Source organism: Zootoca vivipara, chromosome 1 (assembly GCF_965207765.1).
Source record: "Zootoca vivipara chromosome 1, rZooViv2.hap1.1, whole genome shotgun sequence".
Taxonomy (NCBI): domain Eukaryota; kingdom Metazoa; phylum Chordata; class Lepidosauria; order Squamata; family Lacertidae; genus Zootoca; species Zootoca vivipara.
This window is the reverse complement of record NC_142582.1, coordinates 52,989,265-53,274,902: the sequence shown is the minus strand read 5'-3', so window position 1 is coordinate 53,274,902 and position 285,638 is coordinate 52,989,265. Positions and strand designations below refer to the sequence as shown.

The 285,638-nt window shown below is 46.1% G+C and overlaps 10 protein-coding genes, 1 long non-coding RNA gene and 1 pseudogene across 32 annotated transcripts; 5 read left to right on the top strand and 7 right to left on the bottom strand.

Moving 5' to 3' along the window:
- Nucleotides 1-29,036: 29,036 nt before the first annotated feature.
- Nucleotides 29,037-40,680, bottom strand: RTN4RL2 (reticulon 4 receptor like 2). Its single transcript, XM_035126319.3, has 3 exons — nucleotides 39,978-40,680; nucleotides 31,840-32,315; nucleotides 29,037-30,806 (listed from the first exon to the last, which is right to left on the bottom strand). Exons 1-3 carry the CDS (start codon nucleotides 40,006-40,008, stop codon nucleotides 30,003-30,005), a joined length of 1,311 nt encoding a protein of 436 aa, XP_034982210.3. The 5' UTR covers nucleotides 40,009-40,680; the 3' UTR covers nucleotides 29,037-30,002.
- Nucleotides 40,681-52,844: 12,164 nt separating this feature from the next.
- SLC43A3 (solute carrier family 43 member 3) lies at nucleotides 52,845-98,333 on the top strand. 10 transcript variants are annotated; one of them, XM_035124994.3, is made up of 14 exons: nucleotides 54,034-54,119; nucleotides 55,645-55,712; nucleotides 78,877-79,101; nucleotides 80,463-80,592; nucleotides 84,037-84,083; nucleotides 85,809-85,885; nucleotides 86,450-86,542; nucleotides 88,647-88,786; nucleotides 90,701-90,855; nucleotides 92,452-92,634; nucleotides 94,438-94,557; nucleotides 94,672-94,858; nucleotides 96,713-96,836; nucleotides 97,510-98,333. In XM_035124994.3, exons 3-14 carry the CDS (start codon nucleotides 78,918-78,920, stop codon nucleotides 97,660-97,662), a joined length of 1,593 nt encoding a protein of 530 aa, XP_034980885.3. In that variant the 5' UTR covers nucleotides 54,034-54,119; nucleotides 55,645-55,712; nucleotides 78,877-78,917; the 3' UTR covers nucleotides 97,663-98,333. The 10 variants fall into 10 exon arrangements, with proteins under 10 accessions (XP_060133402.2, XP_034980876.3, XP_034980885.3 ...); XM_035124976.3 differs by lacking the exon at nucleotides 54,034-54,119 and adding an exon at nucleotides 54,385-54,578; XM_060277419.2 differs by lacking the exons at nucleotides 54,034-54,119; nucleotides 55,645-55,712 and adding an exon at nucleotides 52,845-52,958.
- Nucleotides 98,334-101,123: 2,790 nt separating this feature from the next.
- Nucleotides 101,124-131,290, bottom strand: P2RX3 (purinergic receptor P2X 3). 2 transcript variants are annotated; one of them, XM_035125009.3, is made up of 12 exons: nucleotides 130,976-131,290; nucleotides 120,208-120,343; nucleotides 112,877-112,948; nucleotides 112,150-112,213; nucleotides 111,344-111,437; nucleotides 110,324-110,401; nucleotides 108,915-109,056; nucleotides 107,308-107,444; nucleotides 105,637-105,730; nucleotides 103,986-104,051; nucleotides 103,372-103,449; nucleotides 101,124-102,395 (listed from the first exon to the last, which is right to left on the bottom strand). In XM_035125009.3, exons 1-12 carry the CDS (start codon nucleotides 131,092-131,094, stop codon nucleotides 102,270-102,272), a joined length of 1,206 nt encoding a protein of 401 aa, XP_034980900.1. In that variant the 5' UTR covers nucleotides 131,095-131,290; the 3' UTR covers nucleotides 101,124-102,269. The 2 variants fall into 2 exon arrangements, with proteins under 2 accessions (XP_034980900.1, XP_088520298.1); XM_088664172.1 differs by lacking the exons at nucleotides 120,208-120,343; nucleotides 130,976-131,290 and adding an exon at nucleotides 114,709-114,863.
- A 794-nt stretch (nucleotides 131,291-132,084) lies between these two features.
- On the top strand, nucleotides 132,085-132,288 carry LOC118075623 (U2 spliceosomal RNA; annotated as a pseudogene).
- Nucleotides 132,289-134,458: 2,170 nt separating this feature from the next.
- On the top strand, nucleotides 134,459-150,355 carry SSRP1 (structure specific recognition protein 1). 4 transcript variants are annotated; one of them, XM_035125055.3, is made up of 17 exons: nucleotides 134,459-135,567; nucleotides 135,999-136,290; nucleotides 137,679-137,864; nucleotides 138,302-138,407; nucleotides 138,586-138,776; nucleotides 138,861-139,091; nucleotides 140,658-140,761; nucleotides 141,504-141,632; nucleotides 141,903-142,124; nucleotides 142,622-142,694; nucleotides 143,279-143,420; nucleotides 144,794-144,839; nucleotides 146,337-146,457; nucleotides 147,349-147,519; nucleotides 148,443-148,534; nucleotides 148,672-148,852; nucleotides 149,837-150,355. In XM_035125055.3, the coding sequence occupies exons 2-17, from the start codon at nucleotides 136,237-136,239 to the stop codon at nucleotides 149,903-149,905; spliced, it is 2,118 nt and encodes a 705-aa protein (XP_034980946.1). In that variant the 5' UTR covers nucleotides 134,459-135,567; nucleotides 135,999-136,236; the 3' UTR covers nucleotides 149,906-150,355. The 4 variants fall into 4 exon arrangements, with proteins under 4 accessions (XP_034980946.1, XP_060133417.1, XP_060133419.1 ...); XM_060277434.2 differs by having other exon boundaries at nucleotides 135,542-135,632; XM_060277436.2 differs by having other exon boundaries at nucleotides 135,555-135,623.
- Nucleotides 143,478-146,434, bottom strand: LOC148687567 (uncharacterized). Its single transcript, XR_015948539.1, has 2 exons — nucleotides 146,305-146,434; nucleotides 143,478-144,897 (listed from the first exon to the last, which is right to left on the bottom strand). It is a non-coding gene; the product is annotated as an uncharacterized LOC148687567 (long non-coding RNA).
- Nucleotides 150,356-161,714: 11,359 nt separating the features above from the next.
- On the top strand, nucleotides 161,715-193,895 carry CNOT12 (CCR4-NOT transcription complex subunit 12). Of its 9 annotated transcripts, none has more exons than XM_088664055.1 (12): nucleotides 161,715-161,864; nucleotides 169,050-169,191; nucleotides 170,337-171,102; nucleotides 171,925-171,994; nucleotides 173,202-174,647; nucleotides 176,361-178,150; nucleotides 183,932-184,340; nucleotides 187,626-187,767; nucleotides 188,358-188,491; nucleotides 189,415-189,566; nucleotides 191,607-191,682; nucleotides 193,404-193,895. In XM_088664055.1, exons 1-11 carry the CDS (start codon nucleotides 161,838-161,840, stop codon nucleotides 191,665-191,667), a joined length of 5,139 nt encoding a protein of 1,712 aa, XP_088520181.1. In that variant the 5' UTR covers nucleotides 161,715-161,837; the 3' UTR covers nucleotides 191,668-191,682; nucleotides 193,404-193,895. The 9 variants fall into 9 exon arrangements, with proteins under 9 accessions (XP_088520181.1, XP_034980985.2, XP_088520188.1 ...); XM_035125094.3 differs by having other exon boundaries at nucleotides 171,922-171,994; XM_088664062.1 differs by having other exon boundaries at nucleotides 161,716-161,864; nucleotides 183,935-184,340.
- An 11,412-nt stretch (nucleotides 193,896-205,307) lies between these two features.
- Nucleotides 205,308-209,866, top strand: APLNR (apelin receptor). The gene has a single exon (XM_035125130.3). The coding sequence runs from the start codon at nucleotides 206,353-206,355 to the stop codon at nucleotides 207,469-207,471; it is 1,119 nt and encodes a 372-aa protein (XP_034981021.1). The 5' UTR covers nucleotides 205,308-206,352; the 3' UTR covers nucleotides 207,472-209,866.
- Nucleotides 209,867-241,039: 31,173 nt separating this feature from the next.
- Nucleotides 241,040-249,983, bottom strand: LRRC55 (leucine rich repeat containing 55). Its single transcript, XM_035126449.3, has 2 exons — nucleotides 249,200-249,983; nucleotides 241,040-243,834 (listed from the first exon to the last, which is right to left on the bottom strand). The coding sequence occupies exons 1-2, from the start codon at nucleotides 249,867-249,869 to the stop codon at nucleotides 243,599-243,601; spliced, it is 906 nt and encodes a 301-aa protein (XP_034982340.1). The 5' UTR covers nucleotides 249,870-249,983; the 3' UTR covers nucleotides 241,040-243,598.
- Nucleotides 249,984-266,984: 17,001 nt separating this feature from the next.
- On the bottom strand, nucleotides 266,985-267,931 carry LOC118089945 (olfactory receptor 5G9-like). The gene has a single exon (XM_035125143.3). The coding sequence runs from the start codon at nucleotides 267,924-267,926 to the stop codon at nucleotides 266,985-266,987; it is 942 nt and encodes a 313-aa protein (XP_034981034.2). The 5' UTR covers nucleotides 267,927-267,931.
- Nucleotides 267,932-271,895: 3,964 nt separating this feature from the next.
- LOC118089952 (olfactory receptor 5AR1-like) lies at nucleotides 271,896-272,828 on the bottom strand. Its single transcript, XM_035125156.3, has one exon. It carries the CDS (start codon nucleotides 272,826-272,828, stop codon nucleotides 271,896-271,898), a length of 933 nt encoding a protein of 310 aa, XP_034981047.2.
- An 8,775-nt stretch (nucleotides 272,829-281,603) lies between these two features.
- Nucleotides 281,604-282,536, bottom strand: LOC118090618 (olfactory receptor 5G3-like). Its single transcript, XM_035126564.3, has one exon. The coding sequence runs from the start codon at nucleotides 282,534-282,536 to the stop codon at nucleotides 281,604-281,606; it is 933 nt and encodes a 310-aa protein (XP_034982455.2).
- Nucleotides 282,537-285,638: the final 3,102 nt, after the last annotated feature.

The window sequence follows — 285,638 nt, the reverse complement described above, 5'->3', positions numbered from 1 at the left end:
CTTTTAAAGCCACCCAAGGCACTGGCAGTCACTGCTTGAGAGCCAGTGTGGTGTAGTGGTTAGACCAGGGTTCAAATCCACACTGGACCACAAAGATCACTGGGTGACCTTGAGCCAGTTTTGGCCTCTCAGCCCTAACCTACCTCACAGGGGTGTTGTAGGGGAGGCGTGGGAGAACCTTGTACACCACCTTGAGCTCCTTGGAGGGAAAGGCTATATATCAGGCATGGCCAGACTTGGCCCTCAGCTGTTTTGGGGCTACAACTCCCATCATCCCTAGCTAACAGGACCAGAGGTCAGGGATGATGGGAATTGTAGTCCCAAAACATCTGGAGGGCTGAGTTTGCCTATGCCTGGTCTATCTGTTTTCTCCACACCAGCGAGTGAGAACCACCAGCAGATAAGGAATAAGACTTAAGGAAGGGCACTGAGGATGTTGAGCCAGGCACTGCTATGAGAGAGCGGGTGTTATCGCTAGCAAAAAGAGGCCCTGTTGGGGCATTAAGAAATGGCAGGCCTCGGCAAGATGGCAGAGGAGGGACCGTCAGCCCCAGATGCTCCAGGATACTGTGGCTGAAGCAGGAACGAAGCATCATTTTAATTCTTCATGTGCGCAGCGCACCAAATTGCTTAACGGCGCTTAAGCCATGCCTTGGCAGCGTTTGGTGCGTTTGACAGTGCAGTGGAAAGTTACGTCCAGCAGGTGGCACTGCGGAACTATGTCACTCTCCTCAGGAGCCAGCAAGCAAGGGACGCAGCGCCCAGTCAAGAGGTGAGATAGAGGATGGGTGAGTGGGGGCGGGGTGGGGTGGGGGTACAGTGACCCCGCCCCACGTAAAAGGGGAAAAAAACTGTCGCAGCCAACATAGCTCACATCCAGCTCTCATTCATTTATTAAAGCATTTTCTCCTTCAAGAGATGGAATGCATAATTTAGCGACAGCAACGTGTGCAGAAATGAAGTATTAGTAATTTAACATTTCAAATGTTAAATGGGATGCAGAAACATGGAATGCCGCAGGTACCCCCCCCCCCCACTTAGCATTTAGCCCTTCGCTATCTAGGTGCTCTCTGTATGGAGAGGCACACTAGTCACCGCGACACCTGGGGTGAAAAAATGCTTATCAGTTTGTCGAAAGTCCGCATTATTTTCGCAAGAAGTGGCCCTCAGTTACAAGGACCAAGCAAGGAAGTCCTGACTTCGTCTGTAACCAGGAGTTTTTCATGTGCTTCTACAACTTCGTGGCTACAAGAAACAAGATGATCAATCAATCAATCAATCAATCAATCAATACTCTTTCCCAAAGACTATATTCCCATTTGCCTATCTGCTCTCCCTCCTATGAAACATGAGTTAACACCCAGTGGTGTTATTATTAGCCCGCTTTGGCCCGCTGAGCTGTCGAGGGGACCAGCCCCACAGCCTGATCTGCTGTCCCAGGTCTGTCACCTGCCCCACACGTCTGGTTTACCTAGTGGAGGCTGGCATGCTAGCCCCAACCACTACTGTAACACAGTCCGAAGCTGAAGCAAAAGGACCATGGGCCCATCCACCTCCCTGGACTCCAACTCCCACCAGCCCTGGCTAACATGGCCAACGGACAGAGATGATGGGAGCTGGAGTCCTGCCGCATCCGCAGAGCCAAAGCTTCCCCATCCCTGGTCTAGCAACCCCTAGGCAGGAGTCTCTTCGGAAATGCCGGGGACTGAACCTTCTGCGTGCAAAGCAGATGCTCTCCCCACGGAGCTACGACTTTTCTCAGCTGTGCTGCGACCCTTGTGGGTTGTAAGGAACTACATCGATCAGAAACTGGGCCCCCAATAGCCACGATTCCTACTGTGGAACAAGGCTATGGGTGTCAACTTCTAGCAGGGCTCCTGCGCTTTGGGCAGCACCCTGCAAGCAGAAACAAAGCCGATGAATGCCAGGCTTAGCTTGCTACATTTCTTTACGCCAGGCTGCTGTTAAAAGGATGGGATCAGGGAGAAAGAAAGAAAGAAAGAAATCCAAATTATCGAGGGCTGGCAAAAGAGTGGATTCCCCCTCCACTTACAATGCGTTATATGGCGATGCTAATGCATTCAAATGCGCGCGCGCGCGCGCGCACACACACACACACACGTAGATGATAGACAGATGATAGAGATTAGATAGATAGATAAGATAGATAGATAGATAGATAGATAGATAGATAGATAGATAGATAGATAGATAGATGTAGGTAGGTATTAGTGGTTTTAAAGAAATTTAACAGGGGATGAGGGAGGGAGTTGTTAGCGGTTAATTAATCTGGAATAAAAGAGTGTAACCATCTTTCCACCACGTACAAAATACTTCATCTTGGGGACTTGGGATTCATTAGTCCGAATAACTACCGTACCATCTGCTCGTTTTCTGTTCACAATGGATTAGAAGAATGCCTGGGCGTATTGTGTGGGGCGAAGATCCACTCCATAAGGATCTCTATCGGGGGTACAATGCAATGGATACAGTGGGGTGGCGCTGAGTGTGCCCTTAAAGAGAATAGCCTTTAGGCAAGGCTAGCAGCGCAGTGTACAAACAACTCTGCAGGCGTTTCCGGGGGTGTCAGGTCAGCCCTGCCGGCTCCTCTCTCTGCCCACCCCCACCTCCGAGCCATTCCCTTGTATAGGAAGGGAAGGTAGAGAGGAAGCATTTTGGACTTTCTTCCTGCGTTTAATTCAAGGTTCAAAGATACTTCATGCAAACTGAGGCCAGTCGATCTAGATTATATATATATCCCTCCCGCACCCGAAACTGCCTTTTCAGTGTTTCCCAACAGGCAGGTGTTCAACAGGTGCGGCTTTCTGGCCAACCACTCCCAGCTTTACTTCTTGAACTTCTGCCTGCCGATTAGCTCTTAACGGCACAGGAGCCGTGAGAAACGCAGGTGAGGGGAGTATCTGATGACCATTCATCACTCTCCTCTCCCCCCCCACCCCCCGCCACAAATATGCTTCGAGATAATAATAATAATCCCGGGGCGCGGGGGAAGGCAGCAGCGATGAGCAAACCGAGGGGCAGAGAACGGGAAAACAACGTGTTTTTTGCTGCTTAACAGGGAACAGATGGCGCGAAAGGGCTGCATCTCCTCCTGCGGGGGCCGGGATTAGGGGGGGGGGCGATGGATGGATGGAAGTGGGGGCCCAGCAGAGACAAGCACCAGGAAGGATTAAACCCATCATCTCCCGATGGGGAGCAAGCAGGAAGGACGGCTTCTCTCTCAGGCCCCGCCCCTGCCCCTCCTCTCGCCCCGCCCCTTTCATTCATGGAGGGCGCGGGCCAGGAGGAGCAGGAAGGGAGCCAGAGAATCCCTTGGAGCTCAGCTTGAGCTGGGAGCTTCGGCTTTCTCTATCTTCTTATTACAGTACATGGCCACGAGGAGGTCCCAAAAAGGCTGGAGAGTGTGTGTACGAAGCGCTCATCACTTCAGTCCCTCTTTCCATCCAGGGGAGGGGCGAGAAGCCCTCGGGGCTCGCGTCTCCGGGGCGCGTGCAGAGTACATTTCGATCCGCGGCACTAAACCGCCGCCCATACGGGAACACGGGCTTCCCGAGCGAGAGGACGTCGGTTCCAGGAAGGCAAGGCAAGGCGGGCCGCTCCCTTCTTTGCTTTAAAACAGCAAGAGCAGCAGCGAGTCCTGCCCTGAGCAGAACAGAACAGCACATGCCGATCCTGGCTGGCCCGGCGCCTTCTTCCTCGCCAGGAAGACCACCTTCGTCGCCCGCCGCGTGGTGCCAGGATCGCCACGCACAGCAAACCCCACCCCCACCCCACCTCTCCTCTCTGGGTATAGGCGCCAACTTGAATAAAATAGGGGGGGGGCAGGTAAGCCTCGCCTGCATAATCGATCACATGACATGCACACTATTTGAATGGCAGTGCCCATCAACTTGAGAGGGCCCAAACAAAGGGACACTGGCTCCTAGAATTTGCCTCCTATGCCTCTGGGTGTCTCGCTTTCTTGGCACAGAGCAGGCTCCCTCAAACTCGGCCCTCCAGATGTTTTTGGCCTACAATTCCCATGATCCCTAGCTAGCAGGACCAGTGGTCAGGGATGATGGGAATTGTAGTCTCAAAAACATCTGGAGGGCAGAGTTTGAGGAAGCCTGGCACAGAGCATCCAGTGGCCAGGTCTTAGAAAGCCTTGAAAGCAAAGGCTGCAGCGTTGGAGGCCCATGAATAGTCCCATTGCTAAGACACCCCCCCCCCCATGGAACATGGCCATGCTGATGATGGGGTGTGCATTGTTTCTTTTAAAAATCCAAGTTGTTCCACCCCGTCCTTTCTCCAAAGAATGCAAGAATGGCACACAGTGTTTTCCCCTCCCTTCTTCTCTCCTTTGAACCTCACAGCAAGCCTGCAAGGTAGGCCCAGGCTGAGAGACAGTGACTGGTCCAAGGTCACCCTGTGGGGATTTTCACCCTCATTGCCCCACTTTTGTTCTGACCGTCTCTAACCACTATTATGCATTACAGGAGGAGCTTCTGATACAGAATCGCTTGAGATGTCAACCAGCCCCACACCCTTACTGGAAAACAGCTTTTTTTTATATAATAATAAAACACCAAAATTAGTTTTAAAAAGGAAATCTATTTTTGTTGTTATTACACTGGTGAAATGCCCTTCATGATGACATGACAGGTGCTGTGTGTGGAGAGAGAGATGGTAGTTTGAATTCAGTAGGACTTGAGTTGGCATGGCTAGAATAATTGTGCTGTAAACTAAATGCTGTAAGCTAAACTGCATCCCCTCTTGGTCACAATGCAGTGTGACAGGTATGATGGGACTGGGCTTTCATATTGCTTTAGAAACACTTGTAACTAATTCTCAAACAAATATCTGCATGAGAACTTTGAAATTTTGAGGAGCAAAATAACCTTCTCATCGACCTCCTCCTAAACCTCATTTCCAGTTCCAAAGAAAACAACGAACATTCATTTTGAAGTAAAGGAACACATTTCAGTGTATCACACCTACTGGAGACAAAAGTAATAGTGCGGTATGAAAATTGTTCTTCAGACAATCTGTCTGAAATGAGGGGTAAGGAGCTCCAGGCCATTAAAATTTCAAAATACATTAGGTTTGCAAAAAATAAAACAGAAAGGAGACCATAAGTAGCAGAATAAAAAGGTGGCTGTGAACAGACAAATGCTTCGGTTTCCAATACTGTGACAAAATGTTAATTGCATTTTCCAAAATGTCCTATGAGCAAGAAAATCACAGGGGATGTTGCCTAGAGACAGAATATTTAAAAAACGATCGTTCTGGAAATCTGGGTGCCCTGACATTGCTCTCCTGAATGACTCCAACCAAGGATCACTTTTCTCCTCCCTGCACCTCTGTTTTCCTATCTGCATAATTGGGATAATGGGTACAATCCCAAATCATTAAAAGTAATGATGCCATGGCCTTCAAATCCAAGGAAATGAGGGCTAAACCATTTCACTTCTCTACTGTGAATTGTTTAATACATATGGATGCATGGAGCTAGTTTTAAAAAAAGAAAAGAAAACCCTACAAGTTAATCTCCGTTACACATTTTAAAAGATGGCATTCCATCTTTTAACACAGTTCCCTAGAGATAATAGGCAAATCAAAACGGTGAATACAGTATGGGCCGATAGATAGCACCTTGCTTATCAGAGCAAAAGGTTATGACCCTTTAAGAAATGAAGCAATACCAAAGCAAAGCCATTTCTCTATCCTGCCTTTCTTCCTGCAAAATAATACACAATGCAATCCTAAGCTGTACAAACCTCCAGCTGGTGGGCCAGAACTGATCCTTTTTGTCCAGGCCTCCCTCCCTCCCTGCTCCTCCCTGTGCATAAAGCAGCCTCCCATTAGAGGCAATGGAAGTTCAAACCGAATTGCCACATCAAGGAGCCTTTTCAAGGAGAGGGTAAAATGTAAAGGGACCCCTGACCATTAGGTCCAGTCGTGACCGACTCTGGGGCTGCGGCGTTCATCTCGCGTTATTGGCCAAGGGAACCGGCGTACAGCTTCCAAGTCATGTGGCCAGCATGACAAAGCTGCTTCTGGCGAACCAGAGCAGCACACGGAAACACTGTTTACCTTACCGCTGGAGCGGTACCTATTTATCTACTTGCACTTTTGACGTGCTTTCGAACTGCTAGGTTGGCAGGAGCTGGGACTGAGGAATGGGAGTTCACCCCATCGCGGGGATTCGAACCGCCAACCTTCTGATCGGCAAGCCCTAGGCTCTTTAGCTTAACCCATAAGGCCACCCACGTCCCTAAGGAGAGGGTAGTTTGCTGCATACATGTCTACTCAGAAGTAAGCCCTTATTAAGTTAAATGGTGCTTACTTCCAGAAATGTGTGCACAGGACTGCAGCATTATTAGACTTTGCACAGACTTTTCTCACAATGAGGAAGGTTGCTACTTGCATTTTTTTTTTCAAATATGAAACCTTGGGCATGGCGAACTGACATGTCCTCCACCATAAAGCCTCTGTCCATGTGAGGAAGGCTGTGGCAAGACTTAACCGAGTTGATGCTTAAGCTTCCATATGGCACCTGAATTGCGTCACACCACATATGGTTAACTGCTCTGTGGTCACTTTTGTCAAGTTTGGTCCCTTAAGAAAATCTATTTGAAGGAATAGAAGGAGAAAGTGACCCGTCCCAAGTTCAGCCAGTGAATCCAGAATCCAGCCAGGCTATGATGAAACCATTTCTCTCAGGCCCCGTGACTTTCTGGATCCTACTCTGCTACTGGTAAGCATTAATTATAATGTTTATTATAATTATATGTAAGGGAAAGGGTTAATCCTTGGCACTGGAGCATTCGGGAGTGGGAGGGAAGGAGCTGGTTGCCACTTACTCATGACTGCAAATTCCAGGGAACGTGTTTCATGTTCTGGGGATCACAAATAGAAAGGAGAAAACGTGTTAATTAAGGCAGAATACAGATGAGGGGGGAAGGGAGAGAGGAAAAAAGTAAAGGTGAGGTGGAAGAAGGGGGGGGGTACAGAGCAGGGGAGGCCCAAGGATGTTTGCATCGCTGCTTTGGGGAAAATATTTATCCCTACCCAAAGGTGCAGATGCGGGAAGCGTTAACCCAAGAGATGTTGGCTCCTGAAGCATAAAATCCAAAGCGTGTCTGCTCTCTAGGTTACAGCGGGGACGGGCGCCCCAAGGCCAGAAGGCAGCGAGGGGCCAGAAGCCGGTGGAGTCAGAAGCCATGGCAGGCGGAACCGATTCATTTCGGTTTTGTTCCCAACCTCCACTCCTGCTGACGTCCACCAGGGCAACACTGAGAGGGAGGGATGTGACAACCAGGGCCGCCGCATGACCTGGCTGTCTCTAGCGTCACCTACCGTTGGCCTCCCTGCCTTCCGCCCTACCAGCCACCACCGGGAGAAGTTGTCATCCTGTCTCCCGCGCCCCATTCACACAGCACAGCAGCCCGACGGGAAGGACAGCGGCCTCCCGCCCCGCGCCCAAACTAGGCTGAATCCCAACGAGTTTCTCTTTTGGTGGTGGTGGTGGGGAGTCCAGTGCTGCTGTTTTCCCTTCCTCCGCCCGCGAATTTCTCAGCCAACTGCCTCCTGGTCCTGCTCCCCAGGTGCTACTCCTGCTCTCTCTCGCCCCTTCTCCTCCCCGCCGCAGGTAAAGAGCTGAATGGCATGGTGGGGATGCGAGGCCAAAATAGTAGGAACAGTAGCTGCCCCTTCCTAAATGGCCCTGGGAAGCAAGCCAGAGAGAGGGCTCCCTTTGACCGCTCCCGATCTACTGTGCTAGCCGCCCTCTCCCCGCCTCTCCCTTGCCCTGCCCGCCCTGGCGCAGCGCTGCGCTGAGAGGCAGGTGCGCGGGCGAGGACGCCGAGAGGACACCGGCCAGGCCGCTGGCGGAGCAGATCTGGGCAGGATGATAAAAGCGGGAGCGTCTCTGGGGACGGGGGGACGGGGGTTGATTCCGGAGGTCACAAACTGCGAGGGAGGGGAAGGAGCGCAAGGGTTAAACACAGCTTGACGCACGTGACCACGGGCTTGTGAATGAGTGAACTCCTTAACTTTCCCCCCCCTAACCTCCCCTTTTGCACCCACGCCCAATCTGAATGAGATAATGGGCGCCGTTCCTTTTTCTGTGCTGTCAAGAGGCACAATCATGCGCTAATCTGAATGGTTCTATCTGGATTAATTAATCCGGAGTGGTCTCTCGTCCTCACTAGTCACAATCAATTGTGTTTGTTCTCTGGGGGAGATAGAGAAGAGCCCAGCAGCGCCCCAAATGCTGGGGAATGTTTGGTGGTGGTGGGGAAAACGGAGGTGGCGAGAGAGGCAGAGCCGGAAAGCGGGAGACGCGGATATGGCAAACAAAAGAGCTGCCTCTTAATTTGGAGAGTCACGTGGCGGGGAGATGGGCGCGGTGGGCGAGCACTGTCGGAGGAAGGCCCTTTCCTGGAGAGAACTTTTTTTGGGCAAGGATCAACCAGGGACGAGGGCGAGGAGGGAGGGAGGATGGGAAGATGACCATTCTCTCGGGTTTCGGAAGGTCTGACGGGGCAGGAGGCATTAAACATGAATGGCGGTAACTGGAGTGCCCCCCCCATCGACTTGCCCCCACCCCCGCAGCTCTCATTGTCTGCCTGCTGATAACTGAGCCGCTATCGCGTTGCATCGGTTGCAAGGCAAAGAATGGGCACTGCCAGTCACGGGAGGGAGATCGGAGAGCTTCCAGCCGACAGTGCCCAGCCAGTGCCCAATCAAAGCGCCAGACCAAGACGGCACAAAACAAGTGCTCTCTCAATGCCCGGCTAGGGTTGCAGTATCAAACTTCAGCTGATCGGGCTGGAGGCTGGGAGCTGCTTTCCAGGGAGAGGGAAGTAAAAGAAACGTGGGAACCGAGCTGCACAACACAGCGCCTCTGCGCTTTGGAGATAGCCAAGGAGCGTGTGTGCGTGTTTGCAGCACAGAGGGCGTGTCCCGGCGCTACAGCTCTCCCCACCGCGCACCCCCACGAGAATCCTGGGAAGTGTAGTTGAATGCTGAGAATTCTGTTTGGAATTGCCAGACCCCGTCCACAGGGCTGCCGTTCCCAAGGCTCCCTGGGGGAATGAGTGGATACCTAGGCTCCTAGCCAGTATGTATATTAGATATGCCCATTGAGTTGAAAGGAAGCAATATTCCAGCACTTTGTGCGGAGGCAGGGACATCTTTCCAGATCACACAGACCAGAGCAGGGCGTGTAAGGCGATCATGCATCCTGATAGGGCAACCGCCTATCAGTCCAAGGCCAGTTTAAGAACGAAGAACCTTAAGAAGGGAGAGTGATGCAGTGGGGGGCCTTGAAATTCTCCATCGGCAGTTAGCATCTGCACAGGTCACCTGGTCACAGCCTTCTTCACAAGAATCATAGAGTTGGAAGGGACCTTGAGGATCATTCTGCAATGCAGAAATATGCAGCTGTCCCATATGGGGGTTGAACCTGTAAGCTTGGCATTATCAGCACCACACTCTAACCAACTGAGCTATCCAGGCTGAGGTGTGTTCCTATTTCAATTATAGTAATGATTTCTAAATGTGTCACTATTTTCAGGTGATATTCAATCTCATACTGTACTGGCAAATTCAGGTTGTGCTTGATTTGGGGCTGGACTTTTTGTAATAAGGAAAGTGCCCTGGAAAGTTTGGGGGTAACTGTTGCTTGACACAACCTACCATAGTCAAATCTCCCTGCAAACAAATCAGGATGAATGCTCAATAAGCAGGTCATGTGGAAGGGACCTGTCTCACATTCACCTTTTTATGCCTGGTACAGCTGTAGAGCTTTGCCAGTCCACACATGAAGATCAGACAAATGGCCCCCCCGAAACTGGAATGCAACAGCTTGTCAGCAGCTCGTTTGGATTCCCTGCAATTGCTATGATTTAGTGAGCAAATCTAGCAACCAGTGAAAACAGCAAGTGTGGAAGCAGCCACTGCTTTTAGAGGCAAAAGCACACCGTCGCGTGCTATTAGCACTACAAATGTGTGTAACAGCATCTTCTGCACGCCTCTGTAGCTATGCGATGTGATGGTTGGTGTGTGTGTTGGTTTCTAAGTGCAAGGTGCATGTGTAGCGTGCAAGAGAGACTGAGAGCAGATGTACAGGGCATGTGTGAAAAGTTCTCTTGGATCCCAGGGACATACCCGGTGCTGCCTTGGCTCTTGCTGACTGGCTGGAAATTGGGTCACTGCAATGCTGTGATGTCACACTTCAGTGCTCTGTTAGAATTACAGTGAAAGGGGCCCTTGGGAGGGGAGCTGGAGCCACTGCTAAACAATACAAGGAGAATCACTTTAAATCTACCGTAGCCGGTGAAGTGCCCCCACTGCTTGTCCAGGGAGACATTCTTTGTGGAAAGCCTATAAGTACCGGTATTTGGTCTCCCCTGTTCTGAAGCCAGATGATGATGCCTCCTGTTGGGCTGGAGAGGAATCCCCGCACAATTTGATTGGCAGCTTTGTAGCGCCATGGCAGTCATAATCATGGAAACTTTCACACCTGTACAGCGCAGCTTCTGGAAATCCCTCTTCAGCTCTGCACAGGCCTTGAAACCTGACAAACGTTTCCTTTTTGCAAATCAAAGCTAGTTATGAAACCTGGACTCATCTGTTCTGTACTGGAAGGAGCAGGGATACCCCCCCACACACACACTTCCAATGAAGTAGAAACATAGCTGCCAAGTTTTCCCTTTTCTCGCGAGGAAGCCTATTCAGCATAAGGGAAAATCCCTTTTAAAAAGGGATAACTTGGCAGCTATGAGTAGAAAAAGGAAGGTGTGAATAAAGGAATAATGGTCTCTTTAAATTCATTCTCAGATTAATATTTCTGTATTTAAACAACTATGGATGAAAACACCCTTTAAAAGAAAATAATTTGTGGCTCCTGGGACTATATCAACAAAGAGAGTCAAGCAGCAGCTCTGGGAGATATATCCAATTAAGCCATACTCAGGGTAGATCCACTGAGATAGGTGTACTCAGAGATGGCTGATGCCATTGGGACTGGTAGGGTGGAAGGCAGGGAGGCCACCAGTAGGTGGAGCTAATGACTGGTGGAGCCAACTAATTCTGGTTTTGTCCCCATCCTCCTTCCTGCTGAGTTCTACAAGAACAACACTGAGGCTAAGGAGGAGGAAGCTGACAGCCAAGATCTCTCCATGGACTGGTTATTGAGCAGGCAGGTAGGCTGATGAGGACTGGGTGAGGATAGGCTGAGCGTGGTGGGGCTGTGCCCCATTCACCCTAATGGCCCAGCATCCACTGATGAGTGTCATTAAGTACATTGACACTGATTTCAATAGGTCTACTCTGAGTATGGTTTAATTGGGTATCACCTTTAGTATTCCAAAATAACAATAAGCATTTATGCCACGGGGGCGAGGGGGAGACTTAATAAATATTATTCTGTCTGCTATTTATGTACACTCGGCTGGGAATAAACCCACTACTTCAAACATGGATAATATTGTTTCAGTGAGGCAAGAATGTTGTCGGCATGCCTGTTTCTTGCCCTGCTTTGGCCAAGTCCAGCTGTGGACTTGAAAAGTTTGACACCTTCAAACATTCCAAGGAAAAGGATTCCCTTTTCCTAGTGGTGGGAGAAAAAAACTATGAATCAGTGTGGGTTGGGGAGCAGAGATGTGCTGGCCAAGTTCCTAATTCCCTGGTTTGGAATAGGAATTTGTCCAGCTTGTAATGCTCAACTAGAAATCGAGAGTCACTTCCTCCAGATCTTCTCTGGATCAGAATGTAAAATGAGTTTCTGCACATGGGCAGTCGGAGTTTAGGCTGACGAGGCTGCTTTGTAAACACATGCACGTAAGTTCTTTAATTTTATCCCCTTACTCTCAGTGAAACTCATTGATCACCATGAAACTATGCGAATAACAAAGCCAGCTGCTTCATAGCTTATGTGCAGAAATTCTTTAATACCTGCCCCTTACTCTCAATGAAACGCTCATTGATTGCTGTGAACTACGTGACCAAATTAGCCAGCCAAGCAGTCTTCTGCTTAGGGAGTGCCTCTTGATTGGAGTCCGTTCTCTCTGTTGTTTCTTGCAAATGTTTCACTTGCTTGCTGTCCCCCATCTAGATCTAACACCCTATCTTGCTACTGAATGAGTCTGCTTTTTGGCAAGGGAGAGGGGTGGTTACATTTGCAAGTGGCTCTCAACCATGGCTGATGATGCAGGGAACTGCAATTCCCCAGGGGATGAATATGATAAGGTCTGTGTCCCTGGAACCATCAGAATGCATGTGACAAACAACATTAGGAGCCAGAAACAGATATTGGTCTCCACCACCCCCTCCATACCCCACACCCCCAAGAAAGCTTGTAACAACAGACAATTCAAAATGGAACTGTGGAGAATTTGTCCAGCACAAGTTCGGAGGCAATTGGTAACTATAATTTTACTATTAAGTAGGTGTTTACAGGGCATTTTGCTACCTGAGACAGAACAACAAGAACACCCTGTTTCCATTTCATGGTCAGAATCCAGTCAGATGTTATTCTGGTGATGTTCCATCACACCCAAAGGCAGCAGCGTAGCTTAGGGGTGTGTGGCAGGGCTCACCCTGGCCTGCAGTAGTAGATGTCTAACAGTAGAGGTGGCCCCTGAGTCTGTGTGTCTGAATGGACCTGGGTGGAAGTGGGAAGAAGGGATCTGCAAAGCCCCAGGCAAACCTGCTCCATACCTTTAAGAATGTAAAGGCTGCCATATTTCAGAAACCATCAGGTCTTTAAAAAACAACGACAGCAAGAAATACATTTGAAATTATCTCAGAAAGTGTTGTGTATGAATCATTTGGGTGAGGAAAATGTCTGAGTGCTGGATGACTTGAATACAAAATCACACTTCCAAACGGCATCTCCAGTTGTTAAATAAGTCGTGTATCCCCTACTCCAGAAGCAGCCTGCATTTAAATGAGAAAGAGATTCTGAAAAGCCCAGTGTCTCCCACCTTATAATGGTCAGTTTCAGATGACTTAAAACAGCCATCCTCAACGTGGTGCCCTTCAGATGTTATTGAACTATAACTCCCACCGCCGCTGACCATGCCGGCTGGCACTGATGGAGTTGCTGTCTTACAGTATCTGGAAAGTACCAGCTTAGGGCAAGCTGCCTTGGAAGAAGCATAGCGCAGCTCAGGGCACTAAGACAGATTAGCAGGTTTCTAGCACACATTCCTTCTATCCAGTAGTTCATGTTTTACCCTCCACAAGACAGGAAATGCCCAGCACATCTTTGCTGATACCTACCCATATACAGTATGCATTTCCCATGCTTTTGTCTAGTTTTTCTCTTTCATCAAATCGTATGGCAGTGGATTTCAAATATCCATTGTCCACTGAAAACAGATCAGTTCAGAGAGAGGCACATTTAAGACCATTGATTTCAAAGATGTCTCAGGGACAACAAACTACACATGACATGGGAAATTGGGTTCTGTAATGTCACTTCATTTGCTTAAAAGCATCTGTGAAGAAGGGGTTTGGATTTGGATTGTGGTTACAGTGCTGGGGGGAAAGGAGGGGGAAAGACCACTTCCTCCTGCTCTGTTTCCCTGATCAAATAAGACACCCCCCCAGATGCTGTTATTAGCCATGGAGTCAAATAAGCACAGGCGTTACTATTCCCTTCTGTGTTGAATAGCAGCTGGGGAGATTTGATAAAATCACAGAAACATTGTAGGGGGGAATGTTCAACCTTCCTTCCATAGCACAGCAGCCTGGACCCAAATGCCTCCCACCCCACCTCCCCTATATGGCTGCTTTTAAGCAAACGAAAAAATGTCAGAAGAGCCGGTCCATGGACCTCTCACTTCATGGTGGTCACCTAATTCACCACAGTCACCTAATTCAGCGTAGACTTAGAGACTTTAGTTTGGTCCTTAAGCACTACATGCCATTTTGTGCTGGATGGCAATGTCTGCATTCCAAATCATTTAGGTTTCAAAATTTAGTGTAGGTGTAGGAGAAGTTTAGCACCCTTCTCTTTTTCCACCCACTGATTTATCCTGTGGTGCCCAGATGCAAAAGAGGACACAGATTCCACATGCAGATGGAGGGATTTCAGCAGGACTTGGCCAAGATAATGTGCCATTTTCACCCGCAAGAGAGGTTGCACACATGTTTTCTGCCTTGGGAATGGAAGTAATTTTGCTGCCCCAAATAGATGTGTTTGACTTACTTCCCAGCGCCTCATGTTCTTTTAATATCCATCATGCGGATGTCTCTGGGAAGGTCAAATTTACAGCTGGCTGTCACGTCAAGGCTCAGAGGAAGCATGGAGTCCAGTTCCATACCATTTCCATGCCCTCTTTTCATAGGCTGCTCTCTCACTTCTTGATTGATTTATTTCCTGAAAGCTCCCTTGAATGGCTTCCTGGCATTCCCTGCATCTGCCTGCCAGCCTACGCTCCTCTCAGCTCCAACCTGCTCGCTCATCCTGGCCGCCTTCCCCAGAAGACCGCAAACTCCTTTTGCTGCTCCTGCCAGAGTGACCCCGAGAACCGAGGCACGGGGGGGGGGGGGAGAGATTCCCGGAATCAATGCTTACCCCTGCGGGTCGTGTGGCTCTCTCAGAGCCTGCATTATTCCTGTGCAGCTGTAGCAGGAAGGGAATGCAGCGGCCCGCAGGCTTTTCACAAACGCAGGACTTCCAGCTGCGATTTGGCCGGAGTGTTCCTGCCACCGGGATCATTGAGATTTATTTGTGTTTATAGAGCCCTGTTGAGCCCAGCAGAGTTGACAGTAGTTGCAAGCTTCTGCCCTAAGTACTATATAAACTCTGTCAGCAGCTGAATCATGCCTGGGTTGATCTGCTGGCTTCTTAGAGCACGGTGGCTGACAGGAAGGGGAAAGAAAGGCAACAGCCTACTCAAATGAATGCAGCAGGACAGGCCTTCGGGCACCTTGACCTGTGGTTCAGCTAGTGGGCTCTCCCCTCCCCTCTCGTCTCTCTTACAGAGAAGGACCTATCCAATATTTAGTGGCACAGTTCTGTCTCTTTTCCACATCGTGAGAGCTTGAAGGAGCCAGGTGCCATTGCCTTGCCTTCGGATTCCATCTCTCTGTGTGTCAGAAGAGGGGAAAAGTTCTCGTACCAAGAGCAGGGATGGGGGTCATCTTGAAGGGTTTGCAGAAAGAAAATTTTGCAGGGGGGCAGGAGGGTGCAGAGAAAGAAGGGGAGCTGTTGCAGAGGGCAGGAAGGGAGGGAAAGCAATTTTGCAGCAGCTGGCTTACACTCTGGGCTGCAGAAGTACTTCAGGTCAGGGGTAGAGGCGGGCATGAATGGTGCCAGCTGCAGAAACATGGCATGGCTTTCGGTGGTGGGGGAGGACCTAGCATATGGTTCAGCAGAGGGTCTCTGAGCCAAAATGACCTAGGGAGGGTTCCTGCCTGATATTAATAGGGCAGCCTCTTACACATTGCTGCAAAAGAGGAAAAGCCCTACCAAAACAAGGACAAGAGAGAACAGGTTTCTGTCCTGTCTGCTGCTTCACATAAATGCATATTTAGTAATAATGGGCATAATTTAAATAGAAGCAGAAGAATCCCCACCATAGAATGGAAGACTGTGACTTGCTCAGTCTACTGTCATCCAGGTGAGGTTGGTGGGCAACCACACACACACACACACACACTGCTCATCCTCTCTTCCTCTGGTCAAATCATATTGAACCAGGCAGCCCTTCCAATAGAGAGCTGTCCTCTGTAAAAACAGGACACCTGGCCACTCTAGCAACACCTGCTCAGAGCTGATGCAGAGAGCTTGGCTTCCTAATAAGTGCATTTATCAAAAACTGGGCTGGAATCCCTGGATTACAAAGGATCATCCTATGAAAACATAGATCTGTATGACTGATGATTTGACAAAGGCAATAGCCTGCATCATGCCTAAAAGATGAGGGCCTCCTTTTGTGAGGTCAGCCCAGGCAAACAGCATCCCCATTCTTACAAGGTGGGACTCTGCCTCTGCCTCCGTCACCTTCTCTTCTGGGCTAACCGGATTCCTTGGCGCTGCTGTCTGATGTCCTGGGTTCTTGAAATATCTTTCCCTTTCCATGTTAGCATCTTAATAGCCTTATGTCTTTAAGATACAAAACCATTTAAGGCCTTTATCTTCTGCTTTCCTGCCGCCTAATCCTCCTGATCCCCTTCTGAACAGCTGTTTCTTCCATCAAATTGGAATGCAACTAACCTTAGATTGAGTGACCACCCAATGAGTTGTGGCAAGGGGACCAAATTCCCTGCTGACCCTTGAACCAGGGCAGGATGGGTGTGAGCTGCTGAGCAATGACCAGCTGTGGTTCAGTCCCCACCAACTGAGATAGCAGCATCCTCCTCTGTCCTTGAAGAGGTGGTGGGAGAGAATGAGGAAGACTCTCCTCCCTCAGAGTGGTGCCAAATGCATGCGGGAGGGGAAGGAAACAGCCCCAGGAGCGCACAATCGGTCAGTGTCAGAGACAAAACAAGAACCCAATGGCCATTTCAAGAGAGGCAATTCATTTCTTCCTAAAACCAGATGTGTGGAGAACAAGGATGAACAACTATGGGACTGTTTCAGAGAACAGCTTAAGGAGCTGTATCCTCAGTCGCCCATCAGCCATGAATGCATCGTGCGTTTATTTCCTAGATGAGAAAAGCTGCAACTGCTTCCCTCATGCAAGGGGCCACACGAGATGAAATGCCATTGATGCCCTCGAAGCACTTATGCGAATGGCTTTTAAAAGTAAAGAGCAGGCAGGTGATGGAGCAAAGACACAAGGATTGTCACTTGCAGCTGGGTCCAGCTCAGTCTCCTTCTTTGTTGCCGCTACAGGGATGCTCTCCCCAGGGAGACTCACCTGGCACCTTCACTACTTATCTCTAGGCAAAAACATTCCCTTTCTCCCAGGCCGTTGGGTAAATAAACATTCAGGGGCCTTTTAAACTGTGTGTGTTGGAGTTACTGCTTGTATTTTTGTGTTTTTATATTTTAAACTGCCCTGTGATTCTCAGATGAAGGGTGGTATAGAAATAATAATGCTAATAATGCTAAATACTAATACTAATACTAATAATAATAATAATAATGCAGGAGGATTTAAGCTCACCACCACCATCACCACAAGTGCATTTCCATTCTGGCTCCCCCTGCCCTATGCAGACTATTTGCATTGGAAAAGTAAAAGGAATATGGTGAGGGCAGAAGAGAGAAAAGCCATATGTGGGGAGAAGCCTTCTGGGGAGCTGGCCTCTGATCTGGAAGCCAGGCCCCCAGTTCCCTGATGTGTGGCACGATCAGAAGTATGAAAATCATGCACCAAGTCTGCACACTCCTTGAAGCCAGCGTTTAGATTTAAAAGCAACAACAGCAGCGAAACTCCAGCCTAAGGGGTGGTGTGAAATATGCAGGTCCAAGGCCAGAATTCCAGCTATTCCACTGAAAGGCAATGCTCAAAGCAAGGATCGCTGCAGCAGCCACATTAGCTGTCTGACAAAGAGAGACAAAGCAAACCTGAACTGAAAAAAACAGATCAAAATTTTGTTGCGTGAGGCTGAGAATTACTTCCTTAAACCCAGTTGGGAGCTGTGGAAAGGCATCGGGTTACGGATTCAGCCATGTGGGCTCAACTTGAAATAGAAACTGATGGCACATTCATTAATAACCATCAGAAAGCATCATGGAGATGTACAACCAGAGAGTCGGGGGGGGGGTTTCTTTTACAATATATATTTTGTCCATCGGTACTTGCCCTCTGGAAAACTGCAGGCATGCCAGAGTCCTGTTGCTTTTATGTGATGGATATCCATAGAAGGCAGGCAAACAGGTCGATGGCAGAGATGCCACAGTGAGGTGGGGAAAGGAGAGGAGCCAGGCCTTCTGGCCTCTCCTCCCTCCCTCCCCCATTCAGACAGGAGAGGGTCAGCATCACTTGGTACCTGCTGAGGTTTCCCTCCTGAGCAGAGGTCCCTCCGCTGAGCTCCTGATTTTGCTCCTTCTCCTCATCTGCCTGTTATATGCCCTCTCTGAGCATAGAAGCAGCTGCCAGAGGGAGGAAATGGAGGAGTAGCATCCTCTCTCTTCAAGCATTTGTGCAGATTTGGCCGCATTGGGGGGAGGGCAAGCAAGAGAGCAGTGGGGCAAGCGGCAAAAAAGAGGCGGACTTGATGAGAGGTGGAGGCCCATTGAGGGGCATCTCACCCAAGGGACCCTTCCTCCCCAAAGCTGGAGCGGGTGCTGACCACATGCAGTTGTTCTTGCTGAACAATTGTTATTTATAACTAAACAGGCCAAAGTGCAAATCCCTCTGCTTAAAACAAAGGTTAAAGGTGTATTGTTTGGCCCGTAATGATCCTATTGCTCTTATTTTACTGAGATAGAAATATGTACGGTAACTACATACACACTCTTAAAATAGGATGCTTTTTTGCAGGGGCAATTAAATGTCAAACCTAGCAAAGAGACAGGTCTCTAAATTTGGCTGAAATCTTGCCTTCTCCCGCCAGTCTCCAAATACCAGTCCTATGTCTGGAAGAGGACAGCAGATTGAAACCACCCTTTTTTCACCTTTGATGCAAGAACCACATATACGTAATTGCTAATTCAACAGCATGTTCCCCGCCAAAGGGTGTATTTATGGTGATTTATGTCGGTAGTATGTTGTAAAGCAGTTTCCCCCTCTCGAAGCTGTGAGAGAGAAGACAAATTAGATCCATTAATTTTGCTTTGTTTCTGCTGACCCCCTTGCAAGACTGAAAGGGCCAGCCCCAGGCTTTATGCTGCCTAAAGCAAAGGCCAAAATAGTGTTTTCCCCATTCTTTTATTATTTATTGTTTACATACCGCAACTTGCCAAGGTGGTTTCTAAGCCATTTACAAGTATAAAACAAAAAATATGCTCAGAAGCCAACTGGACTGATTGGGCAACCGAATCTTCCTTGAACACTGGCAGGGTCTGCCATCACAGCTGAGACAAGCAGGCTGATTTAAGAGCTGCAGGTCAGGCTGTGTGTCATGCACAACTCTGCTTTCTCAACACCACCTTGCCACTGCTCCCTGCCTCTCTGGATGTGCCGCCTGAGGCAGCTGCCTCCCTCTGGCTAAGAATCTGGCTGGCTCTAAACCAGACCAGAAGAACTTCAGTCACAGTTGAACCCAAACACCACAACACCAAAGGTTCAGTGGTTCAACTCCTTTCTGACACAGCCTTCTGGTAACTGGGAAGTTGAGTTGCCAGCTTCCCCTCCACCCCAAAGATATCTTTACACAGCTACACAAAAAGAAGAAATTTGGTAGATCAGCTCTTTGCCCCCAGCATGCAGATAAGCACGACAGCAAAAATTTTCACATGCTGGTCAGAAAGCAGTTTAAGGCACAAGTGCTTTGCTAGGAAAAGAGTTTGCGACCCAATCAGCAAGACAGGATGAAGAGGGGTCTTTCACATGCATTTCAATTTTGATTATTTTCAGTAGCCTTGACTGTTACTTCAGCACGTCAGCCTTTGAAATGCATCCTTGACTTTTCAACTCAGGGATGATTTGCTTTGTTTGACAAAGCACAGCAGTGCTCTTCCAGAGAATGCCATTCCATGCTAAAATGAGGAATTTGCTTTGTTTTATCGAGTGAGTGACATATGTACAGAACACGTTAACCGCAAGCGGGCCATACATCTGGCCTCTGTAATTGGCATCCCTGAGTTTCCGCCGAGACCGTCACTTTGCTAGAGTCACAAAGCCACTAAATACCCGATAAAGCCTTCTCTGAGCTGAGCCTTGCACCTTACATGGAGAGCCCATTTTCTATATAGATTAACCCAGATCTGAAGTACTGATACAAAGGCATTAGCTATCTACTTTGTAGGCTCCAGCAGTGAGCACAGGTTCAAGTTAAGTCCCGCTCCATGAGTGCGCCAAGAAGCTCTGCACTTAAGCCCAGTTTAACTTTCTGCTTGCAAAGCACCATATTGATGTGGAGAATAAGAGAAAAGACTTTCTCTTCTAGCTTACTGTTTCCCAAGCCCAGAAAAGGAAAACAGAATGGCTAGATCAATGTATTTTCTCAAATTATGGGACACCATTAGCACTGAAGCAGTTTGCAATCCAGGTTGTTTCTGTGTGGGCTGATCCTAGGCATCTTTACCCAGCAGGAAGTTCCACCAAGTTCTGTTGTGCTTACTCTTTAGGGCAGTGATGGGCAACCTTTTGAGCTTGGTGTGTCAAAATTCGCCCCCAAACCGAGCATAACTCAGGTGGTGTGTCACTTTGAGAACCCCCCCCCATAATTTCATGATATTTATAGTTTAAATAACAAAAATGTATAATTGTAATATATAACTGTATTTAATAAACCAAAAACTAATTATTTAACCTAACCAAACCAAAAAACCCTTATTTATCACAAAGTGCCCAGAGTTGTTGAGCTTCTTTGGGAGAGCTGCTGACCAAAGTTTTGGAGGTTTTATTGGGGGGTGCAAAAGTTGCTTTGCTTTTTTTGGGGGTGCCCCAAAGCTGCTTCGCTTTTTTGGGGGGAATGAGAACAGAAATAAACGACGAATAATACCTTCGCTGGAACTAGCACGCAGCACTGACATAGTCTGCCAAAGCGCCCAAAAAACCAGCACAGAAAGGGTAAAAAACCCAATCTCTGGCTACCAGCAACAACAACAACAAAAAAGGATCCGGGTTTTAAGGGTTCTAACAGCAGAGACAAGCTGTAGTGGAGACAAGCTGTAGGAGGAGCGGGAGAACAAATGGGGGGGGGGGCGACAACAACAACAGCACGAATGGGCCAGTGGGGCACGTGCCAGCAGTGAGGGCTCTGTGTGTCATGTCTGACATGCATGTCATAGGTTTGCCATCACTGCTTTAGGGCATTGTTTCCGAGTCTTAAAGTTCTGGACAATCAGTAGGAATGGGAAACCTCAGGTCTGGGGCCAAATACAGTAACCCAGGCCTCCCCATCCAGCTGTCAGGGCATGCATGCCCCAGGCCACACATCCCCCTGACTGCTTTGCTGCCTCCTTGACTTCTTTTGCCTGGCTGGAGCATGTCCCTGAACAGTGAAAATTATAACAAAAGGAGAGCCCTGACAGATCTGACTAATGGCCAATCTAGTCCAACATGCTGTTGTCACAGTGGCCAACCAGTTGCCTAGCGGAAGGCTGTAGGCATGATCTGAGAGCAACAGAACTCTCCCCTCCCGAGGCTTCCAGCAACTGGTTTTCAGGAGCCTCCAACAAAGGTGGCAGAAGATAGCCATTCTGGCTTGCAGCCAATGACAGGCTGCTCTAGTCCTCATTTAAAGCCATCCAAGTTGGTGGCCATCACTGCCTCTTGTTCCTGGTTTTTATGTGCCTGGAACATAACAATCAAGTGAGTTTCTCCACCCACTTTTGCCTCTGCTCCTGCCCTCCACTGGCATGTGGCCCCTGGAAAGTTTCTCACAAAGCAATGTGGCCCTGAAAAGGGTTCCCCATCACCGTCGATTCCTAATGCTAACCATAAATGGGACCCCTTGGCAAAGGGGCTGGATAAGCCACTTGCATCGATCCAGCTCCGTTAAGCTTGGAAAGGAAAACAATATCTTGATGGCTAGAACACCTGGCTGCATTTAATTTCTTTCAATGCTAGGGCTTGCTCAAGCAAGCTCTCCCCATGGCACTTCTCCATCTGTAACGCAGAGTTCCTTTGTATGCAGCTCTTGATTGATTCATGAAATTTAGGGAGCTGCACAGAAACAAGTCACTCCAGGGATGTTGACATTGGAAATTCCTCACCGCATGGCCGAGAAGGGCAGAGTTAAGGGGATGAATGCATAGGACAGCACAGTTACCACTGGCTGATTCAACATGCCCTTGTGGGAAAAAGGACAGAGCCGCCTCATTCCTCATTTAACAATGGGAAGAAAGAGGTGGTGTTTGGAGACGCAATCTACATTTCATCAGGGCTTCATTTAGAAGAGGAGAAATGTCAATAGTTTTCACTCCTTCATTTATTTACATACCGCTTGGGGAGAAAAGGAAGGTCACTTTGCCCTCTGTAAAGCCTGATATCTGCCATTAGTAAATAGTGGATTAAAAAAGGAGAGAGAGAGAGAGAGAGAGACTAGTTAATTCACTTGTTAAGCTGGCTGCGCAGAGAGGGCAGCCTCATATTCCACTGCTTTCCTATTTTTTTTCTTCCAACAACTGAAAGCGGAACAATGTGGAATGGACAGATCGCTCCTTAATTATCTTCTCCATATGCTTCCCTTCAAAGTGTTTGGAATTGGTCTCCCTTACGGAAGGGACATAAGCACAGGCAGTGCTGGGGATGCTGTGCAGGCGCCCAAAAGAAAATTCTACAGCAAGGTAATAATACCATACAAGCTGCAGTTTCTGACTCACTTGTTCACAACAAGACAATCTGAATAATGGCTTCGTCTGCATCGTTTATTCCTTTTCCCAGTTAGGAACAACATAGAAAGCTGCCTGAAGCCATAAAAGGTCACTGGCCCACCCATCTCAGTTTTGTCCCTGCTCTCTAGGGCAGGGGTCTCTCCCCGCTGGGGATTTAACACAAGACCTTCTGCTTCCTAAGCAAATTCTCTGCCACTGAGCTACAGCCCTTCATTAGGCCCTGCCCAGGGGCAGATCTACTATGAAATGAATGAAGTCTAAGCTTCAGGGCCCCTAATTCTAGAGGGCCCGCAGAATCTACTTGCTTAGAAACATTGGCTCTAGCAGACCCATTCTGAGTTGCATGACTAATAGATCACACAATCCCAAAGTTTGAGAGTCAGTAGCACAGATGTTGTAAACCCCATTGAAGAAGATCACATTGGTTACCCAGACCTTGTTGCTGATTGTAAAGGGGCCACCATGACTATTCGAGCTTCAGGGGCCCCAGAATTTAGGTCTGCCACTGGCCCTGTCCAGGGCAGAACACTCCAACTGTAGACTCCACACCCAGTGGACAGACTGCACACACAGAACTCTGGCCACAGGATCCAGTCCTTTGACTGTGGCAGCTGAGCTGTGGCTAAGCAGGGCAGTGGTACACAAATAATACTTCTGTTTATGAGTCTATGAGCGCTCATAGGAACAGCAGGTCGACAAGGTGTGGGATTAACACCAGATGCAGGAGTGCCTGTCAGGAGGAGTTGCTGCCAGGTATTTTAAGAGCAAATACAGAACATGAAGGGACACGGGTGGCGCTGTGGGTTAAACCACAGAGCCTAGGGCTTGCCTATCAGAAGGTCAGCGGTTCGAATCCCCGCGACGGGGTGAGCTCCTGTTGCTCAGTCCCAGCTCCTGCCAACCTAGCAGTTTGAAAGCACGTCAAAGTGCAAGTAGATAAATAGGTACAGCCGGAAGGTAAACGGTGTTTACATGTGCTGCTCTGGTTCGCCAGAAGCGGCTTTGTCATGCTGGCCACATGACCTGGAAGCTGTACGCCGGCTCCCTCAGCCAATAATGCGAGATGAGCGCGCAACTCCAGAGTCGGTCACGACTGGACCTAATGGTCAGGGGTGCCTTTACCTTTACCTTACAGAACACGAGCTGCAGCAAGCCCAGTTTCAAATCTCAACCCCTGCATCAAGCCATACCCTTTCACCAAAAATTTGGGAAGCATCCTGAGTAGCAAGGCTCTTGCAAAGGTGGCTGAGGTAAGGTACACAAAGCATTTAGCTTCCCATTCCCCAAACTGCCCTGCTGTAATAGTTCAGCACACAGGAGAAAGTGAGGGCAGAGGTCTATTTTGCCCAATGGCAGGGATGGGGAACCTCTGGCCCTTCAGAAGTTATCAGGCTCTGCCTCCCTTCAACCCCAGCCAGTATGGCCAATAGCTAGGAATTGGGGGTGTCAGGGCCCAGCGCCATATGGAGGGCTACAGCTTCCCCACCACTGCCCTATATGGGGTACGGCACTCCTCATAGCAACCAAGCAGCACCGGTTTTAGGGTAGTGTGGGTGGTTTTCCCATACAGGGTGCCAAGGTGAGTAGCTGCAAAACAACAACATATTAATAGGAGTACCTACTAAGAAGATCCATAAACTAGGCAAATGTACCAAAGGAAATTATTGAGAAAATAAGGGGGAAAAAAATTTGGGGGGGAGATTTTGCCTTTGCACCCTGTTACCAAAGTCCACCTTTGCAACTGAGCAAGGCATAGATTTTGTGGCTCATCCCAGCACAACAGATTTTTGCCATTAGTCCTAAGGATTGCCAATGCCCAGCTCGGGGGCAAATTGGACTTAAAGGTTAGCAACCGGAACAAATGGGTCACCCAGACATCAGTGGCTGTGATTACTAATGAGAGCGAGTTCGGCGCATCTCGCCAGTGTTGGTGGCAGTTCTCGGGGAGAGCCAAGCCCCCATAAGCCTTTTGGAACGACGCGTCTTCCAGTTTCCACAGCGGCTCCGTACACAAGCAGCAAGAGAGATGCTAGGTTTTCCAGGGGGCTGTTGCTGTGGCAAAGATGAGGCGGGCTGCCGACTGCCGCGACAATAGCAGGTTACCCCCATCATCTTCTGTCTGGACAGGAAGCCCTGCCTGCACAATCTCGTGGATGTTTGCCTGTGTTTAAGAGGGAGGGTGGGCAGGAGGCACGAGAAGGTGTGTAATTTGTAAAGATTCCATGCTGCGATGTAGCTATGCGTATGTGTGTTTGTATCTTCCCGAGCCTTCATTCTCACATCCCTCCCCCCCGCTGCTCTGAAATAGCATCTGGGATAAGGGGTCATGAATATTTCACAAGGATAATTACCTGACCTGGAAAGACTGAGCCCGCTGGAGTCTTGCTGGCAGATTTAATGGCACTTTCCTCCCGTTTCACGGCTCAGCATGGCCCTCGCTGCAGCTCTGGCCTTTGCCTGCACCCCTGCCAATTAACCCTAACTTCGTACTCACTCACTCCCTTGCCCACCCTTCCACAGGAACACCAGAGAGCTGGTTCTGTTGCTCAGTCACCCCAATGTGTGTGCGCGCACAGGCACACCATCTTCAAATCTCCTCACCTTCCTGCTCCTAAAACCCTTTTCAATGGAACTGCCTATTTAACCTGCCTCAGACAACACACCAACACACACACACACACACACACACGCACACCCCACACCTGTATTCTCACATTTAACTTTGGCTACGAGCAGCCTTCTACCTGCTAAAAATAACCCATTCTTCCAGCTCTAACATCCTCTCGCTCCCTTATGTGAAGTTAAATTAAGAAAGCTGCTGCCCTCAGAGTGGGATAATATACACACTCTTCTTGCTGCTTCAACCCCAGCCCCGCCCTTTTTTCCACATATTAAAAAAGAGGCTCTCTAGCCCCATCTCTCTCTATCACAATTTGCAGGCACCCCAGGGCAATATTAAGCACTATAAAACCAAGCATTCTGATGCCAGCCACCTGATCCACACTCTCCCTGAACACATACCCCAGGGCTCTATTGAATTTTTATTTTAGGAAGGTTGGGATCGCTCCTATCTTTACAAAACATACTTGTAGCCTATTTTGAAAACTAAAAATAAAAAGGGGGGGGACCCCAAATGGTTGCAGAGACTTGGAGAGTTTTAAGATGCAGATAGTTCTCTTGCTGGCAAACTTAACAGGGGAATGGGGACAAGAAAAAAGAAAATGCTATTTTTTAAAAGCATATCATGTTGCCAAAGGAGGAGACTCTCAGCAAATAAGCGAAAGAATTAAGCAGAACATGTCCTTTAAAAAAAAACCTTTAAAAAAGAAACACTGAATATTTTCAATTTAACACGGCATCGTAAAAGATGATTTTTGATCCCCTTCCAATTATCAATAACAAGCCTCTCTGTTTAGAATATTAACCCTGTACAAGTATTTGTATCCAAAACATATACAATAACTGTGTACAGTGGTACCTTGGGTTATGAACTTAATTCGTTCCAGAGGTCCGTTCATAACCTGAAACCGTTCTTAACCTAAGGTGCACTTTCGCTAATGGGACCTCCCGCTGCCGCTGCACGATTTCCGTTCTCATCCTGGGGCAAAGTTCTCAACCCGAGGTACTACTTCTGGGTTAGCGGAGTTTGTAACCTGAAGTGTTTGTAACCCAAGGTACCACTGTATAACAGGAATAAGAGCTTAGGAAAAGGGAGGCAAGTACTACTGGCATTCTGAACATCTGATGCCCATTCCAGGACTGGAAGGGCTCTCCCTTCAATCTGAGAGTAGGCCATCTTTCTTCAGGGTGGGCCAGAACAAATTATTAGGATGTTCTGAAAACGAAAGGATTCTTTCCCACCAAAAGCTATGACCCTTTCATACACCCATGGGAAAAACCTTGTGATGACGAACCTGTAGCTCTCTAGATGTTGTTGGACTACAACAATCCTCATTCCTACCCATTGGCAGTCTGGCAGGAGTTGAAGACCCCCAACATCAGGAGGACCAGGTTCTCCAGCCCTGCCTTTAGAGGACCCTCCCTCTTGACATTGCTTCCTCTGTCTATGGTAAGGTTACCAGATTTTTGTTTCAATGAATCCAGGGACACTTTTCAACTTCAATGGATTTTGTATGGGGACTGATTTGTAAATCCGGGGACGTCTGGTCACCTTACTCTATGGTCCACATTGCTTCTAGAAGCAACTTTCAGTGGAGGTAGCAGGGTGTGTTGCTCTTGCTGCTAAACAGGCTAAGGGTCCATTCAAACCCTCAAAGACTATAACACATTTATTACAGCCTAAGAACGTGGGTGGCGCTGTGGGTTAAACCACAGAGCCTAGGGCTTGCTGATCAGAAGGTCAGCGGTTCGAATCCCCGCGACGGGGTGAGCTCCCGTTGCTCGGTCCCAGCTCCTGCCAACCTAGCAGTTCGAAAGCACCTCAAAGTGCAAGTAGATAAATAGGTGCCGCTACAGAGGGAAGGTAAACAACGTTTCCGTGTGGTGCTCTGGCTTGCCAGACGCGGCTTTGTCATGCTGGCCACATGACCTGGAAGCTATACGCCGGCTCCCTCGGCCAATAATGTGAGATGAGCGCTGCAACCTCAGAGTCGGTCACAACTGGACCTAATGGTCAGGGGTCCCTTTACCTAAGAACATAAGAGCCCACCCACTGAATCAAGTCAGTGGCCCATCTAGTTCAGTATCCTGTTCTCACAGTGGTCAACCAGATGTCTGTGGGAAACCCAAAAGCAGGACCTGAGCACAAGAGCACTTTCCTCTCCTGCAGCTTCCGGAAACTGCTATTCAGAGGCATACTGCCTTTGACAGTAGTTGAGGCAGAGCATAGCCATCAGGGTTAGTAGCCATTGATAGATTTATCCTCCATGGATTTGTCTAATCATCTTTTAAAGCCATCCAAGTTGGTGGCAATCACTGCCTCTTGTGGAAGCATAAACCTTTAAGGAGCATTATCCATTGCCAAAATAAACGTGTTTGGGGTTTATGCTACAATACTCTTGTTTTTGCTGCCGGTAATTTCTTCCGAATTGCTATGTCCCAGCCAGATTGTATACCGGTATTACCCATAGCTCTTTTGGACACTAACCTCTTGGGCTATGTATGCAACAACACTTCCTGGACCACACTATATGGTTGCTATGGGGCCAGCCAGGCTACAAGAGCAACAGGAGATGGCTTCAGGTCTTCCTTCCCATCAGCATATCTGACAGCCTCTATCTCTAGGATTTGTGAGAATCCACTGCTGGAATTTCTCCAATTAGGCCTTCAAGTAACATTCAGCTGATGGAAGAGGGCGTATTATAAAGTGTAGCCAAAGCTTTAGAGTTAGGGTGTTTTAATTGTTGTCCAATTTTGCTTTGTAAACCACTTTGCTAACTTTCTGCTGAAAGGCAGCATATCCTATATAATAATCTCCAAGATGTCCCTGCGTCCAGTTGTCCCGTGTGTCCCTGGGGTACTGCGCATGGGCCCCAGGGACACAGGGATTGGACAGCAGAGACGACGTACACACACGTGCACACGCTCTCCCCCCCACCCCTCTGCCAACTGCCGCTCCCGGCCGGACAAGCGCCTCAGTGTGCTTGCGCTAAAGAGCGAGGAGGAGGAGGAGGCTGCTTTAGCCCCCTTCCCCCCCCTACGACCAGCAGACCAAGGGGCTCAGTACCTTGGATGCCGGTCTGGTGGGACATGACGGCAAGCAGCCGCCAGGAACTGCCGCCTCTCGGGCCGGGGGCAAAGGCAGGAAGCGGCGCCGGGGAAAGAGAGCCGCAACTCAGCGCCTCGCTTGCCTTCGCCCCGGCGGAGGCTCCTTCGGGCCAGGCAGCGGCGCCAGGACTCGGGCTGGAGACACCGGGGAAGCGGCAGAGACGTCTGCTTCCTGTCGGTGGCTGCGGGAGAGGAACGGAGGAGGAGAAGGCAGCGCTTTCTCCTCCTCCGTTCCTGTCCCCCTGCCGCCGACAGCAAGGACAGGTCCCAGGGTTCGGAGAAGCGCTGCGCAAGCGCTTCTCTGAACCCCAGGATGTTCTAGCGCCCGTTATTAAACGGGCTGAAAACCACTAGTAAACAAATATTGTAAATAAGCTATGCAGCAGGCTAAGACAGAAGTAGAGGCCATTTCAACCCAACTAAGCCTAGAAAGGCCGGTGGACTAATGTATCTGAAAGGAGCCCTTGTCCCAAAGCTCTGGGGCCTGTTTTAAGCAGGTACACCTTTATAAAGTAAACATGTGATTATGAGAACACTTATATAAGAAAAGGCACACATTGGGAAACTGGACTCAGTTGTGTTTCTTTGTCAAGTGTAGCACTCTGCAGCAAACGCACGTTACACGGCAGCAGACATAGGCCACAACTTCAATATGAGTGAAGACCAGTTGCAATAACGGAATTTCTGAAGAAACCAAATGACTGGCTTAAGGGGTCCTCCAGGAAGTATCCATTCAAGAATGTGTAGTGAGAAATGAGCAACCTTTGACAGAAGAATGAGCTAATCATTTCCAGGTAACTTCCAGTCAGCCAACCATTACGGACTTCTTACACCTCATAATGGTTCTCTCCGTGTATCCCATTACAAACTTCCTTGAGTGACCAAGTCCACCAAGCCATACTAAAATAGTTTAATAGTTCTCCAACCAACCAATTTTTTGGCCTTTCCTTCAGGGGAAAATAGGGGCAGGGGAAGACATGGAGGCACCAGGGGTGGGGAGGGGAGAGGAGAGGACATAGCCACACAAAAAATGAAGACCAGCAGTTATGAGCAAGGGCCAATTCACATGATCGTGTTTATCATGAGATAACTGCAACTGTTGCCTAAGACTTGGTAGTATGGAAGAGCTAACACAGCCACTTTCATCATCATGTAGACACTATCCCTGCCAATGAAGATTAGCTTACCCAGTGAAACATTGCACTTGGTAATTATTACCTGAACTGATTATGTGAGTTGGTTTGGTCCCCTGGTGTTTAAACAAAAAACTCCAAAACATATACCAAATAATGGGGGAGGAGTCAAGAGTGTCAAGGGCCCAACATTCCTGTAGCCTTCTGCGGCTCAGGAGGAGAATGGTATTTCTTTCCTTTCTTTTTCTGAGTTGAGCAGGCACTTATGTGCATGGTAGGAAGGATACTGAAGAAAGAGCAGAAACTCTGAAGATCAGATCCTCATTCATTCCGTACTTCCTCGTCATGCACAGAAGAGATCCCTGCTCTTTCCAGGACATGGAAAACACAGAAGGCCTCGTAACAGCCCTGGATAGCAGTAGCATTAAGGGAACATCTTTAGCGGAATTATGCAACACCCCAGAAATAAAAAGGGGGTGCTCTTGCCATATGTTCACAAAATATGTCAGATACCACCCAGAAAGTGGCTCCAGTGTCAAGTCTCACAAATGGCCAGGAAAGCAGCAGCAGCAACAGATCTAGTCTCCCTTTGTCCCTGTAGCAGGAGGAAGCTTAATCCCTTTGGCCTCAGCTAAGCGCTGGGTGGGGACCCATCCTGGCTTGGATCTCCCAGAGAGTCAGTTCTCAAAAGGCAGCTTAGCATCCAGCAGAGCAGCCACCCTCCATTGTCAAAACCAGGAAGGTCCCCAAAGCATCAACAGCCAGGGAAAAGGAAGCAACAGGACGCCAATCCTGATCCCTCCAGAGTCCAGAGAAGAACAGCCAGGTCCCGGGCACCCCTTTTTCAGCTGCCCTCCTTCTTCATTGCCATAGCCCCCCCAGTAGCCGTCCTCCGTGGGTGGGTCATACTTGGGGCTGCGGATGTCATTTGCCGGCACGTCCCTGTAGAAGGAGGAAGGGTCGGCGGGAGGCGACCCCCCGAGGCCATAGAGGTGATTGGAGGAGCCATTGGAGTGAGGGCGGGGGCGGGGGCGGGGGTGGGGGTGAGCAGCTCCATTCTCCCACTCGGGCCTGCAGCCCCAGTCAAAGCCCACAGGGTGGTGGTTGCCCGGCGGGCACCCCCGGAAGGCCGTTTCGTTGAGGCGGCGCATGTCGCGCCCCACACGATCGGCCGGAGAAGTGCATATGACGTCCGAGACTGAGACGCGCGTGCGCTGGAACCAGGCCCAGAGGGATCGGGCCCGGCAGTCGCAGGCCCATGGGTTGTTGTTGAGGCGCAGGAACTCCAGGGACGGCAAGTCCGAGAGGGTTTCCCCGGAGAGGGTGGTCAGGCTGTTGTTGAACAAGTACAGGATGGTGAGCTTGCCCAGATCGCGAAAGGCCCAAGTCGGAACGGCATGCAGGCGGTTCCTGTGGAGCAACAGGCGGTCTAATCCAGACAGACCCCGGAAGACGTTCTCAGAAAGCTGCCAGATCTTGTTGCCGTGCAGGAAAAGGTGGCTCAGGTTTGCCAGATCCACAAAAAGGTCATCCTGGGGGATGGAGGGAGAAAGGACAAGCAATGAAGACACTGCTGGCAAAAGGAACAGCTCCAAAAGCCTCTTCCTATAAGAGATTCTAGGCCAGGCATCCCCAAACCTTGGCCCTCCAGATGTTTTGGACTACAATTCCCATCATCCCTGACCACTGGTCCTGTTAGCTAGGGATCATGGGAGTTGTAGGCCAAAACATCTGGAGGGCCACAGTTTGGGGATGCCTGTTCTAGGCCGATTGTCAAGACTGTAGACATTCATTGCTGCCTCCCCACCTTTCCAGATCTCTCCCACTCAGCTACGCAGGATTTACTGCTGGACGCAAAGCCAGAGTTTTATGAGGAAGTTGACTCCTGCGCTTTGGCTGAGGAAATGATACAGGCTGGCTCCCAAGTCCCCCACCCACAAACTTTGCCCTCCCCTGCTAAGGATGTGGCTTGAAGCACTGAGGCATGATCTGCAAATGCAGTTTTGCTGCTGCAGGCCAGGCTGCAGCTCCCCTACTCTTAAGCCACAGCGCACTTGAGGCCGGATAGGCATGTGGTTTTTAAGTGAGTCGCTGGCAGGGCACAGAGAACCTGCCTTCAGGGGAGGACCAGCCATGTGGGGGTGGAAGGCTGAGCGCCACACCAGTTCCTTGCCGGTCTTCAGAGAGAGATGGTGGAGGGGGCTCCATTTGGCCTCTCAGAAGGCACATCTTAAACCATCTATCTGGAAACATGTCAACACCTCGCCTCATCGACCCACCTCCCTGTTCTGCCCAGTGAGACGCTCTCCCCTCCATCTGCTTGTTGGAAACTCAGAGGAAATTCCCCATCTGTCCTCAGGCTCCACTGCCAGTCCTTTTTCTTCCTCCCCACTCCCATCATCTTTCCTTGAGAATATGCCCCACAAGGTCAAAAGGAACTTAAGCCCAGAGGACCGCCAGAGGAGAAAGGGGTCCATACCTCCATGGCCCACCTGGGAACAAGCTCCCCCTTGAGGCCAGTGGCCCAAGTTCCATGCTAACCCACAACCAAGTGCTCTGGCTCACCTGCAGGCAAAGCAGGTTGTTCTCCTGAAGGTAGAGGTATTGGAGGCTGAAGAGGTTACGGAAGATGGTGGTCGGCAAGCTGCTCAGCTGGCAGCGGTACAGGTGCAGAGACTGCAGCCGTTCCAGCCCGCGGAAAGTGTCTGCATCCAGGGTGCGCAAATTGCGGTTGTCCCCCAGGTCCAGCCACTCCAGAGCTTGGAGGTGGCGGAAGGTGCCCGGCTGGATGGAGGAGATGTTGTTGGAGTAGAGCCAAAGGGTGACGAGGCTGGGTCCAAACATGCCAGGCCGCAGGGTCCCAATCAGGTTGTTCTGCAGGAAGAGGCGCTGAGCATTGCTGGGCAGGACCCGTGGCACCGAGGAGAAGTTGTTGGCCTGGCAGCTGACCGTGGGCGGAGAAAAGTAGCAGGTGCAAAGCATGGGGCACATGGCGGCCACCAGAGGAAAGGCCAACAGGAGCAGGAAGGTGGGAGCCAAGCCTGGAAGCAGAGAAGGACAGGCAATGAGACGCTTCCTTCAGCAACCATCAACACCCCCTCCCTGCCCTTATGTGGAATATCCTAGGAGTGGTCCCGCCTTCCCTGTCCACCCACCGCATTGCTATTTCAAGACAGCTATTTATTTAAAGCTGGGCTGGGGAAGCTGTGGCCGTCTAGATTTTGTTGGAGTGTTAACTCCCATTATCCCGGACTACTGGACATGCTAGCTGGGGCTACTGGGAGTTGGAGTCCAATGACACCTGGAAGGCAATAAGTTTCCCACTCATGATTTAAAACAGGGTTTCTCAAACTTGGGTCTCCAGCTGTTTTTGGACTACAATCCCCATCACCCCTGACCACTGGTCCCTGCTAGCTAGGGAAGATGGGAGTTGTAGTCCAAAAACAGCAGAAGACCTAAGTTTGGGAAACCCCGATTTAAAATCTTTATGCCCCAGCTTTTCTCTTGAGAGCTTAAGGGGGCTATTCCCATTATTATTCTCCTCCTCATCATCATCTTCATCATCATCATCCCACCCTTGCTCTAACCCAGGCATCCCCAAACTTCGGCCCTCCAGATGTTTTGGACTACAATTCCCATCATCCCTGACCACTGGTCCAGTTAGCTAGGGATCATGGGAGTTGTAGGCGAAAACATCTGGAGGGTTGCAGTTTGGGGATGCCTGCTCTAACCACTACACCACACTAGCTCTCTTTAGTACTCTTCCCACAATACACACATACTACCCAGATACTTCAAAGGTTCTGTTGTCAGGCTTCCCGTTAAAAACACGATTTTGAAAGATCAAAACAGAATGTCAACATTGTGTTCTTGACGGGTCACTTACATTTTCCAGCTCTTTATCTTTGATTTACTGGCTATTACTTTGATTTAAAAGAAAAGAGGAGAAAGAAAGCCAAAATCATCCCACTTTTCAAGAGCTGCGATGCAGAGAGAGAGATCCCAAACCATGAGACTCACAAGTTACCAGAGCTGGCAACCCTGCGAGGCGTAATCCCACATGAGGAGGCATGCTCCCCTAGGCAAGAGAGCCCAAGTTGTCACCATCTGCACGCAATTTCTCACGTGAGCACCCCTCCTCCCCGTGCAAGTGTGCATGGTCCCCAACCTCTGCATGCATGCGTGTGGGCAGTGTGACGTGGCAAACGAGTAACACAAGCTGCCGAAGCCGTTTCGGTAGTTCACACCACCTCCACACAGGCCCTACGCTGCCTTCCCACTCTCCCCAGCCTCCATGCTGCTCATGACAAGCTCCGCACAAACACAAGAGTCCTTCAAGGAACCTCGCCAACACCCAGAATGCTTTGACACAGCTCCATCTTTGCCAGCATCAACAACATTGTAAATCAACCCCCCCCCCCCGGGGCAGGAATATGACAGTCCCCATGTCCCTTCAATAAGAGACACCTGAAATCACACACTCCTCCGCTAGCTTAACTTTATAGTTTTGATACATTCACTGTTTTGGGACTTGCATGAAGCATACTGGGAAAAGCCTCCTTTTGGCTACACCAGTCATAGATGGGAGATAGGGGTAGTGTATACACCAGGCATCCCCAAACTGCGGCCCTCCATATGTTTTGGCCTACAACTCCCATGATCCCTAGCTAACAGGACCAGCACAGTTTAAGCCCATTTCACCACCTCAAAGAATTCTGGGCACTGTAGTTTCTTCCTCATGGAGTTACCCTTTACAAATCCCAGCATTCAGAATTCTTTAAGGGAGGGTTTAACTCTACAGGTCAGGAGATTCACAAGTGTGGCACCGGAGAAGGTCAGTACCCCCTGCCCCACCCATCCTTTCGCTGTAAGATTACAAGCAGAATTCTTGCACTGACCCAGTTAAACAGAGCAGGCACACGGGGTGGGGGTGGGGAGGCTGAATGGCCACTGGGACAAGAGGGAATTGCAAGACAGCTGCTAACAGATGCCAAGGTGAGATTTTGCTGCCCCCGCACCCCAATTCACCACAGAATCCAATTCTTCTCCCTCTTCCCAGTTTTTAAAGAATTCTGTTTGCGCTCAGTTTTGGACTACATATTACTGCAAGCTGGTAGCATAGAAACATACATTTTCAACAACAACAAAAGTCCTAACTTACATAACATATGGAAAGGAAAGGAGTGTCTTCCCCCCCCCTTTTTTTACTGATGGGTGGTTTTTATCACAACAGGCACAACTTGGGCAGGACTGGGATTCAGGTTGTGAATCAAATTACAGAACTGTCGCTTTATAGCTCCAAAAGCATGGCTTTGAGTCAGCAGCAAGCATGCATGCTCCACAACCAGAGAGACACGTTAAGGCGGAGTTCTGTTTGCAGGACCTGTTTTTCACCCCTGGAGTAGGAGGGAAGGAAATCTGCCCTGACCTTCCTGCTAAAACAGCTCCCAAGTTCCTCCCTAAACCCCGGGGTGGGGTGGAAGGAAGCCGATGTTCCTCCGTGGCATCAGCAGTGGCCATTTCCTCCAATAATGGCAGGCCAGTTTTCCCTCAAGGGAGAACAGGGAAAAAGCCTTTATCTTGAGCAGAGGGGTGGGGGCAGAGAAGAGAGGGAGCTGTAGCTGCTACTAATGTTGACTGCTGCCTCTTGTCTCTGGACTCCTCTCTCTCTCTCTCTCTCTCTCTCTCTCTCTCTCTCTCTCTCTCTCTCTCTGGTGTGGTGGAACCGGCTGTAACCCAAGGAGTCTCATCCATAATTCAGGCCTGTGGCTTTTCGCTGGAGCTTGGGCAGAGAAAAAGCAGAGGGGAAAGGGATTGGAAGCTCCGCCATCTCTCCCCATTAAAGCCCTCTGGCCTCTCTGCCTCGTCGTAGGGGGAAGGGAGACTTGCAGGCAAGTTCTGGATACTGCTGACCTCCCTGTGCTCCACCCCAGCCAACTCTCACACCCCCACCCTTGAATCTCATGGGGGTTTTCACAGCAAATTCCTTCTCAGTTCCACCCCCCCCCCACAGTTCCCCAATATTTTCAGGAATTACCCACCCACAGTTACCTTCCCGGTCCCCTCTCCAACCTAATCTCTCCACAAAATCATCATCGTACAGGTGAAACTCGGAAAATTAGAATATCGTCAAAAACTGCATTTATTTCAGTAATGCCACTTAAAAGGTGAAACCAGTATATGAGATAGATGCATGACATGCAAAGCAAGATATGTCAAGCCTTTATTTATTGTAATTGTAATTATTTGTCATTAGTCAGGTCAATTATAAATGGAATGTAATTAATGAAATGTAATAGTGTTATTTTTGTATTATTGTAACTATTTGTTTTATTACTGTGGAATTTCCAAAAGAAAGCATTTGTAAAAATTAAAAACAATAACTTGCATTACTGAAATAAATGCACTTTTTGACGACATTCTAATTTTCCGAGTTTCACCTGTATGGGGGGAAATGCTTTGCTTAGATTCCTCCCCCCCCCCAGCAAATGCAAGAGGTGCTCATTCATAATTTTCAAGGTGAAAAGCTGAACGACTCAGACGAGACCGAGCACATTTGTATGAGACAAAAAAAAAAAGCTATTTTACTACCCTTGTTGCTAAACTGCAGCGAGAGGAGATGCTTCTGTTCTTGGCTACAGCACTAAGAATGTGTGCCCTGTAATCCCCATCCAAGCCGACACCAGCGGCAGCACCCCCACCCCCGCTCTTAAAGACATTTCTCCCTCCTAAACTGCTTCTCCTGAGATTTAAAACCCTTGATCCTTCCTTCTGAAGAAAACTTCCACCAAATGTTCATTAACCTTGTGAGAGGATTCCAGTCCGTACTACGAATAGCACAAGCTCCTCAATGCACTCTAGCTTTTAAACACACTGCCATGGATGGATTTTACCACCCCCTTGGGAAGGCGCAGGAAGGAACAACTTGCCCCAGGATGGAAAGGAACAGAGTGGGTCACATGCAGCAGGATTCCGAGGCAGAGGTGAGGAAGCTGGAAGCAGACCCTGCCATCTCCCCCAACCTGGTGCCTTGTGAGGGCCTTTCCTTCATTTATACGGGGGGGGGGGGGCACACAGAGGAAGGAAGGAGGTGGGATATCCTGCCAGACAGACTCAGTTCCCAGGCTAGTTGAAAGGAAGAAGAGTTGTGGTGGGAAGCTGGGACGGGCTAGGTCGCTTTCCCCCAACTGGGCAACACAACCCTGTAGTGGCCTGCAAAATGGGTGGCTTTGGGTCAGCCCTTTTCCTCCGGCCTAACTTGCCTCACAGGGTTGTTGTGGGAAGAAGAGAGGAGAGCGGGAAAGGCAGGATTAAAATGGTAACAAATAATACAAACCGGAAATAAATCAGATCTGTGCCTACTAGCCAGGAAGGCCTTGGGAGGGGGAGGATTAATACAGAAGTTTTCTACCACCGCATCAAAACTGAAAGCATGGGATCCACAGCTAGATTGGCTCCATTTTTAACTCAGGAGGTAGGAGTGAAATCAATGGCAGTAGATGTGCTCTTAATCCCAGGAGGAAGGGAATGAAATGAGACAGGATTTCCAGTTCTTACAGAAAGTCTGGCTACTTAAGGGACACCATTTCCTCCCTATCTTGAGCTCCACCTCTTGATCCTTGCAGCTCATGAGGAACCTGCTCTCTCCCAAGCAGGGAGGAACTACAGAAGCACACATCAGACCACCTTTCCTCAAGGCTGAACATCTCTTCTAAAAATCAGGGCATGGTATTGGCTGGGATCCTCCCAGGGGGAGAGCCTCTTCTCACAGCCTTGCCCTCCCTCTCCTCTAGATGCTGTACAGCTACCCTGGCTTAGAGAGAGAGAAAGAAAAAGAGAGAGGGAGAGGGAGGGAGGGGGAGTGCAGGCCTATCTGCTCTTTTAGCTGCCAGCTGTTGGTTTTGTCTTCCTCTGCCTGAAGAAAGTAATGCTGATCTCCAAAGTTTTAATACTGGAAAAGTCAACTATGTTTAAAGCTTCTCAAATCTTTTTTTAAATAGACAAATAGCATCCTGATGAATACTCAAATAGTGGGTGCAAAGGGCTTCTCCTGAAAAAGGTGGCTATATTCAATGGGCCTTGTTCTGTGTCAGCCTTTTGAGCCCATCACCCCGTCGCATTCCCCCACCAGCCTCTGTTCTGAACCTTGGAGATCTTTTAAATGTGTTGGCGCCAGGTCAGGGTCCAGCATGCCGTGATAGCGGCAGTGCTGGGGCTCCATTAATCAAGTGTTGATTCCCCTCTTAACGCACCAGAACTCTCTCCTACTATGGAGCATTACTGCTCTTTTGGAAAGAGCCTTTGCTTACCCATTACAGGAAGGATTGGCAGCTGGAAGGTGCTGGGACAGAACTAGACCCGAGAGGGGTACCATCTGACTTGCTGGTTGCCAACCTATTTGCAGTTAGAGTGACAACAGGCCACTCTGGGAAAGAAAAGTCAAGGATTTGGCCCTCCAGTGTGATTCCATTCACAGAGGGAATGCTTCTCCTTCCCTCCATCCCCACGGGGGTTTAATGGCTGGTCAGGGATTCACATATCTGTTTACTGGCCTGCTTTCAAGGTGGGAGGCAAACAGTGGGCAGGCTCAGCCTACCTAGCTATTGTTGTCTTGGGGAGGGTTCCCCCTCCCCCAGCTTTGAACTTTCTATTTATGTTTGCAGTGTAGATTACAAGAAAAGGGAAACCTGGAGAAAATTAACTTTGAAATTAAAATAATAAACTGAATCAGAAGGTATGTGTTTACAAAAGATCTGTGCATACTATCCAGTCAGATGGAAATAAATAAATGATAATAATAATAATAATAATAATAATAATAATAATAATAATGCACTCCAGAATACCACAGGTTCCCTCTCACCACCTGCATATTGCATAGTTTGCCTCTAGACCTGGGTGCTTAATGCTGAACAATTGTCCATCTGGAGCCACAAGTTGACATGATCTATGGGGGAGCTCACTGAGTCCAGATTTTCACCCCTGGTCACATATATCCTTGTTTGCAGCTGTCCGTATGGCTGGTCCAGGTACGCATGTTCCAATGTTTATAGATCCTGTGTCAGAATCAGCAGAGCTGCATAGGACAAGCAAGATTTGTCCAGGGAAGCGCTACTCGATATGTGATGGGAGACCAAGGCAGGCAACACTCAAGCCCTGCTCCTAAATCTGGGGAACCATGGTGGGTGCCGAGATCAGAAATGACAACTCAGTTGTGCGTAGGCTGGGGGGGTTAAGACAAGTGTCCCTGGGAGGGGCCAGAGGTAGCAGGTCTGACGTGGCTGGTGACGCGGATGAAGCTGAAAACAACCCAGCTCCTCTTTCGTCCATAATTTAACACCCCCAAAATAAGCAGCTGCCTGTTGTTGCGTAACCCATTGGGGGCCAGGCTATAAATGGCAACAAGCAGAGTAGAGCAGAAAGCCACCGGCATCCCTCCAGCCAGCCAGCCAGGCAGGGCCATTGCCTCGTCTGAACTCTGGCCCGGTCTGCTGAACCCGGGACCCACACAGGCTATGCATCTGCCTTGCAGGACAACGCCAGGGAGATCGGCAGCACCTGCCATTCCTTGGCTCCTGCCTCATTCGCTGGCAGCGCACATCCTCCGTCCTTTATGAATTCAGCACCGGTCGGCCCTCCAGAGATGGAGAAGCCCATTGCAGTCTCTCTCTCTCTCTCTCTCTCACTCACTCACTCACTCACACACACACACACACACACACACACTGGCCCTGTCCATCACCTTTAGAGTCAATCTCCTCTCAATGCCAAGAAGAGGTGGTGCGCATCCTTCCAACTTCGGGACACTTCACCTCGCTGGAGAAGAGAACTGGCTTTACTGAGCTGGAGGGGGAAAGGTGTCCAGCCTCCTCTGTGCCTACAGAACCCCACCTCTTGGCTTCCGGAGCCACTTTGGAACGGATACCCCTCTAGAAGTTGCACAATCCTGTCCAGGTGACATGGGGGGCGGGGCTGCTAATGAGGCTTTCTGAGCAATTTTGAGGCAGGCAAATTAGACCACTCCTGTAATCTTCCTTGGGGCTATCCATCCGAGATGGGTTTTTTCTCAAACCATCAGAAGAGTAGCACTCTCTTTCTCTCACACACAAACATACACAGTGTCCTTCGCCAGCACATCTTCGCTAGTGTGTGGTGCTTGTGTGCCTCCACATTATTAAGGCACCGGATGGGGGGGGGGAAGAGCAGTTATTTCAGAACAATCAAAGCACGGAATAGCTGGACAGCCCCAGAAGACGCCCATTATCTCCAGTCCACGTGAGCATAATAGCGCCTTTGGAAATGGTGCCACCTCAAGGTCGCCTTGGGGCTGGAGTGGGCAAACAACCGAGTGCCTGTGTGTGTGTGTGTGTGCCTGCATGTATATTCCCACGAGATATTTCCCGTGTTCTCAAAAGGGACATCTCAAGGGGACGGAAAATAAAGCTTCGTTTTTTTTCTTTCCTTTCTGAACTCAAAGGAACAACCCCCATACGGACTCCTGACCGATCCTGCCCCATTCTCCCATCGCTTTGACAGCCAGTTTACACGCGAGGTCCCGTTCTCTCCCCCCCATCTCCCCGCCCCCTAATAAAAAAACCCAACAAGTTCTTGCTCCTCACCCACCCTCACGATCAAAACATTCGTGTCCCGCATTCCAGACCTCCCGAAAACGGATGAGGGGGTTGGGGTGGGTGCTCACTTACCATACAGGGTGGGTCCTAGACGGAGCAGCATGGTGCCAGGCAGGCTCGGTGGAGGGACGGTAGAAAACGGCAAAAAATAAGAAAGACAGACAAAACCTCAGGAGAAGAAAAGGAATGAAGAGACGAGGAGGAGGAGGAGAAAGAGAAAGAGGAGGAGGAGGAGGAGAAAGCAGTGGCGGCGGCGGCGGAGGGTGGGGGGGGGCGGGGAGGGTCGCGATCGCCTCGGAAGTCCTCGCTGGAGAGCAAACGCGCTCGGCGTCCCGCTACTCCCTACAGAAGCTCCTGTGCGACGGGGCGCAAGGCGAGGGGTCGCGGCAGCCCGGGCGCGTCTGGGCGCAGCCTGCGGGGGATCATGGCCCGCCTGGGGCCAGCCAGCCAAGCGGCCGGCCAGCCAGCCACCTTCCTTTGGCCCGGCGGCGGCAGCGCTACCCTCCGCTCCGCCGGCGAGAGCTGCCGGACAGAGGCTTCATCCCGGACGAGCCGCCTGGCACCATCTGCTCCGCTCGGCTCGGTGCGCGCGCGTCGCACCGGCGCAGCCAACCACTCTGCTAAAGGGAGCGCAGGCGGCCGGGCGGCGGCGCCTTATTCCCAGGGCCGGCTGGGGCTCCGCCCCCCCGCGGCCGCGCTTTAACCCTTTCGGAGCGGGATGGACGGACGGACGGACAGAGGGTCTTCCTCCCCTTCGTACTCCCCGATCTTCTCTACCCACTGCCGCCCGGCCCGCCTTGCCCGGCAGCCCCTCACTCGGCCCCGCCCACCTGCTTCCCGCCCACGCACCTCGCCCCACCCTGCAGGCGTCATCGCGTCTGGACTCCGCGGGGGGTCGCATGCCCTGCCCTTTCCCTGGAAAGGGGCGGTGGGTTGGGACGGGGTGCCCGCGGGAAGTCAACAATAGACGCCACGCTCCTAGATTAATTAGCAACAACACGCATTAATTAATACGAATTAAACGTTCTTGCTTCAAGCCCCACGGGGGACACCCCACCCAGCTGCCCCACCCCGTGCACACTTACTTGGGAGTAAGCTCCCATTGAAGCCGGTGCTTTCTGGGGTGAATGAATGGTTGGGGAAAGAAAAAGTTAAGGAGATCTGAGCATGCGCCCCCACCAGTACACCTGTTCCGACGCGCACCTTCCCGATGGCTCCAAACGCGGATTGCGCCTCCTGCACAGAGAAGCGGAGGTTGCAGGAGATGAACTGTGTAGCCAGCACTTTCTGAGAAGCGGCTGGAGGCCAGGGCGTAAGCCTCGCCCGCAACACGCTAGGTGATCACAGAAAGAGGGTGCCTCTGAGCACGTGCAGAGTTTCCCTTCTACCTAGCCTAGGAACTGCAACTGGATTTGGCTGAAGGTGGGGGCTTGAGGGATTAGAGGGCACGGCTGTCCAGGAAGCGCGACCTCCTCAGCTTCCCCTATTTGAACAGAGCAACCGTGGGGGGAAAGTTTCTGATCTTCGGATCGGTGTGTTTGGCTCGTGCTTGTCTCACGGCAAAAAGCGGGACTGTTCTTTAGGGTTGGGAAATCTGCTTTTCGTTTCCATTCGAGGTATTTCTCAGCAGCCTGACAGAGCGAGCGAGCGGGGTGGGGTTGGGGTTGGGGAATCGGAGTACCAGCGCCTACTTCCCCCAAATCAAAATAGTTGGGCAAGTGACCTTGGCCAACTCGTTCTCCCCAAAACACGCGCGCGCTTAGTGGGAGAGGTTCTCGGGCAGAATAAAACACAGCTCCATGGAACTGGAGCAGGCAGAGTGGAAGTCTGCGGTGGCTTTGCATTGGAGACTGGCTTCACTGAAAAACGGCCGACATATAAGGCTGAAACAAGTTTAAGGACGCGGTTTGTTAAGTGTAAACGTCGGGGCTCTGGATACAGACGTGGGGACGTTGCGGCCTTTCCAATGTTGCTGGACTCCAGCTCCCATCATCCCTGACCACTGGCCATACTGACTAGGGCTGATGGGAGTGGGAACCTCATCCCTAATAATGGCTCATCCAGAAAATTTTCCCTATTGGAAGAGCATGGAAACAGGAAACGCGAACCAAGAGAAAGTCTGCGCGGAGAGCAGGTGCCGGCACCTTTTACTCTACGGTGCTCAACGGCGCTTGCTCCCACAGTCTGTGCAATTGGAATTTCTCTACCGCCTTTCAATAGACGTCCACAGGACTGTTTACTTAAGGGGGGGGGCAGGTTACAGTGCAAAACGAAGCGTCCCCTACTAGAAGATACCTTCTCGACAAGATTTGCCTTTCGCATATAGAAAAAGCTCACCTGGATAGTTAAACAGGCATCCCTAAACTCGTCCCTCCAGATGTTTTAGGACTACAATTTCCATCATCCCTGACCACTGGTCCTGTTAGCTAGGGATGATGGGAGTTGTAGTCCGAAAACATATGGAGGGCCGAGTTTGGGGATGCCTAGTTAAACAGCAGGACGCTCGTCCTTACGATGGGCGGGATGAGAGCACAGGCAGAACTTCTAGGTCGCAGACATTGAAAGACGCACTTAGAAAAGGTCCCAAGGGTCATCTAGTCCAACCCCCTGCAATGCAGGAATCTTCTGCGGGATGGGTTAGGGTCGGAGTCAGTCAACGGTGATGGACACAGGAAGCTGCGGTGCCTTTGCAGTGGAGACTGGCGACCCATTAGGGCGGATAGGATGGGGAACTGCCCCCCAACCTCAGTCTGCTCTCAGCCAGCCCCCGACTTGCCTACCGCCTCCAGTCCAGGAGATAGAGCTGCCTTTTAGCAAGGGAGGCAGAGCGGAGCAAAACCAGAGTGACTTGGCTCCCATGTGCTCTGGCTCCATCTACTGGTGACCTCCCTGGCACCCGCCCTACCAGTTTCAAAAGTCACCAGCCACTATTGCCTTTGGGGTGGGACTTTGGGGGCAGAACAGAAGTCCAGGACTTCCAAGCGCAGCAGGGTCGGAAAGGTTAAACCCGGTCCCAGGGGCGGAGGAGAGCGCAAGACCACTCAGCCCAGAGCCTCATGGTACCGAACTACAACGCGGCGCAGAGCTAGATCCAGTTGTCTAGTCATGCCAGAACGTGACAAAACCTGGAGAGTCGTCGTATGATGATGCAGCGCCTACCAGGAGGGGGAAGACAGTGTTGTGCAATGGTTAGAGCACCGGGATGCGGGCCAGCCATGAATTTCCACCCAGTGATGCTGAGCCGTCAGTCCCCTCAAGGGGTTGTTGTGCTGTAGAACGGGGAGAAAGGAAACTAGGAAAGCGGACGATGGGACGGGACTTTCGCTTGCGAGAGGGACCGGACTCCCCCGGGGCAGGTTTCCGTGTGTGTGTCCCCCATCATCGCCCCCTGTGGCGGAGTGCGGGTGAGAGAGGAGGACCTGAAAGACGCCAGCCAAGAAAACTGAGTCTCTCTGGGCCAAAACCGAAGGGGAGACTCGGTAAGGAGCGGGAGGAAGGTGGTGGAGGAGAAGAAGGAGAAAGGAGCCCGCGCAACTGACAACCTGGAAGAGGCGCCAGCTGGCCGAAGCTCTGCCAAAGACTCCCTTGCCAAGAATCGCTGCTCTCCCAGGAAAGGAAGCAGCCGCCGCCTCCCTTATTTATCTCGCTCCTGCTCGCTTTCGGGCCAGTTCGATTCCCACGTGAAATGGGGGCAGGGCAAGAGAAATGAGGGCGGGGCAAGAGGATTCTCCTTTCGCAGGACTTTCACCACCAGGCATAAATAAAATAAAATAACCGATTCGTATGTCAAAGGCTCTTGAATAATTTTTTTGGGGGGGGCAGGTAAAGCCCGCCCCGCATAATCGATCATAAGACGCTGTGCACGCACACCATTTGAATGGCAATGCCCATCAACTTTGGGTCGGGGCATCCCCCTCAAATATTTTATGGGGGGGCGGGGCGGCGAAGGGACCTTAGCTCCTAGGAGTTGGCTTCTATGCAAAGGCCTATGGATCGAAGGCGGAGAGCCGGTGTAGGAGCGGAGACTGCGGAGCGGTCAGAGCTGCGATCCTGGCGCGCTTTATACCCGAGTCAACGCGCGGGGGGTCGGGTGTAAGGGTGTGCGAGCTGAAGGTCAAACCCTTTTGGGTTCAGAGCCAAAACCACTCTCGCCTAGATGGTCCTTTATTAGCTTCAAGCAGATCGGAGCATCCTCCTTCTTTCCCGCCAAGCACGCAAGATTGGTATAGGGAAGCGCTAGGACAGGCATCCCCAAACTTCGGCCCTCCAGATGTTTTGGACTGCAATTCCAATCTTCCCCGACCACTGGTCCTGTTAGCGAGGGATCATGGGAGTTGTAGGCCAAAACATTTGGAGGGCCGCAGTTTGGGGATGCCTGCGCTAGGAGAAGATGGATTAGAGGCCGATTTAGTCGTGCTTGGAGCAGGCTCGGTGAAATCCATGGGTCTAAGCTAGTTACCTCCTGTTTATTTCCATGGCTCGGTTCTGATCAGGACAGAGCCTGCAATCCTGACCCACCCCCTTACTTGGGAGCAAGGCCATGGAATTCCAAAGGAATTACTTCCCAGTAGACATGGTGGAGCTTCCGCTATAAATCTGGAGCCAACCCAATCTAGGTGAAATTCCTGAAACTACGGTACTGTGGCGTTGTTGTTGTTGAAGAGGACGTCCCTATTTTCATCAGAGAAATGTTAGAGGGTATGAGTTAGGCCGCAAAAAGGCAGGTTGCGCCAGTGCCATACAAGGTAGCAGGTTTTAAATGCCTAGAGCTCACAGCCCATCCCTAATCACATGGATCGTAAGTAAATGCTTTAGGATCGCCATCTAATAGCCACGCAACCGATCCAATGCATGTTTGAAATCTGGAATAATTCTCATAAGACCCATGGGACTTACTTCCAGGTAATAATATGCGTAAGACTGAAGACTGGAAGTTTGTTTTACGCTCACGCAGGTGGAATCAGGTACTCCGACGGATCCGTCTACAAGTCCTTGGCATGGCTAGCTAATGCAGTGGCATATAAACTGAAAGGGGTTTAAAAATGGAAATGTTGCCGTTTCTGAAGACGAAGGATTTGTGGGTTTGGTCCATTTTGGTTACCAGAAACCTGGGCGAAAGCAAAACAAACAAACTAAAAACACCCTCCAGTCAAATTGTGTCATAGACTTGGAAGTTCTGGCAAAAGCTGAACATTTTAGGATTTACAAAAATGCTAGCTTGTGACCAAAAATCAACCCACGTCGAACAGCTTTAGTTATTATAACTTGGAACATGCCAATTTTAATGGTTTTTTTTTTAATCGAGTGACAGAACGTACACGCAGGATCTTCTTAATCTGCATTAAGTAACGGGAGAAAGAGCTCTCGGTGTAAATGACCTCATCGCGCGATGCAGAGGAGTGGGCCGCAATTGTCATTTCGAAGGAGATGCGCCTCTGATTGGCATGGCTTGGGAGGAGGGGGCAAGTCGGAGGTCCAGAGGGAAAGTGTGTGTGTTGGGGGGGGTGAAGAGATAAGATTCTACCACCCAATGTTGATGAAGAGCTCTGTAGAGCGTAGGGAGGGCTGGGGAGGGGCTCTTCAATACAATCTGGCACCGAGTTTGTTTGCCTCGTTGCCTCCGGAGTGAAATATCACAAGATGGAGAGACAGACGGTGAGGGTGCAGGTGGGCGGTGGCGGGCGGTAGCTCAGGCTGACTCAGGGGGGCCGTCATCCGCTTGGCTGGCCATATGCGGCTCGCTTAGGGAGGGAGGATGGCTCCCACAATGCACTGGGGCCAACCAAGCATGGGCACCTGGCATCAGGAGCGTGGCTTTCCCTCCGCCTTTCCTTTCCTCCTTTCCTCTGTAGAGTCTTTTAAATCCAGAGCCCCTCTTTCCTGCCTTGAGTCCCTCAAGCTAGCAGAGCATAAAGCCATCCCATACCCCTTTCCCTTCCCACAGGTAAGGCTCTTCTCCTGGTCTGCTCAAGGCAGGTGATGTTAGTCTCACCTGACCATCCCAAATTCGTTGATGCTACTTCTAAGGACGGTGCTCGCCCTCAAGACACTCTGGCACCCACAATCCACAGAAACGGGTTTTCTACTACCCAGCATTCCTTGCCCAACCATGGTGACCTGTCAGGTGTCTCCTGGAAGTTCAGAAAGTGATCCACATTCCTATCCCCTGTCGTTTGTCTCTAGCGTTTGACAAACAGGGACATGCTGCTGTTTAACCGTTGGTGTGTGTATGTTTCAGCACTAATAAGCACCGGTAGTTGATCATCAATTATGTGGCTAATTCTTTTTCTACCATCTAGGCAGGTCACCATCACCGCATCTTGTGGCCATTAGTTCCATAAATTAATCCATTTGCTTGCCAGGAACTTGTTGTCAATCAGTGATCTTTCAGAGAAAAATACCCCCCCCCCCGCCGCCGTAAAGACGCAATCCTGACCCCAATTACCTGGACGTAAGCCCCTCTGAATTCAATAGGCCTTACTTCTGAGTAGACATGGTTAGGATAACCCTATTAGTCCTACTCCTTTCTTTAAAGAAGCAAAACAACATTCCCGAGACTTTTTCCTAGAGGGAAGATGCTTCATTTATCAATACCCCACCTCCGCCTGAGCTATTTTCCAGCTCTCCACCATCTCCAAGGTGGGGGCGATCAGAACTGCTTTCAGTATTCTAAATGTGGGAACACGAGATTTATATAATGACCATGTGGTATCTGCTGTTTTTGTTTTGGGCCCTTTCCCAACCATTCTGACATCACATTTGCCTTTTTAAAACAAAAACACAAAAATCCCCACAGCACAATGGACTGGCTTTTTCAGTGCTTCTTCCATGACCCTGTGATCTCTTACAGGTGAATGCAGTCATTTCAAATCCCGCTGGAATATATATGTGAAGTTGGAACTGTTCCCCTCTCCCCAATAGCCAATGTATGTTACTTTGCACTTATTATTTATGTTGACTCTCCTCTGCCATCTGTTGCTCAGTTACCCAGTTTGAAGAGACCCTTTTGGTGCTCTTCACAGTCTGTTTGATGTTATCATCCATACTAATTTGATGCCATCTGCAAACTTGGTTATCTTACTATCCAACCCCTGAGATGAGATCATTCAAAAATGAATTTAAATAGCACCATTCATCTCTATGCAGATTCTGAAAGGACGTGGCTGGAATGGACTTGCCCACTAACAGGAAATGATGGGAATGTCTGTTCCGTTCTGATTCTTCAAGCTTGCACAAAACATGCTTCTAAACCACACTATCTCATCTGGAAGCCCTGCCCCTCACCAGAATGGGAGCATAGGAAGCTGCCTTGTACTAAATCAGACCACTGACCCATCTAGCTCAGCATTGGCTACACTGACTTTCAGTGGGTCTTCTGGGGTTCAGAAGGGAGATACCCCCAAATCCTACCTGAAGATGCCTAGGATGGAACCTGGGACCTTCTGCATTTGAAGCAGATGCTCTACCACTGGGCTATGGCCCTTCTACCGCTAATCAATGATGCAGAAAATGTACTCTTTATATGTTTCCAGGATTTCTCTTACATTTGATGGTTAAAACCTGACAGTGAAGACATCGGGGGTCCACCTGAAACTACATCTTTCCTCTGTCCACGGAATCCAACATAGTCTTTCAATTTGCCTCTGAATTGCTGCACTTTCCCATTTTTAAAAATTCTGATTCGTGTGCATGCAGCAAGTGCAATACAGTAACTCTAAGCATGTTTACTCAAGAAAGGCTAACTCATTTCAATGGGACTTCTGTCCATGTAATGTATCTGCATATTCTATTTAAATAATTTTATTAATTGCCCACCATCTGAAGAAATGGTGGTGGTGTACAATATTACAATACGCCATAAAAAGAAATAAAAGCTACAGACAAATGAATAGCAAGTAGGCTTTCTGATACTGCAGGTATTTCTTTTTACATACAGCACATAGAGTACTTTGCACCAAACAGGTGCTTCTTTTTTTGGGCACCCACTATGCATCCAATGAGCCATTGATTCATCCCCAGCATTTTTTCCACCATCATTGTTGGATCTGCAAGAAGTTCCTCTGCCGTGCACCAGATCTCAGTTGAAGAACTAAGATGTAAAACTTGCTAGTAACACCTCTCAAACTTACCTGTTTTTAGACCTTTCAAGCCCCAAATACATGCTTGCACCCTTCTGCACTATGCCTCATTACGCACAATGCAGAAGACAGACTGGGTAAAGGGCATGTCAAATTGCAGTGATACATATACATGGGCCTAAGGCCCCCTCTGCTGGCTGCTGGTAAAATTTCAAAACTTGGCAACAACTTCCAGAGGGGTTAGCCAAGTCTACTGGAGAAAAGTCAACATAGTATCTTGTTTCATGTTAAAGGCAAACAGATTTATGATGGCATAACATTTATTTGGTCCCTAAATCCTTTTTCCATAATAAATCTTTCAGTCTTTAAGGTACCATAAGACTCTTCTTGTTTTCAATACTTGGTGTTCATTCTGGGGCTGCTTCATGCATAACTTATTTTTCAATATGAAAAAAACACCCATGCACCATGGAAAATATGTGCACATATACATACCAACTTGAATGAGCACAGTAGCAGTTTTGCTTCATTTGCAGGATTTTGCAAGCTGTAAGGATGCCTCACACATTGAATTGATGTAGGAAATAGGATGTTCCAGCAGTACTTCTCTACTATCATGTAGGGAGAACACATGTATGCCTTTTCATTGCAACCATAGTCATGGATTCCTCCTGCTATGTGCTCATGAAGTGAAATAAACATGCATGAACTCTTCACACTTAATAGTGGATATATGTATCTTCTAAATGAAAGGGAGATGTGTGAAGCAGCCACAGTCACTCCCAAATATATGTTATTATTGCAAAACAGGCACATGTGCAGTTTTCACCCATGATGGTGCATGGGTCTGCAGAGCATATGCTATTGTTGTATGTCTGGCTCACAACAGCAAGACCAATGAGCTTTGCTACCTTAAGGTGAAGCACAGGACTGCCCCCACATCAACTCATGGCATGCACAGAAGCCTATTGGTTCAGGACTGGTAGCTGAATCTTATTTCAGCACTAGCAACAGGACAGTGTCCTCTACCACCCATGAGAGAAGCAGGCTACCTAACGGGGTGCAGATTAGAGTGCATGGGCTGGTCTGACTCCCTGTCTGCCTGCTGGCCTGACTCCCTGTCTGCCTGCTTCAGGGTTCAGTGGCTTTTCTGCAGTGATGTATTGGGAGAATGTGGCTTGGTGAGACAGACTGCCCAGCTCAGCAGTGGAAGCAGCTGTGGCTTTCAGTCAGAATGTGTCAGGTTTTCAGCACCAGAGCCAGCAAGGAGAGGTTTTTTTGCCCATCCATGTTGCTACTGATAACTTACTGAGTTTCTCTGAGAACCAAAGTGGATAAGATGAGGGCATCTGTTTATAGATGTGTCTGTTCTGACCACACACACATATAAAGGGAGAGTGAATTCTGATTTTAACTTCAAGAAGCATGTGGGCGAGGGAAACTGGATCCTCCCAGGCAGTGCCTCTCCTATTGCTTCAGACACTTTCCTCTTAGGCTGTGTTGTACACATTATTGTTTACTCCGACTGCACTGCGCTCCCACTGTGTTGCTTGAAGTTGAGCACACATGATGTTAGCCACAATGCATCTGAATCCAGCAGCTTCTTAAGAAATACTCCTGTTTGATGCACTTCCCCTTAAACCAGCAGCTTCCATTTGATGAGGGGGGAAAAAGAAAGCTGAGGTGAAGCAGAGGGGTGTGTATTGCATATATCAGTGTTTCCCAACCTTGTGCCTCCAGATGTTTTGGGACTACAACTCCCATCATCCCTAGCTAGCAAGACCAGTGGTCAGGAATGATGGGAATTGTAGTCCGAAAACAGCTGGAGGCACAAGGTTGAGAAACACTGGCATATATGCAGCAATGCAGCATGGGGAACGAAATCAGCCAATGTTATCCAGGATGAAGAAACCCCACCCACCCCTCTCCAGTGTACACAGCAATGTAAGAAAGTCAGTTGCAGTGAGGAGGGAAGCTAACCTCAAAGCTTTTCAAGGCACCAATGTGTACATAGCCATGAGTTGGGCTTCTCCTTCTGGTATTGGAGCTAGAGGGGGGGTGCTTAAGGAAAGATCACAGCTCTCAACTATATAAAAAAAATTAAAATAAGAAAAAAATGAATACTGCAGCAGCGATCACCTGTCCAGGTGAGCCCCAGCATGCTGGCTTAGCTGCTAGCATGAGGCAGGTTTGCCACTGCCACCATAACCTGCCATGGACTATGGCCCTGAAATCTAACCCTCACTGCAACACTAGGTCTGGAAACATGGATTGTAAACATGGCTGCCCCAGTCACATCGCATTCAGTCCTCAAAGTGGAGTAGTAAAATCCAAACCATACTGACATCAGTATACATCAGGGGTCAGCAAACATTTTCAGTAGGGGGCCGGTCCACTGTCCCTCAGACCTTGGGGGGGGCGGGACTATAGTTTGGGGAAAAATATGAACGAATTCCTATGCCCCACAAAAAACCCAGAGATGCATTTTAAATAAAAGGACACATTCTACTCATGTAAAAACATGCTGATTCCTGGATTGTCCACGGGCTGGATTTAGAAGGCGATTGGGCCGCATCCGGCCCCCGGGCCTTAGTTTGGGGACCCCTGGTATACATTCTAGTTCAGCTGGATTAATCCTTTTTATAAGCCTTGCCCCAACATAACACCAAATGTTCTTTGTGTTAAAGGGAGTAGGACAACCCTACTTCTGGATCAGCTGAGAATTTATCCTTTTGTTACCTGTCCCTCTCCCAGTATTCAAATAGTTCTGGAGGTTATTTACTTATTTATTGATTACAGGTTTTTTGCTTTCGTTTTAAAACCCACTGGATTCATTTACATGCATTACGCACACTACTACTTCAACAGATGTAAAATTGTATATTTCATGCAGGTTTCCTAACTATAAAAAACCTTGCAGCCTCCACAATTGACTAGTCAAATGGTTTGGCCTTCTCTCCCATCTGCAATAAGGTGTGGCCCTCTTTTTGGTGAATTATTTAAAGGACACAGGTCTCATATTATATACAATAGCAAGGTCATTAGCTGCACTGAGGTAGGTAGAAATGCAGATGTAACCCACTCTCCAACACATTATCACAGTTCAGTGTGAAACTGAACACAGGATGGGGTTACACAGGTTAAGAATCAGGAATGTGAATATGAGAGGTGAAGATGTGAATATAGGAGCAGGCATAAGGTTTATCCCCCACTTGATGGTATCCCCTTTTATACACACAGAGCCAGACCTACTATTAGGCAGAATGAGACAGCTGCCTCAGGTGGAAGATGTCAAGAGGTAGGTGCCCTCCCACCTCCATTCCTGGGTTTCCTAAGCAAGTTAGTCCTGTACCTCCTAAGCTGTGTATGGTGGAAGATGTTGTCCCACCACCAGTGTTGAAAGAAGATTCAGCTGGCAATCCAGTCAGGTTTTTGTATGTGGAATGGGTGCAGCACCATTTTGTTCTTTGCCTTAGGCAGCAAAATGTTTTTGCCTAGCCCCACTTATATAAGTGAATGCTTGCTAGGCAAAGTGCTGTATTCGATACTACTGTGGTGAGAGCAAAACAAACCCTTCACCTTGACATTGGGTGACCTGGCTCTCACTGAGAAGGGTTCCATTAAGGGTTGCGGTGCACTTTCCCAGGGATCTCCGAAATATACTATATCCAATAGGGATAATGCTTTCGTGTTCATGTCTGGACGTGGTTTTCCAATAGGCTTCAGCTTGTCCAATATGGGAACAGGATACTGGACTTGACAGCCTTTGGTCTGATGCAGCTTGTCTCATCCTATCTATCTATCTATCTATCTATCTATCTATCTATCTATCTATCTATCATCTATCTATCTATCATCTATCTATCATTCATTCATATATATTTTTAGCCACCAATAACAATAGTTCTCTGGCCAGTTAACTTTTAGATTACCAGCCACACACTCTGCCCATCATAGCCACTAGCATTTTCTTAGCAACTCAAAAGATAGGTACTCATCTTTGCTGCTCAACAAAAAACTGCCCGCTCAAGAGGCTGGTTACACATTACACACACCATGCCAATAAACAGACATTGCACATTTTGGAGCCTCCCGAAAGAAAGACAGAGAAAATGTAGGCACGTTACAGGCAAACCTACAACAAATCAGGGGCCACTGGTCACTTTTATCTGGCTCTCTTTGGTTTCTCTCTCCTTATCTGCTTTCCTGTTTATTTTTCTGTACAATTACTTTCAACGTGGGAGAACTTCACAGAGTTCTCAGCAGTAACCAGTTTATCTAAAAGCAGATGAATCACAAGGATAGCTCAGTCAGTAGAGCATGAGGCTCTTAATCTCAGGGTCATGGGTTCAAGCCCCAAACTGGGCAAAAGAATCCTGCATTGCAGGGGGTTGGACTAGATGACCCTCACGATCCCTTCCAATTCTACAATTCCATGAGTCTATGAATCGTGGTCCAAGTTTTCCCAGACTGTTTATGAAAAGGATTCAATTAACATGAAAAATGCAGTGTGCCGCCGGGTTAGCAAGTTGTAACAGTATTTCAATGCCATATCGACAACCCTAATTTGAGAGCACCCTGAGGATAAACTGGATCTGAAACATGTTGGGCTCACTAAACTTTTTGCTCCCATCTCCCTTTGCACAGCTGGATGCTTTCCCCCCTCCTTTCCTAGCAGTTGGTGGCCTGCCAGATTGCCTTTCAAGTGAATTAAAGGGAGACTTTCTTTGGGAACAGTTATATGTACTGCAGTTATTGCATCATTGTTTTTTGTGTTGTGAGTCACTTTGGCACATGCATGTAGGAAACTGTCACACACAGTTCTCAAAACAGCAAATCCTCACTTGCTTTTCCTGGGGTGGGGTGACAGAAGTATGATCTCTAGATAATACTGGGTCTTCTACACATGCAGCAGAACATGGTAGTACATCAAACGTGGAGGTGGTAAAATGCTCTGTACGACTTCTGACAACAGGTATGGGGCTCTACTTTTGAATACTTCTCCCTGCCCTCCAGTTTGAACAAAATCCCTGAAAACAAGAAACTAGCACACCAGAAAAGCAGGACCACAGGCAGCTGCCCCAGGTGGTGGATTTGGCAGGGAAGCAAAGTGTTATTTATTATTGTATTTTTACTAAGGATGGGGAAATGGCCTCCTTTCTTTTTTTGCCTTATGTGCCCAAAATTCCTTAGGGGAGAGTTAGAGCAGGCATCCCCAAACTTCGGCTCTCCAGATGTTTTGGACTACAATTCCCATCATCCCTGACCACTGGTCCTGTTAGCCAGGGATCATGGGGAGTTATAGGCCAAAACATCTGGAGGGCCACAGTTTGGGGATGCTTGAGTTAGAGCGTTTGCTTTACGGGCTGAAGGCTTCAGGCTCAATCTCCACCATCTCCAGGTAGGGCTGAGACAGATCCTGGTCTGAAATCCTGGAAAGCAGCTGCCAGTCAGTGTAGGCAATACTGAGCCAGATGGACCCAATGGTAGGACGCAGTAAAAAAGCAGCTTCTTATGTCTGCCTCAGAGAGCAAAATGTATTGGATCAGGGTTTCCCAAATTTGGGTCTCCAGCTGTTTTTTGGACTACAATTCCCATCATCCCTGACCACTGGTTCTGCTAGCTAGGGATGATGTAGTCCAAAAACAGCTGGGAAACCTTGTACAGTATTGGATCGACGGCGTCTCGAAGGGTGGTTCAAAACCAGCACGTTGTTGTTGTTGTTGTTGTTTAAAGCGATCGTCTGAAGTGGCCCAGTTCATTTTGTCACCCAGCCCAGCACGCCGCCGCCACTCGTGTCTTCTCCTCCCTGGGGTAAATCCCCAATAGGGCTGCAGCAGTCTATATACAATATATGGTTCCAGGAAGGCTAACAACAGTGCGGCTGTTTTGGCGCGCAGAAGGTCGCGAGACCAACAATCCCTTTCATTTCGTGCGGCCCAGGGGGGCGGGGGCGGGGGCTGGTCCAATACGAGGCTCCTTAAGAGACGGCGGAGGGGGCGAGCGGGAGAGGCGTGTCTCCGCGCTGACGTCAGAGCACCCCGCGCTGCCTATGGAGGACACCCATGGCGCGCGGCCAGGGCTGCACGACCCACCGCTATGACAACAGTCGGCCGGCCGGATTGACGCGGGCAGGGTGAGTCTCTCCGCCGGAGCAAATGCACATGAAATCCTTTCATGTGGGACTGGGGCGGGCCTGTCGCCGAGAGCGCTTGGGAGAGCCTCGTGCCAGCTGCCTCCCCGAGAGCGAGCAAGCAAGCAAGCGTGGGAGGCGGTGGGGGGAGGGAGTGGGCAGAGAGAGGCGGCCACCCAATCGGCGAGGGGCCCCGTGGGGGGCAGAGCGGGGGCGGGGCCGGTGACTGACACCTCCGGGCGCGTGGGGAGGGAAGGGGAAAGTGCTTGCAGCTGAGGGAGGTTGCCGGCGCGTGTATGTGCAGGTGGGAGCCTGGGAGGAATAGTGGTCTCTTCCAAGGAGAGGGGACACGGGTAGTGGTCGCTTCCAGACCAGCCTGCCCTTTGGCCATTCGGAGCTAGTCGACGTCCCCCTCTTCGCACTGGACTGAGTGGAACAGGGGCCCTGAGCCTTAGGAAGGAGGTATGTCTGGAGCGCCAGGTGCCCCCTAAAAGCGCCCATTTGTTAGAAGGATCTTGAAAGTTGGTTGCTCTCGGCTCATTGATATTTGAGCATGCCTACCTTGAATGCATCCCCGGCGACTTCTGAATAAGTGAGCCACGTGTCGGGCTGCTACTGCTGCCGTGAAAATGTGGGGAGGGAAGGAGCCTGGGCGCCTAACTTCATAGGAAGACATCAGGAAGTTTGACTTGTACAGGTGTGTGTGAGCAATTGGGAGTAGGTTGCCCTGAAAAGTCATCAAAGAATAGAAGGGAGGTGTTTCTTGCTTTTTGTATCAGACTCGTGGTCTTGGGTCATCTAGTCCAACCCCCTGCAATGCAGGAATCTTTTGCCCAAAGTGGGGCTCGAACCCATGGCCCTGAGGTTGCCTGAGTTTATATGGATACAGGTAGTGACTATTCAGAGATGAGAGGTGGGCTACCTGAATAAATTCTGAGCAGATGGGTCGTTGTGAGGAAGGGTTTGTATTTATTTAGGTTTCTTAATTGTCCTGTCTCCAGGGTAGTTGTCATTACTGAAAACAGATAAATGAAATCAATAGGCCAAGATCTTGACCCAACATAACATTCTACAGAAAATTAAAATAGCCCCCATATCTGTCTCTGAAAGGAAAACCAAACATGCACTACTTACAGCACATCTGGAAATTGTTATGTGTTGTGGTTTTGGGATGCTGAAAGTTAACAGCCTTAACTAGCATAAGTAGATGTGGAACTCGTGGCAGGTCTGGCTCTCTAGAGAAAAGCTGGCAGTACTAGCATGTATCCTTTGGAGCAGGTGAGTACCTGGTGGTGTTCTAGACCCCTGGGACAAGGAGGAATAGTTTTTGTTGTGAAATATTGAGGAAGGAGGATTCTGGGTAAAGAAAGGCCTTGCTCAGAAGGGGTCTCTGGAATCCCAAGAGAAGCTCTTTAGTGGGAGACAAGTGATTTGTTTTGCTTGCTTCTTTTCAGAGTTGAAGATGGCTTTAGAGTATGCCATTGAGTAGGGCATATGCACTCATCCCATTGTTATGTCTGACAAACAGGTTTTGCAGCATTTCGTATTGTTTCAACAACTGTTTGACCAGAGGCAACAGTGGGACAAAAACAATATGTGAGTACAGTGGGACTTACTCCCTTGTAAGTGTGTGCAGCATTGGAGCCTTATTCCACTTTTCAAAACCAAAAAACACTGCCTCCAGCATTTATCCAAGGAGGTCCTGTCCACTGTTTGTGGTCCTGAAATGGCAGGCAAGGAGATAATGAAAAGAATCAGTCTTTGTCTGATATCTGCAAACTTCTCTCTTGCCTCTTTTTCTTGCTCATAAGCAAGAACACATGATTTTGTGCCCTACTGAGGTCTGCTGAATCATATATTTCACAAAGTCCTCATTTTATCTTCCACTTGCTCAATTATTACCTAAAAGTTTATACAGGCCCTGCAGATTGTGCTGCTCAGGAAATGGACGGTGTCGTCTGTCTCTATGCCTCAGGTGGTCAGAAACGGCACAGAACCGTGTATTTTTATCCATGTAACCAAATATCCAAGCACCTCCCTTTTGTATCAGCAGGAGAACAATTTGCACCAATTACTACTTTCTAATCTATTTGCTGGGATGAAAATGGAATTAAATGGGAGTATGGTCTATGAGGTTTAGAGCTGTTGTCAATTCCCCTAGACTTGTGTTTCCTTTAGGTCAGGCATCCCCAAACTGCCACCCTCCAGATGTTTTGGTCTACAACTCCCATGATCCCTAGCTAACAGGACCAGTGGTCGGGGAAGATGGGAATTGTAGTCCAAAACATCTGGAGGGCCGAAGTTTGGGGATGCCTGCTTTAGGTCCTCTCCACTGCTTGTGGACATTTCTTACGCTTCTGAGCATGAGCTAACTTCCCTCTTTGAAAAGAAAAGGAGAAAGCTCTCTAATGGGATGGCCCAAGACCTTGAGGAAACCGCAGGTATAGTTAAATTAGGCAGTGTTTGTTTTTCCTTAGAACATATTTTTAAAAACATGTTTCCCGCCTACTTGTACATTTTTTTGCTTTAGAAAGCCAGAATGCTGTGAAATGTTCCTGGTCCTTCCCTTCACTCCCTCCTTTGCAGAAACAAGGTGCAACTGGATGTGCAGGCGTGCATACACAAGAGTGTAGTGCATATTATTTAGGTGTGTAGCAGGCTGTGTAAATGTGTGTTTGAATGCTGGTGGTACTAAGTGTAGAGAGGGATAGTTGTGCATGGAAAAGCTCTTCTCCCAAATGAGTGGTCAGCAAGCGGAACCTGCAACAAAATGTTGCAATATGGTGTGCTGGATGCCAGCCAGCTAACCTTTTCTAGGTTACTCTGTTCTATCCTCCCTCTCTTTAACAGTAAGTCAGCATGTTGTGCTTATTGGCCATGCTCAGTCCTCACTGAACACTCCGTGTGTGTGTGTGTGTGTGTGTGTGTGTGTGTGTGTGTGTGTGTGTGACTCCTCATCCCTGTAGGGCTTTCCCTCTAAATATTTTTCTTCTACTGTACTGCTATAAACCTTGGGTTTTCCCCAAACCTGTTTGGGTGTGAATGTTGCCATTTTGACTATAAAATCAGTTTGCTGTTAGTTTATAGGATACACAGTAAAGACCCGTGAGTACAAAACAGTCACATTGATACTACTGAATGGCAACATATTTCCCCCCATTCTATAAACAGAATGTAAGTGTGGTGAGACAGGGTTGCCATATTAAAGTAAAAGCCAGGATACCCCAAACGCCTTTCTTTAAGGAAACCCCCCAAATTGTTGTCTCTTCCCCCCATGCCAATTCCACCTTTGAAAGCCCTAGGTGAGATGCAAAAGAGGAGAGGGTTTTTGTTGAAAAGGGGGATTTCAGCAAGGGGTGAGAAAAGCTCTTCTGGGAGATAATTAAAGCTGTAGGCCTCCTTCTCTTTTCAATCTGATAGCCATGACAATATGTTGTGAAATCAGAGTTCCTGTGGAAAGTTTTGTTCTTGTTGACCCAGGAGATATGGGAGTCTGAAGCTTGGAAAATGTCCTTACCCCCACTCTGCTGTTTGGAAAGTCAACATAGCAGCTGAAATTAGCAACAAGGATAAAATAAACGAGGCCTGGAGCTAGTCAAGAAGCAAATCCCTTGTGGATTTGACGTTGGACTGCAAGAAGATCAAACCTATCCATTCTTAAGGAAATCAGCCCTGAGTGCTCACTGGAAGGACAGATCCTGAAGCTGAGGCTCCAATACTTTGGCCACCTCATGAGAAGAGAAGAATCCTTGGAAAAGACCCTGATGTTGGGAAGGATTGAAGGCACAAGGAGAAGGGGAGGACAGAGGACGAGGTGGTTGGACAGTGTTCTCGAAGCTACCAACATGAGTCTGACCAAACTGCGAGAGGCAGTGGAAGACAGGAGTGCCTGGCGTGCTCTGGTCCATGGGGTCACAAAGAGTCGGACACGACTAAACCACTAAATAGCAGCAGCAGCAACAACCACCACAACAACAAATCACTGAAGATAAGAGCCATAATAAACTTTTAAGGAGGGTTTTTTGTTTGTTTGTTTGTTTGTTTTTACTGTGTAGGTCTGATCCCACATCTCAGAATCACTGAAGGGCAGCAGTAAGGGTATTGCCACCTCTGATTAATTTTGGGTGGATAGGATATCCCAATATTGTCACAGAAAAGGGACTTCCAAGAGTATCACACAACTACTAAAATGTAATTGGAATGAACAGTGCAATCCTATACATGTCTCCCTGGAAGCAAGTGCCACTGAGTTCAGTGACATTTGCTTCCATGTAAGTGGGTGCAGAATTGCCGTCTTTGTTAGATACTTTATAGTTTGAATTGACCTTAAGTCAATCTAGCCCTGTCTTTAGACTCCAATCCTAAGTGCACTTACTAGGAATTTAGGTTGTAATATACTTGCATACCTGGGAGTATGCCTGGGTTTACTTCTAGGTAGGCATGCATAGGATTGTACTGCAAGTCTCATGGAGCTCAACAGAATACACTTCCAAATAGGCCTGCATAGGATCCCTCTCTGCAGATAGTTTTGATTGTATTGCTGCCTCTTTGAGGAGAATTGATATTCTGCAGAGGGAAAGGGTAGGGCTACTTCAGGCATCCCCAAACTGTGGCCCTCCAGATGTTTTGGCTCTGAAAAATCAGTAAAAGAGACAGTAAATTTCTAAAATGCTGGGGCTCCATTATGCTTGGAAGTTAGGTTTTCCACCTGGAGACATTGCCCTCTAAACACAGAAATGTGGTGGTTAGGGTTGCCAACTTCTTTTTGGACCTGGGCTCCTCTGGACAGATTTCTAAAGGGCATATGTGCTGCTGCCCAAAAGGGCCTGTTTCTTGTAGCTACCAGCTCTGCCACTGAGAGTTGTGGCCAGGTTTTGCCCGCCCATGAGGCCAGATGAGGTGACCACCTCAGAGGGCAGTATCCCTGGAGGCAGCAGATCCTGATGTCAATCTTTCTTGCCCCCTTGTTCCTCATGTACTGGTATATCTTCACCAGGCACCCCCAAACTGCAGCCCTCCACATGTTTTGGCCTACAACTCCCATGATCCCTAGCTAAGAGGACCAATGGTCAGGGATGATGGGAATTGTAGTCCAAAACATCTGGAGGGCCGAAGTTTGGGGATGCCTGGGCTACTTGCTCAGCTGGTTTAAGGCAACAGATCCCTAACCATAATTTTGTCTCCTTAAGGAATTGCTATGTAAATAGAGGTTAGAGATTTCTAACTTTATTTGCAGCACTCTTGCCAAGCTGCAATTCCTAGGACTATTTTTCAGCAGCCAGACTCGCCTCACCTGGGCAGTTAAAAGGGTATCAAACATACAAGGAGCTACCATCCCTGTTTGCTCTGTTTGCCGATATTGTCTACTACCCTTCCCCAACACCTCTCTTTACACCTCACCCACCTGTCTTCCCACAGCCCACTTCAAGCCCCTCACCTCCTGCCCCACACCCTTTTAAAGGAGAGGGGAGGTGCTTCACAGTGTGGCTTGCTAAGTTTTCCAGATTTGAGTTAAATGCTTTGCTGAATCAGAGCCTTTGGTTGTTGCTTAGCAGCATACCTACTGACCAGCAAGGGCATTTTGTTCAATGCATTTCTACCCATGACCTTTGTGTCCCTCTATTCTGTTTTATGTAGTTAATTATTCACAAATTGAAAGTGAATTCTTCCCAAATTCAAATCAATTAATGATCTGTTTTTATGTTACGCTGCATACATCTTAATGGTTCTGTTCCTTTTATTAGAATGCTTCAAGGCACCAATTTTTCATTTTATTTTAGTCTTAACATGATCAGCAACTATTTTTGACAATTATGTTCTTCTGCCTCAAACACATGACAAGCAGAAAGTCTGCAGGTGATTTTTTAAAACAAACAAACAAACAAACAAACAAGGAGATACAAGTGATGAGAAAAAACTTTATCTACTTATTTGCAACATACCTGTTTACTGGTAACTGTACAAATATAGGGTCAGTAAAGAAAAGAAAATGGAGACCTGGGAAGCCAGTGACATGGGCAGATGCATAAGAGGGCTTGTACTTCATGAGAAGGAGGAGCAAGACTGATTTTGGAGAGAGAGAGAGAGAGAGATTCAGTCTCTGTAGCACAGAAGGGAGCTCTGTATGCAACGAGAGGACTATGAAGTGTTTCCGAGAGGGGGAGGTGAGCATTGTAGCACCATGAATAGGCTGTTTATAATCCAAGGAAACCAGTCCCCGGGGTCATATGCTGGACAGTTTTGGTCTGTTCCAGCAGTGTCATGCTTGGCATTTAATGAGCTGGTCTTTTATATCCAAAAGAGATGTGAATTTGGACTGGTGAAGAGGTTGATGGTAGAGAGTTTGCCTTCAGCCCTGCTATCCACAAACTGTACTTCATTTTCCCTAAAGCAGGGGTTCCCAAAAATTTTTTCTTGAGGACCCCTCATCGAGCCGCTATTGTGACAAGGACCCCCATTAATTTCTAATCCTAAAATTAAAAAGTGAGAGCCAAATTAAGAGTCTTTTTATATTTTATATTTATACGTTTTTTTACAGTTACAACAGAGTACTCCATCAGTATACAGTTAGTTTTAATTTTCAGTTCTTAATGAGATGAATTAAATCTGTCCTTTGAGTCCATTATTTCTGAAATATTAGGTTCCAAACTTGAAACTTTCACTCTGAAATCCGACCGCATGTCGAGCCGATTCCAATATTTGTTTTTCATGAAACACATGGAAGAAAATGCTTGCTCACACCGATATGTGGTTGCAAATGGAAGGATCTTTTTCATTGCCTTATCTCCAAGTTTCTTGTAGTCCTTGCGGCATACAGCAGAACTACTGCCTCTATCTAATTCTAGTTTTGCGCTAGACTCTGCTCATGCAGGAAGCGGCCAAAACAAAAAATCTGTTATCATACGAAATATAGTTAATATTTTTTTTATTCTAATAGGATCTTGAGGACCCCTCTGGCATAGCTCGCGGACCCCTGGGGGTCCCCGGAAAACCTGTTGGGAACCACTGCCCTAAAGAGACCATAAATTGTACTCTTCCAGGGTTTGTTTGTTCTGCTTACAGGTCCAAGATTCTTTTTTGGGGTAAACCTGGGTTGTCTTTTCTCTCTAAATGCAATTTACTATTGTTCTTGTATAAATGATTATCCCCTCATAAACAAGCAAGCAAGTGCTTTGTTATGCATAGTATAGGAACATCTGAAGGCTTCTATTAGGGTTGCCAACATTCATACCAGCCCTGTTCCTGACCATTAAACTGCAGTCTGATGAGCAGAAATTTAACAACTTTTCCTGGCAAGGAGGCAAAAGTAATGAGGAAAGCTCCACTTGTTAACACAGCGCCCCCACACCAGGCTGCCCCTATCAACAAGGGAACAGGAGCATTAAAAAGTTGGCAACCCAGCATTTCAACATGTCTTACTTGCAATGTAAGTTATGTAATGATATGTATGTCCCTACTACTATTTGATTTATGCAATACGAACAAAATGGAGAAGTGGGAGAAAATGCTGAAATTATGGTTTGGTTTGTGGGACACAGCCCAAAAGAAGCATCCCCTCCCCCAAAGATGACTGAGGAACTGATTCTGCTTCCATTGGGATTGCTGAAATGCAATGCACCTGAGTCTGCATTCCTGAATGACTGTCTCAGGTGCATAAGTTAGTGGCCTTAGGGCTTTGTGTGTGTGCATGCGAACAGTTTAAAATAGAAACAATCAATCTGTATAATGAGGAGCCTCTACTGTAGCTTTCCCAGATAATTCCAGATAACTTGCCGCAAAAGTATTCTTGTTTTACAGCCTCACTGACTGTTCATGGTTTAAATGACAGAGTACTGTCATCAGCATGTTGCTCTTTATGTCAGACTTATCTGCTGCTGCCCCTATACCTTGCACACAGATTCTCTTTTACTTTGTGATTAGATTCCTTTCAGTCTTCCTTCCCAGCTGTGCAGCCTTATTACCTCTTCTCTCCTAGGCTTTTTCTGCAAGCAAAACAATCTGGGTGATTATGATGAATGCATTTCAAACACCTTCCTTGTCTCCCTCCCTCCGCCACCTCTCAAAACTAATGGGTGAATCTGGTTAGTTTTTCTTCCCTGCTTTATGTTGTTGTTGTTGTTTAGTCGTTTAGTCGTGTCCGACTCTTCGTGACCCCATGGACCATAGCACGCCAGGCACTCCTGTCCTGCACCGCCTCCCGCAGCCTGGTCAAACCCATGTTCGTAGCTTCGAGAACACTGTCCAACCACCTTGTCCTCTGACGTCCCCTTCTCCTAGTGCCCTCAATCTTTCCCAACATCAGGGTCTTTTCCAAGGATTCTTCTCTTCTCATGAGGTGGCCAAAGTATTGGAGCCTCAGCTTCACGATCTGTCCTTCCAGGGAGCACTCAGGGCTGATTTCCTTAAGAATGGATAGGTTTGATCTTCTTGCAGTCCATGGGACTCTCAAGAGTCTCCTCCAGCACCATAATTCAAAAGCATCAATTCTTCGGCGATCAGCCTTCTTTATGGTCCAGCTCTCACTTCCATACATCACTACTGGGAAAACCATAGCTTTAACTATACGGACCTTTGTCGGCAAGGTGATGTCTCTGCTTTTTAAGATGCTGTCTAGGTTTGTCATTGCTTTCCTCCCAAGAAGCAGGCGTCTTTTAATTTCGTGACTGCTGTCACCATCTGCAGTGATCAAGGAGCCCAAGAAGGTAAAATCTCTCACTGCCTCCATTTCTTCCCCTTCTATTTGCCAGGAGGTGATGGGACCAGTGGCCATGATCTTGGTTTTTTTGATGTTGAGCTTCAGACCATATTTTGCGCTCTCCTCTTTCACCCTCATTAAAAGGTTCTTTAATTCCTCCTCGCTTTCTGCCATCAAGGTTGTGTCATCTGCATATCTGAGGTTGTTGATATTTCTTCCGGCAATCCCTGCTTTATAGCTACAGCCTTTTTGCAACTCCAAGACAAAACAGACATCTGTCATATGTATTGGTTAAAATGGTTTGTACACTAGGATGTTTTCCTGTTCCTTTAGCCCAATTAAAATGGATGTGAGCAGTGATAAAACGCGGTTGTGCTGCTATGTGCAGCTTCCATGCATTTTAAAGGGCCTTGCACAACAGAGCCTCTCTATCAGTTGTGACATAATATGTTGGGAGACAGGGGATCTGTGTTTCTCCAGATTTTGTTGGACTCCAGTTTCCACCAGCTCCAGCCGACATGTTCAGGGATGATGTGTGCTGTAGTCCGGGAAAATCTGGATAGCCTCAGGTTTCCCATCCGTGCTCTAGAGATAGTCTCATGAGAAATTAGTGCAAGAAATCCCTTGGTTAACAGCAGGCAGATCCATCAGGTTCCAAACATCTTAGGAAAAATCAATCATTAATGATTCTGTGATACAGTGGAACCTCAGTTTATGAACACCTCGGTTTATGAATTTTCGGTTTACGAACTCCGCGGACCCATCTGGAACGGATTAATTCACTTTCCATTACTTTCAATAGGAAAGTTTGCTTCAGTTTATGAACGCTCCGTGGACCCGTCTGGAACGGATTAATCTACTTTCCATAACTTTCAATGGGAAAGTTTGTTTCAGTTTATGAACACTTCAGTTTAAGTACTCCGCGGACCGTCTGGAACAGATTAATCCACTTTCCATTACTTTCAATGGGAAAGTTCGCGTTCGCTTCAGTTTATGAACGCTTCAGTTTATGAACAGACTTCTGGAACCAATTGTGTTCATAAACCGAGGTACCATTGTATGACATATGTAATTGCATTGGCGCTCTCCAAGAGACCATTTTCTTAAGAATTTCTTTTCTGTGCACATTGCCTGTTGATAATCCGCATATTTTGTTTAGCTATCTGTTAACCTGAAAATATATGCACCACAACCGAGATGTTACCCATTCTACAATTTAAACACAGAGTATATACACTTCATGAGAGTTTAGTTAGGGTTGTCATATGTCCAGATTTTCCTGGACATACCGGGAATACTGAAGTTGAAAGCAGTGACTGGGCAGAAATCGGTGAAATGTCCTGGAAATGTCCATGGTAACCCATGGCGACAGTGACGTTTTTGCTGATTTTACTTAATAATATTTAAAAAACGAAAAAACATCAACAACCCCACATCTTTGGTGTCTGGATTTTCACCTTTTGAAATGTGGCAACCCTGGTTTAGTCATCTAAGTACAGGAAGGGTGTGCAGTGGAATAAAGAGCTCACCTCTGAAAAATCAGTAAAAGAGACAGTAAATTTCTAAAATGCTGGGGCTCCGTTATGCTTGGAAGTTATGTTTTCCGCCTGAAGACATTGCCCTCTAAACACAGAAATGTGGTGGTTAGGGTTGCCAACTTCTTTTTGGACCTGGGCTCCTCTGGACAGATTTCTAAAGGGCATATGTGCTGCTGCCCAAAAGGGCCTGTTTCTTGTACCTACCAGCTCTGCCACTGAGAGTTGTGGCCAGGTTTCGCCCATCCATGAGGCCAGATGAGGTGACCACCTCAGGGGGCAGTATCCCTGGGGGCAGCAGATCCTGATGTCAATCTTTCTTGCCCCCTTGTTCCTCATGTACCGGTGTATATCTTCACCAGGCACCCCCAAACTGCAGCCCTCCAGTTGCTTTGGCCTACAACTCCCATGATCCCTAGCTAACAGGACCAGTGGTCAGGGAAGATGGGAATTGTAGTCCAAAACATCTGGAGGGCCGAAGTTTGGGGATGCCTGATCTTCACTCACCCCATCTTCCCTGGCAGGGAGGGGGGGAGACACAGGTTAGCCTCAGGCTGGTCCTGGTCGTGTCAGGCCAGGAAAAGGCTTTGGGAGACAAATCAAACACACAAGGCAGTTTATGTAGGAAAAAGGGCTACCTGAGGTATCCTTGTCCAGGACATTGAGGACTGTAAAAGAACTAGCACCTTGGATTGTGCCCGGAAACTAACCTGTGGTCCAGACCAGTGGAGTTCTTCTAGCACTGCACAAACTCTGCAGTCCATTCCTGACCACTAACCAAGAAGCTGTGATTCCGGACCAGCTGCTGTTTCCCATTTTCAAGGGCAGAACCAAACAGTCTGGCTGTAAGGCTGACCATGGATTTCATACACCCAACTGTTACAGATGTGCACAGTTACTTGTGACCCACTGAGCTAAATGTAGCATACCACCTGTTTTTCGTGACTACTAGGTGTTTGACAAGTTCTCTGTATTGTATTTCTGCCCCCCCCCCGCCCCGTGAGTTTCATACTCCCCCTAGTACTTAGATAACACTAAGTTATCTGCTAACATGGCAATATAAGGTCACCTTTCTGGGAAGTGCACCTTTTTTGTCCTTCATAGTGGGTTCTGGCAGGATTTACACTACCAAATTATATAAAGACAATATACTTGAGGAAAATGTATTTAATAAAAAAAACCTAATTCAAAACTTCAAATAATATCTACATATGGCCAGTACTATTTTTCTAGAAAGAGGTGCCAGAACTCGCCACGAACACATCCCTTGTTCTCTTAGAATGTGCACCTCAGAGGTGCTGGAACTGAGTTCCAACTGAAAAAAAGCCCTGCATATGGTTGGTATAAGTGCATAGAATATAGACCCAAAAAACCCCCACACAATATTGTCATCATTGTAGTATGATCTGCATGCCTAGATTAATTTGATGCATAGCAATAGAAAAGAGAAACTCCTGAGTGCAATATTAAAATGGACTGAAAAATGTACTTGCAATATAGCAGTAGACATTATTCCATCCATGCCGCCACCATTTTTATGCTTCACCTTGATCACGGAGGTCTTCTGATGGGGGCATTGGGGGCCAACCCCAGTTCAGCTGGCCTTCACCACGAACTGAGACTATAGTGTGTTGGATCCTGACCTGCAGAACTCCTTGCCAGTAGGGGTTCAACAGGAGTCATCTCTGCTCACGTTTAGACATCTTCTGAAAAACAGGCTTTTTGAAACTGAGATTTTTATTTTGCCAACCAGCTGGTATGCCCGGTGTTTTTCTTGTTTTTATTATAGTATTCTATTTTTAGTTTGTATGCTGCCTTGCAATATTTTATATGAAAGTGTGCTTATATATATTTAAACAAAATAAATAAAAAGTGTATTCTTTTGTCGGTGTATTTTAATATTGTGCAAGGAGGCACTGTGTTCAGTTGACGAAGGGACTCAGGCCAGTCCTTACCTCTCAGCTTAACCTACCTCAGAGGATTAAATTAGAATGAGGGATGGGGAAGATCTTGTATGCCGCTCTGAATTCTCTGGAGGAAAAGTGGGGTATTATTTAATAAATAATATGCCTGCTCTTTGTCCATGGAGTTTTCCTGGCAGGGATACTGGAGTGGCTTGCCGGTTCCTGCTGCAGGTGGATCACGTTTAGTCAAAACTCTCCACCAAAACCTGTCCATCTTGGGTGGCCCTGCACATCATAGCTCATAGCTTCTCTGAGCTATTCAAGCCCCTTCGCAATGACAAGGCAGTGATCCATGAAGGAGTTTTGAATTATGGTGCTGGAGGAGACTCTTGAGAGTCCCATGGACTGCAAGAAGATTAAACCTATCCATTCTGAAGGAAATCAGCCCTGAGTGCTCGCTGGAAGGACAGATCCTGAAGCTGAGGCTCCAATACTTTGGCCACCTCATGAGAAGAGAAGACTCCCTGGAAAAGACCCTGATGTTGGGAAAGATTGAGGGCGCTAGGAGAAGGGGACGACAGAAGATGAGATGGTTGGACAGTGTCCTCGAGTGTTCATGAGTTTGACCAAACTGCGGAAGGCAGTGGAAGACAGGAGTGCCTGGTGTGCTCTGGTCCATGGGGTCACGAAGAGTCAGACACAACTAAACAACAACATGCCTGCTCTATTTTCTCTGGTCAAACAGGTTTTGTCAGGTTTTTTGTCTGGAGATGCTAATAGGATGTGGAGGGAGTGTGGGATTGTGTACCCCATGCATGGACAGTTCATTATGCCATAGGGGGAGTGTGTTTTCCATTGACACTTTAATCTCAGATATATGCGTTGTCTGACCCTAAACTGTGGTAAATTAAACCACCCTGGACCAAAGTGCAGGCATCACTCTGCCATGCCAGCTGCACTGCACAGTTGTAAAAAATCCTGATGTGATGGAAAGGTTAACAGAAAAATTACTGAGGGAATCATAATGATTTTTAGAAAGTATGACCTACAAATGCTGGCATAGTTGGTGTCAATAATGACACACAGTCAATGCAGTGGGGAAGGGAAATCCAGGCATATGGAAAGAGTGACAGTTCTGGGCCAAAGTTAATCTTTAGTGCTGGAAAGCAACTCCTTTGGCATAATTAAGTGGACTTTTCACAAGCCCTTGCAATAATGTACCTCCATTAAGGGTCCATTAAGGAAGTTAAATAAACAAGTGTAAGGTGCAAAGTCTTCTTAGGAATTAAAAGGTCTTTCTAACAGTAAGCAGTGGCAGAAGGTGCTTGTCGCTGCTTCTTGCAGCTTGGAGTGGGAGCAGTGCTAATGGCTTGGAAGACATGGACATGCCCCCCCCCCAGCATCCATGAGATTTGCTTAATGGCACACATGCGGGAGTTCAGCTAAGACAGGGGTGTCCAAAAATTTTCAAAGAGGGCCAGATTTGATGAAGTGAACATGTGTGAGGACCAACCAAAGTTGTTGACCTCTTTTAAGGATTGAAGTTGAGCTTTTTTTAGGATTGAAGTTGTTGAGCTTTTTAAAGGATTTTACCCCAGGAAATAAACTGCTACAGGGGCTGGATTAAACTGACCGGCGGGCCAGATTAAGCTCCCAAAATGGACTTTGGACATGCCTGAGCTAAGACATCCAGATGTTGGATCGTGCAGCACAACGGCAGACACAAAGAAACGTAGGTACATCTCCAGCTTTGTAGAGAGGCTAGTGGTCTTTTGAGTGAAGTGTGTAGAGGTGCATGTAAGTTTCCCCCAGGTTTAGGTCAATTGGCATGTTGCAACTGTAATTCTTACTGTGCAATGCAAAATGCAAAAATTAAGTCTAAACATACTGTTGCTTGGTAAACTGATGCACATGTACCATTCTGTGTAGGGCTCTTAACGCAGAAGGGATTGCACCACCTGTGTAGTACGGTAATCAGGAAAATGCAAATATCCTGGAATTGTTGGTATGGAGATATGGGTGGAAAAGTAGAGTGGGCAACTTGCTGCGTAATTATTTAGTGGAAGATATATGCATTAAATTCTCAGTTGCAGATATGAAGCAACCTAACCCCTTGACTTTTTGTTATCTAGTTTGTGATGCTTGCAGTCTGGGTTATATTGCGAGCCCATGCGCTAAACCCTGTCCCTGGAGCCTACTCCCCAGGAATGAGACATGACAACAATGTATGGGTTTAAATCAGGCCACAACTTTATCGAATTTCAGGTGTAGGAACCTTGGCTTAGGCCTTGGAAGGTATCCCTCTCATACCTGACAGGGGCTGAGGATGCGCAGGGCAGTCAGGTGTTGTGGGAGGGGACTGTAAAGCGTGAACTTACACAGCGTGCCCTCCCACTTCGCTGACGCTGGGCGTTTGATCTTATGCTGCCGCCCCAGGGCCAGTGACTCCCACAATCAACCCTTTAATGGGCCCTGCTAATGCTGCCACATGGGGGTCCATGAAAATGCTACCCCCCCCTCTCAAAGATGTGACAAATTGCTACAGGGAAGGCGAAACCAGCCAATGCAGGGAAATTCCTCCCCTGTTCCGAACACAGCAACCATCTTATGACCATAGCAGCGCCCGCTGACCTAGGAAGCAAGAGGTTAGCCTGCAAAAGAAGACAGTGTTATATTTTAGGGAGGGGTGGGTGGGTGAATCTGGAAAGAAAACAAAGTGAGCCTGGGCCCGAAGAGCACCAGCCTTTTTCCAGCCCTCGCCCCACCCCCAGCCCACAGCCCATTGGCCCGCTGAGATGGGGACAGGCCGATGGCAACCCTGTAGCCAAGGTGGGTGGCACCCTGGTCCCGGGAACCCTGGCGCGGTGTCGTAAACCCTGCCCACTTCTTGGAGGGGGTGAGCGGTAATTGTGTTCTGTCAGGGCAAAAGAGAATATCTGGGGAATTTTCATGACTGGGTTGCAGCAAAGTGGCCTTGATGGTAGATGTCACTCCTTTGAGGTAGGTCTGTGTGACAATGAAGAGCAGATCATGGGAAATAAATGGTGAGCTGGATCTACGCTCACAGGCACAAAAGATTATAAACTGGCCCATCACTATATAGTGTAGGCATGGTGAACCTTTGGTCTGCCAGGAGTTGCTGAAGTACACCCCTGTCCATTGGCCATGCTTGGGAGTTGTAGTTTAGCAATGTCCAGAGGGCCAAAGGTTACTCACATTTGCCCTACAGAGTGAAGGGTTGCACTGTTCCCCTCCTCAACGCATCCCTATGTAGTCTCCGTTAGGATAGTTCACAGTAAAGCACTGTAAATTGTGTACTGTACACAAATTCAGTGTTTTTTAAATTCATTACCTTGGTAGATTGACTTAAAACTTTATTTGGTCATCATTATGTTTCCTTTGGAAACTCCTCTTTAAGAGAGTTAGGATGCCCATCACACACCATGTCAACACAGTCCTACTTCCTGAAGTCCCAGTGCTGTGAACAGTCGAGATAGTATGTACGTAGTTTCTGTGGGAAAGGCAGAGTTTGCAGATCTTCATCTCCGAGATACCTGGACCACTTTGGAATCCAAAATAGCTTGGATCTAAGGCAGACTGCTGTGTAGCTTCCTGGCTCCGAAGCTCTGGAACAGTGTTAGAATCTTGGGAAGTCTCCTAAGGTGTTCTTAAAATATATATTTTGTAACCTTGTCCTACTTCTTCATTAACTGAAAACAACAGACAGAAAAGAGGCAGGAAGTAGGGAAGGGATATGCGTATAATTCTGTGACTTGCAGTTCTAGCTTCCAGTCAAGGTATGACTTTTACCAGGTCTCTCATTTCACTTCCAATTGCACTGCTTTTGGGAGGAACTCGGCCACCTACCTGTAAATCCTTACCAGTTTTTTTGCTTTCTGTGACTTTAGGGCAAATTGAGCAGTAAAGAATCTAAGACTTTGCCTAAGACCAAGTCTTTGAGGCTTTACAAAGACTTGTTTTGTTCATTCCTTCTGTTTTGATTTTACGTTATATTTGAAAATCAATTAAAAATGCAAACAATATACTGATTTTTATTCAAAATTCCCTAACCTCTGTGTCTATTCTTCTGCAAATGTTTCAGGGAATGTAGCTTAAGGGCACATTATATGACATGTTTATACAAAGTACCCACAAAACCACAGGGCAGGGCATCAAACCTTTTAAAATGATTTCAAACTTGTCATCTAATGCAGGTGAATTCATGTAGTACTGACTAGCAGATGTACAAGGGCACAGCTATAATTCTTTTGTCTATGGGAAAATATATGTAGCTGTGCCCTTGTGCATCTGCTATGTGGAGAGCTGAGCCCTCCAACCCATTTGAGCTTGACATCTCATTTTAATTTAAACAATCCCAAGAGAAATAGCAGTAAGCTAAAGGGGCGCATCCAGTAATAATTCATTGGTGACCTCTAAGGCAAATGCTATTGAGATCATAGCCTTGTAAATGAAACTGGAGGAATTTCTGCAAGAGGTTCTCTTCTGCCTGTGGGATCTTTTGTGGGCCACAGTGTCAGGCCAAGGCATTTTGCAGCCTGAGGCAGAGTGGCAAACAGCACCCCTCTCCCCAGGTCAAGGTGCCTAGTATTCAAGGTTGGTTGAGTTATTTTGGCACCTGCAGCAGAAAATCCCACAAGTACGTCTCCCTGCCCCACTCCCCGGCACTAAAAAAATAACCATAATAAATTAAGCACTGTAACTAATTTGTTGCCCATTTATGATTCTCTGTCAAGTGCCCTGCCCATCATTACATAACGGGTTGCTAGCGTAGTCAAGTGGCTGAGATAAGGAGCAGAGGGATTGCAGACGTCTGGGTCTGGGTAGATACTGTAGGAACGGAGAATTTGTCTACTCCACATATTGTAGACCTAAGGGAAAGGTGCGGAGAAGCAGCAAAGCCAGGGGAAAGTTTTGGCAGTTGTTAGATTTGGAGGGGGGGTTAGCTCTGGTGAGCAGAAGGCATTCTGAACCTGCTTAGAGCACCTCCACATACATGCCAACTGCCCCTCTTTCTATTCTAGCCCCTGGTAAGTGCCTATTTTTGTTGTGTTGGGGAATTGCCTTATTTGAACTTTGTTAGGGGGAGTTCCTAGAGATGCCATCCTTTTGAGTTTCAGCTGCCTACTCCAGGTCTGCAGAAACAGGGGAGGAGGGGGACGCATCTTGCCTCTACATGCAGCCATATAAATTAGGGTGGTGAATCCTTTTTTAAAAATCTGTTGAGGGTCCACATTCAGTGTGTGTGTGTGGGGAGGCTCTGCAAACCAATGGTGGGTGGGTTAGTATTCAAATATGTGTGAAGCTGGAGTTGAAGGTAGTGGGGCTGCCCCTTTTCTTTCTTTCTGCCACTCCTTTCTGTTTTCCCCCTTTCCCCTCATTTTCCTCCTCCTTGCCACCTGCATGGTGCTTATGCCAAGAGCCACAAGTTGCCCTCCACTGATGTCAAAGCATGCATGTGTGCACCGAGGTCCTGTGCCGTTTTACATACGCACACTGCAGCTGCTTAAGGTACATTTTTGAACTGTTGATACCATATTGCAGGACATTTTAACCAAACAATCCAACACCCTGCTAATTTTTGAATCAGAGAAGCTTTTGTAGAGTTGGTTGTATGTCGCTTTGGGTTGTCCTAGCCAAGATAAAACAACTAATAAATTTAATAATAATAATAATGATGATGATAATGATGATAATAATAATAATAATTAATAATAATACCTGTAATAATAAACAAAAGCAGTAGATCTGGAGTAAAGCTTTCAGCAATGTGTAATTTCATCTGTCAAATGTTGGCCCTAGCAACTCTTAGAGTTCTACAGTTGTGCCATATAATCGTCAACCATTGCAGAATCAAGCTCCTGTTCATATTAAGCCCCAGAGTTCAGGGTTTTTCAATTTTCTGAGATAGAGGTCAGCCTTTGGGGGCACAAGATATTGAACCATAAGCTTCAAGGAAGGTGTTACATTTGTAAGCTAGAGGTTTTGGCACCCCTTTCACACAGTTTGAGCACCGAATGCTGGGTCACACTTAAGAAGACCTGCACTACAGAAAAGTCTTCTGGGGTCATTTTATGTGTGATGAAATAATCTTCTTTTGCAGAGATAAATTCCAGCATAGATCAAAATGTGCATTTCATCACTTGTGAAGTGCACCACATGTATTTACGATAATTTATTTCTGGGTGAGGAAGTTGCCGTGTACCTCAGCTTCCCATGAAGTGTCCTGGTATCTCACAGGAAAAAGCCAATGCTGTGTGAAATGTCTGGGTAGAAACTGAGTAAGGGAGAGATCTGGGGCAGCAGCTTATGTATGAATGTGACTGTACTGGCGAATATGTGTCAGTGTACCCATCACAAGTTTGTCTGACTGAGAGGTGACGTTGATGTCTTCCACCAGAGGATCTCCTCTTTCAACATTTGTTTCCTTCCTCTAAGGAAGGAGGGAGGAGACATAAGGGAGGAGAAAAAGACTCTGGGCATTCTCTTAAGTTACATAAGGTCCCAGTCCAGTGTCTGCTTCCTGTTGTTCATTATTCTGCTGACTGGACCTGCCTTCATTGGCAAAGCTCTCACTCTCTGGAGACAGCTGTGTGCCTTTCGGGTCTTGTCTGAGAGTGGCTTGTGGAAAACCCTGTCACTTCTGAGACATGAGGCACATATGTTGGTCAGCAGCATCTTTTGCCCCTCTTCACTCTCTGTCCAGCCCATGAGAGCTTAGCCAGGAGTAAGATGTTTGTGGGGGAAATATGAGGAAGTTTCTAAAATAGCTGAATGATTCTAAGGGGAACCAGATGCTGTGAGGCATGAAGGAACAGAGATACGTATTTGGGAGATTGAGAATGACTCAGGAAAGTGAGGGAAGGTGATCAAAGAGTAAAAAGAGTCCTTGCTGGATAGACTTGAGTGGGTAATAAAGATAACTGAGGGATGCAAAGAGATATCGAGGTGTGTGGTGGCATGGTAGCAGAAGAAATGAGATGAAGCAAGCATCTGGAGGAAACAATTTAGCAGGAGTGGGAGAAAGGCAGCAAGTCCAAATAAAAACATTGCTTCCCGCTCCTATCCTCAAAGAGTCTGTAGTGTGTCCACCCTTTAAAAAGCCAGCCTTGGACCCAATGGAATGCAACAGCCATTGGCCAGCTGCTAACACTGCATTTTTCTATATGATGGCGAGGGCAGTGGTGGAGCCGCTACAGCTGCTTCTGGAGAAGACAAATGATCTAGATTAATTTCAGTCTGGTTTCACATCTGAGTTTGGGACTGAACCAGCCTTTGTTGCCTTGATGGATGACCTTTAACAAGAAAAAGGTAGGGGAGTGCAACCCCGCTTCTTTTGCTGCATCTCTCAGCAAGTGATTCTCCTGGCCTGGTTCTGTAGGCTGGTTATTGGGGGCACTGTTCTACAGTGGTTCTGTTCTTACTTGCAGGGTCATGTCCAGGAAGTAGCATGATGGGGAGACTGCTTCTCAGGCCCATGGCAGTATACAGTCCTGGAGGGCACTCTGTTCTCCCCAGTGCTGTCCAACATCTATATGAAGCCATTGGGAATGGTCGTTTTGGGAGCAAGGTCTCACCAGTATGCTGGGGATGCCAAGTTCTCCATTATATCTGACTCAGGAAAGGCTGTGAAAGAGTGGTGGACTGAATGAGTCTGAACCCTGGGAAGACAGAGGCCTTGTGGGAGAACAGTTCTCACATCCAGGCAAAATGCTAGCTTCCTGTCATGGGTGGGGTTCAGGGCTGTCTTAAGCAAATCCAGTGCCGTGGCACAAAGGTCCCTCCGGCGCCCCCTCCCTCTCCCCAAGCTGCTCTCTCGCCCTGGCTCAGTGTCCCCAGCGCCACCAGCCCAGGCTTCCCACCGCCCCTCACCTGCTGCGTAGTGTCCTGCTGCCAGGTCACACCGCCGACCTCTCTCCACCCCAGCCAGGGCGTGGGCAGCTCCCGCCACCTCCCTGGCCCAGAGGCCGCGAAGCCCAGTGGCCGCCATCCGCACCGGAGGAAACAAGCGTGAGCGGTGAATTCCGGGTCCCGCGGTGCGCCGCTTGTTCCCCAGCTTCCGCCTGTGCTCTCTCACTGTGCTCCCAGCAGCCCGAGGAGCAGGAGGCAGTTTCCATGCCACTGCCTGTGCCCTGGGGAGTGGTGGTGGTGGGGCGGCGGGCACTAGTGACGTGGAGGAGGCCCCTTGGGAGCTGCTCCTGCCACTGCCACTCCCGCAGGCGACAGCAGCTCGGCAGGCAGTGGCTGAGGGGATTCCCACGGCTGAAGGAGAGGAGGCGGCAGTGGAGCCATAGGGCTTGGTGGCTCGTTGCACCCCACCAATGCCTTGGCGTCCCTGAGAGGCCGGTGCCCTGGCGCAACGAGCCACTAGCCCCTATGGGAAGGACGCCTCTGGTGGGGTTGCACCCCCTCTAAACGAACAGGTCCATACTTTGGGGGTACTCTTTGAGTCAGCATTCTCACTTGAGGCTCAGGTCGCCTCTGTGGCTAGGAGTGCCTTTTATCAACTTTGCCTGCTACTTTGTGTATATCTGAAGAAGTGTGCATGCATACGAAAGCTCATACCAATGACAAACTTAGTTGGTCTCTAAGGCTACTGGAAGGAATTTTTTTACTTTGTTTCGACTACGTCAGACCAACATGGCTACCTACCTGTAACTTTGCCTGTTACATCAGTTATGGTCATGCCTGGATAGGGATAACCTGATCTCTCTGGTTTATGCACTGGTAGCCTCATTATTATTGTAACATGCTGTATGTGGGGCTGCCTTAGTGTCTGGTTTGGAAGCTTCAGCTGGTGCAGAATGCTGCAGTCAACAGTAGTTTGGTGGCAGGAACAGACTATTGCCAACACATGGCGCTGGTGTTAAAAAGACATGCCCTGGCTTCCTGTCTGCAACTGGGTCATATTACACAGGGTGTAATAGCTGAATAACTTATGTCCAAGGTACCTTAAGGCCCACCTTACCCTGCATACCCAAGTTGGTTATTGAGGTGATTGTGCATGGGGAGCACTATTAGTGGTTCCCTGTGGGCCGGAAGCATGACATGCCAATGAAGAGCCATGCCTTCAGTGTTGTGGGCCCAACTCTATGGCACTCTGCTGAGTGCCCCTGCTGAGTTTGGACTCCTGATCAAAACTCTTTAATTTTTGTTCATTGGAGGTTTAATTATGTTTTTAATGTTGTACATTCTATATTTTATTGTAAGCCACTTTGAGACCCATGTGGTGAAAAGTGGGACATAGTTTTAACAATAAATAAATGAATAAATATTGCCCTACTTTGGCTTTTGGAGTCTAACTACTGAGTGGTGTTAGAAGAAAACAAGACAAAGAAAGGGCAGGCATGTGTAAGATGTTTTGATTTGGGTTGATGAACTGACAGGTGAAAGGAAGTGATGCTTACTAGCTCTCTACTAGTCTGTTTACTCCATGTTTCCAGTAGATTAATTCATCCTTGGGTTTTTACCTAGCTTTTGACAACATCCTCCTGACTTGAGACATCCTATAGTGAGATCAGTATCCCAAAGGGAGTCTGTCTGTTGCTCTGGGACTCCTGTTCTCCTTCGCATCCTACTCAGCATGGTCCCGATGTTTATAGTAGAAAGAAGCCTGAGTCTCTATTTGAGCAGAGACTACCTGGATCAAACTAGGTCTAGCCCTGCAGAGCTGGGTCCCAGTTCTCTTCTAAGTGTGTGATGTAGTTTATTTACCAGCCATTGAAGCTCAGCTTGGGTAGTTAATTTAGGTGGAACATGTTGATAGGGCTTGGATTGAACGGGCCCCAGAAATGTGGAACATTATTTTTAACATTTACCACCACCCACAGCTGAGAGGGAACAGGCTTTTATTAAAAGAATGTGTGATTAATGATTCACAGACAAAGCTGCAGCTATGAAGGTTATACAATGCAACATGCCCCACATCCACACACACACACACACACACACACACACACACACACACCACATATGCAACCCACCACAATAACCAAAGACCAAACCTATCTCTCTGCTTATTATACAGCACTGAAGAAATACCATGGTGATGAGCTTGCCAGCAAAAGAAAGGAGGGTGGTAGAAATATAGATAAGTGAGGGGATAACTGGTGGCACAGGCACATGTCAAGCAGGAGGATAGGTGATTGACAGAAAGTTGGGTGTCTTAAGTTAAACAGATGGCAGGATGTGAATCTGTGAATGTTGGAGGGAGTTTGAGAGGGTGCATTCCTGTTTAGCAATGATCATATGTGCAATCAATTATCACGTGTAACTGCACAAGCTCAACTTTCATGCCTTCTTACCCTTGTCACACTTTTCCATCTCTCTGTAATCTCTCCTGCTGCCAATAGTCTAAATGTAACCTGTAAGCTTCTCAGGGCAGGGGTCTCTCTCTGTTAAGTGAAGAATACGCTGATGGCACTATAAAAATGCATCATTATTCTTTTGTTAACAATTACTTGTCTTTGCTTGCGTGAACTGTACAGGGTGCGGATTCAAAACTCAAAAGCGTATTCCATATCGGATACCATTAGAAAAGTTTGGCTGTGTTGTCCAATGATGAATTCATTCTGTTGTATTAAGGACTTGTGTGTGTGTAGGGGAAAGTGTGAAGCTTGGGTGTACATCATCGCAGAGAGTGATTGTATACATGTTTATTTTGCTTCATGTATAAGTACTGTGAAGCTGTGTGTGGACAGGCAGTGAAATGTGTCTGTGCAATAGTCACATGTGATGTCAACGCATAGATTTTATGCTTTTTTCCGATATGCAGGTTCTTACAGTGTAAGGGAAATGCATGAAGCGGCTTTTAGGGTGTGTGCCTGCTGCTGCTCTACCATGAAATTTAACAAGGATATAATGCAGCATTTGTTTATAATTGGAACCATGGTGTGGAGGGAAGCTTACCCCCCCCCCCCGTGATCCTGATCTGATAAGAGCAGTGCCAGATTTAGGGTGATGCAGGTGGTTTTCTCCGCATGGGGTGCCAAGTCGAGGGATCTGCAAACATTATGGGTACAGTAACCAAAAGAAATTATTGTGAAAAGAAGGCATTTTTGGGCGGGGAATCTTGTCCTCACCAGGTTGCCATATTACCAATGTCTGCCCTTGATCAGAGGCCCTTGGTGCCAACTTCTTGCCATTTTAAATATGCAAGGGGGAAGAGTGTGATTATGGTGAGGCAAAGGATCAAAACCCTACCCTCTTGACACCTTGGTGCCAACTTCACTCAGCCCCCATGTGCTGGCAGGGCTAAGTACATGTCAAACGTCCCATCTAGTTTGGCTCTGAAAAACAACGGGGTTGCCTAAGGCAAAGAAGTACTTTCTTGGCGGGGAGAGATTTGATCAAGGACTTCCCACCTCACCCTGTTAATCACTCACCAGCTTTCCTTTCTTGTAGAAAAGTTTGTGAGAGACACATTTTGGTGGAATCTGTGGTAAAAAAAAAAAGCAGATTCCACCCCACACCTCCCAGATTCAGCTTTGTTGACCTTTTCTATGAAAGCCAAACTATCATTTCTTTTTTTGTTTAAATGAAATGTAACATTTATTAAAACTTTGTTGTTAACTAGTATACTTCAAGCCAATGTAGCAGCAGCCCAGTCTTGTTGCAATAGCACAGAGGGCTTTCCCTACCACCACAAACCAGAGACCTGGAGAAATTCCGCAGCAAAGTCACAAGAGGGCTTGTATAGCATGGTTTGAGTGTTGGATGTGGGAAGTTGGGTATAAACCCTACCCCCTAGAAGGTCACTGGGTGGCACTGGGCAGGCCCCTGTCGGCATGAATTGTCCCACTGCAAGGTAAAGGAGAACAAAGTCACGTGACGCAGAACACTATAATGTCATGGAGACACTATAATGTCTTCAGAGATTTTACCCAACTCCATTGCAATGTAGTTACAATGAAGAGAGGCAATGAGTTCAAAGGAACTGGGTGCACTCAACAACATGCACCAGTCCCAAGTCACCAGATTCGTCCAATATCAGTGCATGAAATCCTGCAAGTTTAGCTATCTTTATCCTCTGACTTGCTAGGCGAGTTTGGTCTCATTTCTGTGTTCCTGAGGTGCTCCTGAGGCTTTCTCACAACAGATCAATAGAGAATGGCAGTGCCAAGTTGTTCTGCATCTGCCCATAAGCTGGTTGCCCTTGAAAGCTTCATAACTGAACTTCCCAACTGGTTTTTTTTTTTTTGTAAGCAGCCTGAGCTTTAAATTCTCTTTATTATTGCAAGCACTCTATTTAAAAATAGGGTGCTTTGCCAAAACCCAAGTATCGCTGTAGCTATTCACAAACTTATTCTGTGTCCATTTTACACATTCTTATATTGTCTCTCTTTCTCTTCTTATGATTGTTTCCCTGTGTTGTAGATCTAGAGAGCTTGCTTGGTCCTTCCTCATGGTCTTATGATATTACCAGTGATCTGCTTCCTCATTTCCCCCTTTGCCTCTCTACCAGGTCCAGCATCTTCAGCCAGCCTCCACTTATAAACTCATGCATGCTGTTATACATTTCACCACAGAAGCTTGCTACTGAGCAACTTGGATGCTCCCTGCTTAGTTTTCCACATATTTCATGGACTACATTTTCTCTTTGGTTGCAGGATCAGAAAAGGAATTTCCTCAGGATCAACAGGGAAGTGCCATGGAGCATCGGGGCTCAGGCATGGCCAAACGTCTGGCCACACTACTCTCAGGTCTAGTGGAATGCATGTGCTTTGCCGGTGTCATTTTTGGATGGGCATCCCTAGTGTACGTCCTCAAGGATATGCACTACTTTGAGGATCTGTGTATGTCTGCAGCTGCCAATCAAACAAGCAATGCCACAGGTATGATCAGATGGTGGTGGGGGGGTCTGCTTCTAAAGGGAAGTTCAGTAGCCCTGGGTTTATGCACGTATTGGGCTAGTTGGGAGTCACAAACAGCTGTATGGGCAGGACTGCACAGCTTGTAATCCCACCAAGCCAAATGCAGGCTGTCATTCATGTATTTTGAACTGCCAGGTGCTTGATAACCCTGCTTTTGCAGGAAGCAGAAACCAAGGAGTTTTACCAAGCCTGCGGCAGATAACCATGCGTAGCTGGTGGGCTACATTCAGCTTGGTGAGTCACATGTTGTGGGGACTGCACAGAGAGTGGGTGTGAGAGTGTATGAATTATGGCAGAGGTGAGATGCTCCAGAAGTTGTTGGACTCCTCACTCCCATCAGTCCCTGACACCATGGCCAATGGAGAGGGGTGATGGGAGCTGGAGCCCACAAAAGGTCACAGGTTCCCTGCCCCTGAACTCATGAATGTGTTGAGACATTCATGCTGGTTCAGAAGTACCATTGGAGACTGGCTGGTGCAGTCCATACATCATCCCAAGTGATGCCCCTGTGAGTACAGCGCTCATTTTGTAGGTTTTCTCACTGCGATGCGAGCACCTCATTGCAGGGATACAAACTTCCCCACAGTGCTCCTCTCATGCAGGCCTTGTGGCTTGGAATGACAGGTTTGGTTCGTCTGAAAAAGGGAATTCAGTCTTAACAAACTGAATGGCAGCTGGAGCCCATTCTGCCTTAACAGATGTGCTCCTTAGCAAGCAGTCCACACCACAGACTGGTACACTTGCTTGCAAATAATTCCTGTGTTACATTTTGTGAATGGGCAGACTGCAAAAAGTTCAAGGAACAGAACAAGGAACATTTTGGGATGTGGAGGGAAAGTTGCTGTTTCCCTGTCCTGAACTGAAGGCTGGAAGGGGAGCACTGATATAGGTTCAGTCTCTAATGCAACACCAAATACTCCCCAGGACATGCCAGGCTTTCAGTGCCAGGGTTCAACCACAGTAATAAAGTGAGTATTTTTTTAGTACCCGCAGGGTGCCCTTTCCAAACATTTAAGTAACTGCAACCATTGCCAGCATTTATGAAATCTGAGGTTAAGCGCTGTCAAATGAGAAGCTGTGGAACTTTCATCAGGAGGGTTTGAACCTGGCAACTCTCCTTTTGGAAACTGAATACTGGCTATGAACACTAGGGGTTTGCTTTGCATGTGGGACAAGGTGTGTTAGGCTGGGAGACATAAAGTAGATGAAAATGTAAAGTATGTTGAGCCTGAGCTCTGCACACAGTAAATATGTGCTTGGGGGTTTATACACAGGACTGAATTGCATTAGGTACCATACCTGAATTCTCTGTCCCCTTGTAGGCTGCAGTGCTCAGGATGAGCAGTTTTCCCTCATCTTCACCATTGGCTCCTTCATGAACAACTTCATGACCTTCCCAACAGGCTACATCTTTGACCACTTTGGTACCACAGCAGCACGTCTGCTTGCCATGTAAGTGTTGGGGCACAACCTGTTCTCATTTTCCCTGCTTGGAGCTTTCTGCCTTTTCTGTGGAACTGAAGCAGGATTGCTAGCGCCTGCCATGAAAGAGCTCCCCTGCCTTTAATAGTCATGTAGTGGGGAGAAACTGGGCAACAGTGAACTCTTCCACCACCACAGCACTAAGAAGTGAAGTGGAACCTGCTGAATTCCACCCTGCAATGCAACACTTAAAATCCTTTATAGATTAAGAGTGAGTAATCCTAGACTGAAGTAAGCTCACTCTCTGAAACCTGATTAAGGGGCTGAAGTGATCTGGAGGGTGGGTCCTAGGGTGACTACTCCCAATCCTGGGGGGGGGGGGTTGGTATTCATCACCAAAGAGGAGCAAAGCAGACACAAATCTGCACAAAACCCCCCAAACATTTATTTATCATTTATAATGTGATGCCTACCTGTAGTTTGAAGTGGTTCAGGCCACTCTTACTGTCTGTTCTTCCAGTCCCTTTTTTAGGTGGGATGGGTGGAGTCCCAAACACTTGTCACATGCTGGGCAGAAAGGAACTGTGATGGTTAGAAATTCACTTCTATGCACATTTCTATCTCTCCCCCTCCGTCCCTTCCCTCCTGCCTGATTCTTTCCTTATCTTCCACCCATGCTCTTGTCCATGCTGTCAGACAGCTAGAATGATGAAATGCCTGTTATCTTTAACAGCCCAGACTGCCTCCACATGAGTACTGAGAAGTTTCTCTTGACTTTAGTACTAATCTTCACATAACTATAATAAACAGCTTGCTGCTCCTGTCAAGGGGGAGGTTCTACCCAAGGAAGGTAGGTCAGAAACTGCTGCTAGTTTTGCACGAGGCCTCTGCAGACTGCTGCATACAAAACATCAGCCTCCCTCTTATGTAATAAATGAACAGGATATGTAACCGAGTACACATGCATGCACATTTTTAGTTTGCATTGACATATTCAGTTTGTGAAAGACAGTTCCTTCATCTCCCCAAATTAAAAAGTTTGACTAAGGACTGAAGCAGTGAAGGGGAGAGCAGGCTGACTGGGGATTGATAGGGACTCACAGGATGAGCAGGAGTATTAGAAAAGTAACTATCAGCTGTCCATAGCTTGGAGGGCCTATTCATAAGACTCCTTGAGACTGTGGCAGCTGCAGTTTTTCATTTGGCAGCTCTGACTTCTATTTGGGCTGTGTACAGAACTAGTTGAATAGCAAGGCTGCAGGCATGTGCTGGACACAGATTGGCTAGGCTGTGGGCAACAGGTATAACGAGATCCTGGACTTTTTAAAAAAGATGTAAATTTGATACTTTTTGACATTTTTTTACCTGGCTGCATTTGGATTTGTAGCAGTCTTCACACTGAAACCACTGAGCCTTCTACTGCTCAGGGCTTCAAAATAGGGTTGCCAGACTCAATAGAGGACAGGACTTCTGTGCCTTTAATTGCCCTGCTCTCTTTTGAGTCTGGAAACCTTAAAGAGAAACCAGCAGACCCTTTGTTTAATTTCCAAGCAAAGGGTCTGCTGGTTTCTCTTTAAGGTTTCCAGACTCAAAAGAGAGCAGGGCAATTAAAGGCACAGAAGTGGAGTCTGACAACCCTACTTCAAAACCAATCTTATTTCTCCACCTTGGGGGTGGGGAATAGAAGCGATGTGCTTCTGGAGTAAATATTACCTGAAATGAAATCTGAAATGCCCGTATTCTTCACTTGTGTGGGGAACCTTGTGCATCCATGAACTGCACACAGCTCACCCTTCAGAAACATAGGCCTGAGCTGACATTTCAGGGAAGATGATGGGTTGTTCTAAATTCCCTATCAGTTGATAGTGACAGGGGAACAGGGAGACAATGACATTTCCTCCCCTCTTTCATCATAAAATAACTGGGTGTGGTGCAGTTATCAATGGAAATGACTGGCAGGTGATTTGGGGCAGACAAAATAGAACAGTTCTTTACACGACACATAATTCATACATGAAACTCACTGCAAAACATGCTGATTATATACAGCACTTCTGCCCATGTACATTTTAGCTGTGAATCGAACCAATCTGTGTGTTCCTTGGTGATCGTGCCAAATTGTAGGGAGGGCAGTTTCTGGGATGTGAGGTTAGTGAGCCTACAGCAATGAGGTGTCAATGTTCAATCAAGCTTTGTTATCTGTTACAGATTTTATTTATGATCAGCTGCAAACAGGGAGCCCTTTGCAGTGCCTGTTCTTTGAGTTGGATACCAAAGTGAAGCAATCTTTATGCCAGCCTATGAGGCAGGAAGTCCAAGGGTTCCTATGACCACACACAGGAAGCCGGTATTTGCTGTGGCTGCAGTTTGTGAGGTTCCTTAATTGGCTGGGCATATTAATGGAGTGGGCAAAGTCATACGGCTCATGTGAGTGAACTGATCAACCATGTGGGCAGGAGAGTAGTGCTGAGGCGGCTCTTTGGGGCCCTTGCCCTCTTTCCTCGCAGGGCACGTGGCCAACTAAGCAAAGCTGTGGAAATGTTTCCCTAACCTGGTGTTATCTGCTTGGTGTTATCTAGTACAAAAATAATGTTAACGGGTGCAGCTTTCCAAAAACATCAGAAGACTCCCTGAGGAATCAGCAGGGGAGGATAAGGTTAAAATTGTTTCTCCACAGCTGCTTAAGTTCCAATAATTATCACCCACCCAGTGCCATTTGCCTTTTTAAAAAAAGGAAGAAAAGAACCTATATATTAGAGACAGAAGACAAACATAAACTTTCATGTAGTTTGTCGATAAGTATCTGAACTAAAACTAAACTAGAGTTAATGCTCATCCACATTCTCATGTGGGCGGGTATAAGTAATACATTATTACTACTACTACTACTACTACTACTACTACTACTATTCCTCTCATAACCCTAAACAAAAATGGAGGACAATTTTTAATGATCCAACCAGAGACAGATCTTGGGGTCTCAAATTTTAGTGGTACCCTGTATGACGCCAAAATTCAGTGCCTCTTGCACTCCATTGTAAATCCTATGTAGTTCTGGTGTCCTCGGCAGCACCCCTAAAACTCCACACCCAGTACAACAGAACCAGTCACACACCCCTAAATCTGACCCTGGTCCAACTCCCTCCATGCTGTCCCTTTGCCTGAGTCTCTCCTCTTTTCTAATTTCAGTTTTTATTCTGTTTCTCAGCATGGTTTCTTTCATCTTTTCCCCACCGGTCTATTTCTATTTTCAAATGATCTCTCAATTCCAAGCTCCATCTTACTGATTCCTCTTTCTTCCTCCAATGCCCATGGTTCCCACAGCTGCCTGCCTGTCTACCAAAAGGATGGGAAGCTGATGGATGCTCACTGTGTCTGATGGGGGATGAAGGGAGGAAGTAGTTCACCTTGCTGCCCCACGTGTCCACAGCCCAGTGCCCATTTGGTAGCTCAGGGCATCTCTTTGTCTTCCAGATCTGCCTACACCACTGGTACTCTCCTCATTGCATTTTCCTCAGCAGGTGAGTGTTCCTGGATGAAGAGCTGGGCTCACCTATCTAGATTATCTAGGGGTACAAATTCTGGACACAATAACTCCAGTGTTAGGCTTGAAACTGTGGGGAACTGTTTCTGTTGTCCTTCAGAACAATCAAAGGTGTGATATTATGTTATGTTGCAAGCTGGGTCAGCTTGATGCATAGTTGTATATGTGAAAACACCCATCCAGTGCATCTGGTGGCGTAGAAATGATTTTAACATATACCTAATTAAATACATTTTGTGCGGCTTTGTGTGGAGGAGTATAAGATGACTGGGTGGGTCTTCCTGTTGGGAAGGTGTGTGTGTGTGTGTGTGTGTGTGTGTGTGTGTGTGTGTGTGTGTGTGTGTGTAGTGTGGACATGAGTTTTAGAAGTGTGCCTTAGCAAACCTGTAATCAAGGGATGGCTGTAAATGTGGAAGAGAAGGGGTGCATGTGTTAAGTACATGTGTGTGATGTGATGTACAAGCGTTTCAATGTCTATATCAATGGCTGCAGGGAGAGAAAAACCAGGCTACTATAGCTCTCCAATTGAGAACTGATTTACTTCGATCCAGACCAACACGGCTACCTACCTGTCTCCAATTGAGAGACGTTCAGTCTCTCTGTGTTGCTAGATAGCTGTCAGTCCCAATTTTTTGTTGCTGCTTGTGTAGGTCTCCCAAAATTATGCTGGATCCTCCAACTATTTCTAAAGATTGGAAAGGGAAATCATACGAGGTGGGATCTTAACTACAATCTATATTTGTAGTGAGTTCCTGTTTTGCCTCTTTCCACACACCCCTGGCATTTTGTGCTAGTTTTTATCAAATGCTAAAGACCAAAAAGCAAGTGAACTGGACTCATCCTTCCCATTGCTACATTCTGAGCCCCCTGAGCTGGCATAGAAATTGAGAATGGCACAGTGTGCTGCCCTGTATTAATATGTTGACTGGAGAATTGTAGGAAGAGATGGCTTGAGGAGTACGAGTTCCTTTTATTGCACTGGAATGTCTCATTTTTCAGTACTGAGCTGCTTCTGTGTGCACACACCAGCAAGACTGTAAGAAGAAAAATAAATTTAGGATCAAAAGTAGAGGAGAATGCAGCACTAGGACTTCTGTTTCATTTGTCAGGGTGACTAATAGTCTCTCCTTACTCTGGCAAATTAACAAGGTGATAACAAGGCTTTCAGGCATTTTGGGGCCAGATAAACAAAGACGGAAAAAGAGGAAACCAATAAAGCAGGGGCTGGCTACTTCTTTCCTTTCCTTTGATGGGGTTCCTACTTCATGCTAGATAATACTTAATTGCAAGTTTCTTTGTATTTCTGATTTAACAGCTAAAGGCTGATTGGGGATGCGAACCTAGGTCTCCACAGCCAAAGTTTAACATGCTAATCATTACAACTTTGCTGATTCACTTTTCTATTATTGCCAGCTGATCCTAATAATTTGGGCATTGTGCTATGTACTGCTACACTCGTGTGTGTGTGTGTGTGTGTGTGTGTGTGTGTGTGTGTGTGTAATATATCCAGATGCTTGGGGGTTTTTTTTTACTCTTCTTGGGGGATGTTGCTATAGGGATTGTTATGATAAGTTCCTGCAGTTCAAAATTTGCCATGGCACCACTTCTTAGAGTGATGTGATGCCCAGCTGTGTCTTGTTTTATGAGCATGGTAGGCCTATGTTGCTGATATGCCCTTCCATCATTTTTTCTCCCGGTACAGCCACTGCGCTGATGCTGTTCCCAGCAGTGACGTTTCTCTCTGTCGGTGGGATCCTCTTTATCCTCACCAACATGCAGGTTTGATGCTCTTCCATCACACATCCTAATGGGGAGGGAGCTGGGAGAGGAAACTCTTTACAGGAGAACCTTTGGGGCACCATGTCCCTGCATCTAGGCTACATCTCTGTGCAACATTAAAAATGAACTGGGGAAGGAAGCCATTGTGACCTTTTCTTCCAAGTTCAAAAACATTTACAGTTTGGTTTGGTTTTGGAAAATGCCAAAGGTGAATATAGGAATGGAAGAAGCTGGCTTGATATTGTTGGGAAAATAGGTTGCATTCACCTTTTGACCTATTAGTAGCTCATTTCTCCACAACCTTTCTTACTTGGGGGAGGCCAGATGAAAAAGAGGACAGAGCTTCTGCACCTTTAATACCGGTAGTTGTGTGGAAGGTGGAATCTCAGCAGCTATAGCTTACATGACAAGTCCATCTTCTTCCATCTTTTCCATACCATCTAGCTGCCATAGAAGTATTCTAAAATATTAAAGTTCATTGGCAACTGGACCCTTTGGCTGTGACCTGCTGACCCCTTCCAGGAAAGTAGTCAATTTGCTTTGAGATCTTATTTGTCTCTCCAGATTGGGAATCTGTTTGGAAAACACCGCTCAACCATTATTACCCTCTACAATGGGGCCTTTGACTCTTCCTCTGCAGTTTTTCTTGTCATCAAGGTGAGTGACTGCTTTCTAAAGAATTAAAAATTACCACACTTAGGAAAAATAAGCACCAGAACCCTTCGCCCCATCCTGTGTTGTGGGATTTCCTCCTAAGAAATGATGTGTGTTATGACAGTGTGTCTTCTTCCTCTAAGATGTTGAGTCAGCAGCCTAGTCATAGAACCCTCAGAAATTTCACAGGAAAGGGAAGTTTGGACTCAAGCATCGCCACCTTTTTGTCCCACCTAACATAAAAGCATTGATTGAGCCACTGGCTAGCTCTTTAATGGTCTGAACTGGCAACTGGTTTGGACACTGAAATAAACAAACAGTCCAGGATGGGAGGTGATGAGGGGGAGGGGGAAGGGAGGAGGAAAGATAGTGGTTTAAGTGGGTGGAGGGGGGAGAATGAGGAAAAATAGGAAAACAGGAAAACATGTGGATGGAGAAAGATTTTGAGATTCCAAATGCTGCCCAACTCCAGTAGATACATTTTCAACCTCTCTGGTCAGAAAAATTCTACAACTCTCTGAAATCATGTGATATTTTTCTCTTATCGAACATCTGAGAGTCTGCATGGATAGAATTGGCAAGTGCTAAGTATCTTATTCCTATAATCTTTGGGGGCTTCTAACTTGATTAACTCTCAACATTTAATAGCAAGAACATATGCAACACATTTGTCTCCTCAGATTAATTTTCCACTTACATAATGATAAAAACACTTCCTTTAGAAGCTGTTGTATTACGCTTGTACAGCAGATAAGCTAACCCATGCCTTTTCAAGAGCATTAGAGTAGCAAACTGCTGGTCATTTTGGTGCAGGACAGTGGAGAATTAAGTAGGCTGCTTGTAGTGACCCTGAGACATTTCGAGACCATTAATCCGATAAGTAGCTAAATTGTATGTGAAGGGTCATCCTTGCGCTTTGAGCTAATTCCTAGTCAGGTCATAGCTGAAGGCCAAGGCCAAATAATAAGATATAGCACAGTCACCTGTCTTGTTATCTCACCACTCTTTGCCTTCCCTGTGAAAACCAGCACGGGGCAGCTGTGACCTGGACTCAGTACACACCATACATTGAAAGCAGAATCAAAGCAGATCCCCCCCCCTCCTAAAGAATACTGGGGAATGTAGTTTAACCCTCAAAGAGCTATAATTCCCAGCATCTTTAACAAACTACGGTTCTCAGGATTCTTGGGGGGGGGATCCACTTCGAGTGTGCTTTAAATATATGGTATGTAGAGAGAGCACATGAGCCACCACACAGAAAGCAGCAGGCAGCACTCTTGATGACACAAACCAAAATCCAGCCACACGAGGACGGAGAACATGGGGATGTAGTGAAAGCAGAGGAAGAGTGCAGCACCCTAAGTGTGATTTCAGCAAAGAGGAAGCAGGGCTATGGTTAGCGTGGAAGACATCAGCTCACAAGGGTTCTATTTCCAGCTGTGGTTCCGCATTGTATATGCATGTGACCATGTTGCTTCTCGCATCCATGTTTCTGAGAACATGGTGGTGGCAAGATTTACTGACGGTGGATTATGGTACTTAGGCACGGTGTCTGGAAGCTCTGTGCTATCTGTTGTTAAAGGAAGGAAGACTTTTCAAGAAGTACATTTTTGTTGTTGTGTTTTTCCCCTATTAAACACTACACATTAAATGCAGACACATTTCGATAGCACATATAATTTGACTCTATTGTGATGACATGCAGAAGCTGCTTAGCTGGTCCTGGGGAATTCTATAGAAAAAGATCAAATCAAATTGAGTGACCAGATGAATCTGTTATGCAAATGAAAGAATGAGCCTGAGAGCTACTGACTGGTCCAAGGCATTTTGGTGTCTCAGGTGGAGATTCATCATAATTAAAAATAGAACACAGTCCACCAGTAGGTTTTCCTGTACAATACAAATGAATGGGAATTGCAGAAGAGATGCAGTAGTGCTGCTTATATTGAATTGTACCCTGTGGGTTGGATCTGTCTCCCACTCTTAAAAGACAGGCAGATAACCCGCTACATGAGCCCAAAGCCAAGCAATCAATCAATCTGTGCACCACACAGATTACAGTCAATGCAGAGCTTGGCTAACTCAGGTTTGTGCTATTTGCCTACAGCTGCTGTATGAACAAGGCCTCTCGCTGAGAATCATGTTCCTCTTCATGTCTGCTTGCAGTGCCTGGCACTTGATCCGTACTTTCTTTCTGATGCCCCGCAGCCATATTCCGTATCCACTGCCCCCAGGATATACATATGGGTAAGCTGCACTTTCCTGCACTTCAGTCTGATACACTGCTCTCTCCCCTGTGTGCCCTCACTAAGATCCTGAGCCCCTTTCTATCACCTTCCATTCCTTCCTTCCTTCCTTCCTTCCTTCCTTCCTTCCTTCCTTCCTTCCTTCCTTCCTTCCTTCCTTCCTTCCTTCCTTCCTTCCTTTTTCAAGCTAGCAAAGTTCTGCCTAGAACCCTGGTGGTGGTAGAAGAAAGAAGCTATCCCCAATGGGTTCCATCAACTGTTATTTTTAAAAGACCATTCTGCTTTCTGAATGCTTCTTCAAGCAGGCACAGTGCTCTGGGATTCGTATAGGGGTTGCCAACTCTTCAGGGACCACTGTAACTGCTTGATTGGCAGGTGATGTTTATATCCATGATGAGAAAAGCTTCATCTGCAGGCTTTCTTCACACCATGCTGCTATTAAAGATAAAAGAGCAGCTTAACAACTTCTTCTGCCCAGTCAATAAAGCTAGGATTCACACCCTCCACAGTTTTTACTGTGGCTGTCTCCCAACATCACCATCCCAAGCTCCATTGGGGGGGGGGGACACCAGTTTGGAGAGCAGCTCAGGTGCCATTTGGTAGCATCTTCAGAAAAGCCCTAATAAAGCAGCAGCTGCATGGCCTTCACTGAAGGGATGCAGGAAATATAGTCCAAAGTGAACCCATTGTTTCAGGATGCCTGCAGTTGAGGCAGTTATCCCTAAGAGCCAAGACCTCTGCATGCTTAATTGGAAATTTACATTGACATAAGGGCCAAACTGGGACGCGGGTGGCGCTGTGGGTTAAACCACAGAGCCTGGGGCTTGCTGATCAGAAGGTCGGTGGTTCAAATCCCCGCGACGGGGTGAGCTCCCGTTGCTCGGTCCCTGCTCCTGCCAACCTAGCAGTTCGAAAGCATGCTAAAGTGCGAGTAGATAAATAGGTACCGCTGCAGCAGGAAGGTAAACGGCGTTTCCGTGTGCTGCTCTGGTTTGCCAGAAGTGGCTTAGTCATGCAGGCCACATGACCCAGAAGCTGTACACTGGCTCCCTTGGCCAGTAAAGTGCCGCAACCCCAGAGTCGGTCATGACTAGACCTAATGGTCAGGGGTCCCTTTACCTTTAAGGGCCAAACTACAAAGCAAGCAAATGCATGTCGACTACAGCCCTTTTTGAAACAGTAACGCCTGAGGGGGGTGATCCAGAGTAGAGAAGCAGCTGATGGGAAGATGCTCAGCCTTTTCCCCACCTGCCATTTTCCTGCCCCAAATTACCCCCTGCAGCAAATTCCCTTCCCTGCAGGGTTCTAAACACATATTTCCTACCTCCCTAGCATTTATATGCTCCTGATTGTTCTCCCTGAAAGCAGCATTGCTGCTTCAAAAAGGTTCACTGGGCTATAGTTATACCTGTTTGCATGCAATGTATTGTTTAGCCTTAAATCTCAGAGTTCTATGGAACTCACTGCCAAGTAAGTTTGTAGAGGACCCCCAGCCTAAACTGGATAGCAGTGAACTGGTTTAGAATGAAACTTCCCATTTCTCACCACTATCAAGTAAGAAAACTGAAAGAATGAAGAGGAGTAAGAGAGAGAGGATTGTTGTTGGCTCAAACATGTTGTGAAAGTATTTGCAGCAATAGAACTAATCGGAGGTTGATTCTAAGTTTCCTGTACTCCTTTTCCATTTATAGTTTATGCATTTAATGCCAATTTCTATTTACTTGGCTTTATGATCAATGCCATTGTGATTTTGTACCTTTCTGTCATGATGCATCATCTGAAAGAACAAATAAATCGTACTTGTACCGCCCTGTCTTTCTCTCTATGCACATGTGGAACTTGAGTTTTCATTCTTTGTATGGGAAATGTGGGAAATAAGTCCCCAGGGTACCAGTCATATTAATTGTGTCTGCAGAGTGAGCTGCCACAAGAGGTCCCGTTCATATCGCACCTATGAGGAGCAACGTAGCCCCAAAGTTCTGGATGAGAATGATGCAGAGGACTCGGATAATCTGCATGCTGGACCAGCACTCGAAGAAAATTCCACCAACAAAGGGTTGGTTGGCATAGGTAGGGACTGAGACCGGTTCAAGGGTTGGTGGTTAGAGATTCTAGCTGGGCCTTAATATTGGATGGGAATGTTACATTTGGGAAAATATATTTAAAAATAGAGTAAATCTGCTGCAGAGTAAGCGCAATTTATGGAGGTTTGAGGGTGCCAGATATACCTTGCACTTGTCATTTGTTCCAAAAAGAGGTTCTGTGTGTGTTTATGTTTCTGTAGTCAGGCTCATATACCTCATTTCCTACCCTCAAAATGTCCTGTGTTTAGCAGAGCCAGCTTTCTCGCCTAAACAGACACCAGTACAGTGAGCAAGGGGGGATTCAATACCAGGGACCTCAAGAGTCAAGTCAGTTCCTTTAACCCTTCTTAGTCCTACCCAGTGCCGGATTTACATATGAGCTAAACAAGCTATAGCTTAGGGCCCCACCCTCTTGGCCCCCCCCAAAAAAAAATTAAAGGAAAATAACTGGATGTATTTTCCAAAATATAAGATAAAAAACAAATAAAACCTACATACAGCAACAGTGTTTTGTGTTGTGTAGGCTCCTATAATGTAAGTAAAGCACCCCGCCTGCTATATAAAGGGCCCCATTACCTTCAGTAGTTTAGGGCCTCATCAAACCTGATCCTACCCGCCCCCCACGCTACTAGTAATTCACAGGCAGTCATCCATGCTCATCATTCCTGCTAGAGAATATGACCTCATGTCTTCTGAAGCATCACAGCCAGCTATTCCCTTTTGGGTGGGCAGGCAAGCAGGAAGAGTTAACTCATTTGTTTGCTCTTAGTGGTTTTCCCCAAGGCATGTGAATTAATGACCGGAAGAGTTCAGCAATACTCAATCATGTTTAACCATAGCATCACTACGGACAAAATGTAAGTCCTATACTAGAAACGGCTTCGCATGCCCATTTTTCACCCCTGGGTTGAAGTCTGTGCGAGATATTCTCTAGGCCTCTGCATGGGGAACTAATTGCTTAGAAGCCCTCATAAAAACCAATGGATGTGCATTTGATTTGTGCCTCGAAAGGGCTCTCACATTGGTATGACTGTCAGCAGTGAAATAGTAGCAAGGTACTGTGCGACATAAAGATCATTTCAGATGTTACACACTTATCTTCCAAGTCCAGGACTGCAGAATCTGGGACTGGCAGCCGTGTGACACCGGAAGTTGAGTTGACGTAACTTCCGGTGTCGCTTTGCCCTTCTATGGGCACCAAAAATGGCCGTCGCCGGCTTCAAAAGTTGCTTCTACGCATGACCGGAAGTGCGTTGACGCAACTTCCGGTGTCACTCCGCCCATCTATGGGCACCAGAAATGGCCGCCGCCGACACCAGAAGTCGCATCTACGCACTTCCGGACATGCGTAGATGCGACTTTTGAAGCGGGCGGTGGCCATTTTTGGTGCCCATAGAAGGGCAAATCAGAAAGAAAAAAAATGGCCGTCGGCAGGAGAAAATAACGGCGAAAAACGGGAGACGAAGTGATACGGGGGACCACCGGGAAAAGGTAAGTAAAAACGGGGGTTTCCCGGGGAAAACGGGGTACTTGGCAGCTATGGTTATACATGCCTCCTGTTCCCTCTTTTTGATTTATTTAGGAGATGCTGAGACTGCAGCAAACCTCAAGGCTCCAGCTGTTGTTTCCTTCCGGAGCTGTGTCTTCTCCAAACTCTTTTTTTGGCATCTGGTGTGGCTGTCGGTGATGCAGCTGCGACACTATCTCTTCATTGGCACCCTCAACTCCATGCTGACACAGCTGGCTGATGGAGACCCCACCCTTGGTATGGAGAGTATTGGGAAAGGGGCAGGGAACCACCGGGTGGGGATTAAGAGGTTCTCTTGTTTGCAGAACAATCTCCCTGGTGAGGTTTTGCTGTCACCCTCAGTATAAACATTCAGGAGGAAATTTAAAACATTTCTGTCCGCCCACACATTCAATAGCTGAAAAATACCATTCTTGGAAAACTTTTATTTTAATTTTTGACATGTTATTATGTTTTTATATGTGTTGGAAGCTGCCCAGAGTGCCTGGGGCAACCCAGCCAGATGGACGGGGTATAAATAATAAAATTATTGCTCTTGTTGAAATTATTAGCTGTGAGGCTATGTGTCTATGTTTTAAAGTGTTTTTATGACTTTCTTTTCAACTATAATATATTGACGCCCTGTTTCTTGCCACCCTGGGCTCCTTTGGGAAATTTTAGCCCCTCCACCAAATTTAGGATATGTAAGAAACAAACAAAAATATGTGTGTGGAGATGGATAAGAGTTATGAGGTGAGATCCAACTAAACCATAGCCGTACTAGATCCAGTGAAATCAGTGAACCTAAGTCTATTGTTTGCAGTGTGTCTATTCTCATTATGGCTAACATTGGATCTTGCCCTTTGTCTTGGGGCAGGTAGGCTAGAAGAGTGTAGAAGGGAAAAACACACTATGAGAGATGTTTTGTAACTAGGATTAATAAATTGAATTATTGTGCACCTAATGAAGGATTCCATCGAAATTTGTTGAGCTTTTCTCTGTTTCATTAAAGCTCCATATATAGCCAACTTAAGTTATGTCAGACCCTCCAAGTATCCATATTTTCCAGGGACATGACTTAGAGAAGACGTCCTTGTTTCTGATTTGATCCCAGAATGTCCCACTTTTCCTTAGGATGTCCCTATTTTCATTGGAGAAATGTTGGAGGGTATGGAGTTACCTGACCCCCCGAGCCATCTGAAGGCAATCCTTATAGAGAAGCTTTTTTTAAAAAAAATGTTTAATGTTTTATTATTCTTTTAAATATGTTGGAAGCTGCCCAGAGTGGCTGGGGCAACCCAGTAAGATGTGTGGGGTATAAATAGTAAAATTATCTTTATGGAATGGGATGTCCCTATTTTCATCGGAGAAATGTTGAAGGGTATGTTTAGAGTAGAGCTCTTGAAATGAATGAACCTAAATTAGTACTACTCATTCATTGCAATGAGTCTATGCTAAATATGACTTAATGGTGGATACAGCCCACACAATTTCAGTACAATTTTGAGGCATGCCTCCCTTTTCGGTCTCTTGTGTTTGGTGCTGCTGACTCCCTCTTTTCTCTCACCATGAGATGAAGGTCATCTTGTCTCAGCAGTGCTCTTGGCCTCAGGAAAAGCTGCTGAAATGGAATTAAAATGGTGTTGTAATGACTTGGATAAATAGCTGTGCCAGGAGACTGCCCTGGTCTAGGAGCTGAGGGGAAGCCCCTCCTGATGGTATAGTCCAGGCACCCCCAAACTTCAGCCCTCCAGATGTTTTGGACTACAATTCCCATCTTCCACTGGTCCTATTAGCTAGGGATCATGGGATTTGTAGGCCAAAACATCTGGAGGGCCACAGTTTGGGGGTGCCTGGTATAGTCTTTCTATTGAGAAAGAAGAGATAGTTCTTGAAAATATTTTGTTTGGAACTACTGGAGAACTAAGGGCTCCTGACCTTTGATTCCTCCTAGTCTCTTGCCATCATCTCATAGTGGGTTACGTCTATGAAAATCTTGGCACATATCTGTGCTGACGGGGAAAGGATTTTGTCATCCTTCCGTCTTCTTTCTATCAACAGTGAGCAGCTACACCAATGCTTTTGCCTTCACCCAGTTCTGTGGAGTCATCTGTGCCCCCTGGAATGGGCTTATCCTGGACCGTCACAAACGTGGACATAAAAAGGAAGGGAGTTCGCAAGGTACGTCCCATTGCGAGTGTTTTGATTTCCTCATGAGACTGCCCATCAAGGGTATTTGATGCCCTGAGGTCTCCTTTGGTCCTGCTCATCTCTCTCTGTATTCTCTGTTTCCAGGGGTGCCAGATTCCCTTGCGGACCTGCGTTCCTGTGTGCTGTCACTGGTCATCACAGTGTTGCAGTGCGTGGCCTTCTCAATTTGTGCCTCTATTCCGGTGCTGCCTGTGCAGTACGCCACGTTTATCCTGCAGGTTCTGAGCCGCTCCTTCCTCTACGGGGGCAATGCTGCCTTCTTATCCATTGCGTAAGTAACTGGCCTCTCCATGAAAAGAGGAGAGTGTGGTTTGGGAGAGATGGATTAGGGGCAGGGGAAAGAGAAAGAGAAAGGGAAGGATGAAAGCAGAAGGAAGTTTTGATACTCAGTGAATGGTACTTGGAGCCACTGAGAGGAACTGGTACTAGTGCAGAATAACAATCAATTACAGAAAATTGTTCACTGAAATCCTTTTTCCCTCTCCCGGCTCCTTTGGTTTTGAATTTTTTAGCAGAAACAGAGGCTGTTCAAGATTCTCCCCACACGCAAGAGGGCTAAAAATATCAATTTATACTAATAATAAATGGCTGCAGTTCTCAGAATCTTGCTTTAGGAGCAACTTCCACAGTTCATAGCACAATTTATGTCTTCTGGGTTTGTAGAACCCTGCTGAGATACCTTTCTAGAGCTTGTCTCTGTCAGACACAAGAGACTGGACAAGATGAACTATTTATTTGGCATTTTAATGTTTTGCAGTTGCGCTATGAGAAGTGACTGTTGTACTTGACTTAATATACTAAAGAAAGCAGATATGTGGAAAGGGCTTAGTATGAATGCTAAATCTGCTGGTTGTTTTCATTTTGAACTGGTCATTGAAGAGGCAGGCCACATGTTAGCATGGGATTTTCCTTCAATAGATTTAATGAAAAGCCCTTGGTTGCAGTCTGGGTGCAGACCCTCCAAGTGTCCCTATTTTCAGGGATGTCCCTAATTTAGAGAAGCCGTCCCAGTTTCTGACTGGAATGTCCCACTTTTCCTTAGGGTGTCCCTTTTTTTCACTGGAGAAATGTTGGAGGGTATGGGGTTATCCGACCCCCGAGACATCTGAAGCCAATCCTGTATAGGGACGCTTTTTCAATGTTTAATGTTTTGTTATGTTTTTACATAAGTTGGAAGTGGGGGCCGTGGGGGTGGACTGCCCCGGGCGCCCTCACTGAGGGGGGTGACATTCGGTGCGCCGCCTGCCCATGACTCCCAAGCCTACCCAGAGTCGTCGGGGTAAGGGGGAGGAGCTGTACTGCTTTTCTGGCAGCATCCCCCCTTCCCCCTTCGTTTTGACAGCTTGGGGAGGCTTGGGAGTCACGGGCTGGTGGCACGCCAAATGTCCGCCATGGCTCGCTCCACCCCTATGAGCGGCTCGCTCCGCCCCTGGTTGCAGGGCATGTGCGCTGCTCCGGGCACCCGAGTGGCTATTCCGCACCTGGGAGGGCACCCTCTGTGCCACGCCCCCCTTGGGAACGTGCCACGCCCCTCTTGGAAGCACGCCCGCCCTGGGAAGCATGGGCATATGCTCCACCACTGGTTGGAAGCTGCCCAGAGTGGCTGGGGCAACCCAGTTAGATGTGTGGGGTATCAATAGTAAAATTATCATTATGGAATGGGACGTCCCTATTTTCATTGGAGAAATGTTGGAGGGTATGTGGTGCTATGAAATAGTGATGCAGATGCTGTAAAAACTAGGGAAATTTTTAATCTGTGATGTTTTGATGTATTTTAATGTGTGTTGGAAGCCGCCCAGAGTGGCGGCGGGGGGTGACCTGGCCAGATGGGCGGGGTATAAATAATAAATTATTATTATTATTATTATTATTATTATTATTAAAACAAATCTCCTGCTCTGTTCCTTGACCATATGAGGGATGCAGGTCTGCTGTCCTTCCTCCTGATGAGGAAGGAAAGGAACACGGAAATCAAAAAGAAAAGAAATACAAAATATAAAGATGGGAGGTGGAGAAGCAGCACATGGTGGACAAGTCACTGTGAGGAGGGTAGTCTGCTTAGACATGCCATGCCACGATGTCCATGTCATTCTTCCTCCCCGCCCCCCACTCTGTGTCTTGGCAGCTTCCCTTCGGAACACTTTGGGAAACTCTACGGCCTGGTGATGGGGCTCTCAGCCGTGGTGTCTCTCCTGCAATACCCCTGCTTCTCGCTCATCAGTGGCCCACTCAACGGGGATCCCTTTTATGTGAGTGTTTTGTGCCCTCATGAGTCTGTTTCACCACGTCAGTACCCCAAATGGGGATCTCTACTTCTGTGTTGTATTGCAGACGGTAGCGAACATGGAGCTAGGAGACCTGATTTACTACTTCGTTGACCAGGCAAAAGGCCCAGGCCCCTAGTATTGCAATATATATCCGGGTCTGAGTGTGACCTGCTTTTCAGGGGGAAGTCTACTAGTCCAAGTTGAGTTTAAATGGGCAGGGGACCTGGACAGCAAATTAAGCATACAGGGCACCTGATCTGTTGTCCCAAGTAGGACTAGATATATTGCATTTTTTATTTGAAATTGTCATATATATTTTTTTGAACTTGCACATATAGTTATAAATTAGCATATGGAAATATGCAAGTCTCTGCCCTCATTTGTCCTTTGGGTGGGGAGTGGTGCTGATGCATTTTCTCTTTTTTGGGGGGGGGGCTGCATAAGTGGCTGCCATAGGCCTGGCTGATTCAAAGCCTTCATTCTGCCTGCCAGTTGCATACACCTAATCCCTTCTGCCTCTATGTAGAGCAGGCATAGAGATGGCTCTCTAGGCTAGGTGCCAACCTCAGACACTTCACATTTCCCAGAGCCCCCCCAGAAAGGAACATTTTTAGAAGCTGCTGCCTGCGTATTAATAGTGCATCTCTTTTTTCAGGTGAATATTGGTCTCATAGTCCTAATATTTCTGGCTTTGGTCAACCCAGTGATGGTGTGGTTGGAGTGCAAGCGGCGGCAGAAGGAACAGTACATCGCATGCTCCCCAACCTTAACTGCAGGCAAGAAGGAAGGCCTGGAGTCTTCTATCTGAGCCCTTCACTGTGTAGACTTTGGGAATCTCTCCTATCAAAAGGGAACCTTAAGAAGATTTGAAAAGGGAACTGAGGAAGAACCCTCCTCTCTCTCTCTGAGCTTCATTCCCAGCAAAATCTGGTCACAGTCCAACACAGTCAGGTGTGCTTAAGTCCCTTGAAACAAATGGACTTAAACATATCTGTGTTACCAAACCACAGTTTATTGCTCCCTCTCTCTAGAGTGTTATTTTTCTAGGAATCAAACCTATATTGTATCCTCCTAGTGTGGGAATTTAGGTTGTATTTCACTTACATTTATTTTGTTTAATGACAGAGCTATATTTTTGTGAATCATACAAACACGCCAGTATTAAGAGCAGGTACCAAGTTAGGATGTTTAATATGTCAGAAAATGCAACTCTTTGAAGTGGAAGTCTTAACATTTTTGTCTCCCATTAAGTTTTTGAATTAGTTGAAAAACAGTCTACCCTCATTGTTTTGAATTATTAAATAGATATATTTGATGTTGGTTTTTAAGAACCAAAGTCCATTACACAGCTTGGGAGATATTCCTTCAAAAAAATAATTTTTAAAAAAGTCATGGAATGAAAAAAACCAACACCCTATGCCATTTGAATACTTCAATAAAGCTTGCCTTTTTATATTAAAAATCAATTGTGGAAAGTTGCACTAGTTTCAGGCATTGTGTGGCAGTCAAGAAGTCCAATATGAAATTAAATTCAGAAGGGAACCCTACCGTAATGAAAGTTCATAAATACTGTAGAATAGCAGAAGAATAAGAAACCTGATGTTCACCATCTCTCTCTCTTACACACACACACACACACACACACACACACACACACACACACACACACACACATATGCAGCTCTTCCCATCATAGATAAACTCTCCTTTCAAGGTACAGCAAGAAAGTGTAGTGACTTGTTGGGTACTATAATTGTATCAATTATAGCATTGGCTAGAACAGCAGGTTTTGTTGTGTTGCCAGACCATCCCTTGCGGTGGGGTCATTTCACCAACCAACCTTAGAAGGGGCTCTAGCCTCCTCCTTTTTTATGTGGTTCCTGACAGGATGCCTAGGAACCACATGTTCCTCGCCTTGGGTTCCATGGCAGGAAAAAAAAGATGAGATGCAAATTTAAAGGAATAAACAGATGACCAGTGCTGCCTCAAAATAAGTAAGACGCCTCTTTATGGAGGCTTGTAGCAGGAGGGGGAATCTGAATCCAAGACAGGGCAGGAGATGGATGGACCTGATGGCCCTGTAGGATTATGGCATCTGATGTCATCACGCCTGCTGGTGCGCAGGCCTACCCACAGCCGTGCCGGGTCCTGTCAGGCCCTCCAGAGCAGTGTTTCTCAACCTTGTGCCTCCAGCTGTTTTTGGACTACAACTCCCATCATCCCTAGCTAGCAAGACCAGTGGTCAGGAATGATGGGAATTGTAGTCCGAAAACAGCTGGAGGCACAAGGTTGGGAAACACTGCTCCAGAGGCTGCGATGGGCCCTGTCAGGCCTCCTCCTGCCGCATGACACCTCACACATGCACCAGGCACCCACAGATTGGGGCAGAATCTGGGACGGCTGCTGCCAATAGCAGTTTCTTAGGACTGCCCGGAAAGAGATTTCTGTTAACTGTAGAACTGTGGCTTTGCTGTTACATGCTGGTTAACATGGGATGTTTGTGTTTCTGGCTCAAGCACCAGCTAACTGTTCACGAATATTCTTAGTCATTATTCTTTGAGCTGATGCTTGTCTTCTGCAAGCTCACCTACGTATAAGCTTGCACCAGCAACATGGGAAAGTATGCATCATCTCCTTTGTCATCATGTTGTGCCCTAAGTTAAGGGGACCATTTGTGCCATCTGAAGTCTCTGCCTGTGTTCCTGCGTCTCATAAAGACAGAAGCTAGTGCCTGTGAGTCAGGCAGCCTGAAGGATTCTAGAATACAAAAGAAAGTGCTGATTCCAGCAGGGCCTAGCCCTCTCAAATAGGTGATTAGCAGAGTCAAAGGAGACAGCACCCCACCGACCATTTTTCCATCACTCTATGTGACAGTCCAATCTGGTACTGAGAGTTGCATGCACAGCCTTGATTACGACATTCAGTGATCAAATGCGAACGACAGTGCATGCATGGCAGTTTCCAATCCAGCAGAAGGACACGCATATTGCTCTCACTTGAAGAAGCTATGAACCTTCCAAAAGAATTTACATCATAAATCCATGACACCTGCCAGATGACCATCCTTTCCTGGGCTACCAGTATGAGAAGTTGAGCGGATGTTTCCTGGGGGAGGCAAACAGTTGGGGGGATGTTCTTCCTGAAAGGGTAAATCACCTGCGATTAGGGTTGGTGCTTGGCAACAGCGAGGCTGGAGTGGTGGGGAAGCACTTGCCAGTTTTGAATGTGGGGTAAGGTAAAGGTAAAGGGACCCCTGACCATTAGGTCCAGTTGTGACCGACTCTGGGGTTGTGGCGCTCATCTCACTCTATTGGCCGAGGGAGCCGGCGTACAGCTTCCACGTTATGTGGCCAGCATGACAAAGACGCTTCTGGCGAACCAGAGCAGCACATGGAAACGCCATTTGCCTTCCCGCTTTGCACTTGATGTGCTTTCGAACTGCTAGGTTGGCAGGAGCTGGGACCGAGCCATGGGAGCTCACCCCATCGCAGGGATTCGAACTGCCGACCTTCTGATCGGCAAACCGTAGGCTCTGTGGTTTAACCCACAGCGCCACCCGTGTCCCGAATGTGGGGTAGATTGAGCTATAAGTTTAGTGGGCTGAAAGCACCAGGAGAGGCTGCAGTGGTCCATGGTGCTGCTTTGGGGAAGTGCCTTAGCATAGAGCATCTGATTTGCATGTAGAAGGTTCAATTTCCAGGTAGGGGTGGGAGAGATTCACATTTGAAAAAATTCAGAAAGCTACTGTAAAGCAATGAAGACACTAGTAGACAAGATGCACCAGTGATCTAGCTGGGTATAAGGCATCTTTTAATGTTCCTTTGGGGAACCTGATGTAGGATTAGGAGCTGTGGTGTCTGCTGCAGAGGCCGACTTTCTTCTACTGGACCCTGCTTCTACATTTGAAAATGGAGCCAATATTAGGCATCGTAAGTCTTTGCTTCTCTCTCATTCAAAGGCTGTACAGTGGTACCTTGGGTTACGAACTTAATTCGTTCCGGAGGTCCATTCTTAACCTGAAATTGTTCTTAACCTGAGGTGTGCTTTCACTAATGGGGCCTCCTGCTGCCGCCGCACTGCCACTGCATGATTTCTGTTCTCATCCTGGGGCAAAGTTCTCAGCCCGAGGTACTACTGGGTTAGCAGAGTTTGTTACCCAAAGTGTCTGTAACCCGAGGTACCACTGTATTGTCTCCACTGCTCTTGGTGTAGGGAGTACCATACCTATCAGTGTTGTCACAGAATGAAAAACAAACAAACCCACCACTATTTACAGCACATCCATGTTTTCTTGCCTCATAGATTATGCATGCATTTTTATTTTTATTCAGAATCTTCCATCACTTTGCCCCAAAGGCCTGGCCATTTGGTAGGCGTAGGAGTGGTCAAAGCTCCCTAACCACCACCCTCTCACGTGATCTTTGTGTTGATCCATGTGACAGTGTTTTAAACTTCTCCATCTCTGCATAAAACACTGCCACATGGATCAATACAAAGATCACGTGAGAAAACTTCTCCATCTCTCATAATAATAGAACTCGGCCATCCAGTAAGTTAAATATTGGAAAATTTGGGAGAAACAAAAGGAAGAACTTCTCCATTCTGCACAGTTAAAGTATGACATTTGTTCTCACTAGATGTAATGATGGTACCAAGTTGAATGGCTTTAAAAGAGGGTGAGTGTTATCAATGGCTGCTAGCCGCCAGGGTTCTGTCCAACCTCCACTGACTGCCCCTGTATTCCTGTTGGTGGAATTCCCAAGTGGGGAGAGGACTGCTGCACTCAAGTCCTGCATGTGCGCTTCCCATAGACATCTGTCTGGCCACTATGAGACTAGGATGCTGGTCTGGTTGGGACTTTAGGTGTTCTTATGTACTGTCACCACATGGTACAGCTCAGCTCACGAGGTGGAGATGTGATGCTGCTGTCATGCAATCCCATAGTGAATCTGATTCATGGGTTCAGTGTCAAAAGCAGTTTTCTACTGCTAAGAGTTTCAGTAGAACTGGAAAATGTAAGAGTTTTTTTTGGATGATCATCCCACACCCACTTTTAATGCACTGGTGTTGGTGACCCAGGAATCTCCTTTTCTTTAAGGAACACTTTTTGTTGTGGCTGTTTTCTAAAGGAAGAGGTGAGAGGGGATATGAGTCTCTGACAAGTTAAGACTCACAAGCTTCCCTGGGAGAGGTGGGCCATGATGTGAAACTGAGAAACAAACAGAGAGGGAGAGGGAGAGAGAAATGGGAAGCACACAGTAAACTGAAACCAACCAGCCAACCAACCAGTTCCCTCAACCCCAGTGGTGTGATGTGACAGGAGGATCCAAATTGAAGGGCTGTTATGTAGGGCAGCACCCATGACAGCAGAGCGATGTATGACATTGGTTAATGTCCTCTTCACATGTCTGTTTGTTAGAGTCCAATTGAGAAGGTGCCTGAATCAGTTGACTGTTTCTCCTCACAACGACGTCCCAGGGTCTGGTTGTTCTGGTAAATAGGGCTTCCAGAAGTGTCTGGATGCAACACTTTCTCCGACACCTGCGGAGAGAGACAGAAAGCTGTTACCTTTGTGGAGGAATCATTATTATTCCTATTTATTACCTCTATATCATACTTTTCCTCTAAGGAGCTCAAGGTGGCATACATGGTTCTCCCCACAACAACCCAGAGAGGTTAAGTTAGGCCAAGACACAATGACTTGCCCAAAGTTACCTAATGAGCTTCATTGACAAGTGGGGATTTGAACCTGGGTCTCCTAGGGCCTAGCCCAGGGGTCAGCAACCTTTTTCAGCCGTGGGCCAGTCCACCGTCCCTCAGACCATATGGTGAGAAGGACTATATTTTGGAGAGAGAAAATGAACGAATTCCTATGCCCCACAAATAACCCAGAGATGCATTTTAAATAAAGCACACATTCTACTCATGTCAAAAACACACTGATTCCTTGACCGTCCATGGGCCAGATTGAGAAGGCGATTGGGCTGCATCTGGCCCATGGGCCTTGGGTTGCCTACCCCTGGCCTAGCCCAACACTCTAATCCCTGCCCCACACTAGCTTGCACAATTCTGAACATTTCTTCTCATGCTCTACTCTGCAGACTGTGACTTAGCTCCTTGTGACAGGGGAAGAGCAGGGAAGAAGTGAAGAGGCTGCAGTGTTCTAGCTGTGCACCAGCACACTTGCTCATTTACACTGAGTCATGGTTTGGTTTAGTGTTGTGTGTGAACAAGGCTGGGGGCGGAGGTAAAAAGGGGAGTAGAGGGGAGTTTTCCCCATAGTAAGCAGAGACTACTATAACTGGTCTTCACCTGGTGGGCCAAGATGCACTGCTAGGTCATCATTTGACATAAGATGGGTTACAACGGTAGCACTACAACCATAAGAAAATGAGGAAGCATGCCCCCAAATGCAAGTCTGGAATGAAACTGGGTCCGGGTCTGAAAAGGCTGGGGTCTACTGGCATGGGGGTGCTTTTGCTGGCAATGAACTTAACTGTGTACTGTAGAGACCCACCTCTTCAAATTTCTTGGCCTTGTACTGATCTGCTCCCTTCAGGAAGTTGAGGAGAATAATGTCACACAAGACTGTCCCCTGAAGCGAGAAGAGAACAGGTGAGATGGCCTCTCACAGGAGAAGTGGCCAGGCAAAATGGTACAGCAGAAGTAACTCTGGGCATAACTGACTGACTGGTGCATTAATCAACATTTTCAGATTAGAAAAAAGCTTCCTGTCCAAAAGGAAGCTCAAATCCTTGACCCTCTGGAGCTAAAACCAAGCACTTTCCACTCTCCTCCCCAGTCAGAGAATCCAAACGGACATAAGGAGAGGCTGGTGGATCAGGCCAATGGCTCATCTAGTCCAACATCCTGTTCTTACACTGGGCAGCAAAATGCCTGTGGGAAGTTTGAAAGCAGGAGGGAAGGACAAGAGCACTCTGGCTGTCCAGAAGGAAATGTAGCTCTTGGGCTGAAAAAGTGTCCACACTGCTCTAGGGAACCTTGTCCTAACTGGGTGTGTGAAGTTCTGAGAACTAAAACCCATGAATGGTCAAACCCAACCAGTTCTTTGGACTAAACAATGAAAGGAGAGAAGACATGACAAAACCTTGGGCAATCCAAAATGCTTACCACCCCAACAGACGTGAAGGCTGCCACTGTGTTGATGAGGGTTGGGATGATGTTGAATTTCCCAGCCTGAGGGAACACAAGGCAAAGTTAGCATACCAAAAGCGGTTCTCCTTGAAGAATCGGAGGATTGGAATAGATGTCAGCAAACTATGATACCACCAAAATGGCTCCCCCTCCAGTCGTGAAAGGCGTTCTTGGGCTATTCATGAAAGCACCTCTACCTTGGCTTGCGGCTCTCTGTAGAAGGGCCACAGTCCTGGATGCCGCTGTCATCTTAATCATTCCAGGTTACCATCTTTGCCATGGCCACTGGTGTCACTTTGATGGTCAAGAATCCATAATTCCACAATAACAATTCAATATGGGATTATTGATTACTTAACATACTACAGAAGAATGGGTAACTAGCAGCATCTGAACACATTTGTGAAAAGATGGGTTTTATTTGTGATGTTTTGAAGTCCTGCTGGGTGAGGCCAAAGACCCATCAAGTCCAGCATCGTGTTCTCAGTGGCCAACCAGATACCTCTGGGACAAATTTTTCTGTAATAAAACAAAGCAGCTGTTTTATTACAGAAAAAAATTCAGAAACAGACTGGAAAGGGAAGTTGCTGAATTGGAACTCATTACCAAGCTTAAAACCATGGAGCCACCTGGGATGAACAAAGACATAGGATTCTTATCTCATTATGCATGATCAAGCTTTCTTTAGCGCCTCAGCCCTTGCTTTTCCCCCGCAGGGCCTATTGCAGTCATCATCAGTGGTTAACAGCCATCAACAGGTTTACCACTCCTATCAGCCCATCACCCGTTCCCACCCACCCCCACCCCCCTCTGAATATACATAAGGGTCTGGCTCTTCTGTTTCGGTGTATCTGAAGAAGTGTGCATGCACACGAAAGCTCATACCAAAATAAAAACTTAGTTGGTCTTTAAGGTGCTACTGAAGGAATTTTTTTTATTTTACTTCGATCCAGACCAACACGGCTACCTACCTGTAATAAGAAATAATGTGAGTTTACAAAAGTAGTTGCGATAGATGCGGTGAACCAAGAAAACATGAGAAAAAGAGGAGATAGGAGGAACCATGGAAGAAGGGGATGGGAAGTTGGTTAAGGAAATTTTTTTGAATGTATGCATATCCTTTGAGATCTTAACATTGCCACTTCTTATTTACTTTATTCTTTTCTGTTAGCACTGTTTTAGTTTATGTTTCGTTGATATGGAATTCATTAAAAACACCCCCCAAAAGCTGCTCTTCTGATTTCAACTAACTTGGGCTGTGATCCTAACCCCACTTACCTGGGAGTAAGTCCCACTGAGTAGTGTTTACTGCTGAATAGACATGGTTAGGACTGCAGCCTCACTCTGGATCAACCTGATTCCTTTCATTAAAATACTGTAGCTGAAATCCTACACGTACTTACCTGGAAGTACGTTCCCTTGAATTTCATGAGGCTCATCAGGATAGACATGTATAATATTGCACTACAAGTATCCCTTGCAAGACATATTACCTTTGTAAAAGCATGACGACCTGGGCTTTTGATTCCCTGGGCATTCGTTAAGATTTAACTCTCTCCCACCATATCCCATCAGGCCTCTGCCTAGCCATTGCTTTCTGTTTGCGCAGTTGCCCTGTGCCACTCACATTCCCGTATACCAGAACATCAAAGCGAATGCCAAAGGCTTTCATGAGGGTGCGGAACTCTGTGCCATTTTCTTGCTTGTAGTACTTGGCATATCTGTGGGCGAGGGAAAGGGACACACACAGGTCCATGGGTCTGTTTAGGCCGACAGCAAACAGATGACTGCATGTACATACACATCCATGCAAGGTAAACATAACGGTGAGGCGCTTTGGGAAGATGGCTGTAACAATAGAAGAGGAGAGTCGGAAGGCTGTGAACCTGCCATAGAATGCTTGCCAGCTAGCAGCTAGAAGGCACTAAGGCTGTTATTTGCAAACTGTGGGTTGCGTGCAACGAAGCCATCCTGTTCACACAAGGACTTCCCTTCCCTCTCCACTTCCCATGTACAGTGGTACCTCGGTTTATGAACACAATTGGTTCCGGAAGTCTGTTCATAAACTGAAGCGTTCATAAACTGAAGCAAACTTTCCCATTGAAAGTAATGGAAAGTGGATTAATCCGTTCCAGACGGTCCGCGGAGTAACCGTTCATAAACTGAAGCGAACTTTTCCATTGAAAGTAATGGAAAGTGGATTAATCCGTTCCAGACGGGTCCGCGAAGTACTTAAACTGAAGCGTTCATAAAGTGAAACATGGGTGTAATTGGTTCCGGAAGTCTGTTCATAAACTGAAGCGTTCATAAACTGAAGCAAACTTTCCCATTAAAAGTAATGGAAAGTGAATTAATCCGTTCCAGATGGGTCCGCGGCGTTCATAAACCGAAAATTCATAAACCGAGGTGTTCATAAACCGAGGTTCCACTGTACTCTAGAAGGTTAAGGGGACAGAATGGGTGGGTGTACAGGAGAGGGAGGGGACGTTCTGTTGCACAAGCAAAAGTCTTTGGGGAAACACACCAGTACATAGTGACAAAACTTCCTATCGCACCATGAGAAATAAATGAAACAATTAAAGGTGCTGGGACCCCAAAATACACAGGAAGCTGTTTCAAAGCGAGCTAGACTAATAATTCGCTAGCTCAATACCTTCTACTCTATTGGTCTGCTGTGGGTGTGTCAGGAAACACTGCTATCTCACAGCCTGATCTAAGATGGGCCGCAACAGTGGCACAACTATCATACAAAATATATGGTAAGAAGGATAAGAAATGAGTGTCAAATGCAAGTCTGGGTTAAAGTTGGGTCCCACGTCTCAAAATATTGATGACTGTTGGTCTATTCTGACTGACAGCCGCACTTCAGATTCTCAAACAGATTTCCCCCCCCCCTTTCATCTATCTGATAATTCACCTAGAAATAGCAAGGGTTGAACCAGGCACCTTCTGCATGCAAATTGTGCCCTCTGCTACTGAACTGCCATTCTTCCTCTTTTTCTTTCTGTGTGGCTGGCAGAGTAAGGACACCTGCATTTATGTACAGAGCAGATGTGTCTTATGCGCGAGACGAGTTCTGCAGTTGAAAAGTCATATATAATGAGGGCTGCCTCTGGTGTATCTGCACAGGGGGGGAAGCAGGTGAAAGATGTGTGGGTGGGCGCAAAAGTGCATAGGACAGCATGTTCACAAGCCACAGTGAGGGTGAGAATGTGAGGAGGAATCTTAATTTACAAAGTCATTGCAACAGGGGAAGGGATTCCGAGTACTGGTTTTGACTGAAAAGCTCTGCACTTACCTGAAATTGTATCCATTAGAGACTTTGTTCTTTTCAGAGACACCATCAAGCCGGTTGAATGAATAGCTGGGGACGCAGCGATCCCAAGAATGGTCCAGGTCACACACCCATCCGATCTTGATCCCTATTATCCCACCCTGTGCGGAAAAACACACCCTCAGGCAAAATCTCCCTACAAACTGAGCAGGGAGTTTCTGGCCACTAAGCAGGGACAAGGAACTTCACAGACACAGAGCCAGTTCTAAAGGCACGTGGCCCAAGATCATGTCATACTAATTAAATTATGCTTTTGTGGTCTTTAATTATTTTATTGTGCAAATTAGGGTCACTAAAATACAGTGGTACATCTGTTTCCGAACGTCTCCGTTGATGAACATTTTGGTTTTCGAATGCCGTAAACCCGGATGTAAATGCTTCGGTTTTCGAACTCACCTTGGAAGTCGAACATGCCACGCAGCTTCCGTACTGAGATTTCCGTATTGAGGCTTCCGTATTGAGTTTTTGGTTTTTGAACGTTTCAGAATTCGAATGGTCTTCCGGAATGGATTATGTTCAAAAACCGAGATACCACTGTAGAATACAAGGATGGATTTCCCCCACTACCATATTTTTAAATCATGCTTACATATGGTGTGAGGGGTTCTAATCCTGGCTACCGAGGGATTGTGAATGAGTGGTAGCTATTCTGGATCCATTAGGATGATAGGAATCTGCTTTACACAGAGATAGAGACAATCAGTAATGGAATTGAGACAGCTTGTAACTGTAAGTGTGCAGGTTTACATGTTATAGTCACACACAGACTCTAGTTGAGGAAAAGTAGCAAAGTTATGGGAATCACATAACTTGGGTAGGGTAGAGGTTCTAGTTTTAAGCTAACTAGGCTGGAGAAATAATATGCTTGCTTCTTTTGTTGACCTCTCATCTCAAGGTCCAAAAGATGAGAGGGAGAGGCAAAAATTAGAGAGGATGCAACTTAAGGATATCAGTCTTAATACCAAAAGATAGAGAAGTCAGCGTAGAGATCAAAGGTACAAAGCTAGAGTAAGCAACCTCCAGATTACTATACTATCTGTTCTAACTCCCTCTTTCTGTAAGCTGAGTTGCACTCAAGCTTCCAACAAGTGGTCCATCAAGCTCAATATTGTTTGCACTGAATGGCAGCAGCTCTCCAGGATTTCAGAGCTCTATTTGGAGGGGCTGAGGAGGGGCATCTCCAAAGTACAGGGGTGCAATCTTATGAACATCACCATAAAGCTATCCACCCTAACCCCATGCCTGTGGTCTCTGCTATCTCTGTTTGCAAATGCTTTCATCCTGGTACCACTGTTGCACCATTTATTTCAACGGTTGTGGTGTACATTTATATCCCTGCTCTGATCTCTAAGGAGACCAGAGCTGCACTTTAGAATTTCAGCAACCTTGCAAGGTAGGACCGACTGTGTATCAGTGAGTTCCCAAGGCTACTGAGAAAGCACCGCAGCTGAGGGGGAGATTCAGGTCAAAAACTAGGCTTCCAATGCTCAAAGCTGCAATCCTGGCCACTACCCCACAGCAGCCACAGAGCACCCATTCTAGTGTTTTGTATTGGCAGCAGGAATACTCACTGTGTCAGCCAATTGGGCAAAGTCTTGCCCAGCAAATTTCACTATATCCCCAAGGCGCAGGATGGGGCAGAATGGTTGCTCCACCGGGTTGAAGCGGCATCTCTTAATATCTTCAGCTGTGAGGTTGGGTAGGAGGTTTCCCCTAGGAAGGAGGCAAAGCGAGTCAGGCTGAGACGAGAACTGCTGAGCCCCAAATGAAGAGTGTGAGAAACGTCAGAGGCAAGAAAAGCCAGGGCTTGGTGGCGCAATGCAACTCTTGGTCTGAGGAGCCTGCCCTACTGCTCCCTTCACCTAGAAGTAATTGGAGGTGACACTAGAGCCACAGCCATCACAGAGTGAAGGAGACCGTCCAGAAGAACTGCAATGTTTGCTAGGGGATGTGTGAGCTGCTCTCTGAACCTTCCCAGCCTACTTTTGCAGCACAACTTGCTTGGCAACGAAACAGCAAGCCCTGACTCTCCTCAGTGGCCAAGGGGAATGCAGAGTCAATATGGATCGCTTTAAGGCAGGCATGTCAAACCTGCAGCCCTCCAGATGTTTTGGCCTACAACTCCCATGATCCCTAGCTAGCAGGACCAGTGGTTGGGGAAGATGGGAATTGTAGTCCAAAACATCTGGAGGGCCGCAGGTTTGACATGCCTGCTTTAAGGTTTCACCTCACAATCAATATATGCTAAATATATAAATTTTATGAAATAAAATAAATAAAAATAACTTGCTTGGGGACATTATAGGGGAGAGAGACCATTATAGGGCTCTCTCTCTCTGCACAGATGCTTGCTGGCACAATTCACATTCTTACTGACTGCAAAAAACAAAAACCCAAACCTGAATCTCTAGGGATGAAAGAATAATATTGGTGTGGGAGAGCCAGCTTTGCTGACATGCAACCTGCACCCACTACACTGCACATTAGCCATGCCCTCCAGGTGTTCCAGACTACAATTCCCATCACCTGGTAGACAATCTGCATCACAGTGTGCTTGACAGAGACGACGTACTCAAATGCCACCCAGTGGCTATGCCTATGCTGGAGATAGGGAACTGGTGTTGTTGCGATAGTTCCCATCATTGCTGACTACTGGGCATGTTGGCTGGGGTTGATGGGAACTGGAGTCCAAGAGCATCAGGGCGGGAGAGAGAGCAGCGCAGTTCCCCATCCCTGCCCTATGCTGCAGACTGGTTTTATGTCCCAGGAGGCCTGTTGCAGCCCAGCCACTGTCAGTCTGTGCCACTACTTCCCACCCTTTGTACGGAGCCCTCCTGCAACTGCCAGAGAACACAATTCCAGTGGGATGAGGAAAACCTCTGGCCAAGGGAAATTCCCAGACGGCAGCTTTCAGACCAAGGGAGCCACATTCCCGAATGCCACCCCACTCAGGTTGATAGGCTGGAGCCCCTTTACTCACTTTTCAAAATTGAACAGGGGGAAACGGATGCTGTTCTTAATGAAGAGGGTGAAGTTTTCTGCTTCTAGCATGACAGGTCTGCAGGGAGAAAAGTAAAGGAAATTGATCATTTGGAACAGGGCGGAGTTCTGCAGGGCTGGCCCAGCCATTAGGCAAAGTGAGGGGGCCGCCTCAAGTGGCAAATGTCTCCTGGCTATTCCTCCTAAGCCCTGCTAGCCATTTCCCTCTGTTGGAGGACAAGGGCTGTCTGTGCTTTCCGTGGGGCATGTCCTGACCTCCTGAAGAAGATTGCTGCCTCAGATGTGGTGAAGGATATAGCCTCATCACCACCTTAATATAATCAAATGAAATAATCAGATGAAATAACTCCGTCCTTGGAAGTTTTAAAGCAGAGATTGGATGGCCATCTGTCACGGATGCGTTAGCTGAGATTCCCCGCATTGTAGGGGGTTAGACTAGATGACCCTTGGGCCCCCTTCCAAATTTACAGTTCTAGGATTCCATGATCTCTGATAGTGGCAATATAGTTAATGTTGAGGTTTAAGGTTTCTGTGCAATACACACACACACACTGTATATGTATATGTATATGTATATGTATATGTATATGTACTGTATATGTATGCTGTATGTGGGGGGTTTCCTCATTCTAAATCAGGAACAGGCCTATACTTGTCCGTGAGGCACTAAGACATTTCATGCATCTACCAGTTGGGGCCTGGTTATGATGTTCACGTCACCTGAAGCTGAAAGTCTTAAGAAGGCACTGGATCAGTACTGGGGTAACTGTCAAAAAACCATCCTGTCCTTCCATGTCAGATTAGAACAAATTGAAAAGCTAAGCCACAAGGACATTTTTGGGTTCAAGAAATATTTGACTACAGACAAGAGTTGGCGGGTCCGCTGGGCATTATTTGACTAGTCAGTTGACTAGGGCGCCAACTCTGATTGAAGTTTCACAGTGGGGTCAATGTTTATTCTCTTTGAAATAATCATGGGCCGGGCCATCCAAGCACTTACACGTTTACATTGTCCACCTCTGCTGGGCACCAACCCTGGATCTGACAGGTCTGGAAAGTGGAATTGTAATTAACACATCGGCCTGTCAGGATACCTGCAGAAGGAAACACTCCATCGGGAAAATGTCATGGTAAAAAAAAGCGAAGCTTAGCATGTCAGGAAGCTATGTCTTCATTCAAAGATTACTTGAGGAATTTGTAGTTCATCTCAAATAGTGAAACCAGATGGAACTCCCCAGCTCATTATAAAAGGTCCATTGCAGTCTCCACACTCTCCTCAGCCGCTACCCAACCACCCGCATTTTGATCAGGCACATCCAATCCACTGTGGGGCAATCCATGACTGCTTCAACCTGGCTGAATTGGCCTGATTTGGTTCCGGATCTGATTCAGTCTTAATCAAAATAAACTCTAAATCCACATTATTCTATTTAAACCGCAGTTTTTCCTGTGCTGGATCCCTGTCCGCCAGCCTTGTTTCAACACAACTCAAGAACGTACGGTGGGAAAAATAAAGTTCCACACATTCCAACTATTCATCCTTCCCGTCATCCCAGAAATTGTTCTAAAAATAAAATTCTGTACAGAGCAATCCAAGTACCAGCCAGCCCCTGCTTGGCTCCCCACCCCCCACTGTCACAGCCATCATTCATGTGCCCTCAGACCATTCAGTATGAAAAAAGTAGGTCAATGGTGTATAGATCGTTCTGCCAACAATGAGCCAAAGCCAATAGATTTCACAGTGACAGTGAAAGGTAAAGACAAGCCTTTAATTTGTACATCGCTCCTTCCTTGTCTGCTGCTTACCTGCTCCTGTGGCGGTGGGGACAGGCTTCTTGCAGTCTTTGTCCCACTTGCACTTGTACCCCGGCTATTTATAAAAAACAGGAAAGAGAAGAGATGGGCAGAGAGAAGAAACCTCCAATGTTCCCAATATTAGTTCCCAGTTACCTTGTTCCCCTGTTCTGAGATGCTCAGACTCCTGAGGGGCAGAATATCTTAGTTCCCATCCCTCACCCTGTCTCATTCACAACCAGTCCTTAAATTTCTTTTCAGGAGGGAAGGGGCCCATTAATAAAGGGGCCCATTAATAAAATCCATGAACTCCACCCCACCCCTTTCTGTGCCACCAATGTAGCCAGTTAGTGTGAGCAGTTCTGAGCTAGATGACGAAGGCAGCTTTTTATACTCCAAAATGAACAGGCCAGTGCGGAACGTCAGAGCTGCCATCAGCAGCGTGGCATCAGCAAGAACACCAGATTGGCTGTGCCCACGTTGCTGCCACTGTGCCCCAGCGCACCCGCTTCAAGCAAGCTACATGGCATCAGGAGGGTGGCTCTGCAGCTCTGCCCCACCATACTGACAGCTCCTGCTGCAAAGCTTCCTCTGCCACCCCAATAGTCTTCTCAAAGGACTAGGGAAGCACAAAAGGCTTAGCCCCTTTTTGTCTAGACTCTAGAGCACGGAAGACATGGCAGGAGAAACCACAGCCCCAGGCCACCTCCTTTCACCCTCTCTTGCCTGACCTGCTTACATCAGGGCAGACGCCTTGGAACTGGTTCTTCGTCACAATGAGTTTGGTGATGATCACAAAGACCGATGTTCCCTAGGAGCAGGTGGGAGCAGGGTGGGAAAGGAGAGAAAAGTTCACGTTGTCACAAGGAAGGGCACAGAGACAGAAGAATGGTGAAGAAACGAGTTACCGCGCTCACAGGCCAAGAAAATAAAATGCAAAATTAAACCCATTCTTTGACGATCACTCGTATCCGAGTAAGATTGTCTTCCATAAACACAGTTTTAACAATGGGCCCGTAAGTGACTGTGGAGGCCAATTCTGGATCCACACATCCTTCCACAGTGGGGGCATTGGTTTCCGGGCGGGAGTTGATCACAGTGTGGATTTGCCAAGCGCACCTTCCCTCTTAAACCCATATGACAAGTTGAAGAAGAGTATGCTAAGTGAAGCAATGGGTGGGAAAGAATCAGAGAACACCCAGGCAAGGATCAAAGCACAGACTAAGAGACCGGGACAAGCAAAAAAAATTTTATGAGCCTGTCTGTCCACATCAACCAACGTTAGTCAGCTGCGACCTGAAAGAACTACAACCAGCTCTCAATAAGTTTGCAAAAATTCACCATACCAGACCTGTGACTATTTTTGCAATGGATTAGAATTTTAAAAATAAGACCCTGAGGCAATGAATTGGGAAGGAGATGCAATTGTGCATATATATTTTTTAAACAACACTTTTCTTTTTTATAAAAACCCTCCCTCTCCCTCCCTTGAGCACTCACTCAAGCTTTTCCACCACTGGGGAAAGGTTTTGGGGGTACCCTCTCTTCCCAGGGAGAAAAGTTGCTGGGGAGGATTTTTTTTCATCAGAAAGGGTTAACCCCCCTCCCTTTTCTCTGGCTGTTCTTCTGCAGCTACTCAGCCATATGCACAGTCATTTTGCATTTAACATTTGAAAAGGAACTTGTGCACGGAACCTACATCCTGTACACCAGTGGTTTTCAACCAGTGTGCCGTGGTGGCACCCTGGGGTGTCTTGAATGATGGTCAGGGGTGCCGTGGGCAACAATAGCCTCTGTCCCTCTTTCTTTCCTTCCCTCCCTCCTCTGATGCCCTGATCGTGTCTCTGCCTCCCAAAAGCTTGTGCGGCTATTTGTTGCAGCAGCCCTGGCCACAAGCTCCCCAGGCGAATGGTGCCTCTGGGGCTGGCCAGCAGGGGGTGCTGGTTGCCAGGAGCAAAGGCTGCCTCAAAGTAAACAAGCAAGAGGGTGAGGGAGCCCAGCCAGCCAGTCCACCAGCCCTTGCTACTGGGAATAGACAAACAAGTACAAATGTAGACTTGCCAAGGACAGAATTAACAACATTTAGAAATCATCTGTATAAACACGGTGTTAGGTTAAGTTTAGGATAAGTACAATAACAATCTTGTAAGTGCCCCCCCCCTTATTTTTTCGTCTTTCGTCTTTTTTTCACAGGTGTATTTTAACAATTGTTATTCTTTTCACTTGTAATTTTATACTGGGCACAAAAATCCTTTTTATTTTTCAATAAAGAATAACTTTTTCTTACGCTGTGTAATTTCAAACCTAAGGGTTTGTATGGCACACTTGTAAAATGTTCCACACCTAGGGGCACCTAAATACCTAAATGTGTTCACACGATTAAAAAAACTGAATGCTTGCAGCTGCATTTTTCACACAGGCACTAGGAACTGAGATTGACCCTGCCTCCTCACAACGCTTACATAGATGGACAAACAAAAGTAAGAGAGGCAATGTGGTGTAGTGGTTAGAGTATTGGCATGAAACTGGGGAGACCTGAGTTCAAATCTCCCCCTCTCCCGCACAGCTTACCTGGAATCCCTGGTTCATAAAATGAAGTAACTAAATTTCCATGTAAAGTGATCCTGAAACAAGGTCCCGCCTTGAAACAAATAGCACAGATCAGCCCTTATGTTCTGGAATGTCAAGTCTGGAAATAAGAAGCCACAACTCTTAGGAGAAAATGAGTTTCCCTTTCCCAAGCATCTGCCTCGGGACTAGGCAGGAAAACAAAAACAGAGCTGGATTCTGTGCTTGGAATTACTCTGAATTTTCCAATAAATTAAGAAGGAAAGTTCTCTTCTGCACCACAACTGTCCCATGTGTGCCAATGAAAAAAGGTTACTCGGAGTTTCCAAAACATTTTATGGCACTTCACCTCCCCTGTTGCAGTTTTCTGCAAGCAAAATTGAAACATGTGGCTTAGAACTCAAGTTCCTATGAGCAGAGTTCCACTCATGGAGTGTTCCTGCTGATTCTTCCTCCCCCTTGCAGCTTTCTGAAAAGCTGCTCAGCTCTGGCTGGTGCATCAAAGTTGGTTTGGGAGGAAACACATCTAAACACACTATTTAGTAAAAAGGAAAAGGGGGGAGGGGAAGCGTGCAGGAAAGATATGGATTGCAGCTAATGCTGTGTGCACACTGTATCCCAAACACCAGTGAGAGCGCAGTGGATGTTTCCACATCCAAAAAATGACCTGGATGCATTTTAAGCTACTGATGTTGTGTGCACCATCTCCATCCTTTATGCCTTTATGAATACAGTGGTACCTTGGTTCTCAGATGGTTTAGTTGTCAAACAAATCGGCTCCTGAACGCCGAAAACCCATAAGTAAGTGTTCCTGTTTGCAAACGTTTTTCGGAAGCCAAACGTCCAATGCGGCTTCTGCTCGAGTGCAGAAAGCTCCTGAGGCCAATCGGAAGCTGCACCTTGGTTTTCGAACAGTTTCGGGAGTCGAATGGACTCCTGGAACAGATTAAGTTCGAGAACCAAGGTACGGCTGTAGCTGTAAAGACATTAGCAGATTATTATGCTTATCTCCAGGACATAAAAGGTTTCATTTGCTGATCTCTGCTGATTAAGATGCTGTTAAGAGGCACAGCAGCAAGCCAGGATGATCTTCTGCCCTGTTTAGTTGGCAATCCTAGTCCATAGGTGCCGTCTTTTTTAAAAACAATCAAACAAACAAAAACAAAATTAATTTAATGTATCAAATATATGTGTTACCCATTTGTGGGGTGTGTGTGTGTGCAGAAAACAGAACGATAAAACAAACAGCAAAACACAATCCATTAATGATGTTCAAATACAACAATTTGCATGCTGGTGTATTTCACCTCCCATCTTTACCTTGGTGACAGATGCTGGGGGCGTAGCAGAGAGCTCTAGCTGGCAAGCACTGCCTGTGGCTGGGAGCCGCCATTTAAATCCCCCCCCATAATGCCCCGTTGTGGGGAAACTGGGCGGGGAGTTGAAATGTTGGCTGCAGCTGCTTCAGAATCAGGAGCACTGGGCACAGGAAATGGGTGGCCCCTTCACAGCCATCCAACATTCCTGGCCCATGACCTGCCATGCAGAACAGGAAATGCCTTCAATCAGATAATTTTCTAAAAATGCTTAAGGATGAAGGAATGCAAACTGCTCAGTCTTTGTTGTTGTTGTTTAGTCGTTTAGTCGTGTCCGACTCTTCGTGACCCCATGGACCATAGCACGCCAGGCACTCCTGTCTTCCACTGCCTCCCGCAGCTTGGTCAAACTCATGTTCGTAGCTTCGAGAACACTGTCCAACCATCTCGTCCTCTGTCGTCCCCTTCTCCTAGTGCCCTCAATCTTTCCCAACATCAGGGTCTTTTCCAAGGATTCTTCTCTTCTCATGAGGTGGCCAAAGTATTGGAGCCTCAGCTTCACGATCTGTCCTTCCAGTGAGCACTCAGGGCTGATTTCCTTCAGAATGGATAGGTTTGATCTTCTTGCAGTCCATGGGACTCTCAAGAGTCTCCTCCAGCACCATAATTCAAAAGCATCAATTCTGCTCAGTCTAGCACTAAGCAAAGGGGGGGGGCGGTTGACCCCCCAAACTAATGGAGGAAGGTGTGTGCTAGGAGATTGCACATTTGCTGTTTCCCTGAGTGGTAAAGAGCTTCAGGGGCTGTGCTGCCGGGATGAGTTCTCCCTGTGTAAGAAAGCAACTGAGTTCTGGTTTTCTTCGCAATGTTTGTCCCCCTCCCCCTTCAAATAGGCAAGCAGTCTGGAGGCAAACAGACATAGGTAGCAGCTCCTGAATGCCCTAGTTCCAGCTATCTCCAGCCAACCACTTTCTCACCATCCTGCCAGTCTCTGTTTTTGTTGCCACTTTAAACGCCAGTGCTGTTTCTCATGTACACAACTGCTGAGAACCGTCCCATATTCCAGCCCTGCTGGCAAACTGCCCATTCAGGAGACCATAAAAAGTCATTCAGAAATACGGATGGGTCCTGGTACATACTTTTAAGGCCATAAACAGCACAGGACCCATTTGATATGGCAATTCCCCCCCCCCCAAAAAAAGCTTGACTTTACAATTTATAAGATGCCATTTTAAGACTGTGGTATTTGCACATATTTGTTGAAAAATACTGGATTGTATTCATGTCAAAATTCTATGGGGAAAAATTGGGAAATAAAATTTATTTTTTAAAAAAGACTGTGTGGTTTTTGCAGGGAGTTGGGTGTGGTGTAACAGGGAATGGGTGTGTGTATCTTTATTATGATGAATTCTGTTTTGATTCTATTGTATTGTTATGAGTTGGCCGGTGGTGGGAGGGCGGGGAGTAGGCTGTATGCTGAAACTCTTCTATCCCCTGAGTCCAGCAAATGTAATATAAGCAGGGATTAAAATTCCTAGAAGAGTCAGGCTAGCTTCCTGGTGAGGTGATAGCTTTGGTAATGGGGACATTAAGAGAACGAAGGAAGTGGATCTGTGCCAGATGGCAAACTTGCTGGTAGTTAGAAGGACAAAGGCAGGCATCCCCAAACTTTGGCCCTCCAGATGTTTTAGACTACAATTCCCATCATCCCTGACCACTGGTCCTCTTAGGTAGGGATCATGGGAGTTGTAGGCCAAAACATCTGGAGGGCCACAGTTTGGGGGTGCCTGGACAAGGTGAGAGTGAAGAATTGAATGGTGTGAGCTAGAAGCTGGAAAAATGCTGCAGGCTGGGAAGCCAGAGAGTCAGAGTGATGCTTGATTTGTGTTTGAATGCAAGGCTGTGGCTACGGGATAAACAAGGCCCTCTTGAAGTGTTGATGCTGTGAAAACCTCTGTCGTAGGCTCAGGTTGTATATATGTATAAATGAGCCATATATCATAACAACACCACAATCTCTGCTGTCCCTCATCCAAAGGAAGCACAAACCTTGGGTAAACGCCTAGAACCCCTGGAACCTCACACCAATTGGATATTGGGGTGGAACACAACAGTATATTGTTCTTATTCTACACCACCCGGGGATTTGTCTGGACAAAGGGTAGTTTAAAGATTTTAAAATCAAATAAATGAACATGAACACTCTTTTATTAAGTCCCATGAAAACTCAACTTGTGGTGACCAAGTCAAACGAATTGACAATCCTATCCTGTTGTCCCCAACTCCCCGGCAGAGGTCCACATTCAGCTGCCGAGGTTCAGTCCACTTGCAAAAGCTGGCAGAGACCTCAGGTTGCCATATCCTTGACTAAGCCTTACTCTTGGATTCCACCCCATCCATCCTTTTCACTGGAACATACAGCAAAAATCAGAAACAACTGAGATGAAGTTGGTGGCTCCAGAATTTGGAGCAGTTGTTCCTATCATCTTTGGAGGTGGGGAGTAGGAACAACTCATGTTCTGACCCGCAATGTTTTCTATTCATGGAACTCTTCTTCTGCATTCTTTGTATTCCTAATGGCCTGAGCGTGTTTTGGGAATTTCCTGCTCAGTTGGGGAACATGAGAGCAACATTAGAACTCTGTTACAGTTCCAATGGGGTGGGGGAACAGCATGGAAGGGTTATCTGCGGTCCTGAGAAGTACAGTGCGTATATATTTAGAACACAAATTGCTTGTGCTCACTGACCTGTCTCAGATCTGATGCTGAAGGTACAATGAAATCTGAACACATATCCACAGAATATTCCGACTCAAGACTCCAATAAACTTTTATCTACAGTTCTGCTGATGCCAGTGACTTGCTGCCTTAGATCCACAAGAAAGGCTCTTCATACTTTCATCTGCGCTGTATTGCCTTGCTACCAACAATCTTCCTTTATGGCACCGTTTGCCGTGGGAAGTAAGCAAGCATGAAATCATTAAGACCCTTATTTTCCAAGAAAAGTGCTTTAAACACAACTGAGCATCTGAAATTGTGCAACCATGTTTGTTCTTTTAAAATACAGACACCATAGGCCCTGATCCTTTTCCATTGACTGCTTGAGTGCACTGTAAATAGGCAAGGGGCCAAAAAGGCTCATTTGCACCATTTAAATATCATGTATACATACCTGGTTCATGCCTGCACATTTATCACTTGATGGCTGCAACATCAGGGGGTGATTTGTATGACTGAACGGCAGGGGAAGTGCATCCTGTTTTGCCTCCTGAGATGAAATGGGAACATGCCGCCATGCTGCCCATACCAGGGAAGCTGAAGGACAGCCACTGGTGGAGTAGCAATGCCGCTGCGAGTGCAGCTTCTCTGCTGGCATCACGGCAGGGGGCACCCATGGGGCACTGTCTTTTCAACTTCCACCACCTGAGGCAACTACTTCAACCAGCCTCATGGGCAGGCCGGCCATGCCGAATGGGTCATTCTAGAACAGTGGTTCCCAACCTGTTTTTGGCCATGCCCCACCTAAGCATCTCTAAAATCCTGATCTCTCTCCCCCCCCATGACATATAATTCTTATTATTCAAAAAGTGAACTCATAATCACGTGGAGGAAGCCTAGAAGGCCATTCACTGTTAATAACTCATTCTTGAATTGCCCCCTTTAAAAATCAAATTGCCCCCCTGTGGGGCATGCGCCCCATGTTGGGAACCATGGTTCTAGAACTTTCTTATCACTTCACAAACAATGTTATTCCATGGAGTCAGTCAGCGTATGCATTCCCTTGCTAGTAATCAGCTGTATAGTAATCTCTCTTATAGAAAGTAATGCACAGTCATGCACAAACTATACCGGGGGATATTTTTCTGAGAGGGGAGGCACATTACCCCCGCCCCAAGTTATTGCTGTAGCCATACTCTGCTGCTGAAGGGTTTGCTGCTATTGGGTTTGTGCTATGGGGTATTGTATAGCTTGTATTGCTTTTTTCTGATTTTATATTATACTTTATGCTCTCAAGTAACTTAGAGACTCCTTACATAGCAAGCGACTATTAAATTGAAATCATGACGACAAAAATGATAAATTTATCCAGACATCAACAAACCAAATGGCCTACCCATCTTTCAGCTCAGGAGAGCTCCATACCTTTTCAACCCAACACCCTCCCTGAGAACTTCGTGAAGGCTTACCTGTGGAGGCGTAACATAATCAGCCGTGTCCATGACCTGGTTACTGTACTTGCCAAAGCCCTTCACCTTGGTAACCACGGAGGACTCAATGGAGGTGTCTCTTATCTGGTAGGCCTTCTCATGCAAAAACACCCACCTGCGGAACAGGGGAGGAAATAAACCAGTTAGCAAGTCCTCTAGGGCTAGGCATGCCTTGTATGAAATGACAAGGCGCAGAAAATAATGGTGGACTAATTTGCATGAGCAAAAACTACCCTGATCTTTTACTGCAGGGTTAGCTAACTTAGTGTGCTCCCACTGTTGTTGGGCTCCAGCTGCCATCAGCATGGCCGATGGTCAGAGATCATGGGAGCTGGAGTCCAGCAATGCCTGGAGGACACCACACTGCTTACCCCTGTTTTGGTGTCCTAAGCATTAACATTGTTAACGGAATAGCTCCCTATGTGCACTAGATCTTGGGGCCAAGTAGCTTCTCCTCATGCTTCTGCATAGCCCTGTAGTAGTGAGGTCACACCTTCCACACTCTCTCAGCTGTTGCCAGCTGGTTATCTCATTTTGGGGTCTCCAGCTCCCTCCCTGTGGGCGTAATCCATTTCTATTGCAGTCGGTACACATGTTATGAATTTGTTTGGCATTTCTGGCTGTCTTGTTATGAGAATTGGGGGTGGGGTGGGGGTGATCTGCTGGAGCACAAGGGTAATTGACAGCTTCTGCTTGCTCTGGCAAGCAAAAGAAGTGATGGTGTGAGGTTTTCAAGTCCTTTTAAAATGAAGTTTGAACCATAAACATACTATTTTCCAGTTCAGCCCGTTGTCCTATCTATACCATTAGCCATAATAGTAGATCCCTCCCAGTTATTGCTTCCAAAAAAAATGCTGTTTCCCACAAGAGGCCTCCCTGCTAGGCAATAGATGATGATAAGCCCTGTAGGAGGACGTTTAAAAGCATGTTTTTGTCCAAACCAAATTATATGGCAATTCTTACTTCGCATCTCATTTTTTGTTGGGTGCTGCCCTCTAGCGCTCAGACTTATATTGATTTATCTCAGCAATAGATAGAAACGCCATCCATTTATGCAGCTGATGGCTCTGACAACTGTGGCTTTACCAAGAAGGAGGCCAGGGGGAATATCAGCACTGACCAAATGGAAAAATGTCACCTGAACACTTTTACTCGGCGGCACATCCCACTGATTTCAATTAAGCCTGCTCCCCAATAAGAGCATTGACTTAAGAATGCAATCTGTAATGCAATTTGTCTAATTTGGGTTTGAGTGAATCACAGATTGTAAAGGGCCTTTCTATCATCAGTCTGATTTCCGGCATACAGCAGGGTGCATATATTATCCCCCCAGTAATTCTTAGATAATGCCTGTACCTTTTATGGGATATCAGACATCTAGCGCTGAATCAAGCACATCCATTGGCAAACTGTTCCAGCTGCCAATTATCTTTCCAGCTAAATGTTTGCACCTAATTTCCAGTCTGAGGGATTCAATCTCCCAGCTGGATCCCTCTTTGGTTGCCTAGAGATTAAAAAATGGCCTCCTCTATGAGACATCACTTCCTTGTTCATCCCTTCCCTTGCTCAAGAAGACCATGTGAGCCAGGCACAGCTGATGCCATCCCATCCATACCAGAACGACAGCCTTTGAACATCACAAAGGAGAACAAAAAAAAAAACCTCATGAAGTATCAGATGCCAACATTCAAGGTTGGAAGCCACTAATGGATCAAATTAAATTAGATCTTTTCCCCCTTCCATACTCACTTAGAACTTGGTAAAATGCTAACAACATTAAGCACACTGTCATTTTGAAATGAAGCTGGCAGTTCAGTTAAAATGGTCCATTTATTTCCCTCTGTTTGATCAACCCAGAAGAAGTAGAAGGGTTTATCCCAGGCATCCCCAAAATTTGGCCCTCCAGATGTTTTGGACTACAATTCCCATCATCCCTGACCACTGGTCCTGTTAGCTAGGGATCATGGGAGTTGTAGGCCAAAACATCTGGAGGGCCGCAGTTTGGGGATGCCTGGTTTTTCCTATCTTACATCACTCCTCTCCTACTGCCTTTGCCAAAGACTGGAGTTTAGCTGTTGTAGGCAACATACGCACAGGATCCAGTCTGCTCCTCATGAGGAAGAGCTTTTATTGAAGGGATGTCGCATTTCCCCAGCACTCAAACCACCCCAGTTTCATCACTGGGGAAAATGCCCTGTCCGCCCAGCAAGGATGCTGATATTTACAAGTGCTGTGTGGAATGGACTTTGCCAGCATGAGGCTCAGACATGGTGGCAACACCTTCTCTACTGTGCCAACACCATTTTATATTGACTACTTGGTAGTTACAAACTAGGGAGGCTAAGAACAACCCCAGCACATCACTCCAGTGCAGCAGCAGGCATTCTTTTTTAAAAAGAGAGTCAGACCAGCCTGGCCCCATCAAAAGTTTTGAGCATCTGAACCATACCACACCAATCCCGTGAATGTAGCCAATGTCTATCCCTTCTATGGCAATGCATCCTGCCTCCATTAGGTGGTGATGGGATATCATCCTACTGCTGTAGGACAGGAGTAGGCAACCTAAGGCCCATTGGCTGGATGCGGCCCAATCGCCTTCTCAATGCGGCCCGTGGACGGCCCGGGAATCAGCGTGTTTTTACATGAGTAGAATGTGTCCTTTTATTTAAAATGCATCTCTGGGGTATTTGTGGGGCCTGTCTGGTGTTTTTACATGAGTAGAATGTTTTTACATGAGTAGAATGTGTGCTTTTGTTTAAAATGCATTTCTGGGTTATTTGTGGGGCATAGGAATTTGTTCTCTTTTTTTTTCAAAATATAGTCCGGCCCACCACATGGACCAGCCCATGGCTGAAAAAGGTTGCTGACCCCTGCTGTAGGATGACAGCTAACATGAACATCATGCTTTCAAGCGCCTGCGTACCTAAACTCTGTTTGGAGGGGGGTGGTCCTCCTGATTTACATAGCTGTCAACTTCCGGATTGGAAAATAAGGGATCAGCAGCGGCGCAGCACCGGAAGTCACTTCTGCGCATGTCCAGACACGGGTGCCGGGCTGCCCGTGTCTGCATGTCTGGGCACCAGAAATCGATTTCCGGCAGCACTCAGCAAGCCAAGTGAGCGAGCAGCCAGACGGAAGCTGGGATATTTACGCAGCTGAGGAGCCTCCCTGGCGGGCAGGAGCTGCTTTCTTATAAATCCGGGGGATTTACAGGATATTTTGCAATTTGGGGTAACAGCGGGAAATGGATTTAAATACGGGGGTTTCCAGTGAACAACGGGAGAGTTGACAGCTATGCTGATTTATGCCACGGTGCATCTGCAGCAGCACAACCAACCGGACGCCTTCGTCTGCCTCAGCTGCAAGAAAACATGTCTCTCCAGCATTGGTCTCCGCAACCACATCAGGCGCTGCAACCTTTCAGCAGTTTGACTTCACCCCCAAAGGTGCACTCCTCCATTGTCTCCCGAGACAGACGGATGCCAACAAGGTGTGGGATGAGGGCTAGCAAGAGCATGGTGCTTTCAAGTGTCTACCTACTTAAACTCTCTGTTTGGGGGGGGGGGGGTCTCCTGATTTAAATATTTAGCCTGGGGGGGGGGAATGATTTGATCCCCTTTCCTTGGGATGGGATTGATCTGTTTGCATAGGGAAAAGTTCAATAGTTGGATCTGAGAAGTCCCCCCCCCCGAATGGTTACCCAGCCCCACTTTTCTTTTTTTCTTGGCTTAATTTAGAACATAAGCATGGAGTTTTCCCCACAATCACGAGTTACAAACCTGCCTCTTAGTAAAATGGAAGCTCCTGAAGGTTCCTCAGAAGCTAATGGAATTCATGACCACGAACATATTTCATGCTTTGTGGTACAATCAAAGTCATGCCAATTCCTAGACTCCATGTGCCAACTTTGAGCAGCATGTCCATCACACAGACTACAAATGCTTTTCTAGGCTGTGAGCCAAATGAAACTCTATGAAGGGGGGGGGGGGCGGGTTAGCAGTACCTGCATCGTGTGACACAAGAACCTTTTCAATCCATGTTTACTATGTAAGAACGTAAGAAGGTAAGAAGAGCCATCCTTCTGGGTCAGGTCAAAGGCACATCTTGTCCTGCATCCGGTTTTCTCAGTGACCAACCAGATGTCCATGGGAAACCCCCAAAAGCAGGACCAGAATGAAAACAGCACTCTCCCCACTTGTAATTCTCCCCACTTGGTATTCAGAGAAATGCTGTCTCTGATTGTGGAGGAAGTGTGCAGCCAACAACACGGCTGCCACACACGGATAGCCTTATCCTCCAGGAATATGTCCAATCCTCTTTTAAAAGCCTTCCATGCTAAGTGAGTAAAGGATTGCTGTGACATGCAGCATCCCCAATCTACATGTGTTAACTTGAGAGTCTGCATAGAACCTGCAGGCTTTGTAGATTAATTGTGGTTTGTACAGGAGTATCATGTATCCTTTCGAGCTGTGCAGAATCTAATAAGGCATCACAGGCAGCTAAAAGCTGAAGTGTGGGAGCTCATCGTGATGGCTCACACAGCAATACCTGCAGGAAGTTCACAACCAAGCCCTCAAGTGGAGCCCAAAATACAGGCACACACAAACTCAGCAGAAGAACGTTTAATCCAATAGGTCCAGTGCTATTTTTCTAGAAAAAGAGGTGGTGGAACTCACAATGAACTCCTCCCTTGTTCTCTTATAATGGCAATGGCACCCACTTGACAGGTGCCAGAACTGAGTTCCGGTGAGTTCCAGCCACTGCTTTTTTCCTTTAAAAATGTTTAGGTGTACTCTCATTTTCCTACTCATATTGAAATACTGCCACTCAATGAGGCCAAACTTAGATTCACAAAATGTTTAAGGGGTATCACTACCCCTCCTGACTGTGTAGGGATTTGAACCCTGGTCTTCCAGGTCCTATTCCAACACTCCAACTAGTAGGTAATATATCTAACCTCTGTGGAAGGAGTATGTATGTAAACGTGATACCCCTCCCTACCCTATCTCTACATATAAGCGTCTGGGGTCTTCTATTTCAGTGTATCTGAAGAAGTGTGCATGCACACGAAAGCTCATACCAAAATAAAAAAACTTAGTTGGTCTTTAAGGTGCTGCTGGAAGGAATTTTTTATTTTAAATAAATAATAAACACACATTCTATTTATTATTTTTGGACAGCAAGGCAACAATTACCTATTGCCAAACATCCCAAGTAGGTTAACCTTTTATTTTGCATGGGGTGCAACAGAATTCTGAGACAGAGCTAAGTGAGACTGCTATCAAACTGCACTTTATTCTTGCAGCCAAGGGTGTGTCCGTTCTGTACATTAATTAGGCAAAGGATTAGCCAAAGGCAGCATCACTTTTGAGTTTGTGTTGCTGATGCATTCTTCTTCCAGTAAGGAAGCAATGCTCTTGAGCTTTCCGGCTCAGAAGGCAGAACAATGTGGAAAAGCTGAACACCCATTTTAAAGGCCAGGCCAGCTAAAGGTGCAGTGAGAAGCCTCAAAGAAGGCGGTGTCAGGAAGTGGATCAGGCAAATCAAAGTGTCAAGAACAAGCAACTTTGCAGTACTGTACAATACAAAACCCTCCCAAACCCATTTCTAGCTGTGAAAGTGTGGTGAGAATCTCATCGCAAGCAGCAACTTATCTTTCAGACTACCCGCAACTCTCTGGGAAACACCACTGCAAATCGTCCATGCTCATAGCATCACACAGAAATGAAACAGGATGGTTATTTTGCTTGCCAGCTGAGAGATTTCAAGTGCTATCCGACAAGTCCCACAATTGCGCTGTGTGTGCGCAGGTGCGGGGAATTTTGACCAGTGACAACATACTGCAGTTGAAGTGTGTGAAATATGTACCACTACCTTGAGGATCCCACACATCCGATGGGTAAAACACTGTAGTCCTGATCCAGCTACAATGCATGGTGACTAACAGCCCATTCCTATGCGTGTTTATTGGAAGTAAATCCTACTAAGTTCAAAGGGGCTCACTCCCAAGGAAGTCTCCTTAGCATTGTAGCATGGGTCCCATTGAAACTACTGTAAGAAACAACTTGTGACTGATGTCACATTGCATTCAATAAGATGGATGGCCCAATCTTATGCATATTTACGCAGAAGTACCGTACTTTTCCTTGTATAAGACGAGGATTTTTTTACGTTAAAGTAATGTTGAAAAATTGGGCTCGTCTTATACACGGGTAGTGCAGAGGGGTGGCGGGAATTGGTTGCTGCTGGGAGCTGGAGATTGTCTGCGGTGGTATTGCGGGTGATTGTTGGCTGTGGCAAGGGCTTTTTAAAATTGGCTGCTACAGCGACAATTCAACTGGGTGGGCGAAAGGCAGCGGCTGGTGGCTGGCGCTCAGATGTTTGGTGGCTTTTGCGTCGCGTGCGATAGGAAGCGTTGCTCAGGCGGGTGAGTGATTTTCGCCAATCCCCCCACAAAAGCTGAACAACCCTGGGCAACCCCCCCCCTCAAAAAAGCTCAACGACTCTGGGCAATCCCCCCCCCCAGAAAGCTCAACAACTCTGGGCAATCTCCACCCATTTTCTTAATTTTGGGTCCCCCAAAATAGGGGGCATCTTATACACAGGGGCGTGTTATATACGGGAAAAATACGGTAAGTTGCACTATGTTTTGACAGTTTTCACTCCCTAGTAAATGTGCTTAGGACTGCAGCCTTAGTCATAGGAAACTAATGCTGGATTAGAGCCTGTGCATTTACTGCACTGCTAAATAATTGTCTCAAGAAGAACAAATGTTCTTTAGTCTGTTAGACCCCTGGGAGTGGAGAGGGAAGACAGGATTTACAGCCGAGTTTCCCCCAGCAATGCAGTAGCGGATAAGAAATTGTGTTGCCCCCGGAAGAGGAGAGTATGCATGGCACAGGGGAGAGAGAAAGTAATGGGCAAGGCCCAAGCGGCTATCCATGCTAATGGAGCTCTGGTTAACAACATCAGGGTTGGGGTGGGGAACAATTCAGTCCAAGCACTCAAGCAGAGCTGGCAGAGGGTGGGGGGCTGGGGCTTGGCCACCACCTATTTCCTGCCATCAGCCCCTCCATTCATATTCCTCTGGAAGGATGCCCAGGAAACAAGTCTGGGACTCCCACCATTCTTCTGGCACTGAGTGCTTGTAGGCTATCTACATTCAGGTGGGATTCAATCATACACCAGCAAATTCAGGTTGTGCAATTAAAGTGGTTTTGGTGTCCTGCATGACAAAGCCACTCCCAACCCCCAAAGATTAGACTTTTTGAGATAAGGAAAGTGACCAGGAAAATGCACTTGACGGTATGCTTGATGCAATGGTTATCTTAAGGTCCCGATAAACAAATCAAAGTGAATGCCCAATGAACAGACATCACCTAATCTTCCTACAAACAATTCAGGTTCAATGCTCATCTGGAAATGTCCACTGTTGCAACTCCCGTATATTACTACCACCCCTGCATATAACCAGGACACTTGCTAATATTGCTGCCCTCTCTCATCATCCCTCTCTCACCATCCCTTTCACAACCCAGAATAGAGCTCGTAATTATTATTTCATAGTGCACTTTTATAGCCTCTTCCCAACACTGTTTATATAGGGATAGTCTCACTTATCTCCCTGGGACAACACTAATCTGCTTTGCAGACTGTAGAGTTTATCCTCACAAGCAACCCATCATTCCATTTCACAGATCAGGGACTGAGGCCTGCAGTCAGGGACCTATGTGGGGCCAGACTAGAAGTCTTGAACCCCAAAGCCCCAAATTCAAGGCCCTCCGTTTCATTGCTTGACTTGACTCACAGCAGCAGTGTTTTTCTTTTTAGCTTAATCCTGCCCCTCTTACCTGCAAATATTTATTTTACAAAAAAAAATGTACTGCTTGATTGTAACGAAACTAAGGGGTTTACAAGATATGTTCATTCTCAGTAAAAAATAGTTAAGAACAAGTGGTTTAAAACATTTTAAAAAACAATTAGAATCAGGAGTAAGCTAAAAAGAGATTAAAACACATTGGCATCTACCTGTTTGGATCAGCTTGCTTACAGAAAAAACACAGTGAAGGTGCCTGCCTGATGTGAATTGGCAGGAAGCTCCAAACTAAGTATAGGTGCTGCCTTTCCCAACAATATCAGTTTCAAAAGTGCTTATTCTGTTATCGCACACACAGACACACATCTTACACCAGCCCCCACCCCTTGCCTGGTGAAACTGAGGATTTATCGCCTTCCCCTCATTCCGCTGCCTTTCCCGTTCTACTCATTCCAGAAAGCTCTCTGTTAACTAGAAGAAACCATCTCCTAACAATTATCTCCCATAAAGAGACCTTCATGGGCCATTAGGAGACATTAACATTCTTTCCGCATGTAAGGCAAAACCATATCATGGACCTATTTAAGTGTAATCAATAATAGTAAGCCCAGGGCACTAGGGTACCCAGCAGTGATTCCCCCCATCCCCCTCTACATCTCTCTCTGTGTGGAGCAAAAGCTGTTTCTATATTACAGTACTGTACTTCTTTTTTTTGCCACCAGATGGCCTTCTTAGTCACTGTTCCCTAGGTAGCTGCTGGCTTCCATAATTTCCAACTGTACTGTACTCATAACCTCTACCCTTATACAGTAGTTGTCTCCTGTAGCTATGATCTCCATGTACACAATCTCTCTCTCTCTCTCTCTCTCTCTCTCTCTCTCTCTCTCTCTCTCTCTCTCTCTCTCTCACACACACACACACACACACACACACACACACACACACCCCTTCCTGCTAAAGTAGTTTAAAGTTGGTCAGCCTGCTCACAAATTAATCCACCAATGTACCTTCTTATAGAGTTACCATCCCATGCAGTCATCCCCCCAAAGGCTTCTCCTCCTTGACCGGACTGAGATCTTTAAGTTGTTTCTGGGAGAAAAATATATATGGGGGGCATATCCCATCACCCATTCCCATCACCCCCACCCCCACCCTCTGAATATACATAAGGGTCTGACTGCTTCTGTTTCAGTGTATCTGAAGAAGTGTGCATGCACACGAAAGCTCATCCCAAAATAAAAACTTAGCTGGTCTTTAAGGTGCTACTGAAGGAATTTTTTTATTTTGTTTAGGATGTCAGTGAGACTCCTCCGGTATAAACCGTCTCAGGAAAAACAAAACACAGAACCCATCCCAAAGCAGTTAAGTGAACTGTTAATCGCCTCCTTCCCAAACCGTCCCAGCTCCCCTGTGAAATGTGGGAAGCTGCCTTCTACCAGGTCAGACCTTATGGCTATCAAGCCCAGCATTGCCCACTCTGACTGACAGTGGCTCTCCAGCGTCTCAAGCTGAGCTCTTTCACATCACCTGCTCCCTAATCCTTTTCCCTGAAGATGTGGAGAGATGGAGCAGGGGGCTTTCTGCAGTCAAATCATGTGCTGTCTGCCACTAACCTATGAATCACGCCCTTGCTTGTTATTCATACAAATCTCCCACATTCAGCACACTGATAGATTTACTTTTTCCAGGAACGACATGCAGCTCCCCCATCTCTGTCTGTTCAAACGTGCATGCCCCTCTTCTTTGCTCACATTCAAATGAACACTCACCCCTAAAAGCCACGAGTAGAGTGAATTCAAACAACTACCAGGAGCCTTTTGCCATGTGGTAAAGCAAATTTTATCATGGCATGTGGTCAAGTCAGCCTCGCTGCGGGGCTGGATGCTCTGGCTTGGGTGGCAAGTTTGCAATGGCACAACATAGTGCAAAGAGTTATCAGAATCCTTCCTTTACAGGAAGAAATGACTATATGTGTGAACAAGCTTGCCTACGTAATCACACGTCCAAACACAGTCTCTGAAATGACAACATGAATTCAGCTACTTGGTCTCACATGGCAGGTAAACGCATGGCAAATTATTGTGAAGTACTTCTTCAGTTAAAAAGCAGCAGCAGCAGCAGCTCCTTTTTGTCTACTAAGTGATTTCCTTGGGGGTATCTAAGGGCAGAAGCCCATGAAACTGTACAACATTCCCTTAGGATGATGAAACAGGGTATTCACAAAAGAAATTTGCTGTGGCCCTGAATCCAAGTCTCCTGGCTCTCCAAAGAGCTCCTCAACTCCAGACTTGTGAGAGATGGTAATCACTTTCTATCCGCTACCCAAACCCCACAAGCCAGAGACAACACTGTCTGCAGCCTCGTGGGACCACGTAAGCTTTCCTGCACATTCTTTTCCAGAGCTGACAGGCATGCCAATGTGAGTTATTATTTCTTTAGAGATCTTTGCAAGTTTGGAGAATCCAAGTGAAAATCTCTATGTATTTCAAGTCTCCCTTACAGGAACAAGTTACATTTAGAACCATTCACTTGACACAGTGCTATTTTTCTAGAAAAAGAAATCCCAGAACTCACCATGAACACCTTCCTTGTTGTCTCTTACAATGGCAATGGTACCCACCTGAGAGGTGCTGGAACTGAGTTTCAGTGAGTTCCAGCTGAAAAAAGCCCTGACTTAGCAGCCTTATCTACCTGGCTTCTCACACCCCTCAAAAATAAGGCAAGATTTTTAAAGTAGCCAAGCTGTTCTCGGTTATTTCCCCCACCACCTTCCTCGTTCTACTGTCCTCTACCAACACCTTTGTGTAAAACATTGTCACCTCTTGAGCGATGATGATTTGTGGGGTATAAGCCCTTCCCTTGTTTCTCCTACAGCCATCTTCCCTCCCCCAAGTGAGAATACATTTCCCCCATTCACATGCCATCCCTCACCCAATGAAGTAGGAAATGATCAGCAACTGGACGGCCCGGTTGATCACGCCGATGGTCCAACTTTTGACCACCACCGATTTGGTGGTTTCATAGGTGAAGAAGTTTGCCACACAGTTCATGCCGAAGGAAAGCCTGGGCGCCGAGGAGCAAATCCAAGATGTTCTGCAAACCGGACTGGAATGTCAAGGGTGTTGTGATGGGTCTATGAGTGGTAGACACGGAGGTGTAATCTGTGCAGGGAGAACATTCAGAAGCTTTTTGAATGGAAGAAGTTCTGCTGGCTCCCTCCTGCTGTTGTCTCCTGCTACTCTGGGCATGCTTGAGACGCTGGGACCCCTTTTTATAAGATCTCTTTCCCCACCCCCACCCCTACCCAACACCACAGTGATGCAGTCAGAGAAAGGTGGGGCTTTCCAGCTCATCAATTACAAATTGAATTCTAGCGAGTGCCTAGATGGAAGAGATCTGAGCATTAAATAATGAATCTGCAATTGCTGCATTTCCTCTGAGTGGTGTTCCAGCTCTACAGATATTGCCCCTGCTGTGTCAGACCTTTGCAACATCAGTCAAAGGGGAAGGAAGGAGAGGGGGAGGAGAAAGCTGAATAGTATTACCCTCCAGAGACGACATTGGAAAATGGGAAATCATTCTGACAAGATGCTGCCTGCATTGCAAACAGTGGGATCCTAGTCCCAAATCAGGGTCAGTGTGAGCAACAGCAAAAGGAAGTTCCTGGTTATTCCTTTGGGGCTGTCTGTCTTAAGAAGCACAATTCAAGTTCACTTACTCGCTCAGTAGCTGAAAAAAGGAAGCATATCAGGCTGGGTCCAGGGGTCCAGTTTATGGCATTTGTTTTGTGGGACAGAAAAATCAAATCAAACTTTATTTGCATAGCCGACAGGCCATAGCATCAAAAGGACAAACACCAACAAAAATACATTACAAATATGGTTACCGATAAAACCTATTAAACCTATTAAAACCCATGGTAAAAGCTGGGTTATCATTCAATCGACGTCCCATGGGTCCCATGGGTGGCGACCTTCTCTCTGGTAGATTGTTCCGGGCCGGTTAAGTATAGAGTCCAGCCAAATTGAAAGATTGTTAATATCGCTTCTCGGCCTTTTGGCTAAGATCAGGTGTAGTATCTGTTCTTATCAGTTTGTGGGACAGTAGGGACAGTAGGAGAATTGGGCTGAGACAGTGTGAAGCAGTTTGAAGAAGAAAAATTGGAACTGTGGACAACACAGTTTTTGAAAGATTGTAGGATTTTGAAAGCAACTGGACTAAGGGCTTGGCTGTGGACTTTAATACAGCAATGACTTTGAAGCAAAGACCCCTCTCTGGGCTCAGAGAGATAGAAAGAAGATTACTTGTTATATCTGTAAATAGTGTGTGTTGGCGTTGGACCAGTAAAGAAAACTGCTTAAGAGCTTTTTTCTGTGGTGAGCTTAACTGCTTGACTGCGCTTCCATGGCATATATGCCCAGCACTCCCATCATCCCTAACCACTGGCCATACTGGCTGCGGCGGATGGGAGCTGGCCTCCAACAACATCACTTGACTATTGTGCCTGAGAAGATTTGTTCTTAAGAGTGAACAAAATAAGCATGGCACCCCCTGCCCACCCAGTTTCTACACAAGTTAGTGTTCTGGGTGTGACCCCCCCCCCAAAGTAGGAAGATAGCAAGTCCAGAGCACTGATTTGTACAGCCTTTAATTGTCTGTTTCTCACAGCACACTCCCAGTTCTCTTGTGTCACACAGTATGGGAATTTTGCCTGAGAGGAAAGGGGAAAGGTGATATATACAGTTTTAAAAAACTAAAACCAGAACCCATGTTGCAGGCTGAGATTAAAAGTTGGTTCAGGGTCAGAAAAGTTAAAAGCAACAATTACTGAGCTACAGAAAGACTTTGAATGGAGCCATATATGAATAAAGCCTTGTACAGTTTCAGCTCTTCAAATTATTTATTGTCCTTTACATTGCTTAAGTGATATTCTGCAATTCTATGATTCTATGAATCTAGAGTTGGAAGGGTTCCCAAGGTTCATCTAGTCCAGGGGTCCCCAGACTACGGCCCGGGGGCCGGATGCGGCCCAATTAGCCTGCCAATCCGGCCCGCGACGACCCCCGCCGCCCGCCGCCCGCTCTTACGGCGCGCAGCGCGGCAGCGCTCTTCCGGGTTGGGAAAAAAGCACTGAAAATCCTTTGTGCGCATGCGTATGGGCCTCTCCCGACCTGGAAGAAGTCATTTCTGGTGCACTTCTGGGTCGGGGGAGGCCCACGCGCATGCGCACAACGGATTTTCGGCGCGTTTCCCACCCTGGAAGCGCGCACTCCCCCGCCCGCCGGCCCGCACAGGCGCGCACTCCCCCACCCTCCGGCCCGCCGCACGATCGGCGCAATGGGAACCGGCCCAAACGCCGGTAAGTCTGGGGACCTCTGATCTAGTCCAATCCCCTGCAATGCAGGATTCTTAACTAAACCATCCATGACAAATGGCCATCCAACCTCAGCTTAAAAACCTCCAAGGAAGAAGACTCCACCACCTTCCCAGGGGGTCCATTCCACTGTCAAACAGCTCTTACCTTCACAAAGTTCTTCCTGGTGTTTAATAGGAATTTCCTTTCTTGAAACCAGTGCTTTTTTTTCTGGGAGGACGCAGGGGTACGCATATCCCTAAACATTTTGTGAATATAAGTTTGAGGGGCAGTATTTCAAATGAGTAGGAAAATGAGAGTACCCCTAAACATTTTTTTAGAAAAAAAAACACTGCTTGAAACCATTGGTTCACCTTCGGAGGTGAAAATAAGCTTACGCCATTATCCATTTTTCTCATCCCCAGTTACACTTTCTAAGTTCCAGGTGTGTGTGATATAAGCCCAGAGACAGGACAAGCCCTACAGTGAGGCAAGGTGAGACAGTTGTCTCAGTGTGGCAGGCTCTGGACAGCTTGGAGAGGTGGCAGATTTGGCCTCCAAGAGGCATGCCCCTTGCTTCCCCCTCGTTTGCACACTTGTCCCTCTCTGGCCTCCTTTTACTCCCCCCACCCCTGGACAGTGGCATGTGTGAGTGGTGTGCGGCAGGAGCGCAGCAGGGGGGGGGGCTGTGGATGAGGGACGGGATTTTGCTTTGTCTCTAGCATAAGGTTACCAGATTTTTTTCAATGAATCCGGGGACACTTTTCAACTTCAATGGATTTCGTATGGGGACTGATTTGTAAATCCGGGGACTGTCCCCGGGAAGCGGGGACATCTGGTAACCTTACTCTAGCAGCAAAATGTCCTTGACCCACTGTGGCTAGAGCAGTATAGCCTCATGTGACACACCCTTTCATCTGAGTGTTGGGACTCAGCTAGACTGGTAAAGAAAGTGATTTATATGTTAAAGAAAGTGTTCAATGGGTTAATTCCACATGAGTTGGAAATGCTGAGTCATTCCCACAATGCAACTGTTTGGTGACTGTCTTATCTTTGTTGCTGGGAGGAATTTGTAGGTACAGTACTGTGTGGATAAAGAGCAAAAGCTATAGTATTCAGTGCTGGCCAGAAAAGTGTGGGAGATCTAAGCAGCAGAGACGGATTAGAATTGTGGAAGTGGAGCACTTTGTGAAGAGCTGTAAGGACTTTAGAAGCTGCTGGACTCAGGACTTGCTGTGAACTTTGGAACAGCAAAAACTTTTGAAGCAAATAACTCTTACTGGGATCAGAGAGAGGTGCCTACTTTGCCCCTGTCTTCACCCAAAAAGGAAAGCAGTGCCCAACCTGGTGCTAACAGAATAAATAATGCAGTCACGAAATTAAAAGACGCCTGCTTCTTGGGAGAAAAGCAATGACAAACCTAGACAGCATCTTAAAAAGCAAAGACATCACCTTGCCGACAAAGGTCCGTATAGTTAAAGCTATGGTTTTCCCAGTAGTGATGTATGGAAGTGAGAGCTGGACCATAAAGAAGGCTGATCGCCGAAGAATTGATGCTTTTGAATTATGGTGCTGGAGGAGACTCTTGAGAGTCCCATGGACTGCAAGAAGATCAAACCTATCCATTCTGAAGGAAATCAGCCCTGAGTGCTCACTGGAAGGACAGATCGTGAAGCTGAGGCTCCAATACTTTGGCCACCTCATGCGGAGAGAAGACTCCCTGGAAAATACCCTGATGAGGGCACAAGGAGAAAGGGATGACAGAGGACGAGATGGTTGGATAGTGTTCTCGAAGCCACCAACATGAGTCTGACCAAACTGCGGGAGGCAGTGGAAGACAGGAGTGCCTGGCGTGCTCTGGTCCATGGGGTCACGAAGAGTCGGACACGACTAAACAACTAAACGACAACAACTCCAGGCTGAAAAGGCAAGCGTCTCCTCCAACAAGATTCCCCCGAGAGCACTTCCGGTCTACAACGGAGCGCGTTTCCTGCACGCTCTCCCGAGAAGTCCCACCATAGAGGCGCTGCGCGATAGAGCGGCGTCCCACGGCCTCTGTAGAGAGTCGTGCCTTCTTCTTCCATTTTCTTTCTTTTTCAAACCGGAGAGGCAAGAGAGCACTAAGCGACTGTGCGATCGAAAGCCAACGGCCCCGGAAGGAGGAAGTGAGGTGAGCTTTCCAGAGAGGAGGGGAGAGGATGTGACTCGTGTTGCGCAGGCGGGAAAGTGCGTCTGGTGAGGGGGGGGATTCAAAGCGAGGGAGGGGGGGCAATTGTCTTCAGTTTAAGCGCGGTTGGTATGAGAAACTGAGGTAGTAGTAGCAGGAGCAGCAGCAGGAGTAGACGGCTGGTGTGCGCTGTTGCTGCTCCGTAAGTAGGCGAGTTTTGGCTCCCGCAAATAGACAACGTGCGTGTTGCGCTGTGGCGGCACTGAACATCTTGTGGGTTGGGGGCTCCTGGGTGCGGGGTTTGGTGTGTGTACTTCTTAGTAGGCATTGTGAGGCAGGGGTTGTTTTTAGCCGAGTTGGGTGAATAACAAGGCTAGAAGTCGTCTTCTTCCCGTCTCCCATGTATAAACAAACATTTTCTGCTTTCTCCCCAGGTTGTTCCCGCCCCACACCCACCAAGTGTTTTCTAGTCCTCTGTGTCTTCGTGTTCCCTTTGCTTCTGTTAGAACTAGATGGAGAAGATCCCACGTTCCAGGAAGGACTAAGGCATCTTGTCTTCTCCCTGCCTGGTTCCATTTGCAAAACTTTCCCCTAAGAACAGCTCTGCACGGTTTGCTGGTGTGGCCTCAGCCCCTGCCATAGTGGGGTGAGGGGGGTGGAGGTGCTGTCAACATGGCGGATACATTGGAATTCAATGAAATATACCAGGAGGTGAAGGGATCGATGGTGAGTTAATGGGGTGGTGGTGGTAGCCTGAAAGGAGGAAAGTAACATATGTGAGGAACAAGCAGTATGTTTGGAGGAAGGTTGACCTGTTGGATGGGATGCCACCTTGCCACTTTAGAAACCTAGTGCTTTGGCACAAGTTTGTTGTATGATCTGTGGTGTTCTGGTGTGCCATCTTTTAAAAGGGAGTAAGAAATAATATTGCTCTGTCCCTTAAGGGTTCAGTGAGGTTAGCCGTGCAACAGTAGGGCCTATGAGAATACATCATTTAGGACGGTGAACAAATGTTTCAAGAGTGATGAAGCCCACATTTTTGCTTTGGACTCCCAAGAATTGTGGAGAAATAACTTTTTTGGGTTGCAAATGCTTTACTCACTAAAATGCATCCTGAGACTTAAGCTGGGTATGAAACGTGCCTTAAAGCCTTTTTATTATTCAGCATTGTTAATGCCACTGGGGGGATTGCTTGGCAGGCTGGTTGTATATCACTTGGGATTATTTCTGGATGCAAAACAACAAAGACTCTTGTGGCAAACTGAAAGACTAACAAATGCTGCTGAGCTAGAGTCTATAAATCTATATAAATGTGATTCCTAGCCACAAATCTCTGCTTAATTTAAAACTGAATATGAAGCAAGGTTCTAAGGCTGACTTCTAAGGAAGTAACATGTACTTAAATAAATAAACAGGGCTTTACTTCTTAGCAAATATGGTTAGGTTTGTGCTGTAAATATTTTCTTTTTTAAGAAAATAGATGTCTGGACACTTTACTGTAGAAGCAGGAAACTAGATCTGGCCACTAGGTTGGATCTATATTCCTCCCACTGCCAAAGCAAAGTTTGACAGATGGGGAGGCTACCCACCTGTCAGTCACTTGACATCACAGCAACATCAAGTCACTGGTGTTTGCCAAATGGTTAGAAATCAAACTGGGCCAAGGCACATCACTTAGCAAAGTGCTTAGAAAGCACACTGCAAGCCCCTCTTTGGGCCAGCCACATTTTTATCTTTTCTATCCCTGAAAGCATATAGCACATCAGGTGTAAGACAGGTGGGTGTGGCTTGCAGGCCAAATGGGGAGGCCTGGTAACCTAATTAGGTCTGTGGGTTGGAAGTTCCCCACTGCTGCTTTACTGAGTGGTTTAAGTCCCATTCCAAATGTTTGGGGAGAAAAGAATTATAGCGGAAGGAATTCTTGTAGTTGTCAGATAGTTGCCATAAACACCACATCATATGTCTTGTCCAACTTGTTCTAAATAGTATTTTAAAAGGGGAATTTGGTGGCAGTTTGAGGAATGAATGGAGCTGTTTTAGGAGAAGAGCCTATCAAGCTTTTGAGAGGCCACAGTGCTAAAGCACCTGCTAACCTTCTGTCTCTTGTGGGTCAGAATGATGGCCGCCTGCGGCTGAACCGTCAAGGTGTGATTTTCAAGAACAGTAAAACAGGAAAAGTGGACAATATCCAGGCATCAGAGTTGGCAGAGGGCATCTGGCGACGAGTGGCATTGGGACATGGTCTCAAACTCCTGACAAAGAACGGTCACGTCTACAAGTATGATGGGTTCAGAGAGACGGTAAGGTTCTTTTTGGAATGCGTTTGCTTCTGAGCATGATACAGTACAGCCCTCAGCAGGTCTGCCATTGGGTGTTTATTTTTGCCTGAAATTCCACCAGTTTGCATATCCAGTTTGGTCTTGCAAATGTGCCTTTTCTCTCTTGCCTTATGGTTGTGGGTTGCCTTAGTTGCAGGCTGTTATAAAGGAGATGCCGGTTCTACAGTGGGATTTCTAGTTCCATGCATCTCTTGTAGCATGCAATTCTTAACCCTTAGCTTATATAAAAAATACTTGTTAGTACAGTATTGGCATTATTTTGCTCTAGCCTGTGATATGTAGCTTATTTTAATTTCCAAGGTGCAGAAAGCTACTCGCAGCAAAAGGCTACTCTGTATACCACTGCCTTACTGGTGCATTAACTGACTGTTCCCTGATTATGTGTTTTCCTTCCTTAGGAGTTTGACAAACTCTCAGATTTCTTCAAGACCCACTTTCACTTAGACCTTGCTGAAAAAGACTTGTGTGTGAAGGGTTGGAACTGGGGGACAGTGAAGTTTGGAGGTACGTTTGAGTGTGGTGGGTGGTACCCCGACCCCAAGGGAAATTGGAACACTGTGTCTCGAAGACAGAACTAAGAGAAAAGAATGGAGAAGGTTGTTTTTGTTTTACTTTGGGTGGGAGAGTGACTGAGAATGTATTATTATTTTCTCTTGGAAGATACCTTGTTGGTCTTTTGCAGGGCAGCTCCTCTCTTTTGACATTGGTGAGCAGCCAGTTTTTGAGATCCCACTCAGTAATGTCTCCCAGTGTACAACTGGCAAGAATGAAGTGACGTTGGAGTTCCACCAGAATGATGACACTGAGGTGTCACTTATGGAGGTGCGCTTCTACGTGCCACCCACTCAGGAGGATGGCGTGGATCCCGTGGAGGTGAGTGAGAACTGAGCAGAGATGATGGTGGGGTGGGAGAGAGAGCATTAGTTGACAAAAACTTCATTCCAATCTTTCCTGCAGGCATTTGCCCAGAATGTATTATCCAAGGCAGACGTCATCCAGGCCACCGGAGATGCCATCTGCATCTTCCGAGAGCTGCAGTGCTTGACGCCTCGTGGTCGATATGACATCCGCATCTACCCTACCTTCCTGCACCTCCATGGCAAGACGTTTGACTACAAGATCCCCTACACCACTGTTCTGCGGCTTTTTCTGCTCCCCCATAAAGACCAACGCCAGATGTTCTTTGTGGTGAGTAGCAGTGGAATTGGGGGGAGGGGGTTGCTTGTCAGGAGTAAGAATGATGGTTACTATGAATGGATGCAGTAGGCTCCATTCATAGGCTCTCTTCCTTCTCCCCTTTGTGCTTTACGAGAGAGGCCAGGTACTTTCATCCCTTGACAACTTGGGACCAGTTAACATAAGAGATTTCTTTACTCCCACATGCACTCACTCAACTGCTTTGATCGGTGGAATTGGCACTATTGCGGGTGCCACATAATACCTGTTCCAGATTTGTAAGAACTTGATTGTTTAGTGTGGCAGCACCTGCACTTCTGAACTTCCTGCCTATTGAGATCAATCAGGAACCTTCTTTTTTTGGCACCTGCTAAAAACATTCTTGCTTACACAAACCTATCCTGGTGCATTGAAAGTTAGTATTTTAAGTTTTTTAAAAATATGGTTGTGGTTTTTTTCTTGATTTTCTTGTTTTATCTTTTTGTAAACCACTTGGAGGTATTTTACAATCAAATGATGTATAACTTTTATGAAATAAAGTTACAAAGTTACTTAAGTTACTAATTCAAAAACCAGAAACAAAGCAAATTATCAATTTTATGTTGCACTCTGGGGAGAAGAATCAAGGTGTCTTTCTACTCAGTACACAGTCAGTATCTCAGATAATATTTCAGGGATTGTTATGTATCCTGCCCCTTCCTATTCTTCTGCTCTGCCTTGGTTCCCTCCCTGCAAGCGTTCCGGGCATAAGGAGAGCTGGCCTGTTGTTTTAGCACTGTGTCAAGGTGTCGGGCCTTAGGGCTCTCTCATTCCTTCTAACTGCAGCAGGTGTGGATAGAGATGCAAGAGCTATTCCCTCAGCATTGCATAGTTGCACATTCCTCTCTTCCTATCAGATGGAGATAAAGCACATAATTTTTTCTTAGAAAACAGCAAGGTGGTCTTGTGGCACCTGCCATTCCAGACTGCACATCCGTCCAAGTTATTTGTTGCTTAGAAGGCCATTGGCCTTTAAGGCAGAAGGAAGTCAGAGCTTGCATGTCCAGTCTGGCACAGCATTGCCATTGTCTGACATGTTATTGCAAGCAGAGCAACTGCATATACAGCCTGGGGAGGTTTGGCCCTTGTCTGCTTACCTGTGAGCACCTGCAGTTCTAGGGGAGTGGTCATATCTAAAGCTAGACCATGCTATTTTGGAGAAGGCCACATATAGTGACATTCTGCATGGTTTGTTTCTTTGTTAATAAAAAAGACTATATGTCTCTTAACATTTCTGAAAGGGTGTGAGAACTATACTCAGTTTGATGCAGCAGTCAGATCCTGAAGATCCCCGAAAAGAAGTGCAAACTCTTATTCTCCTGGTTGAGTCTGTAGAGATTGCTGCTGTCTAAGATGGAAATTGGATTTCTGTCGCTGACTTAACTCAGGGGGAAAGGGCTTTAGAATGGGTAGGTTGTCCCTTATGAAAGGGAGATGCATGTGATACCAGCGTGGTGTGGGTGGGTTAGGCTGCATGGGAATGGTGCTTTTGGATCAGGGCTCCTGCTGAAGGTGAAGATTATCTCTGCTTCCTTCCAGATCAGCTTAGATCCTCCTATAAAGCAAGGCCAAACACGTTACCACTTTCTTATCCTACTCTTCTCAAAGGATGAGGACATCTCCTTGACCCTCAACATGAATGAGTGCGTACCATTCACAATATTGTATTCCTTACAGTGTATCTGTGTCTGATTCCCCTAGATGCTTTCTAAGCTTGACTCTACCCATCATGCCCAAGTGCTTTTTTGTCCCAGTTGCGCAGACTGCTGCAATTAATTGGTGTCGCAATCTTTGGAGTCTCTTGCATTTCCATTTCTGTCAAACTTGTTCTGTGTGTGTATATATGGAGAGAGAGAGAGAAAGAGACTGGCTTGCACAAGGAGACCTTATAGTTTCAGATTGGGATTCCAGCGCAACATTCTAACTTTAAGACTGCCAGTTCTAGTCTCCACCTCCTCCGTATTATTACCTTTCTCAACCCACACCCCCATGTGTGCATATATGCCCGTGCACACCCACACACAGATGACTCTCAGCTTATGTAGGGGCTATGTTCAGGGACTGTTAAAAACCATAAAAGGCACAGTGCAGCATTTACTGCACTTTCCCAAGGCCCCTGCAGACTGTCCCTGGACCTCAGAATGCTCTCCCAGAGTGAATGCAATGGCAGGTGGAATTGCTGACTGTGCTTTTTCAGCATAAAGCTGTGATCCCTCAAGTCAAATGTGCATAAGTTGTGAGTCAACTGTACATACATAAGCATGCACACGTAGTATTTCAAACATCTTTCAACAGCCCCTTGAGTCTGGCACTTTCTTAACTTCTATTCTCTCTCTCTCTCTCTCTCTCTCTCTCTCTCTCTCTCTCTCTCTCTCTTTCTAACAGGGATGAGGTAGAGAAGCGCTTTGAGGGTCGGCTCACCAAGAATATGTCTGGCTCCCTGTACGAGATGGTCAGCCGTGTCATGAAAGCTCTTGTCAACCGGAAGATCACCGTGCCTGGCAACTTCCAGGGGTGAGAAATGCCTCCATGCTGGGCTAGAGGAATCACAAACCATTCATTGGCTGTCATTGTTTGACCAGGGCGTGAATGAGAAGGGTATGGCCAAAACCAGGCATCCCCAAACTTCGGCCCTCCAGATGTTTTGGACTACAATTCCCATCTTCCCCAACCACTGGTCCTGTTAGCTGGGGATCATGGGAGTTGTAGGCCAAAACATCTGGAGGGCCGCAGTTTGGGGATGCCTGGCCAAAACTGAGGATGGCTCTTATTTCCTTGTTACAGGCATTCTGGGGCACAGTGCATCACTTGCTCCTATAAGGCTAGTTCAGGCCTCCTGTACCCTTTAGAGCGAGGCTTCATCTACGTGCACAAGCCACCCGTTCACGTTCGCTTTGACGAGATTTCTTTTGTGAACTTCGCCCGTGGGACCACAACCACACGCTCCTTCGACTTCGAAATAGAAACCAAGCAGGGAATGCAATACACTTTCAGCAGCATAGAGAGGTGAGTGAATGGAACGTAGCAGAACCATAGAGACACAAGTGTACTCACCAGCTTTTGATCTCAGCCACCTCTTTAGCTGTATAATATTTTCCATTGTGGTGGAAAGGGGCAGAATTGCCACTGCCCTTGAGCCCTTCCCATTCTGAAAGAATGCTGCTTGCATATGTGTGACCTATAATTTTCAGATGTTTTCATTTTAATAGCTGCATCATGCATATATTATTATTTATTAATTTGTTACCTGCCTTTCACTCTTAAGGTCCCAGGGCAGGTTGCAGCATTAAAAACAATATTCAAAACAATTTAAAACCATAAAACTAAGGTAGGTCCTAAAAACACAATATTTCATTCTCCAGTTCCCCCCCTCGCCCTCACAATATAGGATTTATTTTCCCTGGCAGCAACTGATTCACTGCTGTTCTGTGAAGTTTTGTCACAGGCAAGTGAGTATTAGTTTTGTGCGAGATGATTGCATCTATGGCTTCTCTTCCTTGCAGAGAAGAATATGGCAAACTATTTGACTTTGTGAATACCAAGAAGTTGAACATCAAGAACCGAGGACTGAAGGAGGTACCTGTTACAAGAGGGTGGGCAAGAGAGAGGACAGGGAAAGGCAACTACTGTCTGGTCCTGGTCCTGATCTACTGGGGAAGGGTGGGGGGTTCTCTGTCTCTCCGGAGCTTTCTCCCTTCTCAATTTCTGTTCTCTCCTTGTAGAAGAAAAAGGTCTGTGCGATTGTCCCCTCCTCTTCCTCCTCCTCTTGGTTCAGGTCTCCTCTGCATGGCTGTGGTGAACATTCCTAATCACCATAGTATAACCTTGCATGAACCACAGGCAAGGGGCAGCAGCCTGCTCTGCTCAAGAAGTGGCTTCCACCTAATCCACCTTACTAGCATGGTTCTTCCCTTCCTCTGAGGAGAGAAGGTGTGTTCTAGCAGACCCAGGAGACAGCATGCATTCAGTTCTTGAGGAATCTGCTCTGTGTGTGGGTGTTTAAAACAGAAGCCTTTTCTATACAGTATGTGTGCAATAGCATGCTGGGAGTTGTGGTTTTAGAATCTGCATGCTTCAGGTGTGGAAAGTGTTGAGAGAGACTGTCTTCTCAAATACTGGAGTTGGGAAGCTTCCATGGAATGCTTTGTTTATGTTTCTAGGGCATGAAGAGTGTGCCCTATGATGATTATGCTGGTTCGGATGAGGACTCACATGATGCTTACTTGGAGCGTATGAAGGAGGAGGGCAAGATTCGCGAGGAGCATGCAAATGACAGCAGTGAAGACTCCGGGGAGGAGACGGGTAAGCCATTTTTTGAAAAAATTCAGGGTTTTGTTTTTTAAATAATTGAGCAGTATATATCTTTTAAAAAATATGTTTATATTTATTTTTCCTGGCACAGAAGATACATTTTGAGAAAACCATTGTTACAACAGTAAACAACAAATAACTTATAATATTTCAAACTTTTTTCATGTTATATAATAAAGTTGTGTTTGATTACACTAAAAGATCATGCCACATTTTCCCATGAATGTTCGGTGGATTTCTGCCACGGTCTCAACAATTTATGTATTCAAGAAGCATTTGCCATACATTATAAAAGGAATGTGGATTGTGTCTGCCCTTTGCCGCTCCGACCTGACGTGTCAGTTTCTCAGCCAATGCTATTGATACACTTGTTAAGCCCAACACCAGTTTTCCAGCATCTGACTATCTCCATACAGGCAGCTGTCAATAGAAAGGCTAAGAGATCAACATTAGGGTAATTTTGAGTGGGTGGGATCATAAGCCAAATACTGCTAGTGCAGGAGACATTTCACTTGTTTTGTTGTATGTCAAGCTTATTTCTATATCTGCCCATGGTTTGCTCTTTTGACTGTTCATCAGTGACATCAAATGTTTTAGTTGAAAGGCATTGTTAGAAGTTTGGAGGTGTGGGATTCCAAATCTGCTGCTATGAACACTTCCACACATTGTTCTGGAGCCTAGTTGCACTTTCCCCCTTGGTGTATGAACACTGCCAAATTATAAATTGGGTATAATCATATTTGGGTATAATCATATATGTTTGGGTATAATCATATTTGGCAGCACTTGAAAGAAAAACAAAAATTTCAGAAGGATAGCTGCTGTAAAGATGGTTATGCATCCTGACCATGCTAAATGTAAGTTTTCCCAAGATCTACGATCCCATCATACTTGTAAAAGTAATGGTGTAAAGTTTGCTTTCTTTACAGCTGACAGATTTTTTGTTACCCGGGCTCCCAAATATTTTACTACCTTATAGCAGATTTAAAAACCTATCTGTTTTTGAATGATTGATTGGTCAGATGGAGAAATGTCCATTTACATTATTTCTGATTAGGATTTGCTGATTTTTAATCCAGACACTAGCATAATTTCTTAGTTCTTTCCTTTCAATAACACGGACATGGCAACTTTTGGATTCAATAGCATAATTGATACAATGTCTGCAAAAAGGCTTATTTTATGCATTTCCTTTGTTAGGTATTTAAATGTTATGAAATAAGTAAATGAACAAATAGCTTTTCTGCAGCCTGGAGATACAGAGATTGGCCTATTCTGTCTTTGGTTTGTGGCCAAATCCATTCCTGTTTGCCTTTTCATGCCTTACATTTCGTTCTCATCATTGTGGGATTTTCTTTTTCCAGATGAATCATTCAATCCTGTAGAGGAGGAAGAGGATGTGGCAGAAGAGTAAGTAAAATGCTTCAGCCTGCTGGAGATTGTGTTGTTGAATGCTGAATTGAGGGCTCTGTTAGGAATCAAAAGGCATGATCTTAATATTTTAATAAATACTGGGGGAAGCTGTGTGCTTGGAAGGGACCAGTATAACATTGAAGGGTGCAATAACATCTGGAACTGTGACCAGGTCTCTGCGGGTTTTCAATATGACTGTATGGAAGCAGGCAAATAAGATGATTAGAAGACTTCCAACAGAAGAAAGTTTCGGAGTGTATTGGAGTGATGACAATAGTAGGGTGAAATGGGAAGAAGAACAGATTGTTATAATGTTGTGAGGATCCATTTGGGGAGTAGGAAATGGAGGTTGTAGTTCATGCTGCATGAGCAGGTTTCCACTTTTGCAGAGGTGGCGTGCTTCCTTTTCTCTGTCTCCTGTCAACCCACCCAGATCTGCTCAGGATGGTCTCCAAAACCTCTTGAGCAATGGTGATGGTGTGCAGTCAGAGCTGCAAGGGGGAGGGGAAGTCCCACTGCATTAGTGGAGGCCGGTTCCACTCGCATAGCAGCATTACTGGGTGCAACCACTGGTTATCAAAATGAATGGGGAAATCTTGAGTCCTAAATTTAAGGCAACACTTTGCGACTCACTTTGACAGTCTTGTGCTTTTTATCTTCATCTGTGAAATATGCTGTCCTTTCATCAGTCTAAAATTGTACACAGGGTTGAATATTCAAGAAAACGTTGGGAGCTAGTAATCTGGGCGTGCTTTCACTTAATCTGCTGGAGAGCATCTTTCAGGGTGGGCAGTCATGACAATGGACCCATTCTATTTCAAATGCTTTAAGAACATCAGCTTACTTAAAAGGCTTGTCTCGTTGGTCTTTGAAGTATGAACATTGGGGCAGGTTAGGCAGATGAAGAGTATAAAAGGCAATTGTTTTTGATGTTTGCACGCAATGGTTAACAGTCAATTTATACCTGCTGCTTTGTGCGCTCTTGCCAGAATATTTTCTGACAAGTCTATGCAGGGGCTTATTGAAGTTCTATATTGTATGTCTAACAATTTTTAGCAGTCATGGTAGGGCTTCCAGTGTTTGTAAATTTTATAAGTTGTTTATTCTAATAGGGCTATACTGTATAGACCTATGTGTTTATGATATTTGTTACTGACTTTAATGATCCTGCGGCATACAGTCATTCTTGGGACGTACAAATTTATTTGCTGCATTTATTTCCCAGTTTTTCTGTAAGGAGCTGGAGATGGTGTTTAATATGGTTCTCCCCCTCCTTATTTAACTCCCACAGCAACTCTGTTAGGTAGGCTAGGCTGAGTGGGGATTTCTAGTCCACTACACCACACTAATGTAGTGTAACTGACACATGAGAGTTAAGCACAAAAAAAGTTAGGATGAGGACATTGTTGCTCAAGCTTGAGTGTGTGCCCTCGTTTGTGGGTTTAGGAAGCTGTGAACCCACCTGTTTCTGTGGGTGTCTTTTCCTTGTGACAGGTTTGACAGTAATGCCTCAGCCAGTTCGTCTAGCAACGAAGGAGACAGTGACGAGAAGAAGAAACCTGCCAAAAAAGCCAAAATCGTCAAAGAACGCAAGCCTCGCAAGAAGCCATCTGAGGTGAGAGCAACCAGGATGTGGAGATCATTGAATTCAAGGCCGCTCTCTTCCTGGCTTTCTTTGAGTGCTTCCTGTCAGAGCTGGAAGTGCCTGTGAGAAAACAAACAAGTGCACAGTCACAAATCAGCAGCCTTGCACTGGGCATTTCTTGGGAGTTCCTAAGAAACCAAACAAATCAGTGCAGTTTTGGAAGGTGCACTCTGTCATCTTGATTCCAAAGGGCATCCAAACAGAGGGGAACCTGCTCCTCGAACTCAGCGGTGCCCAAACACCTAGCAAGCAGACAAATCAGCAGTTGATATATTGACAAGGGACCGTATTTTGAACTGAATCGGGACCAGCAGTGTTAACTTGTGCCTGTGTTAGCTGAGACTGGAAGAACTGTTTTAAAACGCTTGAACACATTCAAACATGAATTGACTTTAGTAAAGCTATTGAGGGTACCTAAGGAGAGTGCACTGCCGAAATCTCTTCTTACATGGAGAGGTTAACAGGCCTTTTCCCTGTGAATCTGTTCACATAGGGGAGAGCTGTGGGGGGATGGACTTCGAAATTGAGGGATGGCACTGGGGGCCAAGTTGGTCCATGCTTATTAGTGGTACAGTGAATATGAAAACTAGTCTTGGGAATATAAGGGGGAAAGGGGCCAATGTTTCCTCATCCAGTAGAAGAGGATTTGGAGCAAAAACTGTCTGTTGCAATTTGCAGAGCTGCAGATTGCTGGAAGGGCAGTTGGCTACAGTCAAAAGTCAAGTTAGAGGTCTTTATGGAGGTGGCGTTGGTAGACAGAAAGGGATTTTTCCCGGAATCTGTGGAATAGGCAGGGCTTCCCTTTACTAGGAGGTGAAGTGTTGTGCTTTTTCTCTCTTCTCACCCTCCCTTTTCCCACAGAGTAAGAAAGGGAAAGACCCCAATGCCCCAAAGAGACCTTTGTCTGCTTACATGCTCTGGCTCAATGCTAACCGTGACAAGATCAGGGCAGAGTGTCCTGGCATGAGTGTCACTGATGTGTCCAAGAAGGCCGGAGAACTCTGGAAAGGAATGTCCAAAGAGAAGAAAGAGGTGGGTGATGAGTTGATAATGATAGCATTTTATGGGTGTGGAAGTGTGCCAGTAACTTTTGGGAGTTGTCTAGTTTAAAATGAAGGCTAAGGAGGGTGGAAGAAAGGCAGAATAGGGGTTTATGATTTGTTCACCTGAATGCCATTTGCTGGGGGGCAAACAGTGGGAGAGGGTTGTTGCTTTGTGGAGGTTTCTCTGAAGTGTCTTGGAAGGGTGGTAGTTCAGTGGTGGACCACATGCTTTCCACGTAGAAGGTCAGAGGTTCAATTCCTGCCATGCCAGACTGGGATTGGAAAGGATTTCTGCCTCAAACCCTGGAGAGTTGCTGCCAGTTGGTGTAGACAGGGCTGTCTCAAGCATGTCGGGCGCCGTGGTGCGGAGATCGCTCCGGCGCCGCACGACTCCGCCATGCGGCGCCCCCCTACCAGGCTGGCGCCCTGGTGCCACACCACCACCCAGACTACCCCTAGAGCCAGCCCTGGGTGTAGACAGTATTGAGATAGATGCACTAATGTTCTGCCTTTGTATAAGACAACTTCCTGTGTTTCTACTTGGCTGGCCACTGTGAGAAATGGTTGTTAAACCAAATTGACTCCTGGTCTGATCCAGCAGGAATTCCCTAATGTCCCGAGACAGTTAAATCCTGTTTTAGCCTGATGATCATGCGTTTCCACTTGGTCACTAAATCCAGCTCTGGGTTTTTGAACCTCAGTTGAATCCATTTGGGCCTTGACCCACAGGCATAAGGAAAAGAACAATGGGCTTAAAATAAAACCTCGGGACTCTGCATTCCTTGAGTTTTTGGATTTCAGTTTCTATTGCATGGGATACACACGCTCCTGGCATTAGCAGAAATGGTGCATGAGTTGTTCTTTTTGTGGGTTACATGAGTAGTGAGTAAAATGTCCTCTTTTTGGATGAAGGAATGGGATCGCAAAGCTGAAGATGCCAAGAGGGACTACGAGAAGGCGATGAAGGACTACAATGAAGGAGGGAAGTCAGACAGCTCCAAGAAGTGAGTAGCTGCGTCCCTCCCCCACAAACAAGAAAACAGACTCCCTTCCTCATTTCTCCATAGTGCTTCTGTTGCCCCAAAGGGATTCTGCCAATTCTGCCATTACAGCGCGCTATCTCTTTCTTCAAAATGAACAGGGAAAAACCCAAGAAGAAGAAAACGCCAGAGAAGCCAGGGAAAGGCAAGCCGGAGAAGAAGGCACCTGCATCTGCAAAATCATCTGTGAGCAAGAGCCCTTCCAAACAACTTGGAGAGAGTTTCAAGAGCAAGGAGTTTGTCTCCAGTGATGATAGCTCCTCAGGCGAGGACAAGAAGGAGGTGAGTGGCAATGCATTCTGTGGTGGCAATGCAGTGCCACTGCCAGTGAGCTCGGGAGGAGGGGAAGGAAAACATGCTCTATTCAGGTCAGAATCCTATTGCCAGTTCTTGCTACAGAAGTGCAACCAATTCCCCCAATGGTGTTTTCATCACAAGTTATAGCATGGTCCTTTTGTGGCCACTAGAAATGGAAGAGTGCCTCTAACCGTGAACATGGCAATCCATAATCTTCCTACTTTCATTAGTCTGCACACACGAGACATTGCATTGCTTCATGTGTTTTAATTTGCCAAATAAGTATTTATGGAATTTGTATTTGAGAGCTAAGAACATTTTTCGTGGTCCGTAGTCTTATAGGACAGTGTCAGGAGGAAAAGGCATCAGGAAAGATATTGAGGCAGGGATGATAGGTGGAGAGCCATTGGAAGAACACTGGACGTCTGGTGTTGGTAAAAGGCACACCACTGCAAAGACCTGCTTAAAGCTCCCTTGGTTTCTAAGCCTTTGCTTTACTATGCTCTGCAACCATGAAGACTAGAAATTTGCTATTTTTAAGAATACCAAGCCAGTTATGTATAAGTGCTCAAGCTGGAGAACAATATTGACTTTAATGATACATCATATAAATTCTATTTTTTCCTGGTTTCTCCACGTTTTCCTGTCCGTTTACTGCCACTTGCTGAACCATATCCATTCCCATTACATTGTACACAGTCCTGTGTTTCTAGCATAGTAAATAAAAGCACATTGCAGGCTTTTCTGGATTTCCCCATCTTCATGCAGCTTAAACATCCTGTTTGCTCCATTTACTGTATGCTTTTACTGCAGTTGGCTGTTGAGCTGAAGCTTAATTGATCTGGTCCCAGTGGTACCCAGCAGCTCCCCTTTCTGGAGCTGATTCTGTTAGCTTAAACTCTAAGGCATGCAGCTAATCTTGAATCTTTCCCCTGCTCTTAACAATACCCATGCCTCTTTCTTTTCTAGGATTCTGATGAGGAGGAGATCGCCAGCACCCCACCCAGCTCAGCAGAATCTGCATCTGGTTCAGATTAGCAAGAAACACCCACACAAACACCCTGGTTCCCCACCCTTTTTACAGGTGTTGTGGTTGTTCTATTTGTGGAGGTGAGGCCGAGAGGACTTTGTTCCAGGCAGGATGGATGGAGACCTGATACCATTACAATGCTTCAGTTGTTCCCCCTCCCAGTATTGCAAGTTGTAGTCAGGGCCAGTTGTCCCGTCCAGAGAGAATGGATTGTGCTAAAAGAGAGAGGACAGAGAAAGGCCATCACCCCCGCCCCTTTTCTGCCTTCATGTTGCCATAGATGCATTGTGTCCTGTTAGATGGCTCAGTGGGTATGTGGCATACAGCTGGAAGATGGGGGCACTGTGTTGCTTCCTTGGTCAGATTCAGTTGATGTCTTTTGGTTTTTCTTTTTTAAGGTTCTCTTTGCATTTTTGTTTATCGTGGCTAACCGATTTAATAAAAACCAAGTGAATTTGGACGAGACTTGTTCTTGTGTGACACCCCACGCTGCAACAGCCTGGACAAATGAAAAGCATCTTCCAGCACGGAGGTGTATGTCAAATCAAATCAAACCAATTCTTCAGCAGCAGAGAAAGATCTGTGCACATGTGCGCAACCTGCACCAGTGATCTTTATGTAGAGTTTTGTACAGGAGCTGCATCTTATGCCTTGGGCCAACTGTAGTACCTTCCATTAGCAGCTGCACTAATTGTGTTTAAAGGGCCATTGCGCGCTGATGGGACGTGGCTAATGCAGGCAAGCAGTCAATAGAGATGAAACCTGGCAGTGCCCGAGATTCCATCAGCAATAACAGCATCCTTGAACTTTGCCAACATTAACACTTGGGACAGCATCTGGTCCCGATGGATAACTGCTGGCACTCTTTAAAGAAATGTGAGAGCTTCTGTGCTTTGCTTTTCCTTAAAGACGAAAGACGCTTACAGGCAGCTTCCTTTCCCCCTTCTCCTCTATTGGATCATCTTATATCAACCAGTATGGAGACAGAAGGAATAGAGGTGTACTTGAGCTGGCCTTGGATAGATTGCCAATGGCTGTTTCCTTGGCAGGGATGTTGCTCGGCAAGTGGCTCTCTGGGAATTCAGGAGCAGTATTAAAATGAGAAGGGGCTAATTAAAATTGAATTTGACCTAATGGCTCAACCCATGGAAGTCATCATCCTCTTTTGAGTATAACCGGCGTGCTGGGCCAAAACAAAGGGGTATTGTGCCCCCTAGACAGAGTGGGAGCCCTTTGGGAAACATAAAAGGAGGGCATGATGATCAAATCCATCATGTTTAATCTTTTGCATCCTGTATTGTTATTAGTCATGAGAGTTGCTGCTTTGGCTAACATTTGTATTTCTCTTTAGAAAGCCATTCATGCTGTTGGCCATCACTGTATCCCCTGGCAGTAGGTTTCATATTTTAAATATGCATTCTTTTGATTACTTTTATTTATCTTAAAACCAGCTATATATCCTTTCCAATGAAGAACTGTGAACTCTTGTTTTTTTAGAATGGGCAACCTTTCAAAATTCCTTACCCAGTACTTCTCATAACCTTATGTGCCAATCTTGCCCCGCCTCAACACTTCCCACCAAAACAAAGCTAAAATCCCCAAATGATTAACACTTTCTTTGTAAGGTACGGTAGGTGGGCTCCCCATGATCATTTTAGTCATCTTTTTTTCTTTCAACAGCTGTAGGGCACCCTTTGTATTGAGGTTCCCAGAACTGCACACACAATACCAAATGTGCGCACGTACCATAGGTTTTTTATATGATGGGAGCTGTGTTTTTAAATTTTCCTCATAACATTTAGTAAATATTATATTCATGTGCTCATCCTGAGGTTCTGACCAATTCAGACATCATTCTGTAGTTATGTATACTTAAAACCATCATAATCCACAGGGAGTAAAAACAGGCCTTACTAGGGTAGCAGTTCAATGTATTTAACCAAAGAATCCCGCCCCCTTCCCAGTTTTGCCTAAGAAATGTGTCTGATTTTAACCCCAAAAGGTATACGTGGGTAAGGTCTGCAGAATGCTCCTGCACCCAATCACTCAACCTATTCTGGCTTCTCTATGTGATTGCTTTTCTCTGACATTGGAAGTTATCTTGGCTGCATGAAAGCACTTTTTGGGAGGGGTAGCGGTGAAGAAAGATTAGCTACAGACAGGGTAAACCACGGTCTAGTGGGGAACGAGGATTTCCAGCTCCCCTCATGCACATGCTTCTTTTGCTTTTCAAATAGTCCCCTGGCCTGTACATGATTAAGGAGAATGCCATATCAAGCGTAACACACCTGCCACAGTCACATCTAGTTAAGCTTTCAACCTATCCTTTTCACCGGTTTGTTCACTCGGAGGACTATGTGATTTCAATCCTTCCCAAACTCTGTAAATATGGAATAGCTCTTGCCCCCTTCTCACTAAAAAGTCGAGCTTTTACTTATGATTTCCTGTCCCTTTCCCACTTCACTACTCTAGTTCCCTCGACCCCACCAGCTTTTGCAAATTTAACTGCTAGGTGGCAATTAGTAGCAAGGTGGATTTTCTATCTAGCTCCATTACTGTTAAAGCAGCCTGAAGTTCTTTTTCCTGAAAGGACAGCTAATTTGAGCTAGGGGACTGAACCATGATCCAATTAGTGTGGATTACCGGTCCTCTGCCATCCATTAAAATGGCTGTGGGAACCTTTTTGAGAGCTGTCTTGCAATCACCTGTGAGTCAGACAGCATTTTCTGCTTTGAGATAATTGAATAAGCACTGAATTGTTTTACTGAGACCTGGTACGAAAGAATCTATCTCCTGCTTGTGCTAGGAATTGAGCGCAGGAGTGTTCCAAAGGGTCTGTAAGTAAGTTTGCAATTAAAGCCAGCAGCAAATTCCTATTTGCACACTTGGAAGCAACACAAAATGTAAAATTCCTGAGGTCCTTGTGTTTGCTTTGGCCAAGCTTACGTAAGTCATTTACTGGAAATGTGCATAGGCTGCCAAGAATAAATGGGGGGCCGGTTTCATCTACCTGTAGGCTACCCTGCAACTGTAGTACCTTACCTCATGCTGCTCTTTTGACTGAACAGCTGAGGTTGGCAAGCAAATGGCCAGCCTCCTATTCTGTGGTCCTAGCAGCCCTTTTATCCGATGGTCTTCCTGTTTTCTGTGTTTTTGCTGGACAGCAGCTTCCATGGAAGGAATTAACTAGTTTGGCTTGCCTTTGTGAGTGTTGGCTACTTAGGCATTGACCAGATGAAATAAAGGATAGGGTTCCAGTATTTCTAATACTTCCCAAGCAAATAGGAATTAGAGATTTTAGGGAGGTGGTATATATGTGGGAAGGGAGGTTGAATGATATAGCTAGAGACAGTTGTAGACAAATTCCTGAGCTGAGGTTATAGTGGACAATATACCATGGCAATATTTGCAAGGCAGTAATCCAGTCCTGTAGTCCTGTACTTGCAAATAAGTCATGGTTTTCAATGGAATTACTGTCCTAGCAAAGTTGTATAAGATTTGTAGCCCAAGAATAAAAGATGGGGGGGGGGATGGATGGATAGATTATGGATGAAGTAGATTGTTGTGTATAGAAGCTCACGAGCCAGTGTGGTGTAGTGGTTAAGCGTGGTAGACTCGTAATCTGGTGAACCAGGTTCGTGTCTCCGCTCCTCCACATGCAGCTGCTGGGTGACCTTGGGCTAGTCACACTTCTTTGAAGTCTCTCAGCCCCACTCACCTTACAGAGTGTTTGATGTGGGGGAGGAAGGGAAAGGAGAATGTTAGCCGCTTTGAGACTCCTTCGGGTAGTGATAAAGTGGGATATCAAATCTAAACTTCTTCATGACACAATTTTTGGGGTGCTGCTTTGGCCACCACACAGCTGTTCTGGGGATTTGTCTGTTTTTTTGTGAGAGTCTCTCAGTCTTTATTCATCCCCAAGAAGCATTCATAAACCCAAAACCTTGGGGGAAAGAGGATGCACAGGATAGATAATGCTTCACTTCTAGGTCTACTCGGTATCGTCAATAAACAATGGGATACCCATTTCAGTGTTAATAATGTGGGCCTGTTTCTGAAGGGGCATGTAAATTGATTAGTTCTGAATTCAAATTAGATGATTGATGGTTATCTAGAGCTGAGGTAGCTTTAATGCACTCTGAGCATGAGAGAATTGACTGCTGATTTAGAATACAGCTGTGCCTGCTTCCAAAAGAGAGAATTCAAATACTCCGTTTAAGATCAAAACTTGGGTGACAGAAGATCCTCTACCTTTCTCGCTGTCATCTATCTATGTATCTCTCTCTCTCTCTTCACCTCAGCATCTTTCCACATTTGCAGCAATGACTGTGAATGGTCTAGAATCTCTAACTATTTTAAGGGAAAGACCTATTTTAAGTTTTTCAGACCTGTATATGGCTCAAAAATATATCCTTTCTGTTCCTCATTAACTTTCCATGCTGTGGGAGTGTGAGAGAATAAATAACTAAAAGACCCAGCCAGCAAGAGTGCTGAGGATTCCTAATTGCTAATACCTTAATATTCTAGTTGAGTGTGACTATTACCGGTCTTAAGTCCCCATCTAGTGGCCAAAATAATAATTTTAAAGCTTACGCCCAAGAAAGCAAAAGCGTGAGGCCGGGAAAGCAGAGAGAGGAAGAGGGAAGAGAGGGCGAGAGCTCCAGGCTTGATGTCTGCTGGAATCCAAGGCTGCGGCTATGGAAGAAGCAGGAGGATGCTTTGGAGTGTTAATGCACTCAGGTTGTATGCATGTGTAAATAAACCACATATCATAAGGACACCACAGTCTCTGCTGTGCCTCCTTCCAAAAGGGAACACAAACTCAGCACAAGTGCCTGGAACCCCTGGAATCTTGCGCTGCTCAAAGATTAGGGTAGCATGCAACAGTATTTACCGGTAATTACTCCTCTGTTACATTTACAGTACTCCCTTTAGGGCAATGTACCTTGGAAGGGACACAGCTGCAGCCATTCCTGGAGGAAACTGATTGTTTAGACCAGTGATTCCCAATTAGCTGTGGACTCCGTTTTTCAAATGCCAAGCCATGGATTCCTTACTTTTGGAAATGTTTGATATCTCTATGGTAGTTTTTATTATGAGAATGGTGCTACGGACCTCCTGAGTGCATTACGTGCAACCCACCCCCCGGGGGGTCCGCAAACCACCAATTGGGAACCAATGATATAGACCCATTCCAATCTGGGTCCAGACCAGGGTTATCTGCCTTGATAACTCTGATGGATGGCCTCCAAGGGAAGAGTTGTAGACCACCAACATTTGGATAGCATCATGCTGGCCACCTAGGGTTCATGTTTGTAACTGAGCCCAATGATAACTTTTATGTCTTTTGAGACTGACAATAAAGGGTTTGGTCCTTTTTCCTCATCTGGGGCCATACTGTGGCACTGTCAACACGTCAGTAAGTTGGGGGTGTTAGGGCTGCATGTGTGCTTAAGTTTCCTAAACTGTGTGATCTACTAAAAAAGAAACACTCACCCCACCATCCTGCTTGGGCTGACCCATGAAATATAATGAACTAGTAATAAAGACATGTCTCTGTAGTGCAGGCATCCCCAAACTTTGGCCCGCCAGATGTTTTGGACTACAGTTCCCATCATCCCTGACCACTGGTCCTGTTAGCTAGGGATCATGGGAGTTGTAGGCCAAAACATCTGGAGGGCCGAAGTTTGGGGATGCCTGCTATAGTGTGTCTGATTTCCTAAGAGCTCTGCTGTATCAGAGCCAAGGGTACGCAGGTTCTAGCAGGCTGTTTGATGCACTGGCCAGCCACATGCTTCTGAAAAGCCCACAAGCAGACCCTGAAAGTAATAGCCAATCCCTGCTGTCTGTCCCGTACTACTTAACCTTCAAAAGTATACTGCTTATGAGCATAGAGGTGCCATTTAACTGTTGTGCCTACTAATTAACGAATCTACCCACAGATTTATCGGATCCCCCTTTAAAGCCATCTAAGGTTTTGGCTATCACTACATCCTGCGGTAGCAACTGCCATAAAATTAATTATGCATTCTGGGACGAAGTATTATTTTGCTTTCCTGACTCTGTGGCTGTGCTTTTGAGTGGCCCCAAGTTCCAGAGAGGAATATTGTGATATTTATTATGTTTGACTTTGGTATGGAAATTTGTTCCTATATGTTTGGATGTAGATCTCTTTTTACTTCATGTCATTGTACTTTGTTATGTTATAAATAAATAGATGTAAATAAATAAAATCACAGAATTGTAGAGTTGGAAGGGACCACGAGGGTCATTTAGTCCAACCCCCTGCAATGCAGGAATCTTCTGCCCAATGTATGGCTTGAACCCACAACCCAGAGATTAAGAATTTCATGTCCTGCCAACTGAGCTACCCCAGAAAAAAAAGGAAATTGAATATTTCTACCCACTTTCTACAAGCCAAGCTTCATTGTTTCAGATAGATCTCGGTCCTGCCCCTTTTCTTGTTTCTAAACAAAAAAACACCCATTTACCCTTTCCTCCTAGGGAAGGCACCACAGCAGCCACTTGCCCCCTGTTATCATCTGTATTACCCTTTGCTTTGCTTTTTCCAGCTACAGGCTCTACTTTTGCAGATGGAATAATTACAACTGTAAACAGTATCCTAAATGCACCCTTGCCATGAATTCATTGATTTATTTTAGAAAATTTCTGCACAGAAAGTCTGTAAAGTGGCCTCTAGTTTTAATACAAAACTACCATAAAATAATGAGATAAATAATATTTTTTATTATACTTGTTAACATGCTTGTTACATAAAGGTCTTTGGGTGACACCTGGCTTGAGAGCAGTACATGTGAAAAGGATCTAGGAGTCTTGGTAGACTACAAACTGGACACGAGTCAACAGTGTGATGCAGCAGCTAAAAAAGCCAATGCAATTCTGGGCTGTATCAATAGGAGTATAGCATCTAGATCAAGGGAAGTAATAGTAACACTGTATTCTGCTCTGGTCAGACCTCACCTGAGTACTGTGTCCAGTTCTGGGCACCACAGTTCAAGAAGGATACTGAAAAGCTGGAACGTGTCCAGAAGAGGGCAACCAAAATGGTCAAAGGCCTGGAAACAATGCCTTATGAGGAACGGCTTACGGAGCTGGGTATGTTTAGCCTGGAAAAAAGGTTAAGGGGTGATATGATAGCCTTTTTAAAATATATAGAAGGATGTCATATAGAGGAGGGAGAAAGGTTGTTTTCTGCTGCTCCAGAGAAGTGGACACGGAGCAATGGATTCAAACTACAAGAAAGAAGATTCCACCTAAACATTAGGGAGAACTTCCTGACAGTAAGAGCTGTTCGACAGTGGAATTTGCTGCCAAGGAGTGTGGTGGAGTCTCCTTCTTTGGAGGTCTCTAAGCGGAGGCTTGACGGCCATATGTCAGGAATGCTTTGATGGTGTTTCCTGCTTGGCAGGGGGTTGGACTGGATGGCCCTTGTGGTCTCTTCCAACTCTATGATTCTATGACTTATGGCACAGTTAAGAACAAACATAAAGACATTACTATGTCATTAACAAATTCGTACAAACATTGCTAAATCCAGAAAACACCTACAATTCACAGGTAAGTCTTTAGTTGGTGCCAAAAAGATGTCTGAGAAGGTGCCAGGTGAACCTTGCTAGGGAGAGCATTTTACAGGTGGGGAGCCACAACTGCAAATGTCCTTTTCATTGATATCACCCTCTCAGGCTCCTTCAGAGTGGGAATCTGGAAAATATTAAAGCAGCAGCATTAGAGGAGCAAAACGGAGGTAGGGTGGCCGTGGCTCAGGGCCCTAGATCTCCTGCTCCTCTTAAAAAACCCGAAACTTTTAAACATTGCTTTCAGGGTAGTTGGACCCACTGCAAAGTGCAGTGCTGGGGAGACCACAGCAACTTTCCATCTTATTTTGCAGAGTACTTTACAGTATACTAGGCCTATAAAATCTTGTTGGTCCCTCATTAACTCACAGTAAACCTGGGGACCAAGAGCCAGAGGTCCTCCACCATCACCTCTTAAAATCACCCCAAATTTGCATGCACAAACATATACAAATGTGTGCCACCATTCTGTGCCCCAGTCATTTAAGTACCTTACAAATCCCTGGGCCACAAACAACAAGCTAAACATAAAGAAAGACCACAAGCTTAACATGAGTGAATGGTGTGATGCAGCAGCAAAAAAACCTAGGCTGTATCAACAGAAGTATAGTGTCCACTGTTCAAAGGAAGTAATAGTCCCACTCTATTCTGTCTTGGTCAGACCACACCTGGGGTACTGTGTCCAGTTCTGGGCACCACAAATTAGGAAGGATGTTGACAAGCTGGAATGTGTGCAGAGGAGGCGACCAAGGTTATCAAGGATCTGTAAACCAAGCTTTATGAGAAATGGTTGAGGGAGTTGGGTATGTTTAGCCTGGAGAAGACTGAGAGGCGATATGATAGCCACCTTCAAAGATCTGACTGGCTGTCACGTGGAAGGTGCAGCTAGCTTGTTTTTGCTGCTCCAGAGGGTAGCATGTGAGTCAATGGATCCAGATTAAAAGGAAGGAGATTCCACTTAAACAAGATCTTTCTGGTGGTAAGGAGAACACACTATCTTGGGAAGAGATGGATGGACTATCCTTAATTGAAGTTTGCTAAACAGAGGTTGGGTGGCCATCTGTCAGGACTTTAGCTGCAGAAGGGACGTGTTATAAGAATTTTAAGGTCATATATATATATATAATAATTGTTCATAAAACATGTACATGAATGTACAGAAACATGTCTGAAGCAGCACAGGAAGACAGGCCTGACTGACACCATTTTGACTCTCTCTCTCTGACCAGGTGTTCCTCTGCAAGGAAGAAGGGGGGTGGGGGGGAACCTTCTCATTGTCTCAGGAATTAAAGTGATAATCCCTGGCATCCTGATACCTGAGTGCCAGACAAAAGGGTGTGATTAACTTGGCTGGGAAACAGGGAAATGTAAATATCTCTCTTTTTTGTTGATTAGGTTTTGGGGGCAGGGGGCAGGGTCCAGACTGCTCAGATTACTGCCACCAGACCTCCCCTTTCATGATGTACCTATGATGAATCTAGGGAGGGCGGTCTTGGGCTACACCCCTTCTGTGACATATGGATGATGCTTCTGGGGGGTGGGCTGAAACCAATTTCAAATTTCTTTTTAAGGGCAGGACACCTTTGTTTGGGGTTCCTTCCTTGTTCTCCTGCGTGAGAGGAAGGACCCTGTTGCAACAGCGAAAATAAAAGTGCCTTGCTTCGTACGTCCTGGTTTGGTCTCTGTTATTTGATGGGCAGGAGACGCTTAAATTCGTCTGCCTGCCAGGATACCTGGACTCTACCTGGGTCAAGGATCTACTTATTCCTAGGACCGTGTAGCTCCGCAAATTTTTACAACAGTTGCGGGTGGCGTTGTGGTTTAAACCACAGAGCCTAGGGCTTGCCGATCAGAATGTCGGTGGTTCGAATGCCTGAGACTGTGTGAGCTCCCATTGCTTGGTCCCAGCTCCTGCCAACCTAGCAGTTCGAAAGCACGTCAAAGTGCAAGTAGATAAATAGGTACTGCTCTGGTGGGAAGGTAAATGGTGTGTTATGAAAAATGTACCCCAAAATGCGTTGCCTTTTAAGAAGGACAGACGCGGGTCGGAAGCTCCAAAATTTGCACTAAGTTCAGCTCCGCCGGGAAAATGACAGAGACCACACGATGCTGTCAGGAAAAACAAACTGATCCCTTTATTGCAGAATGCAAAGCTACAGCTGTAGGGTCCCTGCCTCTGGAAAAAAGGAAGGCCCCCTGGGAAATGGTAAAGTCCCTTTTTATGCCCTCCTGTCCCTGCGTGGAAATCTCTGGACTGGGAGGGAGGGGGAGACAAGGGCGACGGGTGGGGGATCGGATTAGCTGGGTGCGGAGATGACTTTTCCTTTCAGATGGAGAGATGTCAATCTCTCTTCTCCTGTCGTTGATGGTGCTCCCTGTTGTTTGGCAGGAAGGGCAATCAGTCGAGATGGGTGCAGAGGTGGGGCAGTTCCTGGCGATTTCCATGGGGTGGAAGTCCGCCCGGCAGTGTTTTCCTCCAGGCCATGGAAGGGTGGGCTACGTTGAGGATGGCAATTTATTTGAATAAAGTTGTTCCAGCTAATCCCTCTATTGTCCGTGTGTCCTTGAATGGGTATAGGGTGGTAGTAGGGCAAGGTTCAGGTGGGTTGGGATCATACAGGGTTCATACAGAAAATATACCTGGAAAACATACCTAATGCAGGGATTTCTAATTAAAAGGTAGCAGTCCTGACATATACAGTTCTAAGATATAAAACAGCAATTCTAATACAGAGGCAGCGGATAGAGATTTCATGGTAAGAGAACATATAATAGGCTGTATTATTAACTTGAGTAGAAAAGTTTAACTTTGGATTTGGGCGGTTTCCCCCCCCCCCCTTCTTCTGGAAACATTGTTTTGTTCTGGGCGGAGGGGAGGTGGAGAGGGGAAATGTGTGAGTTTATGCTAACTGTTGTGCATATGCAGATCCTTAAGCCTTCCTTCAGGCAGGGTCGAGTCCTAGCTGGAGGGGTGGGGAGACAGGGAAGATGGCATTGAACAGGATTCTGGGTATTGCAGCTGTCAAATTCTGTCACCCCTCTCTGTTCATTAATAATGGTGTCCTGCAAACCCCCCCCCCCAATATGATTTTATAACAATTTTATAACATGGTGTTTCCATGCGCTGCTCTGGTTCGCCAGAAGCGGCTTTGTCATGCTGGCCACATGACCTGGAAGCTGTACGCTGGCTCCCTCGGCCAATAGAGCGAGATGAGCGCTGCAACCCCAGAGTCGGTTACAACTGGACCTAATGGTCAGGGGTCCCTTTACCTTTAACCTTTACCTGCATTGCAGGGGGTTGAACTAAACGAAATTCCTTACAACTCTACAGTTCCAGGATTCTAAATGGGTCAGTTTAAAAATACATCGCTAGCAGCTCAGTCCTATCTATGTCTAGTCAGAAGAAAGCCCGCACTTACTTCCACGGGGGTTAAGTGTAGGATTGCAGCCTTAAAACGAGGTGGAATAAAAAAGAAAGGAAGAAAAAGTGCCACCTTGATCCAACGAGAGAGAGGCCGGACTGCACCTTTTGCAGGAGGGAGTTCCGTAATCTGCTTGCCATAATCTGATCTAGCAGTATTTCCCTAGCAGGAAGGCGTGATGATACTGCTGATCGTTTTATGCGTAACGCAATAGCCGAGCTGCTCAGCCCTTCTCTGCAAAGCTTCCCTCGGGGTGGAGCTTCAGTTTCGGAGTACATTGCAGCACAGGGGTCGAGAGGCTCGGCTCGACTTCGGAGTTGTTTGTTTAGTCGTGTCCGACTCTTTGTGACCGGAGTAGTGCTGTTAATTAGCCAATCACTTGCAACACGTGGGAAAAGCGGGAGAAAAGTTAAGGGAGGTGCGGATCCCGCGCCAGCAGGGACTCCTTTAAAGTTTTGATCCTCAGCCAAACCCAAAACAAAGGGAACCAACAACAAGAATGAAAAGCAATTGTTTATTGTGTGTACATAAAACCACATGACTTCAAGCTCCTTGTGAGTCCGGGATGGGTTGCAAGGGTGGGGGGAATTAACAATGGAGAAATATTTCACATGCCGGTGAGGGGGCTGCGGGCTGGAGAGTGGCGTGGGATTTCTCCAAAGCCCCGCCCGTTGGCCGTGCTCGTAAACCTCTTTTTTCCCCTTAAAAAGGCGGAGGCAGCGAGGTTCTCATAAAATGTGTAAGCCGAAGCTTCCTTGCAAGGCCAGCCTCGTTTGAGTCCCTGCAAGTCTCGGGAATGTGACACGTGGGGGTGGGTGGCTCTGTATTTGCATGCGTCATGAATATGCATCGAAGTGGGCGGGGCGAGCCTGGCCTTGATTTGAACGTCATGAATATGCACAGTGCGAAGATCTGCTGCGCCTATGTCGGGCCGTAGATCGCCGAGCCTGGTAAGGGAGTCTACGCAGAAGCCCCCGCGAGCGGGGAGGGCTGTGCATTTTCGCCCACATCCCGAGGTGGGGCTGGCAGGAGATCCTCCTGGGGGGGTGGCTGGGGGGGGGGGAGAAAGATGCGTGCGGGGGGAGGCGTGCGAAGGGAACGGACCGCGCGGATAAGGAGGTGGCGTCGGAGGGCCCTGGGGAAAGGAGCTTAAGGGGAGGAGGGCCAAGTGCCCCTTCTCGCCCCCCAAATCGGTAGATCGGGGGAGCTGTGGGTCCGCGTGCGGGTGGGTCGTCTTCGACTCAGCCCCTCGCCTGGGATTGAGTCGAGGCGAGTAATGGTGGCCGGGGCAGCAATTGTTCTTTGTAGCCCCTTCGCTGCTGCAGGGATTGTGGAAGGCCTGGCCTGGAGCCCCGACTGCAGGATGGTCTAAGGAGCGGGGATGGCGGATTGGTCGTAGAGGGAAGGCCAATTAGGACCATATGGAATGCCCAAATGCTCTTAAAGATAGCTTGTATGCCTCCTCTGCTGTAAGCGAGAGGCTGTCATTTACACTGGCCAGGGGTAACTGCCCTCGGGCCGTCTCCCTGCTTCCTCGCTTCTGCTAACTGGCACCCCTGTTCGTCTCCTTTGTATGCTTTCTGCTTAATGCGTCCTGAAGCTGCTCTCCACCCCCTTTTGGCTGGAGTTTCCCGCAGTTTTTGCCTCTTACCACTCCCTCCCTTTCTTGGCTGTGATTCCAAGAACACTCAACTTAGAAATACTTAGCTCCCTTTAAATCTTGCTGAAAACCAGTTACTGCACACAGGCTTTATGACCCTGAAGTACACCCTGTGACCTCTCCTTGTACCCATTTCTGCACCAACACAAAACACTGCCTCATGCCTGCTGAGCTCCCATCTTCTTTCATGATATTTCCTTGTTGCTTGTGAGACTAGTGGTCTGAACTGGGCTATGAGGACATTCTAAGCTGGCTTTTAAAATTCTGCCATTTGTGAGTGTTGGTTGTTGCTTATTGTTTACAATGAAACTTATTCTCTGTTGGGAGAAATCCACCCCTCTCTTGTACTTTAATCACATGTCAACATTCTCCCACATGCCTTCTGTTTCCTGTATTTCTGCACCATTCTTACCCCAATAGAATTATGACTTTCTTTGACCATTAACTACTAATCTAATGGCCACCTTTCCAATTGCTCTTTCCTATCTGCCCTGGTTTCTGCTTAGGATTCTTTCTTTGATCTTCTCTGTTTGGAAATAGGGAGCAATACAATTTTAGAATAAATTCATAATCTGTGCCTTGTAACAAGCCAGTTTTGTTTCACCAAGGGCCAAGTTTATCGAAATACATCTGCCCTTGTGCTGTTCTTTTCTACCGCTGCTCCTTGAGGAAGAGCCTCCTTTTTATTATTATTCTGTGATGGTTTTCTATCCATTATTTTTTGTTAACATGGTATGTGTGCATTCTTTGGACGTGCTGAGATTAATGTCCCCTTCATATGTGGACTGTGCAGACATAAAGTGGCGGACAATGACTGCTGCAAGGGTCTTAAAGGCAGAAAAGGCAGGGTGGCATGGGAAACAATAGCCCAAAGATGGCAAGGGATTTGTCTGGATTCATTGAGTTGATCACTATGGCAGCTGGGATCCTTTGAATTACATTGTAGTAAGTGTGTGCTGTCTTTTTACTTTATTCATTCCGTCGACTGCAAACTATCAGAATGCCATCAAATGCCAACAGTGCCCTTCAGCTTTCTATATTGGACAAACAGGCCAAACCCTACGCCAAAGGATAAAGGTAAAGGTAAAGGGACCCCTGACCATTAGGTCCAGTCGTGACCGACTCTGGGGTTGCGCGCTCATCTCGCATTATTGGCCGAGGGAGCCGGCATACAGCTTCCAGGTCATGTGGCCAGCATGACAAAGCTGCTTCTGGCGAACCAGAGCAGCACATGGAAACGCTGTTTACCTTCCCGCTGTAGCGGTTCCTATTTATCTATTTGCATTTTGACGTGCTTTCGAACTGCTAGGTTGGCAGGATAAATGGACATAAATCTGACATCAGGAATCACAAGACAGAGAAACCAGTAGGAGAACACTTCAATCTCCCAGGACATTCTATACAAGATCTCAAAGTAGCTGTTTTATTACAAAAGAATTTCAGAAATAGTCTGGAAAGAGAAGTTGTTATTACCAAACTTAAAACCATGGAGAGACCTGGTCTGAATAGAGACATTGGATTCTTATCTCATTTTACATGATAAAGCTATTTTTAGCCATCTCACCCCCTGGCTTTTTCCTGTAAGGCCAATTGCAGTCGTTAACAGTCGTCAACAGGTTCACCACACCTATCTGCCAATCACCCATTCCCACCACCCTTCTGAGTAATACCTCTCCCCACCCTCTCACTATATATAAGGGCCTGGTGACTTCTGTTTCAGTGTATCTGAAGAAGTGTGCATGCGCACCAATGACAAACATAGTTGGTCTCTAAGGTGCTACTGGAAGGAATTTTGTTGTTGTTGTTTCGACTATGGCAGACCAACACGGCTACCTACCTGTATCAGAATGCAAGTGCTGACGAAAAGCTGTGCAAGTGGTAGTCTGATTCAGTGCTAATTGCATAATGGGTAGTCCCTGCACAATGGAGCACCTTAAGAGAGAGTGGATAGGGAAAGTTGCACCCATATTACTCTCTACCCCCGCTAGAGCACCTACAATTGCTTCTGAGATACCTTTACTTGCTCAGCTCTTTCCCCATAAGAGCTCCCTTGACACCATTGTTTCTGATGTTCTATGGCGGAAGAAACATAGCTGTCAATTTCTCCCTTTTTTAAAAGGGAAATTCCCTTATGCTGAATAGGCTTCCTCGTCAGAAAAGGGAAAACTTGACAGCTATGGGAAGAAAGCAGTTTAACTGATTTTTGTTGTTGTTGCCAAGTTTCAACTCCTTGGAAATGCAATTCAGAGGCTTTACCATCTTCACCTCTGCAGTCCTATTGCATCAGTGCTGGGAATCTGGTTATCCATATGAGGAAATAGTGCTACTTCTACTGAAACATGAAATATTTGTGATACAGTTGCAGTGGAAGCTTTAAAAATGACTACAAACCAGCATTTTAAGAAAGTACTGTAGTATGATCCTGGCATGAGCCGGGAATGGGAATGCAGCCATTTGGGAGACTTGCTGTCTGGATTCTAAAGAACAAATGAGTAGGCAACTTGTATTTATACTGGGTAGAGGGGCTAATGTAGAGAAGCATGTTATTGAGGTCCCAGATCTAAACCCACCTGTGGCATTAGAGACCCTTTTGTTCATGGTGCACAGCTCTAGAGGAACAGAGCAGAGTTATATCCCAACTTGATTGTGAATTCCTAGTATGTTGGGAGAGTAGTCATTGATGCCTAGCCCAGCCATGCAGTGTTAGAAACTGAAATATGAAAAGGAGCTAAATGACACCTTAAACCTAATCTATGGGCACAACAACGGAATGTCTAGGCACACATTTTTATCACAAGAAAACAAAGCTGAAAATGAACAAACTGCAGCTAAAATCTTATGTTCATTTTTCACATGGTCTAGTCCAGGCATCCCCAAACTGCGGCCCTCCAGATGTTTTGGCCTACAATTCCCATCTTCCCCAACCACTGGTCCTGTTAGCTAGGGATCATGGGAGTTGTAGGCCAAAACATCTGGAGGGCCGCAGTTTGGGGATGCCTGGTCTAGTCCTTCCCCTACCCACCCCCTAATAGTCTTAAGAGGGTCTCTTCTCCTGTCTTCAGAGAGTAGCTGGAAGTGGGGAGGCAGAAAAAGGTCCTCCTTTCCTTCCATTCTGCAGTTTTAACCTGAAATATTAGGTGCAGTACTGTGCCCAGAACTCAGAAACTGCTCACGCTAATAAAATTCCCTGTCGCAAAATGCGCCTAGAACAATGGGAGTTTTGAAACTACAGCCATGGTGTGAGGTGTATAGTTTCTTCTTCATATACCTTCTGCTTGAGAAGTTTTGTATAATGACCTGGAGCCTCAGTTCTACTTTCTTGGTTCAGCTTTTGTACTTTCTTATTTTTGCATACACCTATTCGTGCCTTCAAGTCGGTAAGATATTTTCCTCCCACATCATGTCTGTTGTTCGTTCATCCCCTGGTTTTACCTTAACCAAATCCCTATTATTGTCTTTCTGAGTGCTTTCCTTCCTGTGACATTCCAGTTGAAAATCTCCGGGTTCGAAAGCTCAGCTGTAATATTATGTGCTTCTTTCTTCCTAAGCATTTTCTAATTCTGTTCTCTCTGTTCCTTTCTTGAAACAATTATGGATTATCTTTAATAATGCATCACTGTTAAAGTCTGGTTGGCATCTGTCTATCCCAGGAGACAATGGAGGAGTGTGCCTTTGGGGGTGAGGTCAAGTTGTTGGAAGGTTGCATCGCCTGCTGTGGCTGTGGGAGAGACATGTTTTGTTGCAGCTGGGGCAGAAAGTACCATTTGAGTACGGTATATATGCCCTTTTCTGTTAGGGACATCCTGACTTTGTAGAAAGTCCAGGTGCTGAAACTAGGTTTTGCAGCTATCTGAAAAGATCATAAATGGAATGTCACTTTATCTTATGGGTCTTGCAAGTTATTATTATTTTTTTAAATCAAGTGTGAAAGAATTCTCCTCTCAGGAGTTCCTCATAACATGAGATACACTCTTCGGAAAATATAAATTGTACTGTGATAATTTCCATTTCAGGACTGAGGCTGCAATCTTATACCTGCTTACCTGAGAGTGAGCCCCATTCAACTCAATAGGAGTTGCTTCTGAGTAGACATGTATATAGGATGGGTTGTCAGTCAGTGTCTAAATATAAAACTGTTTTTTTCATTATATTTCCCCCCCCCACTCACTTTAGAAGCCAAACGTAACCTCCCTTGCTTATCTTTTTTTGTTTGTTGGTTTAATAGCTTATTGTGTGTATGCATATGGGTTTTCTCAAGGCATATACTTCCTCTTTGAAAGCTGCTTTACTCTTGATTTTCCTGCATTGACATTGTTGTTTCTTCAGTACAGGAACAAGCATATACCATCTAATCTGACAAATGTTTCTTTATATGTACCCGTGGCGAAATGGTCATGCATTCATTTTCCCACATAGAAATAATGTTTGTGTAGATAACAAAACAATATGTTGGGCAGTTTTAACTGCTTGATGAAATACAGTTTGTGTACTTCCTTGTATTTTGTAGAAAGGACTTGTCTGTTTCAGGAGCCTCTTTGCCTGACAGGTTAAAAACCATAGTTCATCTATGAAGAAAAGTAAGAGAGCTGAGGAAATAGGATTGGACTGTTTCTGTGCCTTTTTAAAAATTCTACAGTACCTTTATTTAGTTTTACTAGTTCTGAATTTGGAGAGAGTCTCATCTTGTCTTGCAGATTTCATTGTGTGTCAGGTATTCACTGCATTAATAGATTTTGGATGGGGTTCCAGGCACCTTAATGTGTTGCTGGTTTTCAATGTCCACTCAGGTTTCATCGGCTCTCCTTCAGCTATCTTCTCCACTAAATGAAACTCTTTTCCCCTTGCAGGGGATTCTGTATTCAGAAGCAATAGTTCACTCAGGAAGTTCTTGCTGAGTAGGATAAACGGAATGGTACCTCAGACACAGGCGTGTGCAAAGTTGCAATAAAGATTTAAGTAAAGGCAAATGAATAAGAAGGGAGAGAGGTTACATGAACAAGTAGCTTAGGCAAAAATAAGGTTTGCAAACGTTGGGCTTAGGTGCTACCAGGCTAGAAGTAGGGGATGGGACTAAGGCTCTGTATCCTTGTAGAAATGAGATAGGGCCTTTTTGTGGCAGCAGCCTGTCTGTAGAGAGACTAGTTCCATTCCGACATTTCGACAGGCAGGGGAACCATTCTTATTCTGCATGGCTTTTAATGGTTTTCAGTATATGATTGAAGCTTTTAGCTCTGTTCCTTTTAAGTTTTTGGGTTTTGTTTGGCATGTTCTTGTATGTATACTGCCTCGGGGGGCCCTTGTTAGGGCTGAAAAATGATGTTAAGAACATATTTTATGAATCAAAATCAAACTAGTCAAAGGAGGGGCCTAAGTAGAAAGAGCAGAGGCGGCTGAACTGCCTTCCCTCATCTGAGGCACTGTGCCTTTAAATCCCCCTCGCTTTGGAAGGAGAGGCTTGATGGCCCTATTTTGGCATAATGTATAGATGGAGGCTGAGGAGGGGGCTGTTTACAATCTTGTGGCTATGCCTTAAATTTGGCTGTCTTGTGTTGTTCCAGCTCTTTCCGTCATACTGAGGGAGGGGGGGGGAGTTATTGGTAGGCCCCCCTTCCTCCTGCCTCATTTATGGGGATCAGTTCTGTTAGAACAATCTCTTGAGGCACACACTCCTTGTAACCAAGATGCTGGCTTTGCTTTTCTTTTTTTAGCCAGGGTTTGGCCCTCTCCTGAAATCTAGCGGGAGGCCGTTGCCGTAGTGACAGGAGCAGGCCCCAGCTTTACCTCATTGAATTCCAGGGGCTGTGCCAAAAGATTGAGAAATCTGGTGGGAGGGGGAAGTACTCCAGATGTTTGCTCCCTGCTCAGTATATCCGGGTTGGGAGTGTATACAGCTGGGATTGGGCTGAGCAGAAACTCGGCTTTGCTGCTGCGAAGGGGTGGGAGCAGCAAGGGACTTGGGAAGAGAAAGGGAGATTCTGACTGGAAAAGCAGCCAAATGTTATGGCAAAGTGACGGGACCTGGCAAGAGAACCGAGGCAGCATAAGAGGGGAAGGAGTTGGCTGGGAAGGACAGGGCGTGACACAAAGGTGGAGCAGAGGTGGCCCTGTGGAGAGCGGAGCAAGCCAGCTAGAAAGCCAAAGTTTTATAAGTTTGAGATTCCCATCCTTTAGCGTGCGTGACTCATGGCCTGGATATTTGTGGGAGACTTGCTTCCTTCACCCTTGTTCCAGCCTGCCCTGGGAGTGGCATAACATGATACATTCTCTCTCTCTGTGTGTGTGTGTGTCTGGGGGGGGGGGGAGAGAGAGACCCAGTGTGTATTTGAGAGATAAATTCCTCTCTCAAGGGAACAAAGGAGGATATTGGAAAACTTGCATTCTGGAAGGAAGCATCTATGGTCTGACGTTGGATTGGAGGTCTTTGCTATCTTTACAAGTTTTGCAGACTGCCTAAACTCCTTTTCCTGTATCCTAGGGGCTGACATTTATGCTGAGTTCAGAATCCCAGCCCGGTGATGTGATGGAGTCTAATCCTCAGTCGCTGTGCTCCCCATTTCCCTGTACTGCTGCTAGTGGCCGGAGAGGACCCAAACAACTTGCAAGCAGTCCTGAGATAGGTATGCCTTGCATTGTGAGCCTTCAGCTCAGCAGAACTGTTTTAGAGAGCTAAATATGGGAGATGGTGTGCCAAGTTGCTAGGTATTTAAATTTTTCTGTTTATGTTGGGTGGTGGCGCACCAGAGAATGAACAACGGAGTCAAATAGCAAGCAGAAGAATGACTTAATGCAGCTCTTGAGGGATTGTAGCTCTTCATTCTGAATGTGTGAAAAACAAAACTTGGAAGCTGGTGTGTTCCGGAGAAGGCTAACCTAGAACGTTTCTTCCTGATGTGTTTGTTTTTTGTGTGCATGGGGGATTCCGCTTTGCCCCAGGAGGCAGCCCTGCACCTATAGTTGAAGTGGCGTCATCCCTAAAAGTTGCACCACACAGTTCTGCTAATCATGTAAAGGCTCTGATCCCACCTGAGAACAACGGGTGGTATTCAACTAAGTTATATTCAGAGCAGAGCTATTGAAATTAATAGAGCTAACTTAGTAATGTTATTACTTTCAGTGGGTCTACTCTGAATACTACCATTTGCAATTTAAATGCATTCCAAAAGCATTTTCATGGCTTCTGTTGGTAATCTTTATTACTACTATTTCTGGTTTAATGGATCCTCTAGCCCAGGGGTAGGCAACCTCAGGCCTGTGGGCCGGATGCGGCCCAATCGCCTTCTTACTCTGGCCCACGGAAGGTCTGGGAACCAGCGTGTTTTTACATGAGTAGAATGTGTCCTTTTATTTAAAATGCATCTCTGGGTTATTTGTGGGGCCTGCCTGGTGTTTTTACATGAGTAGAATGTGTGCTTTAATTTAAAATGCATCTCTGGGTTTTTTGTGGGGCATATATTTTTTTCCAAAATATAGTCCGGCCCACCACATGGTCTGAGGGACGGTGGACCGGCCCACAGCTGAAAAAGGTTGCTGACCCCTGTTCTAGCCTGACCTGTGTCCAAAGCTGCATGCAGTTCTAGTGGCTTCTCTGTTGCCTGCAAAATGGTTTGGAAATTTAGCAAGGATTATTAGTAGAGCTCATTTTTGTGTGTGTGTGTGCTTAGGCAATGGATTGTCATCATTTTGATCCATATAATTTAGTTGCCCTGTGTTCTGGTTGAGCTCTGTATAAAATGCATCTTTCCCCACATCCTTTTTTCCTTAGGGGATGCACGTCCAAAGCCACCTGTGAAACCCAAGCCCTGTGTGCTGCCCAAGCCAGCCATGCCAGTGAAGCCTGTTCCTGGACAGCGTCAGGCTCTCTCTGAGGTGCCCTCTGCTGAAAAGATCAACTTGTTGGCTGGGCCCAAGCCATATAGTGGTGGGGCTGGCAATGCTGTTAAGCGTCTTTCTTTTGGTCTAAAGACCTCTCCAAGAGAAACTACCAATGGGAAGGAGGTTTTGTATCCATTTTCCACCACAGCCAAACCAGCTGGAGATGGAGAAGGAACTGGGCCTGCAAATAAATCAAGTGCTGTGGAGGGAGCATCCGGAGAGGAGCGTGGAGAGTCCTCCAGTGTTCGCAAGGGTGCTGTTCCCTTCAAAGTAATGCCAGTGTCAGTAGCAGCCAAACCAGAGCGTTTTCCTGGGACCACAGTGGAGGAGATTTTGGCCAAGATGGAGAAGCCTAACAAAGAAGGGGCAAGCAGCCCTGACAGGCCTCGGCTGGTACGCTCCTTCTTCAGCCAGGATGGTAGCACAGCTGTCCACCGGGGGCCTAAGAGTTTTGCTGCATTCCGGAGATGTTCCAGTGGAGAAGGGGGTGAAACAGAGTCAGAGGGTCCTGCTTGCAGAGCCTCTTGTGAAGTTGAGGACAGCATATTGTCAAGGAACAAGGAGGAAATCGCGAGCTCAAATGGTCAGCATCTGCCTGAATCTGAGCTACCAGCAAGAGCAACGGAGAGAAACTTAGATTTACTCTCTAAGGACAGGTGAGGTTCAGATTCAGTCCACATAATCTTAGAAGATCAGCTTTGCAATATATCACAGAGTGCCCTCTGTCAAGGACTGAGATGGGATGCAGGTCAGCAACTATAGAACAGTGCTAGGAAAATGAAAGCAATACAGTAAATGTGTCTAGAAGGTGACCTGCTGGGAGTTCTTTCTTTGTTCTTTCACATTTGGCTCTAGCAGAGCTAAATTATTGTGATTTAAGAATGAAAACTGAGGGTTGGCATAACTGAAGGCTACATTCCTGGGCATTACATGCATGGCAATAAATACCATTGAATTAATCACAACTTGAATTCAGTGGCTAGAATTGGGCATGCTTCTCCCAACTATAGTTTCTGTGAAATCTCAGTAATCTTAAATCCTACGACGATATGAATGGTAGCAACTCTTGGGATTTATTTTTAGGTGAGCAGTTGATCAGGCACACGTAACTGCTTTTAGAAGAACTCTGATGATGCTTGGAGCATTTCTACATTGTGGGGGTTGGATTAGATGATCCTTGGGGTTCCCCTCCTCCCTTTCATTATGTGATCCTAGTGTCAGGCCGAAAACCCTTTTGTGACAAAAGTAGCACACAATTCTGTTGAGCAGGCATTGGGGAAACGACCTTCTGATGTTGTTGGACTTGCAGCTTCAATCAAAAACTAGGTAACATGGCTAATGGTTGGATATTATATAGGATTTGTAGTCCAGCGACATCTGGAGAGCCACAGGTTTTCCATCCCTGCCTTAGAAATATGTTTTTTCCATCAGTAATCAGGCTTTGTTTCCTGACAGTGATGTAATCTTTCTCTCAGCAGCTCCAGTCAACCTAGCATGAGCTGTGATGGAGGCCAACCTGGATATAGCAGTCTACTGTCTCCTCCTGGCGTGAGTTATCTGCAGCACGGCAATTCCTCCGCTGGGCTCTCTCCTTCCTGGCTGTCCTCTGTCTCAGGGGTATCTGCCACCTCTCTCCTTCCGGGCTCCCTCTCTGTAGGGTGCGTGTCTCCTTTCTCTACTAATGCTTCTCTTCAAGAAGAGATTGGTAGCCCAAGCAAACAATGCACTAGCTTGCACTGCTATGGGGTTTCCCAGGCCATATTTGTTGCTTTTTCAGTAACTGGGTATGTCCTTGTCAAAATCCCATGGGTTGGCTTACGTAGGTGCCCACGGTTTGAAAGATTCAGCCCCTAACCGCATGTGCAAGATGCGGTGACATTGACTCTGAGGAAGTCTTCATTTTTCTACAGTTTTGAAAAATCCAGAGCATAATCTTGCCATTTGACAGAGCACATAGCCCTCCCACTAACAGTCCCAATACTGCCTTACACTTTTGGAAGAGTTAGAAAATAAATGAGAAAAATGGAGCTGTGACCCTTCAGCTAGCTCTTTAGAGAGCAAACTCTGGCCTAGGCTAGCTAGCTAGCCTGAGCCTAGCCCAGGCAAAGTGTGGAAGCCTAATGCAGAATACCAGGCCCTTAGCTGGAGGGACTCAGGGACTCACTGTGACTCAGTGAATACAATTTGGTGACCTACCAGGTATGTATGAAGCAGATCCCAGCAGCTGGGCCTGTGGCCAGATAATGTAGCAGCGAAAGCACTATAACCTCTTGCTGCTTGTTCAGGGATGGGTGATGGTAATGATTAACTCCTTTTGCCTCTCCCAGATGAGGAGGGTGGGTGGGGAGGAAGGCCATCAGCCTATTGTGTGATCTACTTAGCTTAGTTCTTCCCTTTTCTGAAGCCTAGTTTGGGAGGAGGCAAGGTCCTGGGGTGGGGCATACAAGCTTGTTACTGCAACACACTGAATGATTTCTTCAGCCTCTTTTCCTCTTCCTCCTCCATTCTTTGAATTTCCTTTCCTTCTGGCTTTAATGATTGGGCAGAAATATTGTTGGGGAGGGTCTCGTGGGGTCTTGTAGTGAAACCAGAACTTCCAAGACATGAAGGTCTAGAAAAAGAGGGAAGAGTTTAGGATTGGAGGAGACATCCTTTATTCTTTGGGGCTGGAGGGGACAGATTAGGATGCTTGGGAAGGTTCCAGGGAGCGAGGAATCATATTTAAAAACCCCATTCTTCCCTTGTTTCTCTCCAGGTCTCTCTCCCCAAGACCTATCAACTCCTCACGAAGCTTTCTTCTCGAGTCACTCCTGGGTCCCCTGATGCCCCTGCTGAATCAGCCCAGTCCCCAGAGAGCCCACATTTCCCAGCAGATGTCCCAAGTACTGAAGCTCAGCTTCCCCCAGGCTCTCCTGATGTACCTGCTGAACCCCTCAGATCTCCTGTTGAGGTCTCCCTTGGTCATGCCCAGGCTCCAGGTTCCCCTGTTGCCCTATCTGATCCCTGCCCCCCAGGATCCCCCAGTGGTTTCCTAGGACACTCCTTGTCTTCAGGTCTTGGGGGCCTTTCTGCAAGATGTGCTGAGGTCTCTCTTCCCCCTGGGCCATCTGCCAGTTTGACTCATCCTCCTGCTGAGCACAGCCTGGCACCCCCCTGTGGTCTCCATGGAGTGTCGGAGTCCCCTGGCTCCCCAAGCACTCCTTCTGAGTACCTTGCTAGTTCTGATAAACCTCCTGGCTCTCCCTCTCATGCACAAGCCTCCCCCTTACCCTCCAGGGATAAGGATTCCCTCGACAATCAAGCACCAACATTACCACTTGAGGGTAAAGACCCCCAATTATCTCAGCTGGTTCTACGGCGTGCCTCAGAAGGGGTGTTGCAACCACGGGGTAAAAAAATGGACAAGGAGGAGCTGGGAGGATCTTTGGCTGCCTTGCCAAGAGGAGGGGACCCAGCTTTAGAGCAGGCTGCAGGGGGAGAGTCCAACTGGAGCTTGTCACAGTCCTTTGAATGGTCGTTCCCTAACCGGGCTCTCGAGTTTGGTGGAAGGAGACTGGGTTCTCCTCCAAGGTCTCCTATTGAGGAGGCTGAGGCAGAATTGGATAGAGACAGCCTCAGCCCCAAAGGGTCTTATGAGGAAAGAGGTTCAGAGGGCCAGAGAGGAGAGGAGACTGAGGCTTATGGGAGCTTTCTCTGCCACAGCAATTCCAGGAGTTCCCCAGGGAGCAGGAGAAAGGCTGAGGACCAGCTGGACCCTTCAGCCCTTGAGATATCAGCACCTGGAGGTCCCTCAACTCTGAGGGAGCCTATTAGCCCCAAGCTGAAGGGCCCTATAGCAGCAGCAGAGGTTGGTTGTCAAGAGGAGCATGATGGTTCCTTGCCCTTTGTCCCAACCCCTGAGGAAGGGGCTTTAAGGGCAATGGAGCCGTTGCCAAGTGTAGAGCAGGCTGCCCCTCCTGCAGAGCCTTGCATCTTATTCTCTGAAGATGTCCAGGTGCAGACAGCTGCTTCCTGCCAAGAAGTTGATGGTGCTGTAGGTCTGGCACGTGAAGGCAAGTTGAGGGTCGCTGACCCCGAAAGGAGGGCTGACCCTGATCCTGGCTCACACTGGCTTGATGAACTGCTGGCCTCTCCTCCACCTAGTGCTGATGACATAAAGAAAAGAAGTACACCCAAGTCAGAAGACCCCACAGGACCGGAGGTAAAGGAACTGTATTTAGTGTGGGGATGGGTGGGTTGGCTGAAGACCACAAAACGGGTTGCAAGGAGACGGTGCTTCCTATTTCTAGTGCTTTTAGAACTTGGTAAGAAGGCATTAAATGGGCACAAGCATTCCTAGGTGAGTGTGCATTTCTGCCCAGTTAAATAACAGAGACTGAACTTGTCTTTGGGAAGGGCGGGTCTTGGTTTTTAAGGTAAGCCGCAAAAGTGGCTGAACAGGTTATATGGTTGTAGAGCGTGCAAAAGAGGAGGCTGAGCCAAAAGGTGCTGCTGCGTGGGTAATCCTCCAGTCATCCTGGGTGGAGCAGCTTCTCTCACCTCCCTGAATCCAGCCTGCTCATACACATCAAAGTTACTTTTGTCTGTTTGGTTGGCCCTCTTGGCCACCAAGAAATTGTGCCTTGAGCTCCAGCAGACTCAGCCTAGGAATGAATTGGTGCTCCTTAGTTTGGTAGGCCTCCATAGCTATGTAGCTACAAGGCACCTGTAGCTATATACATCACTTAATGTACTGGGTTGTATACCAAAACTGATGTGCATACCTTGGTAGGCTCACGTGATCTAGTGAACAAGAATTAACTGTTCACTAGGTGGTTATAATAGGGGGTGCTTCTGAAAGCCCAAAAGTATCACAGTCTGCTCAGGCTTGCAAGGGGTTTCTTTGCCAGTGAACAATTCAGTACCAGTGGCTACTAGTTTATTTTCCTGGCCATATGAGTTCCTCTTTAATCTTCCTTGCACTCTACCAATATGGAACTTGCCAAAATTCCAAATTATTTTTGAAAACTAATTTTTAACAGACACGTCTCAAGCTATAATTTCCTTACATAGAAAACACTTCTATGTAGGAAAATGAGCAAGCATGAAAGACCAAAGAAATAATTGCCACATGTCCCTCTCCATACACAATTACATAAATAATTGTTTCTATACTAAATGCATGTAACTTGCTGCATCTACACATGAGTGGATGATTACCAAGTGCAGGCTTATCACTCTATGTATGGTCAATTTTTTGCCTTTACAATGGATGATAGAATAAAAGGAAAACTTTCCTCTAAAATCATATGTTTGGGTTTGATATATTTTTCCATCTGGAGGAGCTTTCTAAATAGAAAATTGCAGTATTAGGAAAATAGGAATATGCCTTAGATTGAATCAAGACCATTGATCCCTCTAGTTCATGTCTAGTTTAGACCTGGGACCCATTTTTAGTTCTAACATGCTTTTGGGCATAAGCATCTTAATTTTTTACCACATATTTATAAGGTTGTGATGTAGTTGTTGCAGCCCACCTTGTCATGTTGATCTGGTTGTAGATCTGGCCCATTTTTGAAGATATAATGGTCTACACTGACCAGCTGCTCTACAGGGTTTTGAACAAGGATCTTTACCAGCCCAGTCTGTGGATGGCAGGGATTGAACCTGCACTTTAACATGTAAAACGTGTGTTACTACTCAGTAATGGCCCTTTCCTAAATTGTGCACGTTAAGTGAAATACATTCAAACTGTTTTTTTTTTAATACAGGAAGGGCTTAGTGAATTTACATTTTCAGTTTCTGTCTCCTTAATGTATTTCTCATATTGGACTGTTTGGAGAAGGGACATTACTAGATCAAATCCCCACTGAATTTGGCTCACTGTCCTATGCCTCTCCAATGATGCTTTATTTTACTTGCCTTTCTTTATTAGGATCTTCTGGGATGGTCAAGGAAGGATCTTCACAGCGAGTTTGGCTTTGTAGAAGTTGATCGGTCTGCTTCCTTTGGCATGGGTTGGGCTGCTGGTGTTGGCAAGGTAGTTTGGCCTGGAGAGACAGAGCAGGATCAAGAATTTGGCACTGGCCCACAGGAGTGGCTGAGCTCGTACAGTGATGCCAAAAGGCAGGATATGGAATTTGGTTCCAGCCAGAAAGTCTGGACCAGAGGAACACCATTGCAGGACAGTTCTAATCCAGGGCAAGAAGATTGGATCACTGCCTATGGCAGCAGCTGTGGTGACCAGAAGATTGAGGAGCCAGATTGGAGCAGCACATATAGCATCAGCACTGCTGAGTGTCAGGACCGAGAGCCGTATGTGAGAAAACCAGGCTGGCCCAAACTCTGCAGTAATGAAGATGATCAGGAGAGCAGCAAGTCTGCTGCTGAGAAAATGGATTGGAGCAGCCCATATCACGTTGGTGCTACTGAAAGAACCGACTGGCCTAATAAATACAGTGAAGAAAAGGACAGCTGTCCAGAATTGGAGGTTAACACAAAATCATCAAATGAGTTTAGCAAATATAGTACTCATAGCCACCAGGATACAGAGCTCAGTGCCAGGCGTTTAGAGGGGCCCAGTGATCACAGTGCTGTCAATGTTGGCTCTCAGGATGCCACATCCAGTGCCAGCCAGTCAAGCTGGCCTAGTGATTCCAATGTTGACAGCAGGGCTAGCCCAGTGCAGTCAGAGTCCCATGCCAACCAGGTGGAGCAAACTAGTGAATATCGTGCCAATCATCCAGAATCCCAGGTTAGCATCCAACAGCGACTACGACCCAATACATATGGCTTTGATGATGACAGCTGTCAGGAGTCTGAACTGAGTGTCAAACAGTCTGATTGGCCCAGCAGATACGACATGGGTATTCCCCAAAGCCATGATGGTGTGTTCGGTGCTGAAAAACCAGATGGAGCCAGTGAATATGATGATAACCAAACACGCTGGGAAAGAGAACTCAGTATTGCAAGCAGAAGCAGCACCACTGAATTTGAGGCTGGTGATCTGGAGTACTGTGCCCGGAAGCCAGTCTGGGCTGATGATTACAACCTTAGGGAATCTGATCTACAAGATAGTGATTTCCACATTGCCACAAGAGAATGGGTCAGAGACAATGATCTCTCAGCAACTAAACAAAATAACCAGTTAGGTGCTATAGGGAAGGACCGAGCTGGTAGTTTTGGTCCACTAGAGTTACCAAGTCTAAGTGTGACCGTGGATTTGGAGGAGACAGCTGGCAGCCTGGTAGGTCAGGGTAGAGACTTAATAGCAGTTGCTATGGATGAGCCTAGAGGAGTTGGAGAGGGGCAGCCTGAGTGGACTCAAGATCTTGGCCTCAGAGGCATGGATCTCTCAAATGACTTGAAAGTTGGGAGCCCAGATGCATCTGAAAACCCTACAGAGAAGCAGCTTCATTGGTTTCCTTCCTTGGGTCTGGAAACCTTGTCTGCTTCATCAGATGTAAGGACTGTGAATCCAGAGGAGACCAGAGAACCTGGTGTGGGACAAGCAGATTTGGCCTACAGATCTGGCGCTGAAAGCATGGAAGTGTCTGATTTGAGGCCCAAGGCTTTGGATGGGGCTGAGGAAGTAGATCTAATACAGATGGACTGGACTGGCGCAACTGGGATAAAGCATAAGGACAGCAGCTATCAGTTTGGAGCGACACCTTTCGATGGTGATGAGATGGAGCATCCAAGAGTGGCTGGAGTCTCTGGAGAAAGGTAAAGGCTATATCAGGCATCCCCAAACTTTGGCCCTCCAGATGTTTTGGACTACATTTCCCATCTTCCCTGACCACTGGTCCTGTTAGCTAGGGATCATGGGAGTTGTAGGCCAAAACATCTGGAGGGCCGCAGTTTGGGGATGCCTGGGCTATATCCTAATGTGTTATAAAAAGGTTCAGATGTTTTCATGCTTCAGTTCACTTGGCCTCCAACAGGTGATGCTGTGCACTGCAGTGTGACAACAGACCTATGAAAGCTATCACAGCAGTATTGGAGGAGGAGGAGGAGGAGGAGGAGGAGGAGGAGGAGGAGGAGGAGGAGGAGGAGGAGGAAGGCAGGCGGGTAGGTTGCCCAGGCGATCTGCAGAGGAATTGCCAGGACATCTTCCCAGCAACTGTCCTGCTGCTGCCGCCACATCCATTGCTATTTGCCTCACACCAGTGATGCCATTTCAGCCTCAGCAGTGTCAAACAACGAGGGAAGTGAAAGGAAACAGAAGCAGGTGACCTGCCCAAGTGAGTCATAGAGCAACAGTCGGGACCCCTTGGGCAGCTCCCCAGCATCTGTTGTGCTCTCTGCTTCCCCTCCTCCTTGCTTTGTACCACTGAAGCTTATACTGCATCATTAATGTGGGCCAGACAGTGGTAGTGGGGTTGGTGAGTGAAGCAAGTGATGGCACTGCCCCATGTCTCTTAAGAAAGTTAGAATGGAAGTGGGAGGATAAAGGAATACAGGTGGACAAATAAATTGAAGTACTGATTTTGCTTTTGCATTGGTTTCCTTTTGTAAATTCCTTTTGTAAAGTCAAAAGCACAGTAGCACACTTTTAATTGGTTTGCAACCATTCCCTTTTATCCCTCCATGTTACCAATTGTTAGTACAGCCAGTATCACATATTGTTGTTGTTGTTGTTTAGTTGTTTAGTCATGTCTGACTTTTTGTAACCCCAGGCATTCCTGTCTTCCACTGCCTCCCGCAGCTTGTTCGTAGCTTCGAGAACACTGTCCAACCATCTCGTCCTCTGTCGTCCCCTTCTCCTAGTGCCCTCAATCTTTCCAAATCAGGGTCTTTTCCAGGGAGTCTTCTCTTCTCATGAGGTGGCCAAAGTATTGGAGCTTCAGCTTCAGGATCTGTCCTTCCAGTGAGCACTCAGGGCTGATTTCCTTCAGGTTGGATAGGTTTTATCTTGCAGTCCATGGGACTCTCAAGAGTCTCCTCCAGCACCATAATTCAAAAGCATCAATTCTTCAGCTATCAGCCTTCTTTATGGTCCAGCTCTCACTTCCATACATCACTACTGGGAAAGCCATAGCTTTAACTATATGGACCTTTGTCGGCAAGGTGATGTCTCTGCTTTTAAAGATGCTGTTTAGGTTTGTCATTGTCTAGCTGTAAGGCCTACCTCAGCAGCTGTGCACCATAGACACAAAGTAATACCGGTATGTGGTACAAACCTAGACAAACCTACCACATATTACTTTATGTCTATGGTGCTGAGGTAGGCCTTACAGCAGGCATCCCCAAACTGCGGCCCTCCAGATGTTTTGGCCTACAACTCCCATGATCCCTAGCTAACAGGACGTGGTTGGGGAAGATGGGAATTGTAGTCCAAAACATCTGGAGGGTCGAAGTTTGGGGATTCCTGCCTTACAGCTACCTCTTAAAGCCAGAAATCTCTGTGGGAACCAGGATAGGCAACTTCTGTGGCGCTGCAGTGTAGAAACACTGCCCAGGCAATGGAAGCTTCTTTCCCTCACTCCCTGTGTGGCCCTTAAATCTACTATGGGTTTCCCCCCAGTTCTCCATAGCAGATTTGGGGATGGCATGGGTCACACTTGGAGGTGTGGGAGAGGGAAGAAGAGAGGGAGAAGGTTCCACCCAACAAGTAAAATCCTTGTGGTGATGGAACTTAAGCTCAACAGGTTAGTTGAATATGGCCCTGAGGTTTAGAAGCAAGAAGCATAGTGTGTAACTCTTGTTTCTTTGGTGAGAAAATCCAGTGATGCTCCACTTCTACCCTCCATCTGGTCATGAGAGCACCTGCACACGCAGTATGTGCACTGTTTTGTTTTCCTAACTCTGGAAACACAGTAGAGTACTGTGGCTGTTGCAGAGTGAAATCAGGCAGGTTTGTTTGTGTGTGGGGGGGCTGCAGCATGTTAACTGGAGGTATATTTTTAGTCTCCTTCGCTGACCAAACAAATGCCTAATGATACAGCTGCTGTTCTGCAAGTGCTGTTACCTTTGCTGTCATATGATCAATTCCACTGTCTTGTTTTGGGTTGGTGCCATGTTCAGTAAGAATGAGGAGAAGAGGACTGATTCTTTTATGAATTGCTTCTAGTGTTTGGCTTTCAATTAGCTGTCTTGCTTCAGCAACATCCTGTACCAGCAGGTCCCATGTCTTATGCACATAATTAGCACTCTCATTCAGTATGCTCTGAAGTCACGACCTCTTTGTTATGGGTGAAAATGAATGACAGAATATATAATTCTCTTTCCTATATTGTATTCTATAAACATCTCTCTTCGTCTTCACTTGTTTCTCTTCAGCCTTGGATTTGCTGACTAGTATTTTTTTAAAAAACGATTCACTTCCCTTTGTGCCCCCCTAGCCTATTGTGGCCCCCCATTTATGTGATTTTCTCCTGTGGCCCCCTTGGAATATCCTGGGCCATATGGCCCCTGGTTGAGAAACACTGCTCTAGACTGGAGTAGGAGTGCTTTTGTCAGGATGTGATAAAGCACATTGTGAGCATTGCTCCCTCCTTTGAGGGAATACATTCTCCACAACTAGGTACTTGAGAGACCAGCAGCAAGTATGGCTTAAGGCAGGCATCCCCAAACTTCGGCCCTCCAGATGTTTTGGACTACAATTCCCACTTTCCCTGACCATTGGTCCTGTTAGCTAGGGATCATGGGAGTTGTAGGCCAAAACATCTGGAGGGCCGCAGTTTGGGGATGCCTGGCTTAAGGATTGTGCTGATGTGGAAGTGGCACACTCTTTCAGAGGCAGGAACAGGTCCCATAACTGAAGTAGGTCTGAAGGAGTTGGACCAGGCCCTTGTGGTTTCATCCTGGAACGAAGTGGTAGCTAAAATATTTTTAAGCCCTCAAACCTGGATCCATACCTGTATTGCTTTCACTGGGGAAATAACATTTTTGATGACTGTCCAGCATCTTTGAAATGCAAAGCAAAGTTTGTCGCCTTTCTCCCATTTTCCTAAACTTGAAACAATTTTCTTTTTATATAGCTAATGCTGTTGTCATGTTTGTATCACTTTTTGTGGGTTTTAACCAGCATCTTTCTATTCTAGCATTCAAGGAACTCATATCATTGCTTGGAATAAGACTTTTAGATTGTGAGCTCTTTTAAACACAAAGTGCCCCTTCCCCAAATTAGATTGTGATTATGGAAAGCAAAAGGGACAAGACAGATAGTTTGTAGTGCTGCACCTTTTAAGCTACCGTAGCTATGAAACAGGGGCAAACTATTTTTTATTAGTCACCATTATGCTGGAGTCCCAAGTGGCCAACAGTGAAAATTTAATATATTAAATTTAATCAAGTACAGCAGCAAAAATGAACCATAGCAAACAAACAGACTAAATGCTAAACTCCTCTTGTGCATAAGCCTCATTGTCATCAAGTTTATCAAAACAAAATAAAATAATTTTAAAAGCACTGATTGGTAACATATGTTAAAAATACTGAAAAAGCTGGAAAGGAACTGAATTCTTCTCATCATGCCCTCCATATATGTGTAGAAATTGGGAAGAATTGTGTCAGTTTTAATCTCAAATAACATTGCCACCATCTAGTCCTTGTAATAAAAATGGGTAGTTATAGAGATGGCCTTGGCAACTATAGAGAGAGTTCAAGGAGAACAACAGGGTGTGACTTTCAATGTTATGCACACAAATCCATTTTAAATGGTGCAGGTTTCACTCAAGGACCCTTCTTAGCTAAATGATGTGCCTTTTGATTTGGCTAAAATGGGGGATGGGGAGAATTGAGGGCACACCCAAGGTCACCCAGTGAACATCATGTCTGAGCATGGATATTAACTCGGGGCTCCCTAGTCCAAGCTTAGCACTCTGCCTTTCTCTGATGTGGAATCCTTATCATGTGCATGTCTAGTCATACTCTTGTTTTGAAGCTGCCTCTGTCTGTCTTGGTTGCTGCGTAACTTCCAAACAAAGGCTTTCTTGTATATTGGGTAATTTTGTACACTTGACACCCTCAAGCCATGCATGAAGTGATTGAATCTCTCTGCTAATCCCTGCAACTCAAAATGAGAAACCAGGAAGTATCAGCATCCAAAGCAGTGTAAATTGAATGAAATCATTAATGTGTCATGTCTTTGGTACTCCCCCCCCCCAAATACTTACATTCTTCAGGCCATGGAGGGAACAGAATGCATTTGTGCTTAGCAGCTCACTGAAGTTGATTAAGGCTGTAATCCTATTGTCCAGTTTGCATGTATCAGCCATGCTCTGAAATGAACTATACCTTATCTTAAACAAGCAGTATACTTTTTTTTTATTCCAACCTCCTGCAATGCAGGAATCTTTTGCCCAAAGTGGGGCTCAAACCCACAACCCTGAGATTAAGAGTCTCGTGCTCTACCAACTGAGCTATTCCAGAAGAACCATGGTGGTTGGATTGTGACCTCTGTGTTTGTCCTTTTTCAGAAGCAAATCATTGTTGGTTTAGCATTGCATGCAAACCAGCACTCATGGTTTGTTTCCCACTAAACAAACCACAAATGGCAGACCAAAGACAAACCTTTGTTTGAAGACACTCCAAAAGCACAGGGTCATGGTAAACCATAATTTTAGGCTATGGTTTACCATTACATGCTAACCTGGACTATGTGTGTTATGTGGGAGTAAGCCTCATTGAACAGAATGGGACTTACTTCTGAGTGAGCATGCATATGATTGTTCTTCTGGAGCTGCCCTTAAGGGAATGTAAAACCAGGGAGGTTGTCAAGCCAGGGTTTTGCAGGCTGTGGGTTGTAAATTGGGCAGACATGTCATAACGGCAGCCTTTGGCCTGAGGAATCTGTAGTCTGTGTGGTACCGTAGCTACAGTTACATATTCCACAGTCCTCATTACAGTCCAGCCTTTTGAAATGGTCATATAGTATAGCCTATATTTATTTCGGCAGTAGGGAAATGTCCAGGTTTATCTTTCCTCCTGTCTTTCCTCCTGTCTATAGTGTTGCTGCCTTGGATCTCATGAGCTTCCACTTGCAATGTGAAGTGGATATCCCTACGATTATTGTACCATGTGGCTCATGATTTGCAAGAGTTCTCTTTGAGGTATTTGTACTGTTTGACCAATGGCAATTGTAGGTTTGAATCCTCTGCTATGGGTTTGTCCATCTCTGATGCCTCCTTAGGCCTTCATCATGTTTGTAAGGCAGGCATCCCCAAACTGCGGCCCTCCAGATGTTTTGGCCTACAACTCCCATGATCCCTAGCTAACAGGACCAGTGGTCAGGGATGATGGGAATTGTAGTCCAAAACATCTGGAGGGCTGAAGTTTGGGGATGCCTGTTGTAAGGTATTCATTCTCCCTTTGGCTGTCGAGTGCTGACCTTCACACACTTTTATTGCTTTTGTATAGTGAGGAGAAAAAAAAGCTTTGGGGTGATTAGGAGATATGGAGATGCTTGGAGTTGGGAAGGGAGAATTTTGCTAGGTTAGTGAGAGCCCTGTTGATAAGACTTAAGAAGAACCTTACCCTAACTTTCATTATCTGACATCCAAGCAGAAGATTCCGTAGTGAGCGACTCTCCAGCCCCAGCTGTCTGCAGGAAGACATGGTTTCCAATAGTGCTGTCAAAGAGGTGGCCCAGCAGAAGAGACCTGCCTCCTTCCACAGCTGCCATTCAGAAGAAGAGAGGATACTGCGCAGCTTGCGTAATAACCAGGGGGCTCTAGCTGAAAGGGCTGAAGGACTGCCTTTCTCAGCAAAAGAGGATGGAAAAGCTTTGTCTGCTGCAGATGGTGGGGACAGCCAGTTAGACAGTGGAAATGGGAGTCAGCTACCTGTGGACCTGCAAGTTTTGAATCATCCAGAGCAAAATGGAAGTCAAGCTGCACAGCCCATATCACAGAAGGCTCCTGCTTCAGAGGGAGCTATTGCTGCTGAAGGGGAGAACTTCATCTTCTTAGAGGTAAGTAGTACTTAAGATGTTTCTGAGGTACCTCCATGACCCCTGAGCCTGCAAGATATGGGCTTGTACGTTCTCAGCAATTCTAAGGTTTGAGGGGCTTTTACCAATGCAATCATTTAAATGCGTAGCTGATATAGAAACATTGGTTCCTAATGCTTTCTTTCAGGCAAATGCTCCATTTCAGACCTGCTTTACAAAGGGTTTTGTCATCTTCTAGAATTGCTTCTGGATTGAGAGGGATAGCTAAGTCAGTAGAGCGTGAGACTCTCAGCGTGTTTATCTCAGGGTCATGGGTTTGAGCCCCACGTTGGGCAAAAGATGCCTGCATTGCAGCGGGTTGGACTAGGGGACCCTCATGGTCCCTTCCAACTACAATTCTATGATTCTGTGATTCTATGTATAAAGAATAGCTCATAACCTTGCCTTTTTTGGCTGGATTTTGGTAGCTGACTCCAGATAATATTTCAGGCTTCACAAGTTGACTAATGAGTCATGAGTCCTCCAACAAACATCTTATGTCTTGCTGCTGAAGTGGGAAATAAGCTGGAAGACTAGAGAGCGAGAAGAGAAATCTAAATTCTTTTTCTAATGTTGCCATTCCAGTTGAGCAACCTGAACCAAAATTATTTTTGTCCCTTGGTGTTTTCATGCAAGCTGTAAATCATTTGTAGGAAAGGTTTCAGCCAACCACCCATGCCAGTCTGCCCGGAAGCCCTCCCACACAGCCTGGTGATGCTCTTGTGTTGTGCTACATGGGCAGAGCTAGTGTGTCCAGGCTTTTGGTAACCAGTCTCATCCCACACTTTAGACTTGAGTGACATCCCTGGAAAATGTAAGCAGCCTGATGCAATGCGGTTCTCCCTGCCTTCCTCTACTCATAGCTGTCAGTAGTTCACCTAAAATTTAGAAGGTGAGCCAACCATGGAAGAGTATTTGGGGCAAGAAATAGAAGAAAACCGACACATACCGTGTTTCTCATATTATAAGACATGTCTTATATTAATTTTTTCCTCAAAAAAACACGACATGGCTTATTTTCAAGGGATGTCTTATTTTTTAATAAAGTGCACGTGGGCGCTGTTTGCCGGGCTTGTCAAGCCCAGCAAACAGCGCCCGCCGATCTTTGGTGACAGGCGGGGGTGGGGGGAGAGCAGAGAACGATCTCCGCTTCGCCCCCACCCCCGCCTGTCACACAGCACAGGGCCGAAGATCGGCGGGCGCTGTTTGCCGGGCTTGTCAAGCCCAGCAAGGAGCGCCCGCCGATCTTCGGTGACAGGCGGGGGTGGGGGGAGAGCGGAGAACGATCTCCGCTTCCCCCCCCCACCCCCGCCCGTCACACAGCACAGGGCCGAAGATTGGCGGGCGCTGTTTGCCGGGCTTGTCAAGCCCAGCAAGGAGCGCCCGCCGATCTTTGGTGACAGGCGGGGGTAGGGGGAGAGCGGAGAACGATCTCCGCTTCGCCCCCACCCCCGCCTGTCACACAGCACAGGTCCGAAGATCGGCGGGCGCTGTTTGCCGGGCTTGTCAAGCCCAGCAAGGAGCGCCCGCCGATCTTCGGTGACAGGCGGGGGTGGGGGGAGAGCGGAGAACGATCTCCGCTTCCCCCCCACCCCCGCCCGTCACACAGCACAGGGCCGAAGATTGGCGGGCGCTGTTTGCCGGGCTTGTCAAGCCCAGCAAGGAGCGCCCGCCGATCTTTGGTGACAGGCGGGGGTAGGGGGAGAGCGGAGAACGATCTCCGCTTCCCCCCCACCCCCGCCTGTCACACAGCACAGGTCCGAAGATCGGCGGGCTCTGTTTGCCGGGCTTGTCAAGCCCGGCAAACAGCGCCCGCCGATCTTCGGTGACAGGCAGGGGTGGGGGGAGAGCGGAGAACGATCTCCGCTTTCCCCCCCACCCCGCCCGTCACACAGCACAGGGCCGAAGATCGGCGGGCGCTGTTTGCCGGGCTTGTCAAGCCCAGCAAACAGCGCCCGCCGATCTTCGGTGACAGGCAGGGGTGGGGGGAGAGCGGAGAACGATCTCCGCTTCCCCCCCACCCCCGCCCGTCACACAGCACAGGGCCGAAGATCGGCGGGCGCTGTTTGCCGGGCTTGTCAAGCCCAGCAAACAGCGCCCGCCGATCTTCGGTGACAGGCGGGGGTGGGGGGAGAGCGGAGAACGATCTCCGCTTCCCCCCCCCCGCCTGTCACACAGCACAGGGCCGAAGATCGGCGGGCGCTGTTTGCCGGGCTTGTCAAGCCCAGCAAACAGCGCCCGCCGATCTTCGGTGACAGGCGGGGGTGGGGGGAGAGCGGAGAACGATCTCCGCTTCCCCCCCACCCCCGCCTGTCACACAGCACAGGGCCGAAGATCGGCGGGCGCTGTTTGCCGGGCTTGTCAAGCCCAGCAAGGAGCGCCCGCCGATCTTTGGTGACAGGCGGGGGTGGGGGGAGAGCGGAGAATGATCTCCGCTTCCCCCCCACCCCCGCCCGTCACACAGCACAGGGCCGAAGATCGGCGGGCGCTGTTTGCCGGGCTTGTCAAGCCCAGCAAACAGCGCCCGCCGATCTTCGGTGACAGGCGGGGGTGGGGGGAGAGCGGAGAACGCTCTCCGCTTCCCCCCCCACCTGTCACACAGCACAGGTCCGAAGATCGGCGGGCGCTGTTTGCCGGGCTTGTCAAGCCCAGCAAGGAGCGCCCGGCGATCTTCGATGACAGGCGGGGGTGGGGGGAGAGCGGAGAACGATCTCCGCTTCCCCCCCACCCCCGCCTGTCACACAGCACAGGGCCGAAGATCGGCGGGCGCTGTTTCCCGGGCTTGTCAAGCCCAGCAAGGAGCGCCCGCCAATCTTTGGCTCTGTCCCCCGATGCGCTACGGCTCGGGGAAGCAGGCAGGGAGCTCCTGCTGGGTCCCGCGGCTTCGCCTCTCGCTCGGTCGGGGCTTTGCGATAGTGCTTATTTTCGGGGTATGTCTTATTTTTAACCAACCCTTTGAAATCCTGTCATGGCTTATTTTGGGGGGATGCCTTAAAATATGAGAAACACGGTATTAACAGTTTTTAATGAAAGGACAAGTTGTTAATGGTTGAGCTCAGGCTTTGTGGGAATATGTGGATGTTTTGCTAGCCGTGGTCCTGCAAGCTGTGCATGTCTCTGGAAAGTGTATGAAGTACTCTTCAGTTTCTGCTCCTTGAAGGAACTGAAGCTGAGAAGAATCTATGGGGGCACTCTGGGTGTTGCTGTGCATTCATCGAGGGAGAAGTGTTTCTCTGATCTTTGTTCTCCTCTTCTGTATGCTTTCAGGATACAGAGGTTCTTGACAACACTGTGTATCGTGACCGTGTTAATTTGGGCCGTAAGCGAGGTCATCGTGCACCAGCCACCCGGTCTGGAGGTGCTCTTTCCGAGAACGACGGAGACAATTGGATGTTCAGAGATTCCACAGGTAGCATGGAGTGTTGCATGCTGGGCCTGGCATGTAGCCACCTTTGGTGTATTCCCAACACCTGTTACTGAAGTGTGTTGGGTGTGTTATCTCTTTGTGTCTTATGTCATTTTGTGTGTGGCTTATTTTGTTAACTTACATTCTCACCTTTCTTCACAAAAAGCTCTAGGCAGCTTGCATATGATTCCCAGGCAGCCTTCACTACACAGGCAGTGCTTAGGGTCAGGCCATCTTAAGGTCGTTTATATTATGCCACCAATACAAGAGTTCAAGCTTCTATCTAGAGCTTGCAGTCTAGAATTTGACAGAGTGAAGAGGGGATAACCAAGGCAGCAGTATGTGGTTGCTTCAGTTACATGTACTTAGGCTTAGTTATAGGCTTCAGCAGATGTGCCACATATAGCATGACTTGGTGTGACAAAGGTTTCCAACAGGAGTGTCCTAGGTTGCCTGTCATTGCTGCTTTCTAGGCGCTGCACTTTAGATTATGTCATTCTTTTCCTCCTGTTGGGGCATGGATTAAAATGCGTCACATGGTGTCAGCATGGGTTCTTCTGCATTATGGTATTGTCATTTTATTCCCTGTTTAGAGCCTCGAATAGCTTCTGCGGTCTCTGATGAAGATGCCCCAGAGGAGCCAAGGAGCAGGAAGTCACGAACATCTCCACTGTCAAAGGGGGTAAAGGTCCCCCTCTTCCCAGGCCTGAACCCATCGGCATTGAAGGTAGTACCTGGAAAGGGGTTGGGGACAGGATGAAGAATGACACAATGCTAACAAATATGGGTTGGCTCATAAAAACTGAGTGGCCTTTGCTATCAGATAGTGGAATGTTCAATGTTAGAATTCCAAGCTGAAATCAAAGTACTGAATGAAAGGAGATGGAAGAAAAACTCATGGAGAATGAGACAGCCAATGCTTCCAAGTCATGGTGGATAAACATTACTTCCATCATGCCACTGAACATCATTTGCTGAAGATCACCAATGGTAGAATGCTATTTCACTCATATTTGATAGGCATCTGGTTAGCTACTATGAGGAACCAGGATGCTTGACTAAATAGCTGATGAACCTCTGGCCTATAGGCGGCCAGGGGTTCAGGAAGGGGTTTGCCTTGAAATCCTACTAAAATGGTGGAAAAAACATTTGTTTTAGCAGGAGTTTCAATGTGAACCCTTTGTGATAAGGAAGGGAAGTGTGTGCATTGAAACCCCTGCTAAAATGAAAGGATGAAAAACCTTTGCTTTAGCAGTAGGTTCAATGCAAATCTCCTGTTATAAAAAGGTGTTGGCATTGAAAGTCCTGCTAAAACAAAACGTTTTTCACTGTTTTAGTGAGGTGATTGACAAATGGGTGGCCTTGCAAGGCTTGTTTTGGCTCACAGACTTTTTCTGTCCAATTTGGCTTGCAAGGCAATCCTGGCCCATGGAGCTAAAAGCTTCCACACACTTGAGATAGGTCTTTTGCTTTGTCAGAGGGGATTACTATCTAACCTCCAGCCCCTGATGGTAAAGGAAGTGCAGGGGGCAGTTGTGAGAAAAAAACAGAAAATTGCCAGTGAAAGATCAGGGAGTAGGACAACTCTAAGCAAATTTTAGGTGTTTTGCTAAATGCCTGCTTTTGTAAACCTGTTGTCCTCAATCCCAGGCCAAGTTGCGAGGCCGAAACCGTTCTGCTGAGGAAGGGGATCCACAAAGTGAGGCCAAGGAAACCCATGTTCAGCGCTCTAAATCATGCAAGATTGCCAACATCACTGGGAAGCCTCTGGTGCTGCCACCCAAACCAGAGAAATCCTCAGGGTAGGTGTGTGGTGGTGGAAAATAACATATGTCGGTATGTCGGTGGTGGTTATCCTGCTTGCTGCAGAACGTGAGTGTACTGCAACTCTTTCTAGCAACTATAGTAAAAGAAAGGCAGCAGCCAACAATACAAAGAAAATTAGGATAAAGATCATATTTACTATCAGTGTTCTCAATTCTCCAAGTGCCATTGCTTAATGTAGTCAGAACATCACCACCCATGCACAAGAGGCAGCACCCCAGGTTTGCAGAAGTACGAAAAATCTTGATGGAAGAAACCTTTTTGAGGGGAATGCCTCCTTCCCAAAATAATATCCCATTGAGAACTAAGTGTGCTTAATGAGTACAGAATGTTCCTTGACTAGGGAAAACCAGGGATGGGGAAGAATGGAATGGAACAGCTGGAATCCCGAACGGAGAGCATTTGTCCAATCATATGGACTTTGCTGGCCTATTGTTGGTCAGTTACAGGTGTCTATATACCATTTGTCCCTCTAAGTCAGGCACCCCCAAAGTTCGGCCCTCCAGATATTTTGGACTACATTTCCCATCTTCCCCGACAACTGGTCCTGTTAGCTAGGGATCATGGGAGTTGTAGGCCAAAACATCTGGAGGGCCGCAGTTTGGGGATGCCTGCTCTAAGTCATGGATGTGCAATTATGGTCCTCCGTATGTTATCAAACTGAAACTCCCATTGTCCCTGACTGCTGGTCATGCTGGCTGGGGCTGAGGAGAGTTGCGGTCCATCCACATCTGGAAGACCACAAGTTCTACTCCCCCACCCTTCTCTGCTCCGAACAATGCATAGTCATTCTTAGTTGGTGGAATGTTTTGTCTTTTTAGTGCTGGCATTGAATGAGACTCTGACATGCCAACTAGTCAAGACCTCTTAGTGGTTGGCTTTCAGCTAGAAGGAGAGGGACAAAGGCATTGTGCGTTAGGACTCTTACCTGATGCAGACTCATGGCCTTTCCCTCCTCTTCTCTCTCTCCCCCTTTGTTGCATTTTCAACATCCAGCCTGATAAAGAGTTCTGGGCAACTTGAAAGCTTGTACGCTGTTTTGTGACATTTTTAGTTGGCCTAATAAAAGTATTGTCCTAAATCAGATTTTGGAGTTCAGTGATGTGTTCCCAGCAAATGACCTCATTTTCTCATTTTTAAAATAAACTTTGCAGTTGTCTGCTCTCTCCTTGAGCATTCAAAAACCGTTGTTACAAAAAGTTTGAAACTGGATGTACTTTTACTTTTGGAATTGCCTTCTCCCATGCGAACCTGCGCAGGAATGCTGTTCCGCTACAGAGACCCTCTACTATATTCCCTTGCTGTTAGAGATACAACTAATGGGCTTATGTCTGTGTGTGTGAGAGAGAAAGCCTTCTCTGTTGTGGTGTCCAGATTAAGGAACAGCCTGCCTAGGGAGATGCACTTGACTTCCTCATTGCTTGCCCTTCAACAAGCAGTGAAGAATATCTTATTCCAGCAGGTGTTCACTTAACCTGGCCTCTCTCCATGATGCTTTAATTGTTGTTTTCAACTGTTGTCTTACTGGTTTGTATTTATGATTTGTATTTTATGACTGTAGCCATGGTCTTGTTGTAAGCTGCCTTAGTCCACTTCTGTGAGCAAAGGCAGGTAGAAGTAACTGAAATAAATAAGAAACATAATAAATATATAATTTTGGGGCAAACCTTGTTACTTAGTGTTGTGATTTTGGGTTCTGCCATGGGCCACAGTACTACCTGCTCCTTCAGGCTTCTTGCCCACAACTCATGAGACATTTTAGATGGGGGAGGGATTAGTGGTGGAGGGCTCTTAGATCCTGTTCTCTGCACTCTGCCTCCTTGCCTGTGTAGTGTTGGAGGGGTTGGGAAATTGTATATAGTGGCATGTCTGTGTGGCTGCATGCTGAGCATTGGTATTCAAACTATTTCTGAGCATCCAGGTCCATCATTTTGCTTCTGGAATGTGGGTAACCCCATTTTTTTTCTATCGTACGGTAGTTCCACCTTTTGCTTTTAACCATTTCCTGACTCCCCTAGGTCAGAAACATCCTCACCCAATTGGCTGCAAGTCCTGAAGTTGAAAAAGAAGAAGTCTTGAAATAAAAACATTCAGGCAAGTTTCTCTTCTCAGACGCAGGGCTTATATCTAGCTTTCCAAATGGGCATCTGATCCCTAATATTTGTGCAAGTGGGATCATCGTTGCTTTCCAAGTGCACTACATTCAGCACAGCTGGCCATTTTTGTTCTGCAGCTGCAAGAAAAGTGTGTTGGAATTTTGGCAGTTTTTCAAGCATGCTCACAGAAAAATGTCTGTGGCTGTTGTACATCAAGCATTAAGACCTCTGTATTGTTATCTGAGAGAAGAGGAGGCATTTAGGCCTCCTGGAAGTCGAAGCTCTCTTCATAGTGGATGTCAGTTGGACAGAGGTATAGGAGTGGCTATTAAATCTCTTCCCTGCTAGTATCCATATACCCCAAATTCTCTTCCGCGAGCCCTTGCTGCAGTCTTGTCCAGATTGCACTCAGCAGCTTCAGGCTGCTTGTGTTAGCTTTTGCACAAAAGTGTGATTTCAAATGCAGTGCTTTTCAGTACACATTTATTTTTGTTGTGTTTGTGTGGGGCGGGGCTAGGGGATAGCTTGGGGAATCCTGTTCTTTTTGACCTTTCCATTTACCACTCTGGTGATGTATACTGGGTTAGTCCTGGTACTATAAGGGCAAAGCTATAGTTAGAAGGACTGCATGAGCCCAGAGGGCTGCACTAGTGGATTATCTGTGCTTGTATTGCGGTAATTGGCACTCTGGCATCCTACATAGGTGAATTATCATGCATGTTCATGATAATCATGCTCTTGCCTAGCTGTTTGTAACCCCACAGACCGCTGCAGTAAAGGAGCCTAAAACATTTGCCATTTGTCAGAGGTCCATAGCAGTTAATGTAAAATGACATGACCATCACAGGATGATTCATGTGCTTTGATTCCTGTGTAAATGGTATGTGCATACTGTATTGTAGGTGAGGAAACTAGCTGCCATGCTGAAGAGGTGTGACTGGTATAGAGCAATTCCCAATGAATGCTGCACTGGTTGACCTGGGAATTGTTGCAAAAACAACAGTCTTTCGTCACCTTCAAGACTTACATGTTTATCAAGGCACAAACATTTGTAGACTAGACTCCATTTCATCAGATGCATGACATATTGTCCTAAGTACGCATGTGCGCTTTTGGGCTGTGTGGGTTTATGAGGATAGAAGCAAATGAAATGCAAAAAGTACAGGCCGTGACATAGCACTTCCGTGTATTGGACAGAATGAACGCTAGTCTACAAAGGTTTAGGTCATAATACATTTGTTACTCTTTGGGCTGTCTTTGCTGCACCAGACTACCATGGCTATCCTTTGGGAAATTATTCCAGGAACTAGAGTAGCATTCTAGCAGCTGGAACCACATGTGGTGGGAAACATCCTGCATCTGCAACTTGCAGGTTATTCTAGGAACTTTTGGCCACCTTGTGGGCAATGCTACACATGACTTTCCATTTATTTTGGTTAGGGAAATGGAAGATTGGTTCCTTGGGAATTCTAATTGAAAGAGAACTGAAGAGGGAATTTGGCATACTAAAGAACTATGCAGTTACGAAAGGTCACCTTGATTCGAACGTGCTGCGCCAAAGGGTGTGTAGGCTTGTGTGGGAGACTAAGCCTTTAACATGTTTTGCCCATGAGCCAAAGTTGGGCGGTGATGCATAAATCTGTAGGTGGGATTCCTGCACTATAACAAATAAGCCTGCCAAGCTTTGTAATTCCTATCATATTCTTCTTTTTGTTGCAGGTGTTGCTCTCCTGCTACTGGGGCCCTGACAGCTGAAGTTCCAGTGAGCTGTTCACGGGTGGGAGGCAGCATGTTGGGTCTGGAGCCAGAATCCCCACCTAACAACTTAGAGGGATTGGGGTGGGGTGGGGGGTGGGGGGAGGTGGGGAGGGGAGAGGGAGGACGAGGCACATTTATGCACTTTGTATCACATTCAGTCACTCATGCATATGGTGGTCAGATCCTGTCTGCCGCTGTCCTGGCTATTTCCTCCTTTCTCCCCCTTCTTATACCACATACATTTTTATAAAGTATCTTTTTTTCTTTTTTTGTAACCAGTCAAGGAGCTTTGTGCTGGCCCCCTTTTCTTTCACCCCAAGGTAGGGAGGGAAGACAAAGAGGCGAGGCTTCAGCTTTCTCGGCTGCCATATAATGCATTTCAGACAAAAGAAGAATGGATTTCCCCCCCTTTGGCCACTTGAAACAAATAAAGGTTTTATGGTTAAGGAGGCACTGTGGTTCCCGCGTGCTTGTGTGTGATCCTCTGAGCTGTATCCTGAGCCAGCCTTGTTACTTGGCAACCTATCCTTTGAGAGGGGCAGACAACCAGGGGTTATAATAAAATGCTGGTGGTGAAATAATGATTTGCTTTTTAGTGGATAAAAACAGGGCACTTGTTCAATGTAGTTTTTATCTTTTTTAAAATTGATTTTCAGTTTTTACTACTCATTGGCTTAGTCCTGTTGGGAATGTAGGATGGGTGTAAATATGAAACTTGGTTCATTAGCTAGTTTCAATCTGAATCAATGTGGAGAATTTTAGTTCTGGGGAGAAACCCAATCATACCTCTTGGTGGGTATCTTAAGGCTGAAGATGTGCATGAAAAGATTCTGAGCTCTGAAAGTGCATTCACCAGTCTTCTTGTCCTGTCCTATGCACGAATAGTGAGCTCATTCTTGGTGTATTGATCCTTGTGTATCTAAACTACACTACACATACACGGGAACCACAAGTACAAAAAATCCTTAGAAAAAAAACTGAGTGCAATTCCCAAAATAGTCCAGTTAGAACTCAGTATGTTCAGTGTGCCCAGGATGCTGGTTAGTGGGTGGGTGTGGGGAGGAAAACCAAAAAGGGAGGTGGAATGGAGTACATTTTAAGAGGGCAATGCAGGCTGAGCTGGACCCCTGAGCAGGAGCACTCCATCCACAATGCACCTTTTTTTATTGCAAGTCCTACTTGTACATATGTAATCCTCTCCAGGACCGAGGTAACAAATAAACTCTTTGAGTGCTTAGATGTACAAGTGACGGTTTTTAAAACATATATATTTTTAAAAGTCAGATAGCTTACATTACCCACAGCAAGAGGGGAAGATCTGTGGCGGATTCAGTCATGTAAGTATGTGTGCTGATGGCACTGTAGGGAGAGATGAATCTAGGTTTGCTCTGCAAGGGGGGAAAGCTTTCACCAAATCTCCCCTCCCCCTCTTTTATATACATCAGCACACATCCTCACTCCTCTTTAACTGTCTTTCTCTCCTACCTCCTGAATCCACAAAGAGCAGTTGGGGTGGAGGGAATCGCCAACCTGTGAGTAGGCCTGTGAGGTTGTTTTAGGTGACCCTCTCCCACCTGCCCAACTCTTGACACCATTGTTCCTTTGCAGCCACAGCTTGAATTCAACACCATCTCAATTAAGTGTCTTTCACCTGTTTTGCTACTTATGGTAGGGGTTGGAAACACTTGCTCACTTCAGCTATATCAGAGCCTTGATGAAAGTAGCACCATGGGGAAATATGCAGTGTTCAGACACAGCCAAATTCAAGCCACAGCTGCAAAGGCACAATCGAGAATTCGCTCGAAGGCTTACAGTATTCTCCTAATTGTTCTTTTGCAGGCGTGGCTTTACCTTTCCTCTGCCTGATGTCTGGTGGTGGGCAGGTGGGTGTGGCTTGCCCACTTCCACCTTTGGAACAACAAATTCAGCCCTTGGGCCAAAAGTGGTTCCCCAGCCCTGATGATTCAGAACAGGTGTAAGTCATGTCACAGTCACAATACAGCATGGGGTATTTAACGCAGTTAATTTCATTAGGAGGTACTACAACCCCATTTTACACCTGGCACTGTTACACAGAGACTTTTCACATGTTGCCTGTGCCAGGAGAGGATTGGCCGCTCTCCAGTTTCATAGTAGCCTCAGTTATGCAAGACAAGTATTTCTCAATCTTAAATGAGTCTGGGGTTCCTTTTGGACACATACTAGCTGGCCTTAACATGTAGTTGTGCAAACATCCTCCTCTTCCTCCTAGCATACAGCCAGTCTTCAAATTTAAATTGGTACACCCTTCTCAGAACTGTGTGTTGTGTGTCTTGGCCCCTGGTGGGATCTGCAAGCAATGAGGTGAGAATGAGAGAAGCCATTCTTGAAGCAGGGGTCCTATAGTTTTCTTCTGGTCCGGCTGTTGCACCTTTGTTCACCATGGCCTGCAAGTCAGCCAGCTGTACTAGTGGAACAGAGTATTGAACTTGAGCCCACAGATAGTAGATTAGCAGCTTAGCCACAATATTTTCTGAAAAGAAGATTTATTCATTCTTGGACACAGGTTTACCAAGGAGGCACACTTTTGATTTTATACACCTCGATTTAACTACAGCACAATCTCGAAGTGCCTTTAACTTGATCCCATTTTTAAATGTTATAGTGTAATTATTATTATTTTGCTTTTCAAACATTCCGTTGCACATGCAGGATTTGCCTGAAACTACTGTGCCTTGCACCCACCAGAGGGCAATGTGGCACCTTGTAAACTGTCAGCAGACATGTCTTGTTGCTTTGTGCATTCAGTTGCTACAGATGGACAGGAGAAGCGAAGGCAGTAAGAAACAGCAAGAGAGTAAAAGCAGTTCTACCACAGAGATGGAAAAAAATAATAATCTCACCACATGCATCCTGAAGTGGGTTAAAATTGAGTGTGGCCAACAACATAATTCAATCTGTATGCAGAGTGGTTCAGCTCTATCCATGTGCACATTTGAATATGGTCAAAACACTATAACTTGCATTGGAGTGCACCAAAGTGGAAAAAGAAGAATTCCAGTACTGAAGTGCCAGTAAGGAAAGCAGTAAGATTGGGCTCTCTTGGCCTCTACAAGATTTATGTCTGAAGAGAATGAGATGTTTGGTCACTTCGAAATCTACATCATTTTTATTGAAGCATTTGGGGGGAAAGCACATGACTAACTCAAATATGTTTTCAAAAATTCAAATTTATATAAATTTCCAGTATTCTTGCTTATGGATATGGTTAGATGCAAGGGTTTCAGAAAAACGAGTGTTAAGTCTTAAATTGCCGCATTTTTAAATGAATGTTATTGCCTTAATAAAGCTTGAAAAATATTTTGAATACTTCACTTTCTCCCCCCTTGCCATCTTTTGAAAAGACCTGGGTAAGCATGAAAATGCCTGAGAATGTTGACCTGCTTTCCCCATCATCACAGATGTTGCAGATGCTCCTAAATCTTGCCAGCTTTCAGCCTGCACAAACATTCCGCATTTTCAGTATTTGTTCTGTGTAAAGTATGTGTTATGTGTTTGGCAGGGAGTGGGGGGGTGAAGAGGAGAGAGATGTGGTGTGATGTCATGGCATTTGTCTCATTTCAGTGTGGATTTGTGACTTGGATGCTGTCAAGCCCACTGTTGCTTTGCAATTGTCACACTTTACTCACCCACTCTTTACAGGGTATTTTATACGATGCCATTAAATCATAGTCCTGTGTTCCCTCCTCTCCGTGTTCTCCCCTCCCCCTGCCCAACAGCAGAAAATCTGGTTTTTTTGTTGAAAGAATGGAACAAAAGTGTGTTAAGAGCTCAATTTTTATACGTGCAGTGTCATGAAATGTGCAAGCTCAAGACCACACATATATATCCCCCACACATTGTCACTATTATGTTTCTGGTCAGCACTGTGCTAGCTGCATTTTTAAAACTCTTCTTTTGGCTATTATATTTAATTACTGAAATATTTGCAGAAGAGCACTCAAACGAAAAACCATGTCTGTGCTAATAAAAGCAAACAATTAAAAAACAATTTCTAATCAGCATCATTTGATCGTGTTTCATTCTCCCCTCCCGCTTCATGTGGACATAAACATACAATTGTGCTTAAATTTGTTTTAAAGGTAAAGGGACCCCTGACCATTAGGTCCAGTCGCAGACGACTCTGGGGTTGCACGCTCATCTTGCTGTATAGGCCGAGGGAGCAGGCATTTGTCCACAGACAGCTTCCGGGTCATGTGGCCAGCATGACTAAGCCACTTCTGGAGAACCAGAGCAGCGCACGGAAATGCCGTTTACCTTCCCACCAGAGTGGTACCTATTTATCTACTTGCACTTGATGTCCTTTCGAACTGCTAGGTTGGCAGGACCCGGGACCGAGCAACGGGAGCTCACCCCGTCGCGGGGATTCGAACCGCCAACCTTTTGCTCGGCAAGCCCAAGGCTCTGTGGTTTAATCCACAGTGCAAAATTAAAACTTGCTTGTTAAACTGGCAGGGAGGAAAAGCTTGGAATTGCATGTTGAGATGATTTTTTCCTTTCCTGCCCACAAGGCTACGCTACACTAAAGAACACTTAGCACATTCATTTACATTATGATTATGTTGTAGATAATCTTACACTGTTGTCGGACTCCAGCTCCCATCAACCCCAGCCAGCATGGTCAGTGGTCAGGGATGATGGGAACTGCAGTCCGACAACATCCGGAAGGTCAATGCTTCCTCATTCCTGGTGGACGATGACTGTTGCATCAGAGTCATAACTGCTGAATGATTTTTGTGTGCAAAATGGCTGATGAGAAGCAGCAAGCTTCCCTTGCCTATGCTAAGTTGAGACCCTTTTCATCTAGCTTTCAAAATTATTTAGAGACTACACTATAGAAATCTAGTGGAGAACGTAAAGTGGCAAAATAGGGAAGAGTTCAGTTTCTCAGTTTTTGAGGGCTGTGCACAAATCCTCACCTGTGCTCGGGAGTGCAAAGCATCAAGTGCTGCCTCCCCTCACAATAGCAAGACCACATACCATTGGAATTTCACTTCCCATTCTGGATGCTTCGGCTGAGATTCCTGCATTGCAGGGGGCTGGACTGGATGACCCTTGGGGTCCCTTCCAACTCTATGATTCTATGAAATTCTATTATTCTATCTGTTGTGCCGAGAAGGTCTATGGCACTCCAAGGATAATGGTCTCGGGGCCTGATTTACTTACTTGTGCTGCAATGCCTACAGTGGATAGTCATTCAGCTCTGGGTGGGAGGAAAGAGACGAGTTCTGTTGCCTCCTTAAGTTGATCTGCATCCAAGCAGAGATTCTCCACTGCTCACATCCCCTCATTGTTACAGTGAGACAAGCTATAAATACTTTGCTTACTGTAAGCTGGCCCAGCTCTCCTGTCCTTTCCTTCCTGTCTCCCTTCCATTTCCTCCCCCCCAATCTCAGCCAGGCATCTTCTCCCAACATCCAGGCGCGCTTGCAGCACTGAGGGAAAAGTGACGGAAATAGACAGGCGAGTGGCAGCCGGAGCTTTGGAGGGAGACCCCTCCAGCTGTTGCTACACATCTCAATCGGTCGAAAGCAGCCTGGCTGACTTTTCCAGGTCTGGCTGCAGAGAAGGGAGCGTGCCAGCTAAACGGGTTGGCGTACCTCTGTGCCAGTTAGGACATGCTTGTTTGTTGGCTCACTAGCCTAGCCCAGCACATCAAAACACGGACAGCAATCGAAGAAAGATATTTCTTTGACACAACATACATTTCTATTTATTCCAAAGAGTTCAAGGTAGTGGACAGGTGGTAGGTGAGACTGGGGGGACTGGCCCCAGGCTCCCCAAATGGCTTCATGGCTGAGTGGGGACTTGAACCGCTACGGAGCAATGGATTCAAACTTCAAGAAAGAAGATTCCACCTAAACATTAGGAAGAACTTCCTGACAGTAAGAGCTGTTCGGCAGTGGAATTTGCTACCAAGGAGCATGGTGGAGTCTCCTTCTTTGGAGGTCTTTAAGCAGAGGCTTGACAGGCATATGTCAAGAATGCTTTGATGGTGTTTCCTGCTTGGCAGGGAGTTGGACTGGATGGCCCTTGTGGTCTCTTCCAACTCTATGATTCTATGATTCTACATCACACTGGCTGTCATTTAAAGCCCAATGGCTTCCCCCATGGAATCCTGGGAACTATGTTTTGCTAAGGGTGCTGCGGGCTGTAGCCCTACGAGGAGTAAATTTGAGTTTCCAGGATTCTTGGTGCTTTAATGGTATGAGGGTAAGACTCTTAGAAGTTGAATCTTCCTTTGCATTTATTTATGGACCAGCCTTCCCCCAACCAGGTACCGCCCTCCCTTGATGTTGTTGAACCAAACACTTATTCCCACCATCCCTCGACATTGGCTATGGTGGCTGCTGCTGCTGCTAACAATTGTGGTCCAAAATGCCTGGGGGCGTCATGTTGGAGAAGGCTGCTTTAGACAGGTGAATATGATACCCCCAGGTATTTCTAGTTCCTCCCCTCTTCTGAGGAAAACAGGGGGCAGTTATTTGGACGTACTTGCTTGTATGAAATAATAAGGTAATTGACCAGGGCATGGCTGGAGAGATTGGGCAGCATGGAATCAAAGGGAACACCAGAGGCTGGAGATGCTGCTCTCTGAGTTTATTTATTGCATAGTCGCGTCTAACCCCTTTTTGCTGTGTCTGCTCCCTACTCTTTCATCTGTCTACTCTCGAATTCACAATCCTCCCTCTCCGAGCTTGATTTGTAATGCCAGTTTCTAGACTAGACCTGGCTGGAATTTGCAATTTAAAATACGAGTTGCTTTCCCCAAAGCTGTCTAACATCTAACATCGTGTCAATACCAGACCCATATTAAATAGTGATGATAAAGTCACATCATGCACACCTTTTGTTTTCCTAGAAAAGCTCCCACTCCCATCCATCGACTTAATTTGAAAGATATTTCAGAGTCTGGGAGTACGTGCAGTACTATGAGACTGAGCTAGATGAAGCAGGACCAATCTTGCACTTTGCCACAAACTCTCTAGGTGACCTTAATCAAGCCCCTCGCTCTCTTCACACTTCCGTTTGTTTCCTTCCATTTGTCCCATGATTTCTAGGCATGGGTCTGAAAGGTTTTTCCTTTCTCTTGCCGCTTTCCCCTGGAAAACCCAATGTTTACAATTGAATCAAAACAAATGTCAATTTGCAGGAAATCCAATGGATATTTGATCTGATTGAGTAGTAAAAACAGCAGGTTTTCTTAGGGAAAGTGGTGGGACAAAAGAAAAACATGGGGCAAACAGAAGTGTGGACCAGCCCTTACATAAGAACATAAGGAAAGCCCTGCAGAATCAGGCCAGTGGCCCATCTAGTCTAGCATCCTATTCTCACCAACCAGATGCCTGCAAGTAGGATGTGAGCACAATAGCATTCTCTGTGGTTTCCAGCAACTGGTATTCAGAAACTCCATTAGTCAAGGTAGAACATTGCCATCATGGCTAGTGGGAGTGAATCCAATATGTGAAGATGTCCTTCCTGGGTCTTCCAACAGTCAGCTCCAAACTACACGTGATATGGCAGCAATAGTTTTAGCCCTCTCCATTTATTATTATTTTAAAAAAAGCCAAACTTGGTCTGGGCAGGCTACAAGGTGGGGTGTGAGAAAGACAGGTGAAAGGGTGCTTAACCATTTTTATTCTGGCAATTTCTCAGCTCAAAATATCACCCCTGTTTTGTACTGAGCTGAATCCTAGAACAATAGGATCCAGAATGCAGCAGTCTGATTGGTCTACAGGAGCCACCCAATCCAGCTCCAGGTGGAAGTGAATCCACAACCTGATTGGCCGGCAGGAGCAGCCAATCAGGCTGCTGGCAGAAGTGAACCCACAACCTGATTGGCCTGCAAATGTAGCCCTGAAGTAGCCAATCACGCACGGCCCATTGTGTACATAATGTATATAAGCAGATGTTTTGGGGAAAGAGCCATTCTTCTCTTCTTCTCCTTTTGCTACTACAAGCTGAATAAAGAGCATGAAATTCACTCTCGACTCCGAGTATATTTCAACCCCCCAAGATGCTTTTTAATCTTGGAGGTGGGAAGAAAGATGTGCCATGCTGGGGTGAGGAACCAGTGATTGCCCAGACGTTTTTAGATTTCATCTCCCATCAGCTCCACTTGGTGTAGTGATCAGGAATGATGGGAATTTTATTCCAACAACATTCTGGAGGGCCACAGCCGGGTTCCTCATTGCTGGCCTAAATAGCTGTTTTGAGGATTTTTCACATAACATATATGTAAAGTGCTTTGAGAATTCAGTCATATTCTATTTTTTAGCTGAAGTTATTGTGTTTTTAAAATTAAACAATTGGGTGTTGAACAGAAAGATAAAGAAAGATCTGCTGAATAGACTGTAAAGTGGTAATGACTCAGGAGGTTTCTGAAATTTTGGCACCTTTACAAAACTGCTCTTTCCTGATCAAATTGCTGTTCTACCCTACCTGTTTATCACAGGCTTGAAATAGCAATTTAGAGGTGAAAAAAATGCTGTTTGTAGGACTCTCAGAATAATCCTGTTTCTGGTACAGGAACTGAAGTCAAGGTCCATTCCACTGTCTCTTTGAATAGCTCAAGCGTCAGACGTGATTATGACACATCTTTAACCTCTTTAAAATAGGATGGGATTGTTTTCACCTGCGCATCTCTTCCTCCAGCCTCCTTGACTCCCAAGACATGCCCTGACTAGTAGTGGCCTCTGAATTTCAGGAGATAAAGTCCGTTTGATTGTATGGAGTTACTCTGAGAAATGCTGGAACACGAAATCTCTCAATTTTTTTTTAACCTTGCGGCTGGTGATGGAGCATAGCAGATAGTAGACTTTATGTAGAACACATTTAGAGCTTAATATGGAGGGCATGAATGGGAGATGGCTGTTGCACTCATGTCTTGCTTGGGGGCTTCACAGAGGCATTTGATTGGCCACTGTGGAAAATGGGATGCTAGATTATATAAACCCTCTGTCTGACCAGCGGGCACCTATATTCTTATGCAATATGGAAGCCGTATAGATCCAGTACCAGTGGGATCAATGTGCTTTTCATCAAGAGACAGGCTACCCTGATATGATCTATGTGCCACTTAAAACAAAATGCTCCTGCTGACTGGGGCTGGTGGTTGTAGTCCCAAACTTTGGGAAGGCACCAAGTTGTGGGAAGACAGTGCTATTAGTTAGTTGCCTGTGTGTTTTAAAACATGATATTGAGGGCTTTATCACCTAAACTGGCTTTACTGCACAATGAATTTGGTTGTGTGTACATCTGCAAGCCCATGCGTTTGTCACATGTGACCCGCTCCATATGAGAGTTCCATAATTTCCTCCATGGAAATTCATTCATGGGTGAAACAACCCCTAATGGCTTAGCATTTCTGAAGAACCTCGCAGTTCCTTGATGAGCTTTCACAATATACAGCTTGCCTACCATAGAATCGTAGATCTTAGCTCATGAAGCACACATACCAAGGTTTATTCTAAATTGTGTTCTCAGTTCAAATGAGGCAAAAGAGAGGCTTGACGTTTTTGGCTAGTTCCTCACATGAAGTGGACATGTTTCCTAGAAATGATGATGTTCCCAAGGGCCACCTAGTGATCTACAATCACTGTACCCACTTACCTGGGAATAAGCTTCATTGCGCTCAATGGGACTTCTTTTGATGCTAGTATAGGATCACACCATGAAATACTGATACCCAAGTTCATCTAGTGATTTTGATAATGTTGGAAGGGGGCCGTGAACAGTGAACCAGGAAGTCTCTGGTTCAAATGTCACCTTTTGCTCACTAGTTAGTTAACCTTAGGCAAACTGATAGGCTCGGCCACTTGGCCATCTGCCATACAGGGCTAATGATTCTGACCTACCTTGCATGCTTCAGAATTACTGAAAAAAAGGTGCATGAATCAGTGGTGCTAAGTAACTTTTAAATATTATTGCAGCTGGAGACTTGGATCTCCCACTAACCATGACATCATGCTTATTCCCTGGTATGTGAAGAGGAGAATGAGATGGGCTACCCATTGGCAAAAGGATTTAGACTGAATGTTTTCCACAACAAGAATGGTATTTGATCATTTGATGATCATCAAAGCTGGCCTGCTACATCAGTACCACACAGCCTTTCTACTTTGCAACAAATGGCTTGCATGAATTGGGGAAATTGCTCCCTTGACTAAGCCAGACATGCTTTCTTGTTTTGAATTCCCCAGCTGTAGACCTGAGCAGATATCTGTTGTTAATCCTTCCAGAGTGAAACAATGAGAGAGGCAGTGTGTTGCATTCGTTGGACTAAGACTGGGAAGACCAAAGTTCAAATCCCCTACTCAGCCATGATGCTCACCTTAGACTGGCCACCGTACCCTACCTTGCAGAATTGTTGTGAGAATAAAATGGAGGTGGGTGGGGAGAAGATCTGTACGTCACCCTGAAGTCCTTGGAGGTAGGCAAATCACAGTCAAGATAATGTAAGCATTCTGGGTCTATTTAACTAGATCAAAGTACACCTCTTTCCTAGTTTTCTTAAGCAATTGAGAAGTCCAGCATTTCAGAGAGGAAAACTTAAGCCTGAACAGCATAGAGGATGTCTTGTTATACTGATGGTATCACAGCGCATGCACTATAAACATAAGAGAACTGAGGCTGACTAGGACAGATATCAGTAGTTATCAGGCAGACCAGCAAAACACAAAGAGCAGATAAAATGATCAGAGAGAGATCAAACACCAAAGCCATACGTGACCATAAGGCATGGCATTCTGGTCAGCACATAAGCCATTTTTAGTACAATAAGCCAGATGTTCTTGGGAATGCAGATAAAATCCAATAAGCAATGGCACTACTGTAGATACTTCAAAGAAACTGATTGTAGCTGCTGTTGACTATTAGCAAAGAGGGTCTGGTCTTGTCCTGAGATCTCCTGTGACCTGGGTTCAAATTAGTTTTCAGAGTAGTCTTTTTATATGACCTTTTGGCAAGCCAGGTCAGAGGTACCATTTCATGGGCTGAATCTGCAACTCTTTCTCAAAGCTCTTCCAGATTCTTCACATTTGTATTCATCTCAATCAAAGGTTTGTAAGTCAGTTTGTTTCCAATCAACACATGGAATTTCTCTTTTGGTTTTTACCCTAAGTATGAGGACATTGCCATTTTATGAGACTTGCGGTCCTACAAATATTTTACTCTGCAGCCTCATACTAGAAAGAGAGTTAGCAGGCTATAGAAACCATCGTTCTTTCTCCTGTACATCACCTTACTGGGTAGTGTCTGGTTGGAGTCACCATTTAGTTAACAAACTTCATTTTGGATTCCTTACTAGCACATGCAACATATGTATGCCACTCACAGCTTATGTGGTTGCTGCGGGAAAACTTTTACTGCATTAAATGACTGACGCCGGAGATGGCACGGATTGCTGCCCACATCAGTTACAGCCAATTTCAGGTAAATTATTTTGTTTGGAAAAATAGGAACGACCTGGATTTCAAAGTTCTAATTCAAGATTGCAGCAACGTTTTTATAAAAAGCTATTTGGATTATTTTTTTAAAAAAATAAATAAAAAGGTGCCATTATTGATTTCAGAGGTGCAGAACAGGTTAATCTGCTTAGTCCAGAGGAGTGGTGGCCAACCTCTGGTCATTCTGGCAGGGAGATTGAGTCCAACAACATGGGCCAGCACAGGTTCCCTATCCCTGGCCTAGACTGTGGGGGGAGAATTCCTAGATCAGGCATAGGCAACCTTGGCTCTCCAGATGTTTTGAAACTACAACTCCCATGATCCCTAGCTAACAGGGCCAGTGGTCAGGGATCATGGGAGTTGTAGTTCCAAAACATCTGGAGAGCCAAGGTTGCCTATGCCTGTCCTAGATCAATGACGCACTTCAAATGTTTGGGCCCCCTGTAAATCTCACCCCTCCTTAAAGCTTGGAAACGCATCTCCCTGTATACTCTGCACACACCAAGCCTTCTTTCTCTCATCTCTGGGACCAATCACATAAGCTGCAGTTAGGCTTGAGATGTTGCTGGAAGGCTAAGCAGCACCTGCATTTTGTCTTCAGCTTATCTCCATCCTTCCCAAGGACCAAGCAGCAGAACCTATTTAAAATTCAGATTGGTTTTGCAAAGCTCACTCGTGACACTACCCTCGACCCCACCAAACCTATTTGCATGAACAAATGCCACTCAGAATAAATACAGCATTACTTCATCTTAGAAGGATTGACTTCAGTTGATGCTTTCTTGGCTTTGGGCACACTTTTGCTCCATGTTGCACTGCTCTTAAAACCAAGAGAGGCTCGTGATGAAACTGACAGACAAATTAGCAAGGTTAGCAAGGCGCTTGTGAACTGGGGCAGTGAGCCTTCCCTCCACCCGCACCCACCAGCATCTCTGGTTGGACTTAAGCTGCATTCCCCCCCCCTTTCTTTCTTTTTGCTCTGGAGAGTTTAGGATGAGAGGATGTGTATGGTTTGTTTGCAAGTGGGTGGATACAAATGACAGATGGAGCTGCCCAGCACTGCAGGGGGTCAAGTCCTCCAATTCACATAAGGATGTTGAGTGAAAGCAAAGGGAGGGGTGGGAAAGGGGGCTGGGTTGCCTGGGTTTTAAGACAAATCCCAAGGAAGGAACTGCAGCCTCCCGAGTGTGTGTGAGAGAGAGTGAGGAGATGACACACAGGCTGAGCAAGACCCTGGCCACATCTGCCTAAAGCCACAGCTTTAGGAGGCAGATAAGGAGGCACAGGAGAGGCAAATGAGCTGAGACACGGGAACTTTTTCCTCCACATTAAGGAAGGAACTTGCACGGAGTGGATCCAGATTAGTGAAGGATTCTACAAGATCGGAAGAGAGGCTTCTTCCACGTTCTCCTTCTTGAGCAGGCATGGAGTCCAGCAACGATACCGACAGCTACCCAGGCATTCTGGAGTGTGACTACGAGGACTGGAGTTCATCCAGGATCCTGATTCCCTCCATCTACTTGCTGGTTTTCTTCCTAGGCACCACCGGCAACGGCCTGGTACTATGGACCATTTTCCGCGGAGGCCAGGAGAAACGGCGGTCTGCAGACACGTTCATTGCCAACCTGGCAGTGGCCGACCTCACCTTTGTGGTCACCTTGCCGCTTTGGGCTACCTACGTCATCCTGGACTACGACTGGCCCTTTGGCTCATTTGCCTGCAAGCTCAGCAGCTACCTGGTCTTTGTCAACATGTACGCCAGTGTCTTCTGCCTCACAGGGCTCAGCTTTGACCGCTACCTGGCCATCGTCCGCCCCATTGCAAATGCCAAGCTGAGGTCCAAGGTCAGTGGGCTTTTGGTGACCCTGACCCTCTGGGCCATGGCAGTCCTCCTAGCCTTGCCAGCCATGATCTTCCGGAGCACAACCATCTTCACTGGGACAGACAAAGTGACGTGCTACATGAATTTCTCCAGTGTGGCCACTGATGAGACCGAACAGGTCTGGGAAGCAGGTCTGGGCTTGTCTTCCACCCTTCTGGGCTTTGTGCTTCCCTTTGCCATCATGCTGACCTGCTACTTCTTCATTGCCCGCACCATCGCCGGCCACTTCCGAAAGGAGCGCACCGAAGGGCTGAGGAAGCGGAAGCGCTTGCTGACCATCATCATCGTCCTGGTGGCCACCTTCGCCGTGTGCTGGCTGCCCTTCCACTTTGTGAAGACCATCTACATGCTGATGGACTGGGGGGTGATGCCCTTGTCTTGCGGCTTCCATGCCTTCCTCAGCAACCTCCACCCGTACAGCAGCTGCTTGGCCTACATCAACAGCTGCCTCAATCCTTTCCTCTATGCCTTCTTTGACCCCCGCTTCCGGCAGGCCTGCGCTGCCGTCCTCTGCTGCAGCCCAGGACATTTGGCAGCATCTGGCGGGGACAAGTCGGCCAGCTACTCCTCCGGCCACAGCCAGAACCACCTGGGAAAAGGAGGAGAGGCGCAGCGGGAGAAGCAGTGCCCTGACAGCCAGGAGACTCTGCTCCGGGGATAAAAGCTGGACTATGCCACAAACAAATGTAAAGGACTTTGGAGATAAGGGGCTCTGTTTTCCTCTTTTCGACCCTCTTCTGTGGGCCTTTCCTTTCTAATGCTATTATCTTTTTCAGGATTCCCTTACCCCTTCTGACTTACATCCCGTTCTGCCTTTCTTTTTCTTTCTCTGCCCACCACCACGTCCCCTAAACCAGAGCGGGAAAAATCGGTGGTCTACAGTTGTTGCTGGACTCCACCTCCCATCATGGCCCAAAGGTCAGGGGTGATGGGAGATGTGGTCTAACATCCATGTTTAACTTTGCCATGTGACCTCTTTTTAAGGTGGAATATCCTGCAGTGATGGGATGGAGCGAAGTTCCCAAGGAACAATTAGGAGCTCTGCCAGCTGTTTTGGAGCTAAAAATACTGGTTGTGGTGCTGAAACATAACTCTGCTAGGCACTGGCTCTGTCTCCTGCCCCACAGTACTTTCAATACAGTTTTGCTTCTGTCCCCCCCCCCCCCGGCCCATCTGTGCTTTTTATGTGCTTAATTCGTGTTGCTTGCCATTACAGTAGTACGGCAGCAGGAAAGGGGAAACAGAGATGAGTTCCTTAAGAGGTGACCAGCTGTCCTAGGAGGCAAGCAAAGCCTGCAATCCTACCCACACATAGTTGGGAACGGGTCCCCTTGAACTCAAGACTTCTGAGCAGGCATGACTGGGGTTTGCGCAGATTGTTTGATCACTGAGGAGTCAGCTTAAAACCTCTAGGCAAATCCTGGGCATTCTAGAAAGGCACATGAAATTAACGGGACAGGATCATCCAGTGTATCCCAGTGGGTTCCACTGGGCTTAGTTTCAAGTAAGCAGCATAGGATTGCAAACTTGGATAAGGATTTTTAGTTTATGGTGAACCCCGCCCTCCCCTGGTTATAGAACAATAGAATTGTAGAGTTGGAAGGGACCCCAAGGGGCATCCAGTCCAACCCCCTGCAAGGCAGCAATCTCAGAACTCATTCTGCTCTGCGGAATAACAACAAACCTGGGAGTAATAACCTATTACCTGTAGCTGGCTGGTTGTTTTGTTATTTTGTTATTGGCTGCTGTTGTCTGAGCCAGCCTTTGGTCAGGATTCCCTGCCTCAGGAGTTTCCCCACCCACCCACTTCATTCGTCTTGTCAGGAGACACTTGGGGATGTGATTAATTTACAGCTCCCAGTTGCTCTAGAATGATGGACCTCCACTGGAGCAAAATGAGCACAGCTCCTTTTTAAGATCCAGCACTACGGTAAGACTGGCACCATGGACAGAGGGCGCTGACCTGCTGCCTGTAGTTGAAATGTGCCTTATTATGAGAGGCACTGGGAGCAGATACCAGGCTGCCCTTCCCTTTGTTCTTCTCCTTCTTTTCCTGTCCCTCAACACCCCCTCCCACTTTATTTCCTGCCGCAAGATGTGAAGGGAAGATGTGAGGTGTGAAAAACTATCTCCCTTTCTTCACACACAGGTAATTATGGATGGTTTAGCAGGAGTGACTTCTTGGGTTTTGAGGTTTCTTATGGTATAATTCCCCTCTTTCCCCACAATTCACTGGGAGCTGGTTCCTCCCAGAATGTGTACAGAACCCCCCCCCTTTTGCAGGCAATATGAACGGAAATGGCAAAATGCAGTTAATATTGCATATGAGCTCCCTTTTAAGGGGCTCAGGACCAAATGGCAACTTTCTGATCATTTCCTTGTGTTCATTCTCCAGTTTGATATTTTGAGCCATGCAGCAAAATGATGCGGACACTGTTATAGGGGTGTTCACATGTTGCATTCAAGGAGTGTACAGTCTGTGTATCTGTCTACACATATAGTGGAGCTGTGCATATCAGATAGTCACACTCTTTCGCGCAAAGACTTGCAAGTGTGTAGAGAAAGCTTGTACCTGTGCTCTCTGCAACCTATGAACAAGCCTTGAGGAATTTGTCTGTTGGCAAAAGGTTTATGTATGAAATGACCTTAAAAATGCATTCTCTGTTCTTATTAAGCTAGAGACCCTAGGACAAAATTGCAAAAAAGAAAAGAAAAGAAAACAAGTTTGAATCTCTCACTTGCTATATTTTTTTATATCTGCATGATTATTTTAAAAACAATTCATGTTTAATTTCCTAAACTTATTTTGTATAAGATTTCTGCTGACCTTTTAAAATTTTAGCAAGTGCTACAGACTGGAAAAGAGGATTTTAGCAATCAAATACTCTGCTTGAATAAAGAATAGCGAACTGGGAAATGCAAATGTTTTTGTATAGATCGTATTGAAACAAAAGTATTCATCATCATCATTTATTTCCCCCCCCCGCCTAATCCAAATTTATTTCCAACCTGAGAATGTAATGTTCTATTGTTGAATTAAAGAATCTTAAAATGTATGAAATCTACATCTTTGCTGTCCTCCTGGGGCAGGGTGGGGGAGGGGAATCTCTCTCCCAGTGGTAAAAATAGATGTGCAGATGGCTCTCATTCTGGAGAGGACATGCTGCTGATTGAGGTTGTGATGCGTTTAACAGAACCAAGTGATAAAACTTTCCCTGAATTGTACCATTTCAGGGTGCAGGTGGGAGGTTCCATGTTTAAAGAACCTCCCCGGATATAGAAAGGTAGCATTTCAGGGAGAATATGAGGTTGAAAAATTCTTCATGGAATGTTAGTAGAGAAAGTTTTAGATAGGTGGATTTAAACATGAAACCCCACCGCCAGCTACAACCTGAAAAGCACGTAATCCAAAACAAGCTTTCCCATTTGATTCTGGTCTAATGTCTAAAGCAGGCATCCCCAAACTTCAACCCTCCAGATGTTTTGGACTACAATTCCCATCTTCCCTGACCACTGGTCCTGTTAGCTAGGGATCATGGGAGCTGTAGGCCAAAACATCTGGAGGGCTGCAGTTTGGGGATGCCTGGTCTAAAGTGGCACTGTGTGTGTCAGCTTCTGTCTCCTTGGACAGAGAAAGTGCAGACCCCAATTTGGATTATGCATATGTGATGTGTTTCTGAGCTGTCAATGCCCTTGTCTTAAAGCCTTGAAAAGACTGCAGAAAGGAGAATAGGAGAGGGCAATCTGGTTAAAATTCCTCTTTGAATTTATTATGATTGATCTCATGCTGCTGTTAAGCTTTTCCACAAGCTTGTTAGTAGCTCACTGGGGGGCAGGATTTAAAACTTTCCTCTTCCTGGGATGCCCCCTGTGCTGCTCAGCTGACTGGAGAACAGCTGAGAGTGGTGAAAAGGGGGATACTGTAGACTGCAGGAAAAAAACATTAATTAAAAAACCTGAACATTAGGAAGAACTTCCTGACAGTAAGAGCTGTTCGGCAGTGGAATTTGCTACCAAGGAGTGTGGTGGAGTCTCCTTCTTTGGATGTCTTTAAGCAGAGGCTTGACAGGCATATGTCAAGAATGCTTTGATGGTGTTTCCTGCTCGGCAGGGGGTTGGACTGGATGGCCCTTGTGGTCTCTTCCAACTCTATGATTCTATGATTCTATAATCATCTGGGGTTGCACCCTTCTTCCTGTTCCTTAGCTGATCAGTGGGAGGGTATTTCGTGGGGGGGGGGAGGTAAGAGGGCCAAAAGGTAACAGGGGTGGGTGGGTGCAGATTGCGCAGTTCTGAACAAGATGGTGCAGGGGGAGGTTCTTGGAGACTATGCATATTGCCCAGAGAACATACAAAATGCAGTCAAGATATGGCCTGTCGGAGATTATCTTCTAATGTCTGGAGAATATACAACATTCGGCTGATATATGGACATTCCATAAGGCCTGTTGGAGATTATGTATATTGACTGGTAAATGTGCACAGTTGCCTCTTATGTGCATATTCTCCATGAGGCTTGGTTAATGTGCATAATGTCTGGTGGTTATGCACATTAATTGCTCAAATTACATACTAAATAGTGAAGGCACTGGCTCTGGTGTTTAGTGCCTATGGATCATGTTGATGCTTGCCTATTGTATCTGGAACCACCCAGGTGTCCATATGCACACCCCTCCTTTGGATCCTTTAGAGGAAGACTTGCCCATCCATGGTGGCATTGCCCTCTTTGCTCCCTCCCACTGCAGAAGCATAGCAGAAAGCTTCAGAGAGCAATGTTCTCAGACAAAACCACAGCTCAAACAATCTAGTTTGCTCTGCTACCAGATTCCTTGCTGGAGCCCGATGCAAGAGAAACCAAACATTCAAAATGCAGAGAGATAAAAACTGATGCCTCAGTGCAAATAACTGCTAGATGCCCCAGTGTCTTTACTACAGAATTCTTGAACTTTCCACATTCAGATTCCCAAAGAGTGCAACTCTCTCTTACTCTTCACCATTATGCTTTTCATCAGTCGCAAACACCAATGATGTCTCTTAGGGCTCCCAGATGTCTGCTTGTCCCACAGATTTGTCCCAAGAAAACTCGCTCTTTAGCACTGAATCAAAGCAAACATCAATTGGGTTTTCAGCAGATTGATGTTTGCTCTGATTTAACACGATAAAGAGCAGGTTTTCCCTGGGAAAGCCCTGGGACAAGCAGAAAACAATTTGGACTCATGCATAGAAAGCATGGGACAAGCGGAAGCCTTCTCATTCTTTCATTGCGGGGCTCTCCCCTATTCCCGCTGTTCAGCTAGCACAGAGGTCGGCAACAAGCGGCCCATGGGGGTTGTTTAATAGGCCCATGGACTTCTGCCGCTCGCTTGGGGACCCCCGCTGCCCACTCGGTTCGCTCCTGTGCACCGTGCTAAACCGGCAAGGACTAGAGTGGGGACCACCTTCCGTGACACTGGCCAGTTCCTGCAGCCAATGGGAAGCTGCGCACGCTTCTGGAGAGCCAGAAATAGTGTTTGCGCATGTGTGCGTGCACTCTGGCCCACTGTGCCGTCTGTGGGACTGTGAACCGGCCCAAGCCACAAAAACTTTGCTGACCCCTGAGCTAGGTGATGGAGAGGGCTGTGACCCTACACCCACTTACCTGGGAGTAAGTTGCATCAAACTCCGTGGGGCTCTCTTCTGAGCAGAGATGCATGGAATTGCATTGTAACTGTAACCTATCTGACTGCCAACATGCTCCCCCCTTATCAGAACTTTGCTACCACAACTATTTTAAGTGTAAATCTTATTTTGGGCGTGAGATGTGCGCTAATTAAAGTGGGTACATTGGTTAAATCGAAATCTAAAATGGTACTTTATGTGTCATAAGACACAATTAAAAGATATTCTCAAAAATTCTTTGGAGTTGGGCACACCAGTAGGTTAGATCAGTAGATTGGGGATGCAGCTCACAGCTTCAGTCCCCAGCATCTTCAGGTAGGGTTGGGAGAGACACCTGCCTGAAATCCTGCAGAGCTGCTGCCACCCAGTGTCAATAGAACTGCTCTGGATAGACCAATGATCAGAGTCAGTATCAGGCAGCTTCCTATGCTTTGTGTTCAATGGATGATGAAGAATCCGACTTACTTGACTGCTTCACCATAACACTCAAGTGACCAAATAATTGATACAGTAGCATCAGTACACATGCTGTTTTACCAAGTTCCCCTGGCCTATGTGAGTCCAATCTTCGCAAGCTGCTTTTATACTAACGCAGTCAATACTATCCTGACATCCCACATGCCTTAGGGGCATCACCCTGACGGCAGATTCTGCTACGGTATCTGTTGAGTATTAGGGCCAGGGAGGAATGTACAGGCTGGGCTATATATTTCTTGGGGAAAGCACATGGATGTTCCTATGGGAAAGATTGATTGTTTATTATTTATGGCATGTCTATTCCACCTTTTCCTCCAATGAGCTCAAGGTGCTGCACAATACATGGCTCTCCATTTCCACATTTAATCTCCACAACACCCCTGCGAGGATGGTTAGGCTGAGAGGCAGGCCAAGATCACCCGGTGAGTTACATGGTCGCCCAGATTTACCCTTTTCCCAAACTGGGAGCAAGGCAAACAGCAACGTGGACATACAAAATGAGCGTAAGCAAATTACCAATGCCACTATCAAACGGCGGAGGATATGCAGCTGTTCCACTTCTATCTAGCCTGCACGACTTCACACAGGCATGATAACTGAATCCACTGTTGATGCTTTGCTTGTGTGAAACAGCTGCATCAGGTCAGCCACCAATGGAAGAACTTTTCCACCACCTGAAGAGTGCTTGTTTCACATATGGAAACAAACAGTTGACAAATTCAGCAGCCGCTCATCCAGTGATGTGCATGTTTTGTGTAAACTGGCTCTCAAAAGTCCTCTGCTTGGTTTCTTCTCACCCAACAAATCCACCTAATTATTTCAGCTCTTCCTTTGTAGTCTCCCTGTCCTGAAAAGAAAGAGGGGCAAATGGTGCTAAACCTCTAGCTGGCAGCTCTGTGATACATTTGCCATCAGGGCCCTATCAAGTCAACTACAGGTAGAGAAAAGCAGAGACAATTTTGGAGGGTGGTGGGGGAGGAGAGGGGCTTCTGCTGGTGGAACTTGCTAAGTGAATTCTGCCCGTGAATGGCTAGCTGCATCAAGTGCAAAAATAAGTAAATATACTCCAGGTTTGGTGCACAAGTTAAATGAATAATGGTTGAGGGAAGTGGATATGTTTAGTTTTGAAATGCTGTTATAGAAGAGGCAAGAGAGGCAGAGGTAATATTTACAATATGAAGGACTACAAAAGGTGTGGCATCCATTGATTTGAGGGTAAGCCTGGAGTTCTCTTGCTACAGTGTAAGAGAAGTGAGAACAACAGTAATAATGAAGGAACAGAGTTGGGATGGCACAGTGACCCCTTCGTCCTTCTCTTGCGGCTTCGGGACAGGCGTGGTTTCTGGGCTGCATTTGGAAATTTTAATGGGTACAAAGTTGCAGCCAAGCATTCCCTAAATGTACCAAAACTACCAACACAATCACTTTGAGTGGTGGATTAGCGACCTTTTTTTTTTTTTTTTTAAAAAAAAGGTTGATTTACTTTCCCATGTCCCTGAAATTGGATCTGTTTACTTTGCCTTCCTTCAGCTTAGCTTCCACTTCAAGTGTTGCAAAATGTTAATTTCTTCCTGGAGTTCTGTTAACTGCGTCCCTGGCAATTAGATCAAAGCAGAGCCAGCATGTTGTATAATAGTCTCTCCTTAAAATAAAACAAAGGTTTCAAAATCCGAACTGCCAGATCAAGGCAAAGTTCCCGCCCAAAGCTCCAGCGTTCGCAAATTAAATAAAATAGAGTTTGTTAAACCTGAACTGCTAAGTAGCTAAGGTGTAAGGCAGCGGCTCCCAGTTCCCATCGCACCATCACCCATCTCCAGTCCCAAATCCACAGAAACGCCAAGGACCACCGGAATGAAGTTAGTGGCCCGCAGACCAGTTTGGGAATCGCTGGTGACAGAGTTTGTCAGACAATTTCATGGCAAGGCCTTAATTCCCTTTTCACTGACTGAAACAAGAGATGCCAAGATCAGACTTCACGTGCAGAGTGAGCTCTTTGGCCTTAAAACATGGCAATATGAAGTATCTTCAATGGCGGTGGTGGGGTTTTTTTGGGGGGGAGGGGATACCATGTGAATCAGTGCAAAATAATTTATCCTGGTTTTCTCACTTTGGTTCTAGTAATAAGAGATATGGCTTATCCTAAAAGGCAGTGTGTTAGCCAAAATAGCCACCGCTGGGATTTTCGGAAGCCAACAAATGCACTTGTGGGTACCAGGCCACATAATTCCACATTCTCTGGGTGACTGCGATTAAGCCAGATGACTGTTTATCCAAAAGGCAATTTACCTCAGTGCTTCTGTGACCTCTTGATTATAGATAACTATTTAACTATGTATTTACATCAAATAATACCTTTAATCCTCTTGTTTAGGGAGGCTAACCTTGCTGGTTGGTTTATGGCACTTTGCTGTGCAGTTCACTGCTTTGGGGGGGGGGGCTTTTGGCTGAAAAGTAGTGTAACTGCTGGGGTTGGGGGAAACCAGCCAACCAAACAAATAAACTTCTTTACATTTCCAACACAAATCTGATTCTATTTTATACATCTTAACCAATCTACTCAGAGTTAAATACCATCTATGGATCATTTTCATGTGATTCACTTTCAATGTGTAGCATGCAGTAAATTTCAAATCGTTCTTCCAGAGTTTCTCCCAAAGATCTAGATCTATGTTATGCCCCATATCCATTGCCCAGTGTGTCACTGAAGCTTTAACCTGCTTGTCCTTTGTTTCCCATTCTAGCAGTAATTGATATATTTCAGACAATAGGTAGTTCTTATTCTGTAATAACTGTCTTTCATACTGTGAGCTTTGGTCCAAAAACCCATTTTTCTTCCCTAGTTTAAACATGTTGTATAACTGGTGATACTTGGCTCCTCATATCTTCCATTGGTTTTAATCTGGCAAATAGTCACCTGCCTTCACTCTGTTTCCCATTTTAGAATGGGAGTAGTTGAGGGACAGAGACTGGATAAGCCATTATCAATAAAACTCCTTCATGGGAATATGAGAAACCCCCTCTACATTATCAGACCGAAAACCTACCTAGCCAATATCGTGTTTCCCAAAGTGGTCTTTGGCCAGATGTCTGTGAGAAGCACACAGGCAAAACATGAGGGCAATAACCCTCCCTGCTTCTCTGACTGGTATCCCAGGGCACCTCTGCTTTTGATTCTGAAGGTAGCAGATAGCTATCCTGTCCAATAGCCATTGATAACCTTATCCTCCACGAGTCTGTCTGATCCTGTTTGAAAGCTGTCTAACATGGTGGCATCACATCTCATCTTGTGGCACTAAATTCCTTCTCTGCATGATAAATCGCTTTGACTGAATGGTCGGTCACAGAAGACCAGCCGCATGCCCCATGCAAAAAGCGTAGAGCAAGCGGTCACCAACCTTCTGGGGCCCGCGGACAGATTTGCAAACATGAGAAACTTTTGTGGGCACCACTCACCCACCACTGCAGCACAACAGCCTCTTCTATGGGTTACCACAGAATGATTCTTCCAAATTTCTAAATTCAGCGAGGGGAGGGGTGTACCTTGGGGACAGCAAAGATGGCCTCTGTGAGCACATGTGTTCCCATGGACACAACATTGACAACCCATTAGAATTGCCCCATCCTCTCTTCACCCCCTTGTTGTGTGGAGTAGGAATGTAGGGCAAAAAGAATGACCGGTAAGGAACAAAAATAGATCCTGCTTGCAAATATATGTTTAGATGAAACCTCAACATGCCCCCATGAGGCTAGTCAGGCAATTACTGCCCACACATATAAAAGCTGGGCTTGTGGGAGTGTTTGTTTGCTGTTTGCTTCTTATCTGAAGAAAAGTTTGAAGGCTACAGCTGGGTTAATTGAGGTGGTGGTGTTTTTTTTTTTTGCACGCAAGCAAAACAGCAAACACTTGACAGTTGCTTATGGAAATCATACTAAAGATAGCATTTGGCAAAAGGAAAAAACACATCCTACTGACACCGAATAAGGCAATTAAGAAGACCTCAGAAGTACCTCAGGCCAGGCTAATTGATCTAAGCAGCCCAACAGCACCAGGGCCTGGGGTGGAAATAAAGACTGTTTTGAAGTCTATTTAGGCGTTGATGGACAATGCTCCGGGTCTAAGGTCTTCCGCTTACCAGCAGGGCAGCAGCCCACAGCAAAGAACCATTTTCTTCAGTCACCCCTCTCACGGCCATTGCTGACAGAAAAGAATAAGCTGACACTGTGAGGGAGTTGCATGCTCAAACAGCCGCCCACTTCGCCCTCCCTATGTTCCTGTGTGAGGCAGCCCTCGTGGGAGGGATAGTGTTGTTTCAGAGTGCAGCTGTAAGTGCACTTATCTCTGAGGGAAATGTCTCCTTCCCTCCCCCAAATTAAGCTACAGAAACTTTGGCAGACTTCTTTTGACTCCTACATGGAGCTGCTTCCGAGGCTGGGTGCCTATTCCCAGCCTCTATGGTACTGATGGCATGATATTCTTGTAAAGAAGCTAGTAAAATGCGGGCTAGACAATGCTACCATTCAGTGGATTTGTAACTGGCTGACTGACCGAACCCAAAGGCTCCTCTTCATCCTGGAGAGTAGTGACTAGTGGGGTGCCACAGGGTTCTGTCTTGGGCCCAGTCTTATTCAACATCTTTATCAATGACTTGAATGATGGGCTTGAGGGCATCCTGATCAAGTTTGCAGATGACACCAAATTGGGAGGGGTGGCTAATACCCCAGAGGACAGGATCACACTTCAAAATGACCTTAACAGATTAGACAACTGGGCCAAAGCAAGCAAGATGAATTTTAACAAGGAGAAATGTAAAGTACTACACTTGGGCAAAAAAAAAAATAAAAATGAAAAAATGAAAGGCACAAATACAGGATGGGAGACACCTGGCTTGAGAGCAGTACATGTGAAAAGGATCTAGGAGTCCTGGTAGACCACAAACTTGACATGACTCAACAGTGTGATGCAGCAGCTAAAAAAGCCTATGCAATTCTGGGCTGCATCAATACGGTAGGAGTATAGCGTCTAGATCAAGGGAAGTAATAGTACCACTGTATTCTGCTCTGGTCAGACCTCACCTGGAGTACTGTGTCCAGTTCTGGGCACCACAGTTCAAGAAGGATACTGACAAACTGGAACGTGTCCAGAGGAGGGCAACCAAAATGGTCAAAGGCCTGGAAACAATGCCTTATGAGGAACGGCTTAGGGAGCTGGGTATGTTTAGCCTGGAGAAGAGAAGGTTAAGGGGTGATATGATAGCCATGTTCAAATATATTAAAGGATGCCATATAGAGGAGGGTGAAAGGTTGTTTTCTGCTGCTCCAGAGAAGCGGACATGGGGCAATGGATTCAAACTTATTTTTAATTTTCATTTATTATTCCATTTACAGTATATTCTTACCTCTCCCCCCAAGAAACGCATTTCATCCCCACAGCAACCCTGTGTGGTAGGTTAGGTTAAGAGATATGTGATTGGCCCATGTGCATACAGTGAGCTTCATGGCCCAGTGATGAAATGAATCTTGGTCTCCCAAGTCCTAGTCCAACACTCACCACTACACCACACTGCCCCTTGTAACACAGTCTAGTATTATTATCCTCTCATTATACAGGGGGCTGAACTCTAAGCCTGCAGCTTGGTGTTATCTACTTAGGGTCATCAAGCACTTTTTTTTCCTGGGGGTACGCATACCCCTAAACATTTTGTGAATCTTTGTACTTTTGTCCGTTTACTGTAAAATGGTGATTTTCTTGAGTCAAAATGAGAGTACCCCTAAACATTTTTTTAATAGGAAAAAAAAAGCACTGGGGTCATCTAATTTATCCTCGCTGCTCTTACTGCAATCTAGGTTCTTTTCGGTAGTGGCGCTCGCCCTGTGGAACGCCCTCCCATCGGAGGTCAAGGAGATAAACAACTACCTGACATTTAGAAAACACCTAAAGGCAGCCCTGTTTAGGGAAGTTTTTAATCTGTGATATTTTAATGTATTTTGCTATTTGTTGGAAGCCGCCCAGAGTGGTGGGGGAAACCCAGCCAGATGGGCGGGGGTATAAAATAATAATAATAATAATAATAATAATAATAATAATAATAATAATAATATAAATTCTTGAACAGCCCTCAGAAGTACTGTAGTGGAAGCTCTTAACACCCGCAATGTGCAGCTAGGGGTTATCTTGTTGTTGTTTTGGCTTTCCAGCAAGAACGATCGGACACCAACAAATACTTCAGATTGTAGCCTCAAACCCAAAGCTGAACACTGACATAATTGCCCCCCATTTACTTTCATGCAGATGCATTGCACATTCCCCCCTCCTAACAGTGCAAAATGAGGGTCCCACTTCCAACCGGAAGCCAAGGACTCTTTCTGTCTCTATCCTTTCTGTCTCTATGCTTATTTTCTAATTATGTTTCTTGACTCTTGGCTCATATCTGGGAAGGATGCAGGGCTGATACCGCTGGCAAGATTTCTTTTGTTCGGTCTTGTTTGTGCGACTTTTCTTATCACGGTGATCTCATAATTTTGCACCTTGTGCCAAATTCATAACTCTAGTGGGATTAATTTGTCTCATGATCTAACACGTATTAAAATAAATACAAAGCTAAAGGAAGGGTGCAGTAGATTGCTTTGTTTTTTAAGTTTCTGAACTTGGATACAAGAGGCGACCTGAGGACTAATTCCATACCAGGGGTGATTAATGCCCAGTTTTGGGGTTTGAAATCCACCCAACAAGCCAATTTTTCCACTCCAGGGACTGTTGTCACCACCAGATTCCCATCCCTACTGTGCTCTGCAGGATACCATCTAGATATACCGTACTATCTCACCAGGAATTCCTTTCTACACAGTCAGGCCTTTAGGGTGGTGGCATCTAACTTTGGAAACTCTCTCTCTTCTCATGTCAGACATCTCTACTGTCTTTTCAGCATCTGTCCAAGTCTTTTCTCTGTCAACAAGTGTATCTTAGTCAGTATCTGTTTTGAATTTATGTGTATATGTGTGTGTATACATGTGTGTGTGTATACATGTGTAGCTGGCCCTGCCACACGTTGCGGTGGCTCAGTTTGTTAAATGGAGCCTCAGAGTTTCACTTCAGACTCCCCTCACCTTCAGAGTCCCCCTGTTTTGTGTGTGTTATGTTTACATGGGCGCATCCCTGTGTCTCCCCCCACCCTGTTCTGTCCCTCCTCCCATCCCCTGGTTCATCCTTGTGATTGGCCCACCCTGTCCCAACCTATGACCTATTTGCCCCCCCATCCCCCACCCAGGCAGGCCCCTACCGCCACTTGGCCTAGTATGGAAAGTGGCCTAGTCTGCAAAGCCGAGGCGAGATACTGTGGAGAGGGCAGGTTTCATCCCTGTGTCTCCCCCCCACCCTGTTCTGACCCATTACCTATCCGTGCCCCCTATTCGGCCTCCACCCCCCCCAGACAGGCCCCTACCTCCACTTGGCCTAGTCTGGAAAGCGGCCTAGTCTGCTGCGGCCTATTCAGTCTGCTGGGCAATGTTAGGCCTTGTTGCTGCAAAAGGCCTGTTTTCAGTTGGTTGCTGTGGAATTTTGTGATGTCATCTGGTGGCGCAGCTTTGGAGGCAGCAGCGTGCGATCTGTCTTTCTATTGGATGCTGCTGGAGTCTTCAGACCTTCTGCTGGTGATGTCTAATTTGGGTGCCACTTTTTGTGTTTAATCATTATTTTAGGTGTGAAAGGTGTGTTTTTTTGGAATTTTTTTTACACCAGATCCCTCCCTGATGGGCAAGGTACGCTTTGCCCTAATTTGATGCAATTCGGTTCAGCTGTTATGGTGAAAGGCTGGGACATCCGCGCACACAATGGGAATACACACACACACACACACACACACACACATATATTTGCCTGTTTTTATATAAGAAATTGTTTTAACTACAGTGGGACCTCGACTTACGAATTTAATCCATTCCGAATGCACACTCATAGGTCAAAAACTTTGTAAGTCGAGTTTCCCATAGGAAAAGCGGTTTCCCATAGGAATGCATTGGAAACGGAAAAATTCGTAAGTTGAGGAAACCGCATCTAAAAACTTGTAAGTCGAGGAAACTACATCTAGCCGCGAACGGGTTTTCCATTCAGATGTCGAGAAAATCGTAAGTGCGCGGCCATTTTTTCCGCTCGTAAGTCAAAAACGTCGGATGTTGAGGAGCTCGTAAGTCGAGGTCCCACTGTATTTTAATGTGTGCAATGATTGTTGATGAATCTCAACCAAACTCTCTGCTACCCACTGCCAGGTCGGTGTAGCCCAGGACGACGACTCAGAAACAGAACTTGCTGAACAGTAACTTGATTTGTATTTGCTTTAATTATATACAGCAGAGTAAAGCCCAACTTTGTACAAGTTACTATATACACAGACTAGATTCAAACTCTACACTCCAACCTCTCAACTCCAACATACTCCAACACTGAACTGCTGTGTCATGCTGCTTATAAAGGAAAACTTTTAGTCAATCACAGCCTGTTGCTAGACTTCCCTGTCTCCAAGCAGACTTTCTCACGTACTCTTGTTTAACTTGGCTTCTTGCTCAGGGCCGTAGTGAGGCGCCGCGACACCCGGGGTGGCAAATTTCATGTACCCCATACCGCCCCCATCGCCCCCCCATTGCGACGCCCCTGTTCTTGCCAACTCACTAATTGTCCGCTTCAAAGCTGTAGTTTCTCACAGACCTCAACAATGATTTTGTATATGGTTTTATTGTATGGTGAAATTGCTTCAAGATGCTTCATAGGTAGCATGAATATCATCATTATCAGGTACTGTAATAATCATACTGTATGAAAAACTGTGGGGCTGTAATAAAGACTCAGGTGTGTTTTCTGGCTTCCACACAGCTTCTTAAATTAACTTACAGTACAGTCGTACCTTGGTTGTCGAACACCTTGGTACTCGTACGTTTCGGCTCCCAAATGATCGAAACCAGGAAGTGAGTGTTCCGGTTTTTGAACTTTTTTTTTTTGGAAACTGAACATCCGATGCGGCTTCTGCTATTGTTTCCATCACACCTGTTCAACCAGAAGCCAATCAGAAACCGCACCTTGGTTTCTGAATGTTTCGGAAGTCAGATGGTCTTCCGGAATGCATTCTGTTCGAAAACCAAGGTACGACTGTACCATTCCTATGGTAGAGTTGCTGTATTTCAAAAAGTGAAAATCCGGACACAAAAGTTGTTGAGCCCCCCCCCCCTGCAAAATCTAAAAAAAAGAGAGAGAAAAAGAGTTTTGGAGCTTCCTTTAAAAATAAAATTTAAAAATTGCCAGAATAAAACCCACTCAAGGGCTTTTCCTGGCCATTTTAGCGATTTCTGCTTGGACGCTGTTTATGAGAGCTGAATACCAGCTATGTTCGGGAAATTCCAGACGTATGGTGACCTTATAGATGCCTCACACTCCAGAGAATGAAATTTGTATTTGCAGCCTGACTCTCTAATCACTGCAATACTTTTTGCACGCATGTTGCTATAAGAGGAAGCATTGGTGGTGGAAGTCACTTTCCCCACTCATTTTCTCCACTCCCTCTCAATACGGAATGGCATAGTGTCAAAGAAATGTACCTCTTTTCATCTGACATCTTCTGGAAAACATGAAACTGTTGAAAAGACCATGTACAAAGTGTCTCACTGAAGAATGAAAGCAAAAAGGGGGAGAAAGAAGCTTGTCAGCTATTTCCTTTCAGGAGTGGGGACAAGGGATGTGGGCTGCTGTTGTTTTCAGTCCAGAGTGCCCATCTATTAGATTTGTCATGCAGCCTCTTCATTTTCCATTTCCTCTCAAGGAGGGAAATGGCCTGAATGGAGTCACCAGAAGAGAGAATTTAAGCAACATGACAGGAAGCAGAGACTTTCAACCTGCAAATTGCCTCAAGAAGAGCGGGGCAAAGTGGGGAGGAAGCAGCAAAATTCAGCAAAATGTCTGAAGGCGATAAGAAAGGTGACAACATCCTGAGGCATGGCAAGGGGACAGAGAGTAGAAAATCCCTGGGAGAGGTACAGGTATTCATTTGTGTAGAAAAAAATAAATTGAATCCATATTAAGTTAGTCACACTTTAGACCCATTGTGATCAATTAGGACTTACTTTTGTCATGACTAATTTATTCCATTGATCTGAATGAGACTAAAGCATAACTGTCTGTATTTTGGGAGGGATTCAAGCAAATATATACAGTTTTAGGTGTGCACAGTTAAGGTGGATTAAAGTGCTCTTTTGCCCTAGCATGTAACAAATCCACCTTAAAAAATGGACTGAGGGTGAAATGCATTCTTAGAGTCTACACACACAACAGAACCTTGAATTCCTGCTTAATTAAGAACATTTGTTTAATATGGGGTGATATGGAAGCGGGTTTTTGTACAGTCGCACTGGTTATATAACTTAAACTTATTCTCATTTTATTTTTTCAAAACCCGCAGAAATGGGCTGTTCATTGCTGGAACCACAGTAGACAGAAACTGAAATTAGCTAGAAAGAAAAGGATAAGAGAGGACTCTTGCTCCAGCTCCAAATAATATGGGGTTTTAATTTAGCCCAAGAATGATCAGATTACCATGAAGTATTTAGCCATTTCTCCTCTCCAAATAACATTGTCACAAAATGGCTGTTGCTGGAATAAAAAGGGTGTTGCAGTTTGGATAGTGACCTTTGTGTATAATGAATAGTTATTAGGTTCTTGCTTCCCCTCGTTCTCTTGCTAATGAATACAGCACTACCAAACATTGAAAGGCTGTAGAAAGTAAGACTTTCCCATTTTTGCTGAATTGAGCTTCGAGAGGCATCCTGATGGATCTTCGCTGAAAGAGTGTTCCGCAGCTGTGTTGCCATCACTGAAAAGGCCTTGCCTTCATGCTCACTCACGCTGAATGCCTTACGAGGGTATCCCTGGATAACATGCTTAGACAAGGAAAAGGAATGGAAGGAACCTCACAAATGTATAGATTGCATTAGCAAAAATATTGCAGCAGTACACACACAGTCACAGAGAGACACTGCCCTACTGGCTTCTGGCTGTGTAAACACCATACATTTAAAGTACACTTAAAGCACCCCACCCTACAAGAATCTAGGGAACTGTATTCTGCACAGTGCTACAATTCCCAGCACCCTTAGCAAACTACAGTTCCCAGGATATGTGTGTGTGTGTGTGTGTGTGTGTGTGTGTGTGTGTGTGTGCTTTAAATGTATGATGTGTATGCAGAACTTGAAGCCACTTACCCAAGTTGTGTGTTCAGACCCAGAGACCTCCCCCCTAAACAAATTCACACTTGACTCAAATTTTAGTTTTGGTTTTTGGCAGAATTTAGGCTACAACTTTATTGCTTACAGCAAGTGAGTGGTTGCATAGGCTCTGGTTCGACTAGCTCCCTGCACCGGTAGTGCTGACCCAGGGCACCAGCATAGGTCAGCCAAGGGTGAACACCTGGATAGGCAAAAAACTGGGAACAGACTATGTCCGCTACCCATATGTTCCCTTGGACTCAGGCATGGGCACAACCCCCTCTCAGGGGTTGACCAAACCATTTGAGTCCCTGGATTCCTTTAATGCAATACCCTTCACATAGGGATGGCGAGAGCGTTCTCCCATCCCCATCACCTGAACCAGTGCCTATCTGCAACCTTACAAGTTGTGACAAATTGCTACGCAGCAGGCGAAACCCAAATGGCACCAGCCAATCAGCCAAGTGGGCCGTGCCCCTGTCCCAACAACAAATGACACACGACGGCATAGCAAGCTCAAGCGCAACAAAGCCCAAAAAGTAGAGAGAGGTGGTCGGGTGTTCCGAATGCACGCACCAAAAGAGAAAGCTCTGGGTCACGTGCATGCACATATATAGGTCCCTCGATCCGTTTGGACTTCGCCCCATTGGCCAGATTGAACCCAACATCGAAGGACCTACCAATTGGGTGTTGTGGCTGACCAATCACCCACCCACAACACAGGAGGTCAGTCTCCAGGTCTCACCGCAACACGTGCCCTCTTTTAGGGAGGACGCGATCTATCAAAATTGCAATGACTGGGAGATTTCAAGTAACACTCATCAGGCGCCATTCCTCCTTGCCCACCCAAAACTGAGTCTGGAAAGAGCTCACTCACACCTCCCCTAGCAACCATTTATGCCTTTGCAAGTCTACTCCCATTTTCACACATATGCTGAAAGCTGGCGGAAACAAAGAATGTAGATGTACATGGTGATAATTAGCTCTTGACACAGACTTCAATACAGGAGGGCTAACTTGCTTTTAAATAGTGTTGCTGTGCTTGAGCACGACCCAAAAATAGGAGGAGGGAAGTGCTGCAGTTGCTCTGAATTAAACAAATGAACAACAGCAACAGCAAAATCCCAGTAAAAGGTTCATTACAAGAAATGTTTCAAGCCTTCAAACGAAGCTTACAAATGGAGAGCTGCTGAGGTGTAGTAGTTAGCGGGTCAGACTAGGAGACCAAGGTTCAAATCTCCACTTGGCCATGAAACTCACTGGATGTGACCTTGGGGGCCAGTCACTGCTTCTCAGCCCTAACCTACTTCAAAGGGTTGTTGTTGTGGGGATAAAATGAGGAGGGGGAGAACCATGTAGCTCCTGGGAGAAAAAGGTGGGATAGAAGTTTTCTAGATGAGGAGATGACGCTTGGGTTCCTTTCCAGTTCTAAAGTTCTATGATTCTAAATAAGAATAAAAATCACATGAGATTCTGTTAGAAGTATTCAGAACAAAAATTGCATTAAGTAAAAAGGAACCAGTTCTTGCATGCTTAGATTGGTCACCTATAGATGCTGGGCCTGAGAATTTTAAAAAGGCTGCCAGGGTAAAAACTGGGGGTGCTTCAGAGAAAGAGGCTGAGGCTGAAATTTATTCAGCATGAAAGCACAACAGGCAATCCAACCTTAAGTGAATCATCCGCTTGCACAGGGATAGAGACGCTGTGGTCCTGCAAGTGTCACTCCAGCTCCCGTCCGCCTCACCCATCATGGCCAATTATCAGAATACAATGGGAAATGTGGCCCAGCAATATCTGGAGGGCCACAGGTTCCCCATCCCTGCTCTAAGGCTCTCTTTGCATTTAGCAAAAGCATTGCAAAACAGAGAGGCTGGGAGGCAAATTGTAACCAGAGATGAATTTTCAAAATAGGCTTGGCAGCAGGGTTGCAGTAAGGAAATCTGCCCAAATCTACACTCAACATGGGTTGTCATACGTCCAGATTTTGCCGGACATTTAAGTGATTCCCACCCGGACACTGTTTCTAGCAGCCAAATCCTGGAAATTCCGGGTGTATGGCAGCCCTACTTGGCAGTCAGTTCGGTCTCCATTTAGCCAATTATGTGTGCTACTATAGGAAAGTGTGTTACTAGATGAAGTTTGCACTCTGCAGGCCTAGATACTGGTTGCTGGCCACTACCAGAGATTTCCTTTCCTCCCTCCTGATTCAAGCATGCGACTGAAGAGGCAATCCAGCTGTCACAACCCAATTCTGTGCTATGTTTGCCATGGGGAAGGCTAACCTCTATCTACCCCATACGGTCTCTCAGCTGTGTGTGTGGGGAAAAGAATATCAGCAGGTACAACTTGACATCTTTAAGCCTGTGGAAGTAAAGCTCACAACTTGTGTTATGCTCACAGCCATCCTCTGAATTTTGCCTCTGAGTAAACGTGGGTGGTGCTGTGGTCTAAACCACTGAGCCTAGGGCTTGCCGATCAGAAGGTTGGTGGTTTGAATCCCAATGACGGGGTGAGCTCTCGTTGTTCATTCCCAGATCCTGCCCACCTAGCAGTTCAAAAGCCCGTCAAGTGCAAGTAGATAAATAGGTACCGCTCCGGTGGGAAGGTAAATGGCATTTCTGTGTGCTGCTCTGGTTCGCCAGAAGCAGCTTAGTCATGCTGGCCACATGACCTGGAAGCTGTACACCGGCTCCCTCAGCTAGTAAAGCAAGAAAAGTGCCGCAACCCCAGAGTCGTCTGCGACTGGTCCTAACGGTCAGGGGTACCTTTATCTTTACCTGTCTTTACCTGCCTCTCCCTGCATAGGTTTCATTCTTCACAGATACAAGAAGTTGCATATAGAGTTATATATGCCACAAATTTGTCTAAAAATCATTTTCCGACTAAAGTTCCTAAATACGTCTCTTCTGAACGATGAGAACAGGGGGAGAAGAAAACGGAGATGGCATCATCACAGCACAAAGCTACTGCAGAATCAAGTAGGAAGAAGAAGGAAGGACAGAAACATGCTAGACGGAGCAATCTATTGACTGAATTTAAAGCATTTCTAAATCACTTGACATTTAAGCATTTTCGAGTGGTATGCAAAAGTCCCACTTAAAAGCAGATGAAGCTGGCCTTGAGTAACAACAGGGCTCAGGGAAAGGCTGGGCAAGATGTGTTCACTCAAGACATCTGAAGCAGCTGATGGGCGATGCTTCATGTGTGGCAGAGGGAGGGGCATTAGAAATAAAATAAAATAAATAAAGCAAGCAAGCAAGCACAGGGGCAATGGCAGAAGATGCTCATTTTTGCGTCACAGCCATGTGATATTTTGTAAGGTGCAGTGCCATGAGTATAATTTCCCCAGATGATCCAAGTAATTTACAGATCTATACTGGGGCAGGTGGTCGTTCAAGTAACCTGGTCTTGAATTATTCAGGGAACATAAACAAAGGGTGTGTGGCCAGGGGTACATGAGGTCAACACATTTTGAGTTGTGGCTGTGGGTTTGGGGATTCTTCTCATGGACCCATGTGGCTTCCTTTTTGCTTTTTAAATGATGATTTAATAAGATACTCTGTGAAATTGCAATAACAGGTTGGTTGAGTGAAGTTCTGACATTTGGGGAGTAAGAGATGACCCTCAAAATAAGGGCCAGTTGGCAAGGCAACTCCGGGTTTGGTGACACCCTGAAACGATCACATCTGACTCTGACATAGACCTTTGGGTCGCTAATGTTGCAAGCAAGGTGCCACTCAGATGAACTCAACGTGTGTCCTGAGGACTTCTCTGCAAGCAAAGTGAAATCCAGCCTGTTTTGTTTTCCCTTCCTTCTGGGAGACAAGGTGAGGAATTTCAAACCCTCAGATCAAAGGGCTCCACGTTACCTTGTGTTTGGTAGTTCTGGCCCCAGCTGTTAAGGATCAGGCTTCCCCTGTGGGAAACAAAAGGAGCAAACTGGAACCGTAAACCAGGAAAGAAGGCTCAAGAAAATTAGCTTCCAGGCCTCTTGCTTCCAGCAAACAGGAAAGATAAATACTGCTGGGCAGGACAAATAAAATGCAGATGGCAGTAAGAGTCATTCTAAGCTTTGCTACTCAATGAGGATGTTAACAATTGGGAGAGGGTGGCAAATTCGGTTGCTCAGGATGACAGTGTACAACTGAGGAGACAAAGTAGGTAGGTGACAGGGTCTTCCATAAAGAAATGATATAACCCAGTCATCCCCAAACTTCGGCCCTCCAGATGTTTTGGACTCCAATTCCCATCATCCTTGACCACTGGTCCTGTTAGCTAGGGATCATGGGAGTTGTAGGCCAAAACATCTGGAGGGCCGCAGTTTGGGGATGCCTGATATAACCTACTCTCATTTCCAGGAGAAGTAGGTTTGAGACTGGGACCTAGATGTTCTGCCGCTGAGCTACCGTCTTTTCCTTTCTTTATCTCCCAAATTGCTGACGTGGCATCTGCCTGCAATGGTCTAGGAGACAATGCTGATTCCCCCTTAGGAACGAACAGGAGCAGCGTGGCTGATAACTCTTTGGCGCTCTTGCAGCAGGAATTTTCTGCCATGTGTCTTTGGGTTGTTCATGGCTCCCTGGAGAGAAGACCAGTCTCTGTCTTCTTTAGCATCTGTGAGCCAGAGCTACATGGCCTTGAGATAGCAGCATTAAATCAGTCACGAACCTGTGACATGGACAAACAGGAAGAACAAATATCTCTGGGGCTGTGAGCAGGATAAGGGGACCGTCAAAAGGATGCAAATGTTATTCTGAAGTTCCTCTTTGAGTTATTGAGGCACAGCCAAATGTCCTGTGTGTGAGATCCAAGTCGAAGATGGGAAGAACAAGAAGACCCCTGGGAAAAGGGCTTTGTGGGGGGTGGAATGCAACCCCTCAAATGGGAGCCAGTGTGGTGTAGTGGTGAGGATGTTGGACTAGGGCCTGGGAGATCAGGGTTCAAATCCCCATGAACCTTATCTTGGGCCAGTCAATGCCTCTAAACCCAACCTACCTCACAGGGTTGTTGTGAAGATAAAATATGGAGGAAGAGGACCATATATGCTACCTTGAGCTTCTATATAAAAGTAATAATAAATAAATACATCTCTACCAGTTCAGTGGGAGCACAATGTATTTCCTCACTACACATGTAAGGAACGATAGCACTGGCATCTTTATTGAGCTATCCACTATTACGCCAAAATCTTGCTCCTCATCAGTCACTGGTTAAAGCCCCAAGAGCACATATATGAAATTTAGATATATATTTTTTTGCCTCAGTGCATGTCTGCCATTTTACTACCCCCTCACTCTGTTTCGAGAGGTCTTTTTTGGAACTCCTCGCAATCCCTTTTTGTTGTATCCATACTGAACAAGTTGATACCATCAGCAAACTTGGTCACCTTGCTGCTCACCCCATAACTCTAGATTTTTAGGAACAAGTCAAAAAGCTCAGGTCCCAATAGTGATCCTTGGGGGGGACTCCACTTTCTGCCTCTCTCCATTTATGTTGACTCTCTGCTTCCTGATACAAAAGGACCTCACCTCTTTTTTAGGGTTGCCATATTTAAAAAAGCAAAAACCAGGACACCCCAAAAGGAAGACCCCCAAATTTGTTGAGCTTCCCTCCCTACCAATTTTTTGATTGACTTGCCTAAGATCCAGGACAAAGAGCTTTTGAGTTTTGGAGCTTTATAAGGCATTTTTGGCATGTATGACAGCCCTATCTTATTCTGTGATTGTTAAGGTTAGGGCTCGTCCACACTTACATTTGTAACATGATTTTTAGGCATAGGTCCAAGAGGCTTTTCATTTGCCCCACCATTTTCCCTGCGCAACCCACTGTTTACTGCTGAATTGGAACGAACGTCAATCGGGTTTTCTGCAGATTGATGCTTGCTCCGATTCAGCTGTAAACAACAGGTTTTCCTGGAGAAAGTGACAGAACAAAAGAAATGCCTCTTGGACCTGTGCCCAGAAATCATGGGACAAATGGAAGAAATCAAGGGATAAAGGGAAGCATGGATGAGCGAGTCATCCAGGAGTCTTTGGTGAGCTACCTTGTTGAAAGCTTTTTGAAAGTTCACTGTACCACCTCTTTCTGACAGCTTTGCTGACAGTATCAAATAACTCTTAACAAGCTAGCAACACTGGTGGAGGAAGAGCGCAATCCCAGTGGGGTGCCATTGCAGCTGCCCCCCCCCCCGCACTGGGCACCACGCCCCCGCAGGCTGCGCATCGTGCCCCCGGGACATGCGCCAGCCCCACCCCCGCCTGCTCTCCGCCTCTCGGTGCTGGAGCATGCAGCTCTGCTACTGGTTAGTAAGACAAGACTTAATTTTTTATTTAAATAATAGAAATGATTTCTAGATCTGCATGGATTAGCACATGCAATTAGGGGAAACGGCCACCTGTTTTGTCCCCCCCCCCCTGGCAACATGTTACTGATCACCCGAGTTGGGGTGGTCTAGCAGCAACTGAAATGTGGATCTCCTTTCCTACCTCCACTGAAGTGTGAACTGAGAGTGATGGTATTTCAGATTCAGAGTAGGCGCAAATGCTCCAGATGTCTTCAGGAACATTGCTTTTCCCTGCCCCTGTGTTGTGTGGGAGTTTCCACTGACTAGGGTTTGAATAAATGTGAGTAGAAGAACCCTCTTAATGAATATGTATTGCTATGTACAAGCAGTCTTGGAAGAAGATATATGCATTTGCCTTGTAAGTGGGTCGCAAAGACAGGTATTCACAGCTAGACCAACCCTTTGGTCCCCAGCATCTTCTAGAAGACAATCAGGGTGGCATATACTAGTGCAGTTAGAAGTGTTGCAGGGTGGACAAAATGTAGGCCTAATAGTAATTAACATTGACTAATTTATCCAGTACAATATTTAATCAGAGATTCAGGACGACTAGCCTAGAATTGAAAAGACGCTTGAGAATAGATGGTACAGTAACCTAAGCTTCCCCTGCCCCCTGTTTGCCTTCACTTCTGTTACTTCCTCAAGTTTTCCGGCCAAAATCCACCTTTAGCTTCACAATTAGAGAGGTCTGATGCAGATGAATGAGCAGAGGAGATGTGAATGGCATCCGTTGCCAGCACAATGCATCTGGGGATGATATAAGATATATTGTTGGTCCTCGGGGGAGAAAGCAGGGCAAGGCAAGCCTTCGTAAGGTAATCTCCGCCAGGACATGAGTGCCAGCTGCTGTTTGACCTCTGAGACTTGGGGCCTCCAAATACACAATGTTTGCAGTGACCTCTGACTCCTGCTAATGTTCAAATGCTGTTTTGAGTCCACAGGAGAAGGAAACTTTAAAATAGAAACCAGTCGCTCTCCATGCTCCTGCTTCCTACCCTGCATTAAACCAGTGTCTTTAATATGAAAAATCTTAGCCTGTGGACACCCACAGGACTGACTAGGGAAAAGCGGAGCAGTCAGTGATGTGGGCACAGCAACAGAGGCAGTCTCCCGCCACTGTGCCCATGCTGTGACCACGCCATGCTGAGCTCCCTCTGCCTTGCCCCCTCTCTCAGCAGAAATGCCAACTTGGCTCCATGACCGTGGGTGCCCAGTACTGTAGGTGCCATGAAACGCGCATGGCCCTGGCACCAAAATTTATGGGTGCCCGGCCCCTTCATGGGGAATTCTGTGGGTGCTCGGGCACCCAGGGCCCCAAGGAGTTGGCACCTATGCCTCTCAGTAAGCAGCAGTGATGCACGGTTCTGGGAAGGCAGGTCAGCAATACAGCCCCATTTAGTCTGGCTCATTGGTGGCATACATGGTTCTTCCCCCACTTTTTGTCCTCACAACAACCCTGTGAGGTAGATTAGGCTGAGAGAGGGGGAATGACCTGGGGTGATTTTGGTGAACTTCATGGCGGAGTGGGGAGTGGGGATTTGAACTTGGGTCTCTCCAGACCTAGTTCAAAGTATCCAATCTGTTTTTTATCAGAGATACCGATGATAGATGAATGGCAAATGAAGATGTTGGACTTTATGGAACTCGCCAAAATGACTGGGAGACCAGAAGGAAGGGACTGTGGAAGAAGATTGGAAAAATTTTAAAATATATTTGAAAAATTATTGCAATATTTAGAAAAGTATTTCCTTTGTGAAGATTATATAGGCTATAAGCATTAAAATAAGATTTAGAAGTAGTGTTAGTAAATGTAGAATTTAAATATTTGGTTAATAGTATATGGGATAATTGAAATAAGATTTGATTTTTAGATGATGGAGAATAAACTGCTAAAAATGTATTATAATGAAATTCAGAAAGAAGGGAACGAGGGAAGTCATTTGAGATGTGAAAGAAAATAAGGTTTATATAAGAAATATTTTTATGTATTTTTGTTTTCTAGTTTTGTTTTGTATTAGTTTGTTGGTTGTATTTTGTTTTTTTAATGTTTCATAGATGTTATTTGTTTGTTATTGTTTCTTATAAAATGAATAAATATTATTAACCCCCGCCCTCACAAAGTATCCAATCCGACAACCCCTTGCCCAATTTCAGGCGATTCTTCCCTTCTGCCAGCAGCAGATACTCCGTCAACAGCCTCCCCATGATACATCTTTCAAGATGTCCTCTTGGAGCCAACATATATGCATTTTAGGGGGTCACAGGAAGAAGGAACGGACAGGAAACTTTCCCTTCATGAACTTCCTCAACTTTATCTTAGAACCCAGACTAATGTGGTTTGATAGCTGAAACGAGGCCTCTCAATCAGCATGCTTCACTGATGCATGATTAATTGAAAATGTACTATTTTTGTTTTCAAGTGTATTATGGGACCATTTTCTGGGTTGTGATTTCACATTGTCCCACACTCTACACTTGTCTGTGTTGAGTGTTTGTTTGCTGTGCTCTCCAAATAAAAGAGCTAGAGAAAAGGAGTACGTTTTCATTATTGATCTTTACATTCATTGTGATTGTTTGGCAGTGGAATTTGTTACCAAGGAGTGTGGTGGAGTCTCCTTCTTTGGAGGTCTTTAAGCAGAGGCTTGACAGGCATATGTCAAGAATGCTTTGATGGTGTTTCCTGCTTGGCAGGGGGTTGGACTGGATGGCCCTTGTGGTCTCTTCCAACTCTATGATTCTATGATTATTTGCTTGTTACTATTGTAGTTCCTGAAGCGGTTCTTTTTGTTGCAGACATGATATTGGGGGAAATGGTTCTTTTCTTTCAGTAAAGCATAAGGGGACAAACCTTTGCCCGTGTTAAGCAAATGTGCTCTCCAGTTGCAAAAAGAGCACCGGCAGTCCTTGTACCTCGCATTGCATGGGAATTCTATGAAAACCCCAAATCTGTGCAGTTTTGAAATCAGGAGTAAAACTCAGTGCAGTTTTGAAAGGTTCAGCCCACAACCTTGAATCAAAATGTTGTCCAATTGTATCCAATTGTAAGTGAGAGCTGGACCATAAAGAAGGCTGATCGCTGAAGAATTGATGTTTTTGAATTATGGTGCTGGAGGAGACTCTTGAGAGTCCATTGGATTGCAATCAGATCAATCAATTCTGACGGAAATCAGCCCTGAGTGCTCACTGGAAGGACAGATCCTGAAGTTGAGGCTCCAATACTTTGGCCACCTCATGAGAAGAGAAGACTCCCTGGAAAAGACCCTGATGTTGGGAAAGATGGAGGGCACAAGTGGACGATAGAGGACGAGATGGTTGGACAGTGTTCTTGAAGCTACGAACATGAGTCTGATCAAACTGCGGGAGGCAGTGGAAGACAGGAGTGCCTGGCATGCTCTGGTCCATGGGGTCACAAAGAGTCGGACATGACTAAACAACTAAACAACAAAATCTCTTCTGCCGTAGGAGGAGGAGATGTTGTGGGCCCACGAGGTCTTCACGTGTGTGTGTGGGAATGGTTGCCATTCCCTCCCAGCCCGTTGGTTGGCTCCCTGCCGCGGTGTGCCCTTGGCGCATCCAATTAGGAGGTTCCAGGGGGGCGTGGCTCGCTGATTTAAGCAAACGCGCGGCAGGGATTGGATTATCGCTGAAAGGTACAGGTGTGTGTGTGGGGAGGTTTCTGCCATCACCTCCCCCAAATGCGGAAGGGTACTCCCTTAAGGAGTCCAGGGGTGTTGCCAAGTCCGAAGCCGTGGTAGGTGAGGGCCAGAGGGCACGCCCCCAGTGGTGGCCCCAGGATGAGCTCCTAGTTGATGCGCATCGCAGGACTCATCCAATGGTGGTTAACCCTTCACAGACTGTCAGCAGAGCGGGCTGGAGTCGGATATAGTCGGTTAGATCCAATGCCTATGCCAATTCCTCTCTACACCCGTAATCAATAAAGTTGTGGCCTTCTATGCCCATTAACCTTATGCAAAGTGTCCTGTGTCTTTATTTCTCCCGGGGAGGCATCGGGGTATTGCCACACAACAACGATTGTATCCAAACATAGATAAAGGCCTGCTCCTTAATCTCAGGAACCACCATGCAAAATTTGGCTACTAGCTCTTAAGAGGGGAGGAAGTGCATAACCAACAGACAAATAACTTTCCAAAATAGACAGAAATGCGTACAAAAGCATTTTTGACAAGAAGAGTGGAGACTCTCCCTTTATTTCTGCTGCAGCCAGATTGTTGTGGTTGCACAAATATTCTAATGTGGTTAGGTTTATATACTTCACATTTTTAGCTTTTCAAAAGACTTTTCAAAATGGGGTGGAATATAAACCTGGCTGCATGCGATGGGTACATCCATAAGAAAACCTAACCATCAGAGAAGAGTGGGAAAGTAAAGACATCAGGAAGAGAGGTTATTGTGTGTCCCCTCCCCCCAAGTTATGAGGAAAGCAAACTTTATACATCCCTTTCCTGTTTTATTTTCTATTGTGAAAGGGAATCTTCTGAAGAACCCCCAAATTAACCCCTCAGTGAAAACTGATGAAAGTTTTCAGACAAAATTATAGGTATTTTGAGGCTGACTTTTTGCACCAGTGGCAGCATCAACCATGCTAACCCATCTAGTTCCTTTTGAGGTGGACTGGGATTCACAAGTGGAGAGGGTGCTGGCATACTCAGGTCCACATAGACATGTGGTTGGCCCCTGAGAGACCAGGATGCTTGGCTAGGTGGGCCTTTGGCCTGATCTAGCGAGGCTCTTCTCAAAGCTGTGCTGAAGAATAACAGGAAGCGGGATCGGGAGAAAGAACCAAGGGAAAACACCCCTAATGCACTCTCCAGACTGCATGTGGCTTTTTGTTTTTTCCCTTTATAGCTACAGAAGGACTTTTCTTTCCGCCTGTCCACCGGGACCCTGCGTGAGCAGGAAGGCACACGTACAGCAAGGAAAAATCTGCCACATCCCTGTAGGCATTCGCTTCTTTGAACATCCTCTTGCTGACAGAAGGCCGCAAGGCTGCGAGTTCGCAGGAACGGCTGCATATGCATGATGCAGGCATTGTGCTCAAAGTTATGGCCACCCAGGTTGGATGTCAGTCTCCAAAACACCGTTGGACGGATGTAAACAGAAAAGCAGACTTGACACAGACACCCTGCAACCCATGACATTGTCATTCAGGACTCCTCGTAAAGATGCCAAGTGCAGTGTACACTCACACATGAATACACATTGCTTGACTCCTCGTCACTCGATGACTCTGAGATGAACATGAGAATGGACCCCACTGACAAGTGTCATTATTTGAGGTGTCAGCTATTGGTGGTATTTGATCTTTGATGGCCCACTCACACATGAAAAGCACTCACTGGGTGTTCCAGTCAAGTAAGAGATAATGCTGTATTGTCATTGGTGTTAAAAAAGAAAGAAAGCCTTGACAGGATACATAAAACAATGAATGACAAGGAGAACAGGGTCCCTCACACATGTGGCCGTCCCTCCTTTACTTTGATTTTGCCAGCATGGGGTCCACATGGGGGTTTGCCAGGCATGAACACACCACAGTATACGGGCTGCACTTGGCTTAGTTGGCCACAAGTTGTGCATTCGTGAGTTTCGAAAGAGGTATGGCAAATAATAATATGCAGCCACCACATCTACATCTACCGTATATATTGAATCTATATAGATCTAAAAAAAACTACCCTACATGGAGTTAAGGTGAATCTCTAGGTCTACGGAGAAACAATTAAGAATGTTTCAATTTATTCTGGAAAAGAAGTCCATGTTTTAAGTCACCTTACTTTGTCCAACCATATCTCTCTCTCTCTCTCTCTCTCTCTCTCTCTCTCTCTCTCTCTCTCTCTCTCTCTCTCTGTGTGTGTGTGTGTGTGTGTGTGTGTGTGTGTGTGTGTGTGTGAGAGAGAGAGAGAGAGAGAGAGAGAGAGAGAGATGGAATAGAGCCAACCCTTTTGGTGGCTCTATTCCATCTCTCTCTCTCTCTCTCTCTCTCTCTCTCTCTCTCTCTCTCTCTCTCTCTCTCTCTCTCTCTCTCTCTGTGTGTGTGTGTGTGTGTGAGAGAGAGAGAGAGAGAGAGAGAGAGAGATGGAATAGAGCCACCAAAAGGGAGGGAGAATGAAAAGGAAGGAAAGCCTCATAGAGAGGAAGCAGAACATCATGAGAGATAGCCCAAGATACTCTTAAGAGGAACTATCACAAAACACAAGATTTTTAAAAGATTCTTTAAAAGAAAATCCTGTCCCTTGTGAAAGTTTAAGTTCATGCTAAAATGTTATCTGCTTTTGGAATTACTTGTTGGCAAACAAAAGTGCCAGACTCTGAACTTTTAGTCGCTTGTGTTTAGAATGTTCTTTGATTTCCCCCCAAAATAGTTGTGAATACCTGTGAAAATGTTATAGATGCACCCCCTTTTAACTGTTTAAAAACTGTAAGACAAAGTAGTACAAAAGAATGATTTAAGTGCAAGTTAATTCCTCCCCACCAGATTTCTTTGTGTGCTACGATGTACACATGGAGCCGCTTTAGGAATGGGTTGCTTTCTAAGGGCTTTTCTTATGTTCTTATGAGGTCCCCATGCAATAGAGGGGCCAAACCTGGCATGCAAAGTCACATCTCCCTCTATTGACATGCCCAGGACATCTCTTGTGAGTAGTGGAAATACTGAGTCCTGTTGCATTTGCTGGATATGGAGCAATCATGTTGATCCCTCCCCTCAAAAACTTGTAGGATGGTTAGGGATCAGTCCATCCATTATTTTAATCAGGCTGCCTGACTTGAAAATGTTCCAGAAATCTGACTGGAATTTGTGTGCTGGTTGAAATGTGTAAGCGTACACTCTCTGGCACCATCATAGGGCTGCCATACACCCAGATTTTCCCGGACATTACCAGAATTTCAAAGGTAGAATTGATGTTGGGGGTGGGTTGGTTCTGAAAGGAGGCACTTTATCCGGGATTTTAGGAAACCCTACTCCTTCATGGATAACATGAGAAAATGCGTGTGTGTGCGCGTGTGCGCTATAAATGGAATTTCCTCTTTTAATCCATCAGCTGAGGATCAAATCGGCTGCTAAGATTGCACAACCTTTGTATTACATCAATACGAGCGGCACTGATTTTTTTTAGAATGTAGGGTGGGAGTATTCAAAGTGCAACACTGGCAGGTGGGAGGATGTTTGTGATGAACCTTTAGTCTGTAGCATACCCACCCCACCCAATTTTTCCCTAGCAGGTTCCCCTCCCCCTCTAGTGGATCAGTGTTGCATTGGTTAAAGAGGAGCAGTTTTTGAATAATGCATGTGCACATGGGTGTACCCAGGATCAAAGCTAGGGGGGGCATGCCAGCCACGCCCCCAGCCACACACCCCAGCCACCCGATTGGCTAGCTGGCAATGACGTGGCCAGGATCCCCCCAGGAGGCATGGTCAACATCCACACACCCCAGAGGAAAGGGGGCCGTTTGCAAGGCAGCACACGGAGCCACCCGCGCTTGCACTCCTGCCTCGCCCACTCCTTTAATGGCAGCTGTGACTAAAACGAGGTAGCAGCAGCAACGCTGCCTCCATTGAAGGAAACCTGGATCTGGACCTGGGCTAACTTCAGCCCACACTCTTTCAAGTCACAGCGAGCACAGCACAGAAAGTGCTGCCCCACAATGCTCCACGGCACTCCACAGTCCCTGCCTGTCCTCTCCAGCTGCCCTGCTTCTAGGGGGCAGCTGTTCCCCTGCCCCATGCTGGGTACGCCCATGCATGTGCATGTGTGCATGACAGAGAGGGCGGGAGGGAGGGAGGGAGAGAAAGAGAGTGGGGGGAGAGATGGAGAGAACATATGAGAAGCCCTGCTGGATCAGACTAAAGTCCTATCTTGTCCAGCATTCTCATAGTGACCAAACATAGTTCTCATAGTGGCCAACCAAATACCTATGTGAAGCCCTCCAACAGGGTATGAGAGCCATAGCCTTCAACTTCTCCAGATCTTCAGCAACTGGTATATACTGCCTCTGACACTGGAGGTAATCAGTGGCTTTCATGAGAGAGTACGGAATTAGTACCGTATTTTTTTGCTTCATAGGACACACCTGACCACCTGGCTTGGCCATCATTCACATAAGATTATTGATGACTGGACTATGCCCTCAGAGTTGCATAGCAAAATTTTGAATATATATATATAATGATATGCAAATTAGATCTTAGTTTTAAATGTTCAGTGAAGCTCTGTAAGTTCTCCACGTATCGTCGTTGAACAGACAGCTCAGTTCTGCTTATCTTTGGAGAACAGATGCTGTTGGTTCACAAAGCTCCAAAGACTTAGCTCTGAAATTCCTTAAAACATATTACAAAGTTACATAGAGCCTGACAGATCTAGCGTCAGGGAGCAGATGCCTTGCTATACTGTATTTATGGATGAGAGGCTGCAATTCTGAAATGGGCTGTTTTGCTTTTGGATTTTTTTAGAAAAATTGACAACTTTATGTCTTACGATGTTCTCAAATCTTTCAAAAGCAGAAAGTGAAATATTCGGAGAAAAGAGAGAAGACAGCATGTGTTAGTAAGACACAGGGCTTGTCCACACTTCTGTTTGTCCTGCATCCCTTATTCTCTTTGTATATTTCTGCACTAATTGATTCCCCCCCTTTCTCAGATCCAGACTTCACAGGAAAGAGTACTCATATCTTTAATTTAGAAGCAGACATGAGAAGTAGATTCCCAGCCCCTGGGATCAGGATATCAAACTAGGTTTCTTTCCAGAAAATATATTCTCACACAGCTATGCCTACACCAGCAAAAAGCTGCCGGTCAGCTCCACACTGATTACATAACTGCCCTGTGTGAGCTGAATTGCAAAAAGTTGTGAATTGATGTTGGTTCCTGCACTATATCTGGGACATTTTGCTTGATGCAGATGGACATGAGGATCTGTGCTGAGACCAACATTTATTGCCCCGCACCTGACCCACTTTTAGTGTCTATGCAATGAGACAGTAAATGTGGGTGGAGGTGTGAGGTGAGCGTGTCATGGACAATCACATGACCTCCTTCTCACTAGCTGATCTCCTGCTCAGGTTCTCATTGCCAGCCCCTGACTTACCCCAAACAAGCGCTGGATTATGATCTCTCTCTCTCTCTCTCTCTCTCTCTGATATACTACATTGATCCTCTTTAAACAGGAACCAACTATGTCAATGCAATAAAAAAAAAAAAACCAAGACGCAGCCTGAAAGGCATCCTGATGTATAAATGATGCTTGTTATTTTAATGAGTTTTGGAAAGATTGGACAAAAATCAAATCAGTCTTGCTGGGATGAATGAGATCTACTGTTTTGCATTGCTGTGCAAAACTACAAGAAAGAGAGGAACCTACTTATCACAGGCCAGCAGACATTATTCTCAATATACATAACAGAAAAAAGAAGTACCAGATGCCATTCTATGTAGTAGTAGTAGTAGTTGTTTTTAACTAGAGCAGACCTATGTTGCTTTTTTCTGTTGGAAAGATCTCCAGATATTTTTTTCACTAGGGCTGGCATGAACTTTCAGTATGAAACTGAGAGCTGCCATTAGCCATGGCTGTCTGCGGACGTTGTTCTATTTTCTGCAACTCTAGAGTGAAAGCCCATTTTCTCAGTGTGGCCATCAGAGTGACAACCAAGCCAATACCAATAAAAAACTGCAGTGGGGCTGAGATCCTTAAGGGCACCTTGAAATATTCCTCTGCAGTTCATGGCAGCTAAATACAGGCAATTCACAACAGGGTATGGGAACAATAATGCAATTCTAGCTTGCAAATGAAGGCCTATCAGAATTTAGCCCTGAATAAACCGGTTTCCGGATCCTGAAAATCACACAAAGGCAAACATTTAGGGTCATTTGACATCAACCCCCCCCCCCACGTCACAGTGCTCCCCATCACTTGGTAGTGAGATCAGTGTGAAAATGTGATTTTTGAGAAGGGCATGTGACAATTTCTTAGGTTTCCCGAATCTATAACAGTGTCAGAGATAGTCCAACACGTTCTGATGTCTGAAGCTGAACACTGAAGTGCTTCCCTCATGGTCGAATTGATCACCACCATCCATATAAATGATTGACAACTTGCTGCCTGACATCCTCTGCCTGATGGAGGTTTCCTCACCATAAAAAATGAAAAGGTCAGCTGCGGTTGGTGAAAACACTCAACTCCAAGCTGATCTCACCATGGAGTGTTTGAGGGGGAAAAGATCCTAGCATGGCACATGAAGAAATGATGGTTATGTGAGTGCACTCTGAAAAGATCCTGCCCTTTAAGGGCAGTTTTACCTGCTGTCTTCCTGATTTTGGTGAGATTGGGTGAGAACAGTGGAAGTGCTCTGTCCTCCCACCCTCCTCTCTCCAATCCCCCCCGTCCCTGCAGCGTTCAGTATCTTGTTTGGTCCTATTTCTATGCAAAACCTAAAAAAAGTACAAGTTTCAAAAGACTTTAGCTATGCTCAGCGCACACAGAAATCTCTAAGAGATAGTTATAGGCTTTATAAGGTGGTTCCCCAGCAGGGAACATTGGCTGTTGTCTTACAGTTTAACATGCCAGCTAGGCGTCTGAATCCTCATGTCCGGCTTTGTTGCTATGAGCCTTGGCACGGCGAGTCTGGATGGGAACAGTGATGCACAGTCATTGATGAAGGTCCTTGGTTGCATTTGTCTGGTCTTCAGACCAATTTATAGGAGCTGGATTTGCAGGCTGAAGACCGTGTATGTAATGGTTGAGATGAATTCACTTTGAATCCCGTCCCTGACACAGGCTTCCTATGGGACCTGGGAAATGCATTGCCTCTTTTTATACTCCCATATGAATTTGCCCCTTTGCTCGCGCCTTGGCGGCTTTGCAAGGATAATGGCAGATGAAAATGTTCTGGGGGGTGCTGAATGAATGGAGACAGCAAAGGGCCGTGAGAATCAGATGGCTTTGCCAGAGTCACCTTCCCTTCCAATGCAAACTTTCTTCCCTCCAGAATAGTTGGTTGTGATCAAGAGAAACAGGCAGTCTCCAGCAGAACTAAGCTTCAGAAGTATTTCCAAGCTCCCCGTCCCTTGGTGCTTTCAGCCCTGACTTGTAGCACCACCTGCTGCCAGAGCTTTGAGTGCCACAACAAAACAACAACTCTCAAACCAGGGCCAAGCTCCTGCAGCAGGTTGCTATTTTAGGGTGGGATTCTATCACATACAGTACTGGCGAATTCAGGTTGCACAATTGTAGTCGACTGGATTCCCCCCCCCCCCCAATAAGTGACAGGAAAGTGCACTGGTGCATGTAACCTTTGCTTTGTTACAACGTTACAACATTGTCCAACCTCCCTGCGAACAAATCAGAATGAAGAAATTGCCAGCGGCATCTAATCTCCCTGCAAACAAATTAGGAAGGACAAATGTTCAAGAAACAAGTCTGGAAGCACCCTTGAAGTGCTTGAACACTCATTTTCCTTCTGGGGTAATCTGCAACCAGGAATGTTTGGCACCCTTGCCAAATTAGTCTAAAACAGTTCTGAAGAAAAACAAAGCTGCAGATACTAGGAAGGATTTGCAATCCATAATGTATCATATCCCTACATGTGTTTTTTTTAATAAAAAAACACAAGGCAGCCCTTCACTCCATGGGCAAGATCTTATCATTTTATCCCCATTAAAAACATCTTTCTCCAGAAAAGTTGTAGCATTGGCAGCTTTGGGTTTCCCCTTCATAGCCTATATTTTTTCCTTCCATGGTTAATTTCAAAGGGAGACTGCCAACATCACCAGCTCTGGTCTACAGCCTCGGTCTAACCTCAGCCATGTACACTCCAGATCAACTTGGCTAGACTGTGCACTGTCTCCTCCCTTCTGAGCTAAACAGTACTGGCATGGCCTACAAGGGAATTAGTTTTAAGGTTTCCCCTCCTGGGATACAGTGATTCTCTGTGGGCCACCTATAGAGAGAGATTCTTCTTAGGGGAAGGACTCCACGAAAGGCCACCTAAACCAAAAGCCATATACAGCTATCAATGAGCCAGTCACAAAAGCAGGAGACACTTGTATAAATCATAGCACCATCTATGCTAAATGATTAGCAGTTGGACTGGAAAGTAGTTTTATCTGAGGTGGGTTCTCAGGCCCTCGTATTTTTGGGGGTCTCCAAAATCTGCTTGAGGAGCTTGATGGCACTGCTGCATATAAGAATAGCCTGAGAGACTGGGCTACTGGGACTTGTTAAGAAAGGTTTCGAAAACACAGTTCTTTCACACTTGGGAAAGAATGTACGCAATGATGGGATGGGATGGTTCGAGAGACAGAGCGCTTCAGACCTCCAAAGAGGAAACCTTTGATTTTTCCAGACCAGTCAGTGTGATGTGCATGTGCAAAAGTGTGTTTATGCTACAGCCGTGCATTCAAGGCATTGACTAAGAAAGGTGCAACAAGGCATGAGAGATGAGGAAAGCAAACGATGGCAAATGGTTCAAGTGTCTATCAATGTCTTTCGGTCATTTTCCAGGACATGGCTTGCTGGCTGTTTCCAGTGCGAAGAGGATTGTACAAGGCACACTTCGATCTCCCTACCCTGGCTGGCCCCATCCCCTGTACCTAGTAAGGGCTCAATCACACTTACCTTTCACCCTGTGCTTTCCATAGCACTTTAGAGTGCTATGTCCAAGCACTCCCCCCCCCCTCTGAAAATCTGCTCTTCAAGCACAGGCGGAATAACTTGGTTTGTTGGTTGGTTGCCTGAATTGGCAATTCAGATTTTCTGCAGATTGCCACTTGCTCTGGTTCAGAGTGGGTTTTCGGTGGTGGTGGTGGGAACACTTGGACACAGCTCTTTCAAGCGTGGATTGTGCCTAGAAACACAGCATGAAAGGAAGACTGAATGAGCCCCAAGAAAGATTGGCAAGCGGCAGTCTGCTGCTGTTGTACAGGGCTTGGTGGCTGGGGGGTAGGCCCAAGGAAATGGCACAGCAGGGAAAAGACAAGTCACTTTGCTTTCCCTGAACTTGATAGCCCTTGGCTCCCCCCTGGCAGTGCAGGAGCAGCAGGAAGGAGCAGGCCTTGTGGCTAGATCTCCTCATCCTCACTCGCCTTGCTCCAGCGGTGGCAGCAATTGGCAGTGATGCCCAGCAGGAAATTGGTGGCCACAGAAGCAATGGAGACGACAAAGCCCACAAAGGCAATGAAGAGATAGTCATCCAGTGTCAAGGTCAGGTGGCAGGCCTTGAAGCTCTCCTCCGTCAGTGAAAACAAAGGGGCTCCCTCCACTTCGGGTGGCTCCCGGCACTCCGCCAACTCAGTATCTGCAACAAGAACCAAGAGGGGTCAGGCCAGCGCCCACAAACACAGAGCAACACCCAGAGAAGAGAGCCATTTCTCCTCCTTTCCCAACCCATTCCTCTCTGGTCCCATCAGAAATTATAGGAAGCTGCCTACAGGAGGATAGGAAATCAGACCATTGATCCATCTAGTTCCATGATGTCAACACTGTCAGGCAGCAGCTCTCCAGGGTTTCGTGAGGCAGGGGACAATCATAGTCCTACGTGCAAAGAATGCAAAGCAGATGCTCTACCAATGGCTCCACAGAACCAAGAGGCAGGTGGCAATCAATTCTCTAACGTTTTCATGACAAGGTATGTTCTATGAACACCCAGACTTCTAGCTGTAACTAGGGATGCGGGATGAATTCAGTGTGGAATTCTTGAAACAACAGGTAAATCAAAACACAGCTATCCCCAAGGTCTGTTGGGAGATTATGCACAATGAGAGTAACAACAGCAGCAGCAGCAGCCAGAGATTGTGCAAAATGCAGTCAATATATGCACATTCTCTAAGACCTACAGGAGATTATGTACATTGACCAGGAAATGTGCACAGCTATCCATTCATGGAGAGATTAAATGCAAATTTTCCATGAGGCCTGGTAAATGTGCACAATTCACATTACCCCCTGACATATACAAACAGCTACTTTAGTCTCTTTTTAATACCCCAGTTTAAATGTTGTTTGCTATTCCACCCCATATGTGTGCAAGTGCCTCTTCCTCTCTACCCCTGAAGATACTCCCAGTCCCCCCTTATTACTGATGCTTATTATTATTATTATTATTATTATTATTATTATTATTATTATTAACTGGTATTCAGAAGCATCATTGCCCCTGACAGGGGAAGTAGAACATAACTATCAGGGATTGTATCATACACCAGATTAGGTAGATGCTTTCAAGGAAAAAAACAACTGGGCTCACCTTAACCATTCTTCAATTTTCTTTCTTCTACCCCATCACCAGCCTATTATCTCTCCTCATAATCTCCTTCTTATTTGTAACACAGACTATAAGACAGCTTTCTGCATCTTAGTGCCCTCTGTTCTGGCTGAGGATGCTAGGAAGCCCTAATCCAAAACTTCAAGAAAGCACCAGGTTGGAGAAAGCTGCTGCAAGAAAACCAATTTACACCTGCAGTGAAGCCTTTTTCTTCCATGGCTTGTAACATGCCAGACAGGAGTGGCATGTGTGTCTCGTTTCTGAATGATCCCCCATCAGGAAAAAGCAAAACAAAAACAAAATCCTCCTTGCTCATACCGGTAGATAACTAGAATGCCAGGGAGGACTGCACACTAATATTCTCGCTGATGTACAATGTTTCTTTGTTGGGGGAGACTACGGCTGGATCTACGCTGATCTAAAAAAACACTAAGAATAAAATGTTATATAGCTCTCAATACAATTTCCCATTGACTGCTGTACCCCGCCTCCCCGGTGTCACATTTATAAAGCATTTATAACATTATAACTCACAAGAGTAGATTAGTCCTATGTGGGGAGTAGGGCTGGGAGATATCTGGTTTTCAGCAGCTAAACACAGTCGTTCCTTGAAAGTCGAATGGTATCCATATTGGAAGTCCGTTTGACTTCCAAACTGTTCGGAAACCAAAGCGTGGCTTCTGATTGGCTTCAGGAAGCTCCTGCAGCCAATCAGAAGCCATGGAAGCCCTGTCGGGGGAGGGCATTTGTTAGGGAGCCAAGGCGTTTGAGATCCAAGGTATGACTGTACTGCAATATACTGCAATATACTGATATATCACAATGTCTGGAATGTTTCTCAGCTGCTTCTTCCTCCCCACCTTAGGGAAACCAAGATATATTGCCCAGCTCTACTGAGTAAGCCTCCATACCGCTCTGGCTCAGGAGAGTCCGAGGGGCAGAGAGGCTTCACTGAACTGCTCAGCTGAGGGACAGGAAGTCTCCCGCCCCCCAGCTGAACAAGCCTCAATACCACTCCGGCTCGCATTAGCTGAAGTGGTGTGGGGCTTCCTCAAAGGCGCAGATAGGTGGAGCCCAAGAAGATACTAGCCCGGAACTTTCTCAGGCACCATCTGCCTGCCTGCACCTTTGCTGTCTGCTGGCAATTTGTCAATCCTTGAAAAAGCCAACTGACGTTGGCTCCAATTCAGCACTAAAGAGTCAGTTTCCCTAGGGGAAAGTGCCTGGACTAGGGGAACCGAGCTTTGCAGAGGGCAACCACTACCTGAATGTTAAGCACTAATGAAAACTCACTGGGGAGTTGAGATTTGCCATCTTAAGAAACTAGAAGAAGGTGCACAAGACAGATAATCTTCCTCCCTGCTTGGGTTCGCTAAGAAGACATCACTACACATAAATGGGATGAGGGCACCAAACAACAGCCACCCCGTGCATCAGGGAAGAAAAATGCTGCCAAAGCTGGAGAATGGATGGCATCCTTCTCCGTCACTGTCTGCTATACATCAATCACAGAGATGGGTGGGAAATGTAAATAGAATCGATGCTCCAAGGAGATGAGAATGATTGCTAAAGCAGGACTGCCGGCTGCTGGCTCCGCAAGGGCAGGATTTCCTGTCTCCAGGTCCCCTCGCTTGCAGCTCATGAGATAAGCAAGAAGGTCAGGAAAGGACTAATGCCAGGGAGGGGGAAAAAATCAATAGAGAGTGGGAGTGGATGCTGATTTATGATTCCCAATGCAAGCTGGGGATCTGTCACTACAAGGACGCAGGGAGAGCAGAGCAGCGTGATGACACGTCACAAGGGCATCTCATTCCCTTCTAGCTCTGACAAAAATCTCGGCTTTAATGAGCAGAAAGCCTTGGTGTGCTTCTGAAAGGCCATTTGCAGCATGGTGGCAGCCACTAGGCAGCTCCACACATGGTGGCATCATTGTGTGGATATCTGGTTGTCAGTGGCCTCCAACTATATGGTGAAGTGAGCATTGCCACTGCAAGCCCCCAGCATAGCTGTCAAGTTCTCCCTTTTTAAAAAGGGAAATTCCCTTATGCTGAATAGGCTTCCTCGTGAGAAAAGGGAAAACTTGACAGCTATGGCCCCCAGGTACCAACAGGACTCATTCGTCTGTCTCTTTGCTCCTTAAAAACGCTGTGCAATGGATCTAACTAGGGTGGATTTGATTTAAATCAAATTGATTTAAATCACTAGTCAGTAAGACTTCATTTAAATCATTTTTTTTATAATTTTTTTTTACAGAAAGACTCAATCTTGCTGGTATAATCCTGACATTTACAACCAGCTGAAGGTTTCATTTTTGGAATAATAATTTTTCAGAGTACAGTAGTTTCTACAGTTATATCAAAAATTATACTCTTAGCAATACATAGACAAATATATAAAATATATAAATATATATAAAAATTATACTCTTAGCAATACATAGACAAAAATTATACTCTTAGCAATACATAGACCGATAATTATGAAATTATTGTGAGGTTTAATGAGTTAAATGTTTATATTTGGACAACTTTTCTGCTGCACTTTATTGGAAGGAGAAAAATAATCGTTTCCTTAATAACAACTTAAACCATTTATTTAACTAAAACAATAACATTATAGCATATGTATCCATGTTTGTTAACTTATGTAATTAAACAGTTTCATTTTTATTTTTTTAAAAAAGCTTAGACTGAGTTTTAGCACACATGAAAAACTTTAGCCTTTGGAAATTCCAAATTTCCTGATGAATAGCCTTTGGAAATAATGTAACTTAAATAAAAAAATATAAATAAAAAACTATCTTCAGAAAGATTTTTTCCTCCAAAAAGCATTTTAATTTAAAAATCTAATTTAAATAAAAAAATCTGATTTAAATAAAAAAACCTGATTTAAATAAAAAAATCTGATTTAAATAAGAAAACTGATTTTTTAAAAAATCTGATTTTTTAAAAAATATATTATTGATTTTTATCCACCCTGGATCTAGCCTCACAGAAGGCCAGTCGGCTGTTGCCTCTAGCCACATGGGGAGGTGATCCTCACTGTGCTCTTGGAAATCAGTGGATGTGAAGAGTCGGGTTGTGTGTGATGAGGTTCAGGCCTTTTTGTGTGTGCAGTTAGAGCTGCCACAGGACTTTTTAGCAGCCACCATGCCATACCTGCTTCTTTGCCCCACCTTTGCCCCATAAATAATTAAAAAAGCAAGGCAGATGTGTGTGGATAAACTAGGCCCCAAACTTTATTAACATTAACAGAAGGAGGTCGGCAATGGGAACTGGCTGAGGCAGAGCTTCCTGGCATTTTCTGCCTGCCTCTACTCCATCTGGTGAAGCTATTAGGTGCCATGGGAGACTCCTCTGAGTAACTACCCCAAATCCCAGGACTCTGCATGCATGATTCTGGCACGGTCCAGGGGGGCTCTTTTCCAGCTTCCATGTCCCAAAGTCCTGAGCTGCGAAACTAGAGTGACAGTCCTTTGATGCCACTTGTTACAAAGCTACCACCTAGTCCTAGAAAGTCAGAAAAGAGTAGGAGAAAGAAAAACCCTGCTTCTTTCAGTCAAGGCTTATCCACACTTCCTCTTGCTCTTCCCATGGTGCACTTTAATGCTCATTTGGAGCAAATGGCAAAGGGGTTTTACATGGACTGTTGTTTGTTCTGATTTAAAGCCAAAGAGCAGGTTTTCCCTGGGAAAGGAGAGGGGCAAGGGGGAAACTGCTCAGACCCATGCCTAAGAAAATGTGGTTCTAGTGGAAAACCACTTGGAACAAGCCGAAGTGTGAACAAGCCTTGTTTGTTTCAGAGGCAATTTCTGCTCCACCCTGAAGTGCCCAAATGCTCTTACCCTGACTCATATTCTAGGAGAAGGAGAGCACCTCCCTGCTCTGCCTAATAGTTCTAGTAGAGAAATTCTGGTTAGTAACTTTAACAGACCATTTGGAAGAAGTAGTGACCTGTTTAGTTAACCAAGTACACTCTGTCATTTATTTGAGTTTCTGTATAGCAGTTTTTGCTAACTGCAACTACAGATGCAACAAAGTACCCAGATCTAATGAATTCACACACACAAATGCTGCATGGTTGGGGAAATTTACAACCGTCTCTAAACTTTTTTTGCATTGTGTGGTTTATAATCTCTGGGAAACTGTGTAAAACAAACTGTTTCCTAGCGTAGCAGGTCTAAATCAGGTAGGGAAATGCAGAAGGCACAGGATTCAAATCCCATGATCCAAAAATGCCCTTCTTAGCCTCTCTGGGAGAACTGCTGCTTTTATTTCAAGCTGAGACAAGAGAGCCACCATTTTACCCAGAAGTTCACAATGTGTTGTGTAATAGGGAACAGAATGACAGAATCCCCAAGGGGACGCTAACAACTGGACTGCCGTGTCATTTCACCTACCTGACATGCATCGCTGGATCCTATTTCTCAACCACTTCAGCAGTGGCTCCATGGTGCAACCACACACCCAGGGATTGCCTCCAATCTGAAGAGTCACCAGGCCTGTGAGACCCTCCAGGACTTCAAGGCTGAGGAAAGACAGGCCCCCATAGCTGAGATCAAGGTCGCGTAGTTGGACCAAGCCTCGGAAAGCCTGGGGGTGCACCTTCCTCAGCCAGGGATTGTGGCTCAAGTCAATGTGCACCAGGTTGTAGGCCTCTTGGAACATGTCAGCCACCACGTGAGTCAAGTTGTTGTAGCTCAAGTCCAAGTGGGAGAGGCGCTTGGATGTCAAAAAGAGTCCGGCGGGCAACTCAACGAGGGAGTTGTTCCGCAAGTCCAACACCCTCAGCTCGGAATAGCAGGTCAGGTATCCGGGAGGAATGGTAGCGATGCGGTTGTGAGCCAGGCTCAGGTTCCTGGTGTCCAACGGAAGGTCTGGTGGCACCGAAAAGAGCCGAAGCCCACTGCAATCCACAACCTGGCTGCGGCATGTGCACAGGACCGGGCAGCCGGTGACGGCACTGGCAAAGACCACCACCGCTGCCACAAGGAAAGGGCTCAGTATCATGGCAGGGCAGCAGTGGGGTGCAAGCTGTTCTCCTCCCAGCTGAACACAGTGGGCATTCATTTTGGCAAGCTAGAGGCTACATGGCAGAGGGGAGGCCAATCAGGATGGGGAGAGCAGTGGGCAGGGATGCAGCCCAGCAAATGGGAGCCACCAATACAGAAAGCCTGCTACATTCTGACTGGGAGGAAGGGAGGACATTGAACCCCTATTTGTCCTGCTCTTGAGGCACCTATGGGAGAACAATGTGCCAAAAAAGGGCTGTAAATGGGCCTGAAGCTGACGATTTCTAGTAGTTTTATTTAGCTGCCATAAAAAATGTTTACTGTAAGAGGATGAAGAAGAGGAAAGAAATATATTTACCTGCATACATGCACATGTGACCACCTTGGTCTATGGAGATAATATATGTAAATAAAGCTGGTGGTTTTTACCCATGTTTGTTGAGCGTTACATATCTTGAGCTTGAATTAAGAGACAATGTGTTCCTTTTTTTTTTTTTTACCTTGTGTTAGCTGGAGACATAGGCCTCTTAGAGAAGTTTTCTGTCACTCCAGAAAAAATATATATAATCAGGCCCATAAATGTTGTTTCCAGTGACTCCACCTGTCGAGCATCGAAATGGTCTTCTCCTGGAGTCACTGAGGTGTCCTTTGACAGGAGCATTTATAAACAAAATGTGACTTTTGCAGGGTTCAATGGCTCCCCTTGCTTAATTTCCCATGTGCTGCTGTCCTGGGGTAGGCGGGGCCCTCTTGGAAAGGTGAGGAGGAACAATGGCTGGACACAAGCCACTTAGGAGTCTGTGGTTTCTCTTCTCTGGGAAGAAGGTTGGCTGTCATCGCTCAGTTTGGAACTACCAAAGAGCCACAGAATTCCATAGCTGCACGGATTCATGGTTTCTCCGACTTTGAAGTGCTGATGTGGAAGCCATGTGTGACAATGGCTACAGGATCCAAAAGGCCAAGGGCAACAGGTTGTGATGCTGTCCTTTAAGCCTGGTCTTCTTTCTCAGCAGGCAGCAACAAGACTCTGACTGTGCAACCTGCCAATGAAAATGCAAAGGGGATCAAAGGCACGGCAACCATGGTATTGATCAGCTTGCATGCTTTCCCCTGATGCTGCTAGAACCACAGTTCCCCACCCCTATCGTATACTTCTTGTGGTTGCCTTCACTCTGACATCATCCTACAGATCACCTCTTCCTTCACCCTGCTTTATAGTATCAGCCACCATGCATTTTTCACAAGCTGCAACAGCAGCCCCTCATTTCGGATCTGGAACCCTTGATTACGACATATTTCTGGGGACTCCACACAGCTTCCTCCTCTGTGCGTTTCTGATGTTGCAGCCATAGACTTTTGTGCAGAGAAGAACAGGGGCAGGGGAGAGCTTTGGCACGGTTCATTTGGCAAAGGAGTAAATTCATGTTAAAAAAAAAAAGCCAAAGCAATCAGATTGAAATACTAGATTAAACTTTGGGGAAGTCCTTACAAATCTCATCTCTGCAGCTAACTCCTACTTTTGCTCCCCCCTGGATTTCACACAAACTGGTCATTGTCCCTCAGTCAAGATGACCCACATTTTTTCCTAGCCCAGGCTCAGCTGCAGGGCGCCACCCATTCATCCACAGATTGTGTCCTCCCTCAAAGAGGGCACATGTTGCGGTGAGACCTGGCAACCAAACCCTTGTGTTGTGGGTGGGTACGATTGGATAGCTACAACACCCAATTGGTAGGTCCCTTGTTGCTGGGTTTAATCTGACCAATGGGACGCTAGCCAAATGGATCAAGGGACCTATATATGCCAATGCACGTGACCCTGAGCTTTCTCTCTTGGTCAGTGCATCGGAACACCCGCCCACCTCTCCCTATATTTAGGGCTTGCGCGCTTGACCTTGCTATGCCATCATGTGTCGCCTGTCGTTGGGATAGGGGCACGGCAGGAATTTTCCCCACTTGGCTGATTGGCTGGTGCCATTTGGGTTTTGCCTGCCACGTAGCAAATCGTCACAACTTGTAAGGTTGTAGATAGGCTCTGGTTCAGGTGATAGGGATGGGGGAAGGCTCTCGCCATCCCTATATGAAGGGACATTCCATTAAAGGAATCCAGGGACTCAATGGTTTGGTCAACCCTGTGAGGAGTTGTGCCCATGTCTGAGTCCAGGGGGACATCTGGGTGGTGGACATAGCATGTCTGCAGCTTTCTGCCATTCCAGGTGTTCACCCTTGGCTGACCTACGATAGAGCTCTGGGTCAGCACTACCTGCAAGGGTGCAGGGAGCTAGTCAAACCAGAGCCTATGCAACCACTCACTTGCTGTAATCAATAAAGTTGTGGCCTAAATTCTGCCAAAAACCAATCCAAAAATCTGAGTCTTGTGTGAATTTATTTAAGGGGGAGGTTTAAAGGTCTGAACATGCAAAGGTCTGCTGAGAGGCAACTCATAGCTCCTTCCTCCACCATTAGCTGTGGAGGAGCTTTGGGCCTCCACACAAACACACCACTCGGATTTTATTCTGTTGGGAGAACTGGGCCTGCGTTTCAGATTTCCCTGCATCCCTCACCATCCCTCTCCTTTATCCCCAAGTCTCTGCACATGGCTTCCTAGAGGCTCTTCCCTAACTTGGACCACACTTGCCTCTCTCTTCCCACGTCTCTCTCCTTCCAAAGCTTTCTTCATTCACCACTGCCATCCACCCCTCTCTCCGTCTCTGTTTTCTGTTGTGTCCTCCTCCTCCTCCAGCAAGATCGACCTGGATGCCCTGCAGAGCTCACATCTTATTTGCCCTCTCCCCACTCATCCTTGCCATGTCCTCTTTCCACCCATTGCCTCCTCTCCATTACACCCCATTGTCAAATGCACCCTCCATCCTCACCCGCTGGACACACCCTGCTCACACAAGGCAGGGACTACCCAAGTCTTTGTTTTTCCACAGATGCACAGCACACAGGCATCCCCTCTTCATTTCTCCCCCCCCCCCCGTCACATCATCAATTTTCTTTTGTTCCAAGGAGACACTTACTCTGAGCAGAGGGTGGCTGTTTTTCGGTTGGAGCTCAGCTCAGCTCTGGTGCTGCGGACTCCTGTGCTAGTTCCTTCCTATTCAGCTGTGCTTCTTGCCTCCTTTCATCCTTTCTTTCATCTGCACCTCTAAAAGACAGAGATGCTGTCAGTCGTCTCATTGAATTGCAGCCACTGTTGCGCTCTCTCTCTCTCTGATTTCATCCAGGTCTTTCCCCACCTCCTCTTCCCTCCTTCTCCCTCTCTCGCCACCCCCCTCTCTCTCCCCCCCTTGAGGGCCAGGTACTGACGTTTCACTGTCTCTTAGCAACTGCCTCCTCATCTCTGAGCAACAGGAGAGCTGGCTGCAGACCCCACTGAGCTGATGGGGGTGGGGTGGGGAGAGAAGAAAAAGAAGGATGAAGCAAGAGAGGATGGAATAAAAAGCGCACCCACGGAATCCCAGAGATGGGGGAGGGCACGTATCCTGGAGGGAGTGGGAAAGCAGAATCAGGCAGACGGGGGTGGTTGGCGATCTAGGAGACAGACAGGGGCAGAGAACGAGGAGGCAAACAGGGACACACAGACACACGGAAATTGAGAGCGGAGAAATAGACTGGGAATGAGCAAGATATGCTAGGGAAGCAGCTTCTCATTGCTGACTCGGATTCTTAGACTGCAAACACACCGTAAAAGTAAAGAACATTCCCCCCTCAAAGAATTTTGGGAACTCTCACAGAGCTACAATTCAAAGCACCCATAGGAAACGACAGTTCCCATAATTCTTTGGAGTGGGTGGGGGGCTGAGCTGAGTGTCTGCAGAAAGGGGGGCATGAATCTAAGGTCAGAAGGCAATTCCTTGCCTCTTCCTACAGATGATGGCTTTAACAAGGCCTGGAGACCAACTCTTCTCTTCGCCAACAACCTTGAGGCACCAGACATCCTGCCCAGCAGCCATATTGGCTTTTCCTTTGTGGCCTATGGCCACCTCACAGAGCTTTTGATTAGTTATTTAACACTCTCCACATGTGTGTGTGGAGTTATTTTCCCTCCTTTCCCTGTGGGGGTTTGGCACCTATTAGGGGGACGTTTCATGTCTGTTTTCCCCATTGCCTCTTGCTGGCATCTGGTGGGAAGACAGATGGTGCAAAAACCCCAGGAGAGAGGTTGCTCTTTTCCTTTTGTGTATGGAGCTCTCCCTTGGGTAGATATTAATTGGTTTTATTTCAAAATCCCAATAGGCTCCAAAGGGACCTCCCACCTGAAACGGACTTCACAAATGCAGATCTATCCTTTGCCAGTTAAACTTCACAAAGGCACAGCGGTGGGTAAATATTGCCTCATTTCCTCCCTTAAAAGCACAGCATTTCTGCCTGTGCTAATTTAGAAACCTCACCAGGTATGACTCAGGAGAACAAAGCCTGCCAAATGTCAGAGAGCAGTCTTTCCCAACCTGGTGCCCTCCAGATGTCACTAGACTACAATTCCCATCTTCCCTAAACATTGGCTTTGCTGCCTGGAGCTGATGGAATTTGCAGTCCAGGGATGGGAAACCTGTAGCCCTTCAGATGCTGTAGGGCTCCTGTTCCTGGGAGGCGCAGCCAACGGTCAGGGATGATGGGAGTTGTAGTCCACCACCAGATTCCTCCACTCCTGTTGAAGTCTAAAATAACTGTAGGGCACCAGATCGATGAAAGGATATAACAGAGTGTCCTTGATGGTATTTGCCAGTTGTTTGGCCATCAGTGAGATCTGTAGCCTGTAAAGCTACAGCCAGGGTTTAACTTAAAAAGGTAAAGGTAAAGGGGTACCTGACCATTAGGTCCAGTTGCGGACGACTCTGGGGTTGCACGTTTGTCTCGCTCTGTAGGCTGTGGGAGCCGGGGTTTGTCCACAGACAGCTTCTGGGTCATGTGGCCAGCATGACTAAGCCACTTCTGGCGAACCAGAGAGAAATACACATGACTTAAAAGAGAGAGCTCTTTTCTAATAGTGTGTGACCTGCTATGCCAACTTTGGCAATAGATCAGGACTAAGATAATGCAAGTGTACCTCTGTACCATTGTTGTGTGGCAGCATTTGATCTGTTTGGTTTTGTTGAAAATAATAAAAATATTGTTGCACAGCACCCCAATCTCTGAGTGGTGGGAGATTCCAGGTGCTTACCCAGGGTACGTGTTTCCCTTGGAATGAGGCATAGTGAAGACTGTGGTGTCTTTAGGATATATGGTTTGTTCACGCATATCTACTGTGCATCCTGAGCCTACGGCGGAGGGGTCCACAGCATTAACACCCAAAGAGGGCCCTGGACTCGAACAAAAATCAAACACTGCTCTGTCTCTCTCGGTTCCCAGTTTGCTGCTTTGCTTCTAACCCACATCACTCCAAACTCTAAACTTTGGCTTTTTCCTCCTAACTATCCACGAGTAGGGGGACCTCTCCACCCATTTGCCATCTCATGCAGATCCCCTTTCCTTTGTTCCTCTTAATGGCCCATCACCCAGGTGATTGCCTCACCAGGAAGCTAGCCTGGTTTATATTTTGACACTTCCTGGATCCAGGAGATCCTTCTAACCCCTGAATTCCTACACCCCCCCCAAACTCATAACATGATATATCATACAGTGGGACCTCAACTTATGAATTTAATCTGTTCCGAATGCACAGTCGTAGGTCGAAAACTTCGTAAGTCGAGTTTCCCATAGGAAAAGCGGTTTCCCATAGGAATGCATTGGAAATGGAAAAATTCGTAAGTCGAGGAAACCACATCTAAAACCTCGTAAGTCGAGGAAACCGCATCTAGCTGTGAACGGGTTTTCTGTTTGGATGTCGGAAAAAACGTAAGCGCGCAGCCACTTTTCCTGCTCATAAGTCGAAAACTGATGTCGAGGAGCTCGTAAGTCGAGGTCCCACTGTACTTTTTTTTTTAAAAAAAAGATACACAGAATCCAAGGCCAGCCAAGTTATTTTGGCACCTGAGGTAGAATAACTTGTAAGTGCTTCTGTCCTGGGCCTTACCTGGCAGTAAAAACGCAACAAGAAAGTAAATAACTAATAATATACTGTCCTTTCATTTGCTAGAATTGCAACTGTATTATCACACTTCTAAAATACGATGTTAGCATTGTTTCTTCTGCCCTACCATTATAGCTTCCCAGTCTCCTCTATATTTGTTCACCCCCCCTGCTTTTCTTTCACTAAGATGTACCTGTCATTATCCTTCATGGACCAGCAGTTTTGTGACAGCCTGGAGAAAATGAGACTGCTGGCATCAGCTAAAAGCCGAGGAAGCCCCAGGGTCTATTTAAGCAGAAACTTCTGGGGCGAACAGGAAATGAATTGGAAAGATCAAGAATGACACAATTGGGGGAAGAGGAGACAGCGGAGACTGAGGGGGGTAGAATGAGGTAAGGCAACCTTGGATCCAGCTTTCACACAACAGAGGAGGAGAGAAACCTGATAGAATCAGGCCATATTATTTACACCATAGGGTAAATGTTGGTGATAGACAAGCACCGGCCTCTGAACCCTGGTTGCCATTTCTCAACTGCAAATGGCAATGTGAGGGATCTTTTGTTCCTCAGGGGAGAAATGTTTATGGTGATGCTCTACCCTTCTGCATTTACTGCTTTCCCAGCTGCTTTCCTTCACCTGACACAGAGGAGACGCAACCAGGAGGAAGAGGGCTTTCAGGAGGAAGAGTGGTAGGCAGGGTGCCTCTTAAGTCCACCCTGCTCCTCCCCTGCAAGCCACCTCTCCAACTTTGCAGAGGATAATATTGGCCAGTGTGGTGGGACCAGTGGTCGTTGGTGGACTCTGGGCTTGGAGGGGTTGCTTGGCAGTCCCAGATGTTGCGTGGGCAAGGCCAAATTGCTCTGCTTCTCTCCCCATCCTCCTCCCCGGCAAAGAAGCAGTGGACACGTAAGCAGTACAGCTCTAGCAATCCTGTGATATAATAAAGGAACATCACAATGTGAGCAATTTGTTGTTATCGCTGCTATTGTGGTGTGCTTCTAAACAAACGTCACTTCATTTAGATTATATTCTCTGTAAGAGCATTCTGGAAGCAATCCTATCCCATGTAGGCCTGGCCATGAAGTGGCTCACTGTGTGACCTTGGTCCAGGCACTGTCTCTCAGCAAAATTGCTATGAAGAAAACATGTCACCTTGAGCTTCTTGGATAAAAGGTGGGATATAACGAGTAATTCCGTTGTTCCCGCAAGGGGACAATGACAATAAAGTTTTCTCTGTCTATAATCAATCAATAAATACATCATTTTCTATTAATCATAATGTACATAGAGCCCTGCTGGGACAGCCTGGCATTCTGTTCCTGACCAGATGCCTATGTAAACCACAATAGTAGAACTGAGCAATGTTCTGCAGCAAGAGAGCAACTGTGCAACATAATCCTTCTGTATTAGATGGCACTTACTCCTATGTAAATGTATGAAGAAATCAGATTTTTTCCAGCACCCTTCTTACATCTTGCTCCAAGACAGATGATGACAAACAAAAATAGCCAAACAAGCAAGGGTGTCTTAGGATTCCCATAGAAAGTACCTGAGAACTCTCAAGTACCTAGTACCTGAGAACGCTCAACTAAGTTACTTAGATATAACATCAGAGATATCTGAAATCTCACATATCAATTTAACATGGAATTCATGCGGATTTTAAGCAAAATCCACACCACATCGCACATGTGTGAATACATTTCTAGCCGGAGAAATGCAGTGTGAGAACATTAATCCCCCCAATATGATAGGAGACTTTGTGAATCTGTCCAGAGTTTCATAGAATCATAGGATTGTGGAGTTGGAAGATGGCTGAAGTCTCACACATCAAGTTAACACGGCATTTGAGTGGCTTTTAAGCAAGATGCACACCACATATTCACAAAGTCCCCCCACCGTATTAAAAAAAATGGTTAAAGCAGCAATCACAGTTGCAGCAATAGAGCTAAAACTCACACATGCTTTAGATGACAAAGGCTAGAAGTTAAAGGACTCTCCTCCCTTGGAGGTTTTAAGCAGATATTGGATGGCCATATATCATGAATGCTTTTGATGAGATTTCTGTATTACTGGGTCCCTGCCAACTCTCCCATTCTATGAATATGCCCCAGCCCCCTCCTGGCTCTTGAGTTGGGGCTGGGGCTCTGGTAGGATGCCCAGTGGTGGCAGGGGATGATGCCTCCCCTCAATATTGGGGGGGGCTGGGTCCCCTGATTCAAAATATTGAGGGGATTGGAGCCCCTGGCGCTCCCTATACCTGGGCCGGTGCCTCTGGACCAGCCCACTGTAGGGATGTGGCCCCTGCTGGGCTGCCCAGAAGAGAATGTCAGCATGATGGTGTCAGATCTCTTCCCCAACTTGAACCAACAATCCTTTGTGCACAAGGAACAACTGGCATGCAGGAGGCAAGGGCAAGGGCAGGGCGTGTGTTTTCAGGCTCCCTAGTTGATTTTATACAGTTTAAAGTAGCTGAAAAAGACTGCTGTGTTGTGATTATAAGGGGTGATGGCTAGTGCTAGAGGGCTGGGTTGTTACATCTCTCTGTGTGTTTGCATGGTAATAGTGCTGTCATTTATGCATCTTCATTGTGTAATCGTCAGTTGCATCTGTTGGTGTGTTTGTGCCGGGCTGGCTGTCATCTCTGAGTTGGTTTGACAGATGGATCTTGGCTGGATCTGTATTCGATAGTTATTTCTGTATTTTTGGCAGAAAGGCTGCCTTTTATGTATGTGGATTTATGTTAGTTTGTTGAGCCTATCAGTTTGGATATTGACGTTATGCCTCCGGGAGGATTTCCATCGCTGTGTTGAATCTGGGCGGAAATATATGCTGGCAGATTGCATGGGTACCAGAGGGCTGCTCCCTAGCAGACATTTTGTACTTGAAAATGGATTCCCAAGTATAAAGTACTCAAATATGCCAGTGAGGAAGGGTGACCAGCTTTAAAAACAAATATTGTTTTTTAGTCGTGTCCAACTCTTCGTGATCCCATGGACCAGAGCATGCCAGGCACTCCTGTCTTCCACTGTCTCCTGCAGTTTGGTCAGACTCATGTTGGTAGCTTCGAGAACACTGTCCAACCATCTCGTCCTCTGTCGTCCCCTTCTCCTTGTGCCCTCAATCTTTCCCAGCATCAGGGTTTTTTCGAGGGAGTCTTCTCTTCTCATGAGGTGGCCAAAGTATTGGAGCCTCAGCTTCAGGATCTGTCCTTCCAGTGAGCACTCAGGGCTGATTTCCTTAAGAATGGAAAACAAATATTAGCTCAGCCCAAGTAAGAAAAAGTCACAGTTTATAGCCATGGGATGAGCTCCCTTTGTTAACTGGGAAACCCAGGCAGATGTGTTTTTTTAAATAAATGATATTATTATTATTATTATTATTATTATTATTATTATTATTATTAACTTGTGTGTCTGATGAAATTGACTGAGGTCCCTGAAATGTTCTGTCATGATAAATGTGCTAGCTTTTGCCACAACAGAATAACATGACTGCTGTTCTGGAACAGTGTAAACAAATATACCTTTTTTTTTTTTTTTACTTTTGTTGGAAATCTAGACTGCAAATGGGTCTGGTTACTATCCATTTCTTTGCTTGTCATGTATTGGACGTTGTATTGAGGTTGGGTGAACAGCTTGTCACAGGATATATTTGTGATGTGTCATGATTACAGTACTTTACAGCAGACAAGGGAGTGCAGGCATACAAAATAATTTGTCAAGCAAACAGTCTGACTCACTGACTGCTGCGGCTGCTGCTTTTGAGAGAGCAAGGTGCTGAGGGTGTATGTGTGGGACCCACACATGGTAACAGAGATCTTTGGAGGGGAGGGCTCTGGAGAGAGCCAGGAGAAGGCATGTGGGTGAACAGGCAACATGCCTGTAAATCCCAGTCGCTGGAAATCACAGGTGGGGAAAGCGCTATTGCACTATGGTCCTTCTCACGAGCTTCCCAAAGGCGTCGGGTTGACTACTGTGAGAACAAAATGCCAGGGGCCTTTGCTTCTCATCCAGTAGGGCTCTTCTTATCTTTTTAAGGAGAGGAAGGTAATGAGGAGAATGTATGCATCTCACTTTGTGTCAAACACTTGAGGGGAAAAAAAAGTCCGACTGAGGGAGCCATGGTGGCACCACAAAAAACGGTAGTGGCAGGTGTGGTGGGGCAGAGCCGCTTCCCTGGCTGACGTTAGTTTCTCTGCAGCTCACCTGGGCAGCACTGGGCTGTGGCTGGGTGGTGGCTAAGTTGGGGCTAGAGGAGAGCTCACCAAGGCTTCCTTTTGTGCCTCAGTGTCAGAATTCTCTTCCCCCTGACTGGTGAATCCCCAGTGAAAGCCCACTCTTTACTGCTGAAAACAATTCTGCAGAAAACTCAAATTGCTGTTTGTTTCTTCTGATTGCGCTAAAGAGTGGGTTTTCCTGGGGACAGCGGCAGGGCAGGGGGAGAGCATTCTGACATGGAGCTTTAAACTGTGGACCAGCACCATTCGAGTAAGCTACAGCAATGACACTAGTCTTAGCCATACTTACTCTTGTCCTGCTGCTTCCTCCCCAGGGAAAACTGCTCTTTAGAGCTCAGTCGGAGCAAACAGCAATTCAGGGTCTCCCCAAATTGCTGTTTTGTTCTGATCTTTTTGCTAAAGAGTGGGTTTGCCCTTAGAAAAGAGCAGGGGAAACCACTTGGACCCTTGCCTAAAAAGCATGGGTCAAGAGGAAAATGGCTCAGACCTGTATTTCTGAGGTACGCACAAACAGGTGTGGACGAGGCCACTGCCAGCTGCTACTGCCAGTGCTGACTACCTGAAGAAGTGTGCATGCACACAAAATCTCATACCAATGACAAACTTGGTTGGTCTCTAAGGTGCTGCTGGAAGGAAATTTTTTTATTTTGTTTCGACTATGTCAGACCAACACGGCTACCTACCTGTAACTATCTGATGTGGATTGAGGATGTGTGCAGGGAGGTGCTGCCCTCAAGTCATTGCCTAAATATCTTTCTCTAAAGAGCCAGAGGTAGGCCTACTACCTGCTTCGCGAGATGTAAGTTGCAGGAAGCAACTTAAATCTAACACAAAGATGACATACGGTATTTTAATTAAGAACTGTTAATGTTCTGCCACACAGAACAGGCCATTTTCTTACAGCTGTGTATACACTATAAAGCAGGCATCCCCAAACTGCGGCCCTCCAGATGTTTTGGCCTACAACTCCCATGATCCCTAGCTAACAGGACCAGTGGTCAGAGAAGATGGGAATTGTAGTCCAAAACACCTGGAGGGCTGAAGTTTGGGGATGCCTGCTATAACGCATGTTTGAAGCACATTTCCACCTCAAAGAATTCTTGACACTGTCATTTGTTAAGGGTTGCTGGGAATTATACCTCTGTGCGGGGTAAACGACATACCCAGAATTCTTTGAGGGGGAAAATGTGCTCTGAATGTGCTTTAAAGGTACATTATAGTGTGTAATTAGCCATAGATAATCTCACGAAGAGTCGGACACAACTAAATGACTAAACAACAAAATCTCACAAATGTGTTCTTTATTTTGGAGCTCTTTGGGTGACATTCTTAGCTGGGGGCTAACATCAACAAATATCACAGTCTCAGGGAGACAGCATTTCTTTAGTTGGTGTCATGGACCGGCTGACACATGAAGCAATTGAAAAGAATTATTCAATAAAATGACCCACGAAATGAGCCTGAAGAGGGTGGCCTGAATCACTTCCATGACAAGAAGACTCACGAGATGTTCACATTATTTAAAAGATGGGAACACGATTGATAATTCTGAACAAAACAAACGATTCTAGTGTTCAACCACTAAAATGGCTGGATTAAAAACAAGAACGACAGAAGCACTCTCTGGGAAAGTATCGAATCAAAAAGTTTAGTTTCCTTACAGATTTTGAAAAAATGAAAATGTGAACCCCCATGAAAAATTCCAGAAGCAAACATTGTATAGGTGTGGATCAAAGTATTGCTTGCACCCCCTAAATGGTGGTGATGTTAATAATCCAAAAAAGCAGATCTCATCAAGCTCTGTTCCCTGTGTGACATTTTGGGGCAGCGTGGCAGCTGGAGGAAGCTTTGCTGTGTGTCACAGTCAAAGAAAGCTCCAGCATCTTCTCTTCCAGTTGCCTGACCGCCTTCACCCACGATAGCCCACTTCTTAATGGATGGTGATGAGTGAAAGGTTGCCATGAAAGCTGGTGGGCGGCACTGATTGGTCCTGGCTGAAGAACAGATGACAGGATGGATATAAACATGGGGGGGGGATAAAAAGAATGACAGCATATTGTTCAGATTCTTCAAAGGGCTCCCTATAAAACCTTTGTGCCAAGTTGTTTAGTTTAATCCTGAATTCACCAGGAGATGTGAATTCACCTCCAGGCCTAGAGCAGCTCATATCAGCTGCCCTCTGATAAATAAGTTAACAGGGCTGACAGCAGTCTTGGGGTCACACAGTTACAAGGCTGAAAGTACTGCCTGCCAATGGGTGGCTGTTTCTGTGAGCAGAAAATATGGTGGTGTACTATTGCCACCTGCTGGACGTCTCTGCAAACAGAAATTCGACAGATTTCGGGCAGATGAGCTTATATCCTGTAGTGTATTTATTGAACCAGAGCCAGGGGGTTCATAATGTCTATCAGCCACAAAAGCGCCTGTTGTCTCTGCCATGTGCATTTTGAGTGCTGACGGTGTCTGAAGTTGTCGCCGCTGCTCTCTGGAAGCTCGCGCAAAATCTTGCTCTGTCTTGAGGATGCAAATATGGAGAGAGACAGTGCAGATTTCCCACCCATTTGCCTAAGATATACACTGTATTCCCAAAGTGCTGGAACTCTCTGTTTCTCCTTTTGGATCTTGTAAAACCTGGTCACCCAGAGAAGAAACAATGGCTTCTTACTGAGACAAATAATTGGGCTCTTTCTAACATTAAGAACATAAGAGGCAGTTTCCTGGATCAGGCCCATGAGCCACCTAGTCCAGCATCCTGTTCTCACAGTGGCCAACCAGATACCTATGGGAAACCACTCCTTGCTCCTGTGGTTTACAGCAACTGGTATTGAGTAGCATTTCTGCCTCCCACTCTGGAGGCGGAGCATAGCCATTGTGGCTAGTAGTCATGGATAGCCCTCTCCTCCATGAATTATTAGTATGATAATTCTAAAAGCCCTGTTCTGATGAAGTGTGCTCCACTGAAATGCTGTGCACTTTTTGATCTGCATGGATCAATATTGTGCGCCCTGTCTGTACACTTGTTGAGTGTTACATGTGAATAACTTTATAAGTTCAGCTATTTATGCACAGTGGCGCACTATGCACTCATTAAATGTAGCATGTGAGCACACCTTATTTGGGGGGGGGCTCAAGGGCAGACTTGATAAACTCTTTGAAATACATTCAGGAACAATTCACATGCAAAAGAAGTGGCTCATCCATATCCTTATCATTTGGTCCTTCAAGGTCATGGGGCTGTTCACAATCTGGGCAAGAAACTGAAAACTGTGCAAGAAGCAAGAGATGCTGATCTGCTTCACACTAAATGCTGACTTCATTCACATTCCATTTGTTCTGTTTTATGCCAAATAAGGTGATTTAAAAATTGCCAGGACAGATATTTTTGTTGGCAAGTGTACTAAAAATACTCCTCCTTTCTCACTTTTCTTCCTCACCTTCATTTGTTTAATTGGCAAATACCAGAACTGAGTGAAAAATAAATAGTTCCACCAGCAGCTGTTCAGCCCTCTAAAACTCAGGAAACACACACACACACAAAAAAAACCTTACTAATATAATCCATTGGAAGAATGATGGCTCGGTTGTGGAATGCATGCTTTTTCATGGGAAAATATTCCTGGTTCAAACCCAGATTCTGTAACCTTTTTTTGGGGGGGGGGGTCCACAGGAACTATTTATTTTTCTAGGGGTGTGTGTGTGTGTGTGTGTGTGTGTGTTTGTGTGTGTGTGTGTGTAATCACATCAAATATACTTCTTTGCACGCTCCAGTCTTTTCCTAGCTATAAGTGTAGGACTGGGAAAGCTTTCTTGTTTTATGTGCATATCTTCAAAAAGATTAATGAGGCCATATCTTTAAGTGTTTCTCCTACCAGTCCAGGTAATTCTGAATACAACGCCACAGACGAATACAATATAGGAAAGCATTTTAAAAAAACAGAAAAACCCGGAACATCAGAATTAATTAGGAAGAACCGTGCAAAACTCCTCTTCTGTCAAACATTTCTGGTGTCATATCATAAAACTGACCACATGGTCTGCTTTGTGGAAATATTTACTGATATACCTAAAACACCCCCCCTTCTTTCTTGTATTGAAAAAGGCACAAAATAGCAGTTATGCCAGTATATCAGTCATATTGTTCACCCTACAGAAACAATGTTAATTCTAATATTATACGAGCATACCTTTTCTTGCATAAAACGGGTTGCTTAAGACAGGGTGAGCATAAAGTTGATTAGGATCTCTTGCTGCAGATTGGCAGGAGTTTCTGACTTCTAAAAGTTGAACAATAACTGCAACTCTCTGATTGCTGAAGAAAACTTGGTGAGAAACTAAGAGCAATTTTTAATGTGAGCTGGGCTAGACATCTACTCAGAGGTACCCCTTTGCCTCCTTTAATTCTAAGTGTATGGGTGCCTCCAGATCATCAGTATTTTTGAGGGAGGGATTCAAATGCATACCAGGAAATTAAGGTTTACACAACTAAAGTGGTTTAAAGTGCTCTGTCGCCTATCACGTCAAAGTTTGTTTTTTTAAAAAAGAAGTTATAAAGAAAGAAAGACCTTTTCTGGTTCGAAAGAGGACAGGGAATTGCTTTGAAAAGTTTGAACTGAATGATTAATTGGAAACCATATATACACCCTGCAAACAAGTCAGGATGAAAGTTCATTGTTATATAACCTTTCCAAAAACAAATCAGAATGAGTGCTTAGCAGAGATCTCATACAATATTACTTCCACATAGGCATAAACAGAGAAATTTTTGGCAAATTTTAAAAATCCACCCGGACAGAAATTTTACTCAAAAGAGAATGTGTCCTTAGGACATAGAATGTTAATCAGCCCAAGGCCTGAATAAAGAGAAATGTTTTCTTCTGGAGTCTAAAGATATGTAATGAAGGCACTAGGTGAGCCTCCCTGGGGAGAGCATTGCACAAATGGGGAGCCACCACAGGAAAGGTCCTTCCTTCCTTCCTTCCTTCCTTCCTTCCTTCCTTCCTTCCTTTTTTTTTAAAAAAAAGTTTATAAGATTTTATTAATACACTAGCTGACCCGGCCATGCGTTGCTGTGGTTCTTTCCTGTCATCCCCCCCACCCTGTCATGATCCATGACGTATCCTGCCCCTCCTCCCTCCACCCCGGCTCATCCCTGTGTTTCGGTAGGATACCCTTCCCTCTGTTGTCCCTGGGGAGTGTTGGCCCCTCCCCCCTGTATCTCCATACCTTGGCCCCCACCCTCGAAAAGGAACTGTTAGGTTCTGGGTTCTATTTCCCAGCATGCACTTTTGTCTGAACCTTCTGTTGTTCCTGGGGAGTGTTGGCCCCTACCCCCTGTATCTCCATACCTTGGCCACCATCCTTGGAGAAGGAGCTGTCAGTTTCTGGGTTCCATTTCCCAGTATTTACTTTTGTCTGAGCCCTCTGTTGTCCCCTCCCCCCTGTATCTCCATACATTGGCCCCTGCGCATGCATCGTGAACATTTCTATATGTTTAGATTAAGGATCGGGGGTGATGATGTGCCCTGGGACCCAGAGAACTACTTAAAGAATCCCAACCCGGGGAGGGGGGGTGTCAAATAGCGAAGCCCCACAGCCCTGTAGCAACAGACAGGCCCAGACAGAAGGAGGGGGATCATATGGGCCACTTGGCGCGGGCCTCCGAATCCAAAGCGGGCCTCGGTCAGCATATTCACAATCAGTAAAATGAAAAAAGTAACAAAAGGGTTAAAAACAGGGACACATTATCTTATCTACCTGGGCCGGGCCTCTGTCTGGCCCTGCAAGGGCCTGGCAACAGAAGGTGCGTTCTGAAGTACCCAAGTTGTTCAGTTCCATAAAAAAACCCAGGAAGTGGCAAGGGGAAGGTAGGGAATTGTAAATGGGGTGGGGTGTGTGCACTGCAAATATCTGAGGACTTAAACTGGGGAGAGAACGTGAATGGTTTTTTTTTTTAAAAAAAAAAAGACACAGAGGCTTACAATCAGTTGTTTCTCCTAAAATAAGACATACCCATAAAATAAGTCATATTTATTTTTGTCTTGTGGATTTTTGGGGGGTAGTGGTGCTAAATTGTAAAGTAAAAACCCCTTGCAGTGTAGGGGCCTACATAAATCGAAGGCCATGCTGCGGTCTGTGGCAACCCCCCCCCTCAGGCAGGCCCCGACCTCCACTTGGCAATGTTGGTTCTTTGGTGGTTTTTTTTGGGGGAGGTAGTGGTGCTAAATGGTAAAGTAAAACCCTTTGCCGTGCCCCCAAGTGTGTTGCTGTGGGTTATCCCCCTCCCCGGGTCTAGTGGAGGCCTGTCAGCCTGTCAGGGGCCTAAAACAAAGGCCTAGATAAAATGGCTGCCTTGGTGTGCTTCAGTTGCTTGGTTGATGATGATGTCATTCGGTTTGTGGGTGTGGCTTAGATTTCTCAGGAAGGGAGGGGGTGTACTGTGGGAGGAATTCCACTTAAGGGCACTGTTTGACTTGGTGGAAAAGCAGGTCTGTACCTGGGCAGGTGTGCGATTTGAGGGATTTTTGCCCCCAACAACGCTCTAGGAGTGGCCTGGATCGTTGTGTCAAAATTTCAGGACGATCGGTCAAGCGGTTACGGAGAAAAGTGGCAAACAGGATTTCACGATTTTTACATTTTTTTTATATACAGATTACACTAAAAAACTAATCTAAATGAAAACAAAAACAGAAAAAAGAAAAGAAAGAAAAGCACACAAAACTCCTCTTTCACAGGTAAATCTTAACTTGACCAACACAGAGAAAGGTGAACCCTTCCAGCTCTCACGTGGGAACTTCCCTTCCTTCTCCCAGCCTCCCACCTTGGGAGATCTTCTCTTCCATGCCAACAGCAATCCCAATTAGCTCACACAAACCTGAAGTCTAACCACCCTCGGCTTAAGAAGGAATTCTATGACAGGCCCACTATTTCAATAGGAACCCCTTTCTCCCGATTACTCTCTTTACAGCATCTTTCACTTCTTTGTTCTTTACACTGTAGATCAAGGGATTTAACATTGGAATCACAACTGTGTAGAACATGGAGACCATCTTGTCCTGATCTTCTGAGAAGCTGTTGCTGGGCTGTACCACGTAGATAAAGAAGAGGGTCCCGAAAAAGATGGAAACGGTGGTGAGGTGGGAGAAACAGGTAGAGAAAGTCTTACGCCAGCCCTCTGCAGAGCGCATCCTCAGGATGGCAGCGAGGATGTAGATGTAGGAGATGATGATAAGAGAACAGCTGAGAGTGCCCAGTGTGCAGGACATGGCAAAGAGCACTAACTTGTTGATTTGTGTGTCTGAGCAGGAGAGCGAAATCACTGCAGGGATGTCACAGAAGAAGTGATTGATCTTGAAGTGACAGAAGGTTAACTGGAAAGTTAAGGTTGTGTGTGTGATGCCATTTAGCAGCCCCACACAATAGGGGCCAGCCAGCAGTTGGACACAAACTTTCCTGGACATGATGAGCTTATACAACAGTGGGTTAGAAATGGCCACATACCGATCATAGGCCATTGAAGTCAAGAGGTAACCTTCGACACCCAAAAAGAAGCTGAAGAACCACATCTGTGCTGCACACCCGGGCAAGGAAATCATTTTGCTTTCCGCAACAAAATCCACCAACATCTTAGGAGTGACAACTGAAGAATAGCAGAGGTCCACAAAGGACAAGTTGCTGAGAAAGAAGTACATGGGGGTGTGAAGCCGGGAGTCAGTCCTGATTAAGAGGATCATCCCAAGATTTCCCACGAGGGTGATGAGGTAGACGGTTAGGAAGAATATGAAGAGTAGGATTTGCAGCTCTGGAGATCCAGCAAAGCCCAGAAAGATAAATTCATGCACCATGGTGTGGTTTACATTGGCCATTCACAGTATCTCTGTGTAGAAAAGTAGAAGGTAAGTTCCATTGTAGTGCAGGGAATGTAGATAAAGCTACTCATGAAATACAGACTGTGAATGGAAGAGGTAGTGAGGAGGGGATTTGCTGCATCTCATGCTCTGCATAAAGAAAGTCCCTGGTTCGATTCCTGGCATCTCCAGTTAAAAAGAGAATCAGGCTGCAAATGACATGGAAGGTGTCTCTGTGCTGGTGGGGCACAGAGACCTGCTGCTGGTCAGAACAGACAAAATAAAGAAATACTAGTTTTCTATTTCAGCTGTTGCATATCTAGGAAGCTATTTTAAGAAAAAAATGACTTCTGAAAATATGCATGATACCTATAATGATACCTATAATGTTCTCTGCTTTCCTTTTTACAAGATTCTTTTTGCACCCTGAATTTTCTGCTTAATGCACTTTCTACCTTTTAAAGAAGTTAATGGCTAGAAAAATGTTGCAAGTAATGAAAAGCAGGGGCACTGATGGAACGAGAAGGATTTTTTAAAAACTCCTATTTGAGGTGTGGAGGGGGGGAAAAATGTGTCCAGACAATCCACATAGTGGAATTTGAAGCAAAAACTCTCTATGCCCCCAAGCCTTCCCACATCCCTATGGTTCATTAACTTTCTTATCTCTTTTACTTAAAACAAAATACACATCCCATAATTGTCTTGGCCTCCTTAGGATTGTGGCGCTGATTTTTTTTGGCAACTTCTTTCACTGATTCAATCTTACATCACTGGGGACATTGAAATGATGGTAGTAATTTAACTTGTAGCAATTTCTGAGTTGCTTTGGTCTGAGAACCTGTACTCTGGAGGGAAAGTCCCGTTTGAACTCAATGGGACTTACTTTGAGAAGTCTTGTATAGGATCTCAACGCACATCTTCCAGATGAGGTTTTCTTGGCCTCTCCAGTGTTGTTTACAAAGGCAAGGATCTTTATATCCTTCTGAGTTCTTCAGTCTGGGGCTTTGAGGACCCATTTCTACTGTCAGGTGGTAAAGCTGCAATTAATTTTTGTCCCACTGGGTATGAGCATTAATTGCACTGAAAAAATGTTTTTCTTCAAAGATGCTTTGGCCACAGTGAAACCTGTCTTTTTCATCTGCTAACCTTGTAAAACAAGAATATTACTTTGAATGCCATCAGCATTCTGAATTCAGAATAAATGTAGCCTCATAGAATCTGAAGCTGTTTAACACTTGCATTTGACATTATTTATTTCATTTATATCCCACTTTTTCTCCAAGATGCTCAAGGTGGCATCAGTATCCTGAATTCAGAAAGCACAGGTCAAAGTGGTTTTCTGCTTGTCCCATGAGTCTGAGTGGCTTTGCCATCATCCCAGCGCTTTCCTCTGGAAAGCCTGCTCTTTAGCACTAAATCGGAACCAACAACAATCTGTGAAGAACTCAATTGTCATTTGTTCCATTTCAGTGCTAAACCATGGGTTTTCCTGGGGGAAAGTGGTGGGGCAAACGGAGGTGTGAATCAGCCCTTAATTTTGCCCTTGTAAAACTTAGCAGGGAGGAACATGGGGACAATATTAGAATTCATTGGTAGCCTGTCATTGGCTCTGGGTGCACCTGCTGTTAACCTCCTTGCCTTCTGCCCTACCAGATCAAATGGGTGGAGGGAATAGCAAACAATACATTCTTGTGGGGTGTAATACTGCAATGAATTGTTTTGCTGTAGTAGCACAAATGGTAATGTTTTCTGGAAGTGGATAACAAGGTGTTTGGAGCGATAAAGTTCATACACCATTGATGCAAAACATTGACTTCCTTTTCAGCATTTGATAGATAATCCAGAACAGCCTTTACCAGGTCATGAGTATTATGGTGACTTTGGGAGCATTTGTTTTATTCTTATTTTTGGTAAGGGTGAATGGAAAGCAGAAGGACAGAGAGCAACATAGGCTCGTAATCTTGCTCCAAGCCAACTTCCAGCATTTCTTCAAGTATTCCCAAAGCCATCTTAGATATTCTTTTCCAGCATGTTCAGGCATCTTCAGCCTCTGATATTTTTATGCTAGAAACCTCACCAATCCCATATGTCTAGCTAGCCATGATGACCTTCTGCCAACTTTAATTTTTACATTAACCATGTAAATTAATTACATTTATTTTTTTCCTTTTCTTAGCTGCTCATTGAAAACTCTGCCCTTTTATCCATATATACCGTATATAGAGAGATAGAGAGAGCTAGAGCTAGAGCTAGAGCTAGATAGATAGATATAGACATAGACATAGACATATAGATATATAAAAAATCAATTTAAGAAGAAGAGCTTGGATTTTGTATCCCGCTTTATCACTACCCTAAGGAGTCTCAAAGTGCTAACATTCTCCTTTCCCTTCCTCCCCCACAACAAACACTCTGTGAGGTGAGTGGGGCTGAGAGACTTCAGAGAAGTGTGACTAGCCCAAGGTCACCCAGCAGCTACATGTGGAGGAGCAGAGACAAACCCGGTTCCCCAGATTATGAGTCTACCGCTCTTAACCACTACACCACACCGGCACATTTACAGACAAAAAATAAAAATACAGACATTACACAGTTAAACCAAATCAAATCAAAGTTTATTGCATTAGCCATATAGCCATAGCACATATAAAAGATCAAACAGGCAACTGTCACACAACAACACATAATACAACAAATACAACTATAACATTAAATATAATACAATGTTAAATATATATAATACACTTTTTTATAAAAAATATTCTTTTCTTTACAAATGCCAAAGTGCAAAACAACAAGCACCCACCCTCCCACCCTGAAATACCATGCAAACACATATTTATTACCTACCAGGTTTCCCCTTTAAGGCCTTAACTACACATCTCACACATGCATAGGCTGGAAACAAAAGCTTCTTCTTCTTATGCTTAACCTTTTCTTTCCCCAAGCTTATAGGCATTAGCCTGACCCCAGAGACCCTTTTCCTCTTGCAGTGTCCCAAATGTCTATTTGCAAGCCAAACATGCATTTTAAATGTTTGGGAAGAAAAGAGGTTCAGTGCAAAACTCACTGGTTGATTTTCCTTAACAAATCATCCTCAATGGGTGGAAGGCAAGCAGGATCAGAATCAAGGTGAGTGGTTTGTAGGGGGGCTTTAAGTCTTTGCCCCATCATAGTCCCAATGAGAATCTACCCACACTTGCTATTTCTTCTTTCCCTTGATCCAACTTTGTGTTACCAGGGAAACCATGTGACAAATGTCATGTCAAACTTGGGTGCTTAATGAGGATTCGGAGCAGAGGAGCTGCAGGCAGGGAAAGGGCCAGGAAGCCCTGACCTTCTCTGGTCCAAATTTTCTCCCAAGGGAAAAACATCCATGGATTTTTGCTACACACATATATATTTAGTGTTCAGTCCCCTGCTTAATGCTAGTGCAGAGTTTGAAATTTAATTCAGTGAAGAATGACAAGATCACATTGAACTGAGTATATTTCTCTACTTCTTAGACCAGCATCCATTAGTCTACGTCCCTCTTCTTATATCACAATATTTATTAATTTGCTGTGAAATTCCTTTCTTAAACTCTTACCCATTTAGATATTAGCTGGTTCAACATTTAATGTACATGTCTACTCTGAAGTAAGGTTTCTCGAGCCCAGACAAGAGGGCACATAATTACCACCTGGTTGAGCAGTCCTCAGTGGTAAGATGGTAGAAGAATCTTCACTTCGCTCCTTCCAGGGCATAAGGTGTATGGGAGCTGCTTTCCTGTCCTTTTCTTTCCCTATGATATATATATTTTTAAAATCCTTCCCACAAACATAAATGGGAGAGAAAACCACTATTCTACCTCCAGGGCTCAGAGAGTTTCATGCTGTTTGGGGACCTTTTCAACAGTCTTTGCCAACACACTTGCTTTCATGAATTCCCCAAACAAAAATGGATGGAAATAGCAACTTTTCTGCAACAAAACCGAATAACTGCATATCAGGAGAAATGTTTCACCCTGAGCACCCTCTTGACTGCGTATTTCACATCTTTGTTTCTTAGGCTGTAGATCAAGGGGTTTAACATGGGGATCAGCACAGTGTAGAACATGGAGACAATCTTGTCTTCATCTTCTGTGGAGTCAGAACTGGGCCGGACATATATGAAGAAGAGGCTCCCAAAGAAAAGTGAGACAGCGGTGAGGTGGGAAAAGCAGGTAGAGAAAGCCTTGTGCCTCCCTTCACTGGAACGGATCCTCAAGGTGGCTGCAAGGATGTAGATGTAAGAGATGATGACAATTAAGCCACTGACTGTTCCAAACATGAAGGAGAGACCAAAAAGCACCATCATGTTGAAACTTGTGTCAGAGCAAGAGAGCGATATGACTGCAGGGATGTCACAGAAGAAATGGTTGATTGTGGACTTGCAGAAAGTTAATTGGAAAGTTAAGCTGGTATGTGTCGTCGCATTTAGTAGCCCTGCAAGATAGGGTCCAACCATCAGCTGGGCACAAATTTTCTTGGACATAATGACTGTATAGAGAAGAGGCTTGGAAATAGCTACGTACCGATCATAAGCCATGGCTGCCAAAATGAAACACTCAGTGGCCACAAAGACACAAAACATAGCCATCTGTGCTGCACATCCAGGCAAGGAAATGCTTTTGCTTTTCACGACAAAATCCATCAACATCTTAGGGGTGACAACGGAAGCATAGCAGAGGTCCACAAAGGACAGCTGGCTGAGGAAGAAGTACATGGGGGTGTGAAGTCGAGAATCGATCCTGATTAATAGGATCATCCCAAGATTTCCCACAATGGTGATGAGGTAGACTACAAGGAAGAATACGAAAAGCAAGATTTTCAGCTCTGGTGAGTCAGTGAAGCCCAAAAGTATGAACTCATATATGGTGCTGTGATTTTCCCTTGACATGCTTTTTAATTCTGTAGAGAATGTAGAGAAGAAAAGACAAGCAATTTCTGTAACATAAACTCAAGTTTGTATCACTGAAAACTCTGCATCCTTGTATCCTGCTGGCTATCGTGCTTCCTGTGGTTATGCCTGTGCTGATCCAAGACATTTTGTTGCCTGAGGCAAACTAGAAAATGCTCTTCCAGTCATTGAACTAGGACTAGGACACTGAACAGTAAGCAGATGATAACTACCACCCCCATTTGTTTAGTTTTGTTGAGTGTTGAGCATACATCGAGCAGAAGGTTTGAGTCAGTGACTTCCAAAGTCTGTGCCAACCCTAAAATGATTTGATTTTGGGCTTCCGGTTTTGCTCTGTCTTAATGATAATTGAGGATAATTATCCATGTAAATTTCCCCCAGAGATGGGGGTGGGATGGGCTTCACTCTCATTTTGTCTCGGTACCTGGTTCTGGAATGTGGGAGTCGGTGGCACGGAGTACAAAAGCACTTTGCCTGCCAAAAACCCTCCAACACCACCATTAAGAAACAGAGGTTCTCCTGTTAATTAGAGCTAAAGTACAGGCATGTGCTGGAAGAGATGATATCACAAACTGTGGAACAAACCAACTGCAAGGACTTTAAGGTTTGAACTTGAGATAAGACTTCGTTCAGTGCAAAAGACAGTGGCGGGGGGAGCCTACGGTTTCTTTATTTAAAGAAGGCATCCCCAAACTTCGGCCCTCCAGATGTTTTGGACTACAGTTCCCATCATCCCTGACCACTGGTCCTGTTAGCTAGGGATCATGGGAGTTGTAGGCCAAAACATCTGGAGGGCCGCAGTTTGGGGATGCCTGATTTAAAGTTTTCTTCTCTACATTTATAATTTGGCAACCCTCTTCTGAATGTTAGTTCAAATTATATTTGTAGAAGCAAGGATGGAAGAAATTGGAATTTAAACATGGAATACAACATCAAACTGAACTATGTGTGTAAAAAAAAGGAAAAAGGGAGGGAAGCTATATTTTGCAAAAGGTTTACTATGGAAACTGAGAGCTGACTCTTCCCCATCCTTTATTATTTACAAAGTGAACTGAATAACACTTAGAGGACTTGGAATTTAATTCAATTGAAATGATAATTGCTCACAGATCTTCAGCTGGAAGGAAGGATGAAAGGGTCTGTGAACTGCCAAGGAACTGATAGGGCTCTTTATTGAGTCATTTGCAGTTTGACAGATGGCTTTTCTTCCTAGGCTGAGAGGAAAAATGGTAACAACAGGTAATATTTACTGGGACAGAGTGACTTTTGCAGCTGTTGTTAAAGTTGCAAAAAAAACGGAGCACGGGACAAAGCAAAAGAGAAATTTGTGGAACAGCAATGGGATATCAGTTCCACCCAAATCATGGCAGATAACAGCAACAACAGGGGGGAAGAAAGACATCTTATAAGGACAGGAAGAAACACCACAGACAGAATAATTGCCACACACAGGAAGAACAAGCATATAGTTTGAGTTCCTCACTTGTAGTTTTATAAATCATTTAATGTGCCAACACAAATAGACATTATTAATATTGTAGTTGTTGTATGAGGGATTATTATTATGACTGGAATGTAATTGAAAGTAATAAGATTTTGGAATGCAGAGATAAAGAAATTAATCAACTAATCAAATCTAGCATGCGGGACCCCCACTTTATCTAAATTATACAATTCGGTATTTGAATGATTGGTATTAACAATTGTATTATAAATTGGTATTGTTATAATGAGGCTATTATTGGACTGTAATTGAAAACTAATAAAAACATTATTTTTTAAAAAAATAAAGTGATATGATTCTAATCTGAGCAAGAGCCCCTAATTATTACAATTTAATGGTACTAGTGTAATAGTGTGGATTTTTACTCAGGTGAACTTACTGTATGTTCAGTGGAACATACTCATGGGAAAGTGTTCATGGGATTCATTTGTTTGTGGAGGTTAAAAAACCCATGGCCCAACCCCCAAGCGTAGCCTTCAGTCCTGAAACAAACATCAGTGGGAATGACAATATTTAAAATAAAAATGAAGCCACTCTCTTTTTTCCACTGCTGCCTCCTCCTACCCCCACCCTTCAGCACTTTCCTTCCCTCAGCCAGTGTCCCTTCCAGGCTCTGCCTGATTTATGTGTGCTTCCTACGTCAGGTAGCTAGTCAGGATGAGAGGGAGGAGGTGAGCTAGGATCCTAATCTGCCTTCCCTCCCAAATCTGCCACTCAAGTGCCCACCTCATTGTAGAGCAGTCTCTGGGCTATATGCAAAATTGTAACTTTAGGGGGAATCTTCTGGATACTGATTCAGCATTCAGAATCAATGACTAGGCAAAGTTTGCAGTTTTGTCACCCTTTATCTGTTATGAAGCCAATAAATAATATTTTCTGCGCTTTGTCTGCTTGTTAGTGGCATGCAGGAAGGATGAAAATAACTTCTGACCTCCACCTGATGATGATCCTCCAAATTGCCCCTTCCTGACATAATGCTATGTACAGTATAAACCAGAAATTATTAAGAGAGCCTACCATTGTCCTGATGGCTTTGCTGCAGTTTAATTCCTTCATCCATCATCTATTCTGAAACTATTTCCGCAAACATATGCTTCTTCAGCTGAAATTCTGCAAAGCGCTCCTGCTTCTATCACTGAAGTAGTATCTACAGGGATGATATAACCAATGGTCTGCCATAAAGGGATACCTCATTATGGGAATTTGGTCTCTCTGAAGAATTTGAAAGCTCTAGTGGCAATTGCAATTAGCTGTGGGGCAATTTTCTCTGGTTGCTATTGAAGGACTGGGATGAAATTTTCTTGCGTTTTGTCTTCCCTGTAGCAATTTGTCACAATTTTGGCAGTTTATGGCGTAGGGTGTAATTCTTTAGTCTTTTCTTCCCTATAATGGGGGTGTGGGCATGAAGTGGTGACTCACCCCCCTGTGTCGGCGATTCCAGGATCCTCTCTTAAAAGGGGTTCTATATGTTAGGAGTCGTCCTACACACAAGTAAAGTCCTACACTCTTGGTAAAGACACGTGCCCGACTGGCATGTTCTTTCCCTCCTGGTCGATCGTTCGGGAGCTTCAAAAGCTTTCTTCAGCCTGAACACCACAGTGACTGATGCCAAGAAACATCAGCACACTCAGGGATCCGCAGAGTCTTCGCAGTTTGCTTACAGACCTCAGCAACTCAGCATTTTGCCTAATCTACGTTTATTTACATATAATACACTCGGAGCACTGCAACATGGCTCCCTCCCCCTCTAGCATCAGACAGCAAAGAGAAAGAACAAAGGACAACAGTCCCACTCCACGGAACACAGTAACACAAACATCCTGTCTCCATTACTTCCCACTCTGTGGAATTAAAAACATATACAATCATGATAGACAACAATCCCATGACTGCAGACATGGGGAATGAATCTTCAACAACATAATGGGTGTCACTGGCCATACATTTAAAAGTTGTCAGTGAACTACCCTATGTGCAGGGATATGGGCTGGGCTGCCTGCATACATATACGTCTCGCAGTGCACCCCCATATCCCATTTACCCTGATGTGCTCCAGTTCCCCCGACTGAGGGGCTGGGAGGGATGCACGCCCAAGGCCTAAGCCAAGGTCTTCCTACATTCAGAAGTTTAATAAAGTTGTGGCCTAATTTTAATTCCATAACACGTTGTCAGAGTCTTTATTCCTTTCTTATGATCCCTGGGGGCTGGAGCTGTCGTGGCTTGGTCACTCACGCAAAGTTACTGTGGGGATTAAATGAGGGGAGAACTTCTTGGAGAAAAGGTGGGATATAAATGCCATTATTATTATTATTATCATTATTTTCAGAGAGTTGGAGGATTTCTTGGTAGTTTTTAATATTAGTATTATTGACACATTTCTTAACCTTCCCCAAGGGGAGCAGTGCAAAGTGCAATTTTGTGACTAACAACTGTAGATTCTAATCAGGAAATGACATTATCAGAGCTCTCTTTTTTACTTCCAACCACAGTGCTTTGGGGAGGAAGTAGAAAGAACACTTCAAACAGCAATCCTATTAACACAACTGGAAATAAGTCCCATTAAACCTGGGGGCGGGGGGACTTACTTATAGGTAGGCATGCATAGTCTGGTGCTGTCAGTGCCGTCTCTGCTCTTTGCTTGTTGACTGCCAAGCCAAAAATGATGGTCCCCAGTGCCAGCCCCCAGGGCCGTCTTGAGCAGATCGCGCGCCCTGGTGCTGAGGGGCGGAGATCTCTCCGCCGCCCGCCCTGCCCTCACAGGCCGCAATTGGTTTCCGCGTGGCAAAGCCGCGTGGCGCCCTCCTTTCCGGGCCGGCACCCAGCTTACCAGCCCCGCGCCATGGTGCACCGCGCCACCGGGGGTCTATGAAGAGCCGGTCCTGCCAGCCCCCTCCTCTCTGGTCACTCCCCTATGGCCTTTCAGTTGGAAAGAATATGTGGACAGTGACTGGCTGGACATTACTGCTTGAAGATTTTATTGTGATGAAATTGTGGCTGCATCTAAGGAGGAGAACTATGTATACCACCTTGAGATCCTTGGAAGATAAAGGGGGCATAAGAAAGAAAGAAAGAAAGAAAGAAAGAAAGAAAGAAAGAAAGAAAGAAAGAAAGTTGTCATGGACAGCACTTTGGCTCAGCACCATCATCTCTACCTGCCATATTTCTCCTCTGAACTGAGCTTGCAGACTATCACCTACCTACCTACCTACCTACCTACCTACCTACCTACCTACCTACCATTATTTATCTATCTATCTATCTATCATCTATCTATCTATCATCTACCTAGTCTATCCAGTGCTTTTTTTCTGGGGGGACGACGCAGGGGGACATATACCCCTAAACATTTTGTGAATCTTTGTACTTTTGTCCATTTCCTGTATTTATTTTTCCTGATTTCGACTATAAAATGGTGATTTTCTTGAGTTGAAACATTTGAGTCATTTAAACATTTTAAAGAAAAAAGGACTGCATCTCTCTCTCTCTCTCTCTCTCTCTCTCTCTCTCTCTCTCTCTCTCTCTCTCTCTCTCTCTCTCTCTCATATCTATCTATCATCTATCTATCTATCTATCTATCTATCTATCTATCTATCTATCTATCTATCTATCTATCTATCATCTATCATCTATCTATCTATCATCTATCTATCTATCTATCTATCTATCTATCTATCTATCATCTATCTACTGGTATCATCTACCTACCTACCTACTATCTATCTATCTATCTATCTATCTATCTATCTATCTATCTATCTATCATCTATCTACTGGTATCATCTACCTACCTACCTACCTACCTACCTACCATCTATCTATCTATCTATCTATCTATCTATCTATCTATCTATCTATCTATCTATCATCTATCTCACCACTCTTTCCAGTCACTAGTCCATGTATGAGTGGGTATTTTTTTTGTCTCACTGCTTTCCCTGGGAAAACCCATGCTTTATTGCTGAATCACAACAGACTGCAATCAGGTTTTCCATGGATTAGATCAATATTTACTACGAAATCCCAAAGGATCCATTCTTTTAGTTACTTGAGCTTAGTGACTTACCAGAGAAAAGAATCTAGCACTATATATGCCTTTTTATTCTATAATAAAATTCACCCCCAACCTGCTCAGTCGCCTCACTGCACCTGTCATTTCTTTGTTTCTGAAGCTGCAGATCAAAGTGTTTAACTTGGGGATCATAACTGTGTAGAACATAGAGACCATCTTGTCCTCATCAACTGAAGACCTGCCTGAAGACATATAAAGAAGAGAGTCCCATAAAAGAAAGACACAACTGTGAGATGGATTGAGCTGAGAGAGAAAGCTTTGTGCTTGTTCTCGTTGCAGCATATTCTCAGGACAGCCATGAGGATATAGTAATTATAGGTGACAATGACAACCGAAGTACTCAGAGTGCTGAAGGTACAAGACAGACCAAGAAGCACTCTCTGGTTCCTGAAAAGGAGAGTGCAAACTGTGCAAAATCAGCACAAAAGGATTACTCATCAGTAGAAGAGCAGTGAGCCACCTGTGCTGATGTCTCTGTACCTGCTTAACTCTTTCCTCACTGACAACTTGCATGCTTTAACCTGCCCCCTGTGACTCTTTTCCTCTAGCAGGGTTAAATGTATATTTGGAAGCCAAGCATGCATTTGATTTTTTTTTAAATATATTTTTATTAATTTTCCAATTAAAACCAATTATATCACATTCATTATTTCAAATTATACACATATATATATCAATCAAACCGAATGTTATGCCAAATCATCTAGAGAATTTTTTATTTGGGTTCCCATGCTTCAAGAAATTGGGGATTCCTCGCAACCGTCCACTGCCGTCTTTTTTCTAAAGTTCAAATCGTCCTCCAAGTTCATAATAATCCAGATCTTCCCCTTACAGTCACATAGATGTTTTCCACTTTCAACCGATTGTTTCCCAGCTGCTGAGATAAATATCAAACAAGGTTTCACAAATGTTCTTTCTCCTGTGTGGGTTAATCAGTCCAGCCTCCCCATAAATCTTCTTCGTCTGGAGCTCCCTGTTGCGTCGAAGCAGCGCCATCTTAAAAAGCTCAAATCACTTTCGTTTTCTCTCATAGCCATGAAGATTAACGATCTTTATTAAATTTACAGCTTTTCCAGGCAGAAGACCCAAACATCAAACCATAAACTCTTGGTAAATTAATGGATCTCCTTGCCCTATAGCTGAACTTAGCTTCAGGTCGCTGCTCCAATTCAAAGTGCGTCACAGCTCATAAATCCTCCGAACGCGTCCAGGACTCCTTCTGTCCGACTAGGGGGGGGGGCTTTTCTCATCGGCAACTCCACATCTTTAAAAAATATGCTCAGTAACAACAGTTTATAAAGTTCAACTCACACAGTCTTTTTGCTTCTCTTTCACTCCAAACAAGCCAGGACATCGCGTCTGGGAAGGTACGAAGTAACTCATATGAAGAAAAATAAAAAAAAACTCAATTCCCTTATCGCTCCGTCCCCATCAATCCTTCTTCCAGATGATATACAGCCTTTGACTCCTCTCCCTCAGCAGCATAAATTTCTCAGCAGTAAACAGCGCTTCTTCCCCTCCTTCTGAAGTATGTCCATAGTTTTAAGCCTAATTATCTTCTTTAACCATGGAAATCCCCGCCATGCAGATTAGCGTCCGGGAGTCCTGGCCCTCGTAAGTGCTTTTCAGCCCAAGCTCCCCCCACTCCATAAACAGTCGGAGTGGGTCTGGGGGCATCGCGGGCCAGCGGCCCCTCTCCGTAACCCCCGGAGAGGGTAGGGGGTTGCCATTTACTCCCCTAGCAACCGCCAAATTCCTTACGAAGGTCAGAGGGATGGAAAACAGTCCGCCATTCCTGCCGGCGGAAACCGGAACCCCAAGCATGCATTTGAAATGTTTGAAGAAAAGAGGTTCAGGGTGAATCTAGACCAGGGTTTCCCAACCTTGGGCCACCAGCTGTTTTTGGAGTACAAATCCCATCATCCCTAGCTAGCAGGACCAGTGGTCAGGGATGATGAGATGAGAATTGTAGTCCAAAACCAGCTGGAAACCCTGATCTAGACATTTGCTCCAGTGTGGTTGATATTCTTTTAACAAATAGCCATCACTGGACAGAGGGTGAGCAGGATCACAATCACAGTAGAGGGTTGGTAGGGAGCTTTAAGCCTTTGCCCCATCATGGTCCCCATGAGAACCTCCCCTCTGCCCCACAAATGCTCTTTCTTCTCTCCCCCCACACTAGCTTTTTGTTAAAGAAAAATCAGCCACACCAGGGAAATCATCATGTGACAAAATTCATGTCATGTTTGGTCCTGAAGGAGGGTTTGGCGCGGAGGAGCAGCTAGGAAGCCTTGTTACTCCTTTGCTCTAAATTTAATCCCAGTTCTGGTGTTACCCAGGAAGGTGACCACCAGGCTTTTGCTGTATTTAGTGTGCAGTCCCCATCTGCTTAATGCTGTTGTTTAGTCGTTTAGTCGTGCCCGACTCTTCGTGACCCCATGGACTTAATGCTAGTGCAGAGCTTAATGCTAGTGCAGAGCAAAAATTTCAATTCAAGGAAGATGACCAAATCACATTGAATTTAGCATATTTCTCTGCTTCTTAGACCAGGATCCAATAATCTATGTCCCTCATTTTATATTGCAATATTTATTTATCTGCTGCAAAATTGCTTTTTAGAACTGTTAGCTATTTAGATATTAGCTTTGTAAACATTTAACAGTGCAGTTATGTACATGTCTACTCTGAAGTAAGACTTCCTGAGCCCAGGGGATTGTGCACAGAATTACCACCTGGTTGAGTAGTTCTCAGGTGGTGGTGGTAAGATCCCTTATGGTAGAAGAATCTTCACTTCGCTCATTCCAGAGCAGAAGGTGTGGGGGAGAGGCTTTCATCTTATTTTCTGTCTCATTGTTTTTATCCCCAGGGTGAGGTAGACCCCCGGTGGCGCGGTGAGCTAGGGCGCCGGGCCGGTAATCATACTGCGCCCTGCGAGGGTGGGGGCACCGGAGCGATCTCCGCCCCTCAGCGCCAGGGTGGCCGACCTGCTTGAGACTGCCCTGTTTATCCCTCCCACTTATATAAATGGGAGAGAAAATCACAACCAGGGCTGGGATAGTTATATGCTCTGCAGAGGCATTTTTCAGTTTTCTCCGAAGCACTTCCTTTCATGAATTCCCCAAACATGAATGGATGAAAACATAAACTTTTCTTCAAAAAAATAAAATAATAAAATTGCCTATCAGGAGAAATGTTTCATTCTAAGCACCCTCTTGACTGCGTCTTTCACATCTTTGTTTCTTAGGCTGTAGATCAAGGGGTTTAACATGGGGATCAGCACAGTGTAGAACATGGAGACAGCTTTGTCTTCATCTTCTGTGGAGTCAGAACTGGGCCGGACATATATGAAGAAGAGGCTCCCAAAGAAAAGAGAGACAGCGGTGAGGTGGGAAAAGCAGGTAGAGAAAACCTTGTGCCTCCCTTCACTGGAGCGGATCCTCAAAGTGGCTGCAAGGATGTAGATGTAAGAGATGATGACAATAAAGCCGCTGACTGTTCCTAACACAAAGGAGAGACCCAAAAGCACCATCATGTTGAAACTTGTGTCAGAGCAGGAGAGCGATATGACTGCAGGGATGTCACAGAAGAAATGGTTGATTGTGGACTTGCAGAAAGTTAACTGGAAAGTTAAGCTGGTGTGTGTTGTAGCATTGATCAGTCCTGCAAGATAGGGTCCAACCATCAGCTGGGCACAAATTTTCCTGGACATGATGACTGTATAGAGAAGAGGCTTGGAAATAGCTACGTACCGATCGTAAGCCATGGCTGCCAAAATGAAAGCTTCAGCGGCCACAAAGAGACAAAACATAGCCATCTGTGCTGCACATCCAGGCAAGGAAATGCTTTTGCTTTTCACGACAAAATCCATCAACATCTTAGGGGTGACGACGGAAGAGTAGCAGAGGTCCACAAAGGACAGCTGGCTGAGGAAGAAGTACATGGGGGTGTGAAGTCGAGAATCGTTCCTGATTAATAGGATCATCCCAAGATTCCCCACAATGGTGATGAGGTAGACTACAAGGAAGAATACGAAAAGCAAGATTTTCAGCTCTGGTGAGTCAGTGAAGCCCAAAAGTATGAACTCATATATGGTGCTGTGATTTTCCCTTGACATGCTTTTTAATTCTGTAGAGAATGTAGAGAAGAAAAGACAAGCAATTTCTGAAATGGCATAGCATATATGGAACTATGGATCACAGAAAACTCTGAATCTTTGAGTACCACTGGGTCTCATGCCTTCTATTGTAATTGGTGAAATTTTAACTTTGTGGGCATCTTCTGGATTCTGATTCAGCACTCAGTCTCAATGACTAGACAAAGCTTGCATTTTTATAATCCTTTATCTTTTATGAAATCAATAAATAATATTTTCTGAGGATTGCCAGCTGCTTAGTGGCATGCAAGAAATATGTAAAATAACTTCTGACCTCCACATGATGATGACCCTCAGTGCTATAGAGATTCCCTCCTTCTGACATAATGCAGTATAAACCAGAGATCACTAAGAGAGCCTACCCACGTCCTGATGTCTTTGCAGCAGTTTTAATCCCTCACCCATCTTTTACTTCTTCAGCTGAAATCTTGCACCTTTCTCCTGCTTGTATCACTGAAGCAGTATCTATAGGAGAATATAACCAATGATTTGCCCAAAAGGGATGCCTCGTGCTGGGAATTTGTAATATGGTCTCTGAAGGATTTGAAAACTCAAGTGGCAATGCCAATTAGCTGTTCTTGCATTTCTACCTGGAATCAGTCACCACAGTGGCCACAGGTAGAAAAAGTAAGAATAAAACAAATGGCAAGAACAAATGGGTGATGCCCATGTCCGGGGCTCTGGAAATCGCTTCTGTGCATGTCCGGAAGCCAAAAATCACGTCTGGACATACACAGAAGCGATTTCCGGCGCCCACGCTGCCCATCTCCGGGCTTTGGAAATCACTTCTGTGCATGCCCGGAAGCCGAAAATCGCATCTGGACATGTGCAGAAGTGATTTCTGGCTCCATGCTGCCCATGTCCAAAATGTCCGCAGTGCCAGAAATCGCTTCTGCGGCTGTGCAGACGCGATTTCTGGCACTGGTCAGCGAGGGGACAGCACGGGGGACTTGCCGAGCGGGCGGCTTGGTGACTGGGCGGCTCGTGGGTCGGATAAACGGCCTTCGTGGGCTGTATCCGGCCCATGGGCCGGATGTTGTCTATGTACGTGCTAACATGTCACAACACACAGTTTGGAAAGCTCTGCTGTACAATGTATAGTTTACCTCTCAGTGGAAAGGTTTTTGAAGACCATTCCTTAAAGGGGCCCCAGCTTGGTTGAGGCTCTGAAACTAATTAATTATGGGGTGAAATGAGCTGAGAAATGATTCTGCTCTTTTTCAGGAACTCTTCACTCACTTCACCTGTTTCACAGACAATTAGCTGGTGATCTAAGATCAAAAGTTGTGGATAAATCTATAGGTAGCACTGCTGGAAGGCAAAGATGGGCAAACACCCACCAGCAAGATTCTTGGCTTGCCTGACAGAGGTACAAGGCTGGCTCAAGGTTTGGATCCTTCCTTGGCAGAATGCCCTCTGGCTGCCTTCTTCCTCTGCTGGTGTCTCCTAGAAGCCTTACCTGTTGGCCACAATGGACTAGTGTCTGGTACCAATGTGATGATGAGGATCAGGAAGGTGGATCTGACTCATCATTTAAATTTCCCACAATGCCCTGAATGGTAGTTCAGTGGCAGTGTGGGAAATTTAAAGGTTGGCTCAGACCTAACCACCTGGTGTCCAGGGCAAGCAGCAGCAGCAATAGTGGGCTCTGCTGGGTCCCTGCCTGAGGATACTGCATATTGATGCTGGACCTGCAAAGATCCATAATCGAGACAGCCGTTTCCCCCAGTCATGTATTCTGCTTCAGTTTCTGCCAGTCAAGTTGGCTTCCTGCAGTTATTGGAGCAGAATGTACTAAGTTCCAAACCAGATGCGTTATGCTTTTAGGAAGTCCATCATAATTAACAGCAGGAACTGGGGCCATTGTGTGTCTAACAAAAATCCCTTATATGCCCCAGAAGAATGTCCCTATGGGAGCCATTGGGGTGTTCCTTGGGCTAATAGCAGCATGGTTGGGAAAATGAATTGCATTTTAAGCAGAAGCTAGAGACTACAGGTATATACATATTTTTAAAAGAATATTAAATTTAGATTTATTTTTTTTAACCATCTTTCCCCTGGAAATGGAAATGGAAAGAAGAAGTCCCAGCAAAAGAAGAATGGATACAAAAACCTATGAAATATGCAGCATCGTTTCTGCACACAGACCCTGGGGGTGGACAAGGGCTACAAGAACCAGTCATTCTACAGGAAATGGCAAAACTTGCTGGAAAAAGAAGAAATCAAGATAACAAACTTTTTATTTAAAAAATGGAAATGGTTTATTGAATATTTACAAACAAACTAAACAGCTAAGAAAATTGGCAGGATTATTGTAATAACCTGCAGTTTTATAAGAGCACATATTTAAAGTAGATGAATAAATGAGCAAATTAAGTTAATTTGGATATGCAGAAAACATTCAAGAGAAATTTAAAGAACCGCAGAAAGAGGGGGAAGGAGGTCAAGTTTTGAAATGTTAAAACGATTGTAAAACTGAATGTATAAAACTGAAAATCATAAATAAAATATAATAAATAAATTTAGATTTTTAAAAATTATTTCTTGTACTTGATGCATTTCTATTCTTACTTTCCATACCCATGTTCAACCTTAAAACATAACAATAAAATGCACACACAAAAGCACATCTTTTTAAATTAAGGTTGCTGGGACGGAGCGGAGGCGGTCCTCAAATTCCTCTGGTGTGGGCCCGGCGATCAGTACATCATCGAAGAAGGGGGTGACGCCAGGAATCCCTTTAAGGAGAGAGTCCATTAGATTCTGGAATATGCCTGGTGCCACGCTAACGCCAAATTGCAGCCGCTTTACTCTGAATGCCCCTCTGTGTGTCACAATCGTCTGAGCCTCTGCTGTGGCTTCGTCCACAGGCAACTGTTGATACGCTTGGGCCAAGTCCAGTTTGCCAAAGATTTTTGACCCAGCCAGGGTGGCGAGGACATGGCTGACCACTGGCACTGGGTATGCATGAGCCGTGAGAGCCTTGTTTATGGTGCATTTGTAGTCTGCACAGATGCGGACCGAACCGTTAGGCTTGACGGGTGTGACAATTGGAGTTTCCCA

Bases quoted from the DNA above. Each gene is read 5' to 3' on its own strand.
- APLNR (XM_035125130.3), top strand. From the start codon at position 206,353: ATGGAGTCCAGCAACGATACCGACAGCTACCCAGGCATTCTGGAGTGT.
- LOC118089945 (XM_035125143.3), bottom strand. From the start codon at position 267,926: ATGGCCAATGTAAACCACACCATGGTGCATGAATTTATCTTTCTGGGC.
- SLC43A3 (XM_035124929.3), top strand. From the start codon at position 67,922: ATGCCTGAGCTAAGACATCCAGATGTTGGATCGTGCAGCACAACGGCA. The intron at 80,593-84,036 runs GTAAGTGTTGGG...TTTGTCTTCCAG, and splicing joins GCAGCACGTCTGCTTGCCAT to ATCTGCCTACACCACTGGTA. The intron at 94,859-96,712 runs GTAAGTAACTGG...GTGTCTTGGCAG, and splicing joins GCTGCCTTCTTATCCATTGC to CTTCCCTTCGGAACACTTTG.
- SSRP1 (XM_035125055.3), top strand. From the start codon at position 136,237: ATGGCGGATACATTGGAATTCAATGAAATATACCAGGAGGTGAAGGGA. The intron at 138,408-138,585 runs GTACGTTTGAGT...GGTCTTTTGCAG, and splicing joins GGGGACAGTGAAGTTTGGAG to GGCAGCTCCTCTCTTTTGAC. The intron at 148,535-148,671 runs GTGAGTAGCTGC...CAAAATGAACAG, and splicing joins AAGTCAGACAGCTCCAAGAA to GGAAAAACCCAAGAAGAAGA.
- P2RX3 (XM_035125009.3), bottom strand. From the start codon at position 131,094: ATGAACTGTGTGGCAAACTTCTTCACCTATGAAACCACCAAATCGGTG. The intron at 112,214-112,876 runs GTAAGCAGGTCA...TTTTATAAATAG, and splicing joins TCCAAGGCGTCTGCCCTGAT to CCGGGGTACAAGTGCAAGTG. The intron at 110,402-111,343 runs GTAAGTGCTTGG...TTCTCCCTGCAG, and splicing joins GAGGTGGACAATGTAAACGT to ACCTGTCATGCTAGAAGCAG.
- LRRC55 (XM_035126449.3), bottom strand. From the start codon at position 249,869: ATGAATGCCCACTGTGTTCAGCTGGGAGGAGAACAGCTTGCACCCCAC. The intron at 243,835-249,199 runs GTAGGTGAAATG...TTCTTGTTGCAG, and splicing joins GATCCAGCGATGCATGTCAG to ATACTGAGTTGGCGGAGTGC.
- CNOT12 (XM_088664014.1), top strand. From the start codon at position 168,570: ATGTTATGGCAAAGTGACGGGACCTGGCAAGAGAACCGAGGCAGCATA. The intron at 169,192-170,336 runs GTATGCCTTGCA...TTTTTTCCTTAG, and splicing joins TGCAAGCAGTCCTGAGATAG to GGGATGCACGTCCAAAGCCA. The intron at 171,995-173,201 runs GTGAGTTATCTG...GTTTCTCTCCAG, and splicing joins GTCTACTGTCTCCTCCTGGC to GTCTCTCTCCCCAAGACCTA.
- LOC118089952 (XM_035125156.3), bottom strand. From the start codon at position 272,828: ATGTCAAGGGAAAATCACAGCACCATATATGAGTTCATACTTTTGGGC.
- LOC118090618 (XM_035126564.3), bottom strand. From the start codon at position 282,536: ATGTCAAGGGAAAATCACAGCACCATATATGAGTTCATACTTTTGGGC.
- RTN4RL2 (XM_035126319.3), bottom strand. From the start codon at position 40,008: ATGCTGCTCCGTCTAGGACCCACCCTGTATG. The intron at 32,316-39,977 runs GTAAGTGAGCAC...CTCTGCTTCCAG, and splicing joins TCTAGGACCCACCCTGTATG to GCTTGGCTCCCACCTTCCTG. The intron at 30,807-31,839 runs GTGAGCCAGAGC...TCCATCCCCCAG, and splicing joins ACAACCTGCTTTGCCTGCAG to GATGACCTTTTTGTGGATCT.